The following is a 288,358-nucleotide window of genomic DNA, read 5'->3' as shown; positions in this document are numbered from 1 at the left end:
ATATACTAAAAACTGAGAAACATACTTGGACTATGCATGCATAAGAGTAGTATACAAACAATGCATTTATAAATCTGTGTTAATGTTAGTTAATAAAAAGAAAACCATTCAGTGTTTGTTCATGTTTTTTTTTTTTCCTGTTACGTGACATAGCGGTGTCTAACTAGCGGCGAGATGTGGGCTGATGACGTCATTGTTTCAGAAAATATATGGATTCGCTGTCCAGACAAAAATGCATATGCTATATGTTTGTGTTTGATTTGAACTGACTCATACAAATAATTGGCTTGTTTGTCAGACTACAATGGTTGTTATGTTTTTGATTCACTAAAAAAAAAAAAAAGTTATTGTAAAAGTTTTGTTTGGGAATTGATCTACACTGGTCATATCTGTTTTGCACTGTGTAGTAGATTTAGTGGTGGTGCACTTGAATAGAATCTGAAGGAAACTGGCAAGAATCAAGTATTTCCATCTACATCAAAAATCATTAACTTCCAGTGTTTTATCTTAAGTAATGGACCTAGTTCATATTAAAGTATCCCAGTAAATAGGTCTGCAAGTTTTCAAATGTCTAGGGACTACACTATTGCACTGAAAGCATGTAGTTTACTAAAATAACTGGCTCATAAGTAATTTGCTCACTGGACTACCTACACTGGTTGTCCTGTAAGAGTGATTTAATAGATTCAGCCACAATGTTGTTGTGCTGTTGAATAAGTCATACAGGAAAGTTTCAAAGTATTTGAGTGCATTATTCAATTTGAGTCATAATGCATTCATTTCTGGTGCATATACTGTAGATTCACTTTTATTTTAAAAACATGGAACCAGTTTGGATTCAGAACTAATTTAATGTCCTCAACCTTATATACAGGTTTGTCTGTTTAATATCATTCAGGACAGTATAAAAATGATTTTCAAACTTCAGAGAACATCCCTATTACAAAGCCGGTGTTAACAATACAATACAATAAGTCCATCAGCATTTTGGGCACAATTAAATTTTTATTTTTCAGCATCTGTAAGTAATAGATTCTACAAACGCATTCACAAATCTCCCTAAAGCTGAGTATAGTAGATGAGGTAACAGAGGTAAATGCTTATACATATGTAAAAGTTCATTTTGATTGGTCCATTGAATTTAAGGTGACAAATAATGGAATGGTGGGATAAATTTTAATGGAAACACAAACAGAGACAACATGCAATGTTTGTTATTTCATTCATCTGGGAGACTGCCATGCTGTGTCATTTAAATGAAGTTGGTTTAAGACATTCCAGGGTAAAAACATACCAAAGCCCTGCTGTGGTATTATCCATGACTGCGCCAAGAGATAGATTACGTACATGGTGTTTTAATATTTATCAAAGACAGGGGACAGAACAACATTTCAGGTGCGCTTAGTGGATGCCAGGGCTAAATTGGAGGGAGTCCAAATGTTGTAAAAACTCTGAATGCTTACAGGAAGACCACCCTGTGGCGACATGAATGGAAAAATCTAAAAACATGAATAAAACAAATCATGCAGCTCGTTATTTCTTTTAGATGTGGGCTTTCCAGAAAATAAAGTCTTTTAAAATGAACAAGCAAACAATACAATTTATCTTAAATGGGTCGTTAGATGCTACATGCACTTTTTCAAGTTGTTTGAACTGAAATGTGTGTTGGCAGTGTGTACACTACTACCCTAAAATGATAAAAATCCACCCAGTGTTTTTTTTTTTTTTTTTTTTAGTATTGTTCCAGCACAGACTGGACTGGTGTCCTACCATTGTTTCGACCTCAGAGCAGATGTAGGCAAGAATGTCTCCTAAGCAACTGAGGTGTTCTGTTGTTGGATGTAATAATGAACATTTCGGTCATCATTCACTCCTGAAATCTGAGCCGCTGAAGACGCAGTGGATTACATTTGTTATGGAAGGGAATGCTACCCCAATCTACCTAAATCCGTATATGTTTGCGCAAATCATTCATGATCCAGCTTCACCAACAGAAGTGAGTATAAGGTTTTTCAATTAATCTTTGCAAATTGCCTTTCCTAATAATGTGCTAATCAGCAAGTTTCATGATGATTGTGACTAAAGTAAACAGTACCTCAGAGAGAAGGTCAGGATTTAAAGAAAAATTCTACAAAACTGCTTGCACTGAAAAGAGCCGTTTTTGACAGGGTAAAAAGAGTCGTATTTTACATTACCACTGAGAAATTTTAACCAAACCATGTTACAGATTTTTCATTAAGACCCTAAAGAACCATATCTAGTTGTGGGAAATAGGCATCTGATGATTCTGTGTAGCTGCAATTAATATTCCAATTGCATTTACCAAGAGTTATATACCCTGAATAAGAACATTATATTACATAATGTAGAAGTTGTTATATAAACCATTAATTTAATCTCACAAAATTAGTTCAGATTTGGTCAAGAATTAGACTTTTACAATGGATGATGGTTATAAAAAGCAATATTACATGGTTAGACTATAATGTGGGGAAATGGAATTAGGATCAATAATTGCTATAGTAAGTACAGTAGTTCTGACTTCACCTTTACTGGCATAGTGCATTATGCCATGTAGGTTTTACTCATATTGATTTACCACACAGTGGGGATTTATAAAAACCGGGGTCCAAGACCCCTAGGGGCCAATAAAAGGCTTTTAAGGAAGTCCACAGAAGAAGAAAAAAAAATCTAACTTTTATACGCATATAAATGAATCTTTGCACATATAGGCAAATATCCCTCACAAGGGGATCATAATCATTAACAATCCTCTGACATCACTTTTTTTTTTTCGTTCTGACTCAGGTAGTAATATAAACCATTCCAAACAGTTTAAAGTGCAATTTCACTTTTGATACATCAATCTACAGAATAAAAAACACACGCAAAGGTATGGTGTAATGTCACAGACATGAAGAATTCCAAATCCTTATTTTCAAAAGCTAGTCACAAGAGAATAGAACAATTTCTGCAACTCAGAAAAATAAAAATAACAGGTAAGCACAGATTCTGCAGCAAGATTAATAAAGACAGAATGTTGGAATGTGCAGATATTGCCAGAAACAATACATTTTTTTAAGTAGTGTGCAAAAAAGAGTGTAGACAAAACAAATGAAGAGAAAGAACAAAAAAAAAAGCTAAAAGGCCCTTATTAGTGAGAAGAGTCTGAGCAACACTTCTACACAAGCTGCAGGTCTTGCGGGCCATAACTTGCACACATACATCTCACATAAAGTAATTAAACTATGTAATGGATGATGACAGTTTTCACTGAGTATTTTTCCAGCACTGATAGCACTAATGATGATTTATGATGTTGGACCTTTAATGGACATGAAATGATTTATTATTACCAGAAAGCTGCAAGCTAGCAATTACAGATTGTGCGATTCATATTTTAATTCATAGCATAGTTTAAACATATACATTTTTATTTTCTCTTAGCAAAATATGTATGCATGCAAATGATTACGTTTCTGTCTGCCAAGCACACAATTACTTCATTTATTCATCTACTTAACCTCATCATGGTTTTTATCTAAATCATTGAAGAGTCAAAATCCAAATATATAGGAAACTGAAGTTTTTTTAAACATGTTTACATCTGAGGCCATGCTGAATATGCATATTAAATAATATTTTATTTAGAACAGATAAATAATAATCAGCAATATATTAGTGCTGCTAATCAGTTAAAACAATAACAAATAAACAAATAACAAATAAACATTTTTCTTTAATTAATTGCACCTAAAATCAAATGTATGTAGTCATAAATATATTTTCACATTAACTCTTCAAATTAAGGTAGATAAAATAAAAACAAAAGTTGGAAGTTGCAACTGACTTCAGTGTTATGATGTAAAAGTTGTGGCTAGAAGGGATACAGCTCTGACAGGAAACTTCCACAAACCTACTCAAACCTTAAACGTACCCCTTACAATAATGCAAAAAATAAATAATAATTATTATTATTATTGTTTTACTGTGTAACAGTCCTTACGTCATACTTAACAAGAGGATTCTCCCTCTTGTTAAAATCTCAAGCTTAAACATTTGCTCATTCAGTGTATTTGTGTCTTTAAAACAGGGTAATTCTGCAAAAGCTTACAGCAAAAGCAAACATGATTTCAAATTTCAAACTGAACTGAATTCATGAAAAAGGACAAGTACACAGTAATAAAATTATTAAACAAATGACATCAATTCAGTTGAGACACTCGAAATACGACAAAACTGAATTTTCATAAGCAGTGTTTTAAGAGCCATATATGTTGGTTATTTAGATAAATGGAAAATCAGATGGCTTTGATCTGTAATTGCTGTACAATTTAGTAATGTAGTTAGACAGACATGTATATGTAAAAATCATACAAATATCCCATTCCAAAACTAACATACTTACATTGTAAAGAAATTAAAGTTCCATCTATAATTGATGAAAGACTTTCTGGTGCATTTCTAGTGCAATCGACAGGAGGTGGATGCGTGTCAAACTCATTGTCAGAAGGGAAGAGAGATGCTAGCTTGTATTGATGTATACTGTGAAAAATAAGAAATGGAACCTTATCAAATATTTCAGTATCGGTATCAAAATATACATATTTATGATATCACTACCATATAATTTGTTTCTCCAAGCCTTGAGTCCATAAATTATGCTGAGCTCCTTCACTGGCTGCATTCGAAAACTCACAAGTCAGCTGTCTACCTGCCATATGAGGCAATGAGTTTGCAGGCAGTGTTTTTGCACGAAGGCACTTCATGAAACTGATTTCAGACAGAGAGAGGCAGCGTAACAGTTTAATGATCTACAACAAAATAAAACGAGTTTTTGTGATAATTTAACTAATATTTAATTACTATAATACTGATTTCTCACTAGAAATAACATCAAAAGTGTTAGAAATATACATTGAAACTTTCAGACACCATATTTTTTTTTTTTTTTTTATCTCAACCATCACGGAATGGAATGCACAGGATTGTGGTATATCAGATGCATTGAAGGATACATCTATGCTGCCTTCAAAATTTGATCAGAAGAAGGTTCCTCCGGAGACAGGAAGTAAATCAGAATTTGGATTTTAACGTGCCTTGATGCCTCCATGCCCTGAATTTTTGGATGCAGCCACTGTCTGATCAGCTCTTCATCTGCTGCAGCAGCAGCTTTTTATGGTTCAGATATAAGGGCTTTTATTGGTCCCTTTACAATCGGATATCTTAATTGGCTTCTGAAGTGCTGTCAAATGTTTGAATATTGATTCAAATTGTGGGTGTACAGGTGCATCTCAGTAAATTAGAATGTTGTGGAAAAATTCATTTATTTCAGTAATTCAACTCAAATTATGAAACTCATGTTTAAAAAAAAAAATGCACAGATTAAAGTAGTTTAAGTTATTTTAATTTAAATTTTAATTGTGATGAAAAAAAAAAAGACAGAAAGCTGTCTCAGAAGCGCTACGCTGAAGGGCTTCCCCCAAAGTGTCGTTCGACGCAGTTTGATGTTCCCTCAAAGGGGAACTTAACTCTAGTTGCAAATTACAATCCTTGAGGTCCAAACACCAATACCTCATGTAAATGAATCAGTGTCTTTTAATGTTTCTTTACAGAGATATTATTACATAATCAATACTAAAGTATATCCGATTCCAAACTGAGATCTAAAAGCATTTATCTAGAGGACAACTTTAGTATTACCGACTTCACCCAACATTAAAATTGATCAAAATGTCTAATTAACCAATAATTAATTTCTGATCCCACCAAGTTTGGTACACAGAAAACTAATAAAAAGAAAATGAAAACCATAATGAAAACAATAGGGTTCCAGCAATGGCTGTGTTTACATGCATACTTAAACCAATAATTAATAACCCAAAAATGTGTATGGTCACATGTGTATGGCGTAAACATGTAGATCTTCAAGTGTTAAATTTCCAGAAGAATTTGAAAAGTAATCCATGCAAGGCATTTTCATGAAAATGCTTCTCTAATGAAACATTTACTGCTGGCACACTGTGCATGAACATAAATCATGTATATTGACACATTGTTAAAATTAAATAACTCACTGTTTGTGTTCGGTGATGGGAGATCATAAAAGAAGTGTCATGTTAACTGCTGGAAACTGTGCAAAATTGGCAAGTACAAATATTTTTACACTAAGTCTGCACAGTTACTTCAGCTTCTTACAATGGATATCCAGAGACATGCACATTAAATCAGTTATGGGTTAGGTCAGCAAACCCTTTTCCCTAACAGTCTGATGATAAATTACCATTTTTCCAACTGAAATGAGAATGGACAAAGAAACAACTAAAATGGTCGCATGGTCGCATTGTCATGACAACTGTAAAAATGCCTGAAAATAACTGAAAAAATTGTCACTAATCATTTAATTTCATGTGATGGAGTGTTCACAGAGTGTTCTATAAAAACAACAACATCTGAAATATGTTATGCTGAGTAGAATATTAAAACTGAATTGACTGTAAGGTCAAATCTCTTTTTTTTTCTGATGTGACTGGTGAAAACAGAAAAAAAAAATATTCAGAGTGACAAAGAGTAAGTGATATTGAGTATGGCAGAAATATAATTAACAATAATTTAATGACTGTGTCAGACTGGAACCAAAATATAATAAGTGAAGTGATGTTTGGCCAAGTACTGTGACCCATACTAGCAATTTGTGCTCTGCATTTAACCCATCCAAGTGCACACACACCCGGAGCAGTGGGCAGCCATGTTGCTGCTGTGCCCAGGGAGCAGTTGGAAGTTCAGTGCCTTGCTCAAGGGTCTCACCTCTGTCGTAGTACTGAGGGTAGCAGAGAGCACTGGTTATTCACTCCCCACATCGACAATTCCTGCGAGACCTGAAACACACAACCTTCAGGTAAGTGTCAGGACTCGGGTATGATCTGTCCTTTTTTCTTCCTTTTTCTTAATTTGTTTGTTTTTCTATATATTTTTCTGGGTTTTCTTCCCTTCGCCCTAGCGCCAGCTGATCTCGTTCTGCAATTTAGGCTGCGGCTTGTCTGACGCACCTGTTCCCTCTATCTCATTACTCACGCTATTTATTCTGCTTGATTTTCACCCATCCTTGTCAGTGTGTTCTGTGACCTTTTGGCGTTTAGCTTCGGTTCTGTCCTGTTCTGGTCAGTTCGCTTGTTGGTTTGTCTGCCCAGTTAGTGTAACCTGTGCTTTGCCCTCAGAGGATTTCGGACCGCTCTTCTGGTTTTCGACCTGGACTGTTTTTGACTGTGGTACTGCCCGCCGTTCTCAGCCCGGTCTGCACCTCGCTTGACCCCTTGTCTGCCCGACTATTCTCCTGCCTGCCGCCTTGGATTTGTTGCTCCCTCTCTCCTGGCATTCTCGGAGGCTGAGCGCATGACCTGCCCGCTGAGCAGTGTGAAGTCAAGACTAACTTTTCCCCTCCAGAGGGGTTTTGTTGTTTTTTGATGTTAAGACGTCCTCTTTAATAAAATACTATTCTTCAGCCTCATTCCGCTCTTGGGTCCTCATCTGTCCTGACACCACACACTGACCAAGAATGGACCCAGCGGAGAGCTCAACTTGGCAGGCGGCTTTGGAGCATCAAGGAGCGATCCTGGGCTGTCATGAGATGGAACTGTCTTCCACCCACCACTCTGTGGATGCCTTGTCGGCTCATATCGCGGATTTAGTGGGTCGACTTGATCGTCTCACTCGACAGGAATTCCCTTCACCGCCTCCCGGGCCTTTCCGGTCCGCTTCCTCATCTGAGCCGAGAGTGTATTCCGGTGAGCCTACTAGTTGCAAAGCCTTCCTTATTCAGTTTCCCTTCAAGCTCGAACCTACGCATCAGATGTCTCCAAGGTGGCGTATGTCATATCCCTGCTTTCTGTTAGAGCACGTGATTGGGGGACTGCGGTATGGGAGTCACAGGCCGTGTGCTGCTCGGACTTCAGTTCCTTTAAGGAGGAGATGGTTAAGACCTTTGATCAGTCTGTTTTTGGCAAGGAGGCGTCCCGACTGTTAGCGCGCCTTCAACAGGGCAGGCGTTCAGTGGCAGATTACTCTGTGCAGTTCCGTACCCTGGCCGCAACCTGTGGATGGAACACCGAGGCCCTTATCGCTCGCTTTTTAGAGGGTCTCAATGACTCAGTCAAGGATGAACTGTTCTCCAGTGAGGTTCCAGAACGATTGGACGATGTTATCAGTCTGTCCCTCCGCATAGACGCCAGGAGAGAGCTTCACAGTCGAGTTTGAGCAGACTCCAAGCCTGTCACGTTCGTCCCTCCATCCCAGGCTACCGAGGAGTGTGAGCCTATGAAGGTGGATCGCTTGCGCCTCACGCCCAAGGAGAAACAGCGCCGCCTGTTGGAGGGTCTCTGCCTGTATTGCGCGGCTCAAGGACACCGAGCTCACTCCTGTCCAGCTAAGGTTGCTCGTTCGCCACAGAGAGTTAATCTGAGTGGTACTGCCATTTCCCCTGCTCACAGGTCATGCACTCTTCTGTCTGTGTCTCTGTTCACTAAACAAACTTTGTTTAAGACTTCAGCACTCGTTGATTCAGGAGCAGAGGGCAACTTCATAGATGAAGAGTGGGCTCGCGTTCGGGATATACCCATCCAATCCCTGCAGTCACCAATAGTCACTCACGGACTCGATGGCAGGCCACTTATGCAGATCTCTCAGATTACTGATTCGGTGAGTCTTCTTACCTCCGGGAACCACCGGGAGGACCTCAGATTCCTAGTCTGTAAATCCCCATCTGTCCCTTTGGTATTGGGTCATCCTTGGCTCGTTCGCCACGGGCCGAACATTAACTGGGCAGACAATGTAGTTTTGTCATGGAGTCAGTATTGTCATACACATTGTCTTCTGTCTGCCTTCTCCCCGGTCTCTGTTTCTGTTTCCCTACAGGAGGAGGAGGCGGATCTTTCTCGAGTTCCTGCTTGCTACCATGATCTGCGGGCGGTCTTCAGCAGGTCCCGGGCTGTATCTCTTCCTCCTCACTGACCGTACGACTGTGCCATCGATCTCCTCCCTGGTGCTTCTCCGCCTCGCGGGCGGCTGTATTCTGTCCCCACGCCAGAGCGCGAAGCGATGGAGAAGTATTTAAGTGATTCTCTGGCAGCCGGTATTATTCGTCCCTCTTCTTCTCCGGCCGGTGCGGGGTTCTTTTTCATGAAGAAGAAGGATGGCTCTCTGCGCCCCTGTATAGACTATCGAGGGTTGAATGACATCACAGTTAAGAACCGGTACCCTCTCCCGCTGATGTCTTCGGCCTTCGATCTCTTGCAGGGGGCCGAGTTCTTCACGAAATTGGATCTTCGCAATGCTTACCATCTAGTGCGGATCAGGGAGGGGGACGAATGGAAGACCGCGTTTAACACGCCTCGCGGGCACTTTGAATACTGGGTTCTTCCCTTCGGCTTATCCAACGCTCCAGCTGTCTTTCAAGCACTTGTCAACGTTGGCTGAGGGACATGATCGACAGGTTCGTTTTTGTTTATTTAGATGACATCTTAATTTTCTCCTCTTCTTTTCAGGATCATGTCCAGCACATACGACAGGTGCTTCAGCGGCTGTTAGAGAATCAGCTGTTCGTTAAGGCGGAGAAGTGCGAGTTCCACGTTCAGTCAGTTTCGTTCTTGGGCCACATCATCTCGGTGGGAGGGATTCGCATGGACCCTGCGAAGGTGAGAGCCATCTCCGAATGGCCGACACCTGATTCCCGCAAGGCGTTACAGCGGTTCCTGGGTTTCGCCAATTTTTATAGGCGATTAATCAGAAACTTCGGGCAGGTGGCGGCTCCTCTGACCGCGCTAACCTCCACCACAACTAACCTCCACAAAGGTCAACTTCTGTTGGTCAGCGGATGCCAAAGCGACTGAAAAAGGCTGAGCGCACGACCTGCCCGCTGAGCAGTGTGAAGTCAAGACTCATTTCCCCCCCCCCAGAGGGGTTTTGTTGTTTTTTGACGTTAAGACGTCCTCTTTAATAAAATACTATTCTTCAGCCTCATTCCGCTCTTGGGTCCTCATCTGTCCTGACAGTAAGAAGTCAGACTCTTTAACCATTAGACCACGACTTCCCCGTGCAACTAAATATTACATAAAACTAAATAATACCCTATTTTATACCTTAAACTAAATAGCTTTAATATAAAAACATACACTGTATACCAAAACTTTCAAAAGAATCAATGATTCTGTAACAAAGACGTATTTTATTTTTAAGAGACACTGGCTCCTTAGTCAGTTTTTCTTTAAAGTGGACCTATTATGAAATTTTCACTTTCACATATTGCTTGGACATAAATGTGTGTTGGGTGTGTGTACACGACCACCCTATAATGATAAAAATCCACCCACTTCTATTTTTTTTTTTTATCCCAATAAGTAAAAAGTAGTGTCTCCCAACTACCTGTTATCAGCATTGCTGCTAATGTGATGTCACATTAGCCACAGGCCTTGCCCACGAAAGTTGACAGACACTGCTGCTTATACATAGAACCGCCCTGAGCAGTCTCACATTGAGTTGAACACAGTCCGCCATTGCTGCACTGACGAGAATGTCTCCCAAGCACTTTAGGTGTTCTGTAGCTGGATATATGAATCCACATAGCTCTTTCCATTTACTCCTGAAATCTGAGCCGCTGAAGATGAGGTGGATTAATTTTGTTCTTGAAGAAGATTCTCCCTCAACTCCCCCGGAATTCATTTATGTCTGCGTGAATCATTTACACTGGACTGCTTTGTGAATGATGATCAGTATAAAGCAGTTTTTGCACAAAAGTTTCTCCTGAAGGATGGAACAGTGCCAACTGTTCATGATACAGTAACACTTCTAGAAGTAGTAAGTATCATGCGTTAGTTTTCCAAATTGCCTTTCTGAAAGACCTTCTTGGCACTCTGTAAGGCTAATGTTGCAAAAGCTACCATTGTCTGTCTTTTTTAACTGATGCTGCCTTCACGTAGTACCAGAATAATTGTGAATAGGAAAGTGGGAGTTAAAATTGCATATGAAAGGAATAAGTCAAGCTCATAATCCCTAGTGGGGCTTATAAAATTTGTAATAGATATGCGATGGTGAGTTATTTTCTATTGCGCCATGCTCCCGTCTGTGTAATTCATAAAGTACATTTTTTATGCACAGTACAATCAGATGACTGACTTTTAAACTGAGTGCATTATCTGTAAAGATAACAGGCTTGTACTAATAATGAAGTGTTTATTTGCAAAGTCTAGCACCGCTATTACCGGAGCTTGAGCTATTGAAGCTCCGCCCTCTTCCCCAGAGTACCAGCTCATTAGCATTTAAAGGGGAAGACAGGAAAATTATGCATTTTGACTCACCCTAAAAGTGGAAATTTTAACAAGCTATAAAAAATTATCTGTAAAGTATTTTGGGTTAAAACTTCACATGCACACTCTGGGGACATCAGAGACTTATTTTACATCTTGTGAAAAGGGGCATAATAGGTCCCCTTTTATTCTTGAGCCCTGTGAAGTGTTTCTTTTATTTACATTGTGGTCAGCAAACCGTTTTGGCACAAGATATTTGGGTTTTGATTGATCAGAATCAGTCTGAATCTGCTACACAACTACAGTATAAGGACAATATAATCACCTCGAGATCAACGCTTCTTTTTTTTCTTTCGTCTTCTTCTTCTTTTATTTTTTTTTACAGTACAATAACTGCTCCCAGCGGGTGTCTGCACACTTCTCTAAGGCTCAGACACTTTTTGTCCCACTGCTGGGGTATTACAGCATTTCCAGGGAGTAGATCTCATAGACTGTGCCCTGGGTTGCCCTACACTTTGTCTCCGCAACCCATGCCAACCTCTGACAAATGGCCTCTGGGCTCTGGGAAGTTGCACACAGTGGGGGATTGAAAGACGAAGGACACAGAGGTCCACAAGGACTCCGCTGGAGTGACTGCGCAGAGAGAGCAAACAGTAATGCTGAATGCCAACAACAGAATCCAACTATGAGAGTTGATTGCTTTCACTTCTATGCCCTCTCTTATTTAGTTTTAATTTGAACATTTGATTTGATCATTAATCTTCCTGTTTTTTGTGCAGCTCAAATGAAGACCATTAGCCAAACAATGATGATGTGTGATCCCCCTGAGAAGGCTTGTCATATGTCTTCACTCGACATTAACATTAAAGCTCAGCGTTTCTGATAGCATGTCCTGTTTGAGGCGGGGGATGATGGAAGAAGTCATTTTCACTGCTTAAGGTGCTATCACGGTGTTTTAAGTGCAGCCCTTAAAATGAAGAATGAGGTATGACAAGGCGAGGAATGGATTTGAGATGTTTTAAGTTCTGAGACAAGAATGGACCCAGGTGTTCTCATATTCCTATTTATAGTTATTGTCCAATCCTTCGGTGCGACTATAATATTTTATAACTGCTGGACGTTATTGCAGAGATGCTGTGACAGTTTAAAAGGATTGTCTGTAAGGATCACCTTACATTAGAACTTGATATTACAACTTTAAAGCTAAATTTTATGTGAGGAATACATGAAATGACAACTGCCAGAAATTCTCAGTGTGGTTTTCATTGTGTAAAATCAATGCTATAAAAATCTGTTGATGGCTGTGATGCATACATTGTGTGTTCTTACAATGGATTCAGTGGGAATATAGCAAAGCACCTATACTGGAGCAGCTTTCTTTCACAGATTAAATTATTATTTAACGTATATCCTGAAGCACTGTGTACTGAACGATTAACACAGCAAGGGAGAGTGGTGTTAATGCATTGCTTTTAAGGCTAATGCTAGTTTTAGAGGTAGCAAACACGTTCCATTATCATTATTTTCCATAATGACAGTCATAAGGCTGTCATCATACAGTATGCATTTACTAAATGTAGCTTTGTGCACTAAATGCTGGGTCAGAGTACACAGTACAGTAGCATGTACAGTATATTCAACTGATGAAAAATAATGGAGAAATGCTGATGTAGACACAACACTATGGTGGGCATGTATAATTTTGCTACACATCATCACTATTCAGCAAAACATGTAAAATAATGACTGCTAAAACAATATTTTTTTCAGAATCACAAAGAAATCAATGAAGTTGATGAATGAATCTGACTTTGTGATCTTAGACTGTAAAAAATCTGATTGTTAACAATTGTTAAAATTGTTACAAATATTTTAGTAAATATTTACAAACATTTAACATAGCAAAATATTATAAAGTCAAATATTTATAATAATATTTGGCAGTAAATGTTAAAAACTATTAAAAGACATTTACTCTTACTATTTATAATAGTGGTTCTTTTCAGCATTTTCTGATAGGGCATGAGCTGTTGTGAGCTGAGACATCTCTTAGAAATAAAAAAAAGTGGTCTGTCCATAAAATGTATTTTTTCCATTAACATATGGAAAGAATGATGACTGAGAACAGTACAGTTCAGGTCAAGATAAGCAAATCACAAAATAGAATGGGCCCTCTTGCTTTATATAGATTCACACTTTTTTTAAGTTATTCACACCTAAGTTATTAATCTCAGTGCCGACTCTGGTGCAGTCTCATACTAGCTACAGTAGCTACTCATGAAACTGGAATAATAAGTGAGCTGAAATAAATACAGAAGTTGTGTATGTGAAGTAAGTCCAAACTTTATGAAGTTATACTGTAGTCGGTTCATAAAGATGGAGATCTATATTGTTTGTTTTTATTCTCCTCTCATAGATTAACATTCCTCAGCTCAGTACACACAGAAGATAAAAATTGAATAAATTCAAAATGGTAGAAAAACAAGATAATTTATATTCAGTGGATTTCGCATTGCACCAATTCTTCTGCTAGCCTACAAAAATTATAAATGTTTGACTCAGCATTAGCAGAGCTGTAATGTGTTCTTGAACAGACACAGTCTGATAGTCTTTTACACTGACACGGTTTAAAATATTTTGACCTCCATGAAACAGTCTTCATTACTTGCCTGAAAGCTGCTAAAGGAATATAAATGAACTCCATGGAATGATGGAATATATTTATATATTTGAGGTAGTAGTGGCAGAATGGTTAAAGAGTCACACTTGTGGTAGTGAATAAACAGCACTCTCTTACACCCTCAATACCACAACAGAGGTGAGACTCTTGAGCAAGGCCCCGAACCCCTAACTGCAAATTGTTGCCCACTGCTCCAGGTGTGTGTGTGCGGCTGTGTGTGTTCACTACACACTGCTGTGCGTGCACTTGGATGGGTTAAATGGATGGGTCAAATTTAGAGTATGGGCCACCATACTTTGTCATACGTCACTTTTACTTACTTTTTTCACCTGAGACCACTAATGAAAATGCTTCTGTTTTGCATTCTTCTCATTAATATAATTTGATGATATATATTTTAATTATTTAGTTTAATTTCGAATTTCATTTAGTTTAATTTAAAAATGTATTAAATAGCATCTTAAAGGAATAGTTCATTCAGAATTTAAATCTGGCTGAAAATGTACTCACCCTCAGGCCAAATATGTAGATGAGTTTGTTTCTTAATGGGAACAGATTAGGAGAAATTAAGCATTGCATCACTTGCTCATCGATGGATTATCTGCAGTAAATGGGTGTCATCAGAAAGAGAATTCAAATAGCTGATAAAAAACATTACAATAAACCACAAATAATCCACATGACTCCAGTCCATCAATTAGCATATTGTGAAGTGAAAAGCTACATGTTTATAACAAACAAACCTATCATTGAGGCATTTTAACTTTAAACTGTTGCTATACTGGTCAAAATATTAGTCCATAGTCCATAATAACAGTTCCTCCACTACAAAGTCCATCCCCTGTTGTTCTTTCGCATCAAAATCCACCAACCTATTTGTTAAGAACTGTTTTGGAGAGTTTTCACTTGTAAACAGTGCTTGACTGTGTATATTTCTCTCCTTCTTAAGACAAGACAACTTTTCACTGAAAAAAAAGCAATGGTTTGCAATATAAACCAACATTGTATTTGATCCGGATCAAAACAAGTCAACTAGTGGACTTTTCTGGTGTGAATACACCCTTAAAAACATACAAATCTTCACTTCACAAGACACTAACTGATGGACTGAAATCATGTGGATTACTTGTGGATTATTGTACTGCTTTTATCAGCTGTTTGAACTCTCCTTCTGATGGCACCTATTCACTTGAACATAATATTCCTTATTTATAATTTTTTAAATGTTAAAACTTTTATTTCAGTTATATCTTATATCACAGTTTAAATTAAATATTATATCACATATTTTTAGTGTGGACCCCACTGTCTATTCAGCAAGTCAATAAAGTATGCATTTGGTTCATCTGTTGTAAAAGTTATTGATGGCAACAAGGTTTGGAGTGGTGTGACTGTCAGCACGGAAGAAGAGACATGGACGGTGAGCGTGATTTCACCAAGTACAACATGTTCCTGGATCAACATCCTTGTTGATCAGGAACAAGATTCCAATCGACCAATCAAAATTCAGATATAACTTTTCAGAAAATATCTGTTTTAGGCTTAAAATCAGGGTTAGGTGCTTCTACACTCTTGTTAATCAGCTACCATTTCCCACTGATTTTAGGAATAAATAATAGGTAGGGTTAGGTTTAGGGGTAGGAATTGGGATTGGGTTAGATCTATATTTTTTATTATAATGTTGATCCAGGATCATCAAAAGATGTTGATCCAGGAACATATTGTACAGTACTTGGCAAAATCACGGCGACCGAGCTCTGGGTGAGAAATCACTAAAAAAATTTTATGGTGGCTAAAGAGACTGATTATTATTTCTGTATATTGGGTTGAATAAGAATAAAACTACTGTTGACATTTTTATTATGCAACAATAGTTTGTGTTTTGTGCCAATTAAAATTATGTTTGCACTATAATAAATCAAGCTTTTATGTGGATTTTATTTATAATTAGCATATATTCTTTATGCAAGCCCCTTACGAAAATTAACCATGGTTTTACTACAAATAAAACCAAAAAACCATGGTTACTGTAGTTAAACCATGGTAACCACAAATTAACCATGGTTTTGCTATATTTACCATAGTTTAACCATGGTATTTGTAGTAAATCTGTGGTTTTACAAATGGCAGTCAATAATTTCAAGAACAAGAACTACACTAAGAGATGATTCAATAGTGATGTCTGTTTCAACTGATATGTATAGACAGGAATATGTAAAGAATAAAAAAAATGCATTAGATCACTCTGTATGCTTTAAATTACTGGGTTCTCTGGGTACAGAACTAATTTGCAACAATAAATGCATGAGAAAGAATAAAGTAATAATCCAGTTGGGTCCTTGAGTGCATGCATCCATCAGTTATTTTACCGCAGCATTTAGAGTGAGAACAATTTGTTAAATTAATCTAGATAAATACTCTATCATTTAGAGCTTTGAATGCAGTTTGCATTTTAATATAAAAGCATCCTGCACTGACAAGTTCCCCTGTTTGCTGAGTTCAATGTAATGCAGACTCAATTGAATACTAATGTGGGTTCAAATGCTCTCAAATTATTAAATGTTGCCCTTGTCATGTTTTTCCAAACAATTCTACACACCTTAATGACTACAGTATGTGGCTTGTCACAGAAAGCCCATATCTTAGCTTATGCCAACAACAAGAGCATCCTATAAATATAATTAAGGCAGCCGGATAGGGCACAAATTGAACTGCAAGGACCAATGGAACAAACTGAGATAAAGTCTTCAGAAATTTTCCAGGTCATTAAACAACTTCCTAACCTTCAAAATTAATGAGACCAAAGGAATGAAATGAAGCTTTGTTCAAGACTCAGACAGGTAATTATCTGTTAATATCTATATCACCGCTCCTCCTCAAATGTAAACACATAATTGCAGATTAGAAATATCTCTGGCTTGCTTGCTTTCAGCTTAGACTTTTCCAATGTCATTACACAACTCCTTCCAACCTGAGTAATTACAAAATAAGGTGCTGAACTCTGCTGTTGACTGAATTTACAACAGAGGTGTACTTCGTTACTGTACTTAAGTAGAAATTTGGGGTATCTATACTTTACTTGAGTGATTATTTTTCAGCCGACTTTTTACTTCTACTCCTTACATTTTCAGGCAAGTATCTGTACTTTCTACTCCTTACATTTTAAAAATAGCTTCGTTACTGCTATTTTTTTTTAAAAAAAAAAACCTATCCAGATAAATCGCGCCATCCGGATGTAGTGAATTTGATTGTGGTTGGATGAGAAGTATAAACATATACCATTCCGACACCCTATTGGTCTGTACGCGATCCATCGCACCTGCACGTGACACAAATCACATCACAGTCCAGCCAGGACATAGACAGTTTTTGGGTTCGTTTATCAAAAAATATATTTCTTAAAAGTAGGGTTGGGTATGGAACCGGTATCCGATCGCCTCAGAGTCAGTCCGCTTAAATTTCACATGAAACCAGCGTCAGACCGGTCTCCTTCCGTCTTTCAGCGCGCTCTTCAATCCACAGAGGCGAAGACCGTGAACGGAGCAGCGCATGCGCACTTAAACAAACAGAGGACACAAGGTATGTGTTTATCGATAGATTGTTAGAATATCTGTGCAGTTCTTTGTCATAAATACAGTTTACAAAAGGTCACGAGGTAGCAGTCGGTTTCTCATCTGTAAAGTTTTCGCTCATCACACCACAGCCGTTTTCTCCAGCAAAAATCTAACCCTTAACACATATAAACGAACACATCCTTTAATTACACTTACTTAAATATACTTAATTTAATCATACGTACTTTATACATACACTACTGTGCAAAAGTCTTAGACACGTTAGTATTTTCACTTAAAAGAATGGTGTTCGGACAGTTATTTATATATTTTGTTGTAGTTTGTCAGTATAAAATATCAGTTTACATTTCCAAACATTCATTTTGCCGTTGTCAGACTGCTTGTGCATTCAAAATCGCACTAGATTATTATTAAAATTAATGGCAAATTGATATTTCCTACTGACACACTACAGCAAAAGATATAAATAACTGGCTTAAAACCCTTTTTGGGGAGAAAATACTAATTTTTCCATAAGACTTTTGCACAGTACTGTATTTTAAAAACGACATTGTTGCTACTTTATAAGGAATGACCATACAGTAATTCACAGAACTGATTTAAGACAGTGACAGACAGCACTCATCTTAACTAAATATCAGAGTGAGTGGCAGAGATACAGTAGAAACATTATGTGTGGTTTTGTATTAAATAATGACCCAGATTGTGAAATACATTTATTAGCCTTAGATTAAGGGAAGCACAACTTGCACAACAAGCTATGGATTTATTTTAAATATTTGTAATGTTCTTTAAAGTTATCCATAGTTTTTTTGTGGTTCTTTTTTTTAAAGTATCGGTTCAGGCACCGTTTAGGAGCCGGTACCGTTTTAAAAGTATTGAAAAGGCACTGGACCCTACTTAAAACTTATTATTTCTCACTGGCTCATTTACCAAATGAGTGCTTTTTCTTCGTCCTCCACAAATTAAGCTACTGTAGGTAGTTCAGTAGCGAGACGTTTTAATAAATTAGCGTTTTCGATTGACGATGTGATTGACAATGTTGTGATAAGTAAGCTATACCAACTTTGTAACTCGTTCCCCCCCGGACACTGGACATAGCAGACGTATGTACCAAATACAAGAAGCTATCAATCAAGAAAGTATCAGGATTATGATTTCTTTTTCAGTTTTAGTTTTTGATTAATCACAAGTTATTGATGACAAGCCTCTGAAGTTTGACTTTTTGCACCATAAAAATACTTATTGGCAACTAGTCATCATATCTCTAGTCCTTTAATGTATTTGCATTGTACTAAAGTGCGTTCATTTTAAATGGGCATATATGCGGCTGATGAAGACCTGAAGGTCGAAACGTTGTTTGATTAAATTCCTCTGGAGCAGTAGTTTTCAGTGTTCAGACTTCACTTCTTTATTTGTCTATATCATTTAGTTGTCTTGCACCTGCGTCCTAATTGGATGTTTGGGATGTGCACACCATTTTTGTATTTTCATATATGCGGCTGAAACAGGAAGCCTAGTGCATCCCAAATTTTTCAGCATGAACATTTTAATATAACATTATAGTCATTATGGCCTATGGCCTTTAGAAAAATGTTTTTTGAGGCGGTGGGGTAGTGCACAATAGGCCCCTGTGGTGCGGCCTAAGTTTTGTTCTTAATGGCATTTTTTTCCCCTTACATTACTTTTACTTTTATACTTTAAGTAGTTTTTTAAACCAGTACTTTTACACTTTTACTTGAGTAAAAAGCTTGAGTTGATACTTCAACTTCTACAAAAGTCTTTTTAAACCCTAGTATCTATACTTCTACTTGAGTAATGAATGCCAGTACTTTTGACACCACTGATTTACAATAAAATTGATCCAGACTGTTGATGATTTACTGTTTAATATTAAACATGAAAAAAAGTTTATTATAGCTATAACTTTTTGATGATTCATAATGTAGGTTACATTGATTAATTACATAATATGAGTCACTGGATATTTTACTCATGTCCAAACACTAATTCATTGGGAAATTAAACAATTAACTAGTAAAATATAAAATTCAGAAAGTAAAACAAAAACTAATAATATATATGTATATAAACTGTGACTGTGTAACAAACAGCTTAAAGTTTCAACAAGTGTTGTGTGATTATCTGCCAAATAATTCATGTCATGCACTAGAGGGTAAGGTTAAATTACGCGTGATCTGCTGTGACTTCACTATTGTAATGCAATGTGGTACAGTATATGTAGCTGCCTCAAGTGTACTCACATAAGCTGACTCGCTCCCTCTGTCAAGGTTGAGGGGTCGAATGTCCATTTAAACTTCCTTCATTCACTTGATAATGTGAAACGCCTTTCAAAATGGTGGTGGGGATTCCATTAGGGGAGGTGTTTAAAGAAGTTTGTAAAATATCCGGCAGTTCAGAATTCAAATATCTGTGGAATGTCTCTAAAAGGTCATGCTCTATTGTGTTGGAAATATGCCCTACACCAAACCCAACCCTAAATCTACCCGATAGTGTTAACAAATGCAAAACTGATATAAAAATGCATTTGTTGATGCAACCATGCCATTTCAACTTTCTTATTTGCAGATTTGTACTGCTTTGTACAAAGATTTGAACCAGCGCTCCTCACCTCTCAAGTACATGTCCATGCTCCATGAGCTACCAAACTAACATACTGCCCACAAAAACCCATAGATGCTGCCTCTAGTGTTAATTTATTTTGGAAACTGCAGCATATGTACTTATTTGGAACGTATCGTGTAACGCTGAAAAGTGCACCCAGGTAAATATATGTCATGAGACCAGGCAGCACTCAGTAAATATTCTCTCCCAGTTTCCATATTCCCTTAAGAAGATTAGCCACGGTTTTAACATGACTAAATACACCCCAAAAATAATAATTGGTTTTGTTACTTCAAATAATAATCTACAAAGAAGTATAATGATTATATTTAATGTGGTTATAAAAACAAAGCTAAGCCAACAAAAGCATTTAAAATGACTTAAAATGCATAATATAAAAACAAAGAGGCAACCCTGCTGAAAAAAACCTTTACCCCTTACAAAAATTAACCATGGTTTTATCATAGTAAAACTGCTTAATTTTCTTTTGCATGATTTCTGAATGCTTGGGACTTTAAAATCACTCAGACAATTGTATTAAAATCATAGCCATAGGTACCTGTCTAGAGCTACAATTGTAATTTGTAAATAGCAATTTAATTACAAATTATTACACGGCTAAAAATATTTTTTTTACCATATATGTTGAAATTAATTCTGAAGTCTTCCATTGTAACACGAGGTGGTAAAATGTTTTCAGTCACAAGATGGGGCCAGACATTCAATGACAGTGGAGTGACTCATTAAGCATACATGTAGTACTGGCCAAGATAACTCGTAGTACCCGGATGAGTGGTGTGTTATTCAATTTGGAGGTTGTTATCTGGGAATAACATACCGCTGGATGGTGCTATTGACCAATCAGAATCAAGTATTCCACAGAGCTGAACAAATACTTAACTCAACCACATCACAGCACAGAGACAGCACTCATTAAGATAATAAATGATATTCACTTAAAGCTGCGGTAGGGAACTTTTGACGCTCTAGCGGTTAATAAACAGAACTGCTTGCGTCTTGCGGAAGAACATCGTAGCTGGAACTACTTCTCTCTGTTTATGTCTATGAAGAATCACAAAGGTACTGGGTTACTCCGCCGCGGTACCCCCTACGCAATCTAAAATAGTCAGAATATAAACACTTATTATATGTGCACCCTAGTGATTCAGGACAAGCCAAAAACACAGTTTGGAAAATGGATTCATGGTGTACTCGCTTATTATATACATTTTTCTACATTTTGAACACAAACAAGGTTACGGACCGCAGCTCTGATTGGTTGATTTCTTACCGGGAGCGGTCTGTAACTGCAAATGGCAATAGGACCACTGGGAGTGTCACAGCCACACCTTCTACACTCCCGGAATCGGACACTTACGCCACACCCACTCGTCCCCAATCACCCGAATTCTGAACTCCTGTGCATCATCACCAGAACCACATATAAAGCCATCAGTCACCATCACTCATCGTCTGATCTTGCACCGATCTCCTCACTTGCCTGAACGCCATTATTAAACCTACCTGAACTCTTGAACCCTCTTCATCCTCGTCAGTCTTCCTGTCCCCATCGTCTTCATCTGAGCACCATCTGGATCACCGTTCACCATAAGGGAAGTTGTGTTGTCACCGTTCTATCCACGTGTCAAGATTCACCTGTGTCTGAAACCTCTGATTCACATTAAACTACCTTATCACTGAATCCTCTGTGTCCTCGTCTGTGTCTGACAGAAGACCAGACCGCATGCAGAGCTCTTCGGACACGGGCGAGGACCGCACCGCGGATCCCTTCACGCAACTGGTTCACGCTGTACGGTCCTCACTGATGCAACAAACTCCCCCTTCTTCACCGGCTGTCAACAACTCAAACACCGCTACAACTCCGGTCACTTCTTCAGTTGCCCCTGCGAGTCCCATGGCCAAACCAGCGACATACAGCGGCACGGCGGAGGATTGCAGCGGGTTCCTGCTACAGTGTTCCCTCTATATGGAATCCAACTCTCATTTATTCACCTCCGAACGCAGTCGAGTAGCCTTCATCATCAACCTACTCTCAGGTAAGGCCCTCCAATGGGCTGAATCTCTCTGGGACTCGAACTCACCTGCCCTTGGATCCTTCACTAACTTCTGTTCCCAGTTAAAATCCGTCTTTGGCCATCAAACTTCTGCATTGTCTGTCCATGACCAATTATTTACCATTCACCAACAGAGAGATGAATCTGTGAGTGATTATGCCATACGCTTCCGTACTCTCACTTACATAAGCGGCTGGAATGAAACTGCCTTAATTACAGCATATCGCCACGGATTGAATGACAAGATACAACGTTTGATAGTTGTGTACGAAGACTCACTAGGACTAGAGAATCTCATTCAGAAATCCATTCGAGTTGCCCAGAGACTCACTGCCTGTCATCTGCTCACTCCCGCTGTACTTCTTCCGCCCGCTATACCATCTGTTACTCCTCCAGCACCTGAACCCATGCAAGTGGACTCTCACCATCTGTCCGCATCGGAACGTCAGCGGAGGATCAACGCCGGGCTATGTCTCTATTGTGGGGGAGATGGACACCTCTTACCATCCTGTCCAGTTCGACCTCCACGCCCAGCGGTGAGTACCATCCATATACCTCCTCAAACTGCTCATCTAACTAAGACCTGGGTTACTCTAAGACACCTTTGCTCTTCTGTTTCAGTACAAGCCCTCATCGACTCCGGTTCGGCGGGGAACTTCATCAACCGGCAAACCTTAACTCGTCTCAACGCCAAACATCACCGAAGCCCTGTCGAACTCAAAGTAACCACCATACAGGGAAAGCCGCTGGGCAAGGGTCGTGTCCACTATTTCTCCCCCACAATCACCCTCCGCGTGGGACTCCTGCACGAAGAAGACATCACGTTCAAGGTGCTGGAGGAATCCACCGCAGACATCATCCTGGGACGCCCCTGGCTTAACCTCCACCAACCTCACATCCATTGGCCCACTGGCGAGATCCTGAAATGGGGAATGTCCTGCCATCATACCTGCATCACTCCTCCAGCTAAAATCCCCAAGGTCAGTCCTCCCTTAAGGAAGTCTTCCCTACCGGTCCAGTCCACATCAGTGGAGAGCCCCGACACGAAGATGGATCATATCATCCCTCCTGAATATCGGGCGTTCCAGGATGTGTTCAGTAAGCGGTTGGCAACGAAGCTACCACCTCATAGGCCATGGGACTGCGCCATTGACCTCCTGCCTGAACTCCGAAAACTCCGGGAACACCACCTTTACCTCAAATACGAAAAATGTGAGTTCCATACGCCCTCAGTCCAGTTCCTAGGTTACATCATCGACCCATGTGGCGTGAAGATGGACCAGGGGAAGGTGGACGCCATCACACACTGGCCTCAACCTGGCTCCATAAAAGAACTTCAACGCTTCCTGGGCTTTGCCAACTTTTATCGAAGATTCATCAAGGACTACAGTTTACTCAGCTCCCCTCTAACTTCTCTCCTCCAGAACCGGCCCAAGTCTCTGTCCTGGAACCCCGAGGCCACTGAAGCTTTCCACCTGCTCAAACAAGCCTTCAAGACCGCTCCAATCCTCATCCACCCTGATCCCAGCCACCAGTTCATCGTGGAAGTGGACGCCTCATCCACCGGGGTCGGAGCAGTTCTCTCCCAGCGGCAAGGGAATCCACCACGACTCCATCCATGTGCCTTCTTCTCGAAGAAGCTATCCCCGGCGGAGCAGAATTATGACATCGGTAACCGTGAACTACTGGCCATTAAGCTGGCTCTGGAAGAATGGCGTCACTGGCTGGAGGAGCCCAGTTCCCTTTCGAGGTGGTAACCGACCACCGGAACCTGGAATACCTCCGTGAAGCCAAAAGACTGAATCATCGCCAAGCTAGATGGGCCTTGTTCTTCACGAGATTCAACTTCAAGGTCACCTATCGCCCTGGCTCCCAGAACAATAGAGCCGACGCCCTCTCCCGTCTTCATCAAGCAGATCCCGAACCCGAATCTCCAGAACCAATCCTCCCTCCAGCCATGATAGTTAGTCCTATCCAGTGGAGTATTGATCATCTGATTGCACAGGAAAACCTTCAACACCCTGCTCCGCCGGGAGGTCCAGAAGGGAAACTCTTCGTCCCCCCTCAACATCGGATTACCCTCCTGGACTTAGCTCACACTTCTCCGGGCTCTGGACACCCAGGCAGGAGGCGGACCCTCTCGCTCCTACAACAGCGTTACTGGTGGCCATCGATGGCTCTGGATACGGTCCGCTACCTCAAAGGATGCTCCGTCTGCGCCATAGCAGACACCCCTAGAAGACTCCCGGAAGGTAAACTGGTGCCTCTGCCCATTCCTGAACGTCCATGGACCCATATCGGCATTGATTTCATGACTGACCTCCCTCTCTCTCAAGGCTACACCTGTGTACTGGTAGTGGTCGACAGGTTTTCAAAATCATGTAAACTCATCCCTATCAAAGGACTCCCCACTGCGTTCGAAGCGGCAGAGGCACTATTCCACAACGTCTTCCGTCACTTTGGCATCCTAGAAGATATCGTCTCCGACAGAGGCCCCCAATTCATCTCTAGAGTCTGGTCAGCTTTCTTCCGTCTTCTAGGGGTGTCCGTCAGTCTCTCCTCGGGATACCATCCTCAGACCAACGGCCAGACGGAGCATAAGATTCAGGAGCTGGGGAGGTTCCTGAGGATTTACTGCCACCGTAACCAGGACTGTTGGAGCCAGTACCTACCCTGGGCCGAATACGCTCAGAACTCCCTCCAGCAATCTACCACCGGGCTCACCCCCTTCCAATGTGTCCTTGGATACCAACCTCCGCTCTTCCCATGGTCAGGTGAGCCCTCGCAGGTCCCAGCGGTAGATCACTGGTTCCGACAGAGCGAGAGGGTCTGGGACTCGGCTCACGTGCATCTCCAGCGGGCAGTGCGGAGGCATAAGGAGCAAGCGGACGCTCGTCGAGGACCCACGCCGAAATACCAACCTGGACAACAAGTCTGGCTCTCGACGAGGGACATCCGCCTCCGACTGCCCTGCCGTAAGCTGAGTCCCCGATACATCGGACCATTCACTATTGAACGGCAACTGAACGAAGTGACCTATAGACTCCAACTCCCTGCACAGTACCGTATCTCACCTTCATTCCATGTCTCACTCCTCAAACCCTTCACTGAAGCTTTGTCTCCTCCATCCACAGAACCTGGTGATGATGCCGTACCTCCTCCTCCGGCCATCGAAGACGACAACGACATCTTCCGGGTGAGAGCTATCCTCGACTCTCGACGACGGGGTCCTCAACTGGAGTACCTTGTGGACTGGGAAAACTACGACCCGGAGGAGCGTTGCTGGGTTAATCGTAACGACATCCTGGACCCCAGCCTTCTCACTGACTTTCATCAAGACCATCCAGACCGCCCCGCTCCCCGTGGCCGAGGTAGACCCCGTCGTCGCACAAGATCCCAGCCGTCAGGACACGCCCGTGGAGGAGGGGGTACTGTCACAGCCACACCTTCTACACTCCCGGAATCGGACACTTACGCCACACCCACTCTTCCCCAAGCACCCGAATTCTGAACTCCTGTGCATCATCACCAGAACCACATATAAAGCCATCAGTCACCATCACTCATCGTCTGGTCTTGCACCGATCTCTTCACTTGCCTGAACGCCATTATTAAACCTACCTGAACTCTTGAACCCTCTTCATCCTCGTCAGTCTTCCTGTCCCCATCGTCTTCATCTGAACACCATCTGGATCACCGTTCACCATAAGGGAAGTTGTGTTGTCACCGTTCTATCCACGTGTCAAGATTCACCTGTGTCTGAAACCTCTGATTCACATTAAACTACCTTATCACTGAATCCTCTGTGTCCTCGTCTGTGTCTGACAGGGAGGAGCCAGAGGAGCTTGATTTCTTTCACAGATTATCTGTTTCATATTCTACTGTCAGGACATAATGACAGGTTTAATAAATATGTAAAAAAATTTTTTTACAAAAGTTCCCTACTGCACCTTTAAATTGTGACTCTGGAAAAATATTGGTGCTGGTATTGCTAGATCTCAGTGCTGCGTTTGACAATGTCGATCATAACATACTACTAGAGAGACTGGAAAACTGGGTTGGGCTTTCTGGGATGGTACTCAAATGGTTCAAGTCATACTTAGAAGGTAGAGGCTATTATGTGAGTCTAGAAGAGCATAAGAGCATAAGTGAACGTGCATGACATGTGGAGTCCCTCAGGGCTCAATTCTTGCACCGCTCTTGTTTAGCCTGTATATGCTTCCACTAAGTCAAATAATGAGAAAGAACCAAATTGCCTATCACAGCTATGCTGATGATACCCAAATTTACCAAGCCTTTCTCCAAATGACTACTGCCCCATTGACTCCCTCTGCCAATGCATTGATGAAAATAATAGTTGGATGTGCCAGAACATTCTTCAGTTAAACAAGGAAAAAACTGAAGTCATTGCATTTGGAAACAAAGATGAAGTTCTCAAGGTGAATGCATACCTTGACTCTAGGAATCAAACTAAAAATCAAGTCAGGAATCTTGGTGGGATTCTGGGGACAGACCTTAGTTTCAGTAGTCATGTCAAAGCAGTAATTAAATCAGCATACTATCATTTAAAAAACATTGCAAGAATTAGATGTTTTGTTTCCAGTCAAAACTTAGAGAAACTAGTTCATGCCTTTATCAGCAGCAGGGAGGATAATTGTAATGGGCTCCTCACTGGCATTCCCAAAAAGACCATTTGACAGCTGCAGATCATCCAGAACGCTGCTGCCAGGATTCTGACTAGAACCAGAAAATCTGAGCATATCACACCAGTCCTCAGGTCCTTACACTGGCTTCCAGTTACATTTAGGATCGATTTTAAAGTACTTTTACTCGTATATAAGTCACTAAATGACCTAGAACCGAAATATATTGCAGATATGTTCACTGAATATAAACCTAACACAGCACTCAAAACGCTAGGATCGAGTCAGTTAGAAATACCAAGGGTTCACACAAAACAAGGGGAGTCCGCCTTTAGTTACAACGCTGCCCGCAGTTGGAATCAGCTTCCAGAAGAGATCAGATGTGCTAAAACACTAGTCACATTTAAATCTAGACTCAAAACCCATCTGTTTAGCTGTGCATTTATTGAATGAGCACTGTGCAATGTCCGAACTGATTGGATTATATTTTCACAGTTTTTTTTCTATGTAAAATCATTTTCTAACAGTTTTTAAATTCATTTTAAGTAAATGTAATCATTTTAACAGTTTAAAATTGCTTGTTTTATTTTTGTTATTATTTTTCTTCATGATTATTTTACTTTATTTTATGTAAAGCACTTTGAATTACCATTGTGTATGAAATGTGCTATATGAATAAACTTGCCTTTCCTTGCTTTGTTTTGTAATCACAGTTTAAGATGTGGCTCCTCCCCTATGTCATTTATTTTTTACTCTCATAGCTGTCTCTTGGTGGCCAGTCATGGCAAAAGCCTAAGACAGATACCACTGTCCTGTTCAGCCAGGGTTCTGATGAGTAAATAGGCAATTACTGCTTATCTTGCACTCTCAGGGGCTAAGATGGAATAACAGGATTGTACTCAACATTGTTCCTTACCACAACTACACTGTGGCTTCACTTTGACTCATTGCCAAAGAACAAAATAAAAGTCTAGATAACATCATCTTGACCTAATTCATCCACATTCTGGGAACAGGCACTTTGTGATTTCAACATCTGTGCAGTTTACAAAGCATACAATTTCCTGTGGCACAAATCCATAACAGATTGCACTACTCCAAAGACAGGACAATGACCCAGAAATGTTCTCCCACAATGCACACTAAGAGATGTTAGGATCAGTGGATTGCTTGGCTGCTGACGCTGAGCTTGCGATTTCCTTCCTGTCCTTTATTATAAAAAAAGCACTCTGCTCAGGTGCCAGAATAATCTGTCTTCATTTCTTTCAAGACCTTGAGCTGAAGTGACACGCACAGGACCCTCACAATACAGTCTGACAGACTGGGGTGAGTGTGGAGGCTATGCGGTAACAGTCAAAGATAAATCACACCCCGAGCATTAAAACCAACCGTAGTTCACAATCAGCCTTCCTCTCTTTTAACATAAGCGAGATGCTGACATTCCTCAGTATTTTAGCAGCGACAGAACAAATGAAACCTGATATTTTACAGCTACTAATGTTGGACAAATAACCATGAGCTATAGACAACGTGTGATGGGGTCAACAAAGTTAAAAGGATGGAAATAGGTGCACAAATGCATCATGCACATGATTACATCACGATTCACTCTCAGACCCTTAACAAAATGGTGGAGAAACATTTGTACATCACATTGTTTGTACATTTACCTATCCTGGCAATTAGTGGCAGGTCGGCAAAGGTTACATGAGTTATACAGGTTGTTCGAAAAAATCTTTTTATGTGTGAAATCGATCGCTGGAGATTTTAGCTCACATGTCTATTGATTGTAGACCTGTACATCTTGTTCACATTATGTTTTTGCCTCTGGGGACATGACACGCAAAGCGAGATCTCAAGATGAATTTTCTGCCATGCCTTATCTGATGAATTTTCCCTTCAGTGATGTGTTTTGCCATTCCACTTTCAAATATAAAAGTAAAGTCATAAATTATGTGTCAGAGTTACATAAAAGAAGGTGTCAGATCCAACTTTAAGTCCTTTGTTTTATCTGTCAAGTAAACACTTCACTTAAAGATTTACCAAAACCTCAACCCTAGGACTAGGTGATAAACAATATCATATCAAGTCTGCAATAAAATTTACATTTAAAATAATGATAAGCTGGTAACACTTTATTTTAGGGTCTCTTAACTAGTTGCTTATTAGCGTGCATATTACTAGAATATTAGACATTTATTAGTAATAATTAAGCACATATTAAAGGGTTAGTTCACCCAATTATACAAATTATGTCATTAATCTTTCACCCTCATGTCGTTCCAAACTCTTAAGACCTCCGTTTATCTTCAGAACATAGTTTAAGATATTTTAGATTAGTTCGAGAGCTTTCTGTCCCTCCATTGAAAATGTATGTATGGTATACTGTCCATGTCCAGAAAGGTAATTAAAACATCATCAAAGTAGTCCATGTGACATTAGAGGGTCAGTTAGAATTTGTTGAAAGATCGAAAATACATTTTGGTCCACCAAAAATAACCAAGATTACGACTTTATTCAGCATTGTCTTCTCTTCTGGGTCTGTTTTTTTTTTTTTTTTTTTTTTTTTTTTTTTGTTGCTTTTAGTCAGAAAAGGTAAATATAATTACACACAACAATTTTAATTGTATTTTAATACAACACTTTTAATTTCACTTACCTGGCCTATCACTTGAAGCAAACAGCCATCCCTTCTTGAAAGTCTGTTAAAAGAGCCAACTGCTGTAATGTTAGCCTATATCCATCTTAGGTATGTTCTCCATTTATTTTTAACTTGTATATACGTATACTGTTAGAATGACAGCTTGGTAAATCTGTTGGCGATCAAATATTCAATATTGCTCCGATTGAGAACTATCCCAGCACCATGTAAAGGGTTGCATTCGCACCAACAATGTGTACTAGGACATGATGTAAGCTGGTCAATGGCAATGTCATTTGTGCACGGCTTTCAACAATGTTAACAAAGAAGAATAACGTTAACGACAGGAGGATGGAGGACACTGTAATCGGAGCTGTGTTTTTGTTGTGTCTCACGGGTCACAGTACTGCACATGGAATGCCAACGTATACGTAAAGCGATTGAAAGAACAGAAAGGAGAATTAAGAATCTCCAATGACAACTGGCAGTGCTACATTTGCTACAAATGCCTGCACAGCATCTGTATATTTATCACTGTTCATCATACTTGCGAAATAAGTTGACACAATGTTTACAGTATGTTACACTGTGTTTTAAATCATGTTACCAACGGCCAAAAGTGTGTAGTTCCACGATTAGTTCTGGTACTATGAAAAGGTTCCTGTGGTGCAAAAGGCCCTAATGTTTTAATTAAAGGGGTCCTATTATGCTCTTTTTTTGTTTTGGGGGTGTACTAAAAAAGGCTCTCATAGTAAGTTGTTTAAAAAAAAACATTATTTTTCACATATCCTGTATCAAACAAAAGAGTAACTAGGCTCAGTCAGGGGGCATTTTCTCCTCTGGCCAGACGAAACCAGGATTTCAATTCCAGGCCGCAGCAGAAGAATCATCTTTTTCCTGTACTCTTGTCCAGGTGGTCGTCTGAGACAAGGTCTTTACAGGGGATCTGTATCTGGGGCTCATCTAGTTGTACTGGTCTCCACTCTCTTTCAGGGCTGTAGAGGTCCTTTCTAGGTGCTGATCCACCATCTGGGCTGGATACATACTGGATCTGGGTGACTGCAGTGACCATCTGATCTGGATACAGACTGGATCTGGTGGCTATGGTGACCGCAGAATAAGAAACAGACTAATATAAGCGTAGATGCCATTCTTCTAACAATGTAGTAAGTACATCGGGTGTTATGAGAAGTGTTTCCAGTTCCGGTTGACCTAATTAAAGAACGCAAAAAAACCTTTAACGGATTTGGATATTAGAAGCGTATTAGTGTGTTATGAGTAAACCAGGTTAAAGAGAAACCAGGTTGCAGTTTTAATCTAGATTTAAACTGCAAGAGTGTGTCTGCCTCCCGAACAATGTTAGGTAGGCTATTCCAGAGTTTAGGCGCTAAATAGGAAAAGGATCTGCCACCCACAGTTGATTTTGATATTCTAGGTTTTATCAAATTGCCAGAGTTTTGAGAATGCAGTGGACGTGGAGGACTATAATCTAACAAATACTGAGGTGTTAAACCATTCAGGGCTTTATAAGTAATAAGCAATATTTTAAAATCTATACAATGTTTGATAGGGAGCCAATGCAGTGTTGACAGAACCAGGCTAATATGGTCATACTTCCTAGTTCTAGTAAGAACTCTAGCTGCTGCATTTTGGACTAGCTGGAGTTTGTTTATTAAGCGTGCAGAAGAACCATACAAAAAAAGCATTACAATAATCTAATATTGAGGTCATAAGCGCATGGATTAACATTTCTGCATTTGACATTGAGAGCATAGGTCATAATTTAGATATATATTTTAAGATGGAAATATGCAGTTTTAAAAATGCTAGAAATGTGGCGTTCTAAGGAAAGATTGCTATCAAATAGCACAGCTAGGTTCTTAACTGATGACGAATAATGACAGAGCAGCCATCAAGTCTTAGACAGCATTCTAAGTTAGTCCATGCAGAGTTTTTATGTCCTATAATTAACACCTCTGTTTTTCACCTCAGCATTTAGCAGTAAAACAATTACTCATCATCCAGTTTTTATATCCACTATGCATTCTGTTAATTTTTTTAATTGGTAAGTTTTGCCGGCACATGAAGAAATATAGAGCTGAGTATCATCAGCAAAACAGTGAACGCTAACACTGTGTTTCCTGATGATATCTCCCAAGGGTAACATATAATGCGTGAAGAGTAACGGCTCTAGTACTGAGCCTTGAGGTACCCCATTCTGCACTTGTGATCGATATGATTCCTCTTCATTCACTGCTACGAATTGATGGCGGTTATATAAGTACAATTTAAACCATGCTAATGCACTTCCATTAATGCCAACTAGGTTTTCTAGTCAATGCAAAAAAATATTGTGGCCAATAGTGTAGAATGCAGTGCTAAGATCCAATAGCACTGATAGAGAGGTACAACAATGATCAGATCAGTCTCTAACTCTAAGGAGAGCAATCTCAGTAGTCAAAGTTAGTCTTAAATCTTGGAGAATATGTGTTGTAGTCCAAACAAGTCTTTTGTTGTAGTTTTTAAAAAGTGATTTCTGTTAAATAAAATATCTCCTTTTGAAGCAGACTTTGAGCTTTGTAACTTTCCAGTTTTTATGCTTAAACAGCAACATATAGACTAACTTAAGTTGAAAAAGCATAATAATAAAAAATAATATCAGCCATATTGCTTCCAAGAATGTGAGAAAACAGCCCTTTTTTACCCACATTGGGGCTCCTCCAGGATATTTGAAGCTGCTGAGGACTTGGACAGAGCTGTATTCAGGGCACGGATGCCATGGGAAACCTGGGGGCAAGCAACCCCCAGGGCAGAAGAGCAAGTCCTTCCACTAATCCATGGTTGATGAATGACAGAGTCATTACAGTTCAATTAGGCTTCATTTGATTCTTACACCAGCACAACCATAGCTATCATTACACAGTCAGTTGCATAAATTATGGCAGTAATATGAAATAAGTGTCAATGAAGGATATGAGCCCAATGTGTGCTGGTCCCCTGGAAGTGCCTCTGAGTGAGGTGCCTCTGCCAAAACATATTCCTTTTTTATACTCTTCTTTTATCCATCTCTGTTTGCCACCATTTGGAAAACAGCACGTTTGTCTATTGTGTGTCTGTGTCTAATGCTTCGAGCCACATTCAAATAGAAAAATGGGGACCAAAGTCATCTGATGCCTTTCAGTGTAAATATGACTGAATGATAAAGAACAACACTTCCTTTACATGAAGAAGATTTGTAATGGGTCTTTAAAAAAGCCCATTTCATTAAGAATTACTCCACATAGAGTGTATTATGGCCTCATGCTAAACAAATAGAACGGAGGAAAAAGTATTTCATTGTAAGAATCATATACACTACAATTTCATTAATGTTTTCAAAAGTCTCTTGTTTATCAAAGTTGCATTTATTTAAGTATTTTAATGCTTTTATTTAAAAATACAGTTAAAATACAATTGTAATATTATGAAATATTACTAGAATTTAAAATAACCATTTTCTATTTTATTAAAAAAATATATATATTTCTGTGATGGTAAAACTGAATTTTCAGGAGGCATTACTCCAGTCTTCCGTGTGGCATGATTCTTTAAAAATCATTCTAAAATGCATTCTAAAATGTATCTTATTATTATCAATGTTGATTTTTGTGAAAATATATAGTTTTTTTTTTTCCAAAACCTTTTTCTCAGATTTAAGCCACAGTGAGCCTAACCTTTCTCATGTGAGACATGATAAATATATGAAAAACAGAAATAAATACAGAAGTAATGGTGGCTTATTGTATTGTAATAGATATTGATGAATAAGATATAGCTACGCATTGCAGCTATACTATTCAAAGTATATAACAATATGTTTGCTTTATAATAATATTCCAGGCAATATGCATGATGTTGTCAACTGACTTTCCAAAAGGCTTTTCATCAGTATTGAAACGAAGGAGGTGCCAACAAATTAAAACCTTTGCAAGGTATAAACAGGGCTTTTGTTTAATAATGCAGCAAATTAATAATTAAAGTGAATCAAATATGGTGAAAACCAAATTTGCGTGTTCAAAAACAACAATCAAGTATACAAGTATGTAATATTCTGAAGAATAATTTTTGATTTTGTGGTTGTTCAGTTATTCTTTAAATCTATACATTCATAAAGCTAGAGACACTATACAACAAATGTTTTATCTGGTATCCCAGAACTATCTCATAAATATATATATGTATATATATGAATATATTGACATTATGTCAAAAAATATGTATAATACTATGTTTTAGTAGTGATTGTGTGTGAGTTTTATAACGTACAGCTAGAATAACCTGCAGTGAATGAACTGGTAACCATAGCAATTTGCATCTTTGTTAAGCTAATCCATGCCTATGCTGCAAAGCTTTGGTTTGTATATTTAAAGCATTTACTATAAATAGACATTAACACATCTGGGAAGGTTATATTTTTGGAAAATTTTAACACATTTTTATTCGAGAAGAGACGTCAATTTTTGGATGCTTTTCATAAGCGTAGTTTATGCAGAGTATTTTTTTTTTTTTTTTTTTTTTTTTTTTAGAGAGAGCCAGACAAGCATTCTGTTGTCTGAATTATTATTTAAGTACAGATATAGTAATGGGCTGCTACACATTAAAGGCTTAGTTGCTCAAGCACGTACTGCCATACATGAGGGTAAGGCAAGTTGATAAGCAAGAAAAATGACCCCATAGATCACCATCTCAGATGGGTGCTTGGTTAACCACAAATCTCTTGACAAGACTCAAGTTCTTTGTCTTTATCCACACAACTCCACTTCATAGTCCAGACAACGCTTTTCACAGGGTCATCCCAAGGATGTGAGCTTTACTGTAAAAGTTGAAACTCACAGGAAGCTCAGATTTATATAAAATGATAATAATTGTATTACTGGCAATATTAAAATCAAAACAGCCAAAACATTTAATGTAGCGAGAACTCTGATAAGTATTCTTTGATACTTGCTGTAGAGATAACAGCTTGTTGTTTAAATAAACAACCCATTACAGTCTCAGTGGCAATTGTAAAGGTTTATTTATTGAGCTCCTTGTCTCCAGATGTACATTCAACCCAACATGCTGAGCTTCCACTATTGTATAAGGGGAGCATTGACAGTACTGATGTTTACTAGACTATAAACATGCTATGAGAACTGCACTTGTATTGCAGTCTCTGATTTTTTTTAAATGTCAGAAGTCATGCAATGTTTCACAGGTTGCTTCAAAGCTGATGCCCAAAGCATGCTAACAGCAAGCCTGAGGGCACATTGGCAAAAAAATTAACTATAAATAAATAAAGGTTTCCCTTCATTAGAGAAGTACACTTGGATTCCAAAGTGTTTCTAAACTTTTGATAAATTTTTTAGTTTGTAAAGTAATTTCTAAATAGGTTCATAAACGCTACATTACATTCTCACTAATCATTAGCGGTGTGACACTCTGCAACTTTTTCCGCTCTATTGACGTACGCTCCTCTCAGTCGCTTTAACTGCCCAAAAAAGTGTTACGTTAATATTCTGCTCATGCTCGCCATAAACCAATTCCCTCTCAGACATAAAATTTCTCTAGTAGGCCTAATTGTTTACTATTTGTAATTCTTGATATTCTTGGATAATTGTCTAAGGTTATGCATGCTAATATATAGCAATTATCATGTTTCAAAATGTAATTCTTACATTCTTCTTAATTGTATTAACTGTATTAATTAAAATTAATTAAATGTATACATCTTACCTTAGCAACTTACCTAAAAATTCTAATTTGATTTTCGTTCACTTTGTTTCCGTGAAAATAGCTGCCGTTGTTGTGCAATGGAACATTTAAAACAGGCTCATTAAAACACAAAGAAATGTGCATAGATCTTTACAAATACACCTGGATTGTAAAGCCTGTGAAAAGCACACACAAGATAAAATGCACTTAAAGAACGTTTGGATTATGAACTGGGTTGAGCGAGTGGCGCAGAACCTTCAGAAAGGTGCTCTGCGCTCTTAAGGAAATATTAACACTCCGCTCCGCTCTCATGCTCTTGTTAGGAGTAAGGTGTGCTATGTGTTAGTGGCGTACTGAATCATTGGGCAATATGTTTGTTAGAATTTAAATTATTAGCATAAAAAAGAAATTGTTCCTAAAAATTAATAATGCATAATGGAATTCCAAGGTTGTACAGGTTGCTATGTAATGTCCCACTATTGGCAGGAATATGCGTGGAAAATATTGGTTAGATTTTTTTGAACACCCATGAAAAACACAATATTGTTGGAGAGAGTGTGGTGGATGTAATGTTGATTTGGCTCATGTCCTCTACACATGCTCAAAAATATAGCCATATTGGTCTAGTATGTTGGAATTAATGAAGCAATTTTGTGATCAAATACTAATTTTAAACAACTACATTCCATGCTTGGCATACAGCCGAAAGGTTTAACGAAAAATAAATTATTAGATTTTCTGGGTGTTGAGAACTACTGCTATAAAACAATTAACTTGTGGTTGGAAAAAATGTATCCACCCAGGTTAGATAGAGGCTGTAGAAAATCTGTATGAAAATGAAATTATAACGTATATGATAAGAGGCAAAATGAAGTTATTTAAGATGAGATGGTTCGCAAATGCTAATCAAATGCATTGAAAAACAAAAACCAAGCAGGGATCTGGACTTGTACAATTAGATGAGGTATGGAATTAATCTCTGTGATATATGATGCAGCCATATGGATATTTGTGTGTATGTATGTTAACATGTATATATGGATATATATGGATGTATACATATGAATGTATATAAGTACGTATGTATATATAGGTGCATATATGCTATACGTCTGTTCAAGTATATGGGTGTATGTATGCGTATATATATCCTTGGCTTTTTTCATTTTTTTTTTCACTGGGTGTAGAAAAAGGGAGAGAAGGGGGAAGGAAAGGAGAAAGGAAAGAAAGGGGAAAGGAAGGGGGGGTGGAAGAAAAATATTGAACTCTAAGACTAGCCCGTCATATATTTATATATATATGAATTATTTACGAATTCTTTCCTTCAATGTATTAAAATGTGCACACCATTATCTCGTTCCCTCAATTTTCTAAATTGTGCACACAATTTACACATTTTTCTTTTGATTTCTAAATTGTGTGCACAATTTAGCAAATTGAGGGAACAAATTAGTAAATTGTGTGAACAATTTATAAATCGAGAGAATGAAATAATAATAAAAAACTACTAAAACCTGCAGTTTTTTTCCTGCATGCCATAGGCTCTGTAGAACTGAATATAAGTGGCTATAAAATTATAGTACAAAACTATATATACAAGTATAAAATTAAACACTAATTACAATGGCATTCATTATAAATAACACAGGCCTATAAACATTAACCAATGCTATATATTTTATGTTTTGAGCAGACGAGAGGCTACGGCGCGATCACAGCAGACAAAACTAAGATATTCATTTTTGGTCATAAAAATTGGAGTAAGACATTATTTGAAACTGTAAATGGTTTACTTTTTCATGTAAACCCACAATAAGAATAAAACTGTGCCTCTGTAAAAGAAAACAAACAGAATGCGCTTTTGTGTTGCAGTCATAACAATGAAACGAAACAGACTTTTTTTCCTTTTGTTTTGTTAATTTGTTAATTATTCCGCTGAAACATATTTCATTTAGGCCTATTTATTTAACACATATAATTTTATGATATTTTATGTTTTTCTCCATTTTCTCCTGTTGTTTACGTGAATTCAAAACTAAAATTACACTGAAAAGAAAAACATTTATTTTAAATGGGTCACATAGACTTATCCATTGTAATTTAATTAAAATCAAATGAAACATTCTAATTTTATCGATTAACGAATAGGAAATGAACATCGTAATGTTTAAGAATTAGCTCAGTCAGCATGGAGTAGATGGACTTTAGTGTCTGTTTGAACAAGTTCCTCTGGAATTGGTCGAAGTGGACAAGGTCAAAGTGTTTAAGACCCTGTTCACACCTGTTTTTAACACTGTCCACTTGTGATTGGATTGACAAAAACACATCTTAATAGCAGTTGTAAACAGGGCCAGAAATGATTTCTGAAGGATCATTTGGCACTGAAAACTGAAGCAAATGGTGGTTGAAAATGATATTAACATTTTAAATATATTAAATCAGAAAATAAAATTTCCTGATAAAAAGTTTCCAATTATATTCAGCTATATATGATCAACCCTTTTTTTATAATAAAAATGGTCACATCAAAAATATACACAGGTCACTAGATTAAGTAGCTGACACAGCTTACCCAGCACTCTTTACTGTATAATCAAGTTTCACCCTCATGCACTGAAACCCTGTTAGCTGTTTGTTGCTAACATACATCTGTCTGTCATTCTATTTTAAGCTCCACACAAATGTTAACCTGAGCACTGTGTCCACCATTTTCTCTGAAATGATCTCTAATATCATCACTGTGGGATTTTGCTCAACAAAATCCTTTTCCAGTGAACCATACTTTACCAAAACAGCGATTATAGTGCTTGAACCTTTGATATCTCCCCCTTTAAGCACAGGAACAGAGAGCACTAACAATAATCTTGATTTTGCATTAAAACTCTTTGTTGTGGAATTTTGTAGTCAACTTGTGATGAGTATGAGCTTTGTGAGCATTTCAGCTCAAATCCCAGCTGATTTAACAGCTGTAAACTACGCAGTTGGCACCAGTCAGTTCTTTAGCATTAACCCTAACACTAAAAGTAACACATGCCTCAGCCTTTGTTTTATTCAAGACAAAACATTCAGTGTAATCAATAAATTGCAGTGAGTAGGTAGTAGTTGCAAGGCCTCAAAATCCCATTTGGTTTTCAATAGGGACACAGGAACACACAACTAATGCCAAAGATTACATAAATTACATTTAATATAAAAACAAAACAAAAAAAATGATCCTGGGTCACCCAAGTAAATGGAAACCATTCTAGCTTCATCTTAATGTGCCAAGAAACCCAGTCATACAACCTTTAAACATACATTGGTTAAGTATTGTATTATTGGCATCGGAACAAAATCATATTTTGAGGTCAATTGAGGAGGTTTAGCAGTATTTCATGAGCAGAATGAAGACTGGCTACTTGTAGGGGCGTACTATTGAATGATCGACTCGTTCGTCTGTGAAATCAAACTGTGGGATTACTGAAGAGTTGATTGGTCCCTCAGAGATTTCCTATTGAGATGAAGAAGTGCTAAGAAAGTTCTAGATTCCTTCTCTGTAAACCTACTAATATGCTAAAGGATGGGGAATAGCCTCGAGCAAGATGATGAGGTTGTGGGAGTGTGAGGGGGTGGTACAAGCAAGCTTTCCGGCTTATTCATCCTTTATCTCTATTCCCACCTTCTTCAGTTTTCACTTCCTTCTCGCACTAATCTGTGGGTGAGAATTACATCCTGTATTTGCCTAATAATATTTGCACATCATTTTCTGAGGTATTCAAAAACAACACAGGACCATAGACACCCACAGGTCACTGTTGGGTTTGATTATATTATTAACTGCTTAACCTCTTTAATTTGATGTATATGGCTTCAAATGATGTGCATTCCAGACAGAAATAGAATCTTCAGCAGGAAATGTGTTTCTTCTGCATAATAACTTTGGAAGAAAATAAATGTTTATTGTCAATGTTTGGACATTAAAACCTTTTTGAAATTTAAGCACAATATTGACAACTGGGCTGTCCAAACAAAAATTAACCATCGCACTTCTCAGATCAACACACTATGATCACTCCTGAATAAATCAGCTTTTTCAAACAAATTATTCAGGTTTATCAGTAGTTGTGAATGAATCAGTTGAATTAATTATTCTGTAATTCACACAAAAGACGACAGTCACTTGTTTTGTTGCCGAATTAAATGATGTTTTGAATGAATAAACTGAATTAATGATTTTCAAACTCACTCATAATGACAATCACTTTTTTTCGTGATTGTTCTATTTTGGAGTATCTATAATGATGGGAGAGTGCTGATAATTTCCTTTGAATTTGGTTTTGGTCAATGTAAATCCTACAGGGTACTGCATTATCATCAGTATGTATAGGCTAGATTGATAAAAGGTCTAAATCAGGCTCTGGCAGGAGACTTTAATTTTGATTTTTTTTTGAAAATATGAGGAGTGTTTTACAGAAAAAAAAAAGAAGAAAAATAAAATCCCTCTCCAGTGCCTCACTTGCACTCTGAAGTGTAATAAAACCAAACACTTAACCGCCAATCTACCATCTGCAAAGCCCAACCTTAAATCCACTCTACCAGTCTCAGTGTGGAATTGACTGGCAAATTATCATGCTGGCCATTAGTTATCCACTGATGGCTGTCAGAATAGTGATGGATGCGTTTTATTTACATTTAAGGGATGAAGAAAAATAGCATCAGGGTTTTATTTTTGGGGCTGTGATTGAATGCTCCAGCAACCATAACCTTGTCATTTGCCTATGGTATGAATGTCTGTATTCCCTCCTTTTGATAAATCTGTAAGGGCTTGAATATTGCATCTGTAACATGATGAATCGTTTGATGTATAATGCAACTGAGTTGGTGTAAATTTGGGAGTGTCTTTATTATGTGACACTTTAATCAGGTTTGGTAAGGAGGTCAGCATTTGCATTCACACAGGCACTTAAATTAATGGCATAAAATGTGATCAAATGAAAACAGATATGCATTGTTATTCCTCCGATTTTAAAAATCTGCCATGCATTGGTTTACAAAAGGGTATGCGGAGCCAGTTCATTAGGAATGATGGGGAAGAACAGCTTTATTATGGAACTGAATATAATAAATGATTTTTGAATGAGGCTACTGGATGATCATAAGCAGACTGTCAGTGTGTATTTAGAGGAAGTTCAGTCCCTCGCTGAAGCTAATTCAGGGGTTATTGAGAAGCAGTTTTCTGCAACAATTTGTTTTTCTACATTGAGATGGTTGGACCAATGCCTCACTTCTCAATGAAACAACCACAGTCACTTTCCAATCATTTAAAGCACCTGAAAATGTGGTACACAGAGCCAAGAAAGCCACACAGACAACACTAAGCCACCACCTTTTTCGGAGTCAAGCCAAACAGCTTTGTGGTGATATCTAACAAAGCCAGGAAAAACAGGGAAACAAAATTGTTTTTGGGGGCAGAGAGCTTAACGTGAATGCTGCACAATGAAAACTCACCAGCATGTTCTATTGATTCGTTTCTAAGTACATTCTGTAAGTTTAAGCCTTGATTAACTCTTTGGGATCCAAAAATAGCACTTTCTCAGCTCATAACTGGTCAGTTCAGTGCAGCAGATGTAGCGGTTGATAAGAAATCCCGACTCTGTGAATGACATAAAGCTTAGGTTGGTTCTCTTGACCAGGCTGAGACATTCTTCAATGTCAGTACAAAACAAATCAGATTGCTGTAAAAGTGGATTAAATTGGGGATCCAGAAATCATACAGTTTCTTTCATGATTACTTGTCTAATCCCGCATGTTACATTGGACGATTGATTTGGACACATTTTCCCACAGAACCAAGGGCAAATACTTGGTGAACTTTCTCAAACTTCTACCAAAGTTCACCCACAAAAATTACAATTCTGTCACCATTTACTCACCCTCTTGTTCTTTAGAATAAAACAGAAGAAATATTGTTTTCCATGCTCTTTTCCATACTATTACAAAGCTTTTGAGCTCCAAAATTATTGCTTGTGCAATGTTTTCCAAGTCATTTAAAGCCATATGGTAAAGCTCTCTTTGAGAAACAGAAATGAAATAAACAAATCATGACAGAAAGTTTAGTTTTGGGTGAACTATCACTAAATTTATCCAGCTTAGAGTTCAGAATAAGTGCTCTGAATTTATCCCATCCAAAGTGTGCACACACATAGCAGTGAACACACACACACACCGTGAACACACACCCAGAGCAGTGGGCAGCCATTTTTTGCTGCGGCACCTGGGGAGCAGTTGGGGGTTCGGTGCCTTGCTCAAGGGCAGCAATGTTGTGATATTGAAGGTGGGAGAGAGAGCAGTACATTCACTCCCCCCACCAACAATCCCTGCCGGTACAAGACTCGAACCCGCAACCTTTAGATTACTAGTCTGACTCTCAAACCATTAGGACATGATTAAATATCACCAAATGTAAGAGAAAACCAATTTTGGTGCACAGGTATGCTTTGTGCCAACTTGAGGAGTAGATGGAAGCTATAATAAAGAACAAAAAATGGCAGTCAGGGAAAACAGAGCAGCTAAGATTGAAGAACAGAAACATTGTGAAGGAAAGACATCAACAAAAATGTATAAAGTGCTTTTTTTAATTAAAAATTGCATGATTGCATAACGTTTGCAATGATAAAAGTCTTGGGTCTTAAATTGCAAAAAAATAGGATTGTTTGAATTTGCTAAATCCCCCGAAACATCTGATAATATCTGCCAAACAGCACAAAAGTATTTTATTCTTCAACTGGAAGATGCAGTATTTTAATTTATCGAATCCCAAGATGCAAGCAAGCCATCAAGAGAAACCGAAAGCAAGGAATAAGTTGGTTAAGAAGGAGTGTTCTGAAGATAGGGTGAAATCAGATGGCAGAAGGGCATGAGTTATTCAAACAAAGACCCCCGGTCACTCTGCTCAAGGCACTGGTGCTCTCAGAAGGAGGGCCAACTAGGTTACCTGAGGCAGTGTTTATTATTCAGTACCAGCAAGTCTGGCCTGGGCTACACAATTCATCTTTCCACACTGTAGAGAGAGGAAAACTTATATTGAGTCCCTGGTTACTTGATAAATGGCAGATGATCAGTTCAATGTCATACCCCTCCCTTCACTTCCAACCGCTGCTCCCTGCTTTTCATCTCTCTTTCTTTCTCTCTCTCCTTCTCTCTCTTCAGCATACTCAGATGCATCCTCACTCATCAAAAGTTATTTTGATTTGTTGACTTAACAACTCCCTCTAGGCTGTCATGACCACATAATCAGATCTGGCAATATTTTTTCAGCTTCACAAGATTAGACAAGAGAAGAGGATTTGTGTAGAAAATGTCAGTGTGCTTCAGTTTCTGCTCGCTTTCTCTGGTGATCCAATACTTTGTTCATCCAAATGTTTTTATAAGAGTACAATTTCTCTGTTTCAATATTAGGAGTAACTTAAACAGAATTGGTTTTAAGGTTTGTCCCTTGAGGTTAAATCAATCAAGCAGCCAATGGAAAAGCTAACAGCTCTCTCCAGATATTATAGACGTTCCTGATTGGTTGTCCCCCAATCATGTTTGTAGTTTATCCATTAAATATTAATTCAAGAGATACGCCTTCACAAAGAGAAATTTCACCCATGCTGAAAGATTTTACAAACGATTTGACTGAGTTTAGTAGTTCTTTGCTATCATCAGTAACATCCCGCACATCAGTTCTCAGTGTGAGTTTAAGATAAGGAGCTAAAGTCTCAGAAAAACATACATTCTTAAGAAGTTTTTATAATGCCATGTCAACAAAGCATGTTTTTTTTGTTGTTGTTTTTTACACTGGGACATTTATTACACAGGTCTGGCTAGGAATATAGTTGTAAAATGGCTCCCAGCACAGGTTCTCTATGATTATGACACCCAAAAAAAATATTTCATGAAATCAAAGCTAATATTAATGCTGTTGATTTTATTTAAGTGGGATCACAGGTAGGACCACATTTACTGTACCTCAAATCTAAAGCAGTTACTTTTTTAAAGGGGTCAAATGATGCAATTTCAAGTTTTTCTTTCTCTTTGGATTGATACAAGCTGATTGTGCATAGATAAGATCCCTGAAGTTGCAAAGACTAAAGTTTCAAAACCAAATAGAAATTCTTTATCAAAGTTAAGACTCTGCCACGCCCCCCTAAAATGGATCATTCAAACACACCCCTACATGTCTATATCACGATGTGAAAATATTCCTGTAATGCCGCCAAAATGTTCATGCAAAGAAGGAAGTCGTGAGGCTGTTGAAGCAGTCATGTCAGGGAGATGCTGTGTGTTTCTAAGCGAAAGCAAAAGCACTTTATTTGGCCTTCCGAAAGAAAATGCATTTAGGAATCTTTAAGATTACTTACAATTTACAACAGAACAGCAACACATTTTATGGACAACCATTTCATGACCTCGGAGAGGAGGAAATTCTGACTTCGCTACGATAATCTGGCGTTTCTGAATCAGCTACTGTAAGTATGTTTTGTTAATTATTTTAGTATTTGCTACTGAATGTTCAAATGCAGTTTTGAACATCATGTGTGTGAGTCTATGTGAGAGAGAAAGAGAGAGAGAAAGAGAGAAAGAGACGCAAACACATGCGAGCTTCATCACTGTGTCTGTCACATGACTCTGTTCCCCTTTCAGGCTTAAACTGATGGTAAATTTAAGGACATTATTAACTGTCTTTACAATCACAATGAACTGGGTCAGTTGGCCAATCAGAGCAGACTGCTTTTGACTGCTTTCTACTTTGTAAAAAACAACGCATTAATGTATAGTATTTGAAAAATAATGTTTTTTTTAAACATTAAAGCATGTCAAACCTTCAGTTTAAATTATAAAAACTTATATTATAGATTACATTTTAATTTAGGGACTAATTGTTATTATTAACTAGTTGCTTATTAGCATGCATATTACTAGCATATTCGCTGTTTATTGAGGCAAAAGGCATAGTTAATTGTGAGAACTAGTCCCCATAGTAAAGTATGACAATATTATATTATACTGTATTAGAAGTCTGCATTTATAATATAAAAGTATTTACATTATATTGCACTATAGACATTATATTATAAATTAAATTATAGTTACATAGAAAGTATTTTTACAAGAATATACACACATATATACATACATACCATCGCGATCTCCAGACCAACCACTATCCTCAGTCACCAGCCCAGTCTACTTGGAACTACATTTCCCAGGATCCCTTCTATTTCACACATGCACACAGTCAGCCATCACCACACCTGCCACAGATGATCACGTCAAATGTGGCATAAAAGCAGCCACTTTCCACTTCTCCCTTGTCTGGTCTCGTTGTTCTTATGTTAAGATCCCGATTACCTCATTGAATACTTACCTGTCTTCTGTCTTTCACTCCAGCCTTAATCCCATCTCATCCACTCCTCAAACCTGCACCTAAAAAAAGACTATATTACTGTTATCATCTCAGGTTAGTCAAAAAAAAAGAATTCACAGAAACTGGACACTCATCTGCTTGCACCACTATTTCACCTATTTCCTGGAAATAAAGGCTTTGTGTATCATGTTACCACAGTTGTCCTCCTCTACAGATGATGTTCACAAACAGACAGACAGTTTCCCTATCCCTCTGAACCATGTTGAATTGTCTAGAAAAGATTAGCACTGTCACTGTGAGGACCTTTTGGTACCAAAGCCAGCCTTTTAAAGTAGTAGTAGATAAAACCTAGTAGTCAACATTTGAAGTGGATCAAAACCTTTCATCAAAGTTGTCCTAAAACCTAAAACCAAAATGCATTCTTGACTTAGAAAAACTTTAATGATCACTTTACATATCACTTTACATATACACAGGATGTAAAGGCATAAAAATAAAAAAATTTCGACTGACATGCCTGAAAATAAAGATATAATTATATTGAGATGCAGACAATATATATTGTCCGCTTTACAATTATATTTTCAGGAATGATATATATATATATATATATATATATATATATACATATATATATAATTAGAATTCATGTAATTGTTATAAACACACACAAACATGTGTATAGTTAATAAAATTAAATAAATCTTTTAGTTAAAATATTCCTATTTGTTTACATTTCTGAATGTAAAAAATGAAATGTTTTTATATTGCATATTTAAGTACAACAGCACTGTTGCTTACGCTTGTCACTGCACTATGGCAACAATGCTATTTTAGATTATTTAAGATGTGAAAACATAAAGAGAAAAGCTGAAATGTGTGAGATGAGGGTAGAGGATTGCTCTTGCAGTTTTACCCAGATACATACATATATGTAAGGGTTTGGAAAGTCTCTTTTATCTGTTCCTCCAGGCAGATTTTGTATGTGAAACACACAGCAGACAGCGGCTCCCTCTGTTATGCTTTCCCCTCACATCACTCCACTATGCCGGTTTGAGCGAGGCCAAATTGGAAACAAAAAACCTAAGTAAGGCAAAAACAAATCTCCCCAAAAACCCTGCAGGTAGACTTATAACATGCACACATAAAATACAATACAATATTTATGTATAAAGCACATTTAAAAAACAACTGAAGTTGACCAAAGTGCTGTAGAGATTAGAATGAAAAAAGAGAAAAAATTATAAATAAATTGATTTATCTATGTAACTTTAAAACACAAAAATAATAAAACAACAATTGAACCAATGATCAATAGGTTTGGAAAACTATAGAGAATAGATATATCTTACACTTCATAAAATACACATGCACACCTATACAGACATTCTCAAAAATATATTTGTGTTTTCAACACAGTTGTCCAAAATGACTTTTTGCAGAGATGAGATCATTAAAGGTAACATCCTTTCATGTGTTTTTTATTAAAAGCTACAGTATTCAAATTCAAACAATATTCAAACAGTACAGTCAATCCTTTGGATGTATTATTGTGTTACTGCTGGAAACAATGATTATTTAAGTATTAATTATTAAGACTGCTGCAGTTGATACTGTCATATTTGCTTATTGTATTTGGCACAATTGATCAAGCTCCATCAAGCTGGACAGAAACCATTTTAAACTGAGTTTTTTGGTCATTCCACAAATGCTCAATTGGTCTGAGATCCGGGTTTTTCCAGGACACAGCCTGGCATTGATTTTTCTTTGGTTTTAAACTATTGAACTGTGACTTAAATTATGGATTGTGGTTGTGTAGCAAGATGGAATGGTCTTTAAAGTGGACAAGGTTTTTACAGTTGCCCCAAAAAGTATTTGTACACTTAGAAGATAAATTTCAGCAAATAAATGCTATACATTTTCTACCTTTTCTAACCAGCTGATGACAAGGTTTTAGTGAACCAAATTAAATTTGCAGATTTCCAAATGCAAAATAATACATTAAATACACAATATTAACTACAGTGTTGTAATTAAAACAGTGAACTACTATTTTTCTTTGTTAAGTGTTTTGGTTAAAATGTGTCTGTACTATAGATTAACAGACAGACAAGCATATTAGATAATAATATAGATCATAATAATAAGCATATCTATATTAGACAGACAGACAGACAGATATGACGGATGGATGGATGAATATTTTATCTAGTACAAAGACATTCATACATTTTTAAAGCTTGCTAAATGTTCAGATACTTTATGGGCCTAACGTATGACAATGTTTTTTGTCAAGAGGTCTCTACCAGAGAACTTCTTAGACTTCCATTTTGGTCCCATCTAATGTTACCCTAAATAGAATCTCTCACATGTCTTTGGGTGAACTCTAGTCATGATATGAAATGTTCCCCATCACACAAGCCAGATTTATGAAGAGTATGAACTATTGTTGTCTCATGCCCACTTTCTTTCATTTCAGTTATGGAGGTCCATAACTTCATACAGCTGCCTTGGGCCTTTCAGTGGCCCCCTTTACTATAGCCTTTCTTACTTGGACACTCAGATTTGATGGATGAACACATTTTATTCCATAATTTCTCTGTTTTTAATGGCTTAGGACCTCCCTGTGCTTCAAGGTATATTCCTTGTTTCTTAGACCCTTTTGCTGACTGGCATTTTTTAAAAGACCTTGTCTTAGATTAGGTTTGAATGTTCCCTGTACTTTATTGCTCTGTTTCCTTGGAAATGTGTGGGTGTGCAGCCAGAGAATGTTGTATTTATTGTGAAACCATGTGAAACATCTAATGAACACAGGTTTTGTCATGAGTAGCAAATGTTCTTAATGAAATACAAGGTTGAATGCTGTAACATAATAAAATGTGAAATCCCAAGGGAGGTTAAACACTTAGCCACTCTAATTAGCTTAATATGACTGCAGACCATTAACAACACCTCAAGCCCAATCACATGGCAGATTTTTTTGGCCAACTGCAGGACTCACCTAATTTCCTGTGTTTCTGACGCATTCCTAATAGCCTCTCTTTGTTAAAATGCTTTCTAATGAATACCAATTTCCATCAGGGTTCAAGATAATGACACATGGCAGATCTTTTAATACCTCTCTGAATAATTTAGTTCTTCAAACATAAAATTTGTGGGTTTGATTATAACATCAGGACTGGGTTGTGAGATCTTTATTTTTTTAAAGCAAGGGCAAATTGTCAGGGTTTGGCAAGGAGGAACTCAGGTGCAGACAGGAAGCAACTAAACACAGGATTTTTAACAAAAGGGAAAACAAAACCCACGAGGGGGAAAACACGGAGTAAGGTAAAGACTAAATAACTAAACAGGACTGGGCTGACATGACAAACAAACTCTTAACACCAACTACAAACACTCACGGACAAGGACTTCAGAGGTACAGAAACAATCACAAATGTGGAATAATCTCAGACGTGGAACAATCACAAATGATGAACAATGAACCGACGAAAGACAGCACACTGGGAGATCTAAATAGGGGAACTAATCAAGACACGACAGGTGGCACAGATAGGACAATCACGACAAGACTAGGATAACAAGGGGGGCAGGGCAAGGGAATGAGACAACACACGCACATGGCCCAAAGACAAGGCCATGTGCTTGTACACAAAACACGGGTCTGTCATGATCCTGCCTCAAGACTAGGGAAAATCAAGGACACGAGGGCAGAATCATGACAGAACCCCTCCCTTAAGGAGCGGCTTCCAGACGCTCCTCAAGGGAACAAACACGGGACATGACTGACATGACAGACTGGGACACAGACACAAACCAACAAGACATGACAAATAACAACAAAGGCAAACATGAGTACACAACGGCAGGGTTAGGGTGACAAATAAAAAAAAAACAAACAGGGAAGGGGAGGAGGCGGGACCACAAAGTTCATGGGGGACAGACCAGGGTGGGTGGGTGGGTTAGGAATCTTAGGAGGACAGGACGAAGGCTGACGAAGGGGGGGACGGGCAGGTCTGGGTGGTGAGGGGTGGGGAGGGGTCTCGGGACAACTGACAGGAGGACATGACAGGAGCAGACACGGGACGCGGGGCAACACTTACGGTACGCGGGGAGACGACAGCTGGACACGGGGGGACAACATCTACTGGACACGGGGAGACAACAGGACACAGGGCAACACTCACGGGACACGGGGCAACACTCACGGGACACGGGGCAACACTCACGGGACACGGGGCAACACTCACGGGACACGGGGAGACGACAGCTGGACACGGGGAGACAACATCTACTGGACACGGGGAGACAACATCTACTGGACACGGGGAGACAACAGGACACGGGGAGACAATGGCTGGACACTCGGGACTTCTGGGGACAGGGTCTGGGGACAAGACAGGACTGGCGGGGACTTCTAGGATCTGGACAAGACGAGACAAATAATCTGAGAAAGCTTTAGCAGCTAGGATAACTGGCATCTCCTTACGAGATGAGACAGACTGTACTAGAGTTTTTGCTGCAGAGTCGGCCGCGGCTCTCTCCTCCGCTCTCACGATTGCAGACTTGAATACAGCTCTCTTCTTTGCCGGCTCGGGCACGCCAGCGCTCACCGCTGCTGGCTCGGGCTCGGGCACGCTCACCGCTGCTGGCTCGGGAGGAGACAGGGTCACAGGACCGGCAGGCCCCTTCTTCTTCCTCTTCCTCCTTGGGCGCGGTGCAGAGGCCACAGCTGGGTCAGAGGCGGGTTGGGGGAGTTTGGTCTCGGGCAGGGCAGACTCGGATGCCGAAGACTCTGAAGCTGACTCCCATGAAGACCGTCTCCCTCGCTTGTTGGGGAGACTGAAGGCAGTGGGAGGTGCCTCAGGATTTTGGGAGGGACTTGCCTGATTCCCCCAGGGTTGCCACGGCCAGGACACGACCCTCTGGGATCGTTGGCAGCTGGGTAGGTGGAGGGGACCTCTGTGGCTCCTCCTGGGAGATGCTCTCCCACAGCCGGGCATAATTTTGGAGGATCCATTCCCCCTCGGGCGAGTATGGGAGGGTGACCCCCTTCCTGTCGGTGGGGGATGACATCCAACATTGACGACGGAACTCCAACAGGTGTTGGAGCTCGGGGGACCTCCTGCCTGCTGAGTTCCTTTTTGGTCGGTTCATTCTGTCAGGGTTTGGCAAGGAGGAACTCAGGTGCAGACAGGAAGTAACTAAACACAGGATTTATTTAACAAAAGGGAAAACAAAACCCACGAGGGGGAAAACACGGAGTAAGGTAAAGACTAAATAACTAAACAGGACTGGGCTGACATGACAAACAAACTCTTAACACTAACTACAAACAAACACTCACGGTAATACAAGGACTTCAGAGGTACAGAAACAATCACAAATGTGGAATAATCTCAGACGTGGAACAATCACAAATGATGAACAATGAACCGACGAAAGACAGAGCACACTGGGAGATCTAAATAGGGGAACTAATCAAGACACGACAGGTGGCACAGATAGGACAATCACGACAAGACTAGGATAACAAGGGGGGCGGGGCAAGGGAATGAGACAACACAAGCACATGGCCCAAAGACAAGGCCATGTGCTTGTACACAAAACACGGGTCTGTCATGATCCTGCCTCAAGACTAGGGAAAATCAAGGACACGAGGGCAGAATCATGACACAAATGCATTTGATCAAAATTTACAGTAAAGAATTTTAGGTAACAGTTTAGTATAGGGATAATCCACCACAATATGAACATTTTGTCATTAATCATATATCTTCCCCTTGCTTTTCCAAACCCGTAAAAGCTTTATTCATCTTTGGAACACAATTTAAGATATTTTGGATGAAAACTACATGCCTATGGCTCATTTCCATTGAGTGGTACGGTTTGGTACTTTCCACTGTCAGAAGTTGTGAATGGTACCAAAATAGAGACCCATACCACACCTCTTTTTTGGTTCCTTTGCATTTCTCTAGCAAAGCAAAGGGTACGGATGTTGATTGGTTTTGTGTGATCCAAAACAGGGGATAAAGCTTCCTCCACTTATTCCACTTTGCTGTCCATGAGTGTTGGGCTTATTTACATAAGAGTGCACAATCACAAAAAATATATAACCGTGTATTTTATAATTCAATATTTTCCACACAGACAATAGTTGTTTCTCAAATTGCGTTCTTGTCTGTTCTTGTGGACTTGTGAAATGTCATTGCCCAAAAACCCACACAGCATTCTAAATATATCTGTTATTGTTATTGTTACTGTATATAAAGTTTTTCAGACGAGAATATAATTTGTTTTAAACTAAAATCTGTGGTTTATTTATAAAAATAGCACCTATTTAAAAATTTGCTATGGAAATTTTGGAGCTCCAAGCAATCACCGGACGCTCAGTGTTCATGTATCCGCATAGATCAGCCTTAGCTCAGCTAGTCCTTCTGTAGTGATTAAACACAAGATATAATTCATTTTGTGTAGGCTATATTTGACAGGCATTCGTGGTCTAATGAATCTGTTATTCCTGGTCATATCATTTTGGCTGAGCACAAAGTTATGTTTAACTTTATAATTTATAATTTATTTTGAACTTTACCATAGTACAGCGCTGACTTTGTAACAATTTGTTTGACTCAATTGTTTGCTTTTGTCTTCCTTTTATATAAGTCTCTTCTACTTTGTACTTATTTGTATAGCGCTTTTTTCAAAACAAATCGTTACAAAGCAACTTATATAATGGCTATTATTGTTCATTAAAACTAACATATAACAAAAAAAAGGCAGAGTTGTATTTATTGTTGTGCTTTATCGATCGATTGATACTTTCTGGCATACACCACGCCTATCAAGAAGAGTACTGTACTGAACTGTACTGTACCGCACGGCTCAGTGGAAATGAGCCATTATTAAAATATTGGCTGTTTATTAGTAGCCTACTTATAAAGCCTTCCTGGTCTCATGGAATAAATGTACCTGGGTGCATTTTTTAACAAGACGCGAGATACGTACCAATAAGTACATACAATATGCTGCAGTTTCCAAAATAGGCAGTGAAACTCTGACACCTTATATTTCTTTTCACGCAAATTTAGAGTTTAGATTAATAAAGCATATTTTTCCGCAACCAGAACATTTGATGATGCGAATTTACTTGTATAAAATCATGTTATGACTTAAACAATTTATCCTTGGAGAGTTTAAAACTGATTCTTTTGAATTTTAGCATCGCACATATCCAGCTTTATATCTATGGGTTTTCATTGTGATCATCAACACAATATTCCCACTACAGCTCATTAATAAACTAAACCAGCTGAGCCTAAATACCTCCCTCTGTAATTGGATCCTAGACATTATAAAAGGAAGAATTCAGTTAGTCCGTGTTGCCTACAACACCTCAAGCACTACCACACTGAGCACAAGTGTGCTCAGCCCACCGATCTTCATGCTGCTGACCCACGACTGCACTGCCAAGGTCACCTCCAGTCACATCATCAAGTTTGTGGATGACACAACTGTGGTATGTCTCATCAAAAACAGCAATCAAACGAACTACATAAAGGAAGTGGCACAGCTGGCTGAATGGTGTGGCACTAACAACCTGTTCCTCAATGTGAGTAAGACAAAGGAGGTTGTGATAAACATCAGGAGAAACTCCATTGACCATCAACACCTCGACTGTGGAGAGAGCCACCTCACCATAGGTTTATTGCTGGGTTTGGTGTAGGGTATATATCCAACATGATAGAGCAGTGGTTTTTTACCGATGGTATTGCAGGTGGGCCTCCAATTAGTATTAAAATAAATAATAATATTGTTAATATATGAAAAAATGTCTAAGTCATAACATAATTTCATATATATATATATATATATATATATATATATATATATATATATATATATATATATATATATACACATTTTCTTTTCATTGCCAGTTCATTTAGAAAAAGACTAAGTTATTAACCCAATAATAGCGGGGTCTAATTACTTTTAAAATCTAACTTAATTGTTTTGCAGTGGGCCGCGCAAACATATGTGTTTGGTTGTGTGGGCCGCGAGTTGAAAAAGGTTGGGAACCACTGTGATAGAGCATTAACTTTTAGTTAAGTCCCCGGATATTTAAATTCTGAACCTTCACAATACTTACCAAATATGTTTTTTTATGATACCATTTTTATGATACCAGGTTGTATAGAGCACATATTCTGCATGAACATATTCTACATTCCTAATCCTTCCCAATACCTAAACTTAACAACTACCATACAAATCAATAATAAGCAGCAAATTATGAGTTTATGGAGGCAAAAGTTGTAGTTAATGGTTTGTTAATAGCGAAAATAAAGTGTGACTGAACTTTACAATGTAACAAGATTTCTATTTTTAACACTTTATTTTGATGGTCCCTTTTGATCATTCTCTTAAAAATAAGTTGCACCTGCATGTGTACTCTCATCAGATTATTAGACGGTTTGCTTAATATCTGCTAACTCTTTATTGTGATGGTCTCACAACAGACATTCTAATGACTATAAGTGACTTTTGCAAGTACATGTCAACTTATTCTAACCCTAACCCTACCAGTCTACTAATACTCTACTAATACTCTAATGAGAGTTAGTAGACATGCAGGTGCAACATTACTTATAGTCAACAGAATGTGTTAAAGAGGTTATATGATTCAATTTCAAGTTTTCCTTTATTTTTGGAGTGTTACAAGCTGTTAGTGAATAGATTAGATCACTAAAGTTCCAAAGGTTAAAATCTCAAACCCAAAGAGATATTCTTTATAAAAGTTAAGACTCGACTGTTTCCTGATCCTGGGAGAGTAGACTACAATGCCGGTGCTTATGACACACACTCTGTAAGTACGTTTATATATGTAAAGGATTTGCAACTGACGATTTAAACGCGAGTTTTGAGCAGTGTAGAGTAGCAGTTCTCAATTCCAGTCCTTGCGCCACCTTGCTCTGTACATTTTGTATGTTTATCTTATCACTTAAGACATTTCTTTTATTCGAACGTAAGTTCCCTGTGAAGTAAACATCCTAGGATATTCCGCCATGATTCCAGTTCGAAGCGAATGTATATGTTCCATTCAAAGTGCACCGAAATGTGCAAGAAGTGAATTTAAATTATATTTATTTACAGAGGTTTATGATGTCGCTCTTGCCCATGAGTGAAGACGTTGCACAATTCAAATCCATGATTAAACATTCCGAAGTGAGGTAAATTTCAACAGATTTGCCCTGCTCAGGGAGTATTGAGCTTTGAACACTATGTATTGACCATGTCAATGGGAACACAGTTCATGCACAAAACTCACTTCTAATGAGCTGATTATCTGAATCAGGTGTTTTAACAAAGAGAGAGTTAATATGCAGAGCTAGGGGGCGTGGGGACTGGAATTGAGAACCGCTGGTGTAAAGTAGCGATTTTTGTATGTCATTACACTGCAGACATGGTTTTATGTTTATGCGGCGTGATGCAACACACAAAAACACAGTATAAGTCATTATAATCCGTAATTATGTCCCCACTGTATGCAACAAATGGCTCATTGTAATGGGTTTTATTGTTTGTTTGTTTTTGCCGCACCAGTTTTCTAACTAGGACACGGATCATTACAAGTGGTGTAACATTTCTGTCACACGCTTGAGGCATTCAAACCATTCACATAAACTGGATAGCTGGCCAATAAGAGCACACCTCGCTTTTCAGACCGATGAGCTTTGTAAAATATTACGCATTTCAGAAAGGCGGGGCATAGAGGAGAAACAATAACGTACAGACCCCTTAAAAGGGACCAGCAAAATAAAGTGAAACCATATTGTTCTTTTGAACGTTCTAGACATTAAGGAATCCTGAAAAAAATTACTATAACAGTTTCCACAAAAAATGAAAAAAAAAAATATTTAGCACCAAATCAGCATATCAAAAAGATTTCTAAAGGATCATGTGGCAATGACAACTTAAAAGTCCAGCTTTGCAATCACTAAAATAAATGTGAATATTAAAATTAGTGCTGGGCAACGATTAACATTTTTTAATCACAATTAATCGCATTGTTATGCACAAAACTTATAATGCATTCAAAAGTAGTGTATTTTGCACTTTTTTCATTTAAAAGGACTGCTATATGAACAAAAGTGCAATAACATTTGGTTTGCAAACACTTTAAACAAATAAGGTGCTTTTTAAAACAGTATTCCTTTAAATAAAAGTTAGCAGTTAAAATATTTATTGTAAATAAGTATTTAAACATAACATTAATGTAATTAAATTAAATATAAAACAAGCTATTTGTCACTGCCAGGGCATTAAAGTTTTTATAGAAAATATTTTATAGTTATAGAGTCCAGATCATAACACTATAATAGGCATCTTCCGAGTAGAGAACTGCACGATCACAGGACCCATCAAAGCAGAGTATGGCGCGGGATAACACTTGATGGGTCGGTAAAGACTTGTGTGCGGGATACAGGATAATTATTAGGGTGTGCTCACACAAGGCAGTCTTAACCCTCAAAGCCTGGTTCGTTTGACTAGTGTGTTCGCTCCGTTTAGCAATCTCTTGCTCGGTCAGCAGTGCAGATCTTGATACGTGCTGCATGATAGCGTGAATATTTCTAAGCAGCAAAAGCAATGTGTAAAGCAATATATTGTGAGAGGGTCGTTAGTGTGTCCCATACGACTAAAAATAATAAACCACAAAGTTAACAAAACTGTGCTGAGCAGGCACTTCTCTGCTGTCTTCATGTGCTATCGGAAACATCCTATTTCCCATTTATGAAGTAGTGATTACGAGCTCATTGCGTTCTTTTCTTTTAAAAATAACAGCGTACAATCTTTTGGGAATGCTGATGCTTAGCCTAAATAATTTGATCAGGAGCATCCCCTCCTGTGACCCATGATTTGTCTGTAAGTGTATTCAGAGTCAGTGAGCAATGGATGTTTATTTTAGATTGTAAAAATACACAATTCACAATATTATTGTTTTACTGTATTTTTTTATCAATTTAACGCAGCTTTGATAAGCATAAGAGACTTCTTTCAAAAACATAAAGTATATATTTTTTTAAATCTTACAAACCAAACTTTTTGGTTCAATAGGTTGCTGCTAAATTGTTGCAGTCTCATTCTCAATCTCAGGTTTGAGCTTGTGGACCTGTTGCTATATCAATATGTCCAAAATTAGCTTCAAAGAATGGAACAACTTAAGATTGCATGACATCCTAAACAATTAAATCCTGACAACTCAGTAAACCAAATACATGGCCCAGAAATGTGTGCATGTTGGTGTATTATTTTTATACCTGAGGCTTAAGTTGTGTGAAATCTTAGCTGGACAAAGATTTGTGCCCAGGGACAGGTTACATGACTGGCACACCATCTATTCACTTTGAGTCCTATCTGTCATGCCTTGGGCTTGCACAATGCTTTCCTTGTCAATTCTACAAGCATGCAGTATCACACCAGCACAGCCGCTCTGGTTCATCGCATGAGCTCAAAGATCAGCCTGATGCCAAATTCTGAACTGCGCTGACAACTGCCGAGAAGGCTTAGCAAGTCATTTACCTCACCCTGTGTGGTGAGTCTTCTAAAGTAAGAGTAAGATAAAGACAAATAAAAGAATGAGCAAATAGGACACGATTCACAGCTTTCTGCCTGTTGCGTCTGATCCAAAGAGCCACAAGAATAATGTGTAGAAAGGGGACTATGGGTGGACAAAAAAAAGGCTATGACAAGCTGAAGCAAGGTGTCTCCGAAGAGGCTGGTGGTCTCTGATCACCTCCAGCATTCTCATTATGTGCGGAGTACAGACTATCAACCCATTATACAATGGCATTACCATTCATATGAGGCAGATGTTGGCTCTCATTAGAGGCGAGAACATGCAGAAATGCATCAGTCATATCAGAAAGAGAAATCCATTTGACTTTGCTGTCTTCAAATTTGTAACAAGCACAGTGTTGTGGGAGGGGGAAATGATGTGTAAATAATAGGATCTGTACTGTACTGTCTGAGAGTGAATGGTTGATGTGACATTGTCTTGCTTATTAGCCATGTGTGTGATGGGTGACAGGATAATTCTGTCAGTCTGATACTTGTTTCCTGTCCTCTTAGTGACACTTCATACCATCAACACCACATTCTATTCTCTCTTGGCCCACTCTCATCTTATAAAATAAAACTTTGCACCCTGACAGACAGGGAAGTCATGGCCTAGTGGTTAGAGAGTTTGACTCCTAACCCTAGGGTTGTGGGTTCGAATATCGGGCTGGCAATACAACGACTGAGGTGCTCTTGAGCAAGGCACTGATCCCCCAACTACTTCCTGGGCACTGCAGCATAAATGGCTGCCCCACCTGTGTGTTCATGGTTTGGGTGTGTTCACTGCTGTGTGTGTTCACTTTGGATGGGTTAAATGCAGAGCACGAATTCTGAGTATGGGTCACCATACCTGGCTGAATGTTACGTCACATTGCAGATGTGTGTGCTAGCTCAGTGTTATCACTTTCTCAAAGAGCTGTTAAATTTGTATCCCAGAAGATCTTTTTTTTTTTTTTCCCTTGGGAATAAACGAATGTTTTTAGAACAGTGATTTTTGACTTGTGTGAGCGTAAATTACTCACAGCTCAAACATGAATTTTGAAGCTACTAAGTTGCTAACAAGTTGCTAAATAAAGAAATGCATTTCAACATTTCAACATACTTTACTGAGGTAATTTGTTTTGCAGAACAAAACATGAAGGACTGAAATTGATGTTAACCAGTCTTATTAAAAAAAAAAAAATAAATAAATAAAAACTGTACCATATTATTTGACACCACATTATGTTTACAGTGTTCATTATTACTGTTATTATTTTATTTTGAGATAAAATAATCCAAAGTTGTAAGCTATGTACACTATTGTCCTTTTTTTTCACCCATACTTATTTTCAGCAAGGATGCATTAAACTGATTAAATGTGACAGTAAAGGCCTTTAGAATGGTACAACATATTTATATTTCAAATAAATACTGTTCTTTTAAACTCTCAATTCATCAAAAAATACTGAAATTTTTTTTAGCATCATTTCCACAAAAATATTAAGCAGCACAATGGTGTTAAACTTTGATAGGATAAAAAAATTATAATAATAAAAGTCTCTAGAGCATCTGCATATTTGCATTAATTTCCTAATTTCATGTGACATTGAAGAATAGTCATTTCTGCTGAAAATTCAGCTTTGCATCCCAGAAATAAATAACATTTTAAAATAACATAATTAATCATATTATAAAATTTTTACATATAAAATATTTAGATAATTTATGTATTTAAAAAAAACATAGATTTTTTATTATTATTTGAACCCTATTTTTGTTCTAATAAATGCTGTCTTAATACTAATACTAATAAGAAACCTAATAAGAAAAACTAAACATTTCAATCCCCTAAATCTTTTAGGTTATGAGTTTGGCATACTAAAATCTCCTTTCAATCATTGAATCTTGATGGAAAGATCGAACAGGCAGGAAACAAAAATCAACAACAGAATGTGAGTGTGAGTGTGAATGTGAGTTCATGCAAAGGACAGAAACCAATAACATCATAAGGTGCACAAATCAGAGAACGAAGGCATCATGAAAACCCACTGTGAAAATTATTAGTATAGCCTATAGTTGTGTTTCAGATGTTAGTTGTTTGTATCTTTTTGTCATCATTGTACTGTTGTATCATTGGTAATTGTTCATTAGCAGACAAGACTGACAAAACCAGACATGACCGTCAACAAACTCAGATTGATTCAAAAGTCACAAAAAATGCTTTGAACTGATCTCACTGTCAAAAAAAGAAAAACCAAGTCAAAAGCAGCACAAGTGGATAAAAAGGTTGTAGGCGGCATGTGCACAGACCACATGTGGAGGGTGCTTCAAAAAGTCACTTCCTCTGAATTGCTCTAATCATTGACTGGCAGGGCATCACACAGGTAATGCCACGGGGAAAGACACACAAACTGAGGAAGTCAGATGCAGGATTTATTTGTTTTATGTATTAGCTTACCGTGCAGCACACTGGAAATCAGTGTTTGTTTGTTTTTGTTTTTAGTTTTTTTTTTGGGGGGGGGGGTCATTTCTAGAGAGTCCAAGATATTTGACTTTATTTTCATCTTTTATATAAATATATATTAAAAACACTTACAACAGCCAAATTTTTAATCAACACATCTGAAAATAATATCTGTACTTTCCCTGTAAATATGCCTGAAAAATAACTGCACTATCCCATTTCACTGTCAAGGTCTCTTTCATTATTTACACCTCGAAAATCCAAAGATGTCAAGAGAAACATAAAAACTGACATACTATTTCCTGTATAAGTTATATTCCAAACCAGCGTTTCTCAACTACCTTTCCTACTGGTTCACTGCACAGAACTAAATAAATGTATGATGTGGGGCAGAGCTACAGATTTGGGTATGAGTGGAGCCAAACTAACTGTCATGTGATGAATGCAAGTCAGTCTAAGCATAACAGCGCTCATATTTTTGTACCCTCACTTTCTCACACCATTCATCTCTTGTCACCTGTGTATCTGTTCGTATCTGAATATATTGAGGTCGGTGAGAGAGAGCAAGTCACTGCAGTCACCAGTGATTCAGTTAGTAAGAGGGAATGCAGTAATATCTGGGATGATTTTATAGTCAGCTGCAGAGACTAAAGTGGTTTGAACTGTAATTTGTGTAAAACCACCATAGGCATGCAGAGGAAATTATTTGTTATGGATAATCAGCATTATTCAAAGTTTTCATGTAACATCATACTTTCCACTAATTACCACCAGTTATGATTGTATGAAGTGTGCATTAAGTAGTAATGTAGCAAGACCAAAAGAAAGCATATTTAAAGGTCAAATTCAGTATACACCTTATTGATAATGCATACTTTGTACAGGCAAGCAGATGATCCCAGAATATAAATGCAATGCAAAAAGTTTAATATTACATGGTTTCCCATAGAAAACCAGTATAAAGAAAACCCTTGACCATTTAGTGCATTGAACTCATGTTCCAGTCTCATTTGCTTGTCTGTATAAGGCATGCACCATTAGTAAAGTGTGTACTGAATTTGATCTTTTAATATCACTGTTTTAAAGGCACTTTTAAGTGTTTTCACATTAAACGTTTTAGAATGTCCTGTTTTTCGTGACTGAAATATTGCGGTGGGTGCTTTATACGGATTGCTAATGGACAAAACTTGCATTTTGTTCACATATCTTTGTTTTATTCTTTTGAGAGGTGATCTAAATATTTTTAAATTTGGAACAGATAGAAACTGACAGTCTTGTGCTGAAGTTCTATGGATGTTTTGTCCGCCAGGTCTTTGAGCCAGTCACGTGACCGAAAACAATGAATTACATATACCAGCACTGGTACGTAGTATATTTGTTTAACTTTACCATACAAGAATATGAATTGGGTAAGGTATATTAGGGATTTAAAGGAATTAGGAATATTTAAATTGTTTAATATTCATTGTGAGAAATTATCCCAAAAAACAACAGCAATAACAACAACAACAAAAAATGCTTTTTATCCAAAGTGACTTAAAAATTAGGAAAATGGAAGCAATCAAAATCAACAAAAGAGCAATGATATATAAGTGCTATAACAAGTCTTAGTTAGTTTAACGCAGTACACATCACAAGAGCTTTTTAAATAATATAATAAATAAAAAGAAAAAAGATAGAATAGAAAAAGAATAGATCAAGCTAGTGTTAGAGATCTTTTTTTTTTTTTTAATTGTATAATAAATGAAAAGAAAAGAGATAGAATTAAAAAACATTAGACAGCTAATTAGTTACTTTATTTTATTTATGTTTTTAAGAAAAGAATTAGAATAGAGAGTTAGAGGGTCAAATAACGATGGAAGAGATGTGTTTTAGTTGATTCTTTAAGATGTCTAAGGACTCAGCTGCTCGGATTGAATTGGGCAGGACTTTCCAGCAGGAGTGAACATTTTATTAATTTAATTAAGCTAATTGATGGTACATATATCATCCAACCCTAAGGCAGGAATTATTATTTTTTTTTTTACATATTAAACATACAGTGTATATATGTGTGTGTGTGCGTGTGTGTGTGTGTGTGTGTGATTCAGCAGCATTACATTCCCATGTCAATTCAATTGATTCACGACTCCTTACTCATTTTATCATATAAAAACTTTATATTTTATTTATATTTGATATTTTCAATATTTTCCAAAATTATATTCAAAATAAATAGAGAAATATCTTTGAGCGTGAACAGTTCAATCATAGATCAATAGAACAATCATATTTTAAGCATTGAAGCTGTAAGACATCAAACTCCTCCTAAGCAAGACACAAGTCCGTTCCTTCAACATAGAATAATCCTATTGATTTTTAACGCTTATGCAGAGAGAACAGGAACAGAACAACTGTCAAAATAGTCCGTTTGTCAATCTGTGATTTAGACTATAGTGGATTGGTACCTCTTTAAATCATCAAAAAAGAAATCCATGGAGGCATTGTCACTGAAATCCAAAATAACTCATTTTTTTGTGTTGCATTGCATGCCTATTTAATCATGCTGTTTATTTTGTATTAATGTGCACTGAAAGCTTGAATCATGCTTCGAAAGCAGGATTTGGTTTTGTGGTTGTTTTTAGCCTGGGTACAGACCCATTAAAGCATACATCATGAAATTTCCTTCACTTCACCCAAATATAGGGCTATGTATATCTGTCCTGCTAATCCGGTTAGGCTTCTTTTATCAAACATAGAAATATGAGTCAGCCCTTTTTTTCCCCAGACATCATCACATTTTTTCTGGATTAATTTCAGTGTCACACTGTGTAACATATCTGAGAGCAGAATATTATTATGAAGGCAGCAAATGTGCCTTCTCTCTATTCCTGTGATGATGGGACCTTTCTCCTCAGTGTTCCTCAGAGCCTGTCACAGACACAAAGGAGGTGATAGCACAACTGCACTGCTGGAAAATAGACAACTTCTCACATCAAAATGGCCATCTCAGATCTGTCAAGTCAGTGCCATAAATCCTCTCATAGAGTCGCCTCAGCTTTCACATAAGACTTATATTTTTAACACAGGATCTGCTGAAGTACATTCTGATCCTGACAGAACTGTCAGCTAGCTCTCTTATCCTTCAACATAGCCTCTGAATTTACATTAACATGGACTCCTTAGGCTTGACACCAGACATATTCATGTCTCAAAGCTTTTTACCCAATCAGCAACATGAGACAGACAGCTTAAAGAACAGTGGGTCTTGATACAAATATGACTTTGCTTTTTCTGCTGCTTATGGTGCTTTGAATTCACAGATATGAATACTAAATAAGAATTTTCCAAAAAACATTGCCTAATAAAAAAAAAAAATTAAAGTCCACCCACCCCCAAATTCGAAATAGGTTATTGCAACTAGAAATTCTAATTTTTTTTAATTTGTATATTTATTTTTTTTTATTTCCATTCTCAGTAGTGCTTCACACATATATATATATAAATACGATTTTTTTTTTTTTGCACCATCCGAAACAAATTCCTATAATTTTATTTAAGCTAACTGTGATTTCTACATTATATTTCAAAATGATAATTTCTTTGTTTTAATTGCAGTAAAATACTGTAGGAATGAGGAGCAGACTTCCTCAGTCTGTCAGACTTTTCATATATATATATATATATATATATATATATATATATATATATATATATATATATATATATATATATATATATATATATATATATATATATATATATAAAATTGAATGCATGTTTAAGCCTATTAGTTACAACTGGCAAATGAAGCATAAAAATACAAGACAAATAAATATTTTCTAAAAAATATTCATCTCACTTTAACAAGAAAAAAAATCCTATAAAATGTAACTGCAAGTGGTACTCTGGAAATGGAGCACCCTGCAGGGCTTTATATTACAAGGCACCAAACCTTGCTCTATGAAAGTATTACTGAACCCAAATAGAATGGCAGAAAAGCCATTTTACCATGTTGGGTAGCTGCATGCACTTTATGTGATGGAGGCTTCCTGCACTATTCTGATACATCTCAGCAATAGTCTTTACTGTGGCAGTCTCACACACACGTTTATTTGTGTGATTTCCATGCCAGTCACTCATCAAACAGTTCAATCACAGATATTAGATGAGAAAAACATCTCAGGTTACGAATGTAACCATGGTTCCCTGAACAAGACACTGTGTCCTCTAGGGGTCGCTATGGGGAACACCTCGTCGTGACCCATGTCTGAAGCATACATTGAAAAAATACCAACAAGTTGGCCGGCGACAGCCCCTGACGTCACTACCGGCACGACTATGGATAAATAGGTGCCGGGAGAACACGTCATTCACTTCTTCTGAAGCTTGCATCCAAAGCATGGTAGGGAGCTAGAGGATGCAGTGTCTCATTCCCTACTAAGGGAACCATGGTTACATTCGTAACCTGAGACCTTCCCTTTCAAGGGAACTTCGAACTGCATCCTCTAGGGGTCGCTATGGGGAACAGTATACCCATGCCGCCATGCTGAGGGGAGTGCAGGCCAGAATCATGGCAAACACTAAGTACCAACTCTACCATTTCCATGGGTGTTGCCCCTGAGATGTTTAGATGGCTATCTGTGACCTTACCCCTTGTGGCCAAAGACCAAGGCTGCATACCCAACTTATTTGTTAGGGCCTCGGCCCAGGGTAGAGCTGGTTTGGAATGAAGAAAGATTCCTTTAAAGGGATATGGCCAAGAACCTAGCATTTTATACGAAGTCTTGCCTGTCACACAGGGGCTACCGCTTGCTCTTACATAAGCTTGCTGAAGGAGCTATCTCAACAGATCCCTAGTAGTAACACCCTGTTTAGATGGGTATCTGAGGATACATAGGTGAAGTGGTGCCCAAGATGAATGGGGCTTTTACCTACTCAAGAAAGGGCACAAAGCAACTGCGCGAAGCCCTTTTTATGTAGAATCCAGAGCACTAGCATGCGAACTTACCACAGTGTGGATTTCAGAAAGTGTGCAAAGACTTCATGTGCACACTTACCATAACATGGATTTTAAATACTGTATTAAAGCACTTTAATAGAGCAACTCATAGATGGATTGGTGCATCCCAAAACAATATGTCTGAGAGTCATCAACTCAATCTGTGGAAATAATGCTGGAGCGCACAAGAACAGAGAACTCAATCTCACGTGAGAGGAGAACTCTGAATTCAGAAAGAGAGTAGTGAAGTGAACCTTCTTAGTAAAGGGGAGCGCTGCTAAACTACCACGAGAACCACCCAAATAGCCCATCATGTTGAGGGAAGCAATGCTTGCAGTGTATAAATAAATACACACTGGCTGAGTGGAGCCCTAGGAACCAAGGTCTAACCATCTCAAGAAAGGGAACGAAGCTGAGCGCATAACCCTTACCGTACAGAATTTCAGAAAGTGCGCAGAGTCTTGCGTGCACACTTACTTCTTATGTGGATTTAGAAAGTAAGTAAAGTGTTCAACGTGCACACTCACCACCATGTGGTCAATTCAAGTCACCTTTATTTATATAGCGCTTTAAACAAAATGCATTGCGTCAAAGCAACTGAACAACATTCATTAGGAAAACAGTGTGTCAATAATGCAAAATGACTGATGAATTCAATGAATCATTGAATTCAGTGATGTCATCTCTGTTCAGTTAAATAGTGTCTGTGCATTTATTTGCAATCAAGTCAACAATATCGCTGTAGATGAAGTGACCCCAACTAAGCAAGCCAGAGGCGACAGGCAAGGAACCAAAACTCCATCGGTGACAGAATGGAGAAAAAACCTTGGGAGAAACCAGGCTCGGGCGGCGGGCCAGTTCTCCTCTGACCAGAAACCAGTAGTTCAATTCCAGGCTGCAGCAAAGTCAGATTGTGCAGAAGAATCATTTGTTTCCTGTGGTTTTGTCCTGGTGGTCTTCTGAGACGGTCTTTACAGGAGATCTGTATCTGGGGCTCTAGTTGTCCTGGTCTCCGTTGTCGTTCAGGGATGTAGAGGTCCTTTCTAGGTGCTGATCCACCATCTGCAGTGACCCTCTGATCTGGATACAGACTGGATCTGGTGGCTTCGGTGACCTCGGAATAAGAGAGAAACAGACAAATATTAGCGTAGATGCCATTCTTCTAATGATGTAGCAAGTACATAGGGTATTATGGGAAGTGTTCCCGGTTCCAGTTTACCTAATTAATGCAGCCTTAAAATCCTTTAACGGATTTGGATATTAAAAGCATATTAGTATGTTATGTGTAAGCCAGGTTAAAGAGATGGGTCTTTAACCTAGATTTAAACTGCAAGAGTGTGTCTGCCTCCCGAACAATGTTAGGTTAGGTTAATTTAGGCACCAAATAGGAAATAGTGATAGGATAGTGGCTTTCTAAGGAAATATTGCGATCAAATAGCACACCTAGGTTCCTAACTGATGATGAAGAATTGACAGAGCAACCATCAAGTCTTAGACAGTGTTCTAGGTTATTACAAGCAGAGTTTTTAGGTAATATAATTAACACCTCTGTTTTTTCAGAAGTAAGTAGAAAGAAATTACTCGTCATCCAGTTTTTTATATCGACTATGCATTCCATTAGTTTTTCAAATTGATGTGTTTCACTGGGCCGCAAAGAAATATAGAGCTGAGTATCATCAGCATAACAGTGAAAGCTAACACCATGTTTCCTAATGATATCTCCCAAGGGTAACATATAAAGCGTGAAGAGTAGCGGCCCTAGTACTGAGCCTTGAGGTACTCCATACTGCACTTGTGATCGATATGATAAATCTTCATTAACTACTACAAACAGATGGTGGTCATATAAGTACGATTTAAACCATGCTAATGCACTTCCATTAATGCCAACAAAGTGTTCAAGTCTATGCAAAAGAGTGTTGTGGTCAATAGTGTCAAACGCAGAACTAAGATCCAATAAAACTAATAGGGAGATACACCCACGATCAGATGATAAGAGCAGATCATTTGTAACTCTAAGGAGAGCAGTCTCAGTACTATGACAAGGTCTAAATCCTGACTGGAAATCCTCACATATACCATTTTTCTCTAAGAAGGAATATAATTGTGAGGATACCACATTTTCTAGTATCTTGGACAGAAAAGGGAGATTCGAGATAGGTCTATAATTAACTAGTTCTTTGGGGTCAAGTTGTGGTTTTTTGATGAGAGGCTTAATAACAGCCAGTTTGAAGGTTTTGGGGACATATCCTAATGACAGTGAGGAATTAATAATAGTCAGAAGAGGATCTATGACTTCTGGAAGCAGTTCTTTTAGGAGCTTAGATGGTATAGGGTCAAACATACATGTTTTTGGTTTAGATGATTTAACACGTTTATACAATTCTTCCTCTCCTATATTAGAGAATGAGTGGAACAGTTCCTCAGGGGTCTATAGTGCACTGTCTGATGCGATACTGTAGCTGACGGCTGAATGATTGCAATTTTATCTCTAATAGTATCGATTTTAGAAGTAGTTCATAAAGTCATTACTGCTGTGGTGTTGAGAAATGTCAACACTTGTTGAGGCTTTATTTTTTGTTAATTTAGCCACTGTATTGAATAAATACCTGGGGTAAGGTTTGTTTTCTTATGAAAGAGAAGAAAAGTAATCGGATCTAGCAGTTTTTAATGCTTTTCTGTAGGATAGGTTACTTTCCTGCCAAGCAATACGAAATACCTCTAGCTTTGTTTTCCTCCAGCTGCACTCCATTTTTCAGGCTGCTCTCTTTAGGGTGTGAGTATGTTCATTATACCATGGTGTCAAACTGTTTTCCTTAACCTTAAGTGTAAAGGAGCAACTGTATTTAAAGTGCTAGAAAAGAGAGAGTCCATAGTTTCTGTTACATCATCAAGTTGTTCTGAAGTCTTTTGTGGTAGAAGTGATGGTTCTTCCATACTTGTAACAAGAAGTAGAATTTACAATTTTGGCTATATGAAGTTTGCACAAAACTAAATAATGATCTGAGATATCATCACTTGGCTGCATAATTTCAACACTATCAACATCAATTCCATGTGACAGTATTAAATCTAGAGTATGATTTCGACAATGAGTAGGTCCTGAAACATGTTGTCTAACCCCAATAGAGTTCAGAATGTCTATAATTGCTGATCCCAATGCATCGTTTTCATTATCAACATGGATATTAAAACTTTATCTGCAGCCAGAACTAACTCTGATGTAAAATCACCAAATCTGTAATAAAGTCTGTATGGTGCCCTGGTGGCCTGTATACAGTAGCCAGTACAAACATAACAGTTGATTTATCATTAACATTTGTTTCTCTGGATAATGTTACATGAAGCACCATTACTTCAAACGAGTTATACTTGAAGCCTGCCCTCTGAGAAATCCTGAAAACGTTGTTATAAATTGAAGCAACACCTACCCCTTTGCCTTTTAGACGTAGCTCATGTTTATAACAGTAATCTTGGGGGTTGGACTCATTTAAAATAATGTAATCATCAGGTTTTAGCCAGGTTTCTGTCAAACAGATCACATCTATATTATGATCCGTGATCATTTTATTTACAAAAAATGTTTTCGTAGAAAGGGATCTGATATTCAATAAGCTAAGCTTTATCATTTGTTTATCCATATTGCATCTGTTTTTTATTTGTTGAACCTCAATTAAATTGTTAATTTTAACTTGGTTTGGACGTTTTTTGTATTTTCTAATTCGGGGAACAGACACAGTCTCTATCATGTGTTATCTAGCTGAAAGAGTCTCTATGTGCTGAGAATTAGCTGACCTCTGTGACGTGAGGCAGCTAGCAGACAGTCGGTTTAGCCAGTCTGTCTGCTTCCTGACCTGAGCCCCAGTTAGTCAAGTATAAACACTAAGACTTTTTGCCATATTTCTAGAAAGAAGAGTGGTGCCACCCCAGGAGGGATGAAGACCATCTCTTTTCAAAAGGTCAGGTCTGCCCCAAACACTCGTCTAATTGTCTATGAAACCTATTTTATTCTGTGGGCACCATTTAGACATCCAGCCATTGAGTGATGACAATCTGCTATGCATCTCGTCACCACGGTAAGCAGGGAGGGGACCAGAGCATATTATAGTGTCTGACATCATGCTTGCAAGTTCACACAATTTTTTTACCTTTTAGCCAGCACCCCCCATTATGGGACTCACAGTTGAAAGTGCTCTACCAAACTTATAATTGTAACAGTTTCCTACTTCAGTGTGATACAAACATAATTTTGGTGTCTTTAGAAAGAAGACCCTTTGGGCTTTACTTTTTTCAACCAGATTTGATAATGCTTAAAAATATTAAAAGTTATAGACAATGAAGTGCCTTGAATTTTTTTTACCACACTTAAATATTTTTTATTTGATATAAAAATACATGAAATGAGTCCTGGAGAAATATAGTAATGGGTTGAAAGACACATGTCTCATGTGTTTCTATTTCAAATCTGAATAAAATATCATGAAAAATGAGACTCCTGCAAATCATTTTCTGAGACTATGTCTACACCCCCCACCCCACAAATAAAAGAAAATATATTTCCCAATAGTATTGAAGGCTTCTACAAACTATTTAGTCAGTAAACATTTTTTCAGTTATAAAACACTAGACAGAAACTTAGACATCATATAAGTGATTTATTTGAGCACGAGAAAGATACAATAAGAATAATCTGAGTAAGAAAAATAAGAATAATAAGAAAAATAAAAAAAAGATTTAACTTTGTTTGCCAATTACAGAACATCCAGAGATTGCTATAAATGCATCATTTACAATGAATTACGATGCAAATAAAGTACTGATGTGCTGATGGCCAATTATACAGATGGTAATAACACAAATGTGTCAAAGTAAATTATCCACTCTCTCTATTCATATAGACGCGTTCACTTTGATAGCCGTGATCATACAGTAAAAGCAAGCTGATTTGGGCTGATTTGCACTCAAACAGATGGTAATAATTCAGACACATTCACATTCAACATAAAACACACTCTCACATATATAAAAACTGTTGAAAAATGAAACAAACAAAGAAAAAGGCGATCGCTATAAGTTCCGCCTCCATCAGCTGACAGGTGCATCAGAGCGCATCACGAGTGAGCGCCAAAATTCTTTCGCCTATTTTTCAGTCATTCTTTTTTCCGTTGGATTGTCTCATTCATGATACATAGTTTGTCAAGATTAAATTTGTCCCGTTTCATTTAATCTATTCATAAACACCGACACGTGCAAGTTTAGAGGCTTTGAGGATGCTTAGTGATCTCCGACTGGCGAAGTCGAACATCATTAGCGCCGGCATGAATAACAATCTTACTGTATTTACGTTTAGCATTAGCCAGCACTTTTAAATTTGCCAAGATGTCAGGCGCTCTGGCTCACGGTAAAAATTTGACTATGGTGGCTGGTGTCTCTATCATGTTCCATACAATAGAATGACCAATAACTAGAGCACTTTCATCAGATTTCTCAGTGGGTGCATCACTGAGTGGGGAGAACCTGTTTAATGTTTTGATCGGAACAGAAGAACGGTGTTTTGACCCACGACTACGCTGCCTCACTGTAACCCAGTTGCCCTGCTGGAGGGGCTCTGTTACCGGAACCGAACAATGTACAGGAGCTAGACGCATCCAAAGTCGTAACAGAGCCCTAAAATTCTTACTGTCCTCAATTAGAGGGATGCGTGTCTCTAATTCTGAAATCTTCTCTATCAGCCTAACTATTTCCCTGCATTTATCACATGTGAATCCCTCATCTGCGACACAGATAGATAAACTGTACATGTAGCAAGAGGTGCAAACAACAATAGCAGGAGAAGCCATTACTCACCGTGCTTGAAGAAATATTCTTACTGCGGTTGTAGCGACCGTCAATCAAGAGCTTAGCGTGTGTACCTAAAGGTTTCTATGCTTCGCAGAGGCACTGAACCACATGGGAGAGGCAAGCTCAAATTTACAAACCTCTGGCGAGGGGAGCATCACCTGAGGCAGCATATAAAAGAAGACTTCTGTAACTGCCACCTCCACTTCCCGCTTGATGCGTCAGCAACACCAAGCGGCCATGAAGCCCCTCAGGGTGACCTGGCCAGAGATCCATGAAATTCCTTGCAGTGCTGTGCTGGGCCTTATGATCAAGAAGGCTCCCGCAGAAACCTGTGATCTGGCTGCCTGATACCAGAAACATGAGGCCGGAATCAGGGCTATCATACTGGCTGGACATAATGCCGACGAGTGTTTAGTAAACACTATAATTGGGTACTGCAACAAAACTCACAGAAGATTAGTACACACATAACCACCAGCAATTTAATACATATATACATATAAATACAGAATGAATCATACTGACCCACCCTGATTCTTGCGCTGGAGCCCTGCTCAAGGGGCGACTCCCTTTACTCCGGACCATCAATAAGTTGTTTACTATGAACATAGAACCAACCGAAACATCATAGGTCCAGCATAGGAGACAGTTCGCAAAAAGTTCCCACCTAACCTCAGTCAGGTGGAGAGCTGGTGGTTACAGGGGAATTAGGATGGGGAGGGTAAGGGCAATGTAAAAAACCCCAAAGAGAACAAGTAGATACTAAGTATCACTCTGATTCGGGCGAGAACTCTGATGCCTTGTCTGGATCAAATCCCTTAGGTCTTGCCTACCTCCCCGTGACCCACGATTCCTTTTACCCCTACCCGCAGGTGGGGGAGGAGCTTGAGTCACGACACTAGACTTCTGTGCCCATCTCTGATCCTTGGATCAAGATGGACCAGGGCCCCATGTTGTTCGGGCTCAGACCTGGACCTTTTTTGAACGAAGGATCTGAAAGCAGCGGAGCGTGCCTTCGCCTACCTGAACTTGTCTATCACTGTCTCAATGGACATACCGAAAAGTTTGGAAGGTGAAACCTGAGCCTTTTCTTTCTTCCTGATGTCTGCCAGCTTCACCCACAGATGTCTCTCCATTACCCCCATGGCGGAGGCGGCCTGCTTGGAGGCACGGAGAGAGGGATGTGTGGTGTGGCGCAGCTCAGCTACCTACCTGCGTATGCCTTGCCATTTAAGTGAGATGTATTTCCTAAAGGGGCTTAGATGGCAAGGAGGTAGATTAAGAGAGGACGTCTCCCCTACAGAAAGAAAGCTTTTTCTACAGGGGGCATCCTCTCATAGCCGCTTTTGTGCATCGCCTCAATGTTGCCTCAGAAAGTGTCCTCCTGATGCTCTCTCTCGTCCGCCAACGATGAGTGTGAAAGGGAAAGCCCTCTCTAAAACGCTGAGCCAGATCCACCTGTAATTCCCACAAGCTCATTATCCTCCAGTGCCTCAGCAACAGTAGGTCCTGAACCGCGGGAAGCAGATGGCTCCCCTTTTTTCCCTTTTTCCTCAGAAAGAGAAACGATCGGAGCTGAGCTCATCGGGTGTCGAACAACGCTGACACGGATGCACACATCGTCTAAACCAGGGGTTCTTAACCTTTTTGATGTCGGGGCACAAATTTTACAGTACAAAGTGGCCCAAGGCCCAATCAAATATTAGCACTGTATTGGTTTACTGATCTCACCCTTGGTTTGATTTGTATTCAATACCTAAATGAAATCCACTTGCAGTTTAACAGTTCATTATTATTGTGTATATAAACCTGCACATACAACAAGATGCCAAACACACAACAATTCAGGGAACAAATCAATATGCATCAAGAACAAAATTAAAAGGCTCAAGTCAGGCATATAAACACACAAAATCAAAAAGATTTGACAGATTTTACTTCAAAAAAATAAAATATATAATAAATAAAAATAAATAAAATAAAACAATAAAATGTTTTGCTAAAATAAATCAATTCAAAGTAATATTTTTCAAACTAAATAAGTTGTAAATTAAAATTGAAATAAAGTGCAAATTAAAAAAATTAGCTTTATAATCTGCTAAATAAAAAAATTAAAAATGGGCTGCTTTTTATTATTTCTTGCAACTGAAGCTATTTGTCTGTGGCCATGGCTGCGATACGATTTGGTCTCCCCTTTTCCACTTTAAATTTCTCCACATGTTTCAAACATACTCTGTCTGCAGTGCGTCTGCAGTCCGTGTGCATTAGGTATGTGGTGCAAAAGCAGCACGGACTCATTGTGCTTTCACACAGGAAAAAAGTCTGCTACTGATCCGCGGCTGTTTAGTCCACAAACACAACATTTGTTCATTATTTTATATTTCAAATCATGTAATAATAATAATAATAAAATAATAAGAAAAAAGCTTTTTCATGAATATCACAGATCAGTAACAATCTTTCATATCAATATTTTTTATTTTCATTTAGTATAAACTCAAATATAAACAACGTATTATTCATGCACTTGACTTCTAGGTTTGTATATTAAGTTGCTCAAGCAAGCGGCAACACATTTAAATACAACATTTAGCCTAATTTTGTTGTTAGGCAATCACAAACATTTAAAATTAAAACTCACCACTGACAGAAACAGTTGGCTCTCGTGCCTTGTGCATTTAAATCTTTATTACAAACAATCCCACAGCTCTTAATGAGCTTTGTTTTTCTGCCGCCATAAAAATTCATTTATTGCATTTCCTTGTTTACCTAAAGGTGCTCTTTTTCTTGTTTTAAACCTAGCCAAAAAGCCATATGTTTTCCTGCGAAACACAGTAGGCTTTAATTCTATAAATGTATTGTGAAATGACTGCATTTTCGTGTCAATCCATGTTAATTTTTACTGTGAACAATGCGCTTTCACTTTTAATTCAGCGCGTGCAACACAGCAAAAATAGACTCGGTACAGGCAGAAGCACAGTAGGATTCGCGAGACCATGTGATTTGCCTGTCAAACACTACAGTCTATGGTCCAACATTGCTTTTCTTGATTTCTGTGTGTTCTAACATGGTTGGCTAAATGTTAATGTTTTATCCGGTTTAATTATGTTTATTCCAGTCATGAAAATCCTGCAATTAAACTCCACACCACTTGCTTTTTTTAATTGTCCTTGCAAAAAGGATCTGTGGTGTCATATAATAATGTGAGGTTTTTCAACTTTAAGGATGTATCTCGTGTCATCTATTTCTGGCCTCCTAGCATGAATATAATAATGTGAAATACGATTGGTAGTCTGCACAGGGGTTTATTTTGAAATGCATATGATTTTTTGACTTCTATTTTGTATTTGCTGTGCAGTTTGGACGCGGGGTGTGTCAGAAATAGACTAGGTGCCTATCTTTAGCGAAGCGGCATGGAGAGCTACTTATGCGCCGCTTTTGAAAAGTGAAAAGTCGCATCTGGTGAAAACACAAGCATAGACTAGAGTGACCGCGATCAGCTTCGGTAGCCGCATTGGATCCGTAACGTGCCGCAGACGTGTGCAGTGGAAATCAGGGGTGAAACAGGCGTAAATTTTGCTACAGGCTACGGTTGACTGAGTGTCTTCTTCTACTTAATAGCGTTTGTTAAACAACTGAGGCATTACTGCCACTAGTGCTGGGTTGGTATATTGTAACTGTCTCATGGATAACAGTGGTCATTCTGGTGTCTTCTGTCTGTAACTTGTTTAGTCCCGCGGCCCTCACGTCCACAGGTGAAAAATGTAACGTTTTTTGTGGCCCTCCAGGTGACGCTCACGGCCCAAGCGTGGGCCACGGCCCTATGGTTAAGAATAGGTGGTCTAAACGCTTGCTAGTAGTCACCATGATAGACAGGGAAAGATCACTCTTACCGGTTCTTTCAGATACACACTTCAAACAAACAGTCGTGTTCTCCCGGCACCTATTTATCCATAGTCACGCCGGTAGTGACGTCAGGGGCTGTCGACGGCCAGCGCGTTGGTGTTTTTTCAATGTATGCTTCAGACACGGGTCACACTAAGGTGTTCCCCATAGCGACCCCTAGAGGACGCAGTTCGAAGTTCCCTTGATAGGGAACTTGTCATTTCAAATAGCCATAAACACAAAATACATAAATCCAGGCAAAGATATTACCCTTAATCAAACCAGAGTTTTACTAACTTACTAACTTAAAAGTGTCAATAAAAAAAGCTTCTGGATATTTTTGGATATTAGTAATTGAGCTGTTTTTGTTTTGTTTTTCACAACACCTATTTTTTCTTTGAATGAGTGCATTAAAGAGCTATTCATACATTTTTATACAAAGCAATAAACAATTACTGGTGTTTGACAATTATGGGACAAGGCAAGATAATACAGGTCTCTTTCTTGAGAGTGGAATGACACAATCAGACTTGTTTCATACCCATTTTATTCTGCATAGCGAGTCATAAAAACCATTATAGAAAAAATGAGAAAACAAACAACTGCCAGCAATCACAGAATACACAAACTTTAGAACAAAGAGTTATCTTAAATTACTCAGTATCCTTTATTGCTATATTAAGACACAATCTTTGCAGAAACTTCTGACGCAATGGAGGTATAAGCTCACAACTTCTGGGGTAATTTGTCTTTGTTAACTGCTTTCCATAAAGTATAATATAACATGGTGCAATACAAAACCGTTTCAGATATGAAGTAGAAAAAAAGCACATCTAAAAGCTAAAATGGTTGAAATTTAAGGCAGTTCTTAGAATCAATTGAGGTCTTTGCTATCATAGCTGAAACAGTCTGAATGTGATGTGATGATAAATACGGCACATTTTTGTGGGATGGTGTCAAAGGGAAACAGCTCAGCCAAGATGGAGGCATGAAGGTTTAGAATGAATGGCTTATGCAGAAATGAATGGTGCTGGGGGGTAATGTAATACTAGACTAAATGTCAATATACATTCATTCATCCTACTCAAAAAAAAAAAAAAAAAAAAAAAAGATTTAATATTCATCAAAATTAATTCAAACAGTGAAACGCAAACACAGAATAAGATGCTAACCCCCAATAAGTAAATATGTTCAATAAAACAAATGTATCTAATCCCATTTTATTAACTAATTTCTTTGCTGTTGACCTTTGATGATCCAGTTCAACCATACTAATAAGGAAAATTACTTTAGATAAACTGACAATTGTGCTTCATTGTTTTTCTTTTTATTTATTTGTTTGTTTTTTTTATTGCTGAAGAGTTTTCTTTTTATACCTTCTTCTCCTGTGTTCTACTGTACAGATGTGAATTTACTTTTCCTTCAGCCTGAGGTTTACTCATTACACTTTTTGGTGTATAAAGAAACTTATTTCAAAAACAGAAAACAGAGTGAAAATACATTCAAAAGTGAACATTTAATGTTATATTGTCAAATGGAAAAATAAGGGTCGGGGGTTATTTGGGCTTTGGAATGACTGGGTTTAAATGTTCAACCACAAAGAAATTTATGAAAGTGGCAAGAATGTGATAACATGCAGAGTAACACTTTATAAGTAGCTGGGCTGCCTAAAGTTGAGCTCCTTTGGTTAGGAAATAACGCATGCACAGAATAGACTTACTGTACAACAATGATTTGTTTGTGACTGCCATTATGCAACATAATAAACATTAATTAATGTATTACATTTAAAATATTCAGCTAATTCTTAAGAAAATAACATACCTCATATGCAACCCTAACCCTAACCTCATTAAAATAAGTCTAGGACCACTAGTAAATGCTGCTTTTATTCTCGTTTTATTGAATTTTTTTCATTATAAATTATAATTTCAGCATAAAACGTGAGTTAAAATTATTTTAAGAGATAAATTAAGTCTAGGACCACTAGTGAATGCTTCTTAACTGCATACAAATGTAAATGTGTAAAAAAAAAAAAAGTCCAGAGACCACTAGTATGCATTTTATTTATTATAAAACATAATTTTAGCATAAAAATTTTAGCATAATTTTTAGCGAAAAATTTATTTGAAAATCTAACATGCATTTCAGAATTTTTCTATTTGATAAGTGGCCTAGAAATAGTGCATAAGTTATGGGTCAGGTTAAAATGTGATTTTGAATCCCAGAATTTTTTATTTTATTTTTATGTGGTCTCAGACCTCTGAAGCCTACTGCACTTGTTACTAACTTAATGCTTAAACCCAGCACTGATATTTTAAGAGACTCTGCCTTTTAATAGAAAGTCGCACTGTGTGTTAAGCCAACAGAGAGACTGATGCACTGATGTTCCCTAATAAAATGTTTTATCGACAGACACAGAAATTTAAAAAATAACCAGTGGATATTATTATTAATATTTTAAAAGCAGCATACTTTAGAGAGAGCTTTATGGCAAAACTTCAGAGAAGTGCACTTCTGTCAGCTCTAACTCTGGCAGCCTTGTCTATGGAGCTACTGCATTTAAGCAGAAGACAAATGATACCACTTTCCTCTGTATGTTCAGCAGTGTAAGAGCACAGAAGGGGGCATTGCGGATACTGCAGATTATTCTGGACTGAAACATCCAGGGGGAGATGAACAAAAATGAGGTAAAGAAGTCCTCTGACCTTCATTACTGGGATGATTGAAGTGGACTCCTACTAGGGACTGTGGTGGAATCTAAAACTGTACACAATACTATAAGCAATGCAATGCAGAAAGCAAAAACAATGTTGTGTTTCACGAATCTGCTCTTTGCCGGTGCATCTAAAATAAGTAAAACTATGCGTTTTAAATAATTTATAAACGAAATAATATATAACAAAAAAATTAACAATGGTTTGTAAATAATGGAAAAGTATTTCTCACAAGATTGCTAAAAAAATGAACTGGTAAAATTACATTATACACAAAATACAGTTGGCACCATTACAAACTTATCTGAAAAACATGATAATGTTTATTGCCTTCACATGAAGCCTTCCTCTCCAGCACAATTTAAATTCTGTAGCATAAAATCTTGATATATTATGTTATTTACTAGGGATGCAAAATATATCACTACCATATCAGTAACTGGGTACCAAACGTGCAGTAAGGTACGTAATAACGGTGTTGCAGAAATGTATTTAGACGTACGTATTTTGAATGAGCCTGGGTTGGCCAGTACGCTAATAATATGCATGCTAATAAGTAACTGCAGTAGTTAATAGTGAGAATTGATGTCAGTTTCTCTTAGTTTGGTCTTTGTTGTCAGTGTGCACTGTTTTCCATCGTTGAGTTAGTTGTCACGGTTTCTGATTAGTTACATTTAGTTCAGTTGTGTATCTTTAATTAGCCTTGTTTGAATTGTGTATTAAAGTTGTCTGTCTTCTATTCATTTCTGTCAGGTCTCGTCCATGTTATGTGTGTTGAAAAACTTCCCTTTGTTTGCATTTACCTATCTGTGGATTTATACAGTTGCCTGTGACCTTCATCATCATGTTTGTGTATACTACAACACAGTGTTGTGACAGAAGCCCAGACTGAAAATTGAATAACTAGGCACATTATGTAGTGTATGTTTTTGTCTCGTCTTTTGGTGTGCTTCCTTTTGACTTTTCCAAAAATGTTCCCCTTTTATTCACTATGGACAAATCCAACCATTTTGCTAATCTGCCTTGAACAGGGAGATCACTCCCTTGAGAGGACTTTAGAGGATTTTATTTAGAAGACTTTATTTTCCTCGCAAACCTATCTTAACTACCAGATGACTGCCTTTGCACATTTCTTTATGCTAGCCTTAACACTGTCACTAAAGAGCACTTGTCTGGGAAGGGGCCTTGGGGGAGCGTCAAAGAATCTGTGGAATGAGTGCTGGCTTCTTGTGGATCGTTGCTCATCATCAGACCCCTCAACGACAAAGGCAGTCCCACTCACAACCCAGTGCACAGCCAAAGCCACCCAGACTGCAAGGATGTGCAGCACGAGCCCACCACAGACAACTTGAGGGACTCTACCATGACATTTATGTCAGTGCCAGAGCTGAACACCACCACGGTGCCTGAGCATTGTGAGTCTGACCAGGTATGTGATCTGGCTGCTTGTGGAATACAAGTGCATGGAAGTGAGCCCTGCCCACTGTAGAATTGTCTGGACTTTGGAGAGGTTGATTTATTAGCCCCATTACTCTTACCTGAACTTGTCTACTCTTGTCAGTTTTTTCCAGTCCCGCCCAACTTCCCTCTCCCACCACCTCTCCAAAATTCCATATTGAGACTGCTTTATGTTTTGTTGGATTCTGATTCCTCCCAGTCCCCAACCATTGCTGCCTCCCATCAGTACCTTAGTTCCACCTCAGCCTCCACTCAGTGGCGTGGTAACATCGTTGGACTGCTGAGAACCATCTCCTCCTGGGAATTGGGATCCTGTAGCTCCTCCTCCATTGAGCATTTGGCCTCAACTGCTCCCTCAGTACATCGGCTACACCTGGGTTGGACAAAGCACAGTGTTGGTAATAGATGGTCCTTAAAATAAAGTGTTACCATTTATACACATTAATACAGCATTAATTAGGCATTTTTCATTCTGTACATTATACTTTTATGATGTTTAAATTTACTTGTAGAATTTAAACCTTTTGTGTTTTATGCTGCTTTTTCTTTTTTTATACAAAAGTATGAAATTATCCATGTACTGGTTATCTACCATAAAATCAAAATAGCTACTGTTTTACTGCAGTTTCAATGTTTAAAATGATAGTTCATCCAAAGTATTTTGTCAGTTTTTGTTCCAAAATGTCTTTATTTATTTTCTTCAAAAATATATTATGTGTTTTACAGAAGACAGTCAGGTTTGGTAATGTCATCAACTTTTGGTTGAACTGTCTTCCCTACATTCATTTCATTTATTTATATAGCACAAATAAACACAACAGAAGTTGAACACAGTGCTTTACAGAATATAAAGCTAAGATTCAAAAAAAAAGCAAAAAGAAATAAAAATGAAAAAAAATAAAACATAATTAAGAATTGCTGAAAGCTAGGGACAGAAGATAAGATATTAACTTCGATTTTGACTCCTGGACAGAGGACAGGGATCTCAGACAAAAAGAAAGATTGTTCCAGAGCCTAGGTCCAACAACGGCAAATGTGCAATCGCCTCTTGACTTCAGTCCGCAGAAGTTGCAGACCGCAGGCGCCTGACTGATGTGTTCAGATTTAAAAGTTCAGACAGGTACGAGGGTGCAAGACCATTAAGAGATTTGAAAACAAACATCAATATTTTAAAATCAACTCTATGACGAACCGGCAACCAATTTAGAGACATTAAAATAGGAGTAATGTGTTGGCGTTTGCGGACTCCTATTAGATCCCTGGCTGCAGCGTTTTGCACTATTTGAAGCCTTGTAATAGAGAACTGGGAAATTCCAGCATATACATTTGAGTGTCATCTGCAAACAAGTGAAAAGATACCCCATTCCTTCTAAGAATAGAACCTAGAGGTAACATATACAATGAAAACAGAACTGGGGACAAAATGGATCCTTGAGGAACACCACAGGTAAAAGTAGCGATGGATGAGACAGAGACTCCAATGCCAACTGAAAAGGTCATGTCAGTAAGAAAAGATTTAAACCAGCTGAGAGCACTTCCACGGATGCCCACATAATGTTCAAGGAGTGAAAATAGAATGGCATGATCAACACTATCAAATGCTGCACTCAAGTCTATGAGCATTAAAATGACTGAGTCTCCGGAGTCAACAGATAGCAGAATGTCGTTCAAAATGTCTTAATAGTGCAGATTCAGTAGTGTGGTTTGTCTTAAAACCGGACTGAAATTTATCAAGTATAATATTTGCATCAAGGAAGCTCTGTAATTGCAATAGCACTGTTAATACTTCTCAAACTATTATTTTTCCAATGGTTAATATTAACAGCAATATTAAGTGGAGAGAAGTTGGAGTGTATTGAATTTTGTTGTAAAGAAAAACTATTATAGAATTTCCAAATACAAATCAGATTATTTGATAGGCCAAATGAAATATAGTGAGTGCTGCACTGAAGCAATAACTTGCTTTATTACCCTTACATGAACCTGTGCAAGCTGAAATGATTGAACTCCGCAGGACAGAGGGTATTCTCTGTGGATGCCGCAATAGATGACCCAGAAAAATACTGAATCCAGGAAGATCACAGCAATCATCACCTGATCCTGCATCGATCTGGTATTGCAAGTTTCATTTGTTTGCCATCAAAGGAACCCAAATAACCTATCTGGTCCCCAAGTAGAATATTGATCAGATGGATGTGAGCAGATGCCTGTGGTCTCAAAGATTAAAAAATTGCAACATCCAGATTCATTTTCCGTGAAAACAGAGTAAGGTACAGCATTCTAATAGAAGACCCAAATTAACAGATTTACAAACAGATTTCTGTTGAATATGGAAAAATATGAATCTGAAAACACTGCAGTACAGTTAAAAACACTCCAAGGACAAACCTCTGCAGCACTGTGCCACATGATCAGGGATCAAAATTCTCTCTTAGTGATAGACTGCACTGCTTGAATATAGAAGTGAAAACAAGAAAAGAGCCTTGATATATTTTGTTTGAAGCTAGTGCATCTACACTGCATTTTCTTAGTGTACTGAGGACATCTACTGGCACTACATTTGTTACATGATCGCTTTTCTTACTCTGGGCTATAAGATCCAGTTCATCAAAGCTCTCAGCCACCATAGCAATACAATTCTTCAGCAAATCACTAAGGATGAACAGCCGCCTCAGTTGATTTGTGTCCTCTGCCCACCCATCTCACCCATGTTCCACTGTCTAACTTGCTAAATGGTGTTATATTTCCTAGCTCTTTTTCTGAATGCTAGAGAGATTGGTTGCTGTCTCTCTCTCTCAGTTGAATGTACAAAGTGTAATATAGACTTATGGCTGCTCTGTTCCTCTTTCCTGACATGGCAAAAAATTATCTGCTGCTCCATTTATCAAAACTCCTCGCACTGGCACCAGCTTTGAAATGACCTTCATTAAATTGATATTTTCCTGCAACGCAGATTGAAACATTCATTGTCTCCTCCTACACACTCTGACCGGTGTAATAGGCATGAGTGTCTGGAGTAATTTGTATAGCCTCTTTTAGAAAATCGTTCATTCTCCCACAAGTTTTTCTCCCACAAGTATGTATGCACATTTCTCAGAAACATACATAATAGGCTTTGTTGTGCAACATCAAGGCTGCACACATGGCCCAATTTCAAGGAGCTAAATGAAATATGGTTACCCATGGCACCATGGTGGACTTTTGAGAAAAACTTGGGCAGATTTTCACAGGACATTGTATGGAAAATGACATGGCAGGTGAGTAGTGGCAAATATTGCATGCTAAAACATGATTTAGTTCCTAAATCAAGTACAAAAGTTAATTAAAAATAATTAAATTTCTGTAAATGTACTCACACCCAGGCCTTTCAAGATGGTTACCAATGGATCATCTACAGTGAATGGATGCCACCAGAATGAACTCAAACAGCTATAATATAATCCACATGACTAATCCATCAATTAATGTATTATGAAGAGAAAATCTGCGTGTTTGTAATAAACAAATGCATCAAGACGTTTTTAACATAAAATCTTTGATTCAATCTAAAATACTAGTCCTTTATAGATTTTATTTATCTACATCTTGGAATTTTCAGCAAATTTTCATTTTCTGGTTCTGTTTATTTCCAAGATTTTGATGCATATGATGATGTTAAACATATAAAACTTATGAATTAGTACAATACAAAGTGCTACTGATTACCAAAAACTTGGTACATGTGCATAAGGAAGTTTAGTAATATAAGCTTAAAATATTCATGGAATTATTTATGCAGTATTGCTCTCCACAAACCTTGTATGATACAGTATATTAAGATTTTTCTCAGATATACGGATTCAATTTTCTGTTCCATTTGCAAGCAATTTGCTTAAATACGCAATGACGCCCTTGGATAATTAAAAACAAGACAATGTCACTTTTTGGCAGAATAACAATGAACAAAACTAAATAAATAAATATATTATTTAAAAGCCTGGGCATTGGTATCATATTCATTACTGGCCAGCAAATTAATTATGAGTGTACTAATTAACAGTCTGAATAACCAAGCAAATGGAAAGCTGCCAGAAGTTACAGGTTTTTAGGCTTTGCACTGTAATCCTGCACATTTTGAATATCATTTTTGTTTTCTTATATGTTTGTGAACAACCTGATCCGTGTTATCCAACATTATTTGAGAATGTTCCAGAGAGCAATTTGTGCTTTAAAGGGATAGTTTACCCAGAAATTTACATTTTGTCATTCCAAACCTGTATGATTTTACAGACCACATTGACATTCATTGTATGGGCACATACTGACTGACACAACACAATTTTCTGAATATATTCTTTTGTATTTCACAGAAATTGTTGAAGCTCTAAGACTGGCAAGAGCGGAATCCAAATCTTCAGTACTTATCCTGCTTGATCTGTCTGCTGCTTTTGACACGGTTAACCACCAGATCCTCCTATCAACCCTACTGGCAAAAGGCATCTCAGGAACCACACTTCAATGGTTTGAGTCTTACCTATCAGATAGGTCCTTCAAAGTATCTTGGAGAGGTGAGGTGTCCAAGTCACAACATCTAACTACTGGGGTGCCTCAGGGCTCAGTTCTTGGACCACTTCTCTTCTCTGTCTACATGGCATCATTAGATTCTGTCATTCAGAAACATGGCTTTTCATACCACTGCTATCCTGATGACACTCAACTCTACCTTTAATTCCATCCTGATGATCCGACGGTAGCTATTTGCATCTCAGCTTGTCTAACAGACATTTCTTCCTGGATGATGGACCATCAACTTCAACTCAACCTTGCCAAGACAGAACTGCTTGTGATTCCAGCAAACCCATCGTTTCATCACAATTTCACCATCAAGTTAGGTACATCAACCATAACTCCTTTCAAAAACAGCTAGAAGCCTTGGAGTTATGATTGATGATCAGCTGACTTTCTCAGACCACATTGATAAAACTGTCTGATCCTGCAGATTTGCTTTATTCAACATCAAGAAGATCAAGCCCTTTCTTTCGGAACATGCTGCACAACTCCTTGTTCAAGCTCTTGGTCTGTCCAGGCTGGACTATTGCAATGCCCTCTTGGCAGGTCTTCCAGCCAATTCTATCAAACCTTTACAATTAATTCAGAACGCGGCAGCAAGATTAATTGTTAATGAGCCAAAAAGAATACGTCACACCTCTGTTTAGCAATTTGCAATGGCTTCCAATAGCTGCTCGTATAAAATTCAAGGCATTGATGTTTGCCTACAAAACTACCACTGGCTCTGCACCCATTTACCTAAATTTGTTACTTCAGACTTATGTTCCCTCTAGACGCTTGCATTCTACAAGTGAACATCGCTTGATTGTGCCATCGCAAAGAAGCACAAAGTCACTTTTACGGACTTTTAAATTAAATGTTCCCTCCTGGTGGAATGACCTCCCCAACTCAATCCTTAGCCATCTTCAAGAATCGGCTTAAAACACATCTCTTCCATCTTTATTTGACCCTCTAACTTTAACACTCACTAATTCTATTCTTTAAAAAAATCTAACTACCTTTCTAATCTTTTTGTATTCTATTTTCTATTCATTAATTATGCAATTGTATGTGTGTGTGAGTATGTGTAAAGACCTCTAACACTAGCTTGCTCTATTCTTTTTTTTATTCTATCTGTTTTCTTTATATTATATTATTTAAAATCCCATGTTATGTGTACTGTTTTAACCTAACTGAGACTTGTTATAGAACTTATATATCATTGCTCTTTTTGTTGTTTTTGATTGCTTCCACTGTCCTTTGGATAAAAGCGTCTGCTAAATGAATAAATGTAAATGTAATGTAAATGTATTTCACAGAAGAAAAACGTCCTACACATTTGGAATGAAATGAGGGTTAGGATGCAGAAAATGTGCTTGTCTACTAGTAGAAGAGTACTGTATTTTAATCATAAACTCAAGGCCTTTTTTTCTATTTACCCACTTATTTCTAGTGACCACAGAGAAATAAAAATAGAAGTATAGAATAGAAATAGAATTGAAGTTAAATAGAAGTTTCAATAGTTATCACAATAGGTAAGTTCTGTGTGCTCCTACCAGAAAACAAAATAGTTAAAAGGTTAGTTTGAGGGCAAGTTACTGTAGCATGTGAAATGAAATTTGAAATTCTGAATCTCCTATTCACACATTCAATATGACACGTAAGGCTGAATTGTAGATATATATATTTTTCTATTGACATGCTTTATCCTATTCAATTGTAATTGAGCCATTCAAACATTGATTTCTAACCAAAAATAGTAAACACTGTGTCTCTGTTGTATTTTTTTCAATACTGACCAGCCCCACACAGCAACACTGACTCAACTAATAATGTGGGTTTGGGGCTGAGCTATCTGTTTAGATCACCAATGGCAGAAAGATAGAGTGTTCAGGAAACATGTTTGGAGACCATCATTATTTTTGCAATTCAGGTTGGCGTTGTGTTGTTGTTAAAACTAAAACTATTAACATTGATTTTCTGATATTTAAATAAAAAATTTAAATAAAAATATTTTTTTAAAAGATATATAAATTTTGCCTTGGCAACTAACTGAAACAATATAAGTTAAAGATAAAGTATTAAAATGACTTAAAGGAAAACTGAAAAAAAAAATACTTAAAATGAGAAAAGCAAAAAACTAAATTACGAAAATTAAAATTTAAACTGAAAATACTGTAATTAAATGTAACAAATAATTTGATAACACTAATTTGGTGACATAAATTGCACACTCCTCCTCTAACCCACAACAACAGCCTTCCTGTAAACTGTAAACTGAGTAGAGGAAATTTTGGTTTGCCTACTGCTTACTGTATCTGTAAATATCTCTTCTTCTTTCTCTCTCTCTCCCTTTCTCTCTCTCTCTCTCTCTCTCTCTCTCTCTCTATATATATATATATATATATATATTATACAGTATATGGTCTGTCACCGATTGAGGAAAATACAAGTTTTCAATAAATGAATCACTTTAACAATTTTCACAAATGTGGCATCTGGCAAGGAAGTATGATGAAAAAGCATTTGATATATTGAATCAAGGTAAAGAACAGGAAATCTCTATATATCCACCGCCTCTTCAGTGTGCTCCATACAACAACCGCTCACACATATGTGTCACAAAATTTGAGAGAGAAATTCAATCGAAGGAATATTAACCTCCAGGGGGGAAAAAAAATAAATGGATAAAGTGACAATTACCCCACGAATGAACTCTCAAAAGATGACAACTGATCCATATGTGTAGATGTCACCCTACCATCTAGTGACACAAAAACATTACCTGGAGTGCCAGCAATTCTCTGATCACTGATAGAGAGAGGCATGAAGGATTCCACCAAGTGTAGGAGCGATGGGAGCACTGTGCCACTTCGTTCGGTATTGTCTGATGGCAAATGGATGACACCATTTCTATTCAGACTATGTTCTCCCAGTTTGCTAATGAAGACTTTTGGGACAGTGGGCTGGAAGAAAGAGAAAGCATCAACAAAAAAAAAAGAACTTGAACTTAATTGGTATAGACTGTAAAGTAGAGTGAAATGGGATAGAAGCAGCTCCATCTCAAGGCCATTTGAATTTGTGCCTGAGCTGTCGAGACTGTGAAATATTAATTGGTTGTGGGTGAGTGGGAGCAAATGGCAGCTCTGTAGGCGGGTACCAGAGTAAAGAGAAAAATCACATGCTTGGAAAGACACATCATGTAGTACCGCAGACGTGATCATGGAGCGGTCAGGTTCATCTGGACAGTAAATCCTTCCTGTGATTCAGAGTAGATAAAGTCCAGTGAGGTGTTATTGTGAAGTAGACAGTACATTTCCACTCTCCTAAATGATTTGCTCACTTGAGCTCTTTCAATACTGATGTTCTACATTAGGCTCCTGAAAAGAACAAGGGAAGTGCAAGGGAACTATAGAGGGAAGTATATAGTAAAAGTCTTTGCAAACAGCACCAAAATACTGAAAAATAACTTTTTGAGATTTTCAAACTGATGTCAGACTTGTTTTTAAATGAGCAAACCAAGAGAATAAAAATATGTTTATATGTAAATGATTTAAGTATAACACTGTCTCAGTATGAAAAGGATAACAAGCAAACTACATTTCACAACATTTATCCCTCATCTGAACAATATCAATCGGCAGTATTTTAAATATATATTTAAGTCCCACAAGATAATGCTGCAGGCATGTTTTGGTATTATTAGACCTCCATAAACCAAGATAACTACAACAATTCACCATCCTGCAATCCTTTTATGTGTGTTTTCTGCATGCAGATGCCAGCTCTCTTTTCTCAGAGGACATTTTCTCAGTTTTTACTCCGCCTGTCACTTCTGCCAAAGCACATCAAAGTCTTTTTTCCATTAGTCTAAATGGTAACCTCTCTGTCATGGTTCAGAAGTTAAAAGTAATGGTTTATGCGGGGTATTGAAAGTGATGAATTCATTACTCGAGACGCAGAGATGAAAAACTCAAACAACATCAATATTTGTGTTATTTGCTCATTACGTTAATGAGGAAATTGAAAATGCGCAGGCTTTGTGGTTTAATTTAAAATGGCATACAAACACAATCACACACAAACATTGCAACAGAACGGAATAAAATGGGTTACGCTATAATTGCTTACACTCATTCAGAAAGCCTTACATCAAGTTGATAATTCTTGTTTCAATTTCATTTTGAACAAAGAGGAATTTATGTGAATATAAAGTCTGTTTTAACAAGCACTGTTAAAATTATGGTCCATGTCTTGACTCGAGACAGAGCAAAACAAAATATCTCAAGAACCCATACATGCATACATATGTACACACACTAAAGGGTATTTTTCTATTTTTCATGCAATCCAGAATGGCAGCACAGCTGAAAGGTTTGTTTGAGTCATGCCTTCTACTGTGTGCAGACATGAATTTACATTTTCTTCAGCCTGACACTTATTTCACTTTTACATTTGCCAAAAAAAAATAACTTTTTTATATTAAAAACCAACAAGCAAGCCCAGCCCAGAAAAAATAAAAAAGTAATGCAATTCATAACTTTTTTATCAAGTAACGCAATATTTTAATGCATTATTTTAAAAGTAACTTTCCGCAACACTGCTTATTGAAAGTCACATAGAAACACTGAAATATCTTAAACCCAAACATCTATTCTGCAGTATACTCTCTGAGACTGATGACCTGTGTGCAAAGCCCATGGCTGCCCCATGAGCATTTATTGATCTGCTCCAGCTAACATTAGCATAGAACTGCTAATGTACAATTAACGCTCCTACTCAAGGGTCATGAGCAACTGCCATCTTTGAGGCTAAATACACGTTCTAAAAAAGTCAGCAGGCTATGAGATCAAGACATTCATCCCACACACATATATAAACCTGCTCCATTCTGTTTGCTACATCACTTCTCCTCGTCCATAAACACATTTCTTTCTGTTTCCCTTGGCACAAATTTCTATTCAGATCTATTCACGAGTTTTGGATTCCGATCTCAGGGTTGGCAGGATGAGAAGAAGGCCACGGCCTTTATCAATATTACATTTGTGCAGGAGATTGCGCTGCATTCAGCAGGAGAATAGATCTCAAAAGTCAATATAGCGAGCAACAGCTAACAGCCTCTCCAAGTGACTCACAATACAGTGCCTAGTCAAGCGCTTCACTGCAGTCTGCTGATGTTATATATGCTGGCTGTTAAAATATAAACGATTTGCTAGACTGAGCTCATGTTGCTCTTCTGCTTTCGGTAGTCTGTGTGTCTGTGTGAGTGCCGCATTAGTCGAAATTTCTCCAGAGCTATTTGGCACAAATGTAATGTCACAATGTGGTTCTTCAATAAGCAATCTAGATCCATGTTGTTCTGAAAAAAAAACATATACCACAGGCTGTTTATGTACTTGTCTGTGCTGTTTGTGAAAACAGAAGCTGTAATCATATTCCATTTCCACAGAGCTGAAGTTCTTATCTTTGTGCTATCATACACATTTTCAGGTGGGAAAGTGGAGTAATATAGTCAAGTCAAGTCACCTTTATTTATATAGCGCTTTAAACAAAATACATTGCGTCAAAGCAACTGAACAACATTCATTAGGAAAACAGTGTGTCCATAATGCAAAATGATAGTTAAAGGCAGTTCATCATTGAATTCAATGATGTCATCTCTGTTCAGTTCAATAGTGTCTGTGCATTTATTTGCAATCAAGTCAACGATATCGCTGTAGATGAAGTGACCCCAACTAAGCAAGCCAGAGGTGACAGCGGCAAGGAACCGAAACTCCATCGGTGATAGATTGGAGAAAAAAAAACCTTGGGAGAATCCAGGCTCAGTTGGAGGGCCAGTTCTCCTCTGACCAGACGAAACCAGTAGTTAAATTCCACGCTGCAGCAAAGTCAGATTGTGCAGAAAAATCATCTGTTTCCTGTGGTCTTGTCCTGGTGGTCCTCTGAGACAAGGTCTTTACAGGGGATAAGTATCTGGGGCTCTAGTTGTCCTGGTCTCCGCTGTCTTTCAGGGCTGTAGAGGTCCTTTCTATGTGCTGATCCACCATCTGGTCTGGATACGTACTGGATCTGGGTGACTGCAGTGACCCTCTGATCTGGATACAGACTGGATCTGATGGCTACGGTGACCTCGGAATAAGAGAGAAACAGTCAAATATTAGCGTAGATGCCATTCTTCTAATGATGTAGCAAGTACATAGGGTATTATGGGATGTGTTCCCAGTGTCGGTTCACCTAATTAATGCAGCCTAAAAATCATTTAACGGATTTGGATATTAAAAGCATATTAGTATGTTATGTGTAAGCCAGGTTAAAGAGATGGGTCTTTAATCTAGATTTAAACTGCAAGAGTGTGTCTGTCTCTCGAACAATGTTAGGTAGGTTATTCCCGAGTTTAGGCGCCAAATAGGAAAAGGATCTGCTGCCTGCAGTTGATTTTGATATTCTAGAACGTAGTGTACGTAGAGGATTATAATGTAAAAGGAGCTCATTCAAATACTGAGGAGCAAAACCATTCAGGGATTATAAATTACAAGCAATATTTTAAAATCTATACAATGTTTGATAGGGAGCCAGTGCAGTGTTGACAGGACCGGGCTAATATGTTCATACTTCCTGGTTCTAGTAAAAAATCTTGCTGCTGTATTTTGAGCTAACTGTAGTTTGTTTACTAAGCGTGCAGAACAACCACCCAATAAAGCATTACAATAATCTAACCTTGAGGTCATAAATGCATGGATTAACATTTCTGCATTTGACATTGAGAGCATAGGCTGTAATTTAAATATATTTTGAGGTGGAATATGCAGTTTTACAAATGCGGCTTTCTAAGGAAAGATTGCTATCAAATAGCACACCTAGATTCCTAACTGATGACGAAGAATTGACAGAGCAACCATCAAGTCTTCGACAGTGTTCTAGGTTATTACAAGCAGAGTTTTTAGGTCCTATTATTAACACCTCTGTTTTGTTTTTCAGAATTTAGCAGTAAGAAATTACTCGTCATCCAGTTTTTTTATATCGACTATGCATTCCAATAGTTTTTCAAATTGGTGTGTTTCACCTGGCCGTGAAGAAATATAGAGCTGAGTATCATCAGCATAACAGTGAAAGCTAACACCATGTTTCCTGATGATTTCTCCCAAGGGTAACATATAAAGTGTGAAGAGTAGCGGCCCTAGTACTGAGCCTTGAGGTACTCCATACTGCACTTGTGATCGATATGATACATCTTCATTCACTGCTACGAACTGATGGCAGTCATATAAATATGATTTAAACCATGCTAATGCACTTCCATTGGTGCCAACAAAGTGTTCAAGTCTATGCAAAAGAATGTTGTGGTCAATTGTGTCAAACGCAGCACTAAGATCCAATAAAACTAATACAGAGATACACCCACGATCAGATGATAAGAGCAGAATTTAGTCAGAATCTCCTACTTCCTACCTTCATGCGGACAACAATAAATTTGCAGAGTTACAGTAGTATAATGTAATTTTCATATTAACATATACACACACACACACACACACACACACACACATACATATATATGTGTGTGTGTGTGTGTGTGTTAGGGGTTGCACAGACTAATCGATTAGTCGACTTCAGTGCTCTGCCATGACGCTTCAAGCTTGACGTTGACTAGTCACCGGCATAGACAGTAAAAGAAATGGACACAGCGAAACCATTGGATTCAACGGAGAAAAATGAAGTTGATTGGAAGCAAGCACTTCCTGGGGTTCAAGCGTACTGCGCAGACTCAAACTGAGCTTGATGACATAGATGTCACGTGAGCAACCTGTAAGTATTCTAATCGCTGTGCCAAGAGAAATCTGAATCACCCACCAAATATTCCAGAGAAGGCGAGCGTGAACATGAGCAAATTTTGGTAAGTAATTATCTCCCTTGACTTTATGCCTCCACGTCCCCCCGATTGCCTCATAGACAGTAAAAGATTGTCTGCGAGCTTCTCTTCCTGTTCAGAAGGTAATTTCTCTACTGTGCGACTGAGAGTCGCAGGTTATAATGCAATCGTTAGCCTATTTTTACAAAACCTACAAAAAGCTTGTAGAAGACCATAACGTAAGATACAAGGTAATGGAGCCTTATATACATTTTTGTGTTTCTTAATTGTGTTAATTAATGGACAAATTGAGTCTTTAAACACCTCAGATGTAAAGTTATTCACAGTCAAAGTGACGCCAAAATGAATGGGAGTCAATGGTATGCTAACAGCAGGTGGGGGTCCGCTAGCCAATGGTGGCGACTAGGGCTGCTTCAATAAAATATGAAACCCTGCCCCCCTGGTCACCGGTCCTATAGAGGGCGCAACACGATAATAAATGTTTGAAGGACTTCCACATTTACACAGTTTCCAAACAGTTACAATTACAAATAAATGTACACTCCGAAAGGTCCACAAGACATGTGTGATCACATAAAAATTCCAAATGCATTTTATTTATCTTATTGTGAACGGTGTTTTTTTTTTTTTTTTTTTTAAATGTAATGACTCGCATCTTCTGGTGGGACAACAAGACTTCCGCCTGATGATGTATGCTGGACTTTTCCAAAGATTTAGTCCATGCAAACCCATTATAATTTTTTACAGTGTAATCAACTGCAAGCTCACATTGATATCGGTCTCCAACCAACCAACAACAATGGATAGAACCAAGTAATTTTGTTATTTTTTATTGTCAGTTTCACTCAGATGTTTGTCACAATACTGAAGATAGGATTTGTCGCTGCTTCTGTACATCATAACATTAATATCAGTTCATCCATTAATATTTAAAGAGACAGGTGTGTAAACACTAGCTACCGTATGTTGATATTTATACACCTTCAGAACAGATGTTTGCAATGAGTAGCATTGTTTATCCTTCATAATTTAGTTGCTAGACAACTTATTCATTGACAATCACACTCCTGCAGTGGTAATAGCAGTGATTCCATTGTGTTTCCTTATATGTAATCTTCTAAGAATCAGATGCCTTATCGTGGGAAGTTGAAGATATCAAGTAGGAATATCCCCAATCGATTTTGAATGGAACACAGCAATAGCATTTCACAGGAGTTCTACCAGCCTGAGGTAAACCCATTTTCTGTAGAGTTCTTCAGAAACTGCCTTTCAGAAAAGGAGCACTATTTTAAAATGTGCCACAGAAACACAAACCATCCGCAATTATGCAGATCAAAGTCAAATGGTAAATATCATGTCCCTCTCAAAGAACTGTGGTATAGATCGGTATGCTGCTCTCACACACCTTGAATATTTTGTTCGCAGGACTCATTCATCATCAAACTCTTTGAAGATCAGCAGGTGAGGAGGCTGCCAGGCTGTTTAAAATGCAGCACTTGCCTCCGGTTTGTCTGCACACCTGACGTCCTGTTTGCTTTTAACTCTGGCATCAGCCTGGGGACTAGGTGTACACCTTCAAATTTAAGAGAAATAATCCAATGAGATCAGCTTTTACCAACACTTGAAAATAGGAGGATATCAATTTTCACACAGCCTGTTCATCTGTGTTTAACTGTTTAATAACCATTCTTTGCAAGACCTGAAGCCATTCCATTATTAACAAAAATATTCTATAAAACATCTATCCTAAGAGATAAGCTTTGGGACATTGTCGACATTGTCTGCAGCTCAGGTTGAAGCATGAAATGGATATGCAATTGACTAAATTTGTTAAATTATCTTCATTTTTGTAATTGTTGTTAGTATATTTGACATTATTCCATGCAACCACTCACACTCTCCCTAAAACCCCACCCTCTAAAAACATGTCAGCCAATCCAATGTCAGCAAACATTAACAGGCACAATGACTGATAGGAAAACAAAACATTGTCTTGGGCCATCATAGTGATATTTCTCATGATAACCACTTCAATCATATCTGTCAGGTAGTAGAGATGTTTTATGTGTGGTATTCCAAAAAAATAAGCATTTTATTAAACTACCATCGAAGATGATCTTGTATGAAATATTACCTTTCAGCAAAACACACATTGAAAAAAATAATAATTTAGCAACACACTAGTGTGTAAGACAAAAAAATCTTTCACACTATACATTTAATAATTACTGTGTATTAAAATGGAATCTGCATTTAATTTAGACCACATGTATTAGACCCAAGGAATTTGGCTACAGTTGTCATATTCCTCTTGTTAAGCCTCTCCTGAACCACAGACAACGTCAGAGGTGTCTTACCTGGGTTAAGGAGAAGAACTGGACTGTTGTCCAGTGGTCAAAAGTCTTTTTTCTTAGATGAGCGCAAGTTTTGTATTTTATTTGGAAACCAAGGTCCTAGAACCTCCTTCCTCAAATCTTGCCCTGGAGGTCCAAAGCACTGCAGAGTTTAGCTCCAACCCTGATTAAAGTCACCTGTCTGCAATTTTCGAATGATCCCAAAGACATTGATTGACACTGATTAGCATGCTCAGGTGTGTTTGATTAGGGTTAGCGCTAAACTCTGCAGGAAAGTGGATCTCGAGGTCCAGATTTGAGGATCCCTGTCCTAGGGTTGAGAAGCTCATAGCCCAAGTTGCTTGAAGTCCAGTGTTACTTTTCCACAGTCTGTGATGATTTGGGGTGCAATGTCATCTGCTGGTGTTGGTCCATTGTGTTTTTTGAAAACTAAAGTCACTGCACACGTTTACAAAGAAATTTTGAAACACTTCATGCTTCCTTCTGCTGACCAGCTTTTTGAAGATGCTGATTTCATTTTCCAGCGGGAAAAGCTCCAAAGCACCAAAAGTTGGTTAAATATGATCATATTACCCCAATTTTACAGTCTCTGCACTGGCTACCTATTAAGTTCCGTATCAGTTACAAATTATCATTACTTACCTATAAGGCCCTAAATGGTTTAGCTCCTGCGTACCTAACTAGCATTCTACCACGCTACAACCCATCACGCACCCTAAGGTCACAAAACGCTGGACTTTTGGTCGTTCCTAGGATAGCAAAGCCCACTAAAGGAGGTAGAGCTTTCTCACATTTGGCTCCCAAACTCTGGAATAGCCTTCCTGATAATGTTCGGGGTTCAGACACACTCTCTCTGTTTAAATCTAGATTAAAAACACATCTCTTTCGCCAAGCATTCGAATAATGTTTCTTTTTAATTGTGAGTGTAGTTGCATCTGTTCAAAGTTGCATTTTTATTCATTAGCTTGGGTTAAACTAATTTTACTTTGTTGGATCAGTAGCTATGCTAATGATGTCTGTATTTTGTTTCTATGTTTCGCCACGGGATTTACATCCCGTGGTAACTAGGATTTACACAAGCTCCAGTCTGGATCCAGAACACCTGAGAAGAGATGATGCTGACCCTCAGAGGACCCCAGATGATGCTAACCTTGAATCAACAAACAGAACTAACAATTATTGCTAAATGTGTGACTGAATCATATAATAACTTAATAATATTGATAGTTCATCGTTTAGCTGACTACGTCTTGTATTATTATTATTTTTTTTTTCTAAAATCCTGTCAAATGTGCACAAACTACTAGCTACTACTAAATATTGTAGAAACATAATTTTCTGTAAAGTTGCTTTGTAACGATTTATTTTGTAAAAAGCGCTATACAAATAAACTTGAATTGAATTGAATTGAATTGAATTAAATGACCATGGTGTTTGTGTGCTTGACTGGCTTTACTTTGACCAGTCATGATAAATTAATTCATTGCGATTTTAATGTATCATTTATTTTATAGTAGCCTAAAACATTGATGCTTTTGAATATGAATATTTAACAAAGCATGCAAACAAATGGCTGCTTTTATCATGTTGGTTTTGTGATCGTGCTAGTTCCAGTGACTTATTTCTTAGTTTTCTGATAACTTCTCTTAGACGTTGAAATGATGAGGTTATGTGACGTTGATCCAGAGATGTGTGTGAAGGGCTGGTTTTAGTGAAGCGCAGTCGAGCTTCAGGCCTGACTGTGGAAATGCAACACTATTCTTGCCTCGATGCTACTGGCCCAAGGCTATTAGCCCCACCCGGCTCGTTTTAAACCCTGGCTCACACTGTCCCGACAGTGGAAATTCGGCTATTGAGAAACAAGGGACCAATAAATGCATATGAGCTGAAAGCCACTGTCAAAGAAGCCTGGGCTTCCATACCACCTCAGCAGTGCCACAAACTGATCACCTCCATGCCACACTGAATTGAGGCAGTAATTAAAGCAAAAGGAGCCCCTACCATACCAAGTATCAAGTACATGTAAAGTAAATAAACATACTTTCCAGAAGACCAACAATTCACTTTCTTTTTTTTTATTGGTATTATGAAATATTCTAATTTGATGAGATTGTGAATTTGTGGGTTTTTGTTAAATGTGAGCCAAAATCATCACAATTAAAAGAGCCAAAGACTTAAACTACTTCTGTCTGTGTGTAATGTATTTTTTTTAAAACACAAGTTTCACAATTTGAGTTGAATTGCTGAAATAAATGAACTTTTCCATGAGATTCTAATTTATTGAGATGCACCTGTATATATTTGTACACATTACACAGTCTCAACCACCCAAATTGCAGAGTCCAGTAATTACAGATTATTTCCACATAAGCTTAAAAAAAAAAATGAGATTACATGCCATTAAAAATATCAGTCAACACAATTTACATTTTATATCCTACTCTGATCCCAAACAATTACCAGAAACTTTATACTGAAGGACAGCACTCCATCCCCAAACAACATTACAAGGTTGAATCATGTTCCTGACAAGGAGAAACGCTCTGAAATCTTTAAACAAAGCAAAAAGGAGAAGTACCGCTGGGCAGTGATTTCCAAATTATGACATACATTTGGATTGAGGGTTGAGGGTCAAATTCTCAGAGGACTCCAATCTGCCAGGTCTCAATTGAGGCGGAACCAGTGTCCCTGCTGCAGAATTACCCTCCAGACCTGGACTGTCAGCCACAGTACATTCAATTAATTCTAAACCATATGGAACCTCATTACAGCGCTGAGGTTTGGGAAGAACCTGAAGCCCTTCAGTGTACAGTACCATAACTGTCACTTTCCTTTCTGAGGGATGTCAAGTGAGCAAACGTCTCCTATATGGCTGCCAGCTCAATGGTGCAGGTGACATCTGTTAGGTGGAACGATGCTAATAATGTTTATCTCACATTCTAGGTTACAATGGTTTACATTGATTTAAGTTCTTGTGAAAGACTTTTGATGAGAATGTCATGATTTTATTTGTTTTGTTTTGTTTGGTTTTCTTTCATTACATCAACTGATACCCATGTAACATACTTTAATATAAATTATGATAATTTTTGATATGATGAGATTTGATATGAACTGAAAAAAAAAATTATCCAATAGTAAGTGGACTAAAACATGCTCATATGTACTGTTGTATACATATTTAATGTACAACAATTTGGTTACAGATTATAAATGGTGTACCAAAAAATATTAATGTAATTATATTCTAAAAGTGAGAGACTAATTAACATGCAAAGTAACAAAACATTTATTTGACAGCATGTTAAATGGAGTGCAAATATAAATATAATGAATACAAAAAAAATGTCAGAGGAGCAAGGAAAACACACATACTGTAACAAAATGTAGACATATACAACTCCAGACAAGGTGAGAACAGAACGGCTAGAAGTAACACCTGGAACTAATAGAACTAAATGGGGACAGGAACAGGAAGGACCAAATAATGGCTAAGAAGGCACATAGGGAGCAAAACCTATTACATCATATAAAATAGATGTCTGTATATCTCAGAAGACAAATATCAATTGCCATTCATTAAGACACATGGGGGCCAATGTCCACAGGGTGAAAATCCAATAGACCCTTAAAATGTTACAGCAAAAGATTTACACCTCCTTATGTGGACTTTCAGAAACATAGTACATCACCACACATGGGACAAACAAGACAACAGACAACTGGTACTGTAGTCCTTTAGAGTTCACTTATATATCATAACACTTCAGTTTGATCCACACACCCCAAGCAATGTAGCATACTCTAATAGGAAAAAGTGATAATGTTCTGTAGGAAAGACTTTTCATGATTATGTAACAAAATGGTTTCTATGGTTATGAACAATACTGCAATGTTTCAGTCTGATGGGAGTCAAACTCAAAGCAGTTTTGGTTCATCCTTGCCCTTTTCTGTGAAATTATGTATGGGCAGTATAGTCCCTCTGGAATTTAGCCTGGTGAAAAACAATTAGTCATGGATCTGACTGAGATCTTGGCAACAGTGATCTCAGGAAATGTGTGATATTTGAGAAGCTGATTATGAAATCACCCATGGGTTTTCAAAATAGACTTAATAAGGTTTATTAAAAATCAAAACCTCATCTGCCTGAGACATGATGAATCTCATCGGCTGCATTCATATGCCAACATAAAAGCCTTTGAAGTGCACTCACCATCAGACACCAGATTCCTGTTATAATTTCTTAGATGCTTCTTGAGAAGCTACTATCTTTAGATATTCAATTTATTAGTGTACATTTATCAATCTTGGCTTTGGGACGTTCTATACCAGATGCCTCAAACTTGAAAGGTGTTTTGAAATAGCTTGTCAAGAATAAAAATCTTTCCATCAGGCCAAATTTATATTAATAATTGGCTTTTTATAAGCTTTCCTCAAAGACTAATTTATTCTGTTGATGCTGTTCGCAACTATAATTTATATGTTGCCCTTAATCGTATTTAGAAAAATAAATAAATAAAAATTAAAGACACATCAATTAATTTTAATAAAACATAAGTGGGAGGAGGAACTTAACGGAAAGCAAACGCTAATAGAGACAAGAGGTTATTTTGTTTAGTAAATTCAGTGATATGAGGCCATTTCTTCCAGCTTCTCCATCTGTGACATTTTCAATAGCTGGTCAGCTCTTAAACATGTTTGTTTTGACCTCTGCCTTCATTCCTGCAAGGCCAGAGACCCAAATAATGAGACGGATATGCCAACCCACCGAGCTGACTTCAATTCAGTGGGGTGGAAACACCCCAATAAGGCTTCTACAAACTACTCACTTCAGTCTCTGGCAGCCATTTCCAACTGATCAGGAGTCATTACCTGCCTGGTGCTCTGAAGGGTCAAGGACAAGCAAAGAAACATTGCTTGTTTATTCTGTAAGGAAACCAATAAACCAAAAAGCTACTAGCCGGCTCCCCCAAGCTTGAGAAAAGAATAACCTAGTGAAAATGTCTTATGTTTACAGATCTGATGTTTTTAATTGGTGTCATACTGTTCAGTATAAATACAGAATCGTAATCAAAATTAGAAATCAGAAAGCGCTTTATTGCCAGGTAAGTTTACACATACAAGGAATTTGTTATGGTGACAAGATTCCACAGCACAAACAGAATGACAGTGACAAGACACATAATAAAAAGAATAAAAATAAGTAAACAGGAAATAACAATGTACAAAAAAAAGAAAAAAATTACAATATACAAAGTAGACAATATATGGTATTTGAGTCTATAGTGTATTACATACAAATGCAAGAAAATGTAAAAAGAGGTATGTAGGTTAATTAAATAAATGATAGATATTGTAAAGATTACACGTTTATTGCCAAGTTAACCATCTGGTGTCTATGGGTAATTTTGAGGCCTGGAGAAGTTTTTTAATGCCCTGACATGTGTGCTTCTTTCAGTTGCTTATAAACATGTAAATGGCTAAATTCTAACATCAACACAAACTGGGCTACAATAATATGTGAGCAGCATGTATGTACATGATTGTGTTTTTGATAAAGCAACATCTAAAAAAAATTAAATCACTTGAATAAGGCCATAAAACACATACAGAACACTGGTTCACACTGGTTTGAGAACTGGATCTTGTAGCCTAGAATTTTTGCTTTTTAATAACAACAAAAGCACAGCATTTTGTTGTTATTAGGAGTGTATACAAATAAAAGTAGACCCTTTACAAATTCGATTGATGTATTGCTTTTATCTGTACAATCAAAACTGAAAGTGTAATTTAAGTTATTTTTGGCATTATCAGGAGATTATAACGCATATCTGCATTATTTGACTCCAGAGGGTTGACTGTTTGTAAGATGGATTGCCTGATGGAAGAAACCATCCGTGCCTGGCTTTTCTGGTGCTCAGTGCTGTGTAGCACCGACCAGATGGCAACAGGTCAAAGAGGAAAATGTCTGGGTGTGAGGGGTCCAGAATGATTTTGTCAACTCTTTTACTTACTCTGGATGAGTACGGTTCTTGGAGAGTGGGGAGGTTTGTACCAGTGATTCGCTCAGCAGTCCAGACAGTCTGCTTTAGTTTTCTGAGGTCAGTTTTGGTAACGGAGCTGAGCCAGACAGTTATAGGAGTGCAGAGGACAGATTTAGTGACTGCAGAATAGAAGTGTATCAGCAGCTCCTTTGGCAGATTGAACTTCCTCAGCTGGCAAAGGAAGAACAGCCTCTGGTGGGCCGCATTGACAATGGCCCTGTTGAAAAAAATCAGCATATACTGGTTAGCTATGGTTAGGTACATTCAGCTAATGACCAACTTAGGACCAGCTTAAACCAGCTGAAACCAGCTGCCATGCTTCAAAACATACCTAACCAGCATATGCAGTTTTTTTTCAATGGGGGTACTTTTCAGATCCTGAGAAATCGTAGTGCCCAAGAACCTGAATGACTACGCTGTTGTTACAGTGTGTCGATGATGGTGAGTGGGGGGAGTGCAGGGGGGTGTTCCTTCTGAAGTCCACTATCATCTCCACTGTTTTAAGTGTGTTTAGCTCCAAGTTGTTATGACTGCATCAGACAGCAAGCTCTTTAACCTCAATTCTGTAAGCAGACTCGTCTCCATCCTGGATGAGGCCGATAAGTGTGGTTCCATCTGCAAACTTCAGGAGCTTGATATAAGGGTCTTTAAAGGTGCAGTTATTGGTGTACAGGGAGAAGAGCAGTGAGAAGAAGAATACATCCTTGGGGGTCACCAGTGCCGATGGTGTGGATGCTGGATGAGAATTTTCCCTGCTTTACTATCTGCTGTCTGTTTTTCAGGAAGCTGTTGATCCACTGACAGAATTCATTTGGACAGTAGGAGGTTTGGGATGATATTGCTGAATGCCGAGCTGAATTTCACAGATAGAGTCTTCTCATAAGTCCCTGGTTTGTCCAGATATTGTAGGATATAATGCAGTCCCTTCCACAAGTCAGTGGATGATGCAATCAACATGGGACTGCATTACATCATGCATCAGACCTTGGAATATTGCATGGATCTTATTTGTGGATTTCAGTTCAGCCTTCAATAGCATCATGCCTGATCTTCTGTCAGACAAACTGACCCAGCTCTCTGTGGCCACCTCCATCTGCCAGTGGATCAGGCAGCAACTAGTGAGCTGGGTAAACTCACATGCAGGACTCCCACGATCAGCACTGGTGCCCCTCAGGGATGTGTATTCTCCCCTCTGTCAAGCTCCTGAAATTCGCAGATAACACCACCATCATTGGCCTCATCCACAATGGAGATGAGTCTACTTACATACAGGAGGTTAAAAGGCTGGCTGTCTGGTGCAATCACAACAACTTGGAGCTGAACACACTCAAAACAATGGAGAAGACAGTGGACTTCAGGAGAAACCCCGCTACAATCCCCCAACTCATCATCATGGACAGCACTGTGGCAGCAGTAGAGTAGGTTCCTGGGCACCACCATCTTGCAGGACCTGAAGAGACTACAACAGACAGTCAGGACTGCTGAGACAATTATTGATTCCCCCCTGCCCACAAATATCTTTACACCTTCAGATTGAGGAAAAGGGCTGGTAAAATCACTTTGGTCCTCTCATACCCAGCACACATTCTATCCTTGAACTATTGCCTTCTGGTCAGCGCTACAGAGCAACGACCACCAGAACAGCCAGGCATTAGAATAGTTATATATATATATATATATATATATATATATATATATATATATATATATATATATATATTAAGCCTAACATGAAAAATCATTCTTGACACTTTTATACATAGTGTCTGGAATTGTATATTGTACAGTAAACTTGTAAATAACATGTGTACATTAAACAAATACATGTTTTTTTCTCTATATTTCTATTTCTTTATATTGTCCATTGTTAATTTTTCAGTTTTTGCTTATATTAGTGTTATTTCATTTTTACTTTGCAAGTATATGTATGTCTACATACATATGTGTGTCATGTATTTTTGCACTGTGTGTATACTTTTTTTTTGCACTGGAAGCTCCTTTCACCAAGCAAAATTCCTTGTGTGTGTAAACATACTAACAAAGCTCATTCTGATTCTGATGTGTTGAGACTCTATGTGAAGATGAGGGTCAGTTGGACAGCAAAGATTTTTAGAAAGGCTGGTAAAACTGTCTGGGCTTGGTGCTTTCTTTCTCTTCTTTTTCTGGAAGACCTGACAAACATCTTTTTCAGAGACCTAAAGTGCGGGAGGGGGAGGTGGGGTTACTGGAGGTCTTAATAGATCCGTGAAGAGAAGATCTAGAATGGGTTTGGGGTGTGAGATGGGGCTTTTAAAACCTGCAATAATACTCATTCAAATCACCAACCAGTTGTTGATTCTATACAATGCCAGGGGAAGGTGTCTTGTAGCTGCTGATTGTCTTTCGGTCTTTTCCATACTGATGCAGGATCACTGACAGAAAACTGGTTCCTAAGCTTTTTGGAGTAGTTCCACTTAACCACTCTGATATCCACTCTGACAGTGCTGTCTGAGTTTTGCAGTGAACCACGGTTTGTCACTGTTGTGGGATTATCCTTGAACAGTCCATTTCATTAAAAGAACCCAACACCGCATTCCACAGTTCAGAATGATTCCCCATCGAACTTAAAACAAAGTCATGATGCCAAGATGGCTAAAGGAGATGTCACCCCCTCCTTTCCCTTCTGTGCCTGTCTAATCTCATACCAGCGACGCCAGGACAGCAGGAAAAGATTTCTCTTTGTTCCACAAACTTAAGACCAAATGGCCAAGAAACCCTGTGGTGACCCCAATGCATAAATACATGACTGTATTCTACAGTACTTCCCTACTTAATACCTAAACTTAATAACTTCCTTACTATTAATAAGCAGCATGACAAATGTCATAGTTAATGGTTTGTTAATAGAGAGAATTCGACCTTAAAATATAGTGTGGCCACATACACAACATAAGATTGGCCCCTCTGTATTAATTGTGCCCCCAGTTGAAAAAAAATCCTAGAATCACCCCTGACATTCATGTATACTGCATTACACCTTAACTAGGGGAGAATGTCAGAAACAAATAGTGCATTCCACAGCCACTAAAATATTTAAAATATGTTTTTACACAGAAGCATATGCTTGTAAATATTTAAGAGTTTGCTCTGAAACCAGGAATTTGTTGTATGCGAATTACATGTTATTTACCCATCATATTCCAGACACTGAATCTGTTGCCATGCCCTTTCACAAGTTTGAAACAAGTTGTTTGCTATTCATTGTACTGCAGTAGCAGTGAATTCTCCCAAGAACTAGAGTGGCCAAGAGAAAGAGAAAGAATGAGATATATTGGGGGCGATGAGGGGGTATGGTAGCAGTAGCCTTATGAAGGAGATGCCTGAGGGCTTTTCAGAGGAGTCCTCCAAACTTCAAAGTCTCTTTGCTTCCATAAGAAAGGCCATTGGGGAGTTGGCATCAATTTTAAATGATAAAGAGAGAGGTTAGAGAGGGAGTGAGCGAAGGCATACCAGATTAAAAACCAAGACTCTTGTCAGGATTAAAATTAGTGGTGTTTGTACAGAGAGTGAGTTGACTGTTCGTTCCAACGCTAAAGCTAAAAGAATCACAAATGACCTGTTTGACAAGCATATCAGTGTATCCAATAGAAGACATTGTGAATGCATTATCAGGACTATCAGAATCAGCCACAGTCAAGATGAGCACTTCCTGCCCACATAATGCCAGACACAAAGGAAGTGTATAAAATATAAATTAAAAAAATCACCGATTAAATAATTATGTTACAGCGGACTCTCTATACAGATATATAGATAATTTCATATGTTAAGACTTAAGGGAGTCAAATAATGCCCATTTTCCACAAGTTGATAAGATTCTTTAGGCTCTTAATGAAAAGTCTGTGCTCTCTGAGAGACTGTTTCCTTTAGCCACATTCATAGTGAAACTTGCTAATTAGCACATTATTAGGAAAGGCGATTTGCAATGATTCATTAAAATCATACTCACTGCTTCTGTATGTGTGTTACGTAACACAGAGACAGGATGTAAACGCAAGAGGTTTTATTAAAGCACAAAAGTCAGGAAGTCACAGTGAATACAGGGCAACACAGGGGCGGACACAAGGCAGATGGCACGATGACACAGGGACCTTGGTGGGCAACGATGATGGTGCTTGCTTCGGTGATGATCCCTCGAATCCCGGTGAGTGCGCAATCCTCGTGAAGGTGAACGAATAATCCAGAGAAGCATGAAGATCCAAGACGACGAAGACACAGGAAGGAACTAGGACACAGGAAACAGGTACGGGAGCACACCAGGGAGAAACAACGATCTGAAAACATGAAACACCAGTTACTGAACTTATATAGGACACAAACAATTGAAACCAGCTGGCGCTGCTGATCATCGCTGATCAGTGACCACGCCCATAGACACACACATAACAAACACGATAGACGAGAGAGAGAGTGAATTCATGAACCGTGACAATGTGAGGCTGGATCATGAATGATCAGTACGAACATAAACACATTTAAAGAGTAACTAAACCTTAAACCAACTTTTTTAGTTAATGATCTGTAGGAATGGGGCTTTATTAGTGCTGTTCATTGATTTGAGTAACTTTTTTGACATTTGAGTATAAAGTGTTTTAAAAAGTGCTGCCCTCTTCAGGTTGAACTACTGCAGTTGATTTTTCCTATTGGATGTTGCGGTGGCAAGTGACGTAAGCGGTTGCAGGTGATGCAAGCAGTTTCCAGCTCACCACGCCCCTTGGTACAAGCTACCACGCCCTTGGCAGTATAAAACCATCATGTTCCATCAAAATCATCACTGTAGTGAGTCAGGAGATGAAATTGAGAGTATTGAAAACGACCAGGATAGACTATTATAGCATCTATATAAGCATAGCATTTATTTAGTAACTTAGATTATTTAGTGTAGCCTATGTAGTTAATTAGCGTAGTTGTAAGTGTAATGTTAGTATTTTTAGAAGCATAGTTTGTTAGTAGCATAGTATTGCATCAGTTAGGATAGCTTCAAGTTGGCGTAGATTTATCTGTATTTAGTACAATCTTCAGGATGGTACGCATGTGTAGTGTTGCTAGTTGTGACAGCACTGCTGACTGCATAGTTTTCCAGCAGACTTTAAAATTAGGCGCCAATGGTGGCATGCAGTTGGCCTGGAAGACCGCGAGTTCCAGCCTAGAGCTGGAGTGTGCAAACTGCATTTTACGCAGGATTGCTTCTCCAACGCGATCGAGGTGGAAATGGGCTTCTCCACACAGCTCGCACTGAAAGGGACGCAGTGTAGGAGTTAAGACCGCAGTTTGAGCCAGCGGCTCGAATTGATATGGCTCAGGCCACAGACACCTCGACATCCTCCACTGCAGGTGAAGGTGGGCGAGAAAAGTCCTCTACTTCAATTGAACGCTCTGTTGCAAAGCTACTTGCGTCACTACAATCACTCTCCATTTTAGCGACTCTGACAGCAGCTGTCAATTAATCCATCACTGCGGGTCTAAGGTTTACGCCCCATGCACTCAGCCCTGCCCTCGGTTCATCCCCTCTATCTCCGATGTGCTCTGCCCACTTTTCAGCATTTTTCAAATATTGCCAGTGGGTGGAGTAAGGCTCTGACCAAGGGTTTAGTTACCCTTTAAGTAGATCAAGGGCACATTTCCTTCAGATCCAAACCTAATCCTCTGCGATTTCAGTCACTCAGATGTGGGGAGTAAATGACTACTGCTATGTTCATTATTACATCCAACAACAAAACACCTCAGTCAGTTAGGAGTCATGCTTGTCCACATCTCGGACTGTCCAGTCTGTGCTGAAACACTGCTGTCAATCAAACATTCATAGGATGGGACTCTGACCGTGTGACGTCACACGGTCAGATGGCTCGATTTGCGAAAGGGGAATACATTTAACCAGATAAAAAAAAAAACAGTTGGTGGATTTTTATCATTATAGGGTGGTTGTGTACACACACTGCCAACACACATTTCAGTTCAAGTGCATGTAGCATTATATGACCCCTTTAACTAAATATTTTGTTCCAGTTCACATAGATTTGTGAAAAATCCATAAGGGTTAAAGGGTTAGTTAACCCGAGAACAAAAATTCATCCATCTTCTACTCGCCGTTGATGCATACTAGGTGTATGTGAATTTGCTCTTTCAGAATAGTCCAATCAAAGTTGTATTAAAAATTGTCCTTACTATTTCTAGCCTTTCAAGTACTTTGGACCACTAAGCAACAGTCCAGTGCTGCTTCTCTGTAGCCCCGGTCAGGCGCTTCTGCCGCTGTTTCTGGTTCAAAAGAGGCTTGACCTGGGGAATGCGGCACCTGTAGCCCATTTCCTGCACACGCCTGTGCACGGTGGCTCTGGATGTTTCTACTCCAGACTCAGTCCACAATCTTCCTCAGGGTCCGGTCACAGAGTTTTTTGCCACACTTTTTCCTTCCCACGGACTTCCCACTGAGGTGCCTTGATACAGCACTCTGGGAACAGCCTATTTGTTCAGAAATTTATTTCTGTGTCTTACCCTCTCGCTTGAGGGTGTCAATGATGGCCTTCTGGACAGCAGTTAGGTCGGCAGTCTTACCCATGATTGCGGTTTTGAGTAATGAACCAGGCTGGGAGTTTTTAAAAGCCTCAGGAATCTTTTGCAGGTGTTTAGAGTTAATTAATTGATTCAGATGATTAGGTTAATAGCTTGTTTAGAGAACCTTTTCATGATATGCTAATTTTTTGAGATAGGAATTTTGGGTTTTCATGAGCTGTATGCCAAAAACAATAAAAGACCTGAAATATTTCAGTTGGTCTGCAATGAATCTAAAATACATGAAAGTTTAATTTTTATCATTACATTATGGAAAATAATGAACTTTATCACAATATGCTAATTTTTTGAGAAGGACCTGTATGTGATCCAAAATAAAAACAGTAATATTATAAAATATTACCACAGGAAGAAAAAAAACTACTTAAATAATTTTTAAATCAGTCATTACTTCAGTCTTCATGTCACCTGATCTTTCAGAAATCATTCTAAAATGCTGATTTGGTGGTCAAGAAACGTTTATTGCATCAGTGTTAAAAAATAGTTGGCTGCTTAATATTTTATTTTCTGGAATATTTGTTTAATAAAGTTAAAAATAACAGCATTTATTTGAAACAGAAATCTTGTGGAACATTATAAATATATAGTTTTTACTGTCACTCTTGATCAATGTAATGCTTCCTTCCTTTTTATTTTCCCCAAACTTTTGAATGGCAGTGTATCACTGTTACCACAAAAATATTACACAGAAAAAAAACTTTTTCGGGGATGGATGAAATTTTGAAATGTTCTCAAAATAATAAGAAATCTGCCTATAATATGCATATTAGATAGATAGACAGACAGAAAGACAGACATGCAATCTGAAAAGAATTACATTAAAATTTTTTCGGAAAATGAAACACTGTACTGTGTGTATTTATTGAGACCAATTCTAACAAACTATGAGAAAAGCCTTGAAGTAAAATCCAGACGGGATATGCATCCAGGAAACGAGAGGTCATTTACCTGTACACTTTAAATATGATTTCATCTTTTTCTTCTCGGCTGACACAGCTCAAGGGGAACTTAGGAAGGCAGGACGATGAGTTGATTGCTACCTTGTATAGCTAGTGGACAATGGGGAAAGTTCAGAGCTCATTTAAGAGACTTTGGGACCTTTTCACCTCGTGCAGTGCTTTGGGTTCTGGATGACAAATGAGGTCCTTAAAGCACTTTATTCTGCTGCTACAACAGTCCCACCCCATCACTCCACCTTTAGCCATTTATCATTCACATCCCAGCCTCACCAACACGGCCTAGGTCATAAAGGCTGTTCAGCACAATGGGGAAAATAAAATTCAGAAAAAGCAGAATACATCCAACTTTGAGAGATATTGATTGTCTGATTCTAATTCTAGATTCTGTTTTAGAAATGGTAGGTAAATGACTGGTCTGGAACGGACCACACATGATAAACACGAGAAAATGGGACAGCTGAGTGCAATGTAACTGATGTATTGAAGATCTCTTCTCTCTATGAGCTGAGAAAAATTACACCCGGATCAACAGACACATTTTTCCATGTCTCTGTTTATTTGATCAAAAAATTGATTGGACTGGGGAAATGAATCTGGCTGTAGCTTTGAAAACAACCTGAAATAATTGAGCTATTCTCTGGAGTTTCATGAATGTTTTGAACACATTTAACAACAAGATTTGTGCCCAAAGGATATTTGCTTGTTCAATCATAAAATGTTTTTGTAGTTGAGATAGATAAAGCCTATCAAGTGGATGGAGTGATCCTGTACATAATAGCAAATAATAACACATCTGCAGGTTCCAGTGAGAGATGTAAACTCACTCTCAATTGTCTCCACAGCAACAGATTACATGTCAGAAATGTAAACATCTCCTCCGCTGCTGCGAAAACTAATGAGGGTGATTACACACAAAGCTAAAAAAAAAAAAAAATAGGAAATGATTAGTCCTCTGAAATGCATAACGGAATCCATTTACAGAAATTTCACTGCTTTGAGGAAGTTAATTGCATCACGTTTGAAGGAGTCATCTCAGGCTCATTTTCTCTCTAGTTTCATTTCTGAATCTATTTCATTGCCTGTGGTCTTCTGCACTAGAGCACACCACCAATTATACCAATGAATAAAATAAAAATACCATATTTATGAATGGCAATATGAAGTATTTTCGCATTATGCACAACGAGTAAAATCAGAGTTTATCAGAGTTTATGAAACTGATACAGCAGCTATGCAGTGTGAGAATCCAAGCCCCATCTCTAAAATGTAACTGACCAATCCTACCCTTTGCAGCTGTTGCTGTCTGCTATTTTCTAATGGAAGTCTATGCAAGATCTGTGTGTCTGGATCAGTTATACTGGTATAATCCAAAAAATATATGAAAGTGTTGTTGTAGCATGGTTTTAGTCTTATTGTGAATGATTCGCCCAGGCGTGTTTTTTTTTTTTTTTTTTTTTTTTTATGGGTTGGTCAATTTTGAGCACATTATTTTGTCAAAATGTCATGAAACAACCTCCTGTTGAAATGACAGACTTCTCTCCGGTGAGCTACACAGGACTTATCCAAATATTTTGTCTGCTTAAGCCCGCCTTGTTTTTACAATCAACTGCAAAGTCGCATTCAGATTCGCCTTCATCCAATCAACAACCATCTAATAAAACCATGTTTCTTTTTTTTTTGCAAATGAACATGCTGAACATCAGTAAATACATGTATATTTGCTCAAAGTTAAATGAATGTTAATAAATTGTTTAAAAAGTACATTTTTGTGTATATAATGTAAGTGAGTTGTTACATTTGGACAATATCATGTGCAGTAACCGGCAATATACTGTGCTGAAATTCAGGCCCTGCTTATATTTTAAGATTTTAATTTACTTTTTTTCACTTTTATCTTATTTTTATGATGGACTGTCTCTTGGGTGAGCTCGCTTTTGGTTTTGGGCCATTTGTGTGCCACATATTCTGCATATACCATATTTGTTCCTTGTGATGTTTCATGTACTTTTTTTCCTTCCTTAAGTCAGTGTTTGAGATTGTTCAGGGATTTCAAGAATCCCCCAAGCAATTTGTTGTGGGATTGAAATGGTCTAATGAATAGGCCCTGAGTCAATTAGACAGAAGCTGTTTTTCTTTGTTTTGCTTATTGGCCTTGGCATTTTGAATGCTCATCTTGTCATCCGATATTATTAAGCAAAAAACAACTAAGGACAAATAAAGCATAAACAAGCATGGGAGAAATCACTGACACCACACTCTATTATTGTGTCTCCTCAGCAGGGCTATCATTTCCTCCTGTTTAGTTGTAATTATTTTGAATCTAGACACTGCTAGATACCACGCTCTGCTTCTAGATGTGGAGATCAACTATTAGATCCACAGTTTTCAGAGAATTCTGTCTGTTAATCAAAAGTTTTAACTAGTCTAATTACATGCTCTAGAAACCAAATGGTCAAAATCATTAAAACTGTGTGTACAATGCAAAAAATATAAGACCCAAACCTAAACTAAACATAAACCACATATGGTTAATTTTAAGCTTAAGGATCTGCTCAGTGGCTCAGCAATATCAAAAATTAAGAAACATTGCCTGTCTGCCATGAACAAACTCCCTCATCAGCTCTGAAGGCCATGGGGAATAATCTACTTGAATAAAAAGTTGCAGAAAAACTGTCCAGATGGGTCTTCTATGGTAATTGCACTTGAGATATCTCCAGTGATTCAGGTCATTAATTAATTTGCTTTGATAACATCAAAAAAGGATTTGACAACTTCATTTTGCCTCATTCGGGCACAAATTTAATTGCACAAAATGGATAGTTTCTGAACTGTAAAATAAGTAGCAAAAGTTAATAATATATAGAACACTGTACAATCTAAAATTGAAGTATTTAAACTGGACTGATATTTTTGCATTTTATGGCCAGTTTAATTAGATTTTTTTCTATGCACTCCCTACATTACCCTAACCAGACACATGCAAAAACCTTACGCTAGTTCACAGCTTTCAAAGCACTTGACATTGCAGACCTTATGTTTTTCATATTTCTCAGCAGATGAATTAATGATGTTTCTGCACTGTTGATTTCACTTCTCTTCTAAAGCGGCAGAGTTGAGGAAATATGACAGTATGGTACGTGCTACGCTTTCATAAGGCTGTGAATTCTTAGGAGCACATGATATGTAAATTTCCTGCTGGTTTCTGTATTTCCAAAAGGTCAAGCATGGAAAGCAGCCCATGTACGATCACAGCAAAATGTGAACGGCAATTTGTTTTAACACTGAACGGATATTTCACTCAAACAGAAACATTCTGTCATCATTTACTCACTCTCGTGTCATTCTAAACCTAAATTTCGGACTTTCTTTCTTCTGTGGAACATAAAAATATATATATTTCTTGAAGATGTTGCAAAACAACACTGGAATGGATTTATATACTGAGCTGAGTAGTAACTGATTATATGTAATCTGGATTACAAAATCAGATTCCAGAATTAAAGGGTTCGTTCACCCAATAATCAAAATTATGTCATTAATAACTCACCCTCATATTGTCCCAAACCTGTAAGACCTCTGTTTATCTTTGGAATACAGTTTAAGATATTTTAGATTTAGTCCAAGAGCTCTCAGTCCCTCCATTGAAGCTGTGTGTACGGTACACTGTCCATGTACAGAAAGGTAAGAAAAACATCATCAAAGTAGTCCATGTGACATCAGAGGGTCAGTTAGAATTTTTTGAAGCATCGAAAATACATTTTGGTCCAAAAATAGCAAAAACTACGACTTTATTCAGCATTGTCTTCTCTTCCGTGTCTGTTGTGAGAGAGAGTTCAAAACAAAGCAGTTTGTGATATCCGGTTCGCGAACGAATCATTCGATTTAACCGGATCTTCTTGAACCAGTTCACCAAATCGAACTGAATCATTTGAAACAGTTCACTTCTCCAATAAGCAATAATTATTGGATGAACTAACCCTTTAAGTACTTGTAATTGGATTCAATTACATTTTAAAATACTCCGAATCAGACTACAGTTACTTTTTTATTGATTACATGATTACATATAATTTACACAACAGCAATAAATTATTCAGAATTCCAGTCAATAGTCAGGTGACTGTAATTACACAGAGAAAACTGAGCGGCCACACATCATTTGACCATTAGATTTACTTATTTTTTGATGACATTTATATTTTAAAATGACTTTAAATGTCTAAAATACAAAAAGTAAACAATTTGCCATTCACAGACTTTACTTGCACTCAGCTGGTCAGTACACTTTATTATTTTTCTTTGTTCGTTTGTTTAACGAAATTGCACTTTTTTAATTTTTATGTACCATTTGATTTTAGTTTACTATAATATTCAGAGACAACTTTTTTTTGTTTGCACTAATAATATTTGTGGTATGAGTTGCTCACAAAGCAATGCTTGGATCTTTTAATTGTAACGTTTTCCATAGATCAAAGGCTGCTGCATTCATGCTTTAGGTCTTGTCTGATTTCTGGGTAAAAGAGCAGGCAGATGAAGCTCTACAAGAGCAGCATCACTAGTACTAATCACCAATCATTTAAATACACCTTCTGAGGTGAGGATATCGTCTTCGCCCAAGTGCTGAGCTAATTAGAGGTTATAGGACAAATTCCTGCTGCTTCTAATCACATAAAATGGCATTACTGCAAAGAAACCATGTGCATCCAAATGGCCCAGGAAGCCTGGAAACAAGTTAGGGCTGAGGTTTATTGAAGGCAATAAAAAGATGAGTGACAAGTGCCTGTACCACAGGAATATTTCTTCCGTCACCAGAATAGATCTACAATTCAATAAGGCACTGCTGTTTGGTGCAAACTAATGAATGCAACTCACAATGAGCAACAATAACCCACATGGAAATTGGTCTGGGAAACAATGAGCCAAAATGAGGGAATAATACAGGGATGAAAAATAAACAAATAATACTGGCAGCTGCCGTATTTGTGGGGGGATATTGGAAATGTCAATGTGGGTGTGGAAGAGAGAAAAAAAAAATTCTCTTATACCCTCTGGGTCTTTCCAGATTCTCTGTGTGTGAGAGAGAGAAGTGAACGACTGATGATTACCATGATGTACTAGGTCTGTGACTCTGACTGATACCACCACCAGCAAGGGAAATATTGCCCTAGTTCCTCACTCACAGATAAGCCAACAAATTCTGAAGATTTGCACACAATTTTGTTTATATTATTGAGTTTGACAAACTTCGCCAGAGGAGAGTTATATATAAATATAATCGTTTTTTTTAGGTAACTCTAAGTCCAACCATCTGTGTTTGTGGACTCCAGATTGCTACATGGTCCTTCAGTAAAAGGTCTTTCATTTACAATTGACAGGCTGGTGAATGGTTGATGGCAAAATTTAAAGTGAATTATAGAGGGAAAAATGCAACATATGCATATTTACTTTCGCTCCAATTTAGTTTTGTCTCTGTGTGTGTGTGTGTGTTATAGTACACACACCTCTAATTCAATCATATATTTACTCTATTTGTTTTATTTGTTACTATTCTGACCATGTATAATTATTCTAGTAGTTGTATCTACTCTTTAGCCTAAAAAAAATAGCAACTAACACTTCATTTTAAACCGTAGTTTTAAATGAATGAATACATTTATGCAATTAATTATTACATATTAAGTTGGTAGACTCACTTGTCATTTATGGTTGAAAACATTAAACTTACAGTATTATGCCTGTTGTTAATATTATTGTTCTTGCTTAAACAAAAATCGATTCTGCATATAAAAAAATAAAAATCTATATCTGACCATCTCTGTCTATCTATTTATCTGTCTGTCTATAGTATCTATCTATCTATTTGTCTATCTATACATTTGTCTATCTATCCATCTGTCTACATAGTACTGTTGAGAGAAAATGCATTGCCATCATGTTAGCATTTTTAAACATTCGCTATCTAAAAAAAGGATCATTTCTAATCATTGACTTAACCACATACAACCTGGATTTTATGTTTCTAAATGAAACCTGGCTAGAAAACAGTTGCAGCCATCCTCAATGAAATATCCTGTCTGCAGGAGTGTTAGGAGCATTGGCGGTTTCTCCATTAGGGTGATGGGACGACGCACCACCAAAGGAAAGGGAGGGATTTTTTTCTTTTACATTCAACTACAGTGTTACACTAGCTTTCACTATTCTAGACTGTTTGTGCTGCCTCTAAATAGTCCAATCAGTGTCGAATCATGTTTTGTGTAGTAACCGCCCCTTTTTGGGCGATTTCTGTCAGAGAATCGCCCCTAGTGCTCTCATAGACTTCTATTCAAAGATCATATTTTTTTCCGAACTGCAGGCACTGCAATGCAATCTCAATGAGTTCCGGGAGGGCTAGCCCTAACATGCTTTCATCATTTTGCGTAACCTTAACTTGTGCAACGACTGGTGGGAACAGTGACATCCAATAACATTTAAAAACTATTTTGAATTTTAACAACAAGAAAAAAAAATTAAAACTACTTTAATATATTTATCAAATATGGCGAACGTTACCACAGCGCAGATTAATTCTATCGTGCCATTGAAAGATATACCATTAATTCGTTGTAGCAATAAGGATAAATTGGCAATTAAAGAATTAGGATAACCAAGACCATATTTAAACATCAAACAAGTATCTAGAAAGGGCAGGAGGTCATATAAACGAGGATTTTCGAGGATGTGGTATGAACGGAGAAAAAGACTAATAGGCTGCAAAAGCTAATAGGATGCTTTATTCTGCTAATTTACCGCTGCATTTTGTTCCATCGCGAGAGCATGACTCTCATCGCATGGACACCTACAGGTGTCACCGAAATGCATCATCTCTCAGAGAAGATGAAAAAACACGAAAGAGCAAAGATGCATATGGATAGTAGGGAGCAGTGTAATATAAGTGAGTAGTGTAAACAGTGATTTATGTGACTTCAGTTATTTCTTATTAAACTGAAATCAAAGTAAAAAGTTTTTTTTGGAAAACCACATCCTGGCGTCAGTCTTCACTGAATTGTGTTAACACGCATATAGAAACATAAGGAGAGCAAGAGATTGATTCCTAATGTCAGTTTATTTTAAATTAATACTACAGAAGTTCTGTTCCCTTTAAATCTTTAAATATCCATTAATTTATCAATTGAATGGGGGACCTATCCTCATAAATCGAGCAAACATTGGACTATTCTGACGATGCTTTTCATACTTTTCTGAACCTTGACAGTGTTATTTACTTGGCAGTCTATAGGACAGTCTCAAACCTCCAAGTTTTCCTCCAAAATATCTTAAATTGTGTTCCAAAGACAAACTAAGAGATTACGGGTTTGGAACAACATGGGGGTAAGTAATTAATGACAAAATTTTCATTTTGGAGTGGAGTATCCCTTTAAAAATGTTATTGATGGCATTGCTCCCATGACAGAAATCAGCTTGTAGAAAATCAACACCAGTTCAGATTATGAAAAAACAATGCAGCAGATGTTATGGTATTTTGATCAGCAAGGGAGTTAGTGTCTTTTTTATGTTTTATTTTTTATTTTTTTTATTTTATTTTTTTGTTAGATTCGTTAGGTTGCTTTTGGGAGTAGTTTTGGGAGTATGTTTTGTTTGTTGTGTTGGCCTTGACCCCTCCTGAAATTCTGATTGGTTCGTTGTGTTCAATAAATTTTATTCTTTTTTGTTTTGATTATGCTGTTGTGTGTGAGTCAGTAGAAGAGGGAAATTTCTCCTACACTCATTCCCATCCCTAGACTGGGGAGGTATGTTATAAATTGGGGGCTCGTCCGGGATAGTGCAGTTATCAGCAGAATCATCAACTAATTGAACTCAACTTGTTAGTCCTTATCAGTGTTTGAGAAAGAGGGAGAGAGAGAAAACAAAAACAAACAAGGCACATACAGTACACAAAAGAGACACTCACACTTAGGTAGGTCCTGGGACTTAAAACCGTTTTAAACTCATTTCAAACCTTTTAAATCATTTTCAAGGTTTTTTTTTTTTTTTTTTTTTTTTGAATTACGACTGGGATTAAATGTGCTATATAAATAATCTTGCCTTCCCTCGCCTATATGTCTGTTGGTCTCTCTCTGTCTGTCTGTCTGTCTATGTTCTTTATTCAGTTTAGTTTAATCATGCATTTGTAAGCTCCATCTCAGAAAAATTTTACAGTTAAATGTTGCAGTATTATTATACAAATAGAAAATTCTGCAATTGCACTAACCAGCAATCCATATTCATAATACCTTTGCTGTATTTTGAATAATGCATGCTGACATTTTTTGGCCTTCATTTAGAGAGCAGCATATTTAATGCAATAGTAAATTTTGCTTATTCATTCTGAAAACGAGGGTCATAGTTTTACAGGCAAAGACATTGCAGACCACTTGCCATTGATGCTCATTGCTAATACAGCATCACAACGGTGGTGAAAATGGATCCATATCCCCTGATAATGTTACACAGAACTCTGAATACACATGGATATGCTATAAATAAACGTAAATCTCCTCACAACTCCTAAACCATGATTGTGTCTTGTTATCATGCCCTGCAAGAACAAAGCATGGTGGGAAAAGGTGATAACAATAAAGCATGCTGGGATCCATCATAGTGGCATCTGAGAGAACACCCTCAACCCCATGAGGTGCAAAATGGGCAATATCTTCAAACAGGCAGATGCAAAACGCTGCACCATGTGAGAGATTGATCATCAATGGGAGAAAAAGATCCTAACACACATACATTTTTATGCAGATTTGTGGATTTGTTTCACTTACTTCACAGAAATGAATTAACTAGGGAAACCTAAACAAGTATAGTATAGAAAAGGGGTATCAAAATCCAGATTCAAATATTCAAGAACCATGGATTCAGTAAAACATGCACATTTCAGTTCCACTAACTGATACACGTGTATGCACTTTAATGTGATTTTAAACCATTCAAGTGCAGGAAGACACAAAAGAGAACTCAATTCAGCACTGACTTGCTGTTTTCGGAAAAACACAAACTTGTGTCAAAATATAAAGAGTTGGGGAAAACAATGCATACAACTGTATATTGGATCCGTGCATTACAGTAGTTCTTAAAGTGACAAGCCTGATATATGTCTGCTGCCTTCTGTGCCATTAATGCCAACCAAAATCTTTTTTAGAAAAAAGATAAATCACTTACTAATATTGTATAAAAGACTTTTATAACTTTAATAAAGATAAATCTATATTTTATTTATGAAAAGAATTTTACATTATTTTACATTTGATTTCAGTTTCTGTACCTGAACTTGTTCAGTTGTATTTATTTGTCCTATTGCTAATTTGTTGCTTTGTTCTTAATTTGTTTGTTTACTTCTCTTTATAATGTTTTAAATCTATATTAGTTTAATGTTTGGAATATATTAGGTCTGTCAATTTTAATCTAATTAATCACACCCTTTTTCTGTGATTAATCGTGATTAAGTGTGAGCACTTTTCCTTTGCCGAGATAATTCATATCTAGATGCGGATTAGACAGCATGATTATTGCACATGTGTGCCTTAGGATGGCAACAATAAAAGGCCACTCTAAAAATGTGCAGTTTTTCTGTATTGGGGGGTCTGGGTGGGGTCCGAAAACCAGTCAGTATCTGGTGTGACCACCACTTGCCTCGCACAGTGCAGCACATCTCCTTCGCATAGAGTTGATCAGGTTGTTGATTCTGGCCTTTGGATATTGGCAGGAACTGGAACACGCTGTTGTATACGACCAGACTAGAGCATCCCAAACATGCTCAATGGGTGACATGTCAGTGAGTATGCAGGCCATGCAAGAACTGGGATGTTTTCAGCTTCCTGAATTGTGTACAGATCCTTGCAACATGGGGCCGTGCATTATCATGCTGCAACATGAGGTGATGGTCCTGGATGAATGTTACAACAATGGGCCTCAGGATCTCGTCACGGTATCTCTGTGAATTCAAAATGCCATCAATAAAAGGCACCTGTGTTTATTGTCCTCAACACATGCCTGCCCATACCATCATAACCCTCAGCCACCATGGGCCACTTGATCCAAAACGTTGACATCAGCAAACCGCTCACGTACACGATACTGTCTGCCATCTGCCCTGTACAGTGAAATCCGGGATTCATACGTGAATAGAACACCTCTATTTATATTTATATATATCAGTAATTGTTTTTGCTTTAGTATTTTTTGTTAAAAGCATATTCAAAAGTTGTTTGTGTAACGGCGCTTTTCCACTGTATGGTACGACTTGGCTCAGTTTGCGTTTACACTGCAGTTTAATACTGCTTTATGTGTGTGAGATTATAAACATGTATTAGTTGCACCGCCTCTACTGCCATGCTGAGCAACTTACTGAAAAACGTTTTCATTCTTTTTCAAGCTCTCGTTGTACCCGCTCCTTGGCTATCAATGAGTGGAATGTCTGTACTTCCTCAATAGTTTATGCAACAGCCATTATTTTGTCATTTAAAATAGGTGGGCTCGTTCAAAACTGTTGCGTTCGTTCAAAAAAAAGTTGCATTCGATAAAAGAGCATTGACTGGTGTGCTACACACATGATTCATTGGTTTAATGTGGCTACAGCAATGTTTTACACCCTAAACTGGTAATGATTCAGTGACAGATTAACAGCCCTCTACCTCTCTCCTTCTTAATTAGCTTGCTAAATGATTTCAAGCTTAATTGAATGTCAGATTATTATTGCATGGCAGCAGCTGTTTGAGGACAAGACAACGAACAACCGATGTGATTTGGAGTGATGGTCCTTTCTCGGCCCTCTAGGATTAGCCAAGCATGTGCAGAGAGAAGCATTTTCACTGTTGTTTGGTAATGAATAGCTATGAATGCATGGTCATACTGTGAATCTGTGCCGGCAGCTAATCTAAAAGTAATCTCTGTTCTTTATCTTTATACAACCAGTCATCCAAAAGATGGTGATATATTCAATATTCACAGCTGGGTTGCAGCCAAAGGCACCCTTTAATCTGAGAAAAAGAGCTACTGAGATTTAGGCCCACATTCCTGACTTTTTTGGATATAAAATTATATGAATGCTGTCAATTCCATAGTTCTTATCTCAGCAGGTGTTGGCTTATAGATGGCTGCTTTCTATGGGTAGGAGGCATGACAAAAAGTAATTTTAATTAAGTAATTTTTTTTAAAACAATATATATTTTTCTCTTTTGAGTTTTATTGGGTTATTGGTCATAGTGCCACTTTTTTAATATCAATGCTTCCCTACTAGATAATCAAGAAAAAGTATTAATATATTAAACAAGCACATAGCAAAGGATGGTTTGGACAATCCAATGTTCTGTTTGTTTTTTTACTTAATGAATACAGAAACTATTTATTATTGTTATTATTATTACTATTATTATTGATAAATTAATGATAGGTATGGTAGCAGTATAAAAACAGCTTCATACTATGTAACACTTGAGAAAAGTGCCCAAACAGTAAAATGAACATAAAATAATACCAATAGCAAAACAGATGACATACCGTATTTTTCAGACTATAAGTCACACCTGAGTATGTCGCATCAGTCCAAAAATATGTCATGACAAGGAAAAAAACATATATAAATCGCAGTGGACTATAAATCGCATTTATTTAGAACCAAGAACCAAGAGAAAACATTACCATCTACAGCCGCGAGAGGGCGCTATATGTTTTCAGTGCAGACTACAGGAACACTGAGCAGCATTGAGCAGCATAGAGCGCCCTCTCGTGGCTGTAGACGGTAATGTTTTCTATTGGTTCATTTCTCTCGGTTCACGTCAAATTAATTTTGATAATTCGCACCTGACTATAAGTCGCAGGACCAGCCAAACTATGAAAAAAAGTGTGACTTATCTACGGTACACACATTATTAACTGCTTGTCACTTTAACTTCACTGGTGCAGCAGGATTGAGTATTGCTTGGCAAGCAACCATAAACAACTAAACCGAACAATATAAACTGTACACCATCATACTGCCCAGATCTTCTGCTCTCTGACATTTTTCAGCTCCTTTTATTGTAAAGCAGATATATCAGTGTCCCCAGATGCTAAAACAAAGTTTTGGGTCTGTTGCTCCTACACTTAGAGCTCTATCAGCTGCGTGTATCTCTCTGTGGATCTTTATCCTAGTTTTTAGCTGGAGCTTCCCCTGATTCGATCCCAATCTCAGCCATGTATAGCAGGCATGTTTGCCTGCAACCCCACACCTCGAAAGCTGGGGGGGGGGAGAAAAAAAATAACCTACAGCAGGCAGTGGGGACCTGGCCTGATTCACTGTTAATGCATAATAATACAGGCAAGTCCCTGGTCTCCTGCAGAGTCATCTCTGGGAGAGGAAAAAAAAAGGTTCTGCGGCTGTGTATTATCATTTCATCATTTATTCATGCTGGTCTATAAACAGAGGAAGAAAGGCAGGCTGAGACAGTTTGGCAGCTGAAACCTGAAAAAGACACCCATTAATGTGGGAGACATAAGGAGAGTCAGGTGATGTCAGGCACTTTATCTTGACACCAAATTGATGATAAGGATTTATTTCAAAGGTGGACTTAAACAGTGTTCAAAAGAGTTTCATTTCAGGCAGAACAGAGGGCCACTCTAAGCCATATTCAGAGCTAAAGAGCACTGCAGCCATATTTCTGCCCCAACATCAATAAGTACAGACTATACCGTGAGCCCTGGGAATCACACAGCACATTCCCAAAAAGCCTTGCTTTGATTTATAAACATTAACAAGTGGAAAGCATTTCAATTTTATGATGTAATTTTGAATTGAGAGCCTCAAATGATTTTAACAATTAATTTTGTGTAGGTATGTGCAGACGGATTTTGAATATTAATACACTGATCCACACAAATGTGTTTATTTCTAATTTTTCTTTGGGGGGAGGGGGGGTCTTTAATGCGAACTAAACATTTTTTATCATGAAAACCAACATAATTTGTATTATGAAAGTAGGGGAAAATAGATGTTTTAGAAAGTTGTTTTAACCAGGTTGTTGACATATTCCATATTCATGCATGATTTTATATGCTTTATATACTTATTGAAGGTATGTTCATTATTACTCAAGTTTTTTTTAAATAATCCTTTTTCGGGTGATCCTGTGACATGACAAATTGTGTACACATTTTTTCCAAAGTGCAAATAATTCAAATATCCAAGTATAGTTTCTTAGTTAACTCATAAAAACTGCTTGCAAAAAAAAAATGCTGTTTAAAATAGAATTTCATGTCAGGTTACAGGACATGACAACTGCCCACAAGTATAGAATAGTATAGAACAGAAGGTATAGTGTTACAGAAGTGTTGGACACTGAACAAAAAATTAATAAATCATATAGATTCCTGCATTCCACTTATTAATGACAAAGCTAATTTGATTTTTGTTAGAAAACTGTCTAAATTAGAAGTTGTTCAATGATGGAACATTTGGCAAAAAATAAAGCATTTATAATGTTAATAACAATAATTCTAATGTTAATGAAGAATGTTCCATTTAATACACGTGTCACTATCAGAATTAGATCAAATGTACTTACCCTCAGGCCATCCAAGATAGATAGTTTGTTTCAGTGGATCCTCTAGATACTCTGCAATGAATGGGTGCCGTCAGAATGAGAGTTCAAACAGCGGATTCAAAAACATCACAATATTCCACAAATAATTCACACTACTACAGTCCAGCCCATCGATTAACATCATGTGAAGCTGCATGTTTCTAATCAGGGCCATTGCCGGTGCCCTGTGCAGGTTGTACCCATGGGCCCTGTTTGAAATCGTGTGAAAAGCACAATGAAAAAAATAAAACAAAGACGCAAATTAAAAAATGATTTAAGTTTTTCAAGGTGTTCAGTTACAGAAACCGAATAAAGACATAATATAAGACATAACCCCAAAAAATGTAGAGGATACTCACCATGATAAGCATTTCAACATACTGTAATTTTGTATGTACTGTAAAATTTAGATTTTTTTTTTTTTTGCATCTTTTTGCACTTGAATGTTTAAACTGGCAAGGTGTTTGTGTTCATTCAAGAGCAAGAAGATGTGAAAGAACTCAATTGGTTGTTTGTGCTCTGAACACAGCGTGAAAGTACTCAAACTTAAAATCTCATGTTGAAATTGTCAAGACTTTAAAACACATGCAAATGATAAGCATTTGTGATGATGTGCAGCAGTGGCCCGTCAACCATCCTGAGCATCTTTCATGCTGGCCCAGGGCACTCAGTTGAAATTACAAAGGGCCCCTTCCACAGCTGTGGGCCCCTAAAATGATCACAACCTTTCTCCCTTTCTATTGAAGGAACAAACTCCATCAAAATCTTTGATGACCAGAGGATAAGTCCATTTTCAACAAATTTTCATTTATGGGTGAACTATTCCTTTAAGATAAAAACATGTGCTTTAATTGCTATATCAAAATCTGAAAACAGAATTAGTCTCTACAATAACTATACAGTATGAGATATAACAGTATTCATGTATTTGTGATTTCTGTGCACATTACATACAGTATTAACTAAATTCACTAGTAAAACATATTTATGAGGTAAAGGAAAAGCCTTTAATTTTTCGAGATTCAGTGGCCAAGGACTTCTGTCAGGCATGTAGGTATTTGAGAAGACAGAACAAATAACTGTCAAGGTTTAATCAAACAAACGGGATATGACTGAAAAGTCCCATATGTAGTCTTTATTGGAACATGGTTTCAGGCCAGAAGCTATTCCTTCCCATGGATTCGGATCCTGAGTTCCTTATAGGGGACAAAAATGAATTAGAGGGTCTCGGGAGACAGAGACCACAGGAAATCTTCTGTCAAAGTGAATTAACAAAGTGATCAACAGAACTAGCTTGCAGGATGAATCCCATAATGGATTAGTGTACAAAGTTGGCATCAACACGAAGGATTCAGGGTAGAAGCAAGTCTGTGGTTTCCCATTTCTTTGATGGGATATGATTCATGCGTTGAACAGCAAAGGCTTAATTCACAACGCATCTTAAAATTCTCCATGAAAAGAAAATATCTGCTATTCACTATGGATGTATTTACAGTATAAAAAGCTTTTCAAAGGCTTTTACTTTAGGAAAAATAAAAAGCATGTATCAAAACTCAGAAGTCATAATACATTCCATGAATCAATAGTAGTTTTGTGAGTGTGTGTATATAACCATTTAAAGTTTTTTGGTAAGTTTTTTTTTTTTAGTTTTTGACAGAAGTCTTTTTTGCTGAATTTATTTCCTTACAGCTAAATTGTGAAATATTATCATAAAAAAAAATTATATATATATATATATATATATATATATATATATATATATATATATATATATACACACACACACACATATACAGTACAGACCAAAAGTTTGGACACTCCTTCTCATTCAAAGAGTTTTCTTTATTTTCATGACTATGAAAATTGTAGAGTCACACTGAAGGCATCACAACTATGAATTAACACATGTGGAACTATACATGGAATTATATACATAACAAAAAAGTGTGAAACAACTGAAAATATGTCATATTCTAGGTTCTTCAAAATAGCCACCTTTTGCTTTTGAGTACTGCTTTGCACACTCTTGGCATTCTCTATATATATTCTTTTTTACCACCTTGATCCCAAATTTTCCTAACAATGCAAAATTCAGTGACATTGTAAAATCTCTCTTTTTTTGCCATTAGAATTCAACAAACAAGTGTTAAACCAAGCATGAAAGCTTCTGATAATGCCTGTAATGTCTGTTACATTTTCACAACCTGAATCAAACCTACAATCAAACAGCCTGCACCTGACTTTGCGAAGCAAAGCGAACACTGCCCTCTACTGTTTCACAGCAGCATCTGTTGAGTGTTCTCCAAACAACTTGAATATGTTGTAACCCCAGAACTTTCATTATTTGATAAGGCATCTGTGGACTCTGGACTCACAACTTCACTTCAAAGACTACAGAAGGACTTCTCTTATGCATGTGACGCATATTAACGCTTTTGTTCAAATAAACAAGTGAGAAGTGCATTAATGCCAAGCTCTGAGGTCAAAGTTGTGCATCACTCGTGCGATTTCTGCACCTAAAAGAGATGCAGACTTCATTGTTCCTTTTCTGACAGCTGAGTTTCGCTCAGCCAAATCCCTGCACTGTCAAAAAATGCTTGAGAATATAAGCAGCCAGAGAGAAAAGTATTGGAAGATTGCATTGAAGAATATAAGATCCTCAAATACGATAAATACAGAGTCCCAGAGCCAGAAGGACGGAGATGTGCTGAATATTAAGCAACACTGAGGTTTTATGTAATGCAAGACTGTGCCAGAGCTTCCACATCAGACGTCCCATCGTCGTTCCACCTACTGCCTCTCTCATTGTCATCACATTATTTGCTCAATTGCTATAGGAAGATTTTGTCAATATGCATGCCACTCTCACCAGCTGGACTGCCTCACGTTGCATGTTACCAGGGGAACAAAGATTCAGCAGTCTGTTTCTATGGAGAACAAACACAAACCTCAAGGTTACCGACATTAAGGAGTCTTATTCATGTGGAGAGGCTCAGAATATCTGTCAGTTCAGCTGAGCCTTCTATCTCAAGCCTGTCTGCTGTCTTTTTCATCCCAGTACATTCTATCCCCAGAATGACATGAGAGGTGAACAACAGTGATGGCTGAGTTCCCATTGCTGCTCTGTGATGACAAGGCACAACAAATCCCACACCTGAAAAAAGTCGATCTGCTCCCATGGAACTATCTGCTGGTATACAAAGCTAAAGTACGGCTTCTGAAAATATCTGTATTCAGTGGATTTCTCAGCTTTTCGCCTTTCCAAATAGAAATGTTCTCCATCTTACCCGACCGGAAAAGCGATTTCACAGACGCAAAATCTTCACTGGGTACTTGATGCTCGGAGTGTGCTAACAGGCACTGTGAGCTATTCAGAGAACACGTTATGGCATCTAATGAAGACAAAAGCAGAGGTTTGGGAATTGAAGATGTGGGTGAGGAAAGGTTAATGTTATATTAATGGAGACCTCCACTGTCCTTGACTAATCATGTGCCCCCTTTGACCCTTTCCCAGACTTTAACTTCATGCCAAAAAAAAAGCTTATGCTCGCTTTAAGCAATTCATTTTAATCTCACGTAGTACATTTTTATAAAGTGGTGCTGTCTGCATGTCAGTTGCTTTGTGAATCATACTGTATAATTCACATATTTAGTTATTCAGCAGGGACCTGGTGTTTGCGTTTGGGATTCACACCGACACTTACGCCGTGTTTGTAGCGAGATCTCAAAACAGGCCAATTTTCAGGACGTTGTGCTGTCAAACTAAAGTCCCAAGGCAGATGGGAGCCTGAGATTTTTCATTCCTCCCGCAGCAGGTTCAAACAAAGTTGAGAATTAGGTTTCTAAAATTAGTTGACTCTTTGGAAGTCATGTTGCCAAACTGTAAAAGAAACTTATTTTATATAAAAAAAGACAACATGAAAAAGACTTTAAAGGGACAGTTCAGCCAAAAATAAACATTCTGTCGTTAGCTACTCATCCTGATATCATTCCAAACCTGTATGACATTGTTCTGTGATCTGAAAATAGGCACATTGATCTTAATCAGGGCTGGGCAAATTCAGTCCTGAAGGGCCGCTGTCCTGCAGAGTTTAACTTCAACCCTAATAACACACTTGAACAAGCTAATCAATGTCTTAAATATCAGTATAAAGCTACAGGCAGGTGTGTTTGATCAGGGCGACACACACACTCCATCATCACACTTCCACTGATTTCTGCTGCAGCCTTCCTGAACACCTGACAGTAAGGCAAACATCGCCGCGCAGCAGATTAAATGCCACGGGTCCATCACACTCACGCACCTGTTTTCCTCTTTAATGTCACTGTAGCGCCATTTTTGTGAATACAAGGATACAAAGCAAACAAGGATGAACTGTTCAAATATTAAATCAATGTGTAAATACACTTAGAAAACGTATCTATGTGGCGTAGCTGACACAGAAGAGAGTAAGCTGCCTGCATTCAGCATATATTCTCCAAAATGGTGCTATGGAGATGTGAAGAGACACAGAGGAGACAAATTGTTCAATAATGTCATGATCTGGTCTATGAACTTCCATTCATTCACCACCAGAGGTCACCCGCTCACTACTATGCACTGATTGCACACAGCTGTAACCCATCACACATTCTCTATATAACATATATAACTATAGTTATATATGTTATAAAACATAGGTATATAACCATAGTTATATAGAGCTATATAACTTAGATCATGTTCAGACAGCCGAGTATTGTTCAGCACTTATCCCTCTCCAAGCGATAGCTGCAATTCAAAGCCATTCCTTTTCATACCCTTTCCATAATCTCGTTTCAGTTTATTGATTTCTTAGTCTTGTCTCTGTTTCTAGTTTTCATAGTCTTGTTTCATTTTCTAGTTTTCATAGTTTAGTCTTTTTCATTCCTTGCCTTTTTACTCGTGTTATGACCCTTTTGCTCTGGATATTGTTCGCTCATCGAGGACACACGATTGCCCTCTATATAACTGTTTGCCAGTATCTGACTCATGCCTGTTAAGACCACGTTTCTGTACAATAAAAGCTTGTGTATGGATCCACACCATCACGTGCCATCGGCTCCCATGTTACAAATAGAGTAATTATTTTTGTTTTATTCGCATACAAAAAGTATTTTTGTCACTTCATAATGTTACGGTTGAATCACTGATGGCAGATGGACTATTCTGACAATGCTTTTCATAGTTTTCTGGACCTTGACAGTGTAACTTACCTGGCAGTCTATGGGACAGTCACAAGCCTCCCGGTTTTGATGCAAAATATCTTATATTGTGTTCATAAGACGAACAAAGCTTTTACGGGTTTGGAACGACATGAAGGTAAGTGATTAACACTGGAACCACCACAGGGTCAATTTTGCCCGTTGCTGTTTTTCAAATGTACATAGCAGATTTAAAATAAAACATTCAAATCTCCCAGTCATTGACTTTTACTAAAATGATGTAATTTACAATTCAGTGTTGTTAAAAAATATTTTGATAAAAATGGGGCATTTATAAGCATTTATAAGTGCCAGTGGGTTAAATTGACTCGCTATATAATGCACGTATTTTCGCGCTGTCATTTACTTGCCGCTTATGTTTTAACATTGTAGATTTCTAGGCAACATCTTTCACTCATAAATTAATGTGATTTATGGAAGGGGGGTATTAGAAACACCAAAGGCCATGAATGATGGAGAGTCTGATGGTAAGTTGCGTCCTGGTTCAGCTTTGCATCTGATGGCTCATCTAACAGTGATCCAGATATCACTGTCATATTAACATGCTTTAGCTTAACATTACTCTAACTGGTCAAACTTTGGTTTAATTATTTCATTTTGTCTTGTCATATTGTTTATTTTTCACTATTGTGTTGATATTCTGACTGACCGTTTGCTGAAGAAAGAAAGAAATAAAAATCAGATCTACTGTATATGATGTAACTTAATGAATAAAAATTTGTTTTTGATTTCCCAAGTTTAATGGTGTTGTTCTCTTATTCAAACTATAAATGATATAACTAAAATTAATCAATATTTAGTTGTATGCTTGAATTTGTCCTCGCATCATCCTATGCACTGTGGCAAAATATTATTTCTTATTATTGTCTTATAAGCTATATTAGTCATTTAAATAGCAAGGGTTAATGTATTAATGGCATTGTATAATAATGTACCACCCAAATATTTAGGCTACTACCTTCTATTATCCGCTGTCAGTGCAGGTATTTTATTTTTTTTTTTAAACCTTAGGCTACTGACCAGTATGGATTTTTATAGCCTGCATTAAAAAGTCTTGAACATAAAGCAACAGGATAAAAATATAGTTGATTACTAAACAATAATTTCATGCCAGTGGAATAATACAGTGAAATAATATCTCCTTTAGCCATATAAATACAGTTGAAATGTACGTGGGTAAAATCGACCCACTGGCGGTTTTAGGTATACAGCGACCTCTGGCGGTTCTAGTGTTAATGACAAAATTTGCATTTTGGGGTGGAGTATCCCTTTAATAAAGATACAAATAATTATATCAGTTCTATTTAAAACTTTTATAATACAGTCCTGCCAAGATGAACATACATTTATGTCAATCATTTAATTTACTGCTTGGACATAACCTATTAGCTCTATGTACATCCGACTCTGTGCCACAAATTGACTTGATCATTATGCAAAATGACATTTACTCTCAAAAATCACAGCCTTAACATACACGCTCACTTACAATCTCACTCCATCTCACACACACACACACACACACAATCCAATTTCTGCAGCACCTAACCATGTGTGATGAAGAGCCCAGGCCAAGTGATTTAATTGATAACTTGCAGCTGGCATGACAACTGTGCCACAAATTGATGAAAATATCACAGTCTTGCTGCTGTGTTGGAGGTTTCCGACAGAGCCATGTCAGTCACCCTCATCTCAGCTGTGTTAGTCAAAAATATAATCTTGTTTCTTCACATCAGTTCGGGCGTAAAGTAGTCCGCTGTGATATAAATTAAGCTGTTGACATGACTGCTAACCTTCCTTATCTAACTCTCTCTCGACTATCAGGAATACATCAGCAAATACAGACAGACAAAGTGCGGATGGATCGTCTAAACACCACAGCAAAACTGTCAGTGCATGCTGCAGTAATAAGCATCACTTATGAAATTATTGGTTAAAAAGTGCAATCGCAACATCTCTACACTGTGTTGGTACTGTAAAACATTTTTAGACATGGAAACACTGTCCTGCTCCTGAAGGTCTTTTAACATTACACATTTAAGGCATTTTAATAATCTGACTCAAATTAGCCCAGTACAAATACACAATATTAGATGCCTGAAAGAAAGGCAAAAATACCCGGATGTTTGAATTTTACAATAGATATTTGGATAATGTATCCATTAATCCTTTTCCTCTAACTTTGACCATGGAGCCTTACAGAGTAGAATGCACAACCCACATTAAAAAAATATTGTAGTAATTTATGGTAAATAATGTAGTGTTTTTGAACAATACTATAGCGAAGTGTATTATACATTATAGTATTTATAACACTTTTTAATGAATGCTATATAGCTTCAGCTTTTTTACAACTTAGCATTCTACAAAAGAATGCTACTTTTGTACTGTAGTCTATGCTAAAGTGAACTGATAAACTGTAATAAATACTGTAGTTTTTACTACAGTAAATTGTATTTTATTGTAGTATAATATAAAATATAAACTTAGTACCATATTGGGTAATTTGTTTATATTATGGTTGATATTACCACAGCAACTATAGAATTACCACAACAAATTGATTCAAGTACTTTACTGTATGGTTCACAAACACTTTTCATGTGGGAATAAAAAAATATAAAAATAAAGAAAACCTGTAAGCATTCTAAACATTAGCAGAAATGATGTAATGTCCTCTTCAGTCCATCATGTCACCAGAAACGAAAGGTGAGCATATGCTTCATAATGTCACTATAGTACAGCTACAATAAAAATGCCTGAAAAAAAAAAACATACAAATATGAATGCAAATATTTCAAATGTGTTTATGGGGACAAACAGATGGGTTGATGTTTAATATAAATCGTTATATGTTTGTTTCACTCTTTTAAGACAGAATTTGGGTCTGGGAAAGAATAAACAATATTTGAAAAGTATCAAAAACGTTCAATAAAGGAGGGGGGGGGGGTTGTTGTTTTAATAAAATTAGCAATTGTGGCATAAAACAGAAGCAATGATGAGATATTGCCTAAAGATATAGATATCAATTTGATCAAAATGTGCAATAAAATTTACAATTTAGGCTATAATTATTTCATTTTCTTCTAATATTACCTTATTATAAGAGTAGTAGTGTGAATCTACAATTTTCATAGTCATGAAAATAAAGAAAACTCTTTGAATGAGAAGGTGTGTCCAAACTTTCGGTCTGTGCTGTATATTATATATACAATTACCTGATGCGACCTGATAAAAAAGCTGCTGGAGTACAAATGTGATTATAAGCAAATGGAACAGACCGTAGAGAAAATTGTGTAATTTAAAATAGAGCTTTTACTTGCTGATATATTTCTTGCAGTTTTACCGCAGGGCTGTTAGACCTCAGTGAGCATTGCATAATGCTTTTGTGCTGATTGATTGACATTCTGCCACATTGACCAGGTATAACAAATAACAGGGTTTGATACCAAGTATGCCAAGATACTTATTTAGAGAAGTGATCTGTTTAAACTGAAAAAGAGGCTACATTTCTGTTGAAGGGGAAAGAACACGATCTAAAGTGATTTACAGTAAATCAAAGTTACATTCACTATGAAGGAGACAGTACTTCACACTACCACTTGGCAGCAACCTCATTTAATCCTTACTTTAAGCCCTGGTAAAAATAGAGCATGGAATACAAACTATCTAGTACTTTTGGAGAGATTAGCAGAGGATTATTTATCCATTTAGTCAGATTAGTGCATATTCTGTTAGAAGCAATGAGGTGGAAATAATAGCCCTGACTATTATGTCCTTTTAGATGATAGATAAGGATTGCAGTTTCAAATTGGTGTTAAAGGAATATTTAATCTGAATCAGGTGAGAAATGTGGACAGATCAAGCTCTGTTTAGAAGCACACAGCTTTTCACTATTCAAGATGTTAACTGAAGGACTGGAGTCATGTGGATTACATTTAGCAGATGCTTTTATCCAAAGCGACATACAGTGCATTTACAGGCTATACACATTTTACCTGAACATGTGTTCTCTGGGAATCAAACCCACAACCTTTTGTGCTGTTACTGCAATTCTCTACCACTGAGCCACAGAAACACATTGTGGATCACACATTTTTATCATCTGTTTGAAATCTCATTCTGATGGCACCCATTCACTACAGAGGACCTATTGGTTAGCAAGTGATGTACAGTAATAGTAAATTTCATCAAATCTGTTCCAATGAAGAAACAATTATCTATATCTTACCATTTCAAGTAAGCAAAATTTTCAGCATTTTTTTTTTTTCTTGTTTTTTTTTTTTTTTAGTGAACTAAATGTGTAAATGTAAATGTGATTGCACCTTTAGACCACATTATTGTTTCTTTCCAGTTCTGCTGAATTGACACTTTATTGTGAAGGTCCAACTTTTGCTACAAAAATGTTGGTCAGTAATATGAGCCATTGCACAGTGATTGGGTATTGAGGTTGTTGGGGGCATTTGATTTGTTTGTTTCTTGTCTTTTTCTCAGGGTCAGCATCATAAATCCCTCTGTTGCCAAAACTGCATTGACTGCAAATAGGAAAGATGGGTTGAGAAAACAAACATGAGTTACTGCTAAAACTTGACTGAAGTTTATCAGCAGTCATTCTTGTCATGTCAGGGTCATTTCTGAAATGGATAACAGGCTGAGAACACTAAAACGTTGGTAGGGGTTGTATATAGTATATACACAGTATGGAAAAGTTGCACATACTGCATAATTGATTAAAGTTACATACAAACCTTTGTGTTCGCAGTTTCTTTTTTCCATACTGTATGTGACTGCATAAGTGCATGCACACGGTAAAAAATTATAGTTTCAGCGAGATGTTCTTATTTTTTTTTCTCAAATTATACTTTATGGTTTGTTTAAAATATTACATTTTAATTTAATATTAAATCAAAAACATTTATTTTCCCAAATACATAAAGTATGCAAATATATGGTTATTGTAGATCATAAACCATACTAATATAATTCTTAGATAAGCCAAAATTAAATGTTTATTGTGATGTTTTATTATTATATTTTCTGTTTTTGTTTAAAAGAAAATGTATGCAGTCTGTAAAGCTTGCCAACACGATTATATTTAGTATTCTATTAATTATTTTAAAAAATAATTAAAAAAAAAAACAGGTGTAAACCAGAAAACAGTATTTTCGATTAGACAAATATAAAAACACTCACTTGTTTCAGTGAATTGCAATTACGTGCAATGAAGACTCCTTTCCACACTCCTGCTTTTCATTTTATTGTCAGTACAGTGCAATGCTTTATTTAAGATGACTGAGACTAACAGGCCACCAAACATAACATTTAATTCCCAGGAAATACTGTCATTGAAAAACCAAGGCTCTTTACACAAGGCTGAAATTTAACTGAATCATATGCCTTCACTAGAAAAAGACTATGAACAGTATAATAATAGTGTTACAAGAACAAGAGCCAAAAGTGTCATTATACTGTGCATGCATTAGATACTGAACTGACAGTTGCAGAAGACATTTAATGGAACAGTGGGAAAGAGTATGTGGAAGTGTTTATAAGTAACTGACATGACTGCAGTGATGTGGTTCCCTGAGAATTAACTCTGTGTATGACGCTGAGGGATTTGCTGCATATTTCTTAACTGTACAGATGGTCTAATTGGTCTAATTCATCTGGGAAATATGTTCTACAGATAGATATAATGGTCATGTACTTTGTGCAGAATCTAATGCTTGGCTTAACAATAGTTCTGATCAGTCCCTCTGCTGTTTAGTGGCCTGTTAATAAATTGTTTTAGGTGCAGTGTTTCAGTGCGACTCTACAATTATCATAGTCATGAAAATAAAGAAAACTCTTTGAATGAGAAGGTGTGTCCAAACTTTTGGTCTGTACTGTGTATACTTAGAGAAATATTCACTGGAATAAAAAGTGTGGCAACAAGCCCTATCTTATAGGCTCTATCTTTATAATCTATCATAAATAATAATGATAATAAAAGGTACAAATGTGTAGTTGGGGGCAATACAAGTAACTGATGTACAGACAGAAAGTGCCTGTTTAAATTTAATATTTTTTTCCCCCAGTGTAAAACAACCTATTATATTTTTTATAATAAAGCAAGAATTGTAAAGGTTTTACAAAATATATGTTTTGCGTATCATACATTTGGATTAATTCCATCGCAAGAGATTGAAAATCACTGAATGCCATTGCACTGGACTCAGTCTCCGCCCAACTCCAGAAAACACTTAGTGCAGATGACCGTGGATTAGTGAGCGCGCGCGCGTGAGGAATCCACTTCAGACTCATTAGCTGTCATCACAAAATGTAAGAAAAATCGTTTAACTTTTTACTATTATCTTATTACTGTCAATGTGAAACAAGTTTATTTTTTACCAGAGTATGTTGTTACAAATGAAATGACAATCCCCAGGTACATTTAAACCGTCTATGTTGCACATGCGCAGATGCTACTTCAAATTTAGTGCATGCACTGATTTAAGCAAGCATGAGCCAAATTTGACCGAATATAAGTAGCCTGTAGTAGTTATAAAAATTGTGTCTGAAAAATTTAAATGAAATGAACATTATAATATTTATATGACTTTAGCCTTCGTTGTCTTTTCATAACAGTTAAATGGGAGAGGTATTAAATTAGTTCAAATGAAATCGTGATTAGATAACGTGCTAGGACAGGATGCGCGTGAGGACAGCGAGCAGATCAGGTCACCAGTCAGTGCAGGTCAAGACAGGACAGGATGGACACGTTAATCAGGGATCGCTCGGGGGTTTCATCAAACCTCCCTCCACACCTCCAGCCGCAGTGTGTCAGACGTGCGACGGCGTGAGTTTGAATGCACCTCTGCCATTACTACTTATCTTGTTTTGTGTATGTTTATTTTCATTTGAAGCCCAATGTCTGGAAATGAAGAGCGCACGTTTATTGTCATCAAGCCTGACGGAGTGCAGAGGGGGCTCATCGGAGACATCATCAAGCGTTTCGAACAGAAGGGCTTCAAGTTAGTAGCTATGAAGTTGATCCAGGTAAAAGTTAATAGTTTATTTTTTATCTGTGTCGTTTTAATTGGACTTGCCTTTTCTTTTAATAGTAACAGCGCGCTGAGAGGGCGAAATTAACAGATGTATAGAATATTTTCCAAAAATATTTCAAGACACCTATCACTGCTCAGCTTTCAATGTTGTAAACGTTCTGTTATTAATATATGAATATGTTATTAACATAATTTATGATGTATTAACAATTGTGTTATTAATATGTACACATATATACACTATACATTCTTCCCCTTGGTGTGAGGTTAATTGCGCTCTCTCAGACACACTTGTCTTCTAAGGGTGAAATCAATTAATTCTAATTGTAGTTCCTTGTAATCTGCAAGGTTGCCTGCTATTTATATCCCCTGTGACCATCATAAAAATGCCCTCAGATGCCACTGGAAAAGAAATCTACAGGCATTGATGTAAATATTTATATAATATTAAAAACAACTTTCTAATGAATATATATATATATATATATATATATATATATATATATATATATATATATATATATATATATATATATATATATAAATTTTTATAATAACTGATTCAATTGATTTTCCAATTAAGTTTCTATTATATTACTTAACTGATTAAAATAAATATAATTTTGGTTTCCCCCTAATTCTTTAGTCTCTAATTGTAGAAATAAATTCTTCTCTAAGGGCATATATTCACTCACCTAAAGGATTATTAAGAACACCAGTTCAATTTCTCAATGCAATTATCTAATCAACCAATCACATGGCAGTTGCTTCGATGCATTTAGGGGTGTGATCCTGGTCAAGACAATCTCCTGAACTCCAAACTGAATGTCAGAATTATTGTCAGAAGGTGTGTCCAAACTTTTGGTCTGTGCTGAATACATATACACACACACACACACACACATACATACATACATACATACATACATGAAAGAGAGGTGCAATTTAAGCAATTTTTAGCGTCGCATGGTTGTTGGTGCCAGACGGGCCGGTCTGAGTATTCCACAATCTGCTCAGTTACTGGGATTTTCACGCACAACCATTTCTAGGGTTTACAAAAAATGGTGTGAAAAGGGAAAAACATCAAGTATGCGGCAGTCATGTGGGCAAAAATGCCTTGTTGATGCTAGAGGTCAGAGGAGAATGGGCTAACTGTTTCAAGCTGATAGAAGAACAACTTTGACTGAAATAACCACTCATTACAACCGAGGTATGCAGCAAAGCATTTGTGAAGCCACAACATGCACAACCTTGAAGCGGATGGGCTACAACAGCAGAAACCCCTCCGGGTACCACTCATCTCCACTACAAATAGGGAAAAGAGGCTACAATTTGCACAAGCTCACCAAAATTGGACAGTTGAAGACTGGAAATATGTTGCCTGGTCTGATGCGTCTCGATTTCTCAGAATTTGACGTAAACAGAATGAGAACATGGATCCATCATGCCTTGTTAATACTGTCCAGGCTGATGGTGGTGGTGTAATGGTGTGGGGGGCTTTAATGGTGGTTTCTTGGCACACTTTAGGCCCCTTAGTGCCAATTGGGCATTGTTTAAATGCCACGGCTTACCTGAGCATTGTTTCTGACCATGTCCATCCCTTTATGACCACCATGTACCCATCCTCTGATGGATTCTTCCAGCAGGATAATGCACCATGTCACAAAGCTCGAATCATTTCTAATTGGTTTCTTGAACATGACAATGATTTCACTGAACTAAAATGGCCCCCACAGTCACCAGATCTCAACCCAATAGAGCATCTTTGAGATGTGGTGGAACGGGAGCTTCGTGCCCTGGATGTGCATCCCAAAAATCTCCCATCAACTGCAAGATGCTATACTATCAATATGGGCCAACATTTCTAAAGAATGCTTTCAGCACCTTGTTGAATTAATGCCACATAGAATTAAGGCAGTTCTGAAGGCGAAAGGGGTCAAACACAGTATTAGTATGGTGTTTCTAATAATCCTTTAGGTGAGTGTGTGTCTATACATATTTACATACATATATATATATATGTATGTATATATATATGTATGTATATACACAGTACAGACCAAAAGTTTGGACACACCTTCTCATTCAATGAGTTTTCTTTTTTTTCATGACTATGAAAAATGTAGATTCACACTGAAGGCATCAAAACTATGAATTAACACATGTGGAATTATATACATAACAAAAAAGTGTGAAACAACTGAAATCTGTCATATTCTAGATCTTCAAAGTAGCCACCTTTAGCTTCGATTACTGCTTTGCACACTCTTGGCTTTCTCTTGATGAGCTTCAAGAGGTAGTCACCTGAAATGGTCTTCCAACAGTCTTGAAGGAGTTCCCCGAGAGATGCTTAGCACTTGTTGGCCCTTTTGCCTTCTGTCTGCGGTCCAGCTCACCCCTAAACCATCTCGATTGGGTTCAGGTCCGGTGACTGTGGAGGCCAGGTCATCTGGCGCAGCACCCCATCACTCTCCTTCTTGGTCAAATAACCCTTGATGCCTTCAGTGTGACTCTACAATTTTCATAGTCATGAAAATAAATAAAGAAAACTCTTTGAAAGAGAAGGTGTGTCCAAACTTTTGGTCTGTACTGTACATACACACACACACACTAAATAATATAACTAATCTCCCCATGTGACCATCCAGTTACAGTAATCATTGCCTTAAAATAAAGAATCGGTGACAAAAAAAGTTGAGTTCAGAAGGGTATGTGGGATTAGAGGAACTTTAATTCTCAAAACTTTGTATGCTTTTTGCTGATGTATTGTATGTTTGTCTTCAACGCAGGCTGATGAGGATCTCCTGAGACAGCACTACTGTGACCTGAAGGATCAGCCTTTCTTCCCTGGGCTTGTTAGGTTTATGTCTTCTGGCCCTGTGGTTGCTATGGTAAACTTAGGGCACTTTGATTCTAAAAATATTAAGCCTTTATTGCTAATAAATATTCCTCATAAAGTTCATAAAGGTGATTATACTAAGGTTATATCTGATATGTTTTTAGGTGTGGGAGGGTTTTAATGTTATAAAAACGGGCAGAGTAATGCTCGGCGAGACTAATCCCATCGACTCCAAACCTGGGACTATCAGAGGTGACTTTTGCATTCAGGTTGTCCGGTAAGATCTTTCACTGTATTCTAAAATAACATTTTGATGACTGTGTTTTAAACAGCAGATAGTTTATTAAAAAAAAAAGAGCTTGAAAAATGAATTTGTCTGAATGTTAGAATATTTAAGTGTACATCCACTGCTTTCTTCTTGTTTTACTTTATTCAGAAACTCTTGAATAGGAATAGGAACAGGAATACATTTTTTTAAATATATGAAAAATATTTAAAATTGTAATAAAATTTCATACATCTGCACTATTTTTTGCTAATATTAAATTGCTTTCACTTCAGGAACATCATTCACGGCAGTGATTCTGTCGAAAGTGCCAACACCGAGATCAACCTGTGGTTCAAACCAGAGGAGATCTGGGACTACACCAAATGTCAGGACAGCTGGCTCAAAGGCTGAACACTTCATTTTCTGCACTTTTCTCCCTCTCTGGCACTTCTGATTTAGTCATTCCTTTTTCATGTTTCCCCACTGTATCTGGTGTTTGGCTTTACAATAAAACCAAAAATAATTATATCCCATGAGTTTAAGGTGACAGTTTCAACGAGTTTCAATTACATAAAACAAATGTTAGAGCCACTTTGACATGAATAGTCTGAGGATTGATCTCTTGATGATTTTATTTTATTAAACATAATACTTCAAGTAGTTCAAATGAAAGAATTGGAGGTCTATTTATACTTACTGTATGGTATTGATGGCCCCACTCAGGCAAAGCAACAGATCATGTGTCTTTAGTTTTTGACAGCGCTATGCCACAAAAAGCACTGCAGTAAGGAATGAACTTGGGAAATAAAGTACACAGTGCTCATTTAAAAGATACCATAGCACCAGCAGTGCTGATTTCATAAAGTCCATTAAAATATCAGTACACCACATAATACAAAACCTGTAATTCCAGTTTGTCACTTAGAAAAAAAAAAGCATGCAAGAACAGGATTGTCTAGTCTTTTTGCAGTTTTTACATATACAGTTCTTTTGAATAATGTAGTTCACATCATACAATTAGAGAAAGGTCTCTTCCAGTCAAGTACTGTTCATCCTGCCAGTGTACAGTACATGCAGAAATAAATTCATCCAGTAAGATACATAATGCATACACACTAAAGAGTCAGAAGTGAGTTTAAATGAATGCTCCATTGGAACACTTCTTGTCCTGTATATTCTACCAGATCATGTTTTGGTGATGTTTTTGTGTGTTTTAACCACATGGGCCCCATTTTATTAAAATAAAGGTTATTTTTTTGGTCAGCTGAGCCTAAAAATGTAGTGCAACAGGTTCTGTTTTTGCTTGTTAATTTCGGTCAGAGTTACAGAACTCCATTTTTTTTAACCTGACAAACCCAATAAATTATCATTCTGGTACAAAAATATATAATAGATGCAATCCATTAAATGATTCTCTTTCCCCAAAAACTTTGGTTGTCAAAATATACTATTAGTTTGCTAAGAAAAGTCATTTTCTTAACATGTTGAGCTCTAGTTGAATTCTTATGCACATTGGAACATACAATGTACAGTGAAACTAAAAATATACTTAAAACAGAATCTTTAGCAAGGACTTGGACCTTTTTTGATAGTTAAAGTTACAGTACAGTCAAACATACTTGGTCCATTTGGTTTGGGTTATTAATAAATCAAGCATTTTCTTGGTTATGTTTTTGATTAGCTGTATTATTGCTTTTGAACAGAGAATAAAGGATCTTTCAGTCTACAGAAAACAAAACAGAAGAGTGATGAATCTCAGAGCACTTGAAGTAGGTTGTATCTCACTTAGATTTTACACAGTATATCCATTCTCTAGAGGCCAACTGTGAGACTTGAGCTGAGCACAACGGGAAATTAAAGCGTCTCTTTTAAAAGAGCTTAAGAGCAGTAGATCTGAACAGTAAGTGCTGACATTTTGCAGTCTTCACTGCAGATACTTTCTGTCCCAGTGAGACAAAGATGCAGAAAGCAACAGTTCAGGATCTTTCAGAAATTGAGGCACGATCCAGCCAACAGTCTGTTACTACTGGTATCTTAAATTAGCTTATTTAATTCAACTGTTAAAAACCAATACTTGTAAGCAGGACCACTAAAGTGCGTAAACAAAGTCTGAAAAGATAGACATTGCACGTCTAAAAACATCCAGAAGCTCCCGTGTGAAGGCCCAACTCAAAGGTTATACCTTTAGGAATTACAGTAGGTCAATCCAACATGGCTTCCAGCTGGTCAGCAAGATCATCGAACATGTTCCCAATATCATCAAGAATGTTCCCAGCTGACTTCACTGTGTTAATGCCCCTGAGAGAAAGAAGAGAAAGAACAAGGTTTAGTATGGGAGTATTGTGAGTGTATGTCTTAATAAAGGAATGTTTACCCAGACTGCAACCTGTAGTCATTTTCAATTTCAATGAGAGTTTGCCATTGTCAGGACCATGAGCGAGCGTTGGCCATGCGATGTGGGTGTACTCCTTCAATGCAATGGATTTCATCTCAACTTTTAGTGTGATCGAATGAACTGGAGATAATATTACCCATGTGTATAGCCAAAAGAATATTTTTTTCAAATAATAATATGTTAATACGCACTATTTAAAAGTTTGGATTCTGCAAGATATTTTAAAACCAAATTAATACTTTTATTTAGCAAGGATGCATTAAACTGTTTAGAAGTGACCGTAAAAATATTTGTTACAAAAGAAATCCCGAAAAACAAATGTATAACTATTCCCACAAAAACATTAAATGAAAGCATAAAACACTTCCAACACCACATGGCCATCCAAAGCGCTTTACAAGTTGCCTCACATTCACCCATTCAGTCACTCAATCATATACAGACTGCGGTGTCAGCCATTCAAGGCAGCATCCAGCTCGTCGGGAGCAGCTGGGGTTAGGTGTCTTGCTCAAGGACACCTCGACACTTGGTCAGGTGGAGCCGGGATTTGAACCACCAACCTTCCGGTTTGTGGACAATATACATGAACCATGGAGCCACTACCCCCCCACAAAGCAGCACAATAGTTTTAAAAAAAACAAATCAGCATATCAGAATGATTTTTTTACACAGTATATAGTGTTCGACATTGAATATGACAGTATCTGTATGAGTAGATGACACACTAGTGACTCATTCGAAACAGTCACCATCAGGATTAGATTCACAGCATCCCTAGATTTAAACACTACTACAGGGTTTATCTAGGATTAGCATATGCTACACTATGAACTAAGTCTGTTCAAAATGCACAATGTAGTTCAACGCAGACAGATTGACCAGCTACACTGCTGAGAGTGGATCTGTTGTGACAAAATAGGAGGGGAGTCAAATGAAAGTCCAAACTGTAAAGACGCCATCTGTCTCCGTCCATGAGATAAGGACATCAACAATCTGTCTTCATCGAAACCAAAATGATCAAAGAGTCAAAGGAAAAACAAACACTAGTTTTAGGGAGATCACTTATTGCTAGATTTCCCAGCAGGCTTGTTGTGACAAGAATTCATTCAGTCCATCTTCAAACCGGTCTCATCAAAATCCAGAATACAGAATTTCCTTTATAGTGAGAAATAGTGGATTCAAGCAGTTTAATACATTTCTGACTTACTATATGACAAAAAGGACAGTTACAAAAAAACAAATATAAGTGGTTGGTGTTACCTGTCTGCTGGATCTTCCTGAGCCAACTTCTTTTCCACAACTTTTAGTGCCGCCTCGAGAGAGGTGCTGGTTTGCTCAAGTCGTTTGTGGACCAGCACGTTATGGCCTTCCGTCGCAGACTTTCCTGTTAGCACAGACTGACCTTGAGGTGTTTTGTTTGGTGGACAGCGAGCCAGAGGGCTACATGGAGGTGTGACGGCAAAGGCCAAGCTCTGTACGACACTGACTGTCCGTCCTGAAGAAAATTTATGACAGGCAAAAGATGGAGATAGAACAATAATTTAGTAGAGCATTAGTTAATAAGTATAACCATGGGCAAACATTTGTGAGAATCCCAGGGCTAGTTTTTTTTTACAGCATCAATCAGTGCTCTTATGAACTGAAACTAAAACTATTATTCAGAGTTTTTGGTCAGTTAAATAAATGTGGAATAAAATATAAGTATTAGATTAAAAGAATTAGAAATGTAGCACTGGCAATTAACAGAAATAACTGAAGTGTGAAGTGATGTGTGGCCAAGCATGGTATCCAATATATAATATCGGAATTTGTGCTCTGCATTTAACCCATCCAAGTGCACACACAGAGGGTCTCAGCTCATTCACAGAGGGTCTCAGCTCAGTCGTGGTATTTAAGGTGGAGAGAGCACTGGTTATTCACTCCCTCGACCGACAATTCCTGCTGGACCCGAGACTCAAACCTGCAACCTTCAGGTTACAAGTCCGACTCTCTATCCATTAGGCCACAATTTATAAAAATATGAAGTACTAAATTACAAAAACTGAAAGTGAACAAATAATAAAGCTTAATAGAAATGTTTTAAAATGCAAAAGCATTTAAAATTAATAGAACTAGAATTAAAATATAAACTGTATATATATAAACTGAAAATGTAAATGTTACTGAAAAATAGCTATTTCAAAATATTACTAAACAATTAACACTTACATAACACTGGATCCAATCAATGAAGATAGCTTTTTTGGTCACACTTTATTTTAAGGTCCAATTCTCACTGTCAACTAACCATGAGTTTTGTCTCTGTAAACTAAACTCCTAATTTGCTGCTTATTAATAGTAATAGTGCCTCAGGGTTCAGTTCTTGGACCACTTCTCTTCTCTGTCTACATGACATCACTAGGTTCTCTCATTCAGAAACATGGCTTTTCATATCACTGCTATGCTGATAACACTAAACTCTACCTCTCATTCCATCCTGATGATCCGACGGTAGCTAATCGCATCTCAGTTTGTCTAACAGACATTAACCCTTTCTTTCAGAACATGCTTCACAACTCCTTGTTCAAGCTCTTATTCTGTCCAGGCTGGACTATTTCAGTGATCTCTTTGCAGATCTTCCAACCAGTTCTATCAAACATTTACAATTAATCCAGAACTTGCCAGCAAGATAAATTTTTAACGAGCCGAAAAGAATGCAAGTCACAATTTGCTACCAATAGCTGCTCGCATAAAATTTGAAGCATAAATGTTAGCCTACAAAACCACCACCGGCTCTGCACCCCTTTACCCAAATTCACTACTTCAGACTAATGTGTTCTGCAAGTGAATGTCGCTTTATTGTGTCATCCCAAAGAGGCACAAAATCACTTTTACAGACTTTTTTTTATCCTAAACTATATATTCCCTCCTGGTGGAATGACCTGCCCAACTCAAGCAGAGTCCTCAGCCATCTTCAAGAATCGGCTAAAACACATCTCTTCCATCTTTATTTGACCCTCTAACACTATTCTAATTCTATATATATATATATATATATATATATATATATATATATATATATATATATATATATATATATATATATATATATATATAATCCCCTTTTCTATATTTAATTTACTAACTAACTGCTTGTTTTCTTTAAAAAAAAAATAACACTTCTCTAATCTTTTTGTATTCTATTCGTTTTCTTTTTATTTATTATACAATTAAAGGCAAAAAGGTCTCTAACACTAGCTCGATCCATTCTTTTTGTATTGTTTTCTTTTTATTGTATCTCTTTATATTTTCTTTTGTTAATTTTGATTGCTTCCACTGTCCTCATTTGTAAGTCACTTTGGATAAAAGCATCTGCTAAACGTAAATGTAGTTGTCAAGTTTACGTATGGGGTAGGGTTGAGGGATCTAAAATATGATTACACATAATAAGGCATTAATATTTGCTTTATAAGTGCAAAATAAACTTGCATGCTAGTTTATTGTGAGAAATGGTCTTTAAAATAATAAGTAATATGGGCTTACACATCGTTTTTAATAAATAAAATAATTTCAATATAGTATCAATTACAGTACAGCTGATATTTCCAGCTGCAAATAAAGACATGTTAAGCTGAACATCTTTAAACAACTCTAATACCTGATCAGATTATTATTTAAATCATATCATGCATATAAAGACCAATTTTCAGATCCTTGGGTGCTGATGTGATTTATTGGTAACTGGAGGAAACAAATTCTGATGTTTAAAGCTGAGAACGACAAATGAGAAGATATCATCTCTAACATGCATTCAAAGCATCCTGTTTTCAGGCATTAACAAAATTATGCTGTAAATGAGCCTTTCAGGCCCTCAGACCTGTTCAAATGTTTGGGGTCAATAATCATTTTTAAGTGTTTTTTAAAGCCTCTTATTCTCACCAAGCCTGCATTTAATAATCCAAAAAAAAAATTGATAGATCGATAAAAAGAGAAAAAATATTACAATTTAAAATAACTTTTCTATATTGTTGTATTTTAAAATATAATTTATTATTGTGATGGCAAAGCTGATTTTCAGCAGCTATTACTCCCATCATCAGTGTCACACGTTCCTTTAGAAATCATTCTAATATGCTTATTTCGTGATCAAGAAATATTTCTTATTATTAATGTTACAAACAGCTGTGCTGCTCAATGGTGTTGATTAAACTGATATAATTATCAGGAATATTTCATCTAAAAATTTATAAATAAAAAAAATCAGCATTTATTTTAAATGAAATCTTTTCTAAAATTATAAATGTCTTTACTGACACCTTTAAACAATTTATTGCATCCTTGCTGAATAAAAGTATTTTTGAATTTATTTCAGAAAAAAAAAAAATTTCATTCTGACCCCAAACTTTTGACCAATAATCTAATGTATAATTGGAAGTAGCTATGTATTTGTTCAAAATAAAAATGGTTTTAAAATAAATCGAATACAAATCCTTCTCTTATACAATCATCGTACTGACATTTAAAAAAAAAAAAAAAAAAAAAAATATATATATATATATATATATTTTATAAAGGGGCTTTTTCTCACTTTAAATAATAGCCTTAACACATTGAAGTACCTGAGTTTGCTGCAGAAGAATGGCGTGTGGGCTTAGAAGGGGTGGGAGGTTTATGTGGAGATCCTGGTTTCGGAGAGAGGACTGATTTATAAGGATTTTTTATCAATCCACCATTCTGCATGCATTGTGTTACCATCTCTGTCTCTGTGGCCTTCTCATTTCCTATTTCCATGCTGGTGCCCTGACCTTTCATCTGCAATTCTTTTGGCTTCTGTCTCCTTTTGACTGTGTCTGATTCCTTTAAGTTAAACTCATGCACCTCTAGGGATGATTTGATAGATTGCCCCAGCTTCAAAATATCAACACCAGCCTCAGACTCTATCTTAGGGGATGCTATTTTGGTCTTTTGTTTGATTGTAACTTTGCCCTCTTCTGCGAAAGGTATGCTCTCCTGTGAGGATGTTGAACTTCGGTGGTTCCTTAAAGGGCTGATGTTTTCACCAGCAGGATTCTCTCCACCATGCTTCGTTTTATACACAGAAGATTCACTAGTAGTCCTCCTACGGTTTTCCATATTTTTTGGTGAGATGGCTGGGGACATGGCTTTAGAAACAGGGCTGTTACATGTCTTGTTGGGGCTTCCTGTATTGTTCTCCAGCCTGGTTGCAATGCTTCTGACGCTTCCTGCGCTCTCTGAATCAACCCCACTTGTAGTTACCCCACTCTGGGCAGAGCTTAGTCGCTTTGGAGGGGGAGGAGGAGGACCTTTCCTTCTGCCACGTATGGCGAAGGAATGACTGCGGCCCACTTGATGCTCACTGGAACTGTAAGATGGTTGGCTGCGGCCTGGTTTGCGAGTAAGCGTGGCATAAGATGCCACATTGGTGGAAGTTGTCGTAGGAGTGGAGATGTCATCTTTTTCGTTCTCTCCATCCGACATGGCATAGCGTGAAAGACTCTGTGCGCGTTTTTTGGATCGCAATGTGTCTCCGTTTGGCTGCATGGCTCTGACTAGACTTGGGCTTCCCATGTTGGAGTTGCAGTTTTGATGCTGGAGGTAGCTAAAGCCCCTCTGAAGAGGTGATCCAGGATGGGGCTGAGAGGGAGAAATCACCGGTCTAGGTTTGGCGAGGATGGGGGGATATGCAAAACGTGCTATTTTACTAGTGGTTATGGGTGGTGTTCTTGCTGGACTGCCAGATGAGGGCTGATGAGGTTGTAGTGGCAACACTGGTGCCATTTTGACAGGTGATATTTGGCTTCTATCCTGAGATTGCATAATGGCATATTGTTCCTTGTTGGGACTGTTGTCCATGCTGCCTAGGCTCTCTTGTGAGCAGCTGTTGGGGGATACCGATGCCATTGGACGTTCTTGCGACCGTCCCGACCCTCCTGACCGTGTACCAATGCTTTCTTGACTAAGACGCATGGCTGTTCCACTCATGTTACTGAGACCATCTTGGCCTCCACCGTATCCGCTGCTCGACATGGCGTTCTGTAGCTCAATGCTCAGCTCACTGTCCTGGAATGTGAGCATCTTTGGAGATAGAGGTGATGAGGGGCATTCAGAGCTGTCGTGATGCTCGATGGCCACCAGCTCGAGGGCGGGAGGAAGTCTCCTGCGCTGTAGCAATGCCTGCCCTTCAGCCTGGTTCTTACGAGCCTTCTGGACGTCACTGAGCTTCTTAACAGCAAGCATCAGCTTTTTCTGATGGCCTGTGGATAAACAGCATGTCAAATCACACATGTACATTTAGGAAAAACAAATACAATGGAGACAAAAATGTGGTTTTGGAATCTTGTGTACATGGGCATAATTTATATCTGATATTTATATCTATTAAATATATTACTCATGTTTTATATCTAGGCCTGAATTCACAGCACCATTTAAATGCATTTGTGCAATCTATCCATATACAATACCATTCAAATCTTTGGTCAGTAAGAATTTTTTGTTTGTTTGTTGTTTTGAAGAAATAAACAAGGATGCATTAAATTGATCAAAAGTGACAGTCAATATTTCGGTTTTAAACTCAAACTGAAGATGAAACTAGAGTAAATTCAGCTTTGCCATGAAAACAAAACAAAAATATATTTTAAAATATATTAAAATAGAAAAGTTTTTTTTAACTGTAATAATATTTCACAATATTACAATTTTACTGTAATTTTGATCAAATAAATGCAGGCTTTCAAACCTTTTTTAAATCACTAAAAGAGAAAAATTAAACGGTAGTGTATGTATCCATCCTCTTACCCAGTTTAGTGATGCCAATTTCCTGTAGATCCTCCCATGTGATTTCCTGCACTATGCTGATGGAGTCATATCCATTCTCTGCTAGCTTTTTCTGGTATTGTGGCAGCCCAATAGCACTGAGCCACTTCCCAATATCAGACTGAAACAAACAGACAAATATAAAGCTGCTGTTCTTATTTGATTTGATTAATCCTCACAGTTCCTCAGCTGGTTAAGCATATAAAAGTCAACGTCTGTGATATGAATCTAGCAATTATCTGTTTATGACCTCCCTTTAGCTCTCATTAGTGTCCTAACCTTGAACTTTCACAACACATCTATATTTATATAAACATTTTAATCTGTTCATATGAAAATATAGCACTGAATTACTGGAATGTAATCCGGCAACCATTCTGGGATATTCATGTTGCCGATCTCCATGGAGATCTTCTTGCGGTGGCCAGGCTTTGTAACGCCAATAGCGGTGAGATCCTGGAACAAAAAAGCAGATTGAAACACTTAAAGAATTTATGATGACGGTATGTGCAGCTTTGAAATCTATCGCACGCAGGAATACTAATGTGCTGTGCCAGAAATGCAGCAGGATGCAAACATACTTAAATGCTGCTACACAAAGGCTGCTCACCTCAGGGGTCATTCTGCTGATTGTGGGCACATCGTAGCCAGCTGTGAGGAAATTAGATGTGTACTGCTCAAGCTGAAACTCACAGAGCCACTGGTAAATAGCCTCAGCATCCTAATACAAAAGAGACGACTGAGCGTTATACACAAAAGCCCAATGGGTCAGTCATGTTAACAACCACAGTTAGAACCTACTGAAAATACATAAATAAAAATAAAGAGAACTGAGCGTTGAGTGCAACGCTATGTGTTTGGCTAATATTCTAAGAGAATACTAGTTTACTACTTAAATAGTGTGCAGTATATACTGTATAGAACTCTTAGAATTATTGAAAGTGAATTATTCCACAATAAACATTTCAAACTGTATGCAACATTATATATATACATATATATATATATATATATACATATATATATATATATATATACATATATATATATATATATATATATATATATATATATATATATATATATACATATATATATATATATATATATATATATATATATAAATAAAATCATCATTAGAAGTAGTAGTGGTGATGATGATATTATATAATCATAATTAAAATAATATTACAGAAAATGGTTATTTTACATTGTTAATCCAGTAGACTAAATTTAAAAGTTATAAATTATATAATACTACTACGATTATTACCCTATTTTAAGATTTACATATTAAGATTTTTGTGGAAATGAATGGCCAGATTAAGCACATTGCATAGACAATTTGTATGTGGCTGACACTGTATGCTAGTTTGTAAAAAATAATAAAAATACATACTGCTACAATAGTCTAAGTAATATGGTAATATGCCTTTCCGCCTTGGTCTCACCTTGCCATCTAGAAGTTGCTGTGGGTGTATGACATGATGTTCTCCAGGTCTGGAGCCGCTCAGTGGAATCCTCCATCCAAGAGAACCTGACACACAAACACATTTCTGTTGGTCAAAGACTGCTATTGCCTTAGGCTGTGGACTGTGAATAGTGAAGTCTTTCATACATGTTATTACTCTGTCATTGCATCCCTCCCTTCTAGTGAAATCTGACACTGCACAGTATCTGTCTTAAAGTAAAAATGAGGTATTTTTAAAAGCTGCCTTGCTCATGTTTTTTATCACGGTCTTCTGAACCTTTTTCTCCATTTTAAACTGTAGTAGATTTATTAAATAGATGGCTATTTCTTAAGATAAAAATAAGCTAATGACTAGAGCCCGACCGATATATCGGCCGGCCGATATTATCGGCCGATATGAGCTTATTGCATTTAAATCGGCATCGGCGTTTATAATGGCCGATGGAACATGAGAAACGGAGTCTCATGCTTTACTCATGTTATGAGTGTTGCATAGTTTACCCACCAGAGGGAGCTCTGCAGCTCCAGAGTTGACAACAGCGCCAGAAATTCACTAGCGAAGAAAGCGATAAGCCAAGCCAGCCACGGAGATTTTTTTTCTGTTTTGACGGTGAGTCTGTCGTTCTTCATGTGAAATGATTTAGTTCATACACTGTATATACAATGATGTGGTAGTTCTAGCTAACGGTCCTATCATTATCACTTATAAATATTCTGTAACATCACTTACAGCCACTAATGCATTGCTATATTAGATTAGCCACGAAGCTAATACCATGTTTATCAGTGGAAGAGTGCGAACGTTAATAAGATGTCAAACTATAACGTTATCGTTTAACTTATTCTAAATATATCTGCAGTGTTTCCCACATAATGACCGGGTAACTGTGGCAGGGGGGCAATGACTAGAAGTTATGTACAGCGTGCCTCGAAAAAACAACAGCTGTTATGTTATTGAATGAATTCATTAAAAATAGGTCATTGCACTTACATCAAATCACGATATGGACGAATATCTGTAAGTATTAAGCCGGAATAGTCTTTTTAAATATGAATCCTGCATGTTCTGCGCGTCTCTGTTAATGAATGGCGCAGAAGCGCCTCTTCATTCATTAAACACACGTAAGCGCGCATTAAGCTCGCGGTGAATTCAGCGTCCGCTGTCTCACTAAATAATCACGTGAACACATGAACAACATCCCCAGAACTGCTCTGACAGTCACTTCATGAGCATTTGACCGTTTGATTTAAGTAAAAACAGCGCCACATCACATATAAAAGTCCAGTTAAAGGCTGTTGTTCAGCAGAATGTACAAAAGCCTATCATAGACCCGATTACTAAAATATTCGATATTTACAGCCTTATGTTATTCTAACGCTAATATAGCTTCCTTTTTAGCAGGCCCCTTAAATGCTTGCTATTAACTTGATTGAAGGTGGTTCTTCTCAAAATTGACAGCGGTGTGTTCATGACACTAACGTTAACCATTCAACTTCGAGTAGGTGGGTCAGAAATGATTAACCAGAGGGGACATGTAAATAAATGTGAGCTGAACAAGCGCTTTTTTTTATTTATTTTTATTTTTTACAGATTGTTTCAAAGCAGCTTTAAAGACATAACAGGAAAATGTTGTAATATTGTTAAATAGAAGTAGGTAATAGGTAATACCTATTGGTTGACAAATAAAAAAAATATATATTTCTCATTTTTGCCTATGTAGGAGATCCCTGTTTATTATAATTCTAATTCTAATGATGACACGAGTAATGATACATGGTGATATTATTAATACACATGCTTATTCTTTCTCTGTCTCTTTCTGGCCTACAGATACCTGAAAAAGGTGAATGCTGTAGCAGCAAAGTGTGGGACTACTTCTGCAAATACTTTAACTTTAGTATTATAATTTATTTACAGTACACACACAGACTGTTAAGACCAGCTTCAACTGGAAGAAAGTAAAAGTGTTAAATGTTTAAAACCAGACTGTTTTTTGATCATTAAAAATATATATACTTTTGATGTGCAATTGTTTAGTCATTGAGACTATAATCTAAGGCTTTTTTTTTTACATAATCTCTTCTGGAAAATGGTTTATACAGCCCACATACATAGAACAGGCAGATATTTTGCTATTGAATGTTGTGTAAGTGCAGTATATAGGAAATGGGTCTAATATCCAGTTTATTTTCAAAATCAAAATATCGGCTTATAAATCGGCTCTTTTCGAGTTAATATCGGCATCGGCATCGGCCCCCAAAAATCCATATCGGTCGGGCTCTACTAATGACTACACAGGTTTGAGGTGACATTTTTTATTAAATGATTCTCTGGATGCCTTATTCATGGACAAGACACAACAAGTGGACGTGCTCAAGGATATCAAAAATGATATTTTTCTAAAGGACAGTGCAAGAGTCTTTTTAAACTGAGTGCATTAAACATTCATTAAACTGACCGTCTTTAAACTTTAACATAAATTAATTTTAAGACATTAAGAAATGAAATAAGTGAATTGTATATATAACAGCAGAGGTTCTGACCTGAATGAGGGTCCGTGTGTTTTGCGGGGGCCGGGGCCTGACTGCACTGTTCCACCAGTTCTCCAGCAGAGGGAGGCAGCTGCATGAAGGAAAACCACAGCACTGTGTCACATTTAACTCAACAGCTTAGAGAGACAACTACTGAAGACTTCACACAGAGACATATGAATATTCATTATAATTATCAGCAAGAACATAATATCTCTTTAATTTCAAATATAAGAGTCTCTGTCACAGACGTTTACAGACTCAATCGTTGAGAATATTAAGGGTAAATCAACATTACTGTAGGTTCTCTATGGTAATTTAAATAAATGCTGCAGTATGAGTAACCATACGCTCAGCTGCATATAAAATGCTGATTATTTTGTTAGGTAATTAGGCAATACCAACATGATTGGTAACAAGAGCTCTAATTACTGCTCTTGCTGAGCAAAATCCCTTTCTGCAAGGATGCAATAAAATGATAAAGTGACAAAGATATTCATTCATTTTACAAAAGATTTAAAATATTTAAAATAAAAGATTACAAAAGATTTAAAATAAATGCGGTTCTTTTGAACTTTCTATTCATCAAGAGAATCGGGGAAAAAATATATTACCATTTCCACAGAAATATTAACCCCTTAACTGTGACTCACATTTTTGAACAGACTTGCATGATCCAAACTTACATTTTTATAGTTTATGAATGAAAACATTTTGTAGCATGATATTGATGTACAATTTACATGGTAATGCAATGTCGGAATTTTAAAATGAGTTTTAAAGGATGAATTTTGAGAGGTAAATGTAGGAATCCCACAGAGTTAACAAGTTAAGCAGCCCTGTTTTCAACCTTGATAATAATAAAAAATCTTTTTTGAGCACCAAAACAACATATTAGAATGACTTCTGAAGGATTATGAGATGCGAAGACTAAAAATTCAGCTGTGCAACACAGGAATAAATAACATTCTAAAATATATTTAAATAAATGTAAGATATTTTACATTTTAAATTGTAATAATATTACTGTTTTTACTGTATCTTTTATCAAATAAATGCAGACTTGGTGAACATAAAAGACTATTAGTGTAAATATAAATATCTAATATACCAATGAATGACCTTATTTATCTTCTATTGTTATTATTTTAAAATATATCATATATTACAAATATTTAGTCTAATAATAACAGGATAATAGTTGTTTAACTATGGTATATTCTCTATATCATTATTGTTATTTTTCTGACATGCTTTTCAAGTAAATTTTAGAAAAGCTCAAAATAACTTGTTTTGTCAAGATTACAAGAAAAATAAGATTTGGAGAAAACAAGGCAAAAATAATCATGCATGACTTCTGTGGACTTCTATAAATAACAGTAATTATTTTTTCCCTTTGGTGCCTCTATGAACCATGAAATCTCTGTACTGTTTTATTATAAGGCCGCTATATTGTGAATTAATCAGTGTTGCACATTTCTCCGCACAGTTTTCTCACAGCTTCAGTTCCTTAATTAAAATCGATGGACGTGCAGACAGAATCACAAAAAATATTTTTTTTTTTTTCTGGTTCAGCTTAACATTGGGTGTGTGAGACTGAAGCTCACCTTGGTGGGGTCCTGGACAGGAGGTGGTAACCGACTGGGTCCATTATTACCTTCAGTGCTCTGTCCACTGCCGGCACTGCGACTGCTGCCCATGCTGCCTGCACTGCCCACACTGTTCCGGTCACCTGCTGGAAAAAAGAAATGAATAAACAAAAGACAGGAGAACGAAAACTAACAGTTGGTGAGATGCTGCCTCTTAAAAATGACTGCTTAACTAAATACTAGTCAACAAATGGGGTAAAGATTTTAATAACTATGATCACTGAACTCCAGCAAGGTCTCTCTAGACAAGGGGAACATGAAGGAGCACAAGGGAATGTTGACGAGGGCTAGTGGTAGTGACGGTAGGCTGACAAACACAACCTAATGGAGCAGGAACCCTTGTGAAACAGCTGGAAAAAACTCAACTTGAGACAAAAGTCACTGGTGTACAGGACCAGCAGACAGCTGTGGGGGTGAGAAAACAGGCTTGGGAGATACTAATGACGAACAGGGGCCTGGGGAAACGGAAAACTCTTACCATTAACAGAGGTCCTGAGGACCCAAATATCCTCTGGCTCTTTGGGACTAGCTGGCTTACACAGGGCACTGGGACTGTCGGGGATGGCACCTAGCAAACACAAACACTTTAAAGGGCCATGGGGGGAAACTCTAGGAATCTTAAGGCCCCGATATACTTCAAGCTAATTCGAAGATCGAAATGGTGTGACATCACAAAGTTCAGCAAAGTTACTCTGGAGTCGGTGCAACTTGCCAAACAAAACTTTCCGGAAAAGTTTGCTGCGGCTGGCAAAAACCTTGAACTACCATTGGTCTGTGACGAGTACATAATAGGTTCATTCCTTTGGTTTAATCTGTAAAGGTCAGACGTGTGTAAAAGCATAAAACATACTGGAGATGGCACTGACTTTTATGTTACTGTACTGTAAAGTCGCTTGTTTTAAATCAATTTACCGTTTGAAGTACTAAATAAACCTGACTTGACTGGAGTGCTGAATGGCAGAGATGGTGCAATAACCACAAGAACTATGAACAAACAGGTGCCTTTCTAACTTACGTTTTCTCACCATTGTCGTTGTTGTGTGTTTGTTATTGAGAGGAAAGCAGGCGGTGCATATTAACATTCATCTAAATGGTGCTCTCAGCAGCATAAGTGCTGCCGAGATGTTTGCTAACAGTATACAGCTGCAAAGGTGTTTCAAACAACGTTTAACTCTTAAGAGAAAAAGAACTTCACTGTGATTATATTGGTGCCTTTATGGCCAGTGCTGATCAAAATAAGCTTCTGACCAGGAATTCCATGAGTTTAGACTTGGGGGAAACTTGTCTAAATGTGGCGAAGATTAATTTAAGTAGAGTTTATGTTGCTCACATGGTCAGGGATGGAGGGTTTTTTTTGCTTTCATAAATGCTTTGATGGGCTCTTTTATGGGGACTAATTCTGACGCTACCTGGGTGCTGCTCCAGCCCGTTGTGGTGAGACAGTACAGGACGGGTGGATGAGTATAAGGTGTAGGAGTCGTCAGTGTGAGAGGTGTGAGGAGAACTTTGTGAGGGCAGTATTCTGGACAGAATGGGATGTCTCTGGATAGGCAGTGAGGCCTGTCGGGAGAGAACGCCCCCTATGGACACAACATGGAAACACAAATGAAGCACCATGGACACAAACGAAACATCAGCCTTGAGAAAGATGTTTCCACTAGAGACATGATTTAAATAATTTAAACTAATGGAAGTTTATTTTTACATTTTTTCTGAAAAATGAATTCTTGTATGCAGACGGGACAAATTGATTTGATCAAATGTGACAATAAGGACGTTAATAATGTTGAAAATGTCAAATAAATGCCGTTCTATGGAGTTTTATATTCATCAAATGATCTTAAAAAAAGATATTGAGCAAAAATATTAAGTAGCACGACTACTTTTAACACTTTATTGGATTATCTGCATATCAGATTGTCTGAAGGATCATGTGATACTGAAGACTGGAATAATGGCTGGAGAACATACAGCTTCGCTATCACAATAATAAATTACATTATTAAAAAAAAACACATTTTTCAAAATATTTTCACTTGTGTTCCGAAAAGAAAGTAGGCCATACAGGTTTAGAATGACATGAAGGTGATTCTTTTCTCTTTAAAAAGATAGAGAAAAGCCTTTTTTCTCTCTCCTTACATTCATTTCAAAAACTAAGATGGAACTGGGGAGGTTTTAGCATCCTGATAAGATAATGCGGCTGGGAGAAACATATCCCAGCACAATGAGTTAAGTGGTCGGGTTTTAATCTGGCTGTTTTGCCTCCATCATGTCTCTTCAGCAGTATTGAAGCAGGAGCTTAGAGCGGAGACTAATTTCGTGTGAGCAGCAGGATGTGGATGCTGTGACACGACAGAATGCTGAGTCTGCCGCTGTGCTCGCTCTCAGAAAAAAAAAAATACTAGGCTCATTTCGGGGAAAGATTTTCTGCTCAGGACCTAGCAATCTTAGGCTGGCTCCCCCTTTCATGGAGGCACAGGGCTCTAAAGCTGATCCGCCTGCCCCCCAATATGTTCCTGTTAATCCCATTAGTGTGTGTCTGTGTGTGGCTTTATCAATGGACTACATGTCCACATGTCTACAAGTATTTATGAGAACTGCACTACTTTAGTATGCATTATTTCGATATGCGTATGGTGGGATAAAAACGTCAGAGAGTGCATTTAAAAACTGGGATTCAAATTCCATTTTAAACCTAAAAATAGATAAGTAGTTTTAGGATTCTGAAAGATTTAAAACAAATGTTATTCAAAAAAAGAATTATCCGCTACTTCTAAAAACGTGTGCTGATGTCTTCAAAGCAAAAGTCAGATATTTTTCAAATCTAAAATTTTTATGCTGATAAAAAAGTATTTTATTAAATACAACAGAGAAAGGAAGTGTTTTGTAACCCGTAGCATCTTGTGTTGTTGTTATGCAAAGAAATAATGGTACCTGACTTTAACTTTGGTGTGAAATGTAGCCAAATATATAGGTAACAAGTTGTCAGAAATTTTGACAATGGACCATATATTTGTAGTGAATCCTTTTGTAAGTTGAACAATAAAACACAGAATTATTCAATATACCTGATCTACGACTAATGACTTCCACAATGGATGGAGGGAAGAATCCCACACGGTCAGTGCCTCTCTGACTGTCATGGATGTGTCCTTTCCAACGTCCATCCATGTGCTGCTCTAAGACCTGGAACAGACCAATAAGATGACCGGATATTCAGGACCAACAGCTCTTTAAATGCACACATTTTATAACATTATTAAGTGTCTTCGTAAACCCTTTTAAAAGAATTGAATAGCTAATTAGACTTTGTCTTTTATTGAGTGGAATTATTTAAATAATCTATTATTGAATTTTGCCCTCTGTGTACCCTACACTATTCAAAGCCAAATGACCTTTGTGTCATCTAGTTTAAAATAACACCTTCTAACCGTTTTTTCCTAACCTCATGGCCTAGCCTGTGACTGTTTCCTCGTTTTGGCTAAACAATGCAGTAAATTAAGTCAGCCGACATTCCACACATGGCAGAGGACCTGTGTAACAATGAAAGTCAGTCCATTTGACTGACATGAAATTGTGTTTCAAGCAGGTCTGGAAAAAGACACCAAGAATAAATTTGCCGTTTATGCACAGTGACAGTCTGAGTTGTTTTAAGAGTCTATTCACTAAAGAAAACATGCAAATTAGGTAAACACGAACCTTACATGATCGTGTGCCCAACGTGAAACTGAGTAAACAAATAGACATGAAATATAGGAATGAAATATAATATTTCATGTCTATTTATTTACTCAGTTTCAGTGAATTGAATTTATTCACAACTTTCAATAAACCCAAAATCAATATATAATGATGTAATATTTAAAATAATTTCATTATTTTATATTGATTAAGGGTTTATTCAAAGTTTAACATTATTATACAATGTTTGACTGCTCAATCCTGCAACTGACCAGTGTTATTTTTATACTATTATAATACTTCTTAATATTTTGGATTAGCTTTTAATTCTTACATATTTCAAGGTTTTGAGGTTATTGCGGTTTTATTTTTTTCTTGTAATTTTATTAGGTGTTTTGTCATATATATATATATATATTTTTTTTTTTTTTTTTTTTTTTTTTCAGTTAGCTGCCAAGGCACCATTTAAAGCTTTAAAGTTTAAGGATTTTGAATAATAACTACATTTTATTTTAGCTTTACTTTAATTAATGGAGTAATAATTGTTTTAGATTTAGTTAACAATAACAATACCACTGACCAGTAAAAATTGCTTTGAACACTAGTGAACACCAGACGGATAATGAAAGGAACAGAAGGTACAAATTAATAAAAATGTACATGGAAAGTGAATATGTTTGCGAGGAAAGAGCTGTATTAACATTTTAAGTACCTCGGTAACCTGTACTGCTGCCATTAGAGCATTTTTTTGCACTAAAATAAGGCACACCTTTAGTGAATTTGCCCCAAATTTCTTCCAACTGGCAACCCAGGGTGCAGTAATACAATTGGGTAAACTGTGGTTGGGTTTAACAAACCAAAACAGAGACTGACATTCCGGCCCAGCACGCACATTTTCAAAGGAGAATAACTGACTGTAGCATTGTGTTTCAGATAAACAAGTATGTTAACTTAGCATGTTGCTTAATATCTGCAAATATATTGTGATGTTTGTATGCTTTAGTAGAGCCAAAAACTTACAAAAACAGCGCCTTTTAAGGTCAACACGTATTTATTTATTTGTTATTTTAATGCCATTCTAATGCCAGTGAAAATATCTTTCATTGCTAGCTTTTAAAAACCAAATGTCTCTGTTATGTGTCACTTCCACAAACACACAGCAGTCTTTAATGCAGCAGAAATGGTCGCCTAAAGCTATCTAGACAGACAAGGTGTGAACAAGGACATAGCATACATGCAGCACTGAGCCCTAGGCTGCAATCTACAGTACACGCTCTGAACGGGGGTCTTTCAGTGGGGGTGAAGCACAATATTATCAAGGCAAACTAGGCTGAACACACTACTATAACATAAAAACAACAAGCTACAGTTGATTCATTTGAGACCTCAAAGGCTGATTGGTGGGAACCTGTTGCAGCATGCTAAAGTATTCTCTTTAAGAACACCAAATTACTGTCCTCACTGTCCTCACTTGTTCCCGTTACTGCTTTGTCTTGTGTGCAGGTCATAATTATACCAGTTAGAAATATGATATGTAACGCTGTGTGCTGTCTTCCATATTTAAAGCATTCTAAAACCGCTTTCAGCTCTACTGTTCCACAAGCATAAACAACTTTGTTGTTGTTTCTGTGATTCTGAAACAGAATATGGTTTAGTAATTTGGTAGAAATGCAGATCAAGACGACGCTTAAGCACATTGCCAATTATATAGGCCTATTACATAATGCACATTATACAGTATTAAAATAGGGCACGTCTTATGAGAAATAGTGGTGTGTTTGCTTGAAAAGCCTACCATGATTATATCTCCTGCCCGGATGTTGAGTGCAGTGGGGTCATGGAGATTCCAGTAGTCCTTTAAAGCTCTCACCTGTAATGCTCCACTGGCCTCTGATGTCACAAGTCAGAGTAATTCATGCATGAAAAAATGAGAAAGAAAAACAGTTTGCCTTGAAAATCCTCATCAAGTCATCCAATATGGGTTTTAGCAATCTTTGACGTCCTCATATTGACTGAAAACCTAAGAATTCAATACTCAGGTGGGATGTGTTACAATGAGCAGAATTTAAAGAGGTGTAATGTAAAGTTTAAATACTCTAAAACACATCTCCTGAAAATGTAATGAGGAGCGGAGTTCAGAACAGGGATGCTAAACACCCCTCATCTTCAAACACAGCTCCTTCAGCTGTATTAGTGCTCGTTTCAAAGGGCACACTTCAAAGACAACAAGCTGCTGGATTAGAGGAGGAATAATAGAAAGGAGCATTAACTTAACACATTCAGACGTACACATTGACCCAGACACACAAGCACGTAAACAAACTTTTAGCTAAATCTCCAGGCATGGCTGCCATAGCTATGCCCCGGGACAGTAATGTTCTGCAACTCTATAGCTTTATAACAAAGGGAAAATTTAATTAATGGAAAGGTAAGCAAGGAAAGAAACAGTGAGAAAGCAAAACACATGAAGGAGAAAGGGGAAAACAACAGGATTTTTAGACTGAGTCACCTCTAAGGAGTTGTTTGATTTCTTTGCTGGCATGTGAAGTGGTGAACTGGTTCACAATGTCCAAGGCTGTTTGATTGTAGGTGTTGCGGATGTTCACGTCAATCCCAGCCTAAGTGTCAGATGGTGAAGGTTTGGATCCATATATGAGGGTTAGTTCAGGGAAGAAAATAAACTCTGTATGATATATCACTCCGAACTGATATGACAGACAGACCCAAGCATTTTACTCTGGTTAAGACTACAATTACTATAATTCACACTATTCTTTCTTGATAATAAATCTGACATAAGATCATTAGAAATAAATCATGCATCCCCTACAGTGCAGTAGGTATAGAAAATACACACATGGTACATCAACACTGTTCCCAATATTTTGTATCTACCTACTTACGTCAAGCAATAAGTTTACTACTTCCGTTTTCCCGTAGAGGGCAGCCTCGTGCAGAGCCGTTCCAGATTTAGTGGTTCTGTTGATGTCAATCCCAGCTTTCAGCAGCAGTCTAAAAATGAGTGATGGACCACAGTGACACATGAGCCATGCTGTCCACAACACACGAACCAAATCACTCGTGTATTTAATAATGGTACAGTCAGCTGCTCATTACCAAGACATTCACCCTGGCACGCTGAGCGGGTCTTATACTGCAAAATATACCATATTAAATGGCTTTTTACCACATTATTACATAAATAGATATGTGAGGAGAAACAAGCTGTAAAAAGTTCTAATATGAGAAATATGAAACTAGCACAACTACAGTACATAGAAAATATTTCTGTTATGCCTCAAGCAATACAACTAACAAAACTAAAATCAGCATGAAAAATTGCATAGTGAGTGGGCAGCACTGAAACCACATGATGATGGTAAGTTCAAGACCACCAGCAAGGGGTCAAAAGTCATGACAATTTAAAGCCTTTGAGGAACAAAAACAGCCTCAGCATCAGTCAATTTTACATAGCGAGTATGTCTACAGGATTCAGTATCCAAAGCAGCAGTGCAGGCCATTTGCCTGTAAATGATGAATTCAGCCAGCTGAACGGATTAAAACCTGCCTTCCCTCTTTAAAAGAGATCATCCAAAGTATTCACCTTTTACCGACCTTCATGTTGTTTTAACTTTCGACTAATGTCCTGCTCTTTCCCATATAATTAAAGTGAACGGGGACTGGGGTTGCACCATAAAAGTAGCATTAAAAGTACCCTATAAAACTTGTGCAGCACACTTCAAAGTCATCTGAAAGCTCTGTATGAGGAAGGGAACAAAAAGTTAACTTTCAAATCAAATAGGGTGGCACTGACATCACAAAACATGTGAGAACCTATGATGGCTACTGTTGACACATCATTTTAGTCTGTGTATGACTTCTATAGCTCATTTCAGAACTTTTCAATGATAACGGTTTGAAATATTGCACATACTGTAGGTTGCATGAACCAATTTTATGGTTGCTTTTTAGTACATTTTGAAGCTTTACAATCCCCTTTACCTCTCATTAAATTGGTAAGCGTGACCAATATATTATTTAAAACATCTCCTTTTGTGTCCCACAACAAAAAAAAAAGTATACAGTAGTCATAGTAATACAGGTTTGAAACAACATGAGGGTGAGTAAATGATGACAGAATTGGATGTAAAATCAGTCAGTAGTGAATTTGCCAATAATAATAATTATTCATCTCAGCAAAAAGACAATTGAATTTCTTGCAAAATTCTGCATGAATTCATTCAGTTTTGAGAATTCAGTGTTTTATACTAGGAAGTGTAGAGTGGTCTCCTGTTACAACTGTCCATCTTTCCCATGTTTACAAGTTCCAGCATTCCAGAAAAGCAGTAGAGGGGAGAGCTGCAGCGCGAACCTTCATATATGGTTATTGCAAGAGGAGCATGTTGAGCAGCTGACTGGCTGATGTAACCCTATTCGGCCTCATTCCTATGCATGTTACCATCAGAGCACAGTCACAGCCCTCTCATTACACTCAGAGGGGAGGGCAGCCCAGGTCAACACATGCACACCACCAAACATACACACACTACACTCATTCCACAACCTATTCTCTTCAACTCACTTGCTCGACAAACATGTCAAAAAAGTGCCCAGCCAAAGTCTGCCTGACCATCAGCTGGACACCACTGTACTTAGCAAAAATGAAAGACAATCTCCCCCTGGCATGCTTGCATGCATGTAAAGGCACATATACTCTCACTCTTATTGCTGCCTATAGATGTTGCATGTTAAGGCATACTAGGTGTGCTCCTGATCCCGATCAAAACATAGCTTTTATTTAATAGTTTTTACATTCATGTATTTTTGGGCCAAATTTTAAGACGGTACTGTATGTATTTGTTGTGTATAAGGAAATAATAGTTTGCACTGTAATAAGCTCAGTTACGGTCATTATCTTGCATTTTAATTTTATTAACCCAATTTGCAATAATATTTATATAACAAAAATGGAAATAATAATAATTATTATTATTATTTATATATTATTATTATTGAAATTATTGTTATATAATTATTATTATACAATATGTGTATGCGTGTGTGTTATTATTAAAATAAACAATTACCAAAATAAATATTTGTTAATACTATAATTACAATGCTTATTTAATTGAACTTAGAATACAATAGAAATGTTTATCATAAATGATACAAAACAATAATTTTAAATATATTTTTTTACAATTAACACTGAAAATAAATGATAAAATTGATCAAGAACAATTAAAATTTAATTAAACTGGTGTAATTAAAAACTGAGTATTTTACCCAATGTTTTATCCACAAAGTATTTTTAATACCAACTAGATTATCAAGCAATTAGCTTAGCAACATGCTAACATCAAACCGTTGCTTGTAGTACTTGGTGTGGAACAGGGACTTGATGCCTATATATAAAAGTGAGGGTTTAGTGAGAAGCAGACCTGATGATGTCCTTATGACCATTGCGTGCAGCAAGATGCAGGGGGGTGTTATCTCTGCCGTTCCCCTCTAAGAGAGCTACCACCATGTTACTGCTCAACAACAGCTGGGTCACCTGGAGGAAAGAATTGAGAAACAGTGAGGAACCAATCCAAAACTAGTGCAGCATACCAGTTTTGCCTACTAATGTCTAAAGATGTCACTGCCAATTTAAAATACAAGAATGCAAGCGGCCTGAGTTGTCAGTCCAGGCATATGACTTTGTACTCCCTGGCATTGAGAATCTGTCAGATGGAATTCAGTTTCCAGCTGGGGCAGAATCCTCCTGCAGCCCAGCAACTGACTCGCTGGTGTGCTGCTAAATTAGACTCGTTCCTTCAGCTTGACTATGCAGCATTTGCATTCTATAATTCCAAATGATTTGGGCGAAAGATTAAATAGAAATAGTTCATTAAGGCAAATCTAGCTGAAAGGGATACTCCACTCTAAAATAAAAAGTTTGTCATTGATTGTTTACCCCAATGTCGTTCCAAACCCGTAAAAGCTCTGTTTGTCTTCGGAACACAATTTAAGATATTTTGGATGAAACCTGAAGGCTTGAGACTGCCCCATAGACTGCCAAGTAAATAACAGTGTCAAGGTCCATAGAAGGTATGAAAGTTATCGTCAGAATACTCTGTCTGCCATCAGACGTGCAATCTGCGTTATAAGAAGCAAAGGAGAGAATTTTTGTAAGCGAAAACAAAAATAACTTTATTCAATAATTCCTTTGTCAACGGTCTCCTCTGTGTCACTCCATATCACCTCTTCATATGCTCTTCTGTGTCCTCCGTGCCACAAGGATGCGCTGTTTTATTTTAAATCAAAGCTAAATACATGTAGAAACAGTACATCCTTGTGGCGCGGATGACAGAAGAGCATATGCGGCACAGTGATATGGAGTGACACAGAGGAGACTGTTGACAAAGGAATTATTGAATAAAGTCATTATTTTTCTTTTCTTCGCTTACTAAAAGTTTTCCTGTCGCTTCATATAACTCAGATTGCATGTCTGATGGCAAACGGAGTATTCTGATGATAACTTTCATACCTTTTATGGAACTTGACACTGTTATTTACTTGGCAGTCTATGGGACAGTCTCAAGTCTCCAGGTTTTTATCCAAAATATCTTGAATTGAGTTCCGAAGACAAACAGAGCTTTTATGAGTTTGGACGGACATGGGGGTAAGTGATTAATGACAAACTTTTTATTTTAGGGTGGAGTATCCCTTTAAGGTTAAAGATCTCTCAACAAAACTCTTTCAAAGCCTTTCATCTCCATTTTCCAGGCTTGTGGAGGCAGTTTGTATGAGGTTACTGATGACCTTTGCCAACGAATGCATTAATACGGTCTACGCCAAAATAAACAAAACTTGTTCATGTCATGAACTCCTGCTTATAATTATAATAGAGACTGCAGTTTGAAATTAGATTCAGCGCTATGAGTTTGCATTGAGACTGGGATAACTCGGATAGATGTTATAAAGGGCACAGATTTTAAATCAGATAAGCCCTAACTATATCGATGAAAAAATACCAATAGCTGAACAATTCCACTAGGGGTGCTCCGATCACGATCGGCCGATCATTATGCGCATCTCGTCAGTAAAGCCGGTTCTCTAATCAGCGGTTCATTCCATCAGGTGCGTGATTTCACATAGAGCAGCTGTTACTACACAGAGCCGTTGTTAATAGAGAAGATGCGCAAATCCACTTCATTTTCAGCATTTTTTGGCGCATCTTCTCAGTTAACAATGGCTCTGTGTAGTAACAGCTGCTCTATGTGAAATCACGCACCTGATGGAATTAACCGCTGATTAGAGAACCGGCTTTACTGACGAGATGCGCATTAATGATCGGCCGATCGTGATCGGAGCACCCCTAAATTCCACAGCACCCATGTCATCCCATGTCTGCTGGAAAATACAGTTTTACCTTCTGGTTATATTAAATGTTATGGCTGATAACAAACGGTCAAATTCTATACTATTCGTCTATACAAATTCTATACTAAATTCATTTTAAATGAATTTAGGCATCGCTAAATTGTAATGTACAGTTTGTAAATTGAATTTTCATTTTGAGATTCGCAAAAGATTATTTTCAACAGTATTATAAAATTACGGTTTTAAAATTGTAGCTTTTAAAAAAGTAATCTTTCAGATCATGATAAAGGTAAATTGTAAAAAAAAAAATTCGAATTTAAAAGAAATAAAACTTTAAATCTAAAAAAACACTGTTTCATTGTAACTAGAAATTTTGCAATCTCTCAGTCATAAATAAAATTATACGTAAATAAAATAATTTTTACTACCAAAAAAACTTTCATCTAGTCTGTTCATGGACTTGTTTTTGAAAATTCAAACTGAATATTCTGCCTCTTAGTTATGATTAAATCGACCATTTAAACTTTAATATGAGAAAACGCCTTTAACAAAAGTTCATTATCTTGGATGTAGTCAGGATCTTTTTCTTTTTGCTATACCAAATTGGCATGTGTAATCTTTTCTTTTTTTTTGAGACTTACAGTTCAAGCACATATTAATAGCACTGAAAAGATGTAGTGGCAGGCCAAGTTACAACATCACAAGAGATGAACTGTAATGATAATCACGGCTCACCTTGAGTCTACCAAACTCACAGGCCAGGTCCAGGGGGGTCTTCTTTGCCTTGTTGACGGCACAGGGGTTGGACTGGTGTTGTAGTAGCATTTCAGACTGAGGGGATACACAGAAGCACAGAGACCCGTGTAAGGGTAGAAGAGCTTTTTCTGGCTACATAAGGTTTCTGGGACTACACAATAGAAGACAATGTCAAAAGCAATACCAGTTTTAGTGTACCCATATATGAAAAGCTGAAACAGCATGCTAAAAGGTCAAGGACTGAGAGGGAAAGACCAAAGAAATATCATTTATTCTATGTTAAATTATTGCAGTATATGGCACACATTATTTCCCGCGTTTTGAAAGGTAGCATTTTTGGAAAGAGAATACTCTGCATTTCAAGTGAAACAACTGGTCAATATAACCTGTTTCTGAGAGGTATCATATACACAGCAAAGTTAACTAAAAAATGCATTGTTTTTTAACAAAGCCGTGGACCTGCAAAGTAATGCTATCTTTGGTGAGGACCTCTTTTCTGCCTCGAGCATGCAATGACACGTCTTGCATTTTCCTTTAGAAAATGTAAAACCATATGTATTGTTTTTATCTAGCTGCAAGAGATCTGTAAACAGCTATATTTTTGGTTTGAGTCATAGAACATATTCCTAAGTCACTATCAAAGTGCTGCATTCAGCCTTTTTGCTCATTTTAAACATTCTACTAGGGATGGGCGATATATCGCACGTGTTTGTCACGCGCATTTCTTCAGTAAAGCCGGTTCCCTGATAAGCAGTAAAATGCTTTCAAATGGAGCGGCATTTAATAGGGCCTTAGATCACTGACATGTTACGCAATCTCGCGTTCATTATCGAAGGCAATTCATCTGTGATGAACGCGATATTGCGTAGCTTGTCAGTGATCTACAGCTCTGTCTATTAAATGCCGCTCCATTTGAAAGCATTTTACTGCTAATCAGGGAACCTGATGAGATTTATAGACATATGGAGATGATGTAGACATCTCCAAATGTCTATAAACTGAAGAAATGCACGTGACAATCGCATGCGATATACCGCACATCCCTACATACTACTAAGTGATATAACCAGTAAGGCACTGAAACTTCTACAACCAAAAATAATCTGACGAAAATGAATGTGCATTTTCAGGTCAATACCCTACGCTTTACAATTTCCTCAGGAAAGCCATTCAATTAGTCAACTAGAAAAATATAACTAGAGATGAGCATTTTGCAAGATTTATGCTCTACATATTTGTTAGATTTTTGCTTAACCCATTGTATTCATTTTTAATGTAAGTTTGAATCTGTCATGAAAACAAGTTTTTATTACAGCCAGCATTAAAATTTGTATATTTCAAGAGCGAACTGGTATAGAGACAATTATAATATTCAAAAGTTTATATAAAAAACTAAAAATGCTTAAGTGTTGATCATTAACTCAGTTAAGAAAACTTTTTTCACTTTTAGTACAAAACTTTGTACAATTTTGATTTTTTTTGACCCGAGGACAACGTGCATATCTGAGGAAGAGCAAGACGCAGGATTTTTGATTGTTTGTGAGGTACAGTAAATACGGTTCCATTTTTGTTTGGATTTGTTCATATCACATCTGTGTCTCCCACCGGAGCTGCCACTGGACTATGGATCTGATGTCTCATGGTACATTTGAATAAGACTTTGCTGCATGAGTGTTACGGTATGTAACACAACATAGTGTCACATTAGAAAGTTAATGACGATTGGTCATTTTACTGTCAGGTGCTGGCTTCCCATCTGGAAGCATAAATGCACAATATGGTGTCATAATCCATTTCGAAAAACATCGACCACACAGAAAGACTTATCGGCCAATGCCGATATTTAAAAAATTTCAAATATCGGCGGCGTTGATATATCGATTGACCACTAGTAGACTGGCACAAACTGGTCAATAGCAGAGAAGCAGTGTGCCACATACCACTTCATAGTGCCCGTACTGTGCAGCCAGGTGGAGAGGGATCTGTCCATCATGTGAAGCCCCATTCACAAAAGCTCCGGCTCTAAGCAGCATAAGTACAGAGTCAGCCTTCCCCTGCCAAGCAGCATAGTGCAATGGACGCATACCTACAACATGGAGCAGAAAACAATTATTTTCACAGGTACTTGTTCTTTTAGACAAGACGAACAGTGCTCTTTCTTTCTCCGGTGGTGCAATAATTTTTTCTGTTGAAATGGAAAAAAATCATGACTACCTAGCTCGTATATGTTCAGTCTATGCGCAACACAGTTCATTTGTCTATAAGAGTATTTTTGTTTGCATGATTCGCCATTTGTATAAATGTTTTTAAAGGATTTCAACATGTATCCAATTTGTTTTGATAGTACATTAAAGAGATTTTGCCTCAAAGATCTGTTGTTCCAAACCTGTATGGCTTTATTTCTTTCACAGAATACAAACTAAGATGTTTCGCAGAATGTCCAAGTTGCTCTTTCCCATTTGGTGAACGTTGTTAGGGACAGGAACATTTGTGGTCACCATTAAGTAATAATGAGAGTTAATGGCAAAATCTTTAAATTAATTCAAAACTTTCACAATAGTACATACATAACACCAACATAACATAGACTGGGACGCATGGAGCATATCCTATATTTGTTTTCTTCATATATTTCCTAGATATTATGTAAAAAAAAAGAAAAACTACTATTAATATTTTTGACAAAAAAAATACAGTTGCAATTTTTTATAGTTTTGCTTTTGTATTAATGTTTTTATTAATTATTTAGAAAATATTAATTTATTAGGCCACTTAGGATCATGATCGCATCATACTGGTCTTATTCACCAAAACATATTTTTGACTTTTTTTTTTTTTTCAATGTTTATGTTTTATCCTTCATGTCTATATGACATAACCAGAAAACAAAAAGGTTCTTTAAAAAGTATAATATAATGATACAAAAGGAAATACATTCTAAATGTTTTACAAATTCATTGGCTAGAGGATGAAAATGGTCAAGTGTCTCACCATTACTGTCTTTGATGTCCACGGTGGCCTGTGCCTCCAACAGCAGAGACAAGAGGTCAGTTGTGCCAGTGAGAGCCGCATGATGAAGTGCTGAAAAACTGTAGAACAGAGAAACAGTTCTGAAAGCTAGTCAAAAATCTCCTGTAAGCCACTGTATTTAGACCTCTTAATATGCTTTTTGGTAAAATTCCCAAAGCATTTGGCAAACGGTAACTCTTCCGATGTCATAACAAAAGTTACAAACTGTAAACATTCAAAATATTATGTCTTTTTATGTCCTGATGAGCCATACTGAATCAATATGTTAGAAAAGGCCTTCATTGATTTTACAAACAGAACATGACAAATATGCATATCATTTAGCAGGAAAAAATTATCCATCTGGTGTGGAGGAGGGAAATGTTTGGCCGGTCTGCACGGTTTCTATCATAGAGTTCAATTGAGTACAACACTGCAACCAGTCCTGACAGCACAGCTAGAGCGCACTGCCCAAATAGCAAATAGATCTCTGCTTTCACAGTCACTTTATGACTGGGGATGGTCCAGCTCCTAAAATATGCCTGTGTTTGTGGGAACAGATGACTTTTTAAAATAATTTAAAAGGATTGAACTCACCCAATGTGGATTAGGCTTAATAAAGCTCTACATCATCTCCATATGTCTATAAATCTTGGTCCAAATAAATTTAATAAATAATGTGCCGTTCGAGAAAGATCTAGAGATATCTTGAAGGGTTCGTTATTGTAAGTGAAAGAGCTGAATTACAGGGATATCATTTCTCAAATCTGTGGTGACAAGTATACTTAGCGGTTACTAATCAATAGGACAACATGTGGTTGTGTAGTTGGCAAACTTTAAACAATCATCACACTCAGCTAATGAGTATATAATTAGCTCCCTAAATTAAGCTGACTTCTCCTTGCAGTCTCAGTTTCCAGGGTCTGAAACAGAATCTGGCAGAACTGTGCGAATCCCAACAAAGCACTTCTGTCTGAGATGGATAAATATATAATTTGTATTAAAAATGTATCACACGAAGAGAACACTAAGATTTCCTTAGACATACTTGTCTCAAAGAGGAAGCGTCCCTGTTTTCACTTGCAGCTAGCTTTTGCTTTGAACTGTACTGTCGGTGTACACGTGGACAGGTGAAATGATGCTTCAACTGACGTTGCTCAGTATTTATTTAACAGTTTGAAGGATCAGTTTAGAGAAATGTCTTTCCAGTTCATAAGTGTAACTTAAAATCACCACAAAAACCCTCTGACTTGAGTTAAATGATGGATGAGACATTCGTGCATTTTACAGTGCACTTGGCACAGCCTCATTCTACCAAAAACACGTAAAACCCTGGAGAATCATGAACTAAACAGAGCTCTAACAGTACAGTGAACGGATTGATGAAATGAAACAAAGGACATTACTTTATCAGTGGTCAATATAGAATTGAAATTTCAAGTGTTTAAAATTATGAACTAATTAATTAGATACATTAATATTTAAATATATATTTATACAGTTTATATGTAGACTTGTGCCGGTATTCGGTAATGCGATATATTACGGTAATGAATATGCACGATATTGTTATCGTGGGCACTTATAAATACCGCAAATAATTATATATTACAAATTATTCAGAAATTAAAATGCATTTTAAGAAAACTATTTAAATCAACTGGTCAAAATGCACAACACCACTGCATGCTGCTTGAAAGATGCGTGTGTGCTCTGATGTAAACAAGCACGCATGAGAAGCACATATTTAAATAATTTTAAATAGCCATTCAGATTTGTGTATTTGCTATGAAGTTCATCTTACCTATTGGTCTTTATAGTTATTTTGCACTTTAATCTGTGCAAAACTTTTAACTTCATATATCTGAATTGCTTTATTTTATTTAAATGTTCAGTTATTTTTTTATTAGAAAAAAGTTATTTAACCTATTATATTATACTATATTTTGAGCACTTTTCAAAACTAAATTTCAATAAATTTCAATTACCATAATACCGTTTACCGTGATAAAAGCATGAACAATTAATCACAACAGGAAAATATGATACCGGCATATCTCTATTTATATGGCACATACATCACTGTTCAAAATGTTGGGGTCAACAGGATTTTTTTTTTTTTAGAAAAGGCTCTTATGCGCACCAAGCCTACATTACATTTATTTGATCATCACTGTGATTTTGTTAGACACTGTTACAATTAAAAATAACTATTCTCTGTTTTAATCCATTTTAAAATGTCATTTATTCCTGTGATGGATTAACGGAATTTTCAGCAGCCATTACACCAGCTTTTAGTGTCACATGATACTTCAGAAATCATTCTTTATATGCTGATTTGGTGCTCGAAGAACATTTCATACAATCATGATGATAAGAACTAGCGATTTCTTTTTCAGGATTGTTTGATGAATATAAAAAAATAAATAAGAAATTACATATTGTGTATGAAGTCAGCTATGTGATGAATGTTGTGTTCCTCATAACTTTACATTAAACACAAATATTTTGCAGTCAGTGTGGGCAGACAAACTACTTTTAAAGGTTTTCCAGGGTTAGGACATGTGAGGTTACCTGAACTGATTTTATACCTTATCGAGTCTTCTTCATTGCATTGCTGCAGTGCTCCTACAAGCCCTTTCATGCAGAAAAGACAAACCGACCCCTTTATCTCATATATTAGCACAACTTCACACATATAATCTCCCAAACAGACTTTACACCAAATTAACTCCCAATAATGTAGCTTCAGCAAGGACTTGGTTAAATTAATCTAAGAGTTTAAAGCCATATAAGAGTTCTGTGAAGCTAACAAATAAGAGATGGAAAAAGCACCCTACAGCTACTGTTCAGCAGCCACAGATGTTTGAGAGTGAGTTACACTTATGATTAATATGACACATCTGAAGAATGCTGTGTTCAGTCTATGGCTCAGCACACAGTATCTGATCCTCACTTCTTAAACAGCATTCTTAAACACATCAATACGTCACCCTCTGAAAACTACTGTGCATGGTAAAAATATCCCACCGGGATTTGACTAATTATTATATTCTATTCCCATAATACAGATGGCAGTATGATTTAAAGTTCCAGATCTTATTAAGGAAGGAAGGGATGAACAAAGAAAGAAAGAGAAAAAGAAAGGAATGACCAAACGAAACAAAGGAACAAATTAATAAATGAAAAAGAAAAATATAAGAGCAAATTAAAGAATAAACGAATGATTGATTGAAAGAATGAAAAAAGATAAAGAAAAGAAATAATGAGTGAACGATACAAAGAATGAACAAATTAATGAGTGAAAGAAAGAAAGAAAGGAAATAATGAGTGAACGATACAAAGAACGAACAAATGAGTGAAAAAAGAAAGAAAGAAAAAGAAAGAAAAAGGAAATATTGAGTGAACGATACAAAGAATGAACAAATTAATGAGTGAAAGAAAGACAAAGTTAGAAAAGAATAAAGGAACAATACAAAGAATGAACAAATGAATGAGTGAAAAAAGCAAGAAAGAAAAAGCGAGCGCCAGTAGCGGATGAATAATGAAATGTTTTCCTCCACCTCAGCTGCAAGTCCCTCAGGGGCTCAGTTTCTCAGTTCTTCCCTGCTGCTCATGGAAGCACAAATTAGCCCTCATGCTAATGTGAGGCCCCCAACTTCATCGGGATGTGCTTTCAACTTCCTTCCACTTTCGTCTCTCAAGACAAATGGGACACTAAGATTCAACAACAGCAGCCTGTGCACACACTGTACAAAAGCAGTTCGATTTTACCCAGCATACACAGTGTCTGTGAGTGAGTCACAGACACCAAAAATGAGAATTACATAAAAACACATTAACCAATAATATTCCCAAACATGCTGTCCCAATTAGCCAAAGAGAGTTGTCTTAACAAATAGTTTAAACAAAATTGTCCTGAATGTAAGCTCCCAGCATGCAAAACAGAATGAACACATTGATATTGTTGATCCAATTATTGTTGTTTGCTGACAAGTTTTATGTTGATCCTCACTGCTGAGTATTTGCTTTTTGGCAATAAGCTCACGTTTTTACTTAATGATATTTGTTGATTATAAGTTCAGTGAGGTTTTTAAAGTTATCAAAAAAATAAATTGTAGGGAGGGGGCTTGGCTAACCATCAGTTATTGATTGGATGGTGGCAGATCTGAATGCGGGCAGAAAGAAAGAAGTGGGGTTTAAACAGAACTGATAGGATGATTGGAGATTCTCAGCATGTCACCAGAGAGAAGTCTGTTGTCTTAACCAGATGTTGAGAGAAGGCTGTGTTTATCAAAAGATTCTGATATGACATTTTTATAAAAAATAATAAACATATGCATGAATTAATCATTAACAGTAAGATCAACAAGGTGCATTGAGAAATTTAATTTCATTCCAATTTGAAACTAATACATGTAATATTTTTGTTAACTGAGATTTCAGAGGTTTTTTTTTGATAATTTTTTTGCAGTTTATGCTTAAATTTATTTCAAATAAGAATACTGTATCCAGCTGTTCAGAAGTTATTCATTGAATTCAATCATTATTATCTAATACATTATATTTTTTCATGTAAACTTGCTTCACTGGTTATGAGCTCAAATACTCACAAAATATACAAATAGCAGTTACAACCCCAGACAATATTTCCCAAAGTGTCAGTCCAGTATTTTTAAGAGTTTTAAGCTTTGGGTCTGTGGCTTCCTCAGATAGTCTAAGCTGTGATTTCAAACAGTGCTGGAATTTCAAAGCAGAACGGAATCAAGGGAAGAGTCATGGGAAAACGAGTCAAGTCACGTTGCTTTTGAATAACCCTCAGATATAGTCCACAGAAAATCTATAATGCTGATAGTTTGTCTCACATAGGACGCCTGTGTGACACAAACTAACAGCATTATAGATTTATATACACAGGTATGTCATGATTTTTGTACAGGAGTTTGTATTGTAAGAATTAGGGACGTCAAATCGATTAATCGTGATTAATCGCTTCCAAAAATAAAAGTTTGTGTGTGTACGGTATGTGTGTATACAGACACATATGTAAATATTTCTTAAATGCATGTATGTGCTTGTATTTATATATATATATATATATATATATATATATATATATATATATATATATATATATATATATATATATATATACATACACACACATAAATATACACAGTACACACACACATACATTGTGTAAACACAAACTTTTATTTTGGATGTGATTAATCGTGATTAATCAATTTGATGGCCATAAATGTACAAAAATCATGACTTAACTGTAAGTTCAGTATATACTCAAATAAATATCATATTACAGTTCCCCCTTTTACCTATACAGTGCACTATATCAAATGCCAGACATTTTTTAATGTTGTCCGAATTCTGTAGTGAACAATTTCATATCCTGTATACTCTAGTTTACAATATACATTATATTGCCGTAATACACAGAAGGGTGGCTAAAAAAAAAAAAAAATTATACACACTTTATTAAATAATTTGTAAAAAAAAAAAAAAACATACGTGCAAGGCACATTTATACAGATCATTTTGTAATGAGTGATTAAACCTACCTTAAGGACAGGCATTTTACATTTTTTCACTAATTTACTAAAGGAATATTATTGTTCCTGCAGAGGACTCTACACAGAAGAAATGATAATTAGTGGATAAGTAAAATATTCAGTCGTGTCCTACAGGTAATATATTCTTCTACGTTCAATTAGTTCATGTTATTGATCATTTCATTACTGCTTCAGAGACCGATAAGGAATCTCTTCTCTGAGTTCAGAAACAATGCATGGATTGTTGTAGAGTTTCAAGATACTTAAAACTAATATATATATATATATATATATATATATATATATATATATATATATATATATATATATATATATATATTTGTTCATATATGCTGATTCTAGTTTGACATGTTTAATTATGATTAAATTAATAATAGAGTTGAACATAATACTATATACAGTATTGTTCAAAATAATAGCAGTACAATGTGACTAACCAGAATAATCAAGGTTTTTCGTATATTTTTTTATTGCTACATGCTGGGTCTCATTTGTTTTCTGATAATCTACTGAACCTACTGGTAACTTGTTTGCCACGTAGCAATAAAAAAATATACGAAAAACCTTGATTATTCTGGTTAGTCACATTGTACTGCTATTATTTTGAACAATACTGTAGGTTAAATGATAACTAGTAATAAAAACAAATGGGTGTTTTTTCCCGATTCATATTTTTGTGACAATAAATTTTCAACAAGATTGTTAAGGGTTTTGGAATTGAACAAGTGTTGACTAGCAATGGCATCGGAAAGCATAGACCACCTTGTAGCAAAACAGAAGGACGTCAACATGACACAACAGCACATTTCCTGTGTTTAAACAGGTGGGACACGCACGCTATGTTCTGATGAGTGAAAGGTGACCCAAGCCTTTGTGTAGCTGTGCCTGATGTACTCTGTATGTTTCCATTTGCATGAAACATGAAAATTTCATAAATTTGAGAATTTGAGTCAAATGTACTGCACACATTTTTAAATGTATAGTGGACTGTTTGGATGACTCACAAAACAACCCACCAAAATATTATAATTCCTGTACAGTACATTTCCCTTGTGCTGTACTGAAAATCCTTTACCTAATTTGTTGTTCTTGGTCCAAAACTAGCAGCCTTTTAAAAAGTGCTTGTAAATTTCACAATTTGCTACATTATCAAAAAATTCAGTCTTTTTGTCGTCTTGTTTTCTATCAGCAAGCATGTTTTGTTTTTCTTTTTGGAACTGACTGGTCATAAGCTGCATTAATCTGAGCTTATGCACCTTTATAATAAAGAGCTTTAGTTTTAGTCCAACACATTAACATTAGGGGTGTCACAGTCTCAAACTTCGAATTAAAAAATGGAATCGTCGATGCTGCCACGCCCCCATGTTGTATGACGGCAAATCAATGACAAAAATAACCGAGCATTCAACTGATGCTGGCGCGCGCTATATGGCTTCCGCGAGAGGAAAACTGAATCGGATGCGAAGAAACGGGAGCCCGCGAGCTCATTTCAAACTCTCGCGCGCGCGTGACGTACTTTGCGTGCAATAAAAGCCCTCGCGCGCGCATGCTCTTTCCCCACATCCTCGCGCTCGATCATCTCACCTCCGCTCGCGCGAACAATTTTATTTTTGTCAGTCGTGGGGCGGGGCTTGCTGTTTTAGTTGTTATCTCAAATGTCATTGGTTATTCCCCTTTTCCTAAAGTCAGTATTCGACGACTTTTAGAAAATGATTAATAATTCACTTGACTTGACCCATGTCTTCATCAGTGGACCAGATACATGCGAGTTATCATTTCTTTTGCTTGTTTAATTTATTTTTGTCTTTAATGTAATTTAATGCATTGTTTATAGAGTAGATCTTTTGTAGATACTTGATTAACTGGAATTCTTCTGATTGCTAGTGATTGCAGTCTTGTAATAAGAGATACACATATTTTACAGACTAATGATGCACACACACACACACACACACACACATACTGTACATATATATATATATATTGTAAAGTGTTTTATCTTTAATCTTTTAAATAGATACATCGTAATATTTGAAGGTTAGTTTAGTCATTTTTTATTGTTTTTGTTTGTTTTGTTATGAACTTGAATGTCATCTTTTGTGAAGAAGACTGCACTTACAAAAGAGAAACTGGATGGCAGTTTATTTTAAGTTTTCAATTGACTAAAGATATAAGTTATTGTTACATTATGTTGTTAATAAAAGTTTTAAATTTGACAGTGTAATGTGGTACATTGCAAACAAAGGTCAGATATTATATTACATAAAAGTCTAGTTTGAAAAATGACAATCTGTGCTTTAAAAAGAATAAATGTAAAAATCGAGAATCGAATCGAACCGTGACCTTAGAATCGAAAATCGAGGATTTGGAGAATCGTGACACCCCTATTAACTATCATCTCAAGGAAAATGAAAATCCAATTTGGAGTGACCATGTGGAAAATATGAGGACTTACCCATCTTGGTCTTGGTAGTTCACATTCAGCCTCTTTGTGGAGCCCAGCAACTCTAAGAAAACAGATGGAAATAAAAGTCAGGACATGATGTGATGTTTTGAACAAATCAGTCAGCTGCTGATCCCTCCATTACAGAGGTATGAGGCATGATGATATTATGGCATGAAAGCACTTGTTTCAAACTTTCAACAGGTAATTGTTCTTGTACTCAAACACAACATAGATTGATGGTTATATCATGTTATTTATTTTTTCTCTGCAAGTTACAAAACATTCATTACATGCATATTTTTTCATCTGAAAAATATTTATATGCAAACTTTTTATTATAACTTTTTTAACATATCAACTAAGTTCAAAGTATTATTAAAATGAATACTACATTATTTTCTCACATTCATTTAAAACCTCCATGCTTTGAATATCCGAATCTTCACACAGCTCTGTTTCATAAAATGACAGTTCATTTCGTAAGTAAACAGTAAATTTAATCTTTGTGAACTATCGTTTTAATTGAGGCTCCTTTAATGAGATCAACCAAATGTCTACAGATGGTCTCATTATTTAATCCTTCCAAATAACACTGTCTTGCAGTGTTCCTAACAAATCTAAATTAGCAAGGACTTTTCTGAACAAACTTTTCCATGTATACAATAAGGACAAGAGCAAAAAAAATCGTTTGCATTTTCTGTTTTTCTGAGAGTGGCCAAAATTTATTTTAATGCTAAATGTCATAAAGCTCGAAAATAAATGTTCCTAGTATTCCTGTTTTGGAACGTATGAATGCAGACATGTGAAATGATACAAACAGTGAAAAGTCCCAAAGCTATAGGACTGTTATTATCAGGTATTCCCCAATTTTAAGTCGCTTTGGATAAAAGCGTCTAAATATAAATAAAAGCGTTTTCATCATATTCAAACTTAAAATCAGCAGGCTTTTATTTTGGCAGGTTACTGGCAAGTATAAATACGCGCTTCCAAATTTAGCGCTGCTGATTAAATAGCGTCAGTGGACGCATGTCACAGTTTTGCATTGTGCTTTGAAAACGGCATTGCATAGCCTAGATGTATGCTTTCAGGTTGAAAATAAAACTTATATACAGTAGTACAGTTTATGATCTAAAATGGTAATTGTGTATTAATAGCTGTCAACCATGTCGGTACGCAAATGCGCTGTCAGAACATATTTATACAATGCATTTTTTATTTTGGCCGTGCATGCGGACCTGCGGACCACTTATGTGCACCCGTCTATAATGTAACTTAGAATGTTCTATCAATGTGGAGAAGAAAAATAAAACTAAAGTAGAGTATTTACAGAATAAAGAGCAGCTTTGTAAGCATTGTAAACATCAAAAAATATAACGCGCTGAAAGATTTTTCCTTCCACCTGTCACTAAAGGAAAAATGTCAAAGTGAAAAGCGATGAATGCAGAGAAATGTCCCAACTGTCAGTGACTGTAGACAAGTCTGTCCTCTAAACAACAGAGCTGTCTCATCGTTTAAAACAAGTTCTGAGCTACACAGCAACTGACCTCTTTCATCTCAAACAAACATGGAAATGAAGAGTCTTAACTGCAAATGAGAACTGTTTCCTTACCTGTCAATACACACACAACTGCCTGTCCCATTTTGACTTTAAAGTGATGCCAAAAACCTAAACTTTTCTTTTTGGTCTTACATCCTCTACACAACAATCATTCACCTGCTCAGAAACTCTTCCATCCAATGTATACATCTAAATCTATCACCCTCACAAAAGATCCTCTCTCCTGCTCCAAATCAGAGTAAACCACAAGAAACTGGATCTAGAACTATTTGTTCCCTCCAAGCAAAGTGGGAGCTATAACGATGCAATGAATTTCTGCCCCCACATCTTCTGGATTAAAACCAATCATAAAAAAATATTTCACTCCTGTATTTTGGGAAGGATTTCATGGTTGACTGTTAAAGACAAAGTAAAAATAAGGATGTGTACAGTATGTGAAAAGATGTACTGTCGCAACACACATTTCACACAGATTTTTAAAGACTAATGTTTCATCACGCTCTTACAAACTATTCTAACTCAAACTTTCAAGGATTTCTTTTTTATATATATAAAAACTGAAAGGGATGCCTTATGCTTAAGGGTGGTGACAGTAAAGTCAATTAGCACAATACTTCAGGTGATTGTGCTTAGACTTAAAAATACAAGCTGTGCTCAGTTATGAAGATTATTATTATGATGGGGGGGGGGTTATTAGAACATGCTGTCATGGTTGGTGGTTTGAAATATGCATTATTTTCCACAAATTACATTACTAAAGTACCTTTCTCACCATCCTGGAACAAAAGGATCAATTAGTTTAGGGTTTGATGAAAAAAACAATGTGTAATGATTGGTCAGCTGTCATGTTTTTTGGGTTTTCATGAGCTGTATGCCAAAATCATCAGTATTAAAACAATAAAAGACCTGAAATATTTCAGTTGGTGTGCAGTGAATCTAAAATATTTGAAAGTTCAATTTATATCATTACATTATGGAAAATAATGAACTTTTTCACAATACAGTATGCTAATTTTTTGAGAAGGACCTGTATTGCAGAAGCTGTCCTCAATAAAATGCACAGCACACAATGGCAAATTGAGGTTATAATGAGTTAAAAATAAATTGCAACCAGTTTTGAAATGACATCATCCACTTTCGAAAGCCCAAACAAATACAAGGTGATGAAAAAAATACAACGTTTCTTAAGGCACATCAAGTCTGTAAAATTCGAACACATTATTTTCTATGGGTGTACACACACTGGCAGCACTGTTCGGAATCTGTCCATGGCGCCCAGCTACGTTGTGTTATACTTGTTGTAAGAATTGATCTAGATGCAGCACTTTGCTTTTAGTCCGGTGTGCGACCAACTTTAGACATGCCGAAAACTTGACGCTACAGCAACTCTTCTACATCTTCGTTTTCTCTGATGCACTAACTCTGCAACAGCACTTCTTCTCAACCAAGCATTCTAATTACAAACTCTCCCCTCTCCACCCCCCAACCATTCAAATGTCTGTAGGTGGGAATTATTTTAATGATATTCTTTGTGACATCACAAAACCCTGGAAAATAATGTTGTAGTCCAAACAAGCTGTTCGTTGTAGTTCTTGAACTTTGATTTTTTTAATTTATTTGTTTTTACAAAACATCTTACTTTGGAGTGGACTTTGCTTTGAGATGTTTGTAAATTTGTAGATATTTTTTATGCCCAAACATACACTACACACTGACTAAAATAAAAAAATTGAAAAAGCATAATAGGAGCCCCTTTAACTAAACTGACCAAGAAGCAAAAAAGTATACATGTGAAGTAGACAAACCACTGCAGATCCCAGCTATACCCTATTTTGGCTGATCGAAGTAGCCTAACACCATTTGCTTCACATTGTACTAGGAATGTCCATTTCAGTTATTTTTCGTAACCGACAATTGACGCTCGTTAACCAATTATTAACTGTTAACCGTATAAAGGATCAGTGTCCATGACCCATTCAAAATACTAACATTTGTTTCCCGGGGATTAATTTTACATGTGCAAAAAAAAGCAGCAAACAACAGAACATGAGGATTCACATGCTCATCATATAACATCACGCAAAACATATCTTTCGTATAGGCCCATTTATTCATTAATTATAAATAATGAATAAATGGGCCTATACAAAAGATATATTTTGACTTAAGAAAATTATTGAAAAACTCTGTTTTGGTTCATTTTTGTGCTTTGCGAAAGTAAACCAGATTGCAGAGGGTGAAATGCTATTTTTCTTTAGGCTTATTTTACGCACAAAGATGTTTTAAATAAAGGCAAACCGTAAACAATTCCGGTTATCTTTATGACTAAAAGGAGTAGATGCTTCCACTATTTATGACTAAAAGGAGTATTTGCTTCCACTGTTCGAAGGGAAAAAATTCAAGTGATTGTGCTGGTGCTGCATGTGCACACACAATGCAGCAGTGTTAATTTCGTTAACGGAGAAAAATATTCATTAACTAACATTTTTTCTGTTACTAAGACGAGATGTTGATGAGCTACAAATAATGTCTGATGACTGAATTTATGCCGCGTTTTCGTTAACTAGACGAGACTGGACTATAATGTTATTGGAGGACTACCGGACATTCAAAATGCATTCTATAGAGCATCACAGTCCCGCCCACAGTCCGAGAGAGCTCTGGTGCCGGCAGTAAATTTCTCATTCATTTCTCCCATTGACTTTTGGAAAAATCAGTATCTAAAGAGTTTTAGAGCATGTGTGAGGATAACCAGCTACGGCTGAACTCATAAGCATATAACATATCATTTCGAGAGAAAAAATTAGGAGAAAATAAAATTAAAAAAAGTCAAAGGTACAAGACTGTGTACATACAGTGCTCAGCATAAATGAGTACACCCCACTACATTTGTCAGAAAACATTTAGTTTCCTTTCAGAATCAACATTTTCTATGAGATAATATACTACAAAATACTCCCACAAATGTGGGCCATTGATTGCAAACAAGATTTTTTCATTTGCACACACAAAAAAGTGATTTTCCTAACAAATTCATTCAAGCCCATGTTGCAAAAATAAGTAAACCCAAATTATAGTCTTAGAATTTTGCAGTCTTAAGTGTAGCTTTTCTCCTAATTAACAGGCATACAACCACAGGTGAGTCTAATGATTCATTTAAGAGGTGTCCAGCAGACAGGTGACTTTAAAAGGGCATTACTTAAAGAAAAGCATTTCATGCTGTCAGCAATGGCTCCCCATGGAAAAGAAATGTCACAAAATCTGAGAAAGGAAATAATTTCTTTACACAAAAAAGGTGAGGGCTACAAGAAGATCAGCAAAGCTTTACATATCAGTCAAAATACTGTAGCAAAGGTGATCCAAAAATTTAAGAAAGATGGAAGTGCAACCATCTTACCGAGACATCCAGGCCGTCCACGGAAGTTAACTTCTCGACAGGAGCGTCTGAGAAGGGTTGAAGAAAATCGCCATGCAAATTCACTGCAGTTAGCTAAAGCAGTAGAAAGCCAAACTGGAGTGACCGTTTCCCATGACACCATACGACGCACACTGCAGAGGAATGGCATGCATGGGTATCGTCCACGAAGCAAGCCTCTCCTAAAACCCATGCACAAAAAAAGCACGCCTAGAATTTGCTAGGGCCCATGCTGAAAAAGATGAAGACTACTGGGACTCTATACTCTGGTGTGATGAGACAAAGATCACAGTTTTTGGAACTAATGGTTTAAAAACTGTATGGCGTCGTAAAGGTGAGGATTTCAAAGAAAAATGCATGGTGCCTACAGTGAAACATGGTGGTGGCAGTGTCCTTATGTGGGGCTGCATGAGTGCTGCTAGTGTTGGGGAGCTGCATTTCATTGATGGTATCATGAACTCAACAATGTACTGCTCTATACTGAAGGAGAAGATGCTGCCATCACTCCGTGCACTTGGTCGTCGTGCACTTTTCCAACACGACAATGATCCAAAACACACATCTAAAGCTACTGTTGCATTTCTGAAGAAGAACCGGGTGAAGGTGATTGAATGGCCAAGTCATGTCTCCTTATCTGAACCCAATCGAACACCTGTGGGGAATTCTGAAGCGACAAGTTGAGAAACACTCTCCATCCAGCATCCAGACTCTAAAAGAGGTTATTCTTGAAGAATGGAAAAAGATAGATGTTGCAATATGTCGTCAACTTGTTCGTTCCATGCCTAGAAGACTTGGTGCTGTCCTTAAAAATCACGGTGCTCATACAAAATACTAGATTTAGTAGTTTTTGTTGTGGGGTGTATTCATTTTTGCTTCAACTAATTTGAGTAAAACTAAAGATTTTGTGATCCAAGTTAGATTATTAACCTTTAATTTCATGTTATGGAGTTAAATAAGTGTTCAATAAAACTCAGCCTTGTGAAAAGTTTGGAAATTGTTCTTTTGTTCATTGAGCTACTGATTGAATTTGTACTTTTTAAAGGGGGTGTACTCATTTATGCTGAGCACTGTATTTTCATTTCGAGCGCAGGAACTACTCATCCCATAAACCATAGCTCCTCATTGACTTCGACTGAAGCCACAACCGCGAACGAGCCTTTTGAGCGACTTCCAAATCTGATTACGGCCGCTCGCGCAAACTTTTTCCTCCAGTGAATTTTATCTTGTATAGTGAATGTAAGTTAGTGAATTTAAAATCGTGTAAATAAATAGTGTTTTATATAGGCATTGTGTATTTTATATATTGTGTGTATGTGTAAAAGTGGTTAACAATAGCTTCAGCAACATGGTGCAGTGCTTTGTACCTGACTGCAATCACCACTCAGTCATCAACACATGTCGTTGCCATTACACAAATGTTTAGTAAATGCAAAAAAAGGTATGCCTAGGCTAAATATTTTTTTGACAGTGCCATTATAAAATGCTTGATATGACTCATACCATATGAAGGCTACAGTAGCCTAGCTAAGTTACCAACCTCCCTGCAAAACTCACATGGCAGCCAAGGAGATCATGATTGCACTGATAAGTCTACCGTGCAAAAACGCAACACAGGTTTTTTTTTATTTTATTTTTTATTAATGATCTTCAGTCTTCACAGACTTTCGCGGGGTTTAACCAGACGGTTACACAAGCTCCACCAATCAAATGCATCACTGTGGGATTGTTCAGGATTGTTCAGGATTGTGGGTATTGAAGTACTTAGCCAAGACATCGCGAATAAAAGGCATTTATATCAAAACAATGTCAGTGCCCCAGTGCCCCATGATCCTTTTGCATTTATATGAGCATATACTATCGCTTAGTACAGCCGTAGCTGGTTTTAAGTCTACCATGTATGGTTACGTTTTTATGGCTTATACCCCAAATGTCAATGCAGAAATTGCATTGAATTTTTACTTCCGGCGCCAGCTGTGGGCGGGACTGTGATGCTCTATAGGCTACTGTCTTTCAAAATGTGCGTCCCCGTCATTGGATTGCGAGCGGACAAGGGCCGTTCGCATATTTAGTCAGTATAGCAGCCTCAGTGGGTGGAAAGCCTAATAAAACGCAAACTAAAGATCTGAAACAATTGCCTCAGCACCCAAAGGGGTAGTGAGGTGACCAGACGTCCCGTTTTTCCTGAGAGTCACAATTCGTTGTCGAACTTAAAGTTAGTGAAGGCGGGATAGTCGGAATCACACTGATAGAAGTGCTCTCTCTCGCGCGCACACTCCACTTCCTCGGTTTTCATATACAGCGCGCGATCAGTTCTCAGCACTCAAATAGACACACAGCAGTCCAAATTTTTATCGTGTAGAGCATCTCACTTGAATAGAGTAGGTTATAGATTAAGTGAACGTGAACTGGTGGGTGAAAACTGAAAGTGTATCAGTATTTCTCAAATTATTCAAATTATGAATAATTCAGCATTCAAATACATTGTGAATACGGTATCATTTGATTTTGTATCCAATGACAGACCCATTGTTGGTTTCAGTTTCGTTTCGTTTCAGTTTCGTTTATAAAATAATTCATTTTGGCTTGTCGTTTATATTGCTAGAACTTCTGAAAGGCCTATTTTAAATTCTTGTTCTTTTCTAAATATTGCTAATTTAAAGGATTTGTTGTTGAGTGAGGGGAACTATGCTCACAGTTTATTATAATGTTTGTAAACATTTTGCGTCGGTTCTAGGCCGATGTCTGAATGAAATAATAAAATGCGACTTATACGTGGCTTGTTTTTTTCTCTAAAACAATTGTTTTATATGCATAGCATAATGTAACCATGCAGCAAACCTTTTTAAATATTTTGATAAATTACTGAAAATAAATTACTTTTTGAACTGTTTAATATTGTATTAATCGGTCAAACTTCTTAACGGTCTGTTAACATGTTAAAATGAACATCCCTAAGTTGTACTGATTTCCTATGGATCTGAGAGGTCTCTAAGCTATGCCTTTGGCTCATGCTGGGCTGATCACAGGCCCTGTTGTACTCCAACAGAACCACCCCACTGAGGGCTACACGCCACAGCCAGCGGGCAGAGAGAACGATGCCAATGGAGATATGAACTTTACATATCACTGCAGGGGAAGAGGGAAAAAAAGCTGTGGGTCTTTCAAGAGGAGTTCGAGTTTCAACATGAGACAACATTCCAGACATGGCTAACCCACCCAATCTCTCAATTTCCATCCATGTCCCCCCTCTCTCTCCCTTGTTCACAGTATCCATCCAAAAGTGTGCGTGCAAACACAAACACCCTTTGTGTCTGTCAACAGTGGTCTTTTCTCACTGAATGGAAAAGCTGCTTCTAATGTGGGCACCTCTCAAATGAAATGAGCCAAAGGACTCAACCACTCCCTAAACCCACACAATAAACATAATGAGCCAATTTAAAGGACACCTTGTATCAAGTCATTCATTGTCACTGGGCCTGTTATTGTTTTTTATGCTTGAAGGCATTATTCCATCATTCCTTATGAATAGAATCACATAAACTTTTAAAATCACAACAACATACAGGGAGTGAATCTGAAGTTTGGATAGTAAATGTGAGAAGACAGAGTGTCTGAGGCACAATTAACAATAGCCTTAAATATACACTGATTTGCGGAATTTGGCATGTTTATGCTAACAATAATGTCACTGAAAATGCATCTGTGAAAATGTCAAACTAATGTCACCTCTTAGATTGTCTTTGATTAATGCCAAGTCATTACCAAACAACTTCTGAGATAAGACTGCAAATCAAAATCTGAATGAAGATCAGATTTAGCAACATAGTTAAGCACACACTTCCAATGTTTCATGCATATGTATACAATATAAATGAAAATATAACTATAAAATATGATTTAATTACATTTTCAAATTAAAAGAAGTTCTGAAGGATTGTGTGACAATACAAAACTAAAGTAATGGCTGAAATTCAGCTTTGCTATTACCAGAATATATTGCATTTTTTAATATATTGAAATAAAAAACAGATATTTAAAAAAATCTATTTTTTTTTTCTCTCTTTTTTTTATTGTAATACTATTTTGTAATATTACTGTTTTTACTATATTTTACTATATTATTCAAATAAATGCAGTCTTGGTGAGCATGAATGCCTTTCAAAAACATCAAAATTCTCACCAACCCAAAACATTTGAACGGTAGTCTATACATGAAGACAAGATGATGAAATGTAGCACTTACTGAAAACTTAGTATTATGCCATATGTTAAAAATGTGTTAAAAACCTGTACAAAAAAAGATATACACTTCCACAATGAAATTGTTTAAGTCTTTTGTTTGAAAACAAATCGACTGTAAAGGATATTTTCAAGATGAGTTGAAACTTGAAATGTTTGGCAACATTTTTTGCTATCATTTAAAGTGAAAAAAATGAGAAAGTAAATTTGCAAAGCAATTCTTATTTAAGCCCTGGTAGGGGCCATTTGCACTTAGTGCAAAAAGCAATAGATGCTATTTACACTAAGTGAAAATAGCAGTATTTTTAACAATATGCTATTTACACTAAGTGCAGATAGCGATATATTATATTTACACTTTTAAAATAGTCGAATTGTCTGCCATTTATACTAATTGCAAATAGTGGCAATTATTTGCATCTCAGCATTATAAACATTATAAAACCATATGCAGTAATGTATTGAGTGTAAATTTTCATTTTAATTTAAATTACCTGGATGCTACCTTATGGAACTTTTTCCCATTTCCGTGTTTCTCAGCACCAGAAGTCATCAAAGTTGGGTAAACTTGAAGAGCAGTGAATGGGAGAGCACAGTCATATGGAGTAGAATAACCCTAACCCTTCATAAACATCTTGATATTCATGACAAAAATACACAGTGAGGAGTAAAAGTGTGAACACTACTAAAGACTAAGTACTTTTCAGAAGTTTAAAGGAACAGAAGCAGGTGTTGGAGGTCAATCGCTCAACAGATTAGATAATGACTTTAATTAGATGCATCACTAGTGGTTTGGTTTGGCATGCCAGAAGCAATTTGGGGTTTAACAGAGTTGAATGACCTACCAACAATTTGTTCCAGTAACCAGTTCAGTGTGAAACAAAAGCCAACAACTTATTAGTAATATTTTTAGCAACACCTTGTTAGCAACCTTGGCATGAAGACTGTAGAAAGAGGACTTTTCATCTCTGCATAAGTTTGAACCACCTAGTTATACACCTTTACCCACGAGGATTTCAGCATCTTAACATGTGGCGCACCAGACCCAGCAGGAACATTACTGTTATCCCATGAGCCTTTGTGACAGTGTGTTCAAAGGGAATTACCACCACAAAATAGGAAAAGGGTTTTACTGTAATACCCTTCCAAAACACTGGATCTTGGCTCATGTCTTAAACAACGTTCTGCCACACGATGAAAGCCTCTCTGAACAAAACAACTGGAAAATTGTCAAGATGTCTGAGCTCACTGTCAGTGGAGGGGCAGACATAAACGAAGGACCTGGTTCTGCAACACGCACCACGTGACTGCGCACAAATGTGAATTACTTACTGAATGTAGAATTAAAATGATATAAATTATCTTGCTAATGACTCAATCAAACTTATGTCTGAAAGGCAAAGTTTAACTAATACATTTTAATTCAGCAAAATACAAAAAGTCTTGGCCACACTGGGCTATGCATATGTCCATAATAAACAATCAATGCATACGAAATATTACAAACCTGATTCCAAATAAGTTGGGACATAAAAACAATGCAATGATGTGGAAGTTTCAAATTTCAATATTTTATTCAGAATACAACATAGATGACATATCAAATGTTTAAACTGAGAAAATGTATAATTTTAAGGGAAATTTAAGTTGATTTTATATTTCATGGCATCAACAATGTTAGGACTAGGCCATGTTTACCACTGTTACCACTGTTATGCGCCAAATGTTTTCTATGGGTGAAAGATATGGACTGTAGGCTGGCCATTTCAGTACCCGGATCCTTCTTCTACTCAGACATGATGTTGTAATTGATGCAGTATGTGTTCTGGCATTGTCATGTTGGAAAATGCAAGGTCTTCCCTGAAAGAGACGACGTCTGGATGGGAGCATATGTTGTTCTAGAACTTTGATATACCTTTCAGAATTGATGGTGTCTTTCCAGATCTGTAAGCTGCCCTTGCAACACGCACTTATGCAACCCCATAGCATCAGAGATGCAGGCTTCTGAACTGAGCGCTGATAACAACTTGGGTTGTCCTTGTCCTCTTAATCCGGATGACATGGCATCCCAGTTTTCCAAAAAGAACTTCAAATTTTTTACCTGTCCCAACTTTTTTGGAATGTGTATCTCTCATGAAATCCAAAATGAGCCAATATTTGGCATAACATTTCAAAATGTCTCACATTCAACATTTGATATGTTATCTATATTGTATTGTGAATAAAATATAAATGTATGAGATTTGTAAATTATTCCATGCTTTTGTTTACTCAAAATTTGTACAGTGTCCCAACTTTTTTGGAATCGGGTTTGTACATACAAATTTTCCCTCATCCTTCTGCCACTTGAATGAAATGGAGCATTAAAATGTCAAACAATTTTTTTATTATTAAATACATTTTCTCTTAAATTTCATATTCTTAATTTCTGTCCTGTTTAACTACACTCCAACATGTTCTGTGACACAAAAAAAGGCTTTTGACCATCTAACAAAGACTTCATGCATATCCATGATGGTTATCTTTCTATTCCTTCTCAAAATGATCATCTTTACCCAATCATGAATGAGGACGTTACACAGAAGGTATTTAAGATAAAACTTTACAGACTGATCCTAGTCACTCACTTGGAGGAAGATAAAATCATTACAACGAATGCAGACATGATGTTCTGATCTCATATCTCTTGCATAGTCTAGTTTCGTCGCCCGTCTTTGTAAAGTTGTTATGGTGCTGATGACTAAACAGATCCGCTGTGAACCAGTCAGCTTGCATTCATCTTAAATTTACGTTGCTATTCTGTTCATAAAGACAGACCATTTCTCCAAACATGACATTTTATCATGGAAACTTCAATTAATAATTTTTGTGAAATTAATGCTAATTTATGGGAACTATCCAGGCTAGCAATGTTTTGTTCAAAAATATAATAATAATAATATGTTCTGAATGAGCTGAAGTTCAATGGTAACAAAGATTATGTCAATGTACGTCCTTATTCAGATTTACAATACAAAATATTTGGGTCACAGAGGTCAAATATAATCCAGGCTAAAGTAATCACTATATTAAAGCAAATTATATTAATAGCAGTACTATTTATTGAAATATTTGTATTCTGAAATGCCTGATTATTCCCTCTGATTATTATACAAAGTTGCGATTTCTTGCTTCCAAATTACTTGCACAGAACCCATTACAAGTCAATCATGACGTGAAAGTGTTGGGAAGCCTGTAGAGATTCACTTTGAATTATCAATGGAACCAGAAATGAAACCGCCGGGAAGGTAAAACAAATCGAAGCTGAAAAGAAACTACACTAAATCACAGCCATATTTATTATAGCTACAAACGATCGCTTTCTGACACCATATAATAAACAGAAGCAACACTGTTTCCAACAAGTAGTCTGTCTCTCTTTGCCGAAAGCAAAATCTCTTCATGGCACAATAAGCAGCAGAATATATTTGATATTTAAATGCACAGCTATGTGGACTGGGATTTGGACCAATGACATTTCACAGTGCATCACCACAAAACCAGAAACCAAATGATCACCAAACTGCCACACTCCAGTTACATGAGCTATCCTTTAAATCACTGGTCACTTTGCCGTATCTCCTGGTTTAGGCACAGTGTGGAAATGAGGCAAAACAAGGGATTAAGAAAACCCCCTTTACCTAATTTGGGTTCCTGGTTCCTGACCAGCCTTTTAAAAACTGCTTGTAAATTTCTAATTATGCAATATTAATCACCTAATCTTAAATTAAATCATTGTTTCTTTCAATTAAATCAGGTTTTGTATTTCTTTTTTAAACATTGTACACAGCCATAGGAAGTTGTTATACCCTGTGTGAGCAAAGTTAGTAAGTTTTAGTCCAATGTGATAATATTAGCATTTTTGGGGAAAATAAAATCCTCTCTAGGTCAGCAATCACCTTTAGACTATTAAATCAAAGGCAGAAGAATGCATTCATATGCAGTAATTTCTAACAGTGAGATAAATGCGAGGACACAGATGTGAGATGTTGTTCACGTCTTCTGATCTGCGCTGTTTGTGTTTTCTACAGTAGCCTTTTATATTTTAGACTAATTATGCTAAAAATAGAAAATGAATGCGAGCTCTCACATAATGGGAATAATACGGTCCATCCTTTAATTAATCTCTAGTTTCGATGAATATTTAAAAGCTGACTGTAAGATGCAGGACTTGTTCTTTAAGTTGAAGGAACGGTTGTCTTCCACAGTTTATGCTAGATCTAGCGATGACTGACAGCATCGCTCATGGATTAACTCACTGAGCAGATTCCAAAACAGTCCTGAGTAGCCTGACCCATCTGTCATGAACAAGAGGAGAGAGTATTAAAACATGTACATGCTTGTGTAAAACATGCTCTGGGTGGAAAAACTCACTGGCTTTCAGTCAGCTCATGTCTCACTGCCGTTTTTACCTCAATAATTTACAGGGCTACTACATTCTTAGGGAACAAAAGTGAGTGAAAGCAAAGCTGCCTGACATTGTTAAGGAACTGTAAACGGTGTGTTGAAATCCAGCTCTCTTTAAAGTTAATCTGTCAGTTTGCCATATGGGTTATCCCTGATTTGTAACAAGACAGGTGGGGGTGGAGATGAACACCATACTCCAGATTTTGGCTAAATGAAAAGAGGCTGTTAAGAATGTAAGATTTTAATGTTCAAGTTGTGTAAATACGAGAAACAGTAAAAAAAAACTCACTCTATTGATTTTTGTATGCTGGACTTCTCCAATCATTTAGTCCTCTTAAACCACGTCATTAAATTCAACCTCAAGCTCGCATTCAGATGTGACTGCATCCAATCAACTTGCAATGCACAGAACCCCTCTCTACATTATTTCTGATAATCTATTTCACTCAGATGTATGCAAAAGAAAAGATCTGATTTGGTTCATTGCAACAAAAATAACAAGGTTACAAATAAATTAAATGAGGCACTTCTGCATGAGAACTTCACTTACTGAGAACTTCTTGATGTTGCCTTGTTTGTTAAAACCCAACCCAGTCCCAAAAATCTCCAAGGCACTTCTTTGAGAAATCTTTGATGTGCTTAATATCCATATTGCATTTAGAGTGGCAAGGAATACAACAAATTACTAATATGCAAGGATTTCACATGGACATCAATATCCTGTAGCAGAATATGACCATAATTGGACTGACTATAACCCTTCAGACACACAGGGGAGTTTGCTGACTGTCTGACCTGACAGGAACTCACCCTGTTTGGCCTCTAGCCAAAGCAGTCCCAATCTGCTTGAAGAAGACATGCAGACTGTCCTGAAAGCAACCTCTGCAGGTGCACTGCACCAAATAACAAATCCTTGACCCCTAGTGAGCAGACAGACTACTGAATTTAATCCCCCAAAAAAGGCTTTACTGCACCAGTCTAACTGCAGTTGATGGCTGAAGGAAACTATTTACATCTATTGTTTACATTAAGTGCATACATTACTGGAATGGTGAAGAGATGCTAATGGGCTTTTCATTCTCAGTTTGGATGCAGCTGTTGTTTGGTGTCACACAGGGTTGATTCAGCAATTAATCCAGTGCTACTGCCATTGCATCTCATATGTTAAATAAATGAGTCCCTGATGGTTAATATTAGACACAGCAACAGCTAGGCAAGTCAAAGCAACAACTCATGAGCTTGAAAATTAATTCTTCAGCTAAAGTGTAATCTATGACAACAACAGAATTTGCTAGAATGAGCATACAGGGTATCAGGATGCAGATTAGCTCATTTAAAATATTTTAAATGTGAAATGGAACATTTTAAAAGAGATTTAATAATTAATGTATAATCTGATCAGTGTCTGATAATCTATTGACTCAGTACAGACAATGATTGTACAGACTATTACTAAAAATTCCACGTAACTATACTGTAAACTATAGCCATAAACACACAACAACAGCTGCCAAAAGAAAAATGTTTAAAAAGCAGTCTACTTACTATTTCTGTTGGTCTTGATCTTGGCCAGAAGTTTATGAGCTGAAGGAAGGTCTCCATTCTTCACAGCCAGAAGAAGGTCCTGCTCCTTGCCCATGGCTCTTGTCCAGCTTCCAGAAAAGTGGATTTACAATGTCATGATCTTCTCTGGTCGTGAAACTTTGGACTTGGCTTTTGGTTTACCTTATCGTTTTTTACACATATGATCTTTAATTAAATAAAAAATTCGGGTTGCTTTTAAGGTCCTATGCTACATAAAGTAGATGAATGTTTCTGAGCAGCGGGAATATACTGAATGTAAGCCATCCTTACAGCCAGAAACATCACAGGGAAACCTATGGGGAAAACAGACATGATGTATTATCATGGTTCTATACAGTCATTTACACTTTAACATAATACTTGTACAGAAAAAGCAACTTTTGTTGTGGTTATAAGAAAACGGTTTATGACGTCTTGAATCTGTTTCTTATTTACAATAAACAAGCAACCAATCACTTCCAAGAAACCTAAGTGCGCTTTTGTGATTGTTTCGTTGTTAAAGTACAGTACATTAAGGAGAGTACGGTTAATAAGACGTTGAATTTAAACCTATGCATTAATGACAACTTTCCTGAGCGGTAGGTTTAATTTAATCAAATAGTAAAGAAGAAATGCACTTGTCGTGTAGAGCTGTAGGATCGCATGTATACTCACCAATGCGTAGCCCGGTCAATATAAGCGCTTAAAGCCACTTATTCCACGAAATAAACGAAGTTCAAGAAGCATAATCCCGTTTAAGTTTTCGGATTCTGTTCAGGAAATCGCAAAAGAGCAATGCCATTACTGAACGTGTTTGACAACACAAGTGGCCGGTTCGTGAGCGCGCGCGGATCTGTCACGCGCCTCCCTGGTGCTCTCTCTTCCTTAAAGGTGCGCTGTGAAGATCAATTAAAGATCTTAAATATTCCAGAAAAAAAGGATTCCCTTAAAACTTTTAAATACTCTGTATGTTCAAATTGCTGAATGTATTGTTCCAAATATTTTTATATAATTTCATGTTGTATTTCGGTTTGCATTTATATCATAAGTGTTAATCAGAAAAATAAATAAATCAGGGCTTTGTATTCGTTGATTGTAATTTCGGCTACATAGTCAAGGAAATGGGAACTACCATGTGAAGTCGTTGTAGTTTCTAAAGTTAGTGCGACATCTGGTGTCTGGACGCTATAATGTCCTGAGAGTTCACCAGCAGCAGAATATAAATACACAACTAACAATACAAAAAGTTATATATATATTTTTTTCATACAAATTACACTTTCTGATTGTGAAAAAAAAAAAAAAAAAATTCACTCAACCACATTCTTTGGCTAGCAATTGTTTGGGTAAATTTCCTGTGAATTTCCTGTGAAAAACAGATTTATTTAGAGATCAGATTTCCAAAATACATCCAGATAAATTTGTGATCGTGAAATTCCTTCCAGGTTTTCATCTCCAAACGATAATCATGATTAGCTATAAACACTAGTTTAGTGTGTTTTTGGTCATAGTAGTAGTTTGGATATTTCCGATGGTCAGCAGTGCTAAAACCATACACTCTCACCTACACGAGAACAGAAAAAAACATGATATTACTATAAAACAAACTCAGGGGCTGGTTCAAATAAACCAGGCTTTGAAATGAACAACCAGACTTGAAGAAATGCTGGCAAATAGTAATAATTAGTAGTAGTACTGTAGAAGTAGTATTACAATAGCACTTACAATGTCACATGTGTGCATAGCCAGCAGAAGAGTAAATGCTCCATTAGTGGGTCTGTAGATCCCCCATCTTTTTGTTTTTAATTGTCTTCCCATAAGAAACCTAAAATGAATAGTGTAAGACATAGCCATTAACAAATAATGAACGGATAACTTCATATGTAGATTTTCATTCATCTAAATTTTAATTAATCAAGAATTATATATATATATATATATATATATATATATATATATATATACACACACACACACACACACACACACACATACATACATACATACATATATATATATTCATTCAGAAAGCAGAGTCAGTGCCAGACCCGGGCACAGATACTCCATTGTCTACAGTATTTGGCTGTGTGTGCTCGAATATGATGAGCTGCTACTAAGAGAAAACATGTGATGACGTGATGAACTAGGTGTAGTATGTGGCAACTTAACTAATAAGTGCACATGTATGGAAATTTCTCTTACCTGTTACGCACATATCTGAGAAAGTCTGGATGGAGGATGTAGTAAGAACTTTCATTAAAATGCTCACTGTAATAATTCCTTGGCCTTCAAAATAAAAAAATAATAATAAATCATTGAACAATATTTCATATATAAAAGGTCATATTTAAACCACAACAGCCAAACAAACAGAAGGCAGATACTTGAATGAAAAATACCAATCGCTCTCAGTTTTGGTTTATGACAGGGGTGGGGAACTCATCTGGGGTCGGTGGCCACATTGGACAGAATATCAAATCAGACAAGCCTAGAAGGTGCAGTTAGAGAACGGAGACTTTAAATAGCTCAGGCTGGAACCACCCGTGTTTGAAATCTCAAAAAGAGATTTATGAAATGGAATGAACAAAAAACCTCCATTAAGGGGATCACGGCTTAGAGGACTACATGGAGGAATTCTGTGGACTGTGTCACCCAGTTATTTTGAATGATTTGGCATTAAAAGATATTTCATAGTGGTTTAAATGAATTCTCTGGCAAAATCCATAGGCCATTCCCTTCTGCTGAGTGGTTCCTCATTTACTGTGGGGACTATGGATGAGGAACCCCACAATTTTCCAGTACCTACTACACCAGTGCCCTCAGACATCATGTCTGCGACAACAAAATCTCATCACTTCATGGCTACTACACCAGAGCATTTCCACGTCCCAACCATCATGTCAGGATGTCTTCATGCAGCATAGAGCGCCCTCTCGCGGCTGTAGACGGTAATGTTTTTTCTTGGTTCATTTCTCTTGGTTCATGACAAATTAATTTTGATAAATAAGTCGCACCTGACTATAAATCGCAGCACCAGCCAAACTATAAAATAAAGTGTGACTTATAGTCCGGAAAATACAGTAATTAAATTTCACTTTAAATATTTTGTTTTCACATGGTTTATGTCATTTGATGTAGATTTCATTAACTGCAACTCTGTGTGGTTAATTTGGCAACTGCATTAGATTTCAGTTTCTTGGCCTGCGGGGCCGTATGGCATGAAAAGGCGGGCTATATCAGGGCCGTCCTTAGGCGGGTGCAACTGCTGCTGCCACACCAGGCCCCATGAACAGACCAATGGGGAACTGTCACTGTCAATGGACCAAGGGGGACCCCGCTCCCTATCTTGCACCATGCCCCGCATCAGCTAAGGATGACCCTGGCCTGTATATTTTGCACTACTGGTTTATGCTAACAAATCATGTTTGATAATTTATTTTCTGTTAGAATGTCTTACGTTCGTCCACGATATGCTCCTGATGGTATTTTTCTGTTCTTCATAAGGGACTCAAGAAAGTTGTAGTCTCTTGGACCCTCAGGGATTAGAACATATTTAATGTCCTTTCACAAAAAAAGACAAAAAAGTATGAGAAGTTCAGCCAAAGCACCTCACGTATAAGAACAAGTGATTGTTAAGACACACCTTGTCAGTAGGAATCTGTTTGAAACCTCTCTTTTTGTGTATCATGAGGGACTGGATTAAGGAATGTGCTGTGTGCACATAAACGGACGTCCTTGTCCCAACATCCTCCTCGTGTCCTGCTATAATGGCTGCATTCACCCTAGCAGAAACAAACAAGTGATTAAAGGAATAGTTCACCCCAAGATTAAAATCACTGCATGATTTACTCTACCTCAAGCCATTCTAGGTGTTTATGACTTTCTTCTTTCAGACGAATGCAGTCTGAGTTATTTTAAAATATCCTGGCCCTTCCAAGCTTTATAATGGCAGTGAATGGGTGGTCAAGATTTTGAAGCCCAAAAATATTCCATCCGTCCATCATAAAATGTGCTCGGGGGGTGAGAGGGTGTAATAAAGACCTTCTGAAATGGATAGATGCGTTTGTGTAAGAAAAACAGTAATTTCTAGCTTCTGCTGACTGTTGTAGGCGTGTTAACAAGTTCCAGCGAAAAAGTAGGCGTAGTGTAGATCTGGTGATAATATGCTAGTCTTGCTAGGGTGACCACATGCGCCGTTCATACGGGACACGTCCCAGCCAGGATTTTAATAATGCCTAAAACATCCAGAGCAGTTTGACCAATAACATGCAGGTATTGTACATAATCGACCAATCGTGGGGCTGTTTGTGAGAAGGTGAGATCTAGAGGGAACGATCAAAGCGATGCAAATATGCGCACGTGTTTGTTCGTTCAATTGACTTGAAGCATCGCTGCGCACAATCCAAAATAAACAAAAACAAAGTGCGCCACAATGCTTCAAGTCAAACAAAAGAACAAACACGTGAAAGCGATTCGAAAGCATAAGGAGCCGCCGGCTCTGCTCGCTATAGTTCTCATGAATGTTACACAACGATCAACCTACACAGTGCAAATAGCCAAAACCTGGATATTTTAGGCAATATTAAAATACTGGCTGGGATGTGTCCCGTATGAACGCCGCATATGGTCACCCGAAGTCTCGCAAGAATAAAGTTTTGTTTATAGCAAAGAAAAACCAGTCTACTCTAACCAGTCTAACTCCAATTGTATTTATCTGGAAGAGGAAAGTCATAAACATCCAAGGAAGGCTTGAGGATGAATAAATCATGGGGGGACATTTTAATTTTTAGATGAACTATCCCTTTAAGAGGTTAAAGTTCTGACAAGGTATTCTGTTTTACACTTAATAGACTGTGACTGATCTACTGTAATATGCTAAACAAGTTGTTCAGTTTACCTGAAAACATAATCAGAAGAGTCAATCTCCTTTCCTAGCTTGGAGCCATTGAGAATACCGGAAGCCCCAACAACAGCACAGCGAATACAGCCATCCTTCGCTCTTTTGGGTACTTGTAGTAACTGGGTAGATGCAAGTTTAGGGATGGTGTCAACAGCTGCTTTTATGGCTATGAAAAGGAGAAAACAGTGCATTATTCTAGAACCATGTCTTAATAAACCATCTAAATTATCACATTTATGCTTTCTGATTAAACAAACCTGTATAATTAAATCCCATAAAGCCAAAGGGATTGTTGAAGTGATAAAGCCGGTTCCACTCACTCATGTTGACATGATCACTTTGTAAAAACAGCTGAATGTTTGGAATAAACTTCTCTTTATACACAGGATTAGAGGAATTTCGCAAGGACACCATGCATTCCTGAAAAACATATTGGTAATGGCTTTAACCCTGTAAAGCTTGATAAATGAAAAATAGTCTGAAAAGTTGTATATGTGTTTTATGCTTTGTATCATATTATCAGGCTTCTATGGCTCATGCATTGTAGCAATCAAAATAAACATCTCCTATTTACAATTGAACACAATTACGATGATCAGTCAAATATTGTAAATATTGCCCTTGTAGTTTTGTCATTTACATAAGAAAATGAAAGAGTATGAACAAATCAGAGATTCTTGTTTAATTGCAATTATTTAATTGGGGTGGATGTATGGAGAAATAGAAATCAAGTAAACCCAAGTAGCCTCAGTCCAGTAAATGTTCATTTTAAGATATTACTAACGATGGAAAAGTTTCTTGGTAAAAAACATTAAAGATTTGGCAGCAAAAAGACATGTACCAAAACCTGAAGATGAACATTTTTATAAGTACACTAAAAGGCCTTTTACTTGCAAAAGATGTGAGCTATCATTCAGAAGACAAGGCATGTAGTAGATAATGTTTTTCAGCCTATTTTGGATCATGTTGATCACTTAGAGTTAGAGGCCTTAAAATTTCATATCATGATGCGGTAGGCTTTATTTTAATCTAAAAAAAGGTGGTCACGTTTGCTTTTATCTATTATTAATTATATCCATGCTTACAGAACGAAAACAAATTATATATGTTAAGATGGGGTTTTTTTTCAGCAGGGTTGCATCGGTCATGTCAGCCACATTAACAGGGTGTCCACAAACTTTACTCTAGTTGTTGTTGTTGTTATCCATCACACTTACACTCAGTTTAAACTGTGGATCCAAACGATATATATCATCAAATGTCCACTGGGGCAGAGCAGTAAAGTTGTGCTCGTACATAGGGGCCACATGCGTTAACTGAGTCCCAAGACGGTCAGGGCTCATCGTTGTGTTAGTCACAGGTGAACTGTTGGCTGGGTCAGGCTCCACAACTCTCAGCAAAGAACCTGCGACACTGTCTTCCTCCACACACATGGAATTATATTGTCTTAGGAGAAGGGCAGCAGAGTTATTAGACTCTTTTCTGTTATTGTTTTACCTGACGTAAACATTTTGATAGAAGCAAACACTTGAACAAACTAACTGCAATTGCGTAGCTCTCATTCTAGCCTGTTATAATTATACACGTTTGTGTTTCTTACCGCGAGAGTGCATTTGAAGTGTAATTTCCATTGTAAAATGTTACAAAAATAAACAGAAGTAAAGTTATAAAAGATATCGCCAAGAATATCCTCAGAAGAATCATCTTCGCATGCGCAGCTGTGAGATTAGAGCTTGATTAGGCCAATTACCGATGACTTGAAGTGAACTGCCTACATGGACGCACACGGGGCTTTTTTTTTTTTTTTTTTTTTTTTTTTAAAGAAACTTACGTTTGGTATATTATATTATTTATCTTCAAAGCGAAGCGCACCGTTTGAACACTGCCTCGTTCTCCGCGTTTAAGTTTGCATATTAAAATATGCGATTGAGGCGAGAGCCAATGAGGTTTGTGCACAATTTTTTCTCCACCTAATTTTCCTTATATGGAGCGCTGCGTAAGTTAAAAAAAACACTCGTGTGTGCAGGTGTAAAATACTAGTCATTTTACTTGATTACTTAAGTATTATTTGGAGGGATTTGTACTGTATGCAAGTACAATTTAAACTGGTTACTTGTCCTTTTACTTTATTACATTTCTGGATATTTTTTTTTTTTACATTTTACTCCTTACCATTTTATTTCATCTTAACAAGTACATTTGTATTTTATGTTATACATTTTAAATATGGTAAACAGAAGCTCAAATGTGCCTGTTTTTATCTGAAAACCAGTCATCAATGTTTTCATGCGTTAGGCACCAACATTTCTACTTCAGTAGTGACTTTAATCAGTTAAAAGTCTGGCTTCAAAAGTTTACTATCAAATCTAAGGATGCATACTGAAGAAGCAAAGTTGCATTGAGTATTTTTCTTATCTTAATAATTATATGGTTTGCTTATTAATTAATCTAATTAGTCAAAAATAATTATTTATCAATCTTTGCTGAGAAAAAAAAAACTCTGAATACCAAATAAACAATTAAAAGTTTAATTGTCCTTAGACAGTGATGTTGAATAAACAACACAAACAAAAAAAGTGGCCTTCCAAATGTTAATGTTTTAATTCTATAACTCTCTTCATTAATGCAACACATTCTTGTAGTCTGTCTGGAATATGTTTTAGCCTCTGCATCACATCTTGCTCTTCAAAGGACTAGTTCACTCAAAAATTCTCTCATCATTTACTCACCCTCATGTCATCCTATGTTTATGAGTTTATAAAATGTATTTATCCTTGCACTGGATTTATCTTTGTTTGTTTATGTTTGTTATGTTATTGACCTGTGCATTTAGTTTTGTACAATTTAAAGCTGTACATTTTAAATTTTACTCGTACTTTTCATTGAGTAAAATGTTTAAGTACTTTTTACACCTCTGCACGTGTAAAACATACACATTAAAGATTAATGTTCCAACACAGCCTGTTCTTCACAAAGACTGTAAAAGCATACAGAGTCTTCTGCGTTTGATGTTTTTTTTTTTTTTTTTTTTTGGAGTCGTTGTTTTTGATGATTCCAAAGTCACACAGTTTCCTCAAAGTCTGTATAGTCTTCAGAGCAGCGACAAGAATACATTTGTGAAACCTTTGAAAATATCTGAATTTTTGCATTGCTGAATAATCTCAAATCTTTTTGAACAATTATAGATAAACACAATCTGACTTAACTAATAACACACAAATCATTGTGGTTTTCACAATTTTATTGAAAACAATAATAATCGTTCACAGTGCAGGCCAGGGTGTAGAAAGTAGGTGAAAATAGTAACTGGATTCTCCTTTAGTAGCAAATCATGAACCAGATATTTTCTGTAGCTGCATAGGACTTTGACCAATTTTAGACCATTACCCATAAATCGGTTTCGGTTTATCAGTACTTCTGGGTCATCTTGATATCACAGCCCTTTTGATGAAGTGCCACAGTATCTGCCATATATATTATATAAAATCAACTGAACATTTATTTTTATAGGAAATAGAGCTATATAAATAAAAACCTTTTATAAAGTTGGTCCAATTTTTTTGTATAAACCTTGGTTTTTGGAAAATATTGATCTGTTTTGCATTTGCAAGAAAACATTTTTTTTTTTTAAGTAAAAAGGGTTTTATCAAATGCAATGAACAATAATTAAAGATAAAAACTGCACAAAAAATGTATATACATACATACATACATACATACATATATACATATATACATACATACATACATACATACATATATATATATATATATATATATATATATATATATATATATATATAAAAACTAGTAGCTTTCTCTTGCAGCATATTACAGATGTTTCATTTAGCTTCAGTCCCTAGCTTTATAAGAAAGATTTTGTTCATCTTTCCTGCATGTAACCGAGACACAGCTTCTTTCAGAATCATAACTTGGTAATATCTTTTGAAGTAATGCCTGCCGAGATGACAGACAGCCTCCTTCTGCTTTTGATGTATCAGTGCCTTTGGAAGAGTCTAATGATTCCAGAGTCATGCAGTTTCTTCCAAGTCTTTATCTCCAGGCCATAGTCATGGTTAATAAAGAAAATTACACTGGTTCTTTTTAACTTTTCATAATAATAGTTGGAGTACTTATGGTGGTCTTCTGTGATAAATCCATAGGCATCCACCTAATGTTGAGAACAAAACCTTTTCATTCAGTTTTCAAAAACTATTACTAAAATATGTACAAAAAAAATAGGATAACAGAAAATAGAGTCCTTCCAGTGTTAAAAAACTACAAACCAATTTAAGAACAAGCTGATGAACGAATAGAAAATTAATAATGCCTTTACTTACAATGTCACATGTGTGAATAGCCAAGAATAAAGCAAACGCTCCATTGGTCGGTCTGTACATTGCCCAGTATTTGCCCTGCATTTGTTTGGATGGCATGAATCTGTTTTTATATATTAGATAAAAAAATAAGGGTTATTCAAAAGAGATCATGCTAAGACTGTTGTATGACTATAGACAAAACCGGTCACTTTAACATAAATGTTACCTGTTGCGAATGTATCGAAGAAAATCAGGGTGAAGAACATAGAATCTGCTCTCGTTAAAATTCCCATTGAAAAATTTCAGTGGCCTGTGGAAGAATAAATGCAAATGTCTTTTTTTTTCACAAATCAATAACGATACATTTTAACCCCTTATCATATTGAGCTGGAGCCAAGCATTGTAAACACCTCTTCACTCACAATATCCACTTTAATTGTTACATCCACCGCTTAGGAGTAAAGTTTGACCCTATTATATGATTAAGTTTGGCACTATATATAGCTCCAAAGACTTCTGTGTTAATTTTACTGTACCTCACACCCTTGAATGACCCATTTGCTTCTTTTCCCTGCAAAAGGCCTTGGATCCACTCAAAGTCCCTCAGGCCTTCAGGGATCATTACATATTTAATATCCTATTGAAAAACACCAGTATGTCACTTCTCTCAGCAAAACATTTAGTTGTTTACAAAATGTTACGAAAACATTTAACCACACAAAATCATTTTTGACAGTGAGGACTTTAGTAACGGCTGTTGAAAATTCAGTTTTGCCATCACAGGAATAAATTACATTTGAACATAAATTCAAATAGAGAACAGGTGTTTTAAATTGTAAAATTACTTATAAGTGATTTTACTATATTTATTATACGTTTTGATCAAATAAATGGAACTTTGGTAATCGTAAGAGACTTCTTTTAAAAATAAAAAATCATAACCTCTTTTGAATTATAGTGTACAGTTCTGTAGTGTACTTATATTAATAATTCTCTGCATGAAAAACTGTAAAATATACTGACCTCATCTTGTGGAATATTGTGAAACCCGTACTGTTTTAATGTCAGTATGGAACTATATAAGGAAAAAGCTGTATGTACATAGACTGATGTTCTATTTCCAACATCCTCCTCGTAACCTTGAATAACAGCCCCATTTACTCTGTTTAAGAATAAACAGTTTCAGAACAGTTTCACACAGTCACAACCTTAGAATAACTGTTAATGTAGCATCTGTTATTGGTGTACATTATCATTAACATATCTAATTCATTCAGTTGTCAACTCTACCTTAGCCATTTTTTACAAATTTTATTTCATTTTACCACATTTACTCTTACCGAAAAACGTAATCATGGGAGTCTATCTCTTTGCCCATCTTTGAGTTATTGAGAATCCCCCCAGAGGCCACAACAGCACAGCGGATACAGCCATCCTTTGAACTTTCAGGCACAGGCAGTAATATTGGAAACTTAGGCTTTGGTATCAAATCCACAGCTCCTTTTACTTCTTCAGTGGGGGGAAAAAATGCATGTAAAGGAAAGCAAAGTGCATTGGGTTAGAGGTCATCCAAACTTAAAAGAATTGTTGGCCAAAAAATGAAAATTTAGTCACCCTCAACCAGCAAACCGTTATGTAGCGGAGATTTTTTTTTTTTTTCATCAGAGCAGATTTGGAAAAAATAGCATTGCATCGCTTGGTCACTAATAGATTCTCTGCAGTGAATGGGTGCGGTCAGAAATAAGAGTCCAAACACCTTATATAAGCATTACTGATGGCACCCATTCACTGCAGAGGATCCATAGATGAACAAGTAATGAAGAAACAACCTCATCAACATATTTATTGGCATGAGTGTAAATTTTTTTTTTTAGCAAATATTCATTTTTGGATTAGCTAGAGGGAACTAGAACTAAGGGAATATTTTAAGGTTGCAAGTATAGCTCAATCAGCAGTGTTTGTGGCACAATGTTTATATATACACCAGGGTTGCCAGTTCTCACACATCTGGCATGACAGTCATGCTTGCACTTCAGCGTGAGATTGATGCTGAAAGCGTGAGTGTCACGCCAGATGCGTGAGAGTTGGCTACCCTGATACACAAACACACAGACACAGACACACACACACAAACTCACTGGCCACTTTATTAGGTACACCTTGCTAGTACTGGGTTGGACCCCTTTTTGACTTTAGAACTGCCTTAATTCTTCGTGGCATAGATTCAACAAGGTGTTGGAAACATTCCTCAGAGATTTTTGTCCATATTTACATGATAGCATCACGCAATTGCTGGAGATATGTCAGCTGCACATCTATGATGTGAATCTCCCGTTCCACCACATCCCAAAGCTGCTCTATTGGATTGAGATCTGGTGACTGTGGAGGCCATTTGAGTAAAGTGAAATTATTGTCATGTTCAAGAAACCAGTCTGAGATGATTTGAGCTATGTGAGATGGTGCATTGTCCTGCTGGAAGTATTCATCAGAAGATGGGTACACTGTAGTCATAAAGGGATGGAAATTATCAGCAACAATACTCAGGTAGGCTATGGTGTTTAAATGATGCCAAATTGGTACTAAAGGGCCCAAAGTGTACCAAGAAAATATTCCCCACACCATTACACCACAACCACCAGCCTGAACCATTGAGACAAGACAGAATGTTGAGACTCATCAGACCAGGCAATGTATTTCCTGTAATCTTCTATTGTCCATTTTTTTTCTATTGTCCAATTCTTCTATTTTCTTGTGTGAATTATAGCCTCCGTTTCCTGTTCTTAGCTGACAGAAGTGGCACCCGTTGTGGTCTTCTGCTGCTGTTGCCCATCTTCAGGGTTTGACGTGTTGTGTGTTCAGAGATGGTATTCTGCATACCTTGGTTGTAACAAGTGGTTATTTGAGTTACTGTTGCCTTTCTATCATCTCTAACCAGTCTGCCCATTGTCCTCTGACATTAGCAAGGAATTTTCGTCCACACAACAGTCGCTCACAGGATATTTTCTCTTTTTTGGACCATTCTCTGTAAACCCCTAGAGATGGTTGTAAATGAAAATCCCAGTAGATTAGCAGTTTTTGAAATACACAGAAACCCCATCTGGCACCAACAACCACTCCACGTTTAAAGTCACTTAATTCACCTTTCTTCCCCATTCTGATGCTGAGTTTGAACTTCAAGTCGTCTTCACCACATCTAGATGCCTGAGTTGCTGTCATGTGATTGACTGATTAGCAATTTGTGTTATCAAGAAATTTAACAGGTTTACCTAATAAAGTGACCGAGTGTGTATGTGTGTATGTGTGTGTGTGTGCATATAAAATGAATTAAATGAGACAAAGTGAAACATTGGGGGGGCAAATCTTTAGAGGACTTAAAATAAATGTTTATAATGAACAATTTTATTAAAACACATGAATTCTTCTGTTTAAAAAAAGCATTAAAATCATGACAGTTGTTTTAGATTTTTATGGGATTCGCTGTCATGACAACAAAGTAACTTTTTGCTATTTTCATCGCCCAAAATGTCTTCTTTTGTTTTCTTAATCTTGCTCTTTCCGAATCTCTGACCATTGCTGCCTGCTCCCGCAACACTTGTTTCGCTCCCGCTATTTTCGTGTCCACCCCTTTAAACATTTTAATATTGTATTATAGAATTTGTATATAGACATCTGGAGCAGCTCTCAGTATGCGGAATATTTAAAGCACTTTTGAATGAGCGTTCGCGCTGTTTACTTTCACTTTCGATTTCACACACACAAACTGGATACATGCACACTTTTTGGTTGGATCGGACTGAATTCATTACGATTGGTGAATCTGATTGTAGTGTTTACATGAACGCTTAATAAAGTGATTGGGTTGATGTGCGCGTTTATATGCCATAAACTCCAAATCGGAATATAATTATTTATTTTACTTGTTTGTTTTTTTTGTTTGTTTGTTTTTTACATGTGCACACTGCTCAAATAGTGAGAGTGTATAGTGAAAGTTACATATAGATAATATCAAGTTTCTCAGTGTTTGCACATAATAACCACTCTCCTACATGGTTTCTTTGTTTGTTTTTAACAGCAGAATTAATATTTACCCGTTTATGGATAAATATGCATATAAACCACTGTGCCATACTATATAACTATGTAACTATTATTTTTTCCATTGTGCCTACTTGTTTTATTTTTATTTATTATAAAAAATAAAACTAGCAAACGAACACCAAAAAAAAAAAAAAAACTTTCTATGTACCCTGAACCCCTTTTTGGCACCTTCTTTTTGGAAAACTACAATATAGTCACCCTACCAAAATTGCTAATGTGAAAGCACCCAACAATTTCAAATTCTATGTAATATTGCAGTTTATTATAAATTATTTAATTTTTTAATTCATGTGCCCTTTTATTCTTTAATCTAAACCTGTACTGTAGCCATAATGTTTAACTAAAGAAACAGAAGTCTGTTTCCATTGTTTACAGTGTTCCATGACATAAAGCTAATATTAACCTACTGCACCCCTTTCTCAAACATACTCAGGATTCTACACACCCTTATTTTGCCAGAAATTAATCTTAAATTTGCATTAGGTTATCACCATTGTACTTGTATTCCATGAAGCCGAAGGGATTGTTGAAGTGTGCTAATCGATTCCATTCTGTTATGTTGAGTAGTCCTTTGTACAGCCACAGCTGAATGTCAGGAAGTGTTGCCTCCTTGAACTTGGGATCCTCTTTGTTTTGAAGGGATTCTGGACAGGTCTACAGAAAAGCTGATCAAAATGACTTCACAATTTCACAGTGAGAATGGTATTGGAAAAGTAGCACTTACAGGTCTCCTTGCTTCATTGCTTCGCAAATAAACATCTTCGAAATCCCACACTGGAAGTTTTGTAAAATTGTTCTTATAGAGAACTGGAATAGGTGTTATGTTGACTTCTCGCTCAGTGGGGTAAATGGGTTTTTCTGTTTCGTACTTACTTGTAGTTCCAAGTGGTGATAAAATCAATGCAGAAATGATGACAATTTTGCTAATTAGGAGGAAAGTGTATAGAAAAAATAGGAATAAACTTCTTGTGGTAATCTAGACCAACAAATATTTCACAAAAAAAAAAGTATTAAAACCCAAATATAAGTCATCAGAATATCATAATTACACCTTTAAGACAAATATAATATTTTTAAGATATTTATCTAGTTGCCTTCTTACCTGTGAAACTGTTCAGAGAGATTCATCCAAAGCACTAGATAGAGCAGCACACAGCAAGTCAGAATAAGACTAATAGCAGTCAATTTTTTCTGCATGTTTCAAGACCAACTTCCACTCATATGATCAGTCTGGCCAAATGCAGAACTGTGAACTGTGTGAAAGATGTTACTGTTTGTAACAGTGTTTTATAATCTACCTACCTATTCAAATTCATTACATCATCAACCAGGTATTTACATCTGCATTACAGTCCGCCCATCGCTATGAATAATATTATTGGCCTTTAGCCAGCACAGATCTATAAGCTGTGTTTAAACAAAACAATACTGGTAAATAATAAAAAATATAAAATAAAGCAAAAAGCATAATTTGTCCATTTGTCATACTAGTAACTTAAAGAATCCCAATGTCACTATGTAAGATAGACAGCTGACAGCTAGAGTGAGTAATACTCGCTGATTTAGTATTTAGTATTTTATTTCAGTTTAGATCATACTTTATTTAACATGGATTTGGTTTGAACTGACATGCACCATAACCATTAATTGAAGCTAAATCATAAATAAAAAGAAGACTCGTTTTCTACTGAACATTTCTAGATTTTGTGATTCCTCATTACTTATATTATGTATAATAATGACCAATAAATGCATATAATATACATATAACTCATAAACAAACCCTTTTTCACACAATCAAATATTTCAGGGAATAGGTTAATTGAAGTCACTGATTTCAACTTGAAAGCTCCTTTAAAATGGTATTTGAATCTAGAATTTGAATCTAGAATCTAGTGTTTGTCAGTACAGTTTTATTTGCTGATTTGTTAAACAGAATAGAGTTTAAGCTGTTCTTGTAAATCGCTCTCTGTCACCTCACCAAATGTGTCTTGTTTCTCTTTGAGCAGCTGGAAGATGGCAGCTAACTGCTCTCGCTGAACCCTGAAACAAAACATGTACACTTTATTAAAAACATATCTCAGATGTTCAGTTTGTAAATTAATATCTACGGTTGTGTCAGTAAGTTTAGCGTAAAAAGACAGACAGTCACTGGCTGCTGGAAAGGGTTCAAATATGCCTGAATATAATTACAATTCTGTAAAACAAAAGAGTGCAGGACCTGGAAGATTTTTCTGAACAACAGTGCAGAGTTGAAAAATGGGCAAACAGAAAACTTGAATAGCCTGAAACACATATTAAAATCATGGACGTAGAGTATTAAAGTGAACATGCTTGACAGAACTGTTTGCATACTATTAAAGAAAACTTGTTTCAAAATGTTTGTTATGGGTGGAGGGAGTGAATACAAACTGATTGTTTGTATGGGATATAAATCATCAAGATATGAAAAAACATCCTGAAGTCTCTGAGAACAAACTAGAAAAGCAAAATACAAAGTAAACAAGATTAAGACTTGATGAATAACTCAAGGTGAACCTTACACTTTATACATGGTGCATTGAACTGAACAAATGTTACAGTAAATACATTTATAATCAGTGTTGCAAGTAACACATTACAGGTGACATGGATTATGTATTCAGATTACTTTTATAAAGTAACTAGTACTGTAACATGTTCATTTTTAAGTTTTACTTTTAAATTTTTTTAATATGTAATGCCAGTTACTTTGTTTTCCCATTTATTGACTGACAGCTCTCCTGACTCATGTTCAGAGAAACCGGGAGTAAGTGTAGCAGCATTGTGTGCTCTGCTTACTGCATTTCTAGATTAACATAAATGTATTCATCTCATGTGCGCAAAAAGAGATTCAGTATTCCTCAAAATGAATAAAAACTCTGAAATTCATACCTGTAATAATTAAATATGTTACCACAAAAATATTTTTTATATTTAATCCCATTTTATTAACCAATGTCTTTACTGCAGACCTTCGATGGTCCAATTCAAGAACACTATTAAGCAAAAATTACTTTAGATAAACATATCATTTGTGTTTCTTGAGAACAAGTGAAAAATTTCCTCCAACCTGAGGGAATGAAAGGCCTTTTACATTTGCCAAAAATAGAACAAGCAAGCAAGCCCACCCCTGATGGGAAAAAGTCACCCAAAAGTAATGTAATGCATAACTTTCCATAAGAAGTAATTATTCAGGTATGGTGTGTAAAAAATAAAAAGTGTAAAAAGTAAGTTATTTAGTTATGCAGTTAGTTGGGAGTAGGGAGTAGGCCTCACACAATATTATAATGCATTACTTTTATAAGCAGGGTTGGTGATTTGGTTCAAAAACATTTTTTGTTATGCTGGTTGAGTCTCTTCACATCCCGATAGCAATCACTAAGTTAAGTGGTCTTAATTTATTTGTATTTATTTATATAAAAATTCTTTGGTCCAAAGATTAGGATAGGCTGTCCTACCTGCCTCTCAATGTATGTATTTGCATACCTCTGCAAACCCTGTTGTGCAGACATGACACATCATCAGCGCGTTCCATTATGCAACTGCAGACCGAGCGAGAACGTAAGGCATTATTATTATAATATTGTGTTATTGTGTTATAATAATAATGATTTCTCATCGGTGGATGGAAGAATATTGCAGGCTATTTTCAAAATGAATTGCAAATTGTATTTTCAATTGCATTTTCAAATTGTGGGCACATAAATTATGACATAATCCAAACGCAATTGACAGTCACAAATGCTCAATGACTGTCAAATTTCAAATGAAAAAGCAAAGTCCTTTTGCAACTGTATTTTCCATGTCTTATGAGTTATGACCCTGTCATATTTAAATAGCAACATTAAGTCTGCTTTTTCACTCTGTCTGCGTCGTGCATGTAACCTGACAAAACTCAATTGGAATCGCAATTGCTTTAGCATTTGAATTTTCGATGACTTGCACAGAAACCTGTCAATCAGTGTCAGGGGAAGGACTTTTCTATGGGGCATGCACTCACAGTAGGTCAAAATTCACCATTAATCAAACCCTTTCACCTGCCTCAACATCTCTAACTGTTTCACTCAGACTGATGCACACGAGCAAACAGTGCAATTGTACACACTTATTGTATTATAGTAAATTCTCTCTCTTTTAATTGTAGTGGAGCACACTTTGCCTCAAGATCTCTCACTGCTTACAGCCACCGTACACTGCAACTGATGCACAGGATTTTTAATGTTAAGTTACTCATCTTGGCTGTGGCATGTTCTGTGACAGCTGCGTCTAGGTCTGACTGGAGAAGTGTCATTTGGGGCAGACAGATAGGGTTATTTGATTTTCTGTATGGTCATGTGTATTGGTGTACGGGACACCCCCGCAGCCACTGTTGACATACTAAAGGCATTCGCAAATCACACAGAACATGTTTATGCTTTGAAATATGACAGACATGGCAGTGGGATTTGAAAAAACTTAAGGTCTCTTTTTTAACTTCTTTTGACTTGAGTGTAGTAAGAAGAAAAGTAGATAAGAGACTCTAGATATGAGCACAAAGGTAGTGCAGTAAAGTGGAAAAGTGTGTGGAAAAACTCTTTACATGGTTAGGGGGGGGGGGTGAAATGCTCGTTTTCACTCAATATCCTGTTAATCTTGAGTACCTATAGAGTAGTACTGCATCCTTCATAACTCCAAAAAGTCTTTAGTTTCATTATATTCATAAGAGAAAGATAGTCTGTACCGATTTTTCCCGGAAAAACACGAGCGTCTGGAGGCGTGACGTGTGGGCGGAGCTAAAGAATCACGAGTGCGAGTAGGCTTTGAGAGCGTTTGGAAGCTGAGACATTACCGTGAGGAAAAAAACATCCCAAACAAACCATGGCTAACAGTCAGATTCAGCATATATTTATGATCCAGAATCAGATCCAGAGGCTGAAATTTAACAAGAGCAGCATCAGCAACGACGTCTCTATGTGGTATGTACTGAAACTGTATATTTTTGCTTAGCGGATTTGGAAAATGACTAAGTTCCACTTTATGTCGTCTTTTTTTTTTTTTTTTTTAAGCTGTACATGTGGAAAGTGCAGTTTGATGACAACATCGCATGTTGTTTACTTGATGTGCTTACGCGCCGATAGCTAAGTTAACAACACAGAGATATTTGAAGCAGTTTTACTCACCGCCTGCGGTTCCAACACACAATCGTGACCCTTTTTCGTTGGGACTGCATTATCCTTAAGAAATAAACGATGTGCAAATCCGGCGTCAAACTGGGCCTTGTTTGTAAAACAAGCATCTTCGAAATGCAGGGAACAAACAAAAACACTTGCACAACTCCGTTGATGCTCTGTAAAAATAAACTCCATCCACTGGTCGCTTAATGCTGTTTTTTTTTTTTTTTTATAATCTGTGCAGGGTTGTCTTGCCCTGGCAACCAAAAACACACTTCTTTTGCGACTTTTCGCGACGCTCTCGCTCTAATCAGTGAATGTCTGTGCTCTCAGTGCTCTGCTATACTGGACCGCGCGCTCTTCCGGCAGAAGTGCCTCAGGACCCATATAAGGAAATTCCGCTCCATCTAACGTCACACAGAGCCATACTAAAAAAAAACTTTCCGAAACTTGTGACAAACTGGAAGGAGTATTTTTGGAACAGAAATACTCCTTCAAACGTACAACTTAATTTTTGAAACTTTGTCCATGTTTAGCATGGGAATCCAACTCTTTAACAGTGTAAAAAACTCAGTATGCATGAAATAACATTTCGCCCCCCACTTTAATAATGTTCTAAATCATCAACTAGGAAAATCTGCCTTTTTTTGTACTTTTTTTGTACCACTTATAATGTTATCAAAAACTCTACATCAAAACAAACAAACAAACATAAAAAATTTAGAAGTATAGGATATTTTCTGTCCTGTTTTGACCCCCTCATTGGAACTCTCTGTTTGAATATGAATGGCGGATTGTAGACTCGGAAGTAACATCCACTGCTATGATTGGCTAACAGTTGTATGTGTTGACAGCCTACAGCCTTCATAGATGTACACTGCTGTGATTTAGGTTAAAAACGCTGTCTGACTACTCAATTCTGATTGGCTGGCAGGTTCCAAGTCCGTTTAATCGTGAATACAGCATCACAAGTCTGATGTGTATGAGAGCAGGTATTAACCGTCACATCACAAAACACAACATCATATATTATAAATACTTCAAATAAAGCAACGCCATCTTTAAATCAATTATAAAGTGCTACAGGAAAAATTCTAGTAAAAGACACCAGCTTTCATCAAAATTAAAAATGTACCTGCACTCTCCCCTTTAACACCCAATGGTTTTGTAGCTGACCCTGTCGCATAACCCACAAACCAAAAAAAATTACAAAGATCGAAGTGCATCGGATAAAGAAAACCCACTTTGTCCCATGGACAGTTTTAAAAAAGGCCTATCAAAGTGCCCATCTACTGTAATGCCAGAGCCTTTTATCTGCATCGTAGGCACATCCCTTTGTGCAAACTCGAGAACAATGAAGTGTCTTTCACGGTGAATGATTTCACTACAACATGTTCCTGAATCAACATCCTTGTTGATCCTAGAACAACATTCCAGTTTTCAAGAAATGTCAGTTTTAGGTTTACAATCAGGGTTAGATGCTTCTACAGTCTTGATATTTACCTATCATTTCCCTCTGATTTTATGATTTAATAAACAGTAGGGTTAGGTTTAGGAGTAGGGATTGGGCTAGGTCTATATTTTTGGACAGCAGTGTTGATCCAGGAACATGTCTTACTTGGCAAAATCACACTGCATGCAGAGTGCAGTTTTCCGGATGTGGACCTCAAGGGGATTTCGCTGCCTTCATGGAGTGGGCGCTGGTGAGCAATGACCGTCCATTCACCATCGGTCTTGCCAGCCCCACTCCAGAACCAGAGTCCAGCCGGACATCACCCCACAGCACGGAACGTTTGCACAAGCCCGTCACAGACAGCCAGCCAAAGCCCGCCATGACTAACGAGCCATCGCATGTAAGAGCAACAGAGCTGAGACTCCATAGCCAAAGCCTCACAAATCGTCAGACCAGGTGTGAGAGCCGGCAATGAGGAATGATTGTAGGCTCTCACAGTGGGGAGCGAGGACATGGAGGAATGCCCCTCCCATTGTACCACCACTGAAGGTGAACTGAGGTAGGATTCAGGGGATCTGATAGACTTTTAATTAGAACTAACCAGTTTCCCGTCAAAGTCTGAAGTCTCTATCTGTCCTATTACGGCCAAGGAGGCTGTTTCCGTACTGTCTATCTGCCCTGAAATGTCTGTATGCCCCATCATGACCATGGAAGTCATTCCCCTATCTCTGGCACTGCCAACGCTGGGAGTAGCGATCTGGTGTGTGAGGCAACACACCTTACCTGAACCCTCGGTCTGCTCAAAGCTCCCATCCAGCCTCCCTCTCCCACCACCTCTTCATCAGTCTTCACCACCACCTCTTGCTGTCCCGTCAGCCCCTGGATCCCTTATCTCTGCCTCTAGCCTCCAATACCCAGTCTCCACCTCAGCACGCCGACTCATTGGCTCCCTCCTCTCCGTCATGGCCATTCAGTCCAACAGCTCTGCTAGGCTCCCTCGTCCCTCCGGTTCCCCTTAGGTCAGTTGTGAACCCACCATCGCCTCAGAACTCCACTTCTCCGGCTGCGCCTCATCACTCCACCGGGCTTCATCTCCACCTTGGTCCCCTGTTGCTCCGGCTCCACCACGGCCTTTAAGATCCTCGCCTACGCCTCGGTTGCCTGAGCCATCTGCTCTGCCTTGGCCCTCCGGATCCTCCTTGTCATCCTGGCTCTCTTTAATTAATCTTAGAAAATATTAATCTCAGGAGGATCTTGAGATTAATCTCAGAGTTTGGCTGAGAACAATGTTTGGGAATCCCTGCCCAACAATGTTGAAGATCAGAAAGGGTTTCATTGTACAGTACGGATGAAAACATTTTTGAATAAGATTTTCAAATGTTACACATCATTAACACAACACTGTGGATTATTAAATGTTGAATGCTTTTACACACCATTCTTAAACATATGACATGAAAGTAGAAATTAAAATTTTTCGGTGCAACAAATGGTCAAAGATTTGACTAACTAAACAATAAAGAAAAACATTAAATATGATTTTGTAGGTACATTTTAAAGGGATAGTTCATTCAAAAATAATAAAAAAATCACTCACTCTCATGTTGTTTCAAGGTTGTATGACTCATTCTTCTGTAGAAATGTGTCAGGGTTTTACTTTTCGAACGGGTAGGGTAAATAATGACAGGGTTGTCATTTTTAGGAGGATTTATACCTTTTAATCTATTATAGTCTATTGGAGATTGGTGAGTCTTAAAAAGGTGAATGTGGAAAGATTTTGATGTTTTAAAATATATATATAATAAAAAGGAAATATAACACATTTGTGTATTTAATGCACAATTACTTGTGTGAATTTAATTATAATTCTACATGATATCCAGCGTAATACGAAAAAAGGAAGACAGGATACTCACACTAGGCTTGCTCATATACATTTTATTAGGCCACAGATATATTTGTAGAGGTTTATTTCAAGCATTGTTGTAAACACACTGCAGTACTAGTCACCAATGGCATCTAGGTAGGCTACTAATCAAACTACTCAAACAAAAATTAGAGTCTCCCAGTTTAAATTTATAAAACTATAAACACATCAAAGAGTCAAGCCAAGTCAAGTCACCTTTATTTATATAGCACTTTATACAAAACAGATTGCGTCAAAGCAGCTTTACAGTGTCAAACAGGAAAAACGTGTGCTGATAATGCAAGAGGACAGTAGAAAATGTCAGTTTATCAGTTAAAGTCAGTTCATTGTTGATTGTTGAAACTATAATAGCCTGGGTTAGCACAGGTTATTTGCTTGTTTTCTCTGCTGTGTGCCTGTAATCAATAAGGCAGAACAGCACAGACACTTTATATTACACAAACTATGCATTGTTTCGAAACTGTTGCAGTTAATGCTTTAATGGTTAAAATTTTAAACTTTGTTACCTTTTCAAAATAATCCATTAAAATAAGTTGCTATTTGAGGAGCCTATATTAATATTTTCAGTTCCATTCATTTGCATGTCATCTCAAGGACATGCCCACAAAATGGGGAACTAATGAATATTCATGTAAACTCCACCCACTCAAACAATAATTCATGGGAACCGAATATTTCACAACACCTGTCCGTAGTCTGCCATCTCTATCAATCCCATTCAAAAACTGACAGCAACCGAAGGGTAGACGGCTCCTTCTCCTGGTAAGACTTAGAGTTGGCACAAATGGCACTTCATAATATTGGGCCCCATTTTTTGTTGGAGATGAGGGTGTGAAGTGACATTCTTACATCTTGATCCTCAACAAGCAAAAAACAGACTGTGCTCAAACATCCATCCTCGTCCAAATAACCCTACCCTTTCCATGTCTAGAAGCGGTGAGCAGCACTAAGCAGCCAGTGCTGTCAAAGCAGATGTTCTTTTTGGCAGATTGGCTTCAATTTAAGCTGTTTTCAGACTTACAAGAAGTTCTGAAACTTATAGTACAATGACGTCTTATGTCAAAGGATAAAGGGAATTTAGATTTCTCAGTTTATGACCCCTTTAAACTTAGTTTTGTTTGGTGTATCCTAATATGTTTATATTGTTAGGCTTTTTTAATTAAATTAAATTCATGCATTTAGCAGACACTTTTATCCAAAATGACTTACATGCATTCAAGCTAACAATTTTCTCCTAACATGTGTTCCCTGGGATTTGAACCCCCAACTTTGCACTTGCTAATGCAATGCTCTACCACTTGAGCTACAGGAACACATTCTATTTTTTAACGTTGTATTAAACAAAATTTATTAAGTCGTTACCAAATGAAGCACGTTTTTTGATTATCGTTATGCTTAATATGGCTTAATGCATTAAAACTTAAAAAAAACAAATTCAATTTGTTCGTTCTTGAAATTGAAAGTGATCGATAAATTTGCACTATATTACAAGAAAGATTATTGAGTTTAGTACTGAGAATGCCCATGCATTTGGTAGAGTCTTTGCTTGTTTGTTTGTGGTAGTCAGTTGATAAAAAGAACAAGTTAATCATCAAAAAATGGTACGTTAAGAAGCATAGAAAATTGGCTTTTCTTCAAAATGTAGTTTATATATATTTAAAGCTGGGGTCTCCAAACTCTGTCCTGGAGGGCCGGTGTCCTGCAGAGTTTAGCTCCAACTTGCCTCAACACACCTACTAAGATCTTAATTAGCTGGTTCAGGAGTGTTTAATTAGGGTTAAAGCTAAACTCTGCAAGACACGGCCCTCCAGGACTGAGTTTGGAGACCCCTGCTTTTTCTTACTGCAAGACATGGATTTTGCTTGCATAATTTATTTTCAACAATTTGCTTATGTAGGTCATTGTTTGAACTGAGATGGATTCTGGCCATTAACCTGCATTAACTTTATTGAGCTTAATGTTAAATAAAATATGTAGACCAGGGGCCTATAACAGATGTTTGTGTATTATTATTGATGAAGGATCCCTCCTACTATTGTTACAAAAACAAACAAATCAGAGCAGTGGCAATTTTCTCAAAGTTCATAGATTAATTCAGTGCTTCCCGAATCTGTCCAATGGTATAAAACTGGGATCTGAAAATCTGATCTCACAGATGTGCGGTACGCCACTGATCACATGCATCAGTCGGACAGTTACCAGTGAGCAAGTTATAGTAAAATATAAGGTAAGTTGGCAAATAGGTAAATAAGTGTAAATTTGTTAATGCATCAATTGGAGTGTAAACAGTGAGAGATCATGAGGCAGGTGAAAAGCATTTGGTTAATGGTGAATGTTGACCTTTTGTGGTTACCGCTGTGGAATAAGAATAGATCCAGGTTGTCTGTTCCTTCACACGTATCTCGGATTGGCTGCTGCCTTCTGTTGTGTGAGGTTTTGTGGCAGTTGCCTTTAGCTGTGCCTTTACCAAATACGTCCACTGTTCAAAGCATTCGGCACAATCATATGTGAGTGTTGTCACTTCCCATATATGCCCCAATAGTATACTGATATAAGTATATATCAGTAACCCCTGATATGGATTTGACAGGTTTTCTTGTAATTGCGATTCCATTCGAGTTTTGGCAGTTAACATGCGGCAGAGAGTAAAAAAAACAGATGTGGAAATTAATATTGCTATTTAAAGGGGTCATCGATGGATGCTAAGTTCACATTTGAAGTGAAGTGAAGTGACATTCAGCCAAGTATGGTGGTGAACCATACTCAGAATTTGTGCTCTGCATTTAACCCATCCAAAATGCACACACACAGAGCAGTGAACACACACACACACACTGTGAGCACACACCCGAAGCAGTGGACAGCCATTTATGCTGCGGCGCCCGGGGAGCAGTTGGGGGTTCGATGCCTTGCTCAAGGGCACCTAAGTCGCCCGAGACTAGAACTCACAACCCTTCGATTGGGAGTCCAACCCTCTAACCATTAGGCCGCGACTTCCCATTTGTTGTTGTTTGAACATAAATGTGTGTTGGAAGTGTGTGTACACATCCACTTTATAATGATAAGAATTCACCCCCTGTTTTTTTTAATCCCTATTTTAAAAACCCCTTTCTCAAATCAGGCTGTTTTCAGATTAACTAGTCCGTCTTACCTTACGACTTATGAGTGAGCTATCGTCAGTCAGCCATTGTGTCGACTCCGATGGAGGGGAAGACAAGAATGTCTCCGATTAAGGAATTGAGGAGTTCTGTTACTGGATGTAACAATGAATATAAAGCAGTCGACATTTACTCCCAACATCTGAGCCGTTGATGAAGCAGAGAATTAATGTTACTTTCGTTTATAAAAAGGAATACACTGATGCCCGATCTGTCTAAGGTCTACAGAAGAAGTGAGAATATTGTTTTTGTTTTTTATGAATCTTTGCAAATCGCCTTTCCTAATATTTGCTAAGTTAGCATGTTTCGCGGCTGAAGTTTACAGTCCACGGAAGAGAGGGGCGGGGTCAGCAGAGCTCATTAGGATTTAAAGCAATGTGGACTAGAACAGTGTGCTGAAAAGAGAGCTGATTTGGACAAGGTAAAAATGGTGTTTATACACGACTATTGAGAAATTTTAATCAAAGTATGCTATTTACCTTTAATAAAGACCCTAAAGATTCAAATCAACTTGTGGAAAATGGGCATCCTATGACCCCTTTAAATATGACAAGGTCATAACTCGTAAGACATGGGAAATACAGTTGCAAAAGGACTTTGCTTTTTCATTTGAAATTTGGCAGTCACTGTGCATTCAAGAAAGCGAAAATGCAAATGGTAATGCAAGATTTGTGATTGCATTTGGATTAAGTCACAATTTGACCAGCACCTGTACATTCTTATTGAAACATTTGTGTAATTAAAAGGATGAGTAGTAGTTAATAGTCTCTAATTGGCCTGTATAGACAAGCCCTGAAAATGAATATTAATTCAATTCAAAATTAATAATCACAATTAAAAACATATTATTCAGAAACTTCATATTTAATGGTATTTTATTATTTTAATAGCATGTAATGAATTATACTTTCAATTAAACATTTGCAATGGGTTTTTGTGCTTGTTTTGGCATGAGTTTTTATTGCATTTACAGTTTTAACCAGCAGTCATCCCCAGCATGTGGTGTTTCAAGCACTTCGAAACCGTGAATCATTTTGTGAAGCAATTGGTTCAATCGATTCAAAGCTTAGAAAATTTATTTCTTCCATTACTATCTTCCATACCGGTGAATGAGACATGCAGTAATCTGACAGCATTGCATTCAACCCTCCACCAAAGCCGTCTATCATCGTATCGCTGGTTAGGGTCTGGTCTGCCTGTGCTGTTCATGTGTTTTGAAGGAGGTGTGGCAGGGGGAACTTGCTTTCAAACCTAGCTTGCTATTGCTAGTCTTTCCGAAATTGCCTGTACTACCCTTTTAATATTCTCCCTATCCAACAACACAAATTACAAGACATTTTAGTTAAGAAAGTATCACCTCTGCTCTTCCTCCAGATCTTCTTTGGTCATCATCTTTTCAAGCTGGCAGGTCCTCAGCATGCCAGCCATGTACCTCAAGGGTTTCTTCTCGGCATCTATTGCAGAGTGGAAAATATACAGTGTCAAACAACTGCAGTATGTTCACAAATATATTATCCTACAAAACATAAGAAAATTCAGGGGCAGTTTCTTCTTTAGGGTGATAGGGCGACGCACCATAAAATAGTGCAAAAGGGAGGGTTTTTTTCTATCACATTCAACCATAGCAATCGCTGTTCTAGACTGTTTGTTCCCTCTAGCGGACTAGCGGTTTGCATGTGTACTGCACATTGACATGGAAAACGACGCAAAATTTTTTTTTAGCAAAAATCATATTAAATTACCCTTGCCAACCATATATCCCTTTAACATTATTTGCATTAGTGTAGTTCTTTAAACATTTTTTACTATCATAATTTTTAACACTATTTTGTCTCACTTCTGACACACACGCAGGGGCGTCAGACAGGGGTTAATGGTGGAACATAGTTTGTAGGGCCTGGAAAGTGATTTCAACCAGGTGTTAATTAGTACATTTTACAGTAAATATTATATTTAAATTTAATATTACATAACTTTACAGTTAAAATTCGAATGTGCTCCAGTATGTTAGTCACCACATCAAAGTAAGTGTGCAGTACTTCTTTAAAGTATGACAAAAATAATCATTAAAAAAATGATTTAAAATATACTTTAGACTAAAAGTTTTAATTTGACAATTACAAAGTGCATACTTTAAGTGTACGTTAAAAAAAACAAAGTGTAAGTGACTCTTCAGTACACTTTAGTGGCTTTTTATATATTAGCAAGTAAAAAATATATACTTTTAACATTTGAAGTACACAAAAGTGCACACTTAATTCAAGTTCACTTTTTTCTCAATATCAAATGAAACAATGAAACCATAATAAAATCAATAATGGAATTTATATTTAACAACAATAAATAGAATGTGGATTGCATGGCGCAGGAGGTGGGGGGGGGGCAGGGGTGTTATGGAGCCTAATGTTAAGGAGACAAAAAATTATATAATTTTCCAATAAAACATAATTCTTGTTGTTAAAATATTTTTATAACAGATTTTAACTTAAGTAACTTCTGTAAATGCATTTCTATTCACAGGACTGCGCTTCAAAAATACTTTAAAACCAGTCTTATTCTTAATTCAGTCTTAATTCTTATGAAATGTTAACCCAAAAAGTATTTTCTACAATTTGTAATAATAAAAATATATTAAGACTGATAAACAGGAAGTTACTACACAATTATTATTAGTATTATTATACCAGGTGATTGAGCATAATCCTTCAGGGCATTCCTTATCCCAGACTTTGAGGAATCCTCCTCCCGTCCAATGGAGGAGTGAACTGGAGAATCTGACTCGCTAGCTTTTTCCACATTATCTGAGTTTGAATCCTAAGGGGAAGATAGAATTAACATTTTACATTTCCTTGATGTTTTCATTGGTTTGTAATTATCATTTGGCTTATAAACAATTACAAAAGCAGAATAAATCGTTACCTTTCCATGTTTTATAGTTTCATCTTTGGCTTCGAGGCTCTTTGCATTAGATTGCAGCTGAATGTCCTGTTGACTGGTGTCCTTCTGATGGTTCCGGTGATACTGTGAGGAAACTCCGAGGTCTGGACCAGCTCTCTCCTCCACAGCAGCAGCGCTCGTTTGATGGGAGCACTTTGACGGCGCAGGAGCTTTATTTCTTCCCATAAAAACTGCAGCTACCATAATTGCAAGAAGCGTAAACAGCATCGCCGGCCAAAATAAATCTGAGGTTCCATCCATCATATCTATGAAATAACTTTCTTAGTTCGCTCCGATTAACTGCGTTTATTATTAACTAACGCTGACGTAGGCGTTTTCTTATCTGCTGAGGCGCGTATTTTGATAAATGCATATTTTTACAACGTGTAACTGCGAAGAATTTATCTCTTTTTTTTAAATCACTACACTTGACAAGTCCATGCAGAAATATACATTGATTTTTTTTTTTTTTTTTTAGAGCTACTCCCAGCGGAAGTTCTGCTTTCAAAATAAAAGCTTTAGAAATAATCAGTCCAAAAATAAATAAATAATATATATATATATATATATAAGGCAACCAAGCTATCACGAAGAAATGCGTTTCTAATTGTAAAAATCTTGAAACACACATAAAAATAAACACCTTTAACAATCAGTGTCAAGAAATGCTTGTATTTTTAATGCAGATTATGTAGGCTATATGAATGAATAGGAATATTCAGAGAATATATTTAAATGTACGCTCAAAACCTTTACATTATTTGTAGTGAGGCAATATTCTTTAAAATATGAATGAAGTAGAAACATGAATGTTTTAGTTCTTAAATTCTTTAAAAAAAAAATCACCTGCCATTCCTTTAATAACTGCATATTCATCACCACTATTATTATTGCCACAAGGACATAGGAACCTTTAAAAGTATAATCTGTTGACTTTTCTCAAAACGCCTGAAAATGTACACCTCCAGTCATTAGCTTGGAACATTTCCTTACATCAGCCAATATTTGTCTACTTTGCATAATCAGAATATGTTTGCCTTTAAAAACTAATGGTTTAATGGGGTAATTTATCTATTTTCAGTTCTCCGAACATATTATTTGTCTAGTACAAAGCACATAAAAGTACAAATAGATTTGACCCCTAAGACTGTAAGAAAAAGCAGCCTTATCAGCTTTTATGTCTATGTATCACCCTCATTATTAATTGTTTTAATGATGTGGAAATAAGTTGTTATTCTGGTGTTAATGTCACTCGCACTGTATAAAAGACCAGTGTAGTTTGCTGTAGAGCTGTGAACCAGTTTCAGCCAATATAGGGGCCAGAAGCAGAACTATCACAGTACCAGAACCAGAAAAGGTATACTTTTAAATCGACTTACATTCAGCTGTTTTGTTGTCAGTGGTTCTGGATGCTAGATATCCATTTTTCTCTAATCTGATTTGAAGCATTAAAAGGAGAAATGAAGGTTGCAGTATTTGTGCTGGTTTTGATATGCCTGGGCAGTGCATGGTCATGTGCAGGATCCCAGCCTCTTGATAGCAGGTAAGATAATCATTAAGCATCATCAAATCATTTTCAAATAATACATTTACATACTGTATGCAAATATAAACGTGGTAGCATTTTACAGTAAGGTTCCAGATTAAAGGTTCAGTCAAAATTAAAAACTGGCTGAAAGTTTTCTCAACCTCAAGCCATCCAAGATGTAGATTCGTTTGTTTCCTCATCAGAAAAGATTTAGACAATTTTAGCATAACAGCTGCATTTCAATACTCCACAAAAATGTAAGTAATCCAAAAGCTGTGTGTTTGAAATGAACACATCTATTATAATTAAGACGTTTTAACTTTAAACTGCCCCTTTTGGCCAAATGGTCCATAATGCTTCTTCCATGGGTGAGCAGGTGATGTACTGTACCATTAAATTTCTCTAAATCTGTTCTGATGAAGTAACAAACTAATCTACATCTTGGATGGTCTGAGGCAGATGAATTTTAATTTTTGGTTGAACTATTCTTTTAATGTTAACTTTCCTTTAATTTGTAAAGTGTTACCAAAAATGTGCACGTATAAACAACAGATGTCAAAAGAGAAGCGATTAAAAAGTTAAGAACTATTAAAAGAGAAGCTTTTTTAATGCATTGTTTGTTTTTCACATGTCACTAATAGCTCACCAAATGACATCCAGAAGTTTAGCCGTCGTTATGCTGAATCAACCATTGCGAGTGACATCAGCAAAATTGTGGACTCGATGGTTCAGAAAAACTTTGTAAACTTTCTGCTCAATCAAAAAGAGAAGAGAAGCGAGTGAGTTTGGGGAAATGGGCAGCATGTATGGTATAATATTCAGGTTATATAAAGTAACAGAGAGGATCCAATGCTCATTTTTACAGACCTACTATAGATGATCCAGACACCCGCATCTTCAATGACCGGCTGAAAAAAGAGTTTGTGATGTGGATTCAGAGAAAAGGGGATGCATTTAGGTAAGTAGCTTTCTGCAAGTGAGACTGATTGTGATTTACCGTCATGTAAACTTCATTCATTTATCTCCATGTTTTTCTTCCTTGACTAACAGGAATCAATAAAAGCACCTTGGAGGACAGACTGAACTCAACTCTGATTTGAAGAGCAAGAGTGTACCGGAAATGTTTAAATAATCAATGTATTGAATATCTTGTCATCTATCTCTAAATGAAAATCTTTTAATTATAATTAAATAGTTTTTCAGAATCATAATTTGTGGTTTGTACATTTATTATCATTAGGAAAAAAAATGATGTAGAGCTTAAGGGACAGTTCACCCAAAAATGAAAATCCTGTGATCATTTAGTCACCCTCAAGATGTTCCAAACCTGTATACATTTCTTTCTTCTGCTGAACACAAAAGATATTTTAAGGAAAGTGGGTAACCAAACAGTTGCTGGTCGTATGAAAGTCATTCAGGTTTGGAACCAGAGGGTGAGTAAATAATGAAGGAATTTTGTTTTTTGGGTGAATTGCATAGAATTTGGGTACCATGCATATACAAATTCTTTCAATAAATTGGTCGAACTGATGAAGCATACAGAACGGTTTCCATTTACACTCGTTTAAACGCATCAAATCATTAACCAGAAGTCATTACTAGGTAGGACATCTAGTGGTGAACATATAAAGCTACAGGTGAAAAAGTCACATTTATAAAAATTTATTCAACTGTCAACACAGATGCAGACAGACATCTTCAGAGATCTAAATGTTGTTGTTGTTGTTTTTTTTAATGTAGGACAGTAGCATGTCATTCTAACACGTGTTAATCAATTTCAATGGCCTCGGAATTATGGAATCTTTAGTGAAGGAACTGATCCTTCTTGTCTCGCTCACAACCTTTGGATTTTCTCAAAGATCTAACTTCATTTTATTTATTTTTTTTCTTCCCCGACCTGTATATATTCTTGATTTCGAAAATATTATTTTGTTACATCCTGGAGTTGCTAAATTGCAAAACACTGAAATGAATATGAATTTAAGCAGGTAATAAAAATACCAGTAGCCTAGGATGCATTACTTTTAGATTATTTTTCGCATAATGTGCTACGTTTTAACAGCAATGATTGTCTGTGATAATTGTGCTTTGTGCGCTACACTGCAGATATCAAACTCTGAGAGATACATTAACTGATAAGGATTAAGACCTTTATAAATAATATGAGTTTTGTCAGTTGTTCTCCAGTCCGACGGGTGGCGGTATCGGACTCATTCACCCAGACATTACTGTCGAGGCCTTTAGCCGTGTAGAGAAGAAAAAATTCACTTCTGTTTATGTTTTCTTCCTGGACTGGTTGAAACTTTATAGATAAAGAGCATATTTTGTTTGTTATATTGTAACAGATTTAATTTAGTCATATTCTGCTTCGATGTGTGACTGTGTAACTCGTAAACTATTCAGCTGACTAGGAAATCAATTATTAACTTACAGTTGTTAGAACAGGAAAATAATCATTTCATTATAGTTTTTTAGACGTTTTTATTTAGCCATCATGCACAGAAGAGGAGTCGGAGCTGGAGCGATCGCAAAAAAGAAACTTGCAGAGGTATGATAATATCACTTCTGCGAGATTTATTCACTATGCAAATCGTTTTCCATTTTCATCCAGCTATTGTGTTTACTGTCACAGGCAAAGTATAAAGAGAGAGGTACTGTCCTTGCTGAGGATCAGATTGCGCAGGTGAGCAATGCGTTCTGAATGCCAGCAAACTCTCATAGGTGTAAAACTGCACTGATCCCATTCTAATCAGACCGTGTGTGTTTCCTTGTAGATGTCAAAACAACTGGAGACCTTTAAGACCCATCTGGAAGAGTTTGCCAGCAAGCACAAACAAGAAATCCGCAAGAACTCTCAGTTCAGGGTTCAGTTCCAAGAGATGTGTGCCACTATAGGAGTTGATCCACTTGCGTGTAGGTTTTTAGCAGAAATATTTACCTTGATGCAGAAACATGTGGCAGATAAAATGGAATTTTATGATTTAACATTAGTTACAGTGTTCAAAAAAACTGTGTTGATTCGATATAATTATTATAAATGATTATATAAATTGTAAATAGAATTATTAAATAAAATAGTGTAAATAAAAATTATAAATAATGAATTGATGTAAATATTATAATTATAATGAATTATGCTGATGTGATATGTGTAGATGTCATAGTTGTAGATGTAAGTATACATCATTAAAATAATATTTGTTGTAAACTATTGCAAACTAATTCTAATCACAGAATTGTAATTATAAAGGGAAATTTTCATTTAATAGTGTATGCTCTTATGAAAAATGATGTAGTTACATTATAATTATTAATTTGTATACATTATCAGAAATATAATTAAATATAATTGTATAATTTTAATTATTATACATTATAAATGTTAATTAATTATATAAATTATAAGTACAATAATTAGATAATTGTTTATAATGTTATAATTTTCTCTTTTGCTGTGTGTGTGCAGCTGGAAAAGGATTTTGGTCTGAGATGCTTGGTGTTGGAGATTTCTACTATGAGCTTGGTGTACAGATCATTGAAGTCTGTTTAGCTCTAAAACACAGAAATGGTGGTAAGTTTTGGTCTCTTAATTTTTTTTTACCTTGAAAGTTATTACCTACTGTATGTTGCAAAGCAAATTGCACCCTCTATTACACCAAATCTTTACTTATTTCATGACTCTCTGGGTTACATGATTCTGATTGGTCAATCGTGGGATACAGCGGTCAGATATTTCTAAACAATGTTCCCAGACAATCAATCTCTGCACATAAAAAAAAAACACAATAAAAGAGCTAAACAATTTGTTTTGCAATTAATAACCATCAAACTGCTCAAAATTAATACCTAACCATAAATAAATCTAAATACTAACCAACAGATAACTATGTTTGCAGGTCTCATCAAATTGGATGAACTTCACTACCGTGTGTTGAAAGGAAGAGGGAAATTTGCACAAGATGTGAGCCAGTGAGTGTCTCTGATTTATATACTATTCTTTAGCTATTCTGAGCACATTAATTCTTTTACCACCCATTAATGTCGTCGCTCAGGGATGACTTGGTGCGGGCCATCAAGAAGCTGAAGGCTATGGGAAATGGCTTCGGGATGATTCCCGTTGGAGGCTCTTATCTAGTCCAGTCGGTCCCAGCTGAGCTCAACATGGATCACACTGTTGTCCTTCAGCTAGCAGAGGTAATCAAAACCACACAAAGTCCAAGACCTTTACACTTCCATGAAGTCCGATCTGATTATTGCCCATGTTTCACAGAAAAAGGGCTATGTGACAGTGAGCGAGATCAGAGACAGCCTCAAGTGGGAGAGAGAGCGGGCCTGTCATGTCCTTGTAAGTGCAGGAAAGAAAAAAAAACACCACTGAATGCTTTTAGTATCATATATTAATACCCTTTGTTCTGTTTTTCAGGATCACCTGCTGAAAGAAGGCTTAGCATGGCTGGACTCCCAAGCTGTTGAGGAGCCACAATACTGGCTGCCCGCTCTGTTCTCGGAGCTGTTATCTCGAGACATTACGCCTGAGGAGGCCAACCAAATGACACCTTGAGAATAAGACATTATTTTGTAAATACACTCTCATGGTGAAACGGATAGAGACGAAGGTCAGAAATGTTACGAGTCAAGATTGTTTGCGAGGAAAACCGTGTAAATGGAGAATAAAAGCAGCTATTTAGTCACATTTTTCACAATATGTTTATTAATTCAATACCTGATTAACCATTTGAAAAATGTTTGGATAAATAATAATAAAAAAAATTTTTTTTGTGAAAGTGCAATTTATCCTTCATATGTATTATATCTACAATTAATTATTGTATTATTTAATTGGATGTTTTCCTCTAGTTCCAATTACATGATTTAAAAAAATCACTTTTATTTCCCTATTTTAGACAGATAACACATAATAATGAAAGAGAAGGGATGTACATCTAGAAAATCCTACTTTAAAAAGTGCCATCACACTTTATAGCATATCAGATATAGAAAACAGAATTGACTAATCCTAATGATTGTAAACGTGATTTTCAAACTCCTGCTGTCCCATATCGTCACAGATCAGAGTGCAGAGTGGACACACTTTGTGAGAGCGCTCGTGTGCTGTCAGTTCATCCTCGCTGATGCCAGGAAAGCCCTCCCGACAGTGCTGGCACACCTTCATTTACACATTAGGAAAATAATACGGTTGAATCATTTTGACCTATGAAAAAATTTTTTTTTTTACATTGTATTCATTAAAAAAGTAATTACCTGTATCTTTGTTCCTGCAGGATTTGCTATAATGTAGAAAATAAATATGTTATGAGTTTAATACACCCATTTTATACAAATACTTGCATTTTTGTAATTTAAATGTGCTGCATGTAGGTTTGACACCGAGTGGTTGAACTAGGGATTGCAATCCAAATTCAAAATATCGGAGAGGGATTTTTTTCCACCCAGTCCCTCCTCTTCAGACTTGATGCACACACAGGTTGCCAGATTGAAGACACCATCAGGAACGAGCGCACTTGACGATGAATGAAATGAAATGCGCTGCAACCCGGAGAGCCGAAATACAACTGGGTAAACTGGCAGTGAATGACATTCCTTCCCAGAACGCACACTTTTTTTAAAGGAGAACAACTGACTGTAGCATTGTTTTTCAGATAAACAGGTATTTAGTCTTAGCATGTTTCTTAAATATCTGCAAACATTTTATGGTATTTGTGTGCTTTAGGTGAGTCAAAAACCTACATACAGCACATTTAAGTAAATGTTAGTTTCCTTTTACGATTACTCTTATTGGCCCAACCTATGAAGCTATCAATGCTCTCATAGAAATGAGAGTTAGGTGAGTGTGTCTGCTCCAGAGAGGCCGGTGGGTTTTGAGGGTTGGATAGTTGATCAGACACTGCAGCACCAGATGGAACCTGGTAGTCGATCACTGCCATACGAAGCTTATTTACTTCTGCCTTCAGTTCCTGAAGATAGGAAAATAATGAAATAATAATGATTAAAAAACAATTGACTGGCCCCTGAATTCCACAACAATGTTTCTCGAGCACCAGTTCAGCATTTTAGAATGATTTCTGAAGGATCATGTGACACTGAAGACTGTGATGGTTCAGTGATGTTTAATGTGTGCTAACCAAACAGATCACCTCATTCTTTTCCACAAGCTTCTCTCGGTCTAATCTTGATGTCTCTGCCATTTCATACATTTTGTCTTGTGCTTGCTGAAGTTGTGCCTGTGATGACAAAGTTGCGTGGAATCAGGATCCAAATATTGTTTGTTATACCTAAACATACTTACAAAATCAGACTAAAGTTAAAAATAGAACGTAAAAGATTACCATAAACCATAAGACTATATTGAAAATACCTGGATTTGCTTGGTTTTCTCATCCTCTGAATGTTTCAAGGTCATCTCCTCCAGCTTCCTGTTGACTTCCTTTAATTCCTGCTCTGCTTTTTCTGCACGTTTGCAGGCTTCTCTGCAATCCTGCACCTCACTGCGAAGCAGTCCTCTGGCCTCTGTCAGTTGAGTGAGCAGGGAATGAATCTGTACCCGAGTCACAAAGAGATTACTCCATGACAATTTGGTTATTATTGATTGATTGAAGTCATAATGCTAGAAACTTCAAATAGATGAGCCGCAGTGACAAGCCTCACTTTACTGTTTTCTTCTTTCAGTTGGGCTTCATTCTCTGAAAAGGATGCTTTGTTTTCAGCCCTCTGTTCCTCAAGATCCTTCTTCATCCTTAGCCCCTGGATTTCAGTGTACAGTTTCTCACAGTCTTTCCTGCTGCTTTGCACATCCACCTTAAAAAGAATAAACTTATTTCTCCTGCCTTTTATTTTGCATTCACTTTTCTTTTCAATTCTCACTCTAATTTTTGTGTCTTGGTATTTTGTGTCATGAATTATGAAGCGTCTTTATTTCTAGGCACTATAAAAGTAAATGTTTTTTTTCCTTAATTAAGAGTAAGAACACATTTGCAAACCTGGAGCAACTTGACCTGGTCCTGCACTTTGCTGTTATTTTGCTCTGCTTCTTTCAGCAAGGTATTTAGTCTGGAGAAAAACAGATTACAATTTCAAAAATTCTTTTGCACATAAATCATATGTTGACAGATATTTCCATAATGAGGACACTCACCCAAGAATTTCTTGATCCTTGAGTTCAAGCTGTTTCTGTATCTCTGTCCTTTCTCTCTTAAGCAAGCGGATCTTTTGAACAGCTCTCTCGTACTTTTCATGCAGAAATGTCAGTGACTGTGAATAATTTTTTTGATTAAAGCCATATTTTGTACAATTCTCAGTTATACAGATTAAATTATAAACATACTGAAGCTAAAATGTTCAGCTGTGTCAGTGGTTCCACTGGTTGTTTGCAGGAGCCTAGCTCTTTCTTTACCTCTTCAGTGGAATTAAAACCCTTTACATCTGCCAGTGGTGATTCTGGTATATCCTTTGACTTCAAATCATCTATGGAGCTCTGCAGTTTAGTAATAAAGGCACATTTACAATCATTTTATTCATGTGTTTTGCAATGTTGGTCAGTACAAGAACAATGCATTTAAATGTGTTATTATTGTTAACTAAAACTATAAAAAATTGCTTCCTGTAATTGAAATTGATATTTAAAATATAAATATCAAGACAAACTAATAAAACGTAAAAATGTGGCCTTTCCAATAACTGTAAAAAAAGTTTAAAAAAAAAGTCCTAAAATTACTCAAACTAGGATAGAAATAAAAAAAATGAAAGCTATTGAAATATAGAAATGACAAAAGACAAGACATCATAAGATTACAAGGACTAAAACTAAAACTTGAAAATATACAAATAAAAGCTAATTGAAAACTATTGTGAATACTATAATACTAAATACAGTATAAATAAAACTAAAGTAGAACAAGTATTACAATATTCAAATACATAATGGATACAAAAATCACAAATACTACTGTAAATATTGTAAATTTGACATGTGATCCTGGACAACGTCTTAAGTCGCTGGGGTATATTTGTAGCAAAAGCCAAAAAAACATTGTATGGGTCAAAATGATAGATTTTTTTTAATGCTAAAGATCATTAGGCTATTAAGTAAAGATCATGTTCCATGGAGATATTTTGTAAATTTCCTATTATAAATATATCAAAACATAATTTTTGATTAATAATATACATTGCTAAGAACTTAATTAGGACAACTTTAAAGGCAATTTTCTCAGTATTTCGATTTATTTTTCAGATATTCAAATAGTTGTATATCTGCCAAATATTGTCCGATCCTAACAAACCATACATCAATGGAAAGCTTATTTATTCAAATTTCAATTTCAAAAGATTTACACTTAAGGCTGGTTTTGTGGTCCAGGGTCACATATGTGTTATGAAAGAAAGAGAGTTTGACTAACTCGGAGATGGCGGATCTCATGCAGTCTTTCATCCAACTCAGTTTTCAGGATCGTATTTGCTTCTTTTAAAGACTCGATCTCTTTCAAAAATTCTTCTTTCTCCTTCTCCATCTTTTCTGCCTGCTCCTACTCACAAAGGACATGCGGCCAGTTAGTATTAATATAATATTTTTAGTATAGCTAGCAGAATAGTATAGTATAAACTTCCAATGGAGATGTACCTGTGTTGTTATGACTAACAGCTCATTCTCCAGGCTGCAGCCAAGGCTTGCTTCTGCTGGGTTTTGAAAGCAGAATGGTGTGCTGGCTCCTTTGACATGACCAAAGCTGTCCACATAGCAGAACTGGTAAAACTCCCCATCATCCTTGGGCAAGTAGCCCTCTGAGGGGAAAAAAATATCTGAGTTTCAGTATCATTAGGGTTTAGTATAGGGCAGGGGTTCTCAGAACAATATTTGAAGGCCCTCTATAATACAATATTAACAGAAACTGGGAGTGTTGACCACAACACACTATATGTTCTTCTATAAAAACAATAGATGCTGAGATTTTAGGAATTTTAATTAAGTTAATCATTTTTATAATATTTTTTTATAATAGTAATTTCAATTACTAGTAGGCCTAGGCCCCTGGCTGAGACTGGTATAGGGAAGCAATAGTTTAGTGGGTTTTTTTTTTACAATTTTTTACCTGCATTAACTGAAATTGCGTATTTGACTGTTAAATACAAGAATTTAATAACAGTTTAATATTTTTTTTTAGCAAGTTTCAAAATCAATATCCTTTTTCCATAGTAATTTTACTTTGTGATTACTAAATTCAATTTATACTAAATAAAGAAATATTTATTAGTTTATGTTTTGTGTATTCTGAGTGTAATTTTAGTTTAGTTTTATTTAAATGTATTTAGATAAAATAGTACAGCATTTTTTTAATTGTTTATTAATGTTTATCTGGTTTAGTTTGGGTTAAATTTTAAAGTCTGCTCTCACTCAAGACCAATACATTTATATATATATATATATATATATATATTTTTTTTTTTTTTTGATATGAAAAATATACCCTGCCATTTTCCAGTAATACTCACAGTGGCTCCCACACATATTTAACTGCCAAGAAACGGTACAGGGAAGCGAATCAAATTCTTCAGACACGACGCATCACAATGTCTCTTGATTTAGGACCCCTGAGTAACGTGATGAGTAGATGTAGACCACTTAAGTTAGTGATTCAGCCTTCCTTAAAATAGCAGCACGTCACATCCACAACATTGGTGCGCAATATATACACCAGGTTCACAACTACCACAGTCATAACATGATAACTGAGAGGGACTCATCAAGTCCCCTTTTTAACCATTAGTCTCCTCCAGTATCGAATATGTGTTTACTTAGTTGCATGTCACAGTGACAGTGTTTGTAAGCCTCAGTCTCGCTCTTCAGGTTCCTCTGGCACAATACAGATATGAAGCAAAACACTGGAAAGATGTTATAGATACATGAAAATCTAAAATGTGCAATGATTGGAAAACAAGTTGAATTCTACCTTTGAAAACCACCTGTTGCACTAGTGGTTCAGGTCCGACATGGTCCAGGCAAGGTTCCACCCACATGTAGGTAAAATACTTCTGTGTTGAACTCCAACCAACCTGGGACATTTCACAGATTTAATGTAACTTCTTTAAAAGCAGCACAATACAGTAAATATAGTGTACAAGTTGCTGTTATTTCTTACACACTTTATAGATACCGATCCAGTCCCTCGGGCTGGGCTCCAGAGCACCGGTGAGAGTGTAACGGCACGTAACTGCGATGTTTGGCGGATATGATGGAGGAACATCGTTGAAAACTACCTGCGAGTACGAGGAGGACTCCATCACAACGGGGACCGTCTCTTCCTCCGTTTCGTCATTCATCCCAGGGTTTACGGGGGACACACAGTCACCTTTCAATGACCCGACAGATTATTTTAGTCAAAAGCTGGTGTTTATTTAGTTTTTCCTTAGTTGGGTTGTTCTTTCACTTTCATTTATGCGACGGCGTAACCCTGACGCACAAAAGTGATTCAACGCCGATTGACAAAGTATTAGTTATGTTTGATTTTGTTATCTTGGTATTTAAAATTAATCAAAATATATATTTTTAGACAAGTGTTTAAGTAGAGACTATTCGGCTTGTAATCTTAAAATAATAACTTTTTATATTTTAAAATCAGTATAAAGTAGGCTATTTGGGTAAACTATCGTCTTGACCAAAAAAAATAATAAAAGTTAACGTTACCTGATTCGCCTCAAGACCGTTGAACAGCCGGTGCGATACACGACAGTTGCTATAAATGGGAGCTTGTAAACACAATCTGGGAGATGTAGTTCTAAGCGCAGGTCGGGTCGGGCCGCCTACAACTGTCCAAATTACATTACTGGGGATTCCCATGTATTATGTCATCCAGTGTCAGCGGCATAGCAGCCATCTTAAAGGGGTCATAAGATGCATTTTCAAGTTTCCCTTTCTCTTTGGAGTGTTACAAGCTGTTGATGCACAGATAAGATCCATAAAGTTGCAAAGACTAAAGTCTCAAACCCTAAGAGATAATCTTTATAAAAGTGAAGACTCAACCACACCCGCCTAAAACGCCTCATTTAAATGCCCCCACACTTCTACATAACTGTAGGACGATTTGCATAACAGAGCCCAAATGTTTATGCAAAGACAGGCTGCATAACTTTTTATTACATTTACGCTGCAGTGCTGCCGTCTACGCCATGTCGTGGAGACGCTGTGTGTTTCGTTGTGTAAGCAAAACTACTTTGCTTGGCCTTCTAAAAGAGGACACAGTTAGAAATCAGTGGTTAAGTTGTATTTACAACACTGTACCAGAACAGTTCAACCCAAATATTCGAGTGCAGCATATTTTGTGGAGTGCCGTTTCTTTGGGAGAGTATCCTACAACGTGGACTGTGCACAAAAGCTATTTCTATAAATGCACTGAATAGCTGGCCAATCAGCATACCCCTCCCTTAAAGAAAGATGAGATTTGGTAACAATTTACGTGTTTCAGAAAGGTGGGGCATAGGGAAGCAACAAAAGTGTAGAGTATGTGGAAAATATTTCTTTTTAACCTTGAACTGCATAAACACATTGCATTACACCAAATAATTGCATTACCCCCCCCCCCTGACCATTCTAATACAGGCTGCATAGTATGTATTTTTTATTAGAAATACCAAAATTAATTATTATCTAATTTTTTTTATATTAGATATAAAAATAAAAACACTACAAGATCAGATATATAATGCACTTTATTTAAAAATTACAATTTTACACCAGAATGAAATGTGTGGCAGTACAGGCTGCAAACTGAAACCAGATAAACTGCACTCTTGGTGATCTTGACACTTATAGTGCCACACAATGGGCAGCTAAAAGTTATTGCTCAAAGGCACCACGGTTGAGGCAATAAACAACTGTACATAATTATCTTAAAAGTGCATGTCTTAACTGGGACAGAGCACAGATAAGTTAAAATATACAAGTATGCAACGTCATTGTGAGAACAAGAGTTGTATTTTTAAAGGTAGTTACTATAATGCAGAGTATAAAATTAGTTTTTATATATACACAAATGACCTCAAAAAGCTATTTTAGCAAATTTCAAGTTTGAAATGGCATTACAAAAAGATAAATCACAACAGATAGCACAAAAGACAACTAAACATTACAAAGACAATTGGCCCATCATTCAGAGTTCTTGAGCTTGAAGCGGTATATATTAGGAATCTTATTAGGAATCATTTTTGTTAATCTACCCAAATGACCATGTTTTAGTGTTGGTTTCTGCAAATTAAGTATACCATCTAGAAAACAGTCAATAAAGTAATCAGTTAATTCAAACCGTTTTGACCAGGTTACTTTGAATATCCCAGTGGTGCAGCAGATACATTTTCAGGAAATCTAAATCATGTCCTCCTTTGTAGGAAAAAAAGCAGCTGTAAAAAAAAAAAAAAAAAACTAAAAAAAAAAAAAAAAAAAGAAGAAAAGATTTAAATATTGAATACATTTAAATAATTATGACAGAACTGTAAAACAATTGGCAATAAGAGACACTTATAGGATTGGTTCACTTCCAGAATAAAAATTTCCTGATAATTTACTCACACCATGTCATCCTAGATGTTCATGTCTTTCTTTCTTCAGTCGCAAAGAAATTAAGTTTTTATAGGAAAACATTCCATGATTTTTCTCCATAATGGCTTCAATGGGGACTAGGGCTGCATGATTAATTGAAACGCGATTAATCGTGATTGTCATGCGCACTTGACAAAAATCTCCATCACCTGCTTTCAGGTGGAACAGCATTTACTTCACAGAGCTGTTGTTCTCGGACAAGCTATGCAAAATCGCATTCGTAATCGCAGACGATATAATTGTAGGTTTATGAAATCGATGGAATCATTCACGATAATGCTCTGTTTGAGTGTCTTCTCCGTGAGCTACGGCTCAGTGTAGTAAATGTTGCTCCATCTGAGAGCATGTGAAAATACCAAATTTAATAACATGTTTAAACTCCAAATTCACTTCATAACGTCAGTCGAGTGTTTAAAATAAATCCTTCTGTGAGATAATGTGGCTTCTTAACAGATTAATTAAGGCACACAATATTTCATTGTATTCTAAGCAGTGATAAAGGCTATGTCGATTAGCATTTCATTATAGATATACTTTATTATGATGAAAATTATAATTACAAGAACTCAGATAAATCATGTATTGCCGCAGTCGTGTGTTTATTAGTCACACTGAATCAATGAAAGCAGTTAAATCTTCTGTTTATTCAGCTGCAGTGATAGGCATGTATTTCTTCTGCGAAGTATATTTGGATTTTCAGCGCAGGAGTGCTACTCTATCATTTTTTAAATCGGAGTACACAGACGAAGATTACGTAATGCATGAATTTGCGGATGCAAATCGCGGAGCTAGTGCAAGATAAGCATTTGTGGTTAAAAAGTACATAATTTCACTAGATAAATTAAACTAGTAAATTATAAGGAAATTTTTATATTGGAAGTGAACTAATCCTTTAAAGGGATAGTTAACCCCAAAATTAAAATTTGCTGTTAATTTACTAACTTCAGGCCATCCAAGATGTAGGTGACTAAGTGAGATTAAAGGGTAAGTTCACCCAGATAGCAAAATTATGTATTTAATAACTTACCCCCATGTTGTTTCAAACCTGTAAGACCTCCGTTTATCTTTGGAACACAGTTTAAGATATTTTAGATTTAGTCTAACGAGTCAGTCTATTGTTCGTTATCTGGCTCGGCTCGGTGTTCATCTTCAGTTCTCTCTTCACAGCAGTTCAGTCAATGTACTGATTGAGTAAATGAATTACTCCGGGATATTTGTTTGTTTGAACTCAGAGGGAGTGTCAGACATGTTAAAAAAAGTTAACAGCTTAAGTCATTTGTGGATGAATGCGTATTAAAGATGCGAACCATTTAAAACGATTCAGTTCGATTTGGTGAACTGAATGATTTGTTCGCGAACCGGATATCCAGACTGCTTTGTTTTGAACTATCTCTCACAACAGACACGGAAGAGAAGACAATGCTGAATAAAGTCGTCGTTTTTGCTATTTTTGGACTAAAATGTATTTCAGATGCTTCAAAAACCCTCTGATGTCACATGGACTACTTTGATGATGTTTTTCTTACCTTTTGGACATGGACAGTATACCATACACAAAGCTTCAATGGAGGGACTAAGAGCTCTCGGACTAAATCTGAAATATCTTAAACTGTGTTCCAAAGATAAACAGAGGTCTTACCAGTTTGAAACATAATGAGGGTAAGTTATTAATTACATAATTTAAATTTTCATAATAAAATGCAAGTCTGCTACCATTCATGGCTCAAGCAGCACAGATCGTCTTGTTACTTCTATAACCCTCATTCCCCTTGGGAGCACAATAGGTAAGAGAATAGGTAAAAGAAACATTAGGGTGGAATTCAACTGCCAATGAGCACTGATGAGTGGATTTTGCATGCCAAGCCATTCCCTTGTGTATATGGGACTACAAGATGACGGCTTGCATCAGCCGCTGACTTGCATTTTATGAATCACCAAGGATCACGGTTTCAGTTAAAAATGTTCATTACTTTCTAATGAAGACAAAAAGTCACCTATATTTTGGATGGCCTTAGGGTGAGTACATAAAAAATACATTTACATTTTTGGGTGAACTCTCCCTTTAAAGCTGCAGTAGGGAACTTTTGATGCTCTAGCGGTTAATAAACAGAACTGCTTGCGTCTTGCGGAAGAACATCGTAGCCGGAACTACTTCTCTCTGTTTATGTCTATGAAGAATCACAAAGGTACTGGGTTACTCCGCCGCGGTACCCCCGAAGCAATCTAAAATAGTCAGAATATAAACACTTATTATAGGTGCACCCTAGTGATTCAGGACAAGCTAAAAACACGGTTTGGAAAATGGATTCATGGTGTACTCGCTTATTATGTTCATTTTTCTACATTTTGAACACAAACAAAGTTACGGACCGGACCTCTGATTGGTTGTTTTTTACCGGGAGCGCATGACTTTCTGCAAATGGCAATAGGAGCACTGGGAGGAGCCAGAGGAGCTTGATTTTTTTCACAGATTATCTGTCTCATATTCTACTGTCAGGACATAAAGACAGGTTTAACAAATATGTAAAAAAATATTTTTTTTTTTACAAAAGTTCCCTACAGCACCTTTAAATAGCTTGCATACATTTGGGCATTCAAATTCAATATAATTCATGAAACTTACCTCAAATAAAATTGACAGCCACAATAATGGCTATTATTACAAGCAAAATAGCAAGACATAATGCAATCCATATTTTTTTCTGTGAAGAAGAAAATTTATCAGTCACCGTGAATGATGTAATGAAATCACATCAATAAATAAATAATCATATCAAAACTTTGCTCACTTTGCGGACTTTTCTGGAAGTTACTACAGCAGCAGCTGTGTCAGCAACAGCCTTTTCCACATAATTATGGGAACTCTTTATGCTCTCCTCAATCCTGTCCACCATTTCACCCTGAAAAAAAACAAGTTAGTTATCCACATGAAAAACAGATTTAATAAAATGATATAATTTATTAAATAAAACGAAGTATTTTTGAATGATAGAACATCATGGTTTTTAATGTCCTAGACATCTGAGGAATGTACTAAATATATCAAGTGTGTTCACCTCACCTGTGCTTCAACCTCCATTGCAAGGTACTGAAACATGTCATGTAGCTCTTTAATGCTTTTCTCTAGCTTGATGATCTCATCATGCCGTGACTCGATCTCGTTCAGAGCCTGTCTGGTAGCTTTAGCATCATTCAAAATCTGCAAGAACAGTTTGATTTTTACACAATGGTTCACGAAGACACTGAACAGGATGTTTCATGTGATCAAATAGGACAACAGTGAAATGCATCATGGTGGTGACGTTTCATTGCAGGCAAATGGGGTTGGAAGGGTTCTTTAAAAAGCTGAATATATAAGGTGAAGAATGACATTAATCAAAATTTTAAAAGGGAAGTGTAAATGTAAAAGTGTAAAAAGGAGGTACTAAAAATGTAAGACATTTTCTTCAAGCATTGCTTTTAATGACGTTGACATCGAAGATTTACTTAATCTGGAATAAAAAGGGCAATAACACTCAAAGATACTTTATCTCCAAAGGTGCCCCCATTATTCCTCTTTCTAAATGTAGGTCCTACTTTGACTATTAATTGTAGTTTCTACTGCTTCAAATGAAACTCAGAAAGAGGAGGGTCAGGAAACAGGAAAATGCCCCTTATTTATTATAAATTATTATATCACTAAATACCCGGATTGGTTAATCAACGTCATCAAAAACTAGAAATAACAATTACATTTTAGATGGAACGTTTCATAAAAGGATCTCACCAAAGGAAACACATCCATACCAATGCAAGCAAAAGAGAAAACTGGAAATGTGACATTAAGAAATCAGAAGACTATAATAAACAATATCACTCTACTGTGGACTGTTTTCTTCAAGTAATTGTAGAAGGAAAAGCATTGAATATCTATAGGCAGAATGCTAGACTTACACTTATGCATTCAAATCAATGCAGGCACACTACACAAAACACTCACATTTTGTGTGAAAACATCGGTTTGTCCACTCTCAAGCATCGATTCCAGCTCCTCATCTGTCACATTGTTACCAGCTGTAAAGGAAACCACATTCACGCTAGTTTTATTTAATAACATTCCATTTTATTTTGTCTTGTAGGAACAATGCAAGTGAAAGCAATGTTGCTCTGACTGATACTGCAGTAGTCTTGGACTTATAAACTTAAACACCCAGCATTGTGGATCATATTAAAGCAGCGGTTTTTAAACCAATCCTGCAAGCACCCCTAGCACCTCACATTTTGTTTGTCTCCCTATATCTGACACATACGAAGCCCTGCACATGACATTCAAGAAAAAAAAAAAAATTGTGCGCACGATTTACTAATTCGTTCCCTCTGTGTCCTAAAACGTGCACACGATTTACTATTTCGTTCCCTCGATTTGCTAAATCGTGAGCACGATTTACTAATTAGTTCCCTCTGTGACCTAAAACATACGCACGATTTACTCATTTGTTCCCTCTGTCTCCAAAAATGTGCTCACGATTTACTCATTCGTTCCCTCCGTGTCCTAAAACGTGTGCACGATTTACTATTTTGTTCCCCCGATTTGCTAAATCGTGCGCATTATTTACTAATTCGTTCCCTCTGTGTCCTAAAACGTGCGCACGATTTACTCATTTGTTCCCTCTGTCTCCAAAAATGTGCTCACGATTTACTCATTCGTTCCCTCTGTGTCCTAAAACGTGCGCACGATTTACTATTTCGTTCCCTGTGTCCTAAAACGTGCCCTCGATTTACTCATTCGTTCCCTGTGTCCTAAAACGTGCGCACGATTTACTATTTCGTTCCCTGTGTCCTAAAACGTGCCCTCGATTTACTCATTCGTTCCCTGTGTCCTAAAACCTGCGCTCGATTTACTCATTCGTTCCCTGTGTCCTAAAACGTGCGCTCGATTTACTCATTCGTTCCCTGTGTCCTAAAACGTGCGCTCGATTTACTCATTCGTTCCCTGTGTCCTAAAACGTGTGCTCGATTTACTCATTCGTTCCCTCTGTGTCCTAAAAAGTGCACAATTTACTATTTCTTTCCCTCGATTTGTCAAATCGTGCGCACAATTTACTATTTCGTTCCCTCGATTTGTTAAATCGTGCGCACAATTTACTCATTCGTTCTCTCAATTTATAAATCATGTACACGATTTATCAAATCGAGGGAATGAATTAGTAAATCGTGCAGACAATTTATAAGTCGAGGGAATGAAATAGTAAATTGTGCGTACGATTTAGCCTACTTTCTTTCATGCATGCCATGTCCAGGGGTCCTTAGACACACACATTTCAGGTCTTGCATTCTTTACTAATGAGCTGATTGAGTTGAATCAGGTGTGGTAGATGAGGGAGATACTGAAAATGTGCAGTGCTGGGGGTGTTCGCAGGACCGGTTTAAAAACCACTGTACTAAAGAAAACTTAAATGAAGAAAAACATGACTTGTGAAAGACCTGTGTTAGAGCCATGGTGTTATCAATAGAATGAAACAAGACAGAAAAAGCCCATACTGATTTTGAGTTGTCTGTGTATCCTCTCCACATTTCTGTCTCTGTATTGGGCTTGAATTGTATTACAGTGACCCATCACTTCCAGAAATTCACGGGACAAAACGCCATGCTTTTAAAGGATATTGAGGAAAAAAAGGGAGGAGGAGATTATTCTGAGCCAAAACAACACTGTTCAAGAATGATATTTACAAACTAAATATTTATAAAATGTGTATTAAAAAGCAACTCACCTGGGTTCTCCGCATTCTAACATTTACCGAAATATATATCTCTTCACCTTCAGCTTTCTTAGGTTCGATGCCTGTGACATAAACGTACTGTATAATTACACACTTCCAGTAGGTCCAGCAGAACAAGGTCAAAAACAACCACCTGTGTTTTTATTTATAAGTCTCACTTTTTAACTTCTTTTGGATCTGGCTGGTCATGACTTTGATGTCTTCTCTGAGGGACTGCAGTTCCTTTTTCATACCTATTGCCAAGGAGATTTTTTGTATATATGTATTTTTTGGATGATAAAACTTAAACTGAAAAAAGGAGAACAAGAAATGTGTTGAAATATAAAAATACCCAACCCTAAGCTGAGCTACTCACTTTCCTCTGGAAGTGCAACTCCTAACACTGTTTTCTGTTTGTTCTCCAGTTCAGACACCTTCCTTTTAATTGTTTCAAGCCCCTCTCGAATCTCCTGAACCTACATAAAAAATAGGGTGTAATTATGACAATAATCAGTTAGACTCCAGAAACTTTGAAATACCAAACCATACAGGCAACAAAAATATAATTCATGGCAAAAAATGTATATTTTATGAAGTCAAAAGGATCTATTAACATGGAGTTTGGAGGTAGTGGCTTGGTAGTGGTGTGTAGTTACACAACTCCAGAGTTCCCTAATGATTTATGTGCATACTACAATTGAAAGTTCTCATAATGCTTTAAAAAAAAAAAAGTTCAAATGTGCTACAATGACTCAAAATGAACCTTTTTAAAGAAGTTTTCATTTTCTTTATCGTCATTTGCTAAGCTCCCAGATCCAGGCTTTATCATGAGAGTGGTCTCTTTATCTTCATCCGAGACATCAGGAGGCTAGTGAAAAGAGAAACATACGGATTCAGACTTTGCTATACTTTGAAATATGTATTTATGCGCTCTATAATTAACTTACGCGTCGCGTTACAGATGGGGGAAGTGTCAGAAAAAGTTATAAACACATAGTTCAGTTTTATGGAAAGAAACGGCACCTAAAGGATGTGATATTAAACATTTCTTCCTGAGGGTTTAAAAAAAAAAAAAAACAACGGCTAACTTTTAGTGCTAAATATGACTGAAATTAGTTCATTTTGATTTTCTTGGGGGGTGGGATCACTGAATCAACTACTAACACTAATGGCTGCTAGTTTGTATGCAGGCTAAATAAAGTTACACCCCACTTAAGTTACACTGTAGGGTTGGTAGAGCAGAAGGGTGTTAGCTTGCAGTCTGTGGGATTTCATTTTTTATTATTATTATTTCAGGAATCTGCATAATGATACTCAAACAGTCCAAGAAGTCACTGTGACCCGTGAGAATAAATCGCAGTTGGGCAGTTACAGCGGTTTAGCCCGTTAGCACGTTAAGTTAGCCGGTTTCCTGAGGGCACTGCCACACTTTGTACTCACATTGCCCAGTTCTTTGGTCCGGTCCCGCATTCTCGATGTATCTTATATCCAGCTCAGATGAAAAGTTCCTGTCTTAAGAGGCGTTCGTTAGCTCATCTGTCCGCAAGCTCAAAACCAAAAGGAGGGAGTTTCCATTCTAAGTCACATTTCACACCACAGCTTCCACAAATAACTTTCAGAGCAGATTGCTGATGGTCGCTGTGTGTGAGGTTCCTGAATAATAATACGTCAATAACATGGACCAACTTCAGTTATGCTGAGAGTTCAAAATGTGGCAATGTGATTGCATACGAATTTGTCCTTTTCTTCTTCTATTTTAGTTTGCAGAGGTATGAAAACCGATAAATGGCTTTTACTGCCCCCCACTGGAAATAAATATATCTATACGAATCTAGAAAGTTAGCTTTTTTAATTAAATTACAAAAAATAAAGACATTTTCCATTATATATATATATTTTGCACCTATAATATTCCACATGGATCTCAAATATCTCAAAAAGAAAGCAAAAGAATAATGACGGTCTGTGAGTTGGTGAATATAACTTTATTGAGAGTAACTGTATAATATAAACTTATATAAGACCAATGGCTTTCTTTTTCATGTAAACAAAGAAAAATGTTTGCTTTAAACAGGCATGTCTAATTATGGATTCATATTTAGTAAAACAGATCAATTATCCACTGTACATTGTAATTTGTGGATAACAGTAAAAATCTAAAGTTCATTCAACTGCAAGAACATCTCAAATCTTAAATGAATGCAAAGTTTCCCTTTTTCAAAGAACAGAAAACACAGATGAATGAAGCTTATTCACAGGCCAGTTTGCCATCAAAGGAGGAGAGAGTGATGGCAAATGCCTGTAGAGCACACATGGGAAAGCTGTAGTCCATGGAAAACACATCTTCTGCTACCCGCCCAAACTGCATCACTATGTAGTCCACTGGAAAGAGATGATCATTGACATTATTATTTTTCATACATTATATGATATAGCAACTACAAACACAAAGACAGAGATTCAAAACGAAAAAAAGAAGGATAACCTCTCACTCACCATTATCTGGATGGACAATCTGAAAGTTTTTCACAGATGCCTGAGTAACCCGGCCATGGAAATTGAGCACATACGACTGCGTTTGCTCATTCCAGCTGGGTGATTTATTTACAAGGGTGACAAGATTCTCTTTGTTACCATTCTCACATCGGGTGAGCAGAGACTCCAGCTCCTGGGACATTCAAATGTAATTTTCATTATATATATATGCATATATAATAAAACAGCTGATTTGATCACTGAACCAAACACATCATTAGATAGAAACAGAAATAATGTATTTAATAGTCTTTATCTGAGTGTGATGCATTTTTTCAAGACATAAAGTACAATACAACAAACAAACAGTTATTTAAGATTGTAATAACATTTCACAGTATTATCATTCACGCTGAGCATAAGAGACTTCTTTCAAAAACATACAAATCTTTCAGACCCCAAACTTCTGAATGGTAGTGTATATCCAAAAGAAGAAACGTAATATTGCAATTGATGAAAAAAAAAAGTGATTAACAAGAATCTAAAACATAATACTCACACTTTTTGGCTGTATAACAACTCTCTCATCATTCTCATGCATACCAGGGATAATTACTGTCATTTTTCTAGGTCCTTTGAAACCCAAAACATTTTTCTCCTGTGTGACAGTAAAGAGAAGAACACGTTTCCTTTTTCCCCCCAATCAGAACAGAATAAATATATATTTAAAATATATGTACTGTAGACATCTGAATAAAAATAAGCACACTGTTAGCATCTTACATAACAAATTGCTGCTAGCTCTTGTCGCAGTTTATCCGTTTCTTTAATGAATGGTTTCCTTTCTGGATTCTCGCCATTATCATACACAGTGAATTTAGTTCCCAAGACATTTGATCTGTGGAGACAATTTCTATATTTTAGCAGAGGCAGAATTACAAACAATATTTGTGATACACACTTTAATTGCACTGACCTTAGTTTGCCTATGTAGCTGTCAGTATCTCTGGATAAATCGATTGGATCGATTGATATCAAATAATACGATGTTTTACACTTCTTTCTTTTTCTTCCAGCCATAAGAAAGACCTGCCCATCCGAAACATTGGACAAGAGAACAATATGTTAAGCAATGAAAAAAGGCATTATTTCACATATTTTACTTTATTCACACTTCTGCTAACCCTTTTCCCATCCTCCTTTTCCATGTGGAGGTAATACGTGGGAAAGATGCCTTTCTCCACTCCTCTCCTGTCTCTGGTGATCCTGCACTGAATAGTCACATCTCGTGGAGCAGGACGCATGGCAAACTGTTCCAGATCCTCCAAAGACATCGGAGAGGACTGCACAAGAAAGATAAAACAAAGAATATCAGGGTTACTGTATTAGTTAAACCAAAAGCCATTAAAAATGTAATTGTCATTACTTTAAATAAAATAAATATTAAATTCAAATAAAATTTAAAAAAAATCAGGGGGGGGGTGTAAGTACTAAAATAACTAAACTGTAAAACAAAAAGTTAAATATCTTAGCAAAATCTAATTAAAAATACTAACAAAAAGTATAATAGTATATCAATGATGCTAAAATTATATACAGAAAATTGTACATGCACACACACACACACACACACACACGTACAACACTATATGAATGGATTTAGACAGTCTTACTTTTCCCATGTCCAAAGATTCACTGTCAGAAGAAGGCTCTTTATAGTTGGAGTTTAAAGAAGCAATATTATCATTATTTTTTCCTCCTTTTTTAGACTTCTTTGGTGTTTTTTTAGCTACCCTCTTCTCGTCCTCCTCCTCTTCTTCCACTTTTTCTTCCTCACTGTCACTCAGATGACATCTCACTACAAAGACAGAAAACTAAAAATAACAATCAGGCCACATCAAACGAAACCATTATTAAACAAAACAGGTTAATATGGAGATGAGATCTGTATACTTGGTTTCGGTTGTTGTTTTCTCTTTGGTGTTGGAGGGATGGGGCTCTTTGTCCAGTCTTTTCTCTCATCCTCACTCTCTGACTCAGGTTTTTTCTCTTCATTAATGTTGATTTCCATGACCGAATCAGTCTGAATTGCTGGAAAATACCACGAGTTGGAATGTAAACAATGCCAGTGTCAGGTTATTTCCTATTTATGGATAAGGCACTGGGCTGTGCTACAGGAAACGGCCTTTAACTTCTATCATGCTTAACAATGGAGACACATCTCTGGTGCACTTACAAGACTGCTCTTCTGTCCTCACGTTCTCCTTAGATTCCTTTGTCTTATCTTTCTTCTTCACTGGTTTTTTCTCTTTCCCTTCATTTTCCTCCCCTTCTAAAGCAAGTTTGGCCTCAAGTACTAGAATGCGCAGAGCAACAAAATGTAAAGGTACATCACACTGAGGCAAATTCAAAAGTTAGAATTGAAAATGGAAAAAAAAAGAACACTTACATTTTGTTTGCCCTTTTTTCACACCCTTCTTCTTAGTTTTCTTTCCATCTGCTTGGCCTTCTGTTTCTAAAGTGCATTTAGCGCTGTGCTGTGGGCTGATCTCTAGATCGATTTTCTTAGTGATGACTGGAACAGAATCAGCTACCTCTTCCGGATCCTCTTCTGTCCTGGATGAAATGGTCAGTTCTCCTAAACAAATCTCTTCCACCGTGTTTTCGGAAATCTCCTCAGGTTGCATGTCTGATAATATATAGGCAGGATGTTATTTTTTTGTAAAAAAAAAAAAAAAAAAAAAAATTACATGTTAACATTAAGGCTCTGGTATCTTTAGAGTAAGTGTTTACGCACCACTGAGAGCAATGTTGCTCTGAGACTGGCTTATCAATAAAGCTGTATCGTCAGACTCAGCTTTCTGTCTGCGTGTCTTGGGACAGATGTCATGATTAGCTGTGATCATCCGGGAATCTGCCCTTCTTCTTTGTTGTTTCTTGATTAAAAGCGACCGCTATGAGAGTTGACATGATATAAAGTGATTGTTAAATGTCACACACACACACACACGCACACATATATATATATATATATATATATATAAGATGTTAACTACTCAGTAATGCCATAAGTATTTATACATATCTTCAAAACGTAATGGAGTCAAAAATCTATAGGATGCTATTGGATGATATTGAGCATGACAAAAATGTCATGGTTAATAAACTTGAAAAAAAAAACGAAAAAAAAAAAACTACATATTATTGATTAAATATGTAACACAAAAGTATAAGTAAATGACTAATCAAAATGCACTAATTTCTGAGATACCTGATTGTCCAGCATTTGTTGTCGGACCTCTGTGTCCTCCATTTCTTTTGTTGGGGAAAGAACAAACATCACAATCTTGGTAGTATTCAAATAATCCACTATGTTATTATTGTCATAAACTCACCAGCCAGAATACACCCTCAAATCAGCGATCAAATGAAGCCGAAGTCTCATTGTCCCTGTCCGTCTCTGCAGGTCCATATGACATCCCCACCTGCATGCAACAGAAGCTAAAGAAGATTACAGAGGATAAAGTTCTTACAATCAACACTCCACTGAGACACCACCTTCATCGTTACATCAGACACTATTTCACCACTGAAAACAACACCAGTGTCACAATATTAAGATGTTATAGTATAATAACAGAACTATTATATATATATATATATATATATATATATATATATATATATATATATATATATATATATATATATATATATATATATATATATATATATATATATACACTATTATTTAGACTATCTGAATCTTGCAGTCAGATAAGCATTTTATGCAAGTCTTTTATTCAAGAAAAAACATTGTTTATACATGCACTGGTCGATTTTGAAATTTTGCTTCCTTAAAGGGATAGTTCACCCAAAAATTGAAATTTGATGTTTATCTGCTTATCCCCAGGGCATCCAGTAGGTGACTTTGTTTCTTCAGTAGAAAACAAATGAAGATTTTTAACTCAAACAATTGCAGTCTGACAGTCATATAATTGGAAGTGAATGGGAATCATGGCTTTGAGCGTAAAAAAAAAAAAAAAAAAAAACGTAAAATCAAATTAAACCCTGCAGCTCACAGGAACAAAACGATCGATCTGTGCAAGAAAATAAACAGTATTTAAATAATTTTTTTTTTTTTACTCTGATTCAGTGCAATGTCCGAATGCCACCTATCTCTCAAATGGATCATTGACCCTCTATCTACAATCTCAACTAAGAGTGTCAATGGTCCATTTGAGAGATAGGTGGTGGTAATGCACTTTTAAGTAGTGGTGGGCAATACTGCAAAATTTGGTATCGATCCAATACCAAATACATATAGGGAATTACATTCCCTGAGCCCCCCTTCTGGACTTCAATGTGCTATCAGCTTCGCTCACTCTGTTCGCTGCTCCTCGGCGCGTTGTGTCAGTGAGTCACGTGACGACACAAAAACGAATCACAGCAGAGCAGCAGGAGGGGGAGGAGTAGCAAAGTGGGCCAGGATGTGAAAGCAGCGTTTGCTCAGGATTGTAGAGGTAGAAGACACGAGCAAAATATAATGAACGTAGAGGAGAGATATTTAAATTAAAATATCGATTCAATTACAATTGTATCGATCCGATACCAATACCAGTGTTGGCATCGATACTATCGATATTTAGATCGATCCGCCCACCCCTACTTTTAAGTCTGTATTAGTCATACACGGGCTGTTAAGAACCCTCTCAGGACAGTTCGGATATTGCACTGAATCAGAAGTAAAAACTATATAAATACTGTTCAGCCTTGCACAGACTAGTCGTTTCGTGTCTTTACACATCTATGTATAGTCACGAGCCACAGGGTTTAATTTGGTTTTGTTTGTGTGTGTGTTTTTTTTACTCTCAAAGCCATGATTCCAATCCACTTCCATTATATGACTGACAGACTGAAACTTTGTTTGTGTTCTACTGAAGAACTGTAATATTGTAATACAATGAAACAAGGATTCTAAACCTTTATTCAGTGTTCAAGGGATCAGTTGCAAAATAAGTAGTCTATCAAGTCATCTAGTTTTTGTTTCTTTTGTAAAACTGGTCATAACTTTGCTTAAGTTGGTTACACAGGAAGTTGAATCCAAAGAAAATGATTGATTATCCCTTGGCTAACTGCTGTTCAGACTAGTTCTTAAAGCTGCGGTAGGTAACTTTTGATGCTAAAGCGGTTAATAAACAGAACTGCTTGCGTCTTGCGGAAGAACATCGTAGCCGGAACTACTTGTCCCTGTTTATGTCTATGAAGAATCACAAAGGTACTGGGTTACTCTGCCGCGGTACCCCCGAAGCAATCTAAAATAGTCAGAATATAAACACTTATTATAGGTGCACCCTAGTGATTCAGGACAAGCCAAAAACACGGTTTGGAAAATGGATTCATGGTGTACTCACTTATTATATACATTTTTCTAAATTTTGAGCACAAACAAAGTTACAGACCGCAGCTCTGATTGGTTATTTCTTACTGGGAGCAGATGACTTTCTGCAAATGGCAATAGGACCACTGGGAGGAGCCAGAAGAGATTGATATTTTCACAGATTATCTGTCTCATATTCTACTGTCAGGACATAATGACAGGTTTAACAAATATGTAAAAAATATATTTTTACAAAAGTTACCTACTGCAGCTTTAACAGAGGATAAATTTTGGCAATTGGCCCCAGATTTCAGGAAATAATTGCAAAACAGTGCATATTTAATTTCAAAAGTGAGACGACATACAGCTAAGAATGGTGACCCATACTCAGAATTTGTGCTTTGCATTTAACCCATCCAAAGTGCACACACATACACCGTGAACAGCCATTTATGCTGCGGCGCAGTAAGTCCTTGAGGTCACAGAAGTCGTGGTATTGCCAGCCCAAGACTCAAACCCACAACACTAGGGTTAGGAGTCAAACTCTCTAACCACTAGGCCACGACTTCCCTACGTCCTCTGCAGCTAATTTTTCATTTGCATATTTAAAAGCAACATTCCAGAAAAAAAAATTGTAATAAAAAACAGCTGCCTTGAACATGGGAAAGGATATTAGTTAAATGTTTACCACTGACCTGTAGTAAGTTGCTATAATTGTATTCTACAGAGAATACATTTTCGTTCCAGGGAAAATAAAAACAGTAGCCTACACATACAAGCTGTCTCTCAAAACCTAGTGACCCTACTTGCTCTTGTCTTGGTTTAGCATCAAAAGCATAATTCATAAGCAGACTAACAACGACCCGTGCCCTAGATGGCAGTATTTTACCTCAGCTTGTTTATATATTCACAGCTGAAGAAAAACGAAACTGATCACTTTACTCGCATACTCTCAATAGTGTTTTCACGTGTTTTTAATAATTGTAATCTCTTTTATCTGTATGGCTAATACCAGCTAAGTGACTTTAAGAAAAATCACAATTTGTCACTGACGGATGGGATGACGGTACGAATTTTACTCTATATTTTGACGTTCGCGTGAGCGTACAGACTGGAAAGAGAACTATTACAGTAAGTATCATGTAACATGTATCTTCTAGCTATTCTCTCGAGTAAGAAATGCTGCGAGACATATAACAGACATCAAGTTATCGAATTAAAACCCACTACACTAATGCCAAAGTATTCCTATACACAGGTTTGCTATACGTAACTTTTTCAGTTTCAGTGAATTTCCCTAGCAATCACGGGTAAATCTTATTATTGACCGCAAAACTGACAAATAATCATCATGATTAATGACTGTTTAGAGGAAGAGGAGGGGCAGATGATTCATCAGAGGAGTTGAAAGAGCAAGTCAGGAGATGTTTGTCTCTTTGATACTCAAATCAACAATTAGTGATGTTTTGGAGAGTAGACAGTACCAGGTCTATGGAATCTGATTTCTCCCTTTATGGATTTGTGAAAATATTTCCTTTCCTCAAGCTATGGAAAAACAAAGACAGAAAAGACACAACCATGTGAGTTAAAAAAACAAACAAACTAGCAAAACATGCATGATGAGGGATGTTCTGTCGTGGTTGATGACTCATGTTGCAGTGACTGGTTTTCCACAGATGTCCTTTGTGTCGTGTTACCTCTGGTAGGAGGATGATCAAAAGTCAAGAGCAGGATGTAAGATCTCTTTCTTATTCTATCCACTTTATCTGTGTGATGTGCAATGACAGATATGAATATTCCACTAAAGCAATGAGATCGTATGGGTTTAAGACATTGAGACATAGCAGATTACAAAACCGCTGATTTGACACAAGAGGTTATGCTGTTGATAACAATGGACCGCGGGATTGACTTTTTAAAGGTATAAAATGTCATAAATGTCTGATATTCGTATATTTTAATCTTGAAAATATTTCTCTAACTTTCTTACAAAGGAATTCTTTGCTGTGAGAGTTCAGGATCCTCGCGTTCAAAACGAAGGGTCGTGGATCTCATACGTGGACTTCAGAATTTTCCTTCATGTGAGTATTTTTGTCTCAAGGACTTAATGTATTACAAGATTACAATCTAATAATGTGACTCTTTCCAAGGGCCAAAGGCTCTGTAGTCCTGTTTTGGTTACAGTATTGGTGTTGATTAAATCACAGTCATGTCCTCATTTCATTACTGCTTTATGAGAGTTTTCTTGCTACGTGAGTTTTTTTATATTTTTATTTTTTATCCATTTTATTGTTTCATTTGAACACGATTTTCAATGAACACAGCTTGTGTATATTGATATCTAGAGGGCAGGGTGGGCTGTCTTTAATATACTGTACATAATACACCATATTATAACACAGTCTTAAAAACCTAATACTGGCCGAAATATCAGTCTTTTGCTAGTGTATATATGTTTTATTATGCTGTTGTTCAACGCATGTTTTTGTCTGCCCTTGTGTTATCTGGTCTGAATTTGGTTTCTGTCACCAGACAAACAGCAAAGCATTCACTGCCAAAACGTCCTGTGTGAGGCGGCGATACAGCGAGTTTGTGTGGTTGAAGAAAAAACTGCAAAAGAATGCTGGTTTGGTGTAAGTTTGTTTTTCACATATGTCTCAGCCAAAAAAAAAAAACATTATATATATATTTTTATATATATATATATATATATATATATATATATATATATATATACTGTATATATAAAAAAACATTCTGAAGGGTTCACAAACGTTTAAGCAGCACTTCATTTACAGTATATATTCAGAATGTTCTATATTTCTCCATAAATATGACCCAAAAGATCATCAGATTTTCACAAATCCTGAAAGTTGTCAAAGAAAATCCAATCAAACAAATGAGACAAAAATATATAATTTGTCATTTATTTATTCTGGAAAATGATCCAATAGAACATATCTGTGAGTGGCAAAAGTTTGTGAATCTCTAGGATTAGCAGTGAATTTGAAGGCGAAATTAGGTTTTTTGATTGTGAGTGAGTGACGTGACATTCAGCCGAGTATGCTGACCCATACTCATGCTCTGCATTTAACCCATCCAACACACACAAACCGTGAACACACACCCGGAGCAGTGGGCAGCCATTTATGCTGCAGCGCCTGGGGAGCAGTTGGGGGTTCGGTGTCTTGCTCAAGGGCACCTAAGTCATGGTATAGCTGGCCCGAGATTCGAACCCACAACCCTAGGGTTAGGAGTCAAACTCTCTAACCACTAGGCCACTACTTCCCCACAGTCAGTGGGATGACTGTCAGGTGTCAGTGTGTGACCTGTTTTATTTAAAGAACAGGAATCTATCAAAGTCTGATCATGTTTGTGGAAGTGACTCATGACATGAACAAAGGAGGTCTTTGAGGACCTCAGAAAAAGAGTTGTGCAGTGCAGGCTGGAAAAAGGTTACAAAACCATCTTTACATTTTTTAGACTCCACAATTCCATAGTCAGACAAATTGCATTCCAGCATAAGAACCTTACCATCTGTGAAACATGGTGGTGGTTTATCATGGTTTGGGCCAGGATGAATTCTGTATTATAATATACCTGCAAATTCTAAAGGAAAATGTCAGGACACCTGTCCAAGAACAAAATCTTGAGAGTTGTCATGCAGCAAGACAACCACTCCAAGCACACAGAATAGCCATGCAATAGGGAGTTTTTCTGCATTGTTTTCTTTTTTCTTTTTTTGATATTCCATCTTTTTTGTCTCATTAGAGCTAACACATCGTTGTATTTCCCACAGGCCTGTTCCTGATCTGCCCAAAAAGTCTTTCTTTTCATTTATTAATGATGAATTCATTGAAAGGAGGAGGAAAGGTCTTCAGAGCTTCTTGGACAAGTCAGTTCTAGAGTTTTATTTAAAATCATCTGGTTATTGCTTCTTACAAAACATAAGAAAATGGGAGAACTAAAAATAGAATCGAATACAGAATGGTTCATTTTAACACGCAATTTTCTTGAAATGAATTGCTTTCGTCTTCCTGTACAGAGTGCTGCACATGACCGTATGTCTGTCAGATAGCCAGCTCCATCTTTTCCTGCAGACTCAGCTTCCTGTCAAGCACATTGAGGACTGTGTGCAGGGTCACACCCCTTACACTGTGACAGAAGCCATTCTGACTTACGCTTCCTCTAACCGTGGCTGGGTGCAGGAGGAAGGGGGCGGGGCCCAAGAATTATGGCCTACCCCTGTTCCATATGAATCTGTAGAGAGGTAAAAACCAGTTGCAATGACACAAAGCCCATGCTAATGTAACATTAAGATTACCTTCTCCTAATGATATACATCTCTTTACAGCCCTGCTCCTCACCTGCCTTCATTACAAAAACCTGGAGCCACATCCAGCGGACCTTTAAATGAACTTACAGTTGTTTTAGACTCCGAGTCGAGACCAAGTGATGCAGAACAGACTGAACTTGACATGAAGGAGGGAATTGGCCATGAACAGCTGCCTCAAGAGGGAGAGAGTTACATTACATTAGTAGTTGAAGTCCACCCGAACCGTGTTACTGTTGAAACTGAGGAAGAGGATGAACAGATTGGATCAAAAGAAACGCAAAGGCTTGATAGCGATGCCAAAGATCTACAAAATTATGACTGTGACTGTCTTGCTCCACCGATAGATGGACTCATTGAAGACAAGATTCAGCATGGAGATGCATGCAATGAAGAAGATCTTGATCAAGAAAGAACTGTTGTCGAAGATGCACTAGACATTACCTCACTAGATGGAGTCATCAATAAAGAGATTCATGATGATTTCAATGATCTGAAGAAGGAAATTCAAGATGTCGGACCTGAACAGGACAGCGATGTGAGACAAGCCTCTGACAAGGTCCTTCATGAAGAAGATCCTGGAGTAAGGATCCATAATAATGAAGTTACTATGGATCTCAGTGCTGTCGAGGAAGACGATGTTGAGAAGGTACATGAAACCGCAGCTTCCACTTTAAAAGATGTTGCACTCCATGATGCTTTTGAGGAGAACACACCAGATATTGATGGTCATGATAAAGCTGGTATAACAGAGGAAGATGCAACCCAGGAGAATGGAGTCAGTGATGAAGATTGCAGCGATGATGCTGCTGTTCAGGAAGAGAATGAAAGGCATGTCGGGGAAGTGAACAAGCTCAACGCAAAATGTTTTCAGCCTAGCAGTGCCATTTTGATACTTGAAGGAATTGAGGAAGCAGTGAGCACGCGAATGGCCCTCGTGACAGAGACTGTCAGTAACCATGATGCAAATACTGCTGATGTCAACACCCTTGTTTTACACGCCATCGAGATTGATACAATCTAATGTCACAAGATGGACGGTCATATAATCATCAATGCTCATCAAAAAAATACAAAAAAAGTTACAGTCATAGATTGGACACCGTGTTCAAGGAGTCCTACCTTCGCCTCTTTTCCAGTTATCATACAAAACGTTTTTATCCAAATAAGTGTGTGCATGTAACTATAAAGGGAGGAACACATTTAAATTTGCTTATTGCATTGATCAACCAATGTTGACGTGTTCATACTTTACAGAAGATACTCTGAATGGTTAGATGGGCTGTAGTTTTTCCCTACAAACAATGTGATCAAACAGAAATAATGCACTGACCAATGTGCCAATCAGGATTGTGAGCAAACTGCACATGCAACGAATAGTTAGGAATCCATGGTAGCGGGCAAGAAAAAGCAGTGCACATCACTATGGCACCTTGATTCTAAAATTCTCCATTCTTAATAAAAAATATTTCTGTGTTCGTATGATTTTAGCAACAGCAATTAACCCATGACATGTAGCTGATCTATTTTAGCATTTTCAAAACCCGATTTTAACTGACATGTCACTTTCTAAGGCACTTCCCTTTTTCCATCCAACTGTAAAAACATGTTGCTCACAGGTGTTTGTTCTACTGGAACTTTTAGGTAATTCAAGGGATAGTTCACCCCAAATTGGAAAATTTTCAATATTTATTCACCCTCATGTTCTTCAGAACCTAAATTACTTTTGGAATTATTTTCCAGTATTTGGAAACAAGTCTGTTTTTTCTGTCCAATGTTGTTGTGGGCCCATTGTACAGTTGAAACATTCTTCATACTATCATCTTAAATAAATTTCAGAAGGGAAGAGGAAAATGTGAGTAAATTATGACTTTTATAAATTTTCATTTTGGGATGATTGATCATTTTATTATTATTAAAATGCATTGGTATATTTAGTGCAGGTGGCTAATGGCTGTTAAATTTAATTTTTAAATTCAGGGTCTTTGGTTTTTAATTTCCTTGTTTCTTAATTTATGTTGAAAACACTAATTTCCATACAGAAACTTTGTGAGCTAAGGAAAATAACCCACATGTGTAAGAAATTACAGTGCACATTGATAACAATAATAATATATTTTATTTTCCCCATCCTGACAATGTTGTACTAGGTCAAGTAAGCTGCTTTTTTACTGTTCTTCTAGATTCTGCTGTGATGATGTGTTCAGGGGCTGCTTGTAATACTTATGGGAACAGAAATACTGTATACTCAAAAGGGAATTGTTTGTTGGTTAAAAGGAAAGGATACTTCTTTATTTTCTTAGATATGGTGATCTCTTATTACACACATCAGGTGTTGTTGTGCTTTTTTTTTTCTTCTTTCAGATCAGCACAGTAAGACCATTGTGAATGCACATCATCATTACAAATTCATAGCATCCTAAATTGTTTGATTTTCAAGGATTTAAGCTAACAGTTTTAACAGTGGTTCTGTATTTTATTTTAAGTTGTGAATAGTTTAAGAACATCTCAGTTGGCTCTAGTCGTAATGTGTCATTATGGTTCATTTAAAAGAGCCACATCTGTCGGTCTAAACTACATTCTGCATGAGTCTGAGAACAGGTGTTCCTCACTGTATCAATGTTTGGATTCTCCAATGTGCTTATTAACAGCAAACAAATAAAAGAATGAGGTGGAAATTAAACGAAATGTCTACTGATTCACCTGAGGGAACACGTTGGAAATGATGAGTGCATTCACAATACAAAACAATAACAGTATTTTAACTGACCAGATAAGTTTAAAAATGCCATTGGACAGTTCAACCAATGGAAATTGGACTACATTTAAACAGCATTTTGAAATGAATTATTTCATATGTATGTTCAAATGTATGAGAAATGCAGGAATCTGTTATAGTAATGTTTGTCATTTTATTTCAGAAACATTGTTAGATTCATGTCAGAAATGCTGGTAATATAATGAATGATTTTAGTTTTTTTGGTGGTGATTGACAGTCATGTGATAAGTTAATACATTTAGTAATTAACTAAACAGTAATGTCAGTTTCTTAATTTTGAATCAATCCAATAATAAGTTATGCAGTTACAGTTATGACAAAGTATTACCACAAGATGGAGACATGGTATCAAACTAGGGAAAGTGAAAGTCATTCCCCATATTTGTTATTGATACAAAACTCAAAACATAAATAAATCATATTTCCATCTATTTTTATTTGCATCTCATACAATCATATGTTTTAACTGTCTAAAATATATGCTTCCCAAATATAAAGGTACCTATAAAATTATAGACATCGTGTTTTTCCCCATTGTACTAAAGACTACTTGGTATTTGGTTACTATGTATTTTTATATCCACTTTTACAGTAATGTGAGGTGCACAAACCTTTAAAACAGAATAAAACTGATTTTTCATAATAAAGAAACATCTCATGATTCATTGAGATTACCCCCTTACAGGCCCCTGGGGTGTGACCCCATTTTGATAACACCTGGGGCCAGTTGCATAAACTGCTTAGACTAATCTTAAAAAATTAGTCATCTAATTTTTTTTTTCTTCAAGAAAATTAGATTTGCCCAATTTAAGTCAGAAAAATAAGGCTAATTACTTCTTGGCTAACTGTTAGTTGATTAAACTATTTCTTAAGACACAGTCTTAACATAGTGGCTATGTTTATGCAGCTGGCCCCTGTTCTTGCTCGAACTGCAACATCTTGGAATCTATATTTTCCTGTTACAGAAACTTAGCATCACACATCAACAACATATCTTCTTAGTAATCTAGTGTGGTTTTCTGGGACACTGGGTTCAATATTTGAACTATGCTCATCCCAGTGTAGGAAAAAAAACAGTGCTTTCGATAGGTTTATGTGATCTTACCCTTTAACAAACAGTGCTCAGAGTTCAAGGCTGAGCGTGACTGACTTCATTTTAAACTGTGGCACCGACAGGCAGGGTTGTGTGGCTGGCAGCAGGGGACTGCAGAAGGAATCACGGTGTAGTCGGCCAATGATACCTTATCTGTGGTGTCCCATAGCAGAGCCTCCCTCTCTCTCCACTTCCTTCAGGACAGATCTGTACTCGGAGGGGTCCCTCTGCCTCCTCCTGTGAGAGGTCAGATATCAGAGGGGTTCATGATAATGCTGTTGTCCACTTCCTCCACTGCATGTCACTGATCCACCTGAGAGAGCACATCACAACCATTATACCAACCAATACCAGCATAGTAACAGTCATTTCACAGATGCCATTGGACAGTTCATACATGGGAGCACTCATAGTAGATTCCACGTTCGATGTTACATTACATTTTTAAACAAGAAATAATTAGTTTAAAATATGTCTATTTATTTGTCAATTTTAATAAAATGGTATTTCTTCATTTATTTCACTGATACAAAAAAATTATATAATTATATTTATTTATCCATTAATTATTTTGTATTTATTATTTACTGTTAAATGTAACTATATTTTTAAACATGAATTAAATAAATACTTTTTATGTTTATCAATTTTAAAACGTGACTTTTTTGATCGATCAAATTTTGATAAGTGTTATTTTATAATTGTTAAAAACCAATAAACTTTCAATTTAAAAAAATGTGATGTTTTAGTTTATCTGTGTGAATTAAAATATAAATTTAAACAAATTAAATCAACTGTTTAAAATATAAACCAAAAAATACAATTAAGTAGTTTAAACTAAATCTAAGTCAATGTCAATTAAAAATATATATTTATTTACAGTTGTCACAATCTCTAGCTGGAGTTCCCATGAGCTTCAATAGAGGGCACTCCATTACAGACTCTTGCCTCTTTTCCAAAGACTTCATTCCCCATAATCCTTTGCCTGGACTCATTATCACTGATTGCATTCACACATGGCTGCATCCGAAAACTTTGGCAGGTGACTTGCTGCCTTGCTGTCTAATCAGTCAATGACTTTGCAGGCAGCGTTTTTGCCCAGACACCTCATGAAACGGATTACGGACAGGCTTCTGAGGCAGAGTAATGGTTTAATGATCTACAGCAAAATATAGAGAGCTTTGGTGATAACTAAGTGGATATTTCATTACTGCAATATTAATTTCTCGCTAGAAATTACATAAAAAGTGGAAAACGTTGTTCCGTAACATACATTTACAGACAAACTGTGACGACCGACTGCAACTTTCAGACGCCATCTTTATTTTTTGGCTTAACTGTCACAGAATGGAACGCACGGGATTTTGGGATATCAAAGACAGCGAAGGATACATCTATGCTGCCTTCAAAAACCGGCCAGATGAAGGCATCTCAGAAGACAGGAAATGAAGCTGACATTGATTTAGGACGTGCCTTGATGCCTTCCTACCTTGGAATGCGACCTCCGAAGGCAGCATTTTTCAGTTTTCGGATGCAGCCAATGTAAAGCCTGGTATCTCTCTTTTACATTATTCAATATTATTTGTTTAGCCCTAGTTCCTGTGGTTTTCTGAGTTTACGTGTTCCCCGTTGCCTTCCTTCTTTTTGACCCTGGACTTTTCCTCATTTTATGATCATTTGCTGCCTGCCCCGACCTTTTGCTTGCGTATTGGATTACCCTTTTGTCTGCCTAGGGCTGGACAATAATGCAGTATCAATATGTATCACAATATACATTTATTCAGTAATGGTGATATGATTTTTAAACACATTTCCAATATTTTGATATACATTATCAATATTTTCCATACACTGATTTATTTGTGGTGTTTGACTGTTGAATAAATATGAGCACTGCACATTTTAAAATCAAAACACGTTACGGGTGTTTTATATGAATGTATCTCTGAAGGGAAAGGACTTTCTTCAGAAAAGTTTTGATGGCATTTTCATTTTATCTAATAAGAAGCATTGATAAGTAGAGCTGATTTGATTATTGATTTGATTGTTTGTGATCGTAGCTCCGTGTAGCTTTGTTTTTTCTCTAGAATCTTTATCTTACTATCACTCTCTGTTGTTTAAAGTGATAAAATATAACTTAATTCCCTTCATATTTTTTGATATTATCTATCAGTCTTACCTGATTAATTTGATCGTTCACTTTTATTTTAAACCTATGAGTGCAGCGCACCTGCATTGCGTTAGCACTCGTTAGCTTGTCATTAGCGTTTCCATTCGTACCTATCACTATTTTCTTTTCTCCTCTCCTCTCTCTCATTACTCCCTCTCTCTCCAGTTTTCATCAAACAACTGTGGTAAGAATATTTCATTAAGCACGGTGAGTAATGGCTTCTCCTGCTATTGTTATTTGCACCTATTGCCACATGTACAGTTTATCTATCTCTGGTGCTGATGAGGAATTCACATGTGATAAATGCAGGCAAATAGTTAGGCTGACAGAGAAGTTACAGAATTAGAGACACGCGTCCAAACTTTAATTGAGGACAGTAAGAATGTGAGGGCTCTAGATACAGCTTTGGATGCGTCTAGCTCAGGGAGTTCTGTACATTGTTCGGTTCCAGCAACAGAGCCCCCGCAGCAGGGCAACTGGGTGACAGTGAGGCAGCATAGTCTTGGTTCAAAACACCACTCTTCTGTTCCGATCAAGACATTAAACAGGTTCTCCCCACGCAGTGATGCACCCACTGAGAAACCTGATGAAAGTACTCTAGTTATTGGTGATTCTATTGTACGGAACATGAATATAGAGACACCAGCCACCATAGTCAAAGGTTTACCGAGAGCCGGAGTGCCTGACATCTTGGCAAATTTAAAAGTGCTGGGTAATGCTAAATGTAAATACAGTAAGATTGTTATTTACACCTACGCTAATGATGTTCGACTTCGCCAGTTGGAGATCACTAAAAATAAGATTAAAGAGGTGTGTGAACTTGCAAGCAAGTCAGACACTGTTATATGCTCTGGTCCCCTCCCCGCTTACCGTGGTGATGAGATGCATAGCAGATTGTCATCACTCAATGGCTGGATGTCTAAGTGGTGCCCACAGAATAACATAGGTTTCATAGACAATTGGACAAGCTTTTGGGGCAGACCTGACCTGTTGAAAAGAGATGTTCTCCATCCCCCCTGGGGTGGCTCCGCTCTTCTCTCTAAAAATATGGCACATAGTCTTAGAGTTTGTACTTGACTAACTGGGGCCAAGGTCAGGAAGCAGAAAGACTGGCTAAACAGACTGTCTGCTAGCCACCTCACGTCACAGAAGTTAATTTTCAGCACATAGAGACTCTCTCACCTAGATATCACACTATACAGACTCTGTCTGTTTCATGAACTAGAAAATACAATTTAAGAGTAACAATTTAATTGAGGTTCAACAAATAAATAACAGATGCAATACGGATAAACAAATGATAAAGCTTGGCTTATTGAATATCAGATCCCTTTCTACGAAACCACTTTTTGTTAATAATATGATCACTGATCATAATCTAGATGTGCTCTGTTTGATGGAAACCTGGCTAAAACCTGATGATGACATTATTTTAAATGAGTTTACCCCCCAAGATTACTGTTATAATCATGAGCCACGTCCAAAAGGCAAAGGGGGAAGTGTTGCTTCAATTTATAACAATGTTTTCAAGTTTTCTCAGAGGGCAGGGTTCAAGTATAACTTGTTTGAAGTAATGGTGCTTCATATAACATTATCCAGAGAAACAAATGTTAATGATAAATGCCCTGTGATGTTTGTACTGGCTACTGAATACAGGCCACCAGGGCACCATAAAGACTTTATTAAAGAGTTTGCTGATTTTACATCCGAGTTAGTGCTGGCTGCAGATAAAGTTTTAATAGTTGGTGATTTTAGTATCCATGTTGATAGTGAAAAAGATGCATTGGGATCAGCATTTATAGACATTCTGAACTCTATTGGGGTTAGACAATACGTCTCAGGACCCACTCATTGTCGAAATCATACTCTAGATTTAATACTGTCACATGGAATTGATGTTGATGGTGTTGAAATTATACAGCCAAGTAATGATATCTCAGATCATTATTTAGTTTTGTGCAAACTTCATATAGCCAAAACTGTAAATTCTACTTCTTGGTACAAATATGGTAAGACTGCATTGTAAATAATCATCCTGATTTATCCGAATTCTTTAGCTATCCAAAACCTCAGAACAACTTGATGATGTAACAGAAACTATGGACTCTCTCTTTTCTAACATTTTAAATACAGTTGCTCCTTTACGCTTAAGGAAGGTTAAGGAAAACAGTCTGACACCGTGGTATAATGAGCATACTCGCACCCTAAAGAGAGCAGCCCGAAAAATGGAGCGCAGCTGGAGGACAACAAAACTAGAGGTATTTCGTATTGCTTGGCAGGAAAGTAACCTATCCTACAAAAAAGCATTAAAAACTGCTAGATCCGATTACTTTTCTTCTCTTTTAGAAGAAAACAAACATAACCCCAGGAATTTATTCAATACAGTGGCTAAATTAACTAAAAATAAAGCATCAACAAGTGTTGACATTTCCCAACATCACAGCAGTAATGACTTTATAAACTGCTTTACTTAGATATTAATTAAATACTATTAGAGATAAAATTGTAACCATTTAGCCATCAGCTACAGTATCGCATAAGACAGTGCATTATAGACCCCCTGAGGAACAGTTCCACTCATTCTCTAATATAGGAGAGGAAGAATTGTATACAAGTAAACAAACTACAGCTAGTCCAAAATGCAGCAGCAAGAGTTCTTACTAGAACCAGGAAGTATGACCATATTAGCCCGGTTCGGTCAACACTGCACTGGCTCCCTATCAAACATCGTACAGATTTTAAAATCTTGCTTATTACTTATAAAGCCCTGAATGGTTTAGCACCTCAGTATTTGAATGAGCTCTTGTTACATTATAATCCTCCATGTCCGATGCGTTCTCAAAACTCAGGCAATCTGATAATACCCAGAATATAAAAATCAACTGCGGCAGATCCTTTTTCTATTTGGTGCCTAAACTCTGGAATAACCTACCTAACATTGTTCGGGAGGCAGACACACTCTTGCAGTTTAAATCTAGATTAAAGACCCATCTCTTTAACCTGGCTTACACATAACACACTAATATGCATCTAATATCCAAAGCCGTTAAAGGATTTTTAGGCTGCATTAATTAGGTAAACCGGAACCGGGAACACATGCCATAATACCCTATGTACTTGCTACTTCATTAGAAGAATGGCATCTAAGCTAATATTAGTCTGTTTCTCTCTTATTCCGAGTTCACCGTAGCCACCAGATCCAGTCTTTTCTTTCACAGGAAACAGATGATTCTGCACAATCTGACTTTGCTGCAGCCTGGAATTGAACTACTGATTTTGTCTGGTCAGAGGAGAACTGGCCCCCTGACTGAGCCTGGTTTCTCCCAAGGTTTTTTTTCTCCATTCTGTCACTGATGGAGTTTCGGTTCCTTTCCACGTCACCTCTGGCTTGCATAGTTAGGGTCACTTCATTTACAGTGATATCATTGACTTGATTGCAAATGATTGCACAGATACTATTTAAACTGAACTGAGAAGATGACATCACTGAATTCAATGATGAACTGCCTTTAACTGTCATTTTGCATTATTGTCACACTGTTTTCCTAATTAATGTTGTTCAGTTGCTTTGACGCAATGTTTTTTGTTTAAAGCGCTATATAAATTAAGGTGACTTGACTTGACAAGAGACTCTGAAGACAGAAAACAAGAATTTGCAGAAAGCCAGTTAGAGCAAATTTCACAAAAGTTTTTTGGTCTATGAAGTGGTGTGTCATCCAAGCAAACTGTACCTTATGCCCTGTGTCAGAGTCGCTGAGCAGAATGTTAGTTATATCAATGCCGTCATAGCGTCAATCTGATGGTGGTTTTAAACCATCATTGTATACACTAGCCAGGAAGAGGATAGTTGGAAAGATATCCAGACTAATAAGATGTTAAAGCCAGTTGTCATACAGTGAAAACAAACAATCATGCTTCACAATGTTCATCATTTTCCAGTAACTCAGCAGGGCTCTGCTGGTGCTGTTGGGTTTGATCTTCTTAGGCCATGCGACCACTGTGGGAACTATGACCTCCTTCCCATGTGGTTCTCTTGGCTGAGCCACCACCTGCTCCAAAGAATGAAAACAGAGTATTACATGATAATTCAATTAGTGGGTTTGTTATCTAAAACAACTGGAGAGATGTCATAAGTAAGCATGAAATCAGCAACAAACAAAAAAAGATTCGGTTCTTCATTCATTAAAATATCTTGTTATAGAAATGACACTTTAAAATATTTTCAATAAGGGAGACTATAAAGTAAACATTTCATATGACAGTTTCTGCATTACCTCTGCTTAGCTGCCACTTTCCAACAAAAGGCCCAACATGCTCAGCAAACTGGCATTTATGTTCCCAAGGGCCATTGTCACCATAGAAATTGATGCATTGTATAGAGAGTAAGCAAAGTTTTAACTTACTAACTATCAGCTTAAAGTGTAATACGTGTAAAACAACTCACCAGTGAACAATATTAATGTGTTTTCCAACTGCTCAGTGCTGACCATCTGCATGAGTGTTCCCACCAAAGAGTCCGTGTCACTGAGGCTGCCTGTATAAGGGTCTTGTGTCATAATATTTAGGAAGGAGTTATGGAACAGTGGGACATGCATGTGAGCAAGAGCCACTTACAGTAGGAACAGCTGCTTCTTAGAAAAGCTACACAGACACATTAACACAAAACATATGATATTACATTAACATGCAAACTGTACAATAACAGAAGGAAGGTTTGTTATAGAGAGGCACAGTGTAGCGGTACAATTGTGAAATATTTAAGGTTTAAGGTTTTCTATTTTATTATAATTTAATGTAATTTATTCCTGTGATGGCAAAGCTGAAAGGGGGGGTGAAATGCTCGTTTTCACTCAATATCCTGTTAATCTTGAGTACATATAGAGTAGTACTGCATCCTTCATAAATCCAAAAAGTCTTTAGTTTTATTATATTCATAAGAGAAAGATAGTCTGTACCGATTTTTCCTGGAAAAACACGACCGACTGGAGGCGTGACATGTGGGCGGAGCTAAAGAATCACGAGCGCCAGTAGGCTTTTGCGTTGAGAGCGTTTGGAAGGTGTGACATTATTGTGAGGACAAAACCATCATCCAAAACAAACCATGGCTAACAGTCAGATTCAGACGTTTATTTATGATCCAGAATCAGATCCCGAGGCTGAAACTGAACGAAAGCAGCAGCAGCAACGACTCGCTCCGAGCGGGGCTCGAACCCGGGTCTCTGGCATGGGAGAGGACGCACTAACAAGGAGGCAGAGATATTTGAAGCAGTTTTACTCACCGCCTGCGGTTCCAACACATGATCGTGACCCTTTTTCCTTGGGATTGCATCATCCTTAAGAAATAAACGATACGCAAATCCCTCGTCAAACTGGGCCTTGTGAACAAGCATCTTCGAAATGCAGGGAAAAAACAAAAACACTTGCACAGCTCCGTTGATGCTCTGTAAAAATAAACTCCATTCACTGATCCCTTAATGCTGTTTTTTTTTTTTTGTAATCTGTGCAGGGTTGTCTTGCCCTGGCAACCAAAAACACACTTCTTTTGTGACTTTTCGCGACGCTCTCGCTTTGATCAGTGAAATGTCTGTGCTGCTCAGCCTCGCTATACGGGAGAGCGCTCTCTTCCGGCAGAAGTGCCCTTAGGACCCATATAAGGAAATTCCGCTCCATCTAACGTCACACAGAGCCGTACTCGAAAAAAACTTTCCGAAACTGTGACAAACCGGAAGGAGTATTTTGGGAACAAAAATACTCCTTCAAATGTACAACTTAATTTTTGAAACTTTGTCCATGTTTAGCATGGGAATCCAACTCTTTAACAGTGTAAAAAAGTCAGTATGCATGAAATAGCATTTCACCCCCCCTTGAAATATCTCCAGTCTACAGCCGCCGATCCTTCAGAAATCGTTTGGATATTTTTGTGAAAATGGAGAAGATTACTAATGCACACAAACTGTAAACACACACAAACAAACAAAAATAATACCAAAATCCTACAGTATTATAATATTGTGATGACTAAATTCACTATTCATTACTGGCCCTAACATGAAAATAACTGATTTTTTTTTAAATGTCAGTACATTATATTGATTTAAAGAGATTTATATGTGGACTGCAGTGATACTAGCTTTAAAAAACAGTAACAGCTCTCGATTGTCTGTACATGTACACAGCTGAAATGACAAATAGATGAGACTTGGTTGCACACAGCCCAACAGATGATGATCTATCCTTGGACTGTGTCAAAGGTCAACACTGCAACTTCGCCTGCCCAGTAAACTTGTTTACAGACTAGAGACTTTGTATTGACTGATCAAAGTCCCCTGTGAGTCACAAAATTGTTTTTATAATCCATTTTTAATCAAGAATGTTTTTGGCTTCACACGTAATACTGAGCCTAAAACCTGTTTAAGACCTTTTGATTTCAGACATATTTTACCAGGACGTTCAAGAGGTTTAATAACCTTTAAAGAGCCAGTAAGATGAAAATTCTAAGCTTCATATCACTGTTTATAAGTCCTGTACAATAGGTTTAAACCCATCCAAGGTTAAAAAACATTGTCATTTTGTCAAAATATCATTTTAAAATACCTAAATTCCCAGAGATCCCAAAACGGTTCGCGCGAAGCTGTTCAAAAGATTCAGTTTCCTTAAACCCCACCTTTCGGTAGAATACTGTATTCTGATTGGTCAACTGACAGTCAGTTTTGATTGGTTGTTCCGCACACAACTTCATGGTAAACAATGCGTTAGCATCTTTTTGGGGTGAATTATGTCTTATGGTACACTGTAGCCCCCAGATCCAGTACATATCCAGCCCAGATGGTGGATCAGCACCTAGAGACGACCTCTACAGCCCTGAATTTCAGCGAAGACCAGAATAACTAGATGAGCCCCCGAGACAGATCCCCAGTGAAGACCTCGTCTCCTAGACTCTCACAAGGTTTTTTCTCCATTCTATCACCAGTGGGGTTTTGGTTCCTTGCCTTTGTCGCCTCTGACTTGCTTAGTTGGGGAAACTTAATTTCCTGCGATAACGTCGACTTCAACATCGTCAATCGACATCATTGAATTAAATGATGAACTGCATTTAACTGAAAATTCTCTGTTTACTATTGTCATTTTGCATGATTGACACTCTACTCTATTAAATACTGTAAAGCTGCTTTGACACAATGTGTATTGTTAAAAGCACTATATGAATAAAGGTGACTTGACTTGTTGGTAGGTGAGAAGTTCAGACAGATATGATTGTGATACACCATTTAACGCTTTAAAAACAAATAATATATTTTTTAATGGATCCTATACTGCACCAGTAACCAGTGAAGAGATGCTTGGACCGGGGAAATGCTTTCCTTTCTCCTAGTGACAGTCAGTAACCTTGCTGCTGTATTCTGTACCAACTCCAAGTAATACAATGATGAATGGTTGAGAACCATATAAAGAGGATTGCAATAATCTAGTCTAGAAGCAATAAATGCATGGATAACTGTCTCCAAATCCTTAAGCTCAGTTTTGTGTCAAAAATCACCCCAGGTTTTAGCTAAAGGATGAATATTTTATGACTAAAAAAAATCTAGATTACTATTAGAGATATTAGAGACAGCAACAGGAGGTCCAAAGACAACAATCTCAGGTTTGCTTTCATTTAATTGGAGAAAGTTTCTTTGCAGTCCAGCATTTGATACCTTAGAAACATTTTAAAAAGTCAGAATAAGAGTTATCAGAGCTAAGAGGGACGTACATCTGGGTTTCATCAGCATAACAGTGATACAAAATATTATATTTCCTCATCATAGAACCAATAGCAGATAAGATCAAAATAAAATAGGTCCCAACAGGGACCCCTGAGGTAACCCACATGTGAGTGGTGCAGAGGGGGAGGATACATTTCAAATTGTAACCTTTAATGATCTATCCTAAAGGTATGAAAAGAACCATTCCAATGTCATGCTCCGATACCAACTTCATCCTCTTATACGATTAAGAAGGGTAGCATGATCAACTGTCAAATGCAGTCTAATGTCAAGTAATCTTACCATACAAAAGCACCTATAATTAACATAATCAAGCACAAAACTGTGTCATGCATGGACAAACTATAGGCTAACGATAACACTGGCTTTTGCCCTTGTGATTAATCAGTCCAGAGAACAGAAGCAGTAAACAGAATCCAAACTGTGCCCTTTTTAAATGCTGTATCTAAAAAACAAGACCTTTAAATTATTTTTTATTTGACACAGTATTATTAATACTCTGATTGCTACTTAAGATATTAAAAAAATATATAAAATTTGTTACTTGAAATAAAACAAATGTTAATTGAAATTAAATATTAAAAACATTTCTCATTTTCATTTAGTTTAACCTGAAATTGAACCTGTACTAATATGTAATATAACTCAAACTAAAACTGAAATAGAAAATAAATAGACAGATTTAAAAATGACAAAACACACTACAACATTACTTAAACTTTAAAAAATATAATTAAGACAAAAAAATAAAAACAAATTATGAATTCAAATAAAAAAAAATATGAATAAAAAATGAATAAAGTAGGGGGCCAACTGATCTCAAACTCATAATTTTTGTATAAAAAACAAATGCATTAACTTGGACTTCCATTATAAAAGCAGTCTAAAGGGGAAGAAAAAGAATGATTGATACAAATTGACCTGTGTACTTAACAGTGGTTTTTGTTTATTTTGTCCTAATTTAACCCCTTCAAGAACATGCCTTGGTTTAGGATGGCTAGGGCTGCTGGGCCAGATTTATTGTTTTTAATGTTTTTGGTTTGTGTTTTGGGGGCTTTGTTTTTTTTTTTTTTTTTGTATATCTGAGGGTTTGTTTTGTTGTTATGTCACTAAAATTTTTGTTTGTTTAATCATTAATTTAATACCTAGCTTTAAATTTATGTCTATGAATTTTTTATTTTTTTTCTTGCATATAAAGTGGATAATACTAAAGGTTTAAAAAAATGTTCACTTGAACATTAGAAGTCTTTTGCCTAAAATGGATCTACTACATACTTGTGTAGCCCAATATAATCTGAATATTATTACACTGTCAGAGACATGGCTGAGTAGTAAGATTTCTGATCAGGAAATTCAACTTACTGTACTTTATAGAGCAGACAGAAATGCCAGGGGTGGTGGTCTGGCGATACATGTCTCTTCTAATCTGATATCAGATAAGTTAATTATACCCTCAATCAAATCTACAGTATGTCTGTCTGTTATTAAAGTAATTAAAGTAATCAGAATACATTTAACCATTGGAAGTATATAAAGACCTCCCTCTGCACCTGCTTAATCATTCAATTGTTTGTTTTCTACTATTGACTGCATTTTATTTAAAAAACAAATGATTATTATAAATAATAACAATGTAAACAGATAAGAATCACTGTAATTACATTAATATGATGTGATGTGGATGATATTTCAGGCATTTTATAAAATATATAATCTTTTAACCACCAAGGGTTTCTCGACTTGAAGATTGAAGACCCCTGAATTACATAAATGTACTTCAATAATTATATGATCGGTAATGATTGATCAAACTAACAGTACGCTAACAGTCACATAGGAACCAAATACTATCTCTTTCCTCTGGACATTTCCAAGGAGAGCCTATTCACTGTTGAGTTTGAGCAGGTCTTTTTTTACCTAATGCCCCAGCCGCAGTTTAAAACATTCAGTACAGTCCCTCCTGCAGCTCCACTTCGCACTAAGGTGGGGGAGAACACACCACATGTTCCTTTGACATTCCAGCTCAAGCGGAAAGGGGGGTTGCTGGTGTAGCCTTTCATTCAACATTGACTGTAAACCAATCCTCAACTTACTCAACAGCTGTAACCTCCCACCATAGAGGAGCTCAGTGTTTGAGACAGTGGAAGCAGCACATGGACTGTTTACACACCACCACAGTAGAGGAGGAACAATATTCCTCTCACTGACAGGAACAGGTAAGCACTCTTTTTTCGTTCTTACTGTTCAGTGTTACTAAATATCAATGATTAAGTGAGTGACTGCTAGTACTAAAGTCTTAAACAACTGACATAGGTCAGGTAGCGCGGCAAAAATGCACGCGCCCCAACACAGGAACACACAGATATATGTACATATATTAGCGCTCTTGACCATAGAAACGACCACGTGGCGAGGAGCTGAGAAAACATGATCATGCTGGAATCATGATGGAGCAGGTGGTGCAAGATGGTTGGGGTGGTAATAAAAAAAATAATAATCTGCTGACTAACCTTAATTTTGATAACGTGCAAAGTGATTTAGCAAAACACAAATGTGTTCAACCCTGAATAAAATATTATTAAATTATTGAATATATGTTTAAATAATATTTGTGAAAATGTCGTGCCATACAATTTGTTCAATTGTCATGCTATATTATGATGACTTATAATAATATTATGATATTGATTACACCTCACTGCATGTTGAGCGATGATTTCAATCAATGAAAATATTTCAATCGTTGTTCTGCGCATCAGTTTGTTGACACTCATGCCCTCCCCTCCCGCCCCTATCATGGCGTAACGTCCCTCTGGTAAGGGTTTTTTTTTTTTTCTCACTTGGTCAGTGATGTTTCACCTACCTAGGGTGTCAACATAAAGTTTTCTGTATTTGAGAGATTTCCCAGTTTTTTTCAGCACTAAGCTGTGATTTGTGCAGTTGTTTTCAGCTTTTATTTGAATTTTAGTTTTATGAAATTTGTTATGTGCTTTTCTCATTTTTATTCCTTCTTAATTTTTATTTCAGCTTTAATTTAAGTATGTTTCTAATTTTCATTATAGCTTAGCCATTTATATATAAATATTATAACATATAGTGAGATATTCTAATAAATATAAATTATTTCAGCTATATTTTAGTTAGCACTAACAACACCAAAACCCAAAACTTGATACATGAAATGGTTCAACTAATTTAATAGCTGATACTGCAGCTGATTGACATTTGAATATAGCTGTTGATACAATTATTAATCATGTACATTTGAACATAATGCTTGGTTGGATTGTGGAGATGTCTCTTTACAAGGCTGAATGATCATGGTTATGTCCAGATGCAGTTTATACTGATGGATCTGGGTGGCTGTGAAAGTTAATCCTTATTAACTTAACAATAGGTTAAATTTGTCTGTCACATTCCCAGGTCGCAGGTCAAATGGCACAGTGGATGTTCGGACTGAAGGGTTGCCTCGGCTCTAAAGTGTACTCAGAGGTCCCAGATGGTGGCTGGGGTTGGATTGTGGCTGTGGCCTTTTTCCTGGTGGAGGTGTTCACTTATGGGGTTATCAAAAGTTTTGGGATTTTTCTCAAGGATTTAATGATTGACTTTGGCGAGAGCAACAGTCGAGTGTCATGGATCATTTCAATATGTGTCTTCGTTATGACTTTCACAGGTAAGGGCTGTAACTGTTACTTTACATTTTGAAACTTTAAAAAATGACTAACTCTTCTTAGCTGCATGTTTATGGGTTAATTTCTGTAACTTTGGCATCCATGTCTATGGCTCTTCAGCTCCTTTATCATCAGTGCTGAGTAATCGATTTGGCTTCCAGCCAGTTGTGATGTTTGGAGGATTTCTCATATCTCTGGGCACAATCTCAACAGCATTCACCAGCTCCATCAATCAGATGTACCTCACTATTGGGATTGTGACAGGTAGGTAAAGCCTTTTTTAAGAAATTAATATTTCATTCAGCAAGAATGCATTACATTGCTGAAGTTACAGTAAATATATTTATATTGTTCCAAAAGATTTATATTTCAAATAAATGCTATTATTTTGACCTTTCTATTCTTGTTATAAAATGTAATAAATTATGCAGCACGGCCATGTTCAACATTGTTGATAATAATAAGTAATTCAATAAAATGTTTTTGAGCTCCATATAGATCATATTAGAATGATTTCTGAAGTATCACAGTGAAGACTGGAGTAATGTCTATTCCATCACAGGAATAAACTACATTTTAAAATATATTAAAATAGAAAATTGCTTGGTGAAAATAAGAGACTTATTTATAAAAATAATAATTATTATTTTTATTATTTGTTAGAGTGCAAGAACAGAAATGCAGAGGTAATTTCATGCCTGTATGTCTCTGAAACATTGGATCCTGAACTGTATTATGTTCATGTGTTATGTTATAATTAAACTGTCCAGGATTGTCTGTAAGTACATGCATTTTACAATAAAATCTAATAATGTATATGTTGGACTGAAAAGTTGGATTTACTAACCAAAAGCAAAACTGAGATAAACAAAGCATCTAATGATTTTCAGATGTCTCTTCCTTTCTATAGGACTGGGTTACTGTCTGACATTCCTGCCAACCGTCACAATCTTGTCTCAGTACTTCAGCAGGCGTCGTTCTTTGGTCACAGCCATGGCCTCCACTGGAGAGTCATTTGCTATATTTGCTTTTGCTCCAGGTGAGGTCAGGCATGCTCAATGTCAATGTAATATCACCACATATTGTGTATGGTATCATTATATGTTTCATTATGTTAAAATTAGTGTTTTATAATTGTAACACACAGAGTCAAACACACTGCTTCCTTGTTTCTGCAGCCTTCACAGCCCTTAAGAACTTCATTGGCTGGAGGTACACAATGGTGGTGATTGGAACGTTACAGGGCATCATTATTATCTGTGGGGCTTTGCTCCGTCCCATAGTCATCAAACCAAAGACTTCTCCAACAGGGACTGAGCAGAAGATCACATGCTCTCTTCCTGAAGAACAAATGCAAGCCTCTGTGAGCTCCAGAGATTCAGGTGTACAGTCACTTGATGAGCTGGAACGGGATCTCAAATCTGGGAAGGAACAGGGAGAAGTGGAACCACTTCAGATCCTTCCAAAGCAACAGGACATTTCAAGTAGAAATAAGCTCCTGGATTTGACTGTACTAAAAGAAGGCAGTTTCTTATGTTACTCAGCTTTCGGCCTTTTTGCAACACTTGGCTTTTTCGCCCCACAGCTGTATGTGGTGGAGCTCAGCGCCAGTTTGGGTACCGAGAGGGACAAGGCTGCCTATATGCTGTCAACAATGGCCGTTGCTGAGATCTTCGGACGTCTCTCCATCGGATGGGTCCTGAACTGGGGGCGCATTAGGAAGATCTTCGTACTTCTTGGATGCGTGTCACTGATGTGCCTGGTGCTGGTGTTCTTCACCGTAGTAAATGGTTTCTGGGGACTGGCAGTATGCTGTGTGCTTTATGGCTTCTTACTTGGGAACATTGCATCCACGCACATCCCAATGTTGGCTGAGGATGATGTCGTAGGGATCCAGAGGATGCCCTTAGCTGTAGGTGTCTACGTCTGCATTCAGAGCTTTGCAGGACTGGCTGGTCCACCGTTAGGAGGTAAGACCAATTCTCAAATTAAAATCAATCACTGTGTTCTATTACAGTATACACTGCTCAATAAATTATGGGAACACTTAATCATCACAGTAGAACACAATGTCAGTTAAACTTCAGGGATAGCTATCTGTCCAGTTAGGAAGCAAAAGTGATTGAGAATCAGTTTCACCCGCTTTGGTGCAGATGAAAGTGACAACAGGTGCCCCGGAAGGGCAACAGCAACACAAGAGAGAAAAGAGAATGGTTTTGCAGGTGGTGGCCACAGACAGTTGCTTTCTCCCCATCTTTCCTGACTGATTTGTCTCAAGTTTTGGGATTTATTAAGGTCCTTCTCACTACTTGTAGCATTAGGCAGTACCTGCAACCGATTCAGGTTGTACAGGTAGTCCAGCTCCTCCATGATGGCACCTCCATACATGCTGTCACAAAGTTTGGTGTGTCTCCCAGCACAGCTTCAAGAACATGGAGGGCATATGGGAGATGGGCTGTTACACAAGGAAATCTGCACAGGGCTGTAGACAGGCAACAACCCAGCACCAGGAATGGTGTCTGTTTCTTTGGTGTTGAGTCAAAGATGGTCTGGGAATGAATGTCCTTGGAGCGTCTCACAGACCTCTAGCCTACGGTACCCTACTGCTGAAATCCCCAGAGCCACTGTCAGAACTTATGCTGGTGCAGTGGGCACTGGGTTCCTCCTGGTTCATTACAATACCTGGCCTCTTGTGGCCAGAGTGTGGTAGTTTCTGGATGACAAAGGCATTGATGCCATTGACTGACCCTCACTGGCTCTCATGGCATTGAAGACAGACCGGCCCATCACCAGACCTGAATGTATCGTTGTAACGGAGCATCTGAAACCACTAAGTAGCACCACAGAACCCTGGAGCTCACTGATGCCCTGATCCAGGTCTGGGAGGAGACTGCCCAAGATACCATCTGCCAACTCATCAGGAGCATGCCTACAATTTTTCGGAAGTGCATACTGGCATGTGGGGGCAATACACACCATGGTATACTCCCTTAAATTTTGAGTTGATTGATGAAATACATGCACAATTGATTTTTTACTTTAGATTTTCAGTGTGATTTTGAATCCAGCCCTCTGTGGGTTAATGATTTGGGTTTCCATTGACCATTGTCACATAATTTTCTTCTCAACAAAGAACACAATTTAGTTAATTGAGATACACTGTATGATTTAAGGGTTCCCTTCATTTTATAAAATTTTGGAGCAGTGTATTTTTAAATTTATTTCTGTGATGACAGAGCTGAATTTTCAGAAACTCATCTCTCATTGTCGCATGATCCTTCAGAAGACATTTTAATATGCTGATTCTTTGATGAATACAAAGTTTAAAAAACAACATATATTTAAAATATTGAACAACTTAATGTGCACTTTCAAAATAAAAGTATTATTTTCTTTTAAAAATGTATCAAATATTTGAAATGTAGTGTATATACAGTAGAATGCAAAATTCCATAAACACGCAATTTACTACATTTCCCTCTCAAATATTCTAGGTGTCCTTGTGGATGTTACACAGAATTACAGGGCTGCATTCTACTCCTGTGCTGCGGGAATGGGACTAGGCACTGTCTTCCTTGGGCTCGTACGTCCAGCTAAGAAAGGTCAACTGTGGCCGAGGAGAGACAATAGACAAAATAACCCCATAGTGGAGCAAGTGTCCAAAGACAAACCGGAGGAATTCCTAGAAATGGGTATTCAAGTTATTAAGACTTGAAACAAAAATACTTACTTTGTGAATTTAGCTGAACATTTGGTATTATCAGACCTGGTGATAACATAAGAACACTTAACAAACTATAACTGAAATATAACTGAAATGAATGATTCATAACAATTGCTTACAGGTTTGGTTCACCCAAAAATTTTACAATTCTGTCATCACTGACGCACAATAAACAATTAGTTTTTTTTTCTCACATCACCCAAGTGCTGTTTAGCTTCCGTTTACCATTTTTAAATGCTCTATGTCTGTATATTTCATTGGCATAAGGGTGTTATGACAGAATTTTCATTTTTGGTTGACCTTACCCTTTAAGATGTGCAAACGTTTATACACTGAGATTATATGTGTGATTATCATATATTAGCAGTAGCTGTCATGAAAACTGATTAGACTTGAAAAACACATTTTCATGAATGTTTGTAATACTAAACACTGAGACTTTTGTTGTTTAGAATTCTAGATGCAAAAGAAACAAACATAATGTGTAACCGGAAACCACATTTTCGTGGTTTTAGTTATTATGGGCAAGGGCTCATTACTGATGGGTAAAGCAGTGACCAAAGATAATTCTGAATTCAGCAACTAAGGTTGAATAATCTAAAATGTTATAGAAAAGGGTTAGAAAGAGGTATTTGATACTTTATTTTTAAAAGGAACCTTCTTTAGTATTTTCTTCAAATTCAGCTCACCTCAGGTCAGCTTTCAACTACTACACTGCAACATCTGTCTCCTTAATGGATGCTAAACAACTTTATTAATGCAAATAGTGTCTGTTTAGGATGTTGTTTAGCCTTCCGATTCTCACGACAATGTTCTGAACTGTGAATTACATTTCCATAGAGATAACTGTGAATTCAAAGCTTTCAAGAGCTCAGGTTGATGCTATACTGAAATGAAGACAAAGGGTTTCCCAAATGCCAAATTAAAATCCATGTGTGTCTTAAAAGACTGATTCATCACTTACCTTTATAGTAAACTACATTTGTTCTTGAAATACTGTCACATGACTTGAATTTTATAATGGAAAGGAATTATTATTGCTGTATGTTCCATGGAATGTGAATCTGTGGTCTTTTGAGGTCTTCTGTATCTGCACAATAGACACAACTGTTATAATAATCTTCAAATCAGATTGAAAAATAAACATTTTTAAAATGTTGTCTGAATGGTTCTGATTCAACTCATATTTTAGAAATAAAACTTTATTTTGTTTGATCCATGCATCCTTACAAACCAAAAGCACTGTTTACATACATGTATTTCCTCAGCAGAAGCTTTCTCCACAAAGCTCTTTTTAAGAATGTGCATACATGTCTCAACTTGCCTTAACACTGCATGTAGGTAGCAAAAGATCATACTGGACAGTGTTTATACTCTTGGAATGCAGTGTAATAAGGCCTGTAGAGTACATATTACAGTATCTACATTAACATTCTGTAACACTATACTGACTGATTCAAGTCATTGATGTACAAATGTTCAGTTTCATCAGTTATTAATGCTGCAAACTACAGTCGGCCATGGCACGGTGTGGTCTTATCTTGTATCTGTCAGCTATTTTAAATCCAATGGCAGTTTACGCAATCAGATGGGGCAGAGGTCAAGTGGTCGACGGTCAGACTCCTCTAAGTGATTGGAGCCTTGCATAACACAGTTTAGCCACTGACAGTGCTTCACACCAAATATATGTATAATCTCATGTGTCAGGTTCTACCACAGATGCATAATTATAAGTTATGGACTTGTAATTGCGAGTTTACATCTAGCAATTCTGACTTTTTCCTCAAAATTCTAAGTTTACATAATGCAATTTTACTCCAGATTATTAACTACTTTTTATTGATGTTTTATGTGATAAAACAGATACAGGTGTAATGAGTTAAAAATAAGCAATAACATTTTGTCCATTTTTGATCCCTTCCATTCCTACAGCGACATAAACATTCACACTTCATTGAAGTGCTAAAATTACAAAAGATCTATTCAATCTAAAAGAACACTGTGCGAAAATAACAACTTTGCTTTCAAGTTACAACAATATTTATACAAATTCACAAATTAACTTCAGTGAGAGAAGCCTGGTAAAAAACAAAATTCCATAACTCTCTGGGGTACAAGTCATTCATGGTGATCCCCACAATATAAAAATCGTCTCTAAAAGATTGTGTAGCCTACAGAACTAGACTGAGAGACCATTTAAAGGTCTTTGCTGTGTTTTGAGTTAATTAACTGAAAAGAGTATGGAACCAGATGTCTTCAATATTGAACCTTTTCACAATATTCAAATTTTCTGAGATACTGAATTTGGGATTTTCCTTAGTTGTCAGTTATAATCATCAAAATTAAAAGAAATAAAATATTTGAAATATATCAGTCTGTGTGTAATGAATGAATATAATATACAAGTTTCACTTTTTGAATGGAATTAGTGAAATAAACTTTTTGATGATATTCTAATTATATGACCAGCACCTGTATACATGTGTATTCAAAAGTGGTACTGTTTTAGCAGGATGCTCAGTCAATATAGCCTAATTTTTCTTTACTGAAATAAAAAAGCAGTGTAAATACACAACCATTTTGATAAAATAATCTGATTTAATAAACAATTACACAAATGTGATTCAAAAAAAGAGAAGAAAAAAACACTACAAAAAGCAAGTGAGGCAGTGACAAAGATGGCTAGCATCGCATGAACAAATTATTTTAGATTCTATACATAAACACCTTCGTTCAGTCAATCAGTTAATATCAATTTACTACAAACAGTCAGATTACAGTGCTTGTTTAAATTAAGACTTAGTCTCTAGATCAACAGATTTCAATTTGTCTTGCATCAAACCAGCTTTGACTGATCTACAGACATTAAAGGAAAAGTTGACTTTGCTTGGCCTGTTTAAAAAAAAGAAAAAGTCTGTAGTATACACAGAAATATACCTGGACTGATTTAACAGTCATTTTACAAACCCTGAGCTAAAGCTGTCTACTTTAACTTATACAGGAGCAAAGAACATAAGGACACTTTCTGTTTTTAAAGTGAATTAATCAACAACAACAGAAAACTTCTTCAAGGCTTCTAGAATACATACAATAAATGTATGGTATCACGTTAGTGTATAAAATATACAGCTTTTATGAGGGCAAAATAAATTGTATGTACAGAGATGCATTCTGTACAGGCTTGAATGGCAAACAGACACTTTCCCTTTACAAAAAAAAAAAAAAAAAAATTAAAAAATTAAGTACTTCTATACAAAAGTACCTTAATTGTGCTAATTTAATGTCACGATCCAAGTAAGTTATTTTGAGTGTGGGAAGACCAAGGGAGTGAAACCATGTTCTATCAAAAAAAAAAAAAGAAAGAAAAGACACTAGGGCCTCTATATATATATATATATATATATATATATATATATATATATACACACACATATACATACATACACACATACATATAAAACCTGACTCATCAAGCCCATAAACAACTCCTGACTAGATCAGAAGAGCTCTTTGAATTAAAGATTTAAAGCCCTGAGTTCTCACACTTTCTTTTATTAAAACTTAATCAAAACCAGGTGTAAAGCCTATGGAATACAGGAGTGTTAACAGTTCCATTATACGAATATATGCGCTGATAAGCATACAGTAAACATGGAAAATTACAGCATTTTGGTGAATAACTGAGGGCCATTCCTTAGCATATTTGATACGGCTAAAAGCTTAAAGAGGTTGCTTTTATATCAAATCTGTATATAACTGTTATTATATACTAAAGAAAATTAAAGTTGCATAATTACCCCATCTACTTTTCTTCAACCACAATATGTATCGAACCACCTGTACTTCGTATTAAATAAAGTAAAAACCTAATTAAAATGGAATGTTCTTCAAGACCAATCGGTGCCTTTCATTGTAACATAAGCTGTTTAAGGTTGTCGTGCAAGATGGTGTCTTTGACATCACGGAAGACGAGTCGAATGTTCTCCGTGTTAATGGCAGTGGTGAAGTGATGGTAAAGGGGCTTCTGCTGCGGTTCACGACGCTTGTTACGGAAGCAATCAACCAGGAACTTCTGCACATCCGGCAGATTATGGGGATCTCCTGTGAACTCGGGGAAGTAGTCCTTGATGTTTACATTCTTAACTTTTTCTTCAAGCAAGTCTGTCTTATTGAGGAAGAGAATGATGGAGACACTGGCGAAGACGCGGTTGTTGACGATAGTCTCGAAGATACTAAGCGACTCTGTGAGCCGGTTGGTCTGACGGTCTTCCATGAGCACCTGATCGTATTCGCTGGATGAGACTAGGAAGAGAATGGAGGTCACGGAGTCAAAGCACTCAAACCACCGCTTGCGCTCTGACCGCTGCCCTCCCACATCCACCATCTTGAAAGGAACACTCTTGATCTCAAAGTCATACTCATGGATACCCTTGGTGGGCTTTCGTGCCAGAAGTATATCCTTTTGGCTGGGCAAGTAGTCCTGCAGATTAAATGGAAACAAACATCAATCCGACAGGCATAATACTATAAAACCCCGAAACATTTATTAAAAATTAGTGCATTTATTATTTATTTATTAAAAATTACATGTATTAGAGATGGGCGATATGCTTGTAGACACAAACTAATACATTTGTGAATGCGGTCACTATCACAGTTGTGCTCACATCACAGTCACATGCCGCGTTTCCACCGAAATTACCCGGAACATTTTTACCAGGAACTTTTTTTCCCAGGAACTTTTTTCCCCCCAGACCTGTTGCTTTATGTGTTTCCACCGCGGTGTAAAGTACCGGGAAGATTAGGCAAATGACTGGTGACGTAGGTCCGCGCGCGTTTCTCAATACAAAGTACGCTGATTTAAAAAAAAAAAAAAAAAAGTACGCTGATTTTGGACGTGCATCATCGGTAGTTGGTTCAGACTTTGTGCATTCGACTGGGGAGTGTGATGTCAGCAACGACGCAAGTCCGGTAAATCTATAAACAGCAGCGTATAACTTCAGTCAGCTCGTCTTGCAATTTTCTTTGCTGTGTATTTACAATAAAACGAAATAGGATATCAAAAAATACCACTGCCTCCTTTGGTTTTCATTTAAGCATAATAACAACTGCAGAAATGTACTTAGTTCAGGGATATGCAGCCATTACAATGAAACGAAATATTATATAAATTTGCCTTTTTTATTTTCATTTTAACATATGGATAAATTGAATACAGACCAAAGAAAACCTGTTAGATTTACCCCGCAGCTGAATTATGTTATGTTTAACCACATCAGAGCCAGCGGCACATATCAGAAGATCTATCCCAGGAGAGGCTGCTCTCTGCGGATACATGAGGACTGAGCTTCCGCTGATCGAGTGGAGCTCACCGTCACAGAGATCGGCGAAACACATTTTTAAATAGGCGCTGTCTTTATAAATAAACAACAGATTTGAGTTTTAAACAACTACATTCTCACCTGAAATACTTTTAAAATTACATTTCATGACACAATAACAGTAATATTTGAAAATGATCTGAATAAATGGTGTTTGAACTCAACCAATGCTGCGTGAACTCAGCTTTGGCTACAGCAATTTTCCCCTCAGTATATTTACAATAACACGAAATAGGATATAAAATACCACTGCCTCCTTTCGTTTTCATTTAAACATAATAACAGCTGCAGAAATGTACTTACTTCAGGGATATGTGTAACAGCCATTACAATGAAACGAAATATAGACTTGCCTTTTTTATTTTCATTTTAACATATAGTTAAATTGAATACAGACCAAAGAAAACCTGTTTGATTTACCCCGCAGCTGAATTATATTTTATGTTTAACCACTAAAGAGACATCAGAGCCAGCGGCACATATCAGAAGGTCTATACCAGGTGAGGCTGCTTCTCTGCGGATACATGAGGACTGAGCTCCCACTGATCGAGTGGAGCTCACCGTCTCAGAGATCGGCGAAACACATTTTTAAATAGGGGCTGTCTATATAAATAAACATCAGATTTGAGTTTTAAACAACTACATTCTCGCCTGAAATACTTTTAAAATTAAATTTCATGACACAATAACAGTAATATTTTGAAAATGTTGATCCAAATAAATGGTGGTTGAACTCAACCAATGCTGCGTGAACTCAACCAATCAGAATGTTTAGCGCCAAAGTCCCGCCCCCGAAAGTTCCGGAACTTTGAAAAAGTACCACCTCGCCAGCAGGGACTTTCTGAGGGGCATTTTTTTACCCGGAACTTTATTTAGTTCCTGGTTCCTGCGGTGGAAACACACCAAGTACCAGGCCAAAGTCCCTAGTTCCTGGGTAAAGTTCCTGTGGTGGAAACGCGGCTACAGTAAATTTCCATGCGTTTAAGCCTTGCCAGTTTAAATGTTGAAGCCATTTTAAATGGTTCAAAGCCCAAAAATGAGAACTCGGTTAGGCATTTGCATGCTATCTGAGTGACGGTTTCTGAGCCCATAACACCAAATTGCACACTCAGAAACCATCACACGAATACCAAATTGAGTTTTCTTCTGCAGCCTATTGTGCTTAAATAGTCACATACTCAGAAGGTTTTGTCTTGGCTAGTATTCACACAAACAAACACATTTGCCTTTTAAGTGAACATGAACAATTGGGGTATTTGTTTTCTTTTAATTCATGCTTCAATATATTGGATCCATGCATTAAGTCTTAAAGTGACAGCAGCCTAGTATTCGGTTGTTAACTAATGATGTAAAGGCTGATTTATACCTTTGAGTTGGACCTACGCCGTAGCCTACACATAGACGTACTCCCTTATGCCTCAGCCTAATATGCACCTCTCCAAAAATCTAACAGCGCATCAATTGTACGTGGACCAAAAGCACTGTGATTGGTCTGCTAGAATCCCTCCCTCCGTATGTACTTGCGTATTGTGTCTTTATGTGCTCTTTAATATATTTTAATGTTACACCTTCTTATAAAAAATGAAACAAAGCAAAGAACAAGTGACTTATCATTTGTCAGGGACAAACAATGTTGATCTGCCGTGATACAAGTCCTTGCGGATATAGACAGAATGCCATCTTCTCCTGTTCCATTGTGGTCTCCTTTTGTAGTTTTAAATAATTATTTGATATTACTTGCCGCGTCACGGCTATAATGCTTCTCCGTCGAGCCGCTGCTTCTTCAGCTTTAGTCATGGTACTGCAGGTTACATCAGCAACATGTCCGTGGACACTGCAGACTAGCAGTTTGCATGTGTACTGCACATCGACGAGGACAACAACGCAGAAGAATAAATGAAAACTGACGCATAGCCTATGGCGTAAAGGCTACAGTGTAAAGGCTACAGCAGAAGGTCCGACGCAGAAGTATAAATCAGCCTTTAGAAGCGGTGTTTCCCGGTCCAATTCGCTACACTTGAGAATACTACCTCAGCAGTCGTTTATGAGCATTTGATTATTCACATTAAACATGTAAGTTAAACGTTTTCAAACTTAAGGTGCAGACTACAGTCTCCATGCTCACAGCGTCCCAAAGAATTTTTATATTTATTTATATTTTCATTGTCTGGCTATATGGGATTTCGGTATGGAGTTAAACGTTAGGATTATTTTTTTTTTTGGTAGTATTATAAATCACACTGTGAGTGTATCTTAGAACCTTTTGTTGTTTTCTCATGGTATCTGATAGAGCGTTTGGACACAGAAGCGGTGACGTGACTTCAGACTTAACAAGCGGATATGTGCCTGGGTAATTAAGGTTAATAAAAACAAAAATTTTAATCATCCAAATAATCACCCTCTTTTTGAAATAATCACATTTTGTAGCTTTTCAGACTGTATAATTAATTTAATTCAGCTGTATTACCTAATAACATCGAAGTGAAAGATAAAACACCAACAACAAAAATAATAACATAAAAAGCAATCACTTGACTCTGAAAAAGGATCACCTTTATGTCAGTATTTCGTTGAACCACCATTTGCTTTAATTGCAGCCTTTAGTCTGTTGGTATGTTTCTAACTTTGCACATCTAAACTTTGCAATATTTTTGCAACTCTTCTTAGCAGAACTGCTCAAGTTCAGGCCAGCGTTGCTGTAGGTCTCTTGGTGGTCTCTCTGACAAGTTTCCTCCTGGCTCTTTCATCCAGTTTGGACTGACGTTCTGATCTAGGGAGGGTCTGTGCTGTACCAAATATCTTCCACTTCTTAATAATAGACTTCACTGTGCTTCTAGGCATTGATAAAGCCTTTTTTGTATCCATTTCCTTACTTATGCCCGTCCACAACTTTATCCCGGAAATCTTTTGACAGTACATTGCCACCCATAGTTGATTGTTTGCTTCAGTTGCACTACCAAGGACTGAAAAGCTCCAGCTAATTAAAATGACTACAGTAGATCACTGTTGAAAGTCAAATGGCTTTGTGTGCCATGGAGAAGGTGATTCGCTACATCTGTTTGAGTTTACAAGTAATTTTTAGGAGAGTGTAAACCTTTTCCCAACCCTGTGATTGTTTTTTTTTTCTTCTGAATATGGCTATTTTAAAGGTGGTTTAAATGGGTTGATTATTTTTTAACTGTAGGTATATATATATATATATATATATATATATATATATATATATATAAATCGGTACAAGTAAAATCCACTATATCAGCCAAGCTAATGTCAGTGCACACAAAACTCTATTGATAGCCTTTTTTAATGGATAACAAACAAACAAAAAAACTAGCTTTCTTCCTGTGAATTTAAAGTTTAATTTCATTTCAGAAATTCTGTTGTACCATGCACAAACAGGTATAATACCAGCTAGCTTGTGCTCTAGATACCAGTACTGAACATGACATTAACATGGTAGCACTTTATTTTACAGTCCTGTTCCTCATGTACATACTACGTACTTATTATAGTAATTTACAATAACTATGTAATAACTAGGTACTAACCCTGAACCTACCCCTAAACCTAAACCTAACCCTACCCCATGTAGTTACATTGTATTACCAGAAAATTCTTAGATAAATACACTGTAAGTACACTATAAGTACATGAAAGTACACGTACTGTAAAATAAAGTGTAACCATTAACATTTATTAAAAAAAAACTTAAATTACCAATTGTCCAAGTTTATCCACATTGTCCAGGAAATACTTCACAGATTCACCCTAAGAAGATGTAAAGAAAGACACACAATCATAATTAGGTCTCCAATATGTTAGCTATGGTGCAGAAGGTGCAACTTTGAATTTGTCTTCTGCTGTCTCCCAGTTTCGCCGTTTTATGCATTTTCTGTTACATTATACAATCCGGTCCACAAAAAAAAAAAAAGATAATAATAATTGATATTAGTTATTAATTATATCTCATTCTCTTTTACACACACACACAGTAGAACATAACTATACAATATTTTCCACCAGATTTGCTGGTCCAAGGCTATGATATACTACAGGTTACACTGGCCTCATTCATAAATATGTTTACCTAACACAAAATCAGTCAAATGAGGCTCTGCTGTGTTGGCCTCTTATTGGCTTGCTTTGTGGGGAATGCATTTCAGCCTTAAGTAGAGAAAGTGACTTGGTCACCAAAAATGAATGTTTATCACTAAATCAATACGGATAAACAGGTTAATCACAATTTGTACAACAATGGAGATTTTAGTTGGAAAATGTGAGCTAAATCCTAATCTCAGTCACAAGGGTTCTACCCCTGAACGTGCATAATCTTATCTTCATAACTGAAATGCAAACTATACTCACGCACAGAGAGAATGCCCTCATTGTCATGAGTCACTTCATTTGTGTTTTCAACTCATACCTGTGCGTAACTCTCAGGTTACAAAAATTGTCCATGCTACGCTCAAAACATTTGATTTCTTGAGCATAATCGCATTACATTCTAAATATACAAGCACCATGATTAATGCCTTGACAGGAGTAATTATGCAAGTACACTGTGCTTATCTCTCATGATTCATAATGCAATCTGTTTAACAACAGATCAACATTCTTTCAAGTTTAAAGCCCTAGAAAATGACACAAGTCTTATGAAAAACTGTGAGTGTATTCTATATCCAAAACTTTACTTCACAGGGACTAAGAACAACTGAAATGATCAGTTCATGATGTACAATTGTTCATAATAAATATAAATAATGAGCAATCATTTAATATTTACCAGCTGAAACTCTCTCCGTCTGTCATAGGCATTCTGAATACCACTGTCTTGCCACAGGGCACGGATGGAGGGCAGGTAGTTGAGGAAGACTTTGGTCTCCACCATCCCTTTGGCCATAATGGATGAGCGGGTGTCAAAGGCCATCATTGTCTCCCCATGAACCTGATTCTCAGGATCTCCCCAAGGGATGTGCAGCTTCTCACGGGCATCCACCAGCACTCGGACACCTTAACAGACCATTAGAGATATTGACACATGTGACCCTGAACCACAAAACCAGTCTTAAGTGTCAATTTTTAGAGATTGAGATTTATACATCATCTGAAAGCTGAATAAATAATAGGGCTGCACGATTAATCGCATGCGATGTTCATGCGTGTCTAGTAAAGCTGGTTCTGTGATTAGTATTAAACATCCATCACCTGCTTTCAAATGGACCGGCACTTAATATACAGAGCCGTAGTTCGCTGACAAGCTACGCAATATCACGTTCATAAACAAATGCGATACATCTGCGAGTATGAACGCGATAGTGTAGCTTGTCAGTGAACTACGGCTCTGTATATTAAGTTCCGCTCCATTTGATGCAAGATTGATCGTGCAGCCCTAATTAAAAAAGCTTTCCATTGATGCATTTATAGGACAATACTTGGCCGAGATACAACTGGAATCTGAGGGTGCAAAAAAAAAAAAAAAAAAAACTAAATACTGAGAAAATCACCTTTGAAGATGTCCAAATGAATTCTTAGCAATGCATATTACTAATCAAAAATTACGTTTTAATATATTAACAGTAGGAAATTTACAAAATATATTAATTGAACATTATCTTTACTTAATACTCCAATGATTTTTGGCATAAAAAGAAAAGTAGATAATTTTTACCCATACAATGTATTTTTGGCTGTTGCTACAAATATAACCCAGTGACTTAAGACTGGTTTTGTGGTCCAGGGTCACATATTGGATTTATCAGGTTACTATAAAAGAAAAAAAGAAAATTAAATACCTTTTTTTTTTTTTTTTTACTATGCACTCTCAGACCATGTCATTTTGTCAACATGATCAAAATTGAAAAATTTCCCCTTTTTATGAGGTCAATAAGGTCAGATGGGCTACAGTGAGTTCTGTAACTAAAATTATACAGTATACAAATAGTTATTATAAAGTATAATAAATATACTATATAATATATTATATAAAGTGACTATACTAATATGCATGTCAATTAAAGCACCCAAAATAGTGAATATTTTTCCTCAATTTAAAATAATGGTATAAGAAGTTATGTAATATTTTATGACTGAACTACAACCAGTAAACATCATACTTACGGCAATTCATTCATTTAAGTGAATATCATATAATACATATTAAATAAATGTTTGTATTTAATAGGGTCCACTAATATTAAGGGGGAAAATGCATTTTGTCAAGCACTATTAAACAGGTTAATAAAAAAATAACTCCTTACTTTTCGATCCTAAATTCTGTAGCCTCCTTTTTTCGTTTGTTAACCGTTGTGTCAGGTAACGTTATGTCTCAAGAAACAGTTGAGATAGATATATCAGAATAATGTCATAAAACAATCACTCATCCAGATGACTAACAGACCAAAGTAGGCGCTGTACTTTCTCTAGAGGCGCTAAGTTTACTAAAAGTGTTATGTGAGACTTGAACATAGGCTATAAACGTCCGTTTTCTAAGTCTACGTGTTTTTTGAGCATGTTACGTTATATTTGGTGTTCAAAGCCACCGTTTATAAAACCACTGGCCTACGCGTCGTCTATGGGCTGGGTGAGCAATCGAAAGTTTGCATTAGTTACGCGAAAGAAGTCGACAAAACACATTTACCTGCCGATACAATAAAATAGAGATTTCACTGAGTGTTCCTTTTTAATAATGAACGTGTCTCTATCGATTTCAGTATACTGGTGTGATACCTTTGATAACATTGCTGTAGATTGTAGCCCGGAACTCTTCTTTGGCCCGCTGATCGAAGTCCTGCCCATGAATTATGCGCATTTGTTTGAGGAAAGTTGACTTGCCACTTTCGCCTGCTCCTAGCAGCAAGATCTTCACCAGTTTCTTCACAAAAGTCTTCTCTCGATGCAGGCTTTTATCGATCTCCTTAGACTTTCTGATTTGGTCAATTTCGCCACTGGAGAGAAGACAATTGGGAATACAAACTATAGCCCGGGAGGGCAGGAAATCCGCCATCTTTGTAGTAACGACTTCATGGATACATCACTGCCGCGCGAGGCGCGTTCACGTGTTCTTTACAAACAGGCGGATACCACGGGTGTGGTTTAATGTTTGGAAATGAATACAACACACTGACAACTATTTATTGTTTTATCAGTTATATATATTGGGTTGGGCAATTCATATTAAGCATTACATTTTCATGTCCACGTAATATCTTATTATATTCGATAAAATGTTTACTGAAACAGTAGGCTATTAAAACAGTAGGCTTTAAAAACAACTGACAACGTGGTAAATTATTTAATAATTTGGTTTGAGTTAATGTTTTGCCAGCTCCTGGTTTTTATTCTTTTTTTTTTTCTAATCTCTAACAATTCAATATATTTTTTACACAGCCTTTCAGTATAACTCCATCCTAATAATCTTTGTAATGTTCATTTAACTAACAAAAATAAGTTCCTCATATTCCATTTATTTATTTATTATTATTATTATTTTAATTATTACAGAGATAAACTGTCCTGCATAATATGAATGACCTAGCTGATCAAACAATTCAAGTGAACATTTTTAATGAGCAGATTTACTTTTCCCTCGAAGTAAAACTTTTTTGTACAATAATCACAAAACCAAATGTTTATGGATTAAACAGTAATCGAAAAGCCCCTGGGGAAGTTTCATGTCAGCCTCGTGTCGTCGTGTGAAAAAGACGACAACAGCGCCATCTAGCGTGTTACGTCTTATGCATCTAGGGGTTTAACAGTAACGTAACAATATTAAGTGTTTGGAAAGAGCATTTACCCAAGCCCCTGCATAGCAACAACTACAACAAGGTCGCTGTTAAAACAAAGTTTATTAACAGCTCAGTGAATGCTGAAAGTTAACAATTCTCAAAGAAATAACATAAAAGCCATCTTGCAGGTTAAACACCACTTTCGATTAATGGGTACATAAATCACTCAAGATATGTATATAATTTTTTAAAATGTCTCAAAAATGGTCTTAAAGACCTATTTTTTTAAGTTTTTGGTATTAACGGTTTTTTTACGCAACTCGGTGATGACGTCATGTTGGGGAGAAGTCGAGGAAAGGTAGCCTCAGTCTAGTATGATGCAGCATTCCAGGCAACCCGTAACCCGTGTTTTTCCAACCTTAAATCCATGAAAGTGCACTGGAACAGCCCACACGAATAATACTGCCTGCGGATGCAGTGTTTATGCAAGTAGTACACGTTGAAAAAACGATTTTAGGTCAATGCAATGTTGCAATAAAATAAATAATCTAGTTACAATTACTTGCGCTCAGAAAGTTTGGCGTAACTTGCCTGGAACGGTACAAAGTCGTTAGTAGTGGTATGAAATAGTGATTACGAGCTCAAAAACCTTCCTGGAACGCAGCATCAGAGAGCAAACATGTATGATGACCCGCAGCTGTGTAATTTCGATCGAGCCAGCTGTGAGAGGGCAAATGAGGAATTGCCAAGAACTGATGTCCGTCAAAGCCTGTAATGCATGGTCCGAGGAGAATGAGTGGAGAGTTGGTGTCCTGTTAAAAAGTGTTGGTAAAGTGTCCTGGTGAGTTGCTATCATTTAGCATCGCAGCATTGAGCACTGGAGCTATTTTACGAGCAGCAGTGCACAATAACGACACACACACACACACATATATATATATATATATTTTTATTATTATTACTGTCATTGAATAGCACCGAGTGAAAAATCAATGTTTTCTTTATATCTAGTGGCAGTGATCATTACGTTAGTTCAGAGAAGTACCGGTAACCTTTGTCATAGTGTCGTAGAACTGGTAAATTTTGTCTTTGTCATCTAGAAATAAAAATCTCAAACGATGACAGAAATCTCTGTGATAGTGAAATTACTTTATCTGAAGTTAGTAACTCAATTCTAGAACTTAAAAACAATAAATCTCCCGGAACGGACGGGCTTACCGCAGAGTTTTATAAACAGTTCTCTAAAGAATTGTCTCCTTTTTTACTTAAGGTTTTTGAAGAAAGCATACAGAATGAGGCTCTCCCCCCGACTCTCACTCAAGGCTCAATTACTTTAATTCCCAAGCCTAAAAAAGATTTACTCTTAATTGACAATTGGCGACCCATTTCTCTGCTTAACAGTTAAGCCCCTTTCACACTGCACGTCGGACCCGCAATATTCCCGTAACATTGCCTGGTCGCCTTCTGTGTGAAAGCAACCACGTCCCGGAATTGATTACCGAATCGAACCCGGGTCGGGGACATAGTAACATTGCGGTAATCGATCCGGAACGAGCGCTGTGTGAACAAAAGCCAGATCTAATTCGGTATCGAAGTGATGACGCGCGTTATCGCGCGACTCTTTTACCGGCTGTTTTGAAGGAAGATCAACATTCGCGACGAAAACACATGTGCAAACTGTAATGAAGCAGAGATCAGTTAGTTCCTCACTTTCCGCGCTGACGCAGAGATCGTTTGCTTGCTTCAGTTAAAGTATAACGTGCCAAGCGTTGTCGACTCGTACATTACACGTCACGCGCTGATGTCACGTGTCGTTACGGGATCTTCAGGGGTTGTGTGTGAAAGCACGCACATATACCGGGTCATCACTGGCTGTGTGAAAGTGCCAAATCTAGCGACCAGGGAACAATTACAGGAACACTTTACCGCTGTATTTGCCGGAATGGCAGTGTGAAAGGGGCTTTAGAGGTGCTCCGATCACGATCGGCCGATCGTTATGCGTATCTCCTCAGTAAAGCCGGTTTTCTAATCAGCGGTTAATTCCATCAGGTGCGTGATTTCACATAGAGCAGCTGTTACTACACATAGCCGTTGTTAATAGAGAAGATGCGCAAATCACGTTAATTTTCAGCGTTTATTGGCCCATCTTCTCAGTTAACAACGGCTCTGTGTAGTAACAGCTGCTCTATGTGAAATCACGCACCTGATGGAATTAACCGCTGATTAGAAAACCGGCTTTACTGACAAGATGCGCATTAACGATCGGCCGATCGTGATCGGAGCACCCCTATTAACAGTGATTATAAAATTCTAGCTATTATGTTTGCTAAAAGACTTAAATCTGTATTGGGTTCTGTTATAGATGAGACACAATCTGGTTTCTTGAACAAAAGACACATTGTTAACAATATAAGGTTGATTCTTGATTTATTAGATTATTCAGACTTGATTCAGGAGGACAGCTTCATTCTTTTCTTAGATTTCTATAAGGCTTTTGATTCTTTAGAGCACCAATTTATTATTAATTCATTAGATAAATTTGGTTTTGGGGACATGTTTTGCAGAGTAATTAAAACCCTTTACAATAATGGAAGTGCTTCGATTAAATTAAAGAATGGCACTTCACCAAGGTTTAGTTTATCCAGAGGAGTGAGACAAGGTTGTCCCCTTTCTCCCTATTTATTTCTTCTTTGTGTCCAGCTTCTGTCAACTTTTGTATGTGAAAGTGGTATTCAGGGTATCCGTGTAGCAGATCGAGAAATATTTATAAGTCAATTAGCAGATGACACCACCTTATTTTTGAGAGATGCTTCCCAAATCCCTATAGCCATTAATTATATAAAACTGTTCTCACAAGCTTCAGGCCTTAATCTAAACATAAGTAAATGTGAACTAATGTCTATTAAAGATTGTACAGCACTCACTATTTATAATATTCCAGTTAAATCTGAGATTACATATTTAGGCATTATGATAACTAAAAATCAGGATAAAAGATGTACATTGAATTTTGATCCGGTTATAATAAAAGCCCAAAGAAGATTCAATGCATGGTTGCAGAGAGACTTGAGCTTGAGAGGCAGAATACTGCTTGCTAAGGTGGAGGGCATCTCCAGGCTTACATACTCTGCACTCTCTCTATATGTGGACAACAAAATTTGTAAATCAGTTGATAAAATCCTGTTTAATTTTGTTTGGAAAAACAAAATCCATTATATTAAGAAGTCTGTATTAATGAACACGTATGAGCATGGTGGGTTGAATTTCCTTGATTTCTCTTCTTTGAACAACACTTTCAAAATTAATTGGATTAGACAGTTTTTGTGTAACCCAAACTCAATCTGGAATTTTATCCCCAATTACTATTTTTCCAAATTAGGTGGTCTCCCTTTCCTGTTGATCTGTAATTATAATATTGCTAGAATCCCTTACAATTTATCTAAATTTCACAAACAGGCATTACTTGCATGGTCATTAATCTATAAGCACAATTTCTCCCCTCACCGGTACTTCATTTGGAACAATCAAGACATTGTATATAAGAGAAAATCTTTGTTTTTTAGTAGTTGGTTTGAGAAAAACATTATGGTTGTTTCCCAGTTATTTAACTCAGAAGGTCTTCTTTTAAGTTATGAAGAATTTTTATGTAAATTTAATTTTCCAGTAACTCCCAAAGAATTTTCCATTGTCATGGATGCTATTCCTAAAGGAGCTGTTATGCTTTTAAGGGACTCTGTTAGATCATCCAGCACTTTATCTATTTCTTTAGACCCATTTGAAATCCCAGTAGGAAAACTATGCTTTCTGTCACCTTCTTCATCACGTAACTTTAAGATTAGATCACTTTTTCAAAAGGAGCTTGTAACAACTCCTTACGTTGTGTTTTATTGGAAGAATGTGGTTGATTATATTGATTGGAAAAAAGTATGGAATCTGTCTTCGAAATACATAATAACAAACAAGGTTAGAGAGATCTCATTCAAATTATTACACAGATTTTACCCAACTAAAGTGTTTTTGAAAAGATTTAAATCAGACATCGATACAAGCTGTTGTTTTTGTGGTGACCCTAATGAAACAGATGTACATATATTTTGGGATTGTCCTCACACACAGCAATTTTGGATTGAATTCTGTAGTGTTGTCAATCGCAGTGTGCTCCATGGTTTCTCTCTGCTTTTTAAGGATGTACTGTTTGGCTTCTTTAATATACCAAAAGATAAAATTAAGGAATATTTTATTATTAACCTATTATTACTTCTTGCAAAATTTCACATTCACCGTAGTAAATTCAATCGTCAAAATCCTTTATATATTGTTTTTGAAAAAGAGGCTCAACAGTATATTCAAACTATTTCATCTTCTAAGAATCTCAAAGCTTGTAAAACGATTCATTTATTTAATATTTTTAATTTATTTTGTTAAAGTTTTTGTTTTGTTTTATTTATTTACTGTTGCATATGTCTATAAATGATGCTTTGCATGTAATGTCACCTCTTTGCACGTGATGTTGTTATCTGTATTTGTATTTTTGGTACCTTGGCATTAATAAAAAAAAAAATAAATAAATAAAAAATCTAGAAATAAAAGACACCATGCTAGCTATATGGACGTTTCTAAGCGTTTATCTCGTCCTCCGGTGAAAATGTTGTTGCAAACGTAGCCGTGTGTCTGTCGCTGTATTTGGCAGGTGCTTGTGTGGGTGCCGTCCCATGTAAACTGCGTTAGAAAGCTCGTGCTGTAGGGAAGTGAGTGCGTTTGGGTCGCTGTTGGTCGCTATCTCACTATCATCTGTCTGTCTATCTATCTATATACTGTATCTAGTCTATCTATCTCTATCTCTCTTTCTATATATATATATGTATGTATGTATGTATATGTATTTATCTATTTATCTATAATGTGCATTCTGCGCTATCTGAATACTCTCATCTCTCTAGTCACTCTCAATGCTCTCAAGGCTGCTTTGGTAAATTCTCTCCCCAACGTGACGTGATGCAATGCATTGTGGGGGAAAGGAGACCGCTGTAAGATAGTACCTATTTTTTCGTATTATATTCCGTTTTGTGATACCCAACAACATAAAATCGATGGATAACAGTTTAAATGTTTATTACCAACAAGCAAATTGCACATATTCGTTAAAAAATTAACCTTGCAACACGGCCTTTAAGAGGGAAGCAAAACTTCAGGAGGGGGAATAATGCCAAAATAACAAACAAAAGGGTGTCTATTCTGGAAATTAGATTCTTTCTAAACCTGTCAAAGGAAAATAAAAATCAACAACAAAGTTATACACTAACTCCCTATCTAATCCTCAAACCAGGAGAAAAATATGTACAGGACAAAAGAAAAAGGCACCCACCTCCCTACAGCTTCCAGAAAGGGTAACAATCAAACAACAGAGTTAAATCAACAGTACTTCAGATTAATGAAGTTTACTACACAGAACCCCAAAAGGCTACAACAAACTGCACGAGGCCAGGCTAGACAAAGGGCATGCTCTGGAGAAAAGTTCTCATTTTCTGTAGTTCCTGCTCAGCTTTTATACTGCTTCTCCTTCGGTTGGTAAGTAGATGCAGCTGGAAAAGGCAATCAGCTACCTGCCCGAGTGGAAAGAGTGGGAGGAGCCAGAGAAGCAGGAGACACGGAGCAAGAGGAAAACAACAAAAGAACCATGCAACAATACAGACAAAACAACTGAATACGTCACTGGACGTAACACCCCCACCCATAAGTTATAAATAGTATCCCATAAACATTTGTAAACTCATGAATTAAGGTTTAACAACATACAATCAACAATTTACTCATCTAAATGATACACCCTAGACAGTGCATCAGCTACAACATTCTCTGTACCTTTTCGGTGTTAAATCTCGAGGTTATATTCCTGGATGATCAAGGACCACCGCATAAGTCGCTGATTCGAGTTACACATTCTCCCCAGGAATACTAGCGGATTATGATCAGTGTAAACTACCACTGGAGTACAACTACCCCCCAGGTAGACTTCAAAGTGCTGCAACGCTGACAGTAAGGCCAAGGCCTCTTTCTCAATTGTACTGTACTGTTGTTGACACTTGGTAAATTTCTTGGAGAAATAACTCACAGGATGTTCTACACCAGTTAGAT

General features: G+C 36.9%; 11 protein-coding genes, 1 long non-coding RNA gene and 1 pseudogene across 24 annotated transcripts; 4 read left to right on the top strand and 9 right to left on the bottom strand.

Annotated features, from left to right (window-relative positions):
* Positions 1–90,812: 90,812 nt before the first annotated feature.
* LOC113056539 (uncharacterized) lies at positions 90,813–92,464 on the bottom strand. The gene is made up of 2 exons (XR_003277703.1): positions 92,356–92,464; positions 90,813–91,571 (listed from the first exon to the last, which is right to left on the bottom strand). It is a non-coding gene; the product is annotated as an uncharacterized LOC113056539 (long non-coding RNA).
* Positions 92,465–131,039: 38,575 nt separating this feature from the next.
* On the top strand, positions 131,040–135,486 carry LOC113056076 (nucleoside diphosphate kinase A-like). Its single transcript, XM_026222559.1, has 5 exons — positions 131,040–131,127; positions 131,712–131,844; positions 134,642–134,743; positions 134,856–134,968; positions 135,253–135,486. Exons 2-5 carry the CDS (start codon positions 131,716–131,718, stop codon positions 135,368–135,370), a joined length of 462 nt encoding a protein of 153 aa, XP_026078344.1. The 5' UTR covers positions 131,040–131,127; positions 131,712–131,715; the 3' UTR covers positions 135,371–135,486.
* An 87-nt stretch (positions 135,487–135,573) lies between these two features.
* Positions 135,574–188,761, bottom strand: LOC113056074 (caskin-2-like). 7 transcript variants are annotated; one of them, XM_026222552.1, is made up of 22 exons: positions 188,570–188,761; positions 187,877–188,208; positions 172,683–172,734; positions 164,619–164,716; positions 163,568–163,713; positions 161,607–161,702; positions 158,948–159,060; positions 156,407–156,515; positions 156,013–156,121; positions 155,299–155,393; positions 152,891–153,008; positions 151,232–151,402; positions 150,301–150,390; positions 149,781–149,908; positions 148,186–148,264; positions 145,622–145,707; positions 144,781–144,891; positions 144,525–144,626; positions 144,153–144,291; positions 141,953–143,608; positions 138,615–138,849; positions 135,574–137,257 (listed from the first exon to the last, which is right to left on the bottom strand). In XM_026222552.1, the coding sequence occupies exons 2-22, from the start codon at positions 187,968–187,970 to the stop codon at positions 137,161–137,163; spliced, it is 3,924 nt and encodes a 1,307-aa protein (XP_026078337.1). In that variant the 5' UTR covers positions 187,971–188,208; positions 188,570–188,761; the 3' UTR covers positions 135,574–137,160. The 7 variants fall into 7 exon arrangements, with proteins under 7 accessions (XP_026078337.1, XP_026078338.1, XP_026078340.1 ...); XM_026222553.1 differs by having other exon boundaries at positions 149,781–149,905; XM_026222555.1 differs by lacking the exon at positions 150,301–150,390.
* A 457-nt stretch (positions 188,762–189,218) lies between these two features.
* On the bottom strand, positions 189,219–194,687 carry st6galnac1.2 (ST6 (alpha-N-acetyl-neuraminyl-2,3-beta-galactosyl-1,3)-N-acetylgalactosaminide alpha-2,6-sialyltransferase 1, tandem duplicate 2). The gene is made up of 9 exons (XM_026223312.1): positions 194,395–194,687; positions 194,012–194,240; positions 193,052–193,214; positions 192,792–192,960; positions 191,538–191,676; positions 191,352–191,455; positions 190,097–190,180; positions 189,620–189,719; positions 189,219–189,458 (listed from the first exon to the last, which is right to left on the bottom strand). Exons 1-9 carry the CDS (start codon positions 194,496–194,498, stop codon positions 189,276–189,278), a joined length of 1,275 nt encoding a protein of 424 aa, XP_026079097.1. The 5' UTR covers positions 194,499–194,687; the 3' UTR covers positions 189,219–189,275.
* Positions 194,688–196,610: 1,923 nt separating this feature from the next.
* On the bottom strand, positions 196,611–216,327 carry st6galnac1.1 (ST6 (alpha-N-acetyl-neuraminyl-2,3-beta-galactosyl-1,3)-N-acetylgalactosaminide alpha-2,6-sialyltransferase 1, tandem duplicate 1). 2 transcript variants are annotated; one of them, XM_026222550.1, is made up of 13 exons: positions 215,840–216,327; positions 215,605–215,734; positions 214,278–214,374; positions 203,193–203,254; positions 202,314–202,347; positions 201,936–202,134; positions 201,703–201,865; positions 198,454–198,622; positions 198,137–198,275; positions 197,650–197,750; positions 197,340–197,423; positions 197,135–197,234; positions 196,611–196,965 (listed from the first exon to the last, which is right to left on the bottom strand). In XM_026222550.1, the coding sequence occupies exons 1-13, from the start codon at positions 216,119–216,121 to the stop codon at positions 196,792–196,794; spliced, it is 1,734 nt and encodes a 577-aa protein (XP_026078335.1). In that variant the 5' UTR covers positions 216,122–216,327; the 3' UTR covers positions 196,611–196,791. The 2 variants fall into 2 exon arrangements, with proteins under 2 accessions (XP_026078335.1, XP_026078336.1); XM_026222551.1 differs by having other exon boundaries at positions 202,314–203,254.
* A 3,301-nt stretch (positions 216,328–219,628) lies between these two features.
* Positions 219,629–222,169, top strand: LOC113056071 (vacuolar-sorting protein SNF8). The gene is made up of 8 exons (XM_026222548.1): positions 219,629–219,933; positions 220,018–220,068; positions 220,160–220,298; positions 220,852–220,956; positions 221,282–221,354; positions 221,438–221,579; positions 221,656–221,730; positions 221,809–222,169. Exons 1-8 carry the CDS (start codon positions 219,880–219,882, stop codon positions 221,944–221,946), a joined length of 777 nt encoding a protein of 258 aa, XP_026078333.1. The 5' UTR covers positions 219,629–219,879; the 3' UTR covers positions 221,947–222,169.
* Positions 222,170–222,210: 41 nt separating this feature from the next.
* Positions 222,211–228,184, bottom strand: LOC113056070 (calcium-binding and coiled-coil domain-containing protein 2-like). 2 transcript variants are annotated; one of them, XM_026222546.1, is made up of 14 exons: positions 228,085–228,184; positions 227,544–227,749; positions 227,351–227,453; positions 226,024–226,184; positions 225,803–225,928; positions 224,797–224,877; positions 224,539–224,654; positions 224,384–224,453; positions 224,052–224,201; positions 223,762–223,941; positions 223,541–223,627; positions 223,192–223,360; positions 222,648–222,673; positions 222,219–222,552 (listed from the first exon to the last, which is right to left on the bottom strand). In XM_026222546.1, exons 2-14 carry the CDS (start codon positions 227,718–227,720, stop codon positions 222,403–222,405), a joined length of 1,596 nt encoding a protein of 531 aa, XP_026078331.1. In that variant the 5' UTR covers positions 227,721–227,749; positions 228,085–228,184; the 3' UTR covers positions 222,219–222,402. The 2 variants fall into 2 exon arrangements, with proteins under 2 accessions (XP_026078332.1, XP_026078331.1); XM_026222547.1 differs by lacking the exon at positions 223,541–223,627 and having other exon boundaries at positions 222,211–222,552.
* A 904-nt stretch (positions 228,185–229,088) lies between these two features.
* On the bottom strand, positions 229,089–237,495 carry LOC113056069 (syntaxin-4). Its single transcript, XM_026222545.1, has 11 exons — positions 237,171–237,495; positions 236,494–236,598; positions 236,107–236,206; positions 235,910–235,984; positions 235,743–235,813; positions 235,513–235,621; positions 233,972–234,045; positions 233,054–233,191; positions 232,782–232,892; positions 232,616–232,694; positions 229,089–229,815 (listed from the first exon to the last, which is right to left on the bottom strand). The coding sequence occupies exons 1-10, from the start codon at positions 237,198–237,200 to the stop codon at positions 232,617–232,619; spliced, it is 891 nt and encodes a 296-aa protein (XP_026078330.1). The 5' UTR covers positions 237,201–237,495; the 3' UTR covers positions 229,089–229,815; position 232,616.
* A 211-nt stretch (positions 237,496–237,706) lies between these two features.
* Positions 237,707–241,690, bottom strand: LOC113056068 (tubby protein homolog). The gene is made up of 13 exons (XM_026222544.1): positions 241,601–241,690; positions 241,477–241,520; positions 241,003–241,159; positions 240,655–240,894; positions 240,442–240,561; positions 240,159–240,296; positions 239,879–240,063; positions 239,390–239,548; positions 239,182–239,294; positions 238,989–239,103; positions 238,765–238,863; positions 238,227–238,398; positions 237,707–238,112 (listed from the first exon to the last, which is right to left on the bottom strand). Exons 2-13 carry the CDS (start codon positions 241,516–241,518, stop codon positions 237,979–237,981), a joined length of 1,674 nt encoding a protein of 557 aa, XP_026078329.1. The 5' UTR covers positions 241,519–241,520; positions 241,601–241,690; the 3' UTR covers positions 237,707–237,978.
* A 2,798-nt stretch (positions 241,691–244,488) lies between these two features.
* On the top strand, positions 244,489–250,943 carry LOC113056066 (uncharacterized). 5 transcript variants are annotated; one of them, XM_026222542.1, is made up of 8 exons: positions 244,489–244,716; positions 245,131–245,165; positions 245,262–245,319; positions 245,580–245,666; positions 246,118–246,218; positions 247,385–247,480; positions 247,631–247,855; positions 247,940–250,943. In XM_026222542.1, the coding sequence occupies exons 3-8, from the start codon at positions 245,296–245,298 to the stop codon at positions 248,940–248,942; spliced, it is 1,536 nt and encodes a 511-aa protein (XP_026078327.1). In that variant the 5' UTR covers positions 244,489–244,716; positions 245,131–245,165; positions 245,262–245,295; the 3' UTR covers positions 248,943–250,943. The 5 variants fall into 5 exon arrangements, with proteins under 5 accessions (XP_026078327.1, XP_026078324.1, XP_026078326.1 ...); XM_026222539.1 differs by having other exon boundaries at positions 244,956–245,165; XM_026222541.1 differs by having other exon boundaries at positions 244,956–245,165; positions 245,245–245,319.
* A 633-nt stretch (positions 250,944–251,576) lies between these two features.
* On the bottom strand, positions 251,577–258,516 carry LOC113056493 (arylsulfatase G-like; annotated as a pseudogene).
* Positions 258,517–263,693: 5,177 nt separating this feature from the next.
* LOC113056065 (monocarboxylate transporter 7-like) lies at positions 263,694–270,280 on the top strand. Its single transcript, XM_026222538.1, has 6 exons — positions 263,694–263,939; positions 265,147–265,396; positions 265,515–265,658; positions 266,305–266,433; positions 266,573–267,364; positions 268,889–270,280. Exons 2-6 carry the CDS (start codon positions 265,159–265,161, stop codon positions 269,107–269,109), a joined length of 1,524 nt encoding a protein of 507 aa, XP_026078323.1. The 5' UTR covers positions 263,694–263,939; positions 265,147–265,158; the 3' UTR covers positions 269,110–270,280.
* A 1,414-nt stretch (positions 270,281–271,694) lies between these two features.
* LOC113056064 (guanine nucleotide-binding protein subunit alpha-13-like) lies at positions 271,695–281,551 on the bottom strand. The gene is made up of 4 exons (XM_026222537.1): positions 281,226–281,551; positions 279,283–279,509; positions 278,217–278,267; positions 271,695–273,598 (listed from the first exon to the last, which is right to left on the bottom strand). Exons 1-4 carry the CDS (start codon positions 281,500–281,502, stop codon positions 273,026–273,028), a joined length of 1,128 nt encoding a protein of 375 aa, XP_026078322.1. The 5' UTR covers positions 281,503–281,551; the 3' UTR covers positions 271,695–273,025.
* Positions 281,552–288,358: the final 6,807 nt, after the last annotated feature.

The sequence above is a fragment of the Carassius auratus genome, chromosome 37 (assembly GCF_003368295.1).
Source record: "Carassius auratus strain Wakin chromosome 37, ASM336829v1, whole genome shotgun sequence".
In the NCBI taxonomy this organism is placed as follows: Eukaryota; Metazoa; Chordata; class Actinopteri; order Cypriniformes; family Cyprinidae; genus Carassius; species Carassius auratus.
This window is presented reverse-complemented; position numbering and strand designations above follow the sequence as displayed.

Excerpts from the sequence above, each read along its gene's own strand:
- LOC113056071 (XM_026222548.1), top strand. The coding sequence starts at position 219,880 with ATGCACAGAAGAGGAGTCGGAGCTGGAGCGATCGCAAAAAAGAAACTT. Across the intron at positions 221,355-221,437 it reads TTTGCACAAGATGTGAGCCA|GGATGACTTGGTGCGGGCCA; the intron begins GTGAGTGTCTCT and ends GTCGTCGCTCAG. Across the intron at positions 221,580-221,655 it reads TTGTCCTTCAGCTAGCAGAG|AAAAAGGGCTATGTGACAGT; the intron begins GTAATCAAAACC and ends CATGTTTCACAG.
- LOC113056069 (XM_026222545.1), bottom strand. The coding sequence starts at position 237,200 with ATGCGGGACCGGACCAAAGAACTGGGCAAT. Across the intron at positions 235,985-236,106 it reads AGTTGCACTTCCAGAGGAAA|GTATGAAAAAGGAACTGCAG; the intron begins GTGAGTAGCTCA and ends CCTTGGCAATAG. Across the intron at positions 235,814-235,909 it reads GATCCAAAAGAAGTTAAAAA|GCATCGAACCTAAGAAAGCT; the intron begins GTGAGACTTATA and ends TTTATGTCACAG.
- st6galnac1.1 (XM_026222550.1), bottom strand. The coding sequence starts at position 216,121 with ATGATGGATGGAACCTCAGATTTATTTTGGCCGGCGATGCTGTTTACG. Across the intron at positions 202,135-202,313 it reads CTCTCTGAACAGTTTCACAG|CAAAATTGTCATCATTTCTG; the intron begins GTAAGAAGGCAA and ends CCTCCTAATTAG. Across the intron at positions 198,623-201,702 it reads CATGGAATACAAGTACAATG|AAGTAAAAGGAGCTGTGGAT; the intron begins GTGATAACCTAA and ends CCCCCACTGAAG.
- LOC113056070 (XM_026222546.1), bottom strand. The coding sequence starts at position 227,720 with ATGAATGACGAAACGGAGGAAGAGACGGTCCCCGTTGTGATGGAGTCC. Across the intron at positions 223,942-224,051 it reads TGAAAGAAGAAAACAGTAAA|ATTCATTCCCTGCTCACTCA; the intron begins GTGAGGCTTGTC and ends ACTCGGGTACAG. Across the intron at positions 222,674-223,191 it reads GAGCATTGATAGCTTCATAG|CAAATCCTGCAGGAACAAAG; the intron begins GTTGGGCCAATA and ends TCTACATTATAG.
- LOC113056065 (XM_026222538.1), top strand. The coding sequence starts at position 265,159 with ATGGCACAGTGGATGTTCGGACTGAAGGGTTGCCTCGGCTCTAAAGTG. Across the intron at positions 265,659-266,304 it reads CACTATTGGGATTGTGACAG|GACTGGGTTACTGTCTGACA; the intron begins GTAGGTAAAGCC and ends TCCTTTCTATAG. Across the intron at positions 267,365-268,888 it reads GGCTGGTCCACCGTTAGGAG|GTGTCCTTGTGGATGTTACA; the intron begins GTAAGACCAATT and ends CAAATATTCTAG.
- LOC113056074 (XM_026222552.1), bottom strand. The coding sequence starts at position 187,970 with ATGGGCAAGGAGCAGGACCTTCTTCTGGCTGTGAAGAATGGAGACCTT. Across the intron at positions 161,703-163,567 it reads AGTACGGGCACTATGAAGTG|TCTGAAATGCTACTACAACA; the intron begins GTATGTGGCACA and ends GTATCCCCTCAG. Across the intron at positions 144,627-144,780 it reads TCAGCAGAATGACCCCTGAG|GATCTCACCGCTATTGGCGT; the intron begins GTGAGCAGCCTT and ends TTTTTGTTCCAG.
- LOC113056066 (XM_026222539.1), top strand. The coding sequence starts at position 245,047 with ATGTTTTGGAGAGTAGACAGTACCAGGTCTATGGAATCTGATTTCTCC. Across the intron at positions 245,320-245,579 it reads TCAAAAGTCAAGAGCAGGAT|GAATTCTTTGCTGTGAGAGT; the intron begins GTAAGATCTCTT and ends TTTCTTACAAAG. Across the intron at positions 246,219-247,384 it reads CAAAAGAATGCTGGTTTGGT|GCCTGTTCCTGATCTGCCCA; the intron begins GTAAGTTTGTTT and ends TATTTCCCACAG.
- LOC113056076 (XM_026222559.1), top strand. The coding sequence starts at position 131,716 with ATGTCTGGAAATGAAGAGCGCACGTTTATTGTCATCAAGCCTGACGGA. Across the intron at positions 131,845-134,641 it reads TAGCTATGAAGTTGATCCAG|GCTGATGAGGATCTCCTGAG; the intron begins GTAAAAGTTAAT and ends TCTTCAACGCAG. Across the intron at positions 134,744-134,855 it reads CTGGCCCTGTGGTTGCTATG|GTGTGGGAGGGTTTTAATGT; the intron begins GTAAACTTAGGG and ends ATATGTTTTTAG.
- st6galnac1.2 (XM_026223312.1), bottom strand. The coding sequence starts at position 194,498 with ATGATTCTTCTGAGGATATTCTTGGCGATATCTTTTATAACTTTACTT. Across the intron at positions 190,181-191,351 it reads GGAGCATATCGTGGACGAAC|GCCAAGGAATTATTACAGTG; the intron begins GTAAGACATTCT and ends TTTATTTTGAAG. Across the intron at positions 189,459-189,619 it reads CTATGCACACATGTGACATT|GTGAGAGTGTATGGTTTTAG; the intron begins GTAAGTGCTATT and ends GTTCTCGTGTAG.
- LOC113056068 (XM_026222544.1), bottom strand. The coding sequence starts at position 241,518 with ATGGAGGACACAGAGGTCCGACAACAAATGCTGGACAATCAG. Across the intron at positions 241,160-241,476 it reads AACAAATGCTGGACAATCAG|CGGTCGCTTTTAATCAAGAA; the intron begins GTATCTCAGAAA and ends CAACTCTCATAG. Across the intron at positions 238,399-238,764 it reads TTGTTATACAGCCAAAAAGT|GAGCTGGAGTCTCTGCTCAC; the intron begins GTGAGTATTATG and ends TGAATGTCCCAG.
- LOC113056064 (XM_026222537.1), bottom strand. The coding sequence starts at position 281,502 with ATGGCGGATTTCCTGCCCTCCCGGGCTATAGTTTGTATTCCCAATTGT. Across the intron at positions 279,510-281,225 it reads CTACAGCAATGTTATCAAAG|GTGTCCGAGTGCTGGTGGAT; the intron begins GTATCACACCAG and ends TGGTCTGTTAAG. Across the intron at positions 278,268-279,282 it reads GACGGAGAGAGTTTCAGCTG|GGTGAATCTGTGAAGTATTT; the intron begins GTAAATATTAAA and ends ACATCTTCTTAG.